At 33.4% G+C, this 233,153-nt stretch overlaps 5 protein-coding genes across 12 annotated transcripts; 2 read left to right on the forward strand and 3 right to left on the reverse strand.

The window, feature by feature from the left end:
• Nucleotides 1–408: 408 nt before the first annotated feature.
• Nucleotides 409–17,831, reverse strand: LOC124542896 (coatomer subunit beta'). 3 transcript variants are annotated; one of them, XM_047120807.1, is made up of 18 exons: nt 17,686–17,831; nt 17,316–17,474; nt 16,548–16,740; nt 15,837–15,985; nt 15,562–15,736; nt 15,286–15,472; nt 13,878–14,011; nt 13,436–13,735; nt 13,134–13,224; nt 10,592–10,757; nt 8,157–8,326; nt 6,776–6,944; nt 6,222–6,495; nt 5,231–5,387; nt 4,649–4,778; nt 3,536–3,705; nt 2,449–2,581; nt 409–1,961 (listed from the first exon to the last, which is right to left on the reverse strand). In XM_047120807.1, exons 1-18 carry the CDS (start codon nt 17,686–17,688, stop codon nt 1,929–1,931), a joined length of 2,793 nt encoding a protein of 930 aa, XP_046976763.1. In that variant the 5' UTR covers nt 17,689–17,831; the 3' UTR covers nt 409–1,928. The 3 variants fall into 3 exon arrangements, with proteins under 3 accessions (XP_046976763.1, XP_046976762.1, XP_046976761.1); XM_047120806.1 differs by lacking the exon at nt 17,686–17,831 and having other exon boundaries at nt 2,449–2,578; nt 17,316–17,501; XM_047120805.1 differs by lacking the exon at nt 17,686–17,831 and having other exon boundaries at nt 17,316–17,501.
• Nucleotides 17,832–22,142: 4,311 nt separating this feature from the next.
• Nucleotides 22,143–37,663, reverse strand: LOC124542975 (transcription initiation factor TFIID subunit 4). The gene is made up of 10 exons (XM_047120939.1): nt 36,800–37,663; nt 33,196–33,360; nt 30,737–30,931; nt 28,003–28,212; nt 27,684–27,827; nt 24,387–24,736; nt 24,048–24,243; nt 22,994–23,170; nt 22,580–22,741; nt 22,143–22,365 (listed from the first exon to the last, which is right to left on the reverse strand). The coding sequence occupies exons 1-10, from the start codon at nt 37,637–37,639 to the stop codon at nt 22,237–22,239; spliced, it is 2,568 nt and encodes an 855-aa protein (XP_046976895.1). The 5' UTR covers nt 37,640–37,663; the 3' UTR covers nt 22,143–22,236.
• A 2,159-nt stretch (nt 37,664–39,822) lies between these two features.
• Nucleotides 39,823–70,819, forward strand: LOC124543042 (H(+)/Cl(-) exchange transporter 3). 5 transcript variants are annotated; one of them, XM_047121053.1, is made up of 19 exons: nt 39,823–40,030; nt 40,699–40,773; nt 52,620–52,788; nt 53,288–53,320; nt 54,430–54,459; nt 56,558–56,697; nt 57,144–57,347; nt 57,843–57,993; nt 58,978–59,136; nt 59,646–59,785; nt 60,868–61,050; nt 61,594–61,808; nt 66,486–66,694; nt 66,994–67,134; nt 67,373–67,583; nt 68,669–68,832; nt 69,636–69,846; nt 70,384–70,510; nt 70,703–70,819. In XM_047121053.1, exons 2-18 carry the CDS (start codon nt 40,705–40,707, stop codon nt 70,472–70,474), a joined length of 2,520 nt encoding a protein of 839 aa, XP_046977009.1. In that variant the 5' UTR covers nt 39,823–40,030; nt 40,699–40,704; the 3' UTR covers nt 70,475–70,510; nt 70,703–70,819. The 5 variants fall into 5 exon arrangements, with proteins under 5 accessions (XP_046977009.1, XP_046977010.1, XP_046977011.1 ...); XM_047121054.1 differs by lacking the exon at nt 53,288–53,320 and having other exon boundaries at nt 39,824–40,030; XM_047121055.1 differs by lacking the exons at nt 39,823–40,030; nt 40,699–40,773 and adding an exon at nt 49,484–49,652.
• Nucleotides 70,820–77,397: 6,578 nt separating this feature from the next.
• Nucleotides 77,398–211,495, reverse strand: LOC124543224 (protein furry). The gene is made up of 58 exons (XM_047121356.1): nt 211,267–211,495; nt 209,313–209,357; nt 208,792–208,922; nt 208,282–208,506; nt 207,666–207,817; nt 207,219–207,418; nt 206,261–206,476; nt 205,547–205,670; nt 204,475–204,696; nt 203,475–203,709; nt 202,415–203,036; nt 202,113–202,296; nt 201,723–201,922; nt 200,809–201,008; nt 200,313–200,386; nt 199,803–199,924; nt 199,356–199,535; nt 197,453–197,575; nt 194,815–194,982; nt 194,175–194,324; nt 192,981–193,144; nt 191,563–191,720; nt 190,380–190,490; nt 189,731–189,885; nt 178,689–178,849; nt 132,477–132,599; nt 126,924–127,057; nt 125,761–125,862; nt 120,700–120,834; nt 118,178–118,369; nt 117,644–117,735; nt 112,239–112,353; nt 108,484–108,656; nt 107,968–108,084; nt 106,656–106,825; nt 104,763–104,858; nt 104,065–104,253; nt 103,752–103,918; nt 102,837–103,095; nt 102,019–102,141; nt 100,898–101,001; nt 100,473–100,685; nt 99,919–100,116; nt 99,374–99,553; nt 98,520–98,648; nt 97,428–97,559; nt 96,795–96,939; nt 95,840–95,997; nt 94,816–94,890; nt 93,038–93,211; nt 92,601–92,747; nt 91,451–91,598; nt 90,483–90,676; nt 84,719–84,973; nt 82,881–83,012; nt 80,856–80,986; nt 80,337–80,467; nt 77,398–80,115 (listed from the first exon to the last, which is right to left on the reverse strand). Exons 3-58 carry the CDS (start codon nt 208,859–208,861, stop codon nt 80,006–80,008), a joined length of 9,159 nt encoding a protein of 3,052 aa, XP_046977312.1. The 5' UTR covers nt 208,862–208,922; nt 209,313–209,357; nt 211,267–211,495; the 3' UTR covers nt 77,398–80,005.
• A 4,425-nt stretch (nt 211,496–215,920) lies between these two features.
• LOC124543239 (amino acid transporter AVT1D-like) lies at nt 215,921–229,387 on the forward strand. 2 transcript variants are annotated; one of them, XM_047121381.1, is made up of 9 exons: nt 215,921–216,055; nt 216,309–216,389; nt 220,511–220,652; nt 225,606–225,774; nt 226,686–226,874; nt 227,102–227,343; nt 227,539–227,745; nt 227,877–228,072; nt 228,662–229,387. In XM_047121381.1, exons 2-9 carry the CDS (start codon nt 216,315–216,317, stop codon nt 228,795–228,797), a joined length of 1,356 nt encoding a protein of 451 aa, XP_046977337.1. In that variant the 5' UTR covers nt 215,921–216,055; nt 216,309–216,314; the 3' UTR covers nt 228,798–229,387. The 2 variants fall into 2 exon arrangements, with proteins under 2 accessions (XP_046977337.1, XP_046977338.1); XM_047121382.1 differs by lacking the exon at nt 215,921–216,055 and adding an exon at nt 216,101–216,242.
• Nucleotides 229,388–233,153: the final 3,766 nt, after the last annotated feature.

Raw genomic sequence — 233,153 nt, forward strand, 5'->3', positions numbered from 1 at the left:
AATATTAAAAGTTTTTAATGAATGGGTTTAGAGCAAGCTTGTCGTAGTATGCGCCATCTACCTAACCGATATTCTACCAGCAAACAGCATTACTGTCTTATTTTTGTTTCAGTTTAAAAGGTAAGAGAGCTATTCAATGGACACAAGGCGAGGAGCTACGGGCACAAGGGACATAACAGGATTATTGACCATGTGTCGGGTCATTTTTCCGTACGCTTCAGTGTCGCGTCCTTTCGTGTATTATAAAAAACATGTTAACTTCGTATATACCTTAATTCGTCAACAAAACGACTATTCCAGCGGATTTAAACGTTTTCTATCGTCTTTCAGGCACCTAGACAATACAATATTTTTACGGCATCTCGATGCTGTTTATATATAAAAAAGGATAAATAAAAAAGTTAAAAGTATAGTTCAAAACTTTATTGATAATTAAAACGTACTGCGAGAACACTTTCTATATAACAATTCATATGGAATAAACAATACACTTTGTAAATAATTGTGGCATACAAACATTTATTCTAGCGTGACATCCGTCATATTACCTATGTAAAGTACATTACGAATAGCTTTTGTACAGTGCTCCTTCGTCCTAATTGTCAGTCGGCGACAATTAATAATACCTTTATTTAGTAACATTCAAAACTTTTACGATATGAAATTCTAGTTTTAATAATATGGATGTTAAAATAAACAACGTGTTTACTAAGTATCTCGTTTAATTACGAAAATAATTGAAATATTTTACATTATCTCATAAATTATTTATTACATAATACAAGATTAATATTAGGAAGTGAAAACAGTCGGTTCGATAATTCATTATATAAATATTGCAACGTTAACGATGAACGGTGCTTTGGATTATTATATTAGTAAGTAACACAAATTCGATGTGTTTCAGCATATCTAGTGCATTATACTATATCATATTCAAAATACAGCGTCGTCAAAACAAGAACATTTCACTAATATTCCTAATGGTAATTGTAAACAATCTTTAACATTATATAATAAATATTTTCTATATCCATTTTATAATATTATATTATCAATAAAATTGTGCGATAAAATGCAGATAAATAGAGTGGACTATTATTTTTTTTTATATTTAAGTACATGGTTGTACGGGTATTATCTTATGTACCATAGTAAGTTTGTCTCTAGACATTGAAGGCACAGACATTCAGTAAGGTTGCACTTTGCCAACGGCTGGCAGTTAACACGTGGCGTTTGGCTGGTTCGGTGTAGCGAGGTCGCTGTGTTGGCACGGACAGGCGACGCCGCATACGTGCCAACAAGCGAAAATCATACAAGTACAGTTGTCAGAATAATTAATTGATTCGGTCGGATCAAATTGTGCCTAAAATCTAAATGATAAATATTTCAGCGTTATATTTTATAATAAATACATGTTATTATTAAATATTTTACCAAACCTACCTCTATTTTGATATTACTTCCGATCTATGAATTGAGATAAGCTTTAATGGAATATTTTCGAAGTGTATCTACCAATCTTTACTTTATTATTTATACCGTCTAATTTAAAATGGACAAAGAGACTGAAACTATTGTAAAAGACGGTTTATCCAGTAAGAAAATACGTATAACTTAACTGGTCTTAAAAGCATATCCGATTTCGCCAATGCTGAGCTTGATTCACTTCCGAGCAATGGACTCCCATTGAAAACGTAAACAAGCTAATTGACTAATATCATCAGTTAACTACGTATTACTAATATCTTGTATATTAATGCAAATATATGACAATTAAGACGAAGATGAGAACGGTGAACGAAATAAAAACGTTTTTTTAAAAGAAATGTGTATAATACTAGAATAATCTTAATCGTATTAGCACTTTAGGAAATACACACTTTATGATCGTAATATTAATATAAAATAAAAAATCTAAATATTCATTAATCAATTAAATCAGCGTCGTCCGACAAATCCTGAAAAGAAATAAAATAAAAATTATATTACAAACCATATAAAAACAACACACCAGAATCATACATTTAAAATAGATTTATAAAATAGTGACACAGAATGTCTTTATACAAATAAATCTTAACAATTAAGCTGTACCACTTTACAAATATTAATTAGATGGAATCTAACTTTAGTTTTAGGAACTATTACACAGTCTGGTAAAATATATTCAAGTACCAAAGTATGTTGAGGACAAACTTCAAAACATATTAGTGTGCGTGTGTGTAAGTACGGACCAGACAGGCACACTAATACGTCTAACTCTAGACAGGTGTGACATTATAGCAGCGCGTGCGCATCGAGATAGGATATTGTAACATATTAGTCCCATCTTGCAACGAATGTCTTGATAACGCTACTAAGAGCTTAACTACAGGTATTCTAAGGTAAGGTAAGGGGTTAGGCGACTTCAGGTATTCTAAGGTAAGGTTAAGGCAGTTCTCTCACCAGGTCGTTGACGCTGTCCTCCAACACGATGTCATTAATCTCTCGTTCAATCTCCTCCATGTCGAGTGAGTCTTTACGCTTCCTCTCGGCGGCGCTCTCTTCCAAACTATCCGATATTCTATTCGCAGTACTGCTGGTAGGAAAAGTACTAACATAAATACACATATAACTTTTAGATATATGTTGACGTCAATGTGACCAACAATCGTTTCAAGTGTATACTTGTGATCACTGTTGGTGGTCACTATCGCTATCAGCCAAGTGCGTGTTATCTTTTAAGTTTCATCATGATTTTCCTAAAGGTTGATAACAATCAAATTAAATCGTAATATATTCGATTATGCTCATATAGCGTCATAATATTACAAAATTCTACTAACGGCCGTTTTCAATAACCAATCTAAGTCTACGGATAGATCAATATCTCCGACTATCAGTAAGAACTTATCTATCTTTAATTTGCTTTTCACAATCAAGGATAAGTGTTATCTATCTTTCACCAATGACAGATTATTTTTTCCCTCTCACCTATCTAAACTTCTTCGAACGTTTCGTTGTACTGTAACTACAAACCTAATCTTATGGTCAAAACAAGTTTTACTTTATTTTTTTAAAATGCTTATTATATACAATACAGCTATAAATTTGAAATACAAATAAAGTATCATTACAGTTTTTTTTTTATTTTTTTTTTGTTCTTTTAAGGAAGTTAATAATGAAACAAATGGTTTTAACAATTCGAACTTTGCTTATTGGCAGTTAGTTTTGCACAAAGTATCTGATGATAAATATCACGACTTCTGAAAAAGTTGAGATATTATTGAATTTCTATACAAGTTAACCTACATAAGGAAGGAAATAAGTATAACAAAACTTTTTAACTTGTTACACTCATATAGAGGACTATTGGCCTTGTAAATAAGACGGTACACTATAACTCTTTTACTTTTTATGTGTTGGTACAAGCGGTGTTTACCTATAATTAGTTGTTACGCTATTCTATGTATATATTTTAAATGTTTTATGTGTTATATTCAGTGTAAACAACTGTTGGTAAACCTAAATAAAATAAAAAAAAAATATTCACCTCTCATCAGATCGGCCCGGCTTCCAGAGCCCTCGGCTTTCCATTTCCGCCTTCTCCTGCACCAGGTCTCTCTCGATGTTGCATATCTTGGAGTTGGCCGGCAGGTTCGACATCTGCGTGTGATAGTCGAAGGCGAACTCACGCTGGAATTTTTCTAACACTAATGTTTCCTGTCGAACAAATTCATGTTATTATACATTACAGGAGTCGAGATGGCCCAGTGGTTAGAACGCCTGCAACTTAACCGTATCTCGTGCTCAGCGGCGAAGGAAAACATCGTGAGGAAACCTGCATGTGACAAATTTCATAGAAATTCTGCCACATGTGTATTCCCCCAACCCGCATTGGAACAGCGTGGTGGAATATGTTCCAAACCTCAAAGGGAAAGGAGGTCTTTAGCCCAGCAGTGGGAATTTACAGGCTGTTGTTATTGTTGTATAAATTACATGCGTATATAAAAATTTACATACGACATCACGAAACATAATTAGTCATTTTTTCTTTCTTTATTAATTTATTTTAAATGAGTTGTCTCATGCATACGATATCACGTGGGCACGAATGTCACCCAAAATGCAAGCCGATAATTTAACGTGACTAAATAGTTTCAAGCTTAAGAATTAATTTGTTTCAACAAGTTTAAGTCAGGATCTTCCGAATCGATTTGATTTGCATTAGGTAGCATTGATTGAGAAAGTTGATACTATTATTATTTAGTTTACTTGGTGTAGGGCTTTGTGCAAGCCCGTCTGGGTAGGTACCACCCACTCATCAATTATTCTACCGCCAAATAACAGTACTGAGTACTGTTGTGTTCCGGTTTGAAGGGTGAGTGAGCCAGTGTAACTACAGGCACAAGGGACATAACATCTTAGTTCCCAAGGTTGGTGGCACATTGACGATGTGAGGATAGTTAATATTTCTTACAGCGTCATTATCTATGGGTGATGGTGACCACTTACCATCAGGTGGCACATATGCTCGTCAGCCAACCTGTACCATAAAAAAATATATATATTAGACGATGCTTCGACTCACAGGGCCAAGCAGTCTTTAAAGTAAGTACGGAGAGCTCGTTACACACAAAATGATTACGATTTTTATAATTCTTACTTCAAACTCTGGGAACAGGTTGTCGTATTGCTCGGGGTCGGCGAGGGACTGACCGGACTTCTTGTTAGTGGCGCCCACAGCCTCTCGCCACATCTTCACCACCTCGCTCATCTTCGATGGAATGTATGATCTGGCGGACGATAAAAGTGGATTAATTTTGAATACATACAAATTTCTAATAAAATATTCTCCTAAAACATGAAATATATAAAAAATATAAAATATAAATAAAAAACATATCACATATTTTAACACACACATAGATATTAAAATAGTTTTAAGCAATTACTATGTTAGCTTTACAAGTAAATAGATCTTGAACATGGCGACTATCCTGGCACTGGAACTTAACATTTGCTAATTCCAGGAACAATTTGAAAAAACCTATAATTGTTTGTTTAGTTTGATAGGGCTTGAGGCTTCGTACCATCAAGCGTAGACCAATCGAAAAGGAGTATCAATGAAAAATGTTTCAAAAACGAGGCAATTGTTCCATTTTAAAGCTTAAGTTCCGCACAAATCATGTATGAAAGAATCTTAAAAGGTGCGACATAGGGGCGCTTAGCTAGTTATTACACATACCTGGCAAAGAATGCGGCTTCTGGCAACTTGTTCCTCTTGATGAGCAGCTGCAGGCAGGAGTCCAGGTCGTTCAGTGTGAAGTACGACGCGAAGGCGATGTTGTCGTCTCCTTCCGCCGCAGACATCCGCGCTACTTCTTCCAACAACGCTTTGTCGCCTACATAGCAATTAAAGTAAAAGTAAAGTAACAGCCTGTAAATTTCCCACTGCTGAGATAAGGCCTCCTCTTCCATTAAGGAGAGGGTTTGGAACATATTCCACCACGCTGTTCCAATGCGGGTTGGTGGAATGCACATGTGGCAGAATTTCGATGAAATTAGACACATGCAGGTTTCCTCACGATGTTTTCCTTCGCCGCCGAGCACGAGATGAATTATAAACACAATTAAGCACATATATATAGTGGTGCTTGCCTGGGTTTGAACCCGCAATCGTAGGTTAAGATGCACGCGTTCTAACCACTGGGCCATCTCAACATAGCAATTAGTTTTATGTAAATCTCTAACCTTATTTTATATTACAGATTACCTTCATTAATCGTACTGTTATTGTATTATGTGTTTATTTATTCTCCATATCAGAACTAAGTATAGTACGACACAAATTAGATGTAGCATCGGAAAATGCAATGGAATGAAAATAAAACCGATTACTGCCGATTTACATGACCAATAGAAATAGCTCCCTATCGCGCCATTCGACGCTATTCGTCGCTATAGATTCACGCGTCAGAGAAAGCAAGTGCATATTAATCCACGCGTTAAATTGACGAATATATTAGGTAATATGATATTACAAGTTATTACGTTTGTGCAAAGATCATATTCGCATGACAAATAAATATTGATAATTTGGTATAGCGTACTCAATTCGGATGTGATCGGTTTTACGAATTTTGCCGATGCGACATCTAAGTTGTGTCGTACTATAGATACAGTGGCTAGGTTTTGGCTAATCAATGTGATGTTTAATGTTATTCGCTAAGGCTCACCGGTGCTGACTGCGAACAACAACAGTGCGCTGTAGTCGTGGGCGTTTTGATAGCATATCTTCGTGAGGTCTGTGTCCGCTGCAGAGGCCGCCGCCGCCCCGAGCCTCGACCACCTCGCCGCAGAGGACCGGGAGGGGCCCTCCCCCTCTCCCCCCTCTATACGAGCGGCCTCCTCGGCCAGCTGCTTGCATTGCTTCAACTCTCCGAGCGCCAAGGCTAGTTCGAACTGGTGTTCCGGTTCTGTTGATACCGCTAGAGCTTGTTGCTTGAAGCCCTGGTGGATTATAGTCATGTTTAATACTTCAAATATTAATGTCTATACTAATATTATAAATGTGAAAGTAATTCTATCAGTCTGTCTGTCTGTGCGATATCGACTCTTTAACAGCCGATCCACTGGGCGTAAATTGGTTAATTATTCGCCGCAACCACTATATACGAACCCACCAGTAAAAAATCTAAGTGTAAGATCTAAGTGTTTTTATGCTGTGTGCTGACACGACGTTCCAAAATAAGAAGGATAATCGCTTCACGATATATGATGACGGTCTGACCTGTTTTTCGAGGAAGTGCGCGACCCGCGTGCGATGTTCGTGAGGCACGGTGGGCAAAACGCGGTCCGCCGTCTCGAAGTCGCCTCGCATCACAGCCGTCTGGTACTCCAGCACGGGCAACAGCAGAGAATACGAGACTATGTTCAACTCCTTGTCGTTCAGATATAACCTAAAAAAAATAACGTTTTATTCAGGATCATTAATGAACAAAGTCATGCTAATGTTGTCTTAAACTTTCGCGATTATTACACATTTAAACAAAACTAATTATAACGGATTTGAATCGCGTATATTAATTTATTTTTAAACATCCCGACGTTTCGAGCACTTTGCAGTGCTCGTGGTCAGTCAGTTCAGTTCAGGTCAGTCTACCCGTGACCTTAATATACGCGATTCATCCGTTATAATTAGTTTTATTTAAAAGTCATGCTACAAATATATGTAAGACGAAATTAAAATTATGTGAATAATTGTTATTACTAACATATCTATGGTAAGAAATGGTTATTGATGGTTGAATGGTCTGAATCTCAGAAATATTATACTTTCCTAAACAAAAACGAAAAATTAATTATCAAAAAAGTATTTAAACTGTAGATGTCAACTGAATTAGACACGTTTTGAAAGATTACATACAAAACGTTTTCGTTTTCGAAAAGCATTAGGTAGCTTCACATAATAAAGTTTATTAAACGATTCAAAAGTACTTATAAAAGTCTACTGAATAAAGTATGATTTGATTTGATTCCGCTTTACTTTTATGGAGAATAATCTACAAAACTGTTTCCACTGCAAATCAAGGACACATGTCTCAAAACTCAGTAAAACATGGAACAAGTTTCATAACGATTTCTATTCATAAATCGTTCGTGCGTTGTAGTTACATATTCTAGATGTGAACCCATGATCCAGCTATCTCCTGGGCGATCTCAGCTCGACGAGACGATCGGGTCGCGCGATTAGCGATTTAAACCCATACACATCAAAATTTAGCTAATTCAATTTCTATCACTCCGGGCCTGTTCAGAAACCCGCCAACGAAATGCGGAATCACAGTGACAATTAAATTGTCATTTAACTAAACGAACATATATAGAGTGCTTTTGACTTTGTCTACTTAATAGCACGAAGCAGCTTCTATTGCTCATAATTAGCGTAGATGTGCTTACACACATTAGCAATTACCCTCCGAGATAAATATAATATACTTAATGAAAATATCATCAAATTTGTGTTTTTTTTTGCCGTCTTACTTTTAGTCGTTTTACGCACAGTAAGACATCTTGTGAGTGAGCATTACATATACATTGTGAACAGTAATATAACATTATTACAGACGCCTAAACGATTGATAAATTACACTTTGCTCGTGCCGTTGTACCTGTTTTCTTTAGGAACGTATCCCAGGATGTACATGGTGCGGTCGAGATGGGACACAGTCACGATCTCTCCTCCGACGTAGTAATTTATCCTGTTCAGCGAATTCGTGTAGATGAAGCAGTCGCCGACCCAGAGACCCGTCTTCACGGTCTCGTTCACCTCGCCAACGACCTGGATTGGTGGAACAAATAATTTTTTTTGAAAATAGATAGCATGTCATGACCCATAAACATTACAGCGTCAACATATATAAAGCTACATTCACATCGTCGACCAACTAATTAAAAAAAAGTTTGTCATAGTTATCGCCTATTATTCGATATATGAGAACATACAATGATATCTTCTTAAATTGGTATATGTATGTAGTCATAATAAACTCTTTGCTTAAACAAGTTATTTATTTTGTTTTCATTTCATGGTATATGTAAAATAATTTGATTAGATGTAATTTATTCAATAATTTTTACTCAATAATTTGTGTATATGCCAATCGTAATTCAAAAATATATTAATAAATAAATTATTCCACCTTCGCATACTTTCTCATATAATTAAGACTCTTATATGATTATTGGTATGCAATGAAGAGTTTTACAACAACAACAAACGGTCAAACAAACGAATGCTATAAATAATTGTAAAATCATGTCAAACATCCTTATCTCCCTTATCAGGAAACCCTTTGAAGTGACCGCGTCTAATTATTTCAAAGTATTTTATCAGTGCAACCTCTATCGTGTTATCTCGTACGATCATTAATCACATTCAAAACGACATCAAAAATATAAGTTAAGTATTTCATGGAACTTTCTTTAAACAGCTCATGTAAATTGTTCGGTTAACTTTGTTTAATGGTGAAATGGTCAGTGACGTCAGCAGTCGTGGCGTATTAATTTTTATTAACATTAATTATTTGTACAAGCGAAACGATCGTTGAAATAACCGCGCTAACGACTTAATAATGCGCTTCTAGCTTGTTCTATTTTACATTTAGATACGTTTGTTTTTAACTACAAACAAATTGAATATTAAATGCCTTTGCTACAAACATTACATTTTGTTATTCACGTTTTTTTTTTATGGTATAGGTTTGCGGACGAGCATATGGGCAACCTGATGGTAAGTGGTCACCATCACCCATGGACAATGACGCTGTAATAAATATTAACTATTCTTTACATTGTCAATGTGCCGCCAACCTTGAAAACTAAGATGTTATGTTCCTTGTGCCTGTAGTTACACTGGCTCACTCACCCTTCAAACCGCAACACAACAATACTAAGTACTGTTATTTGGCGGAAGAATAACTGATGAGTGGGTGGTACCTACCCAGACGGGCTTGCCCAAAACCCTACCACCAAGTAAACGTTTTTTTTTTTTTTTTTAATATCTATATATCAAGGGCAGCGATGTCTCGGCATGTAATATGTTATGTCTTTTTCACTTATAATCACGTTAACACCTAAAAGGAGAAAAGGGAAATAGCCGTATTGCCATTATTTGTACGTGAAAATTGAACTGGTTCATAATTAATTTCATGATTACACACACTCTTACAAGCTTCAGCTTCAATAAAAGTCTATTTATCCATCGTCATATTTACATATTCACTTAGATACCTTCCATCCAACAAAGACATATCCGTCATCTGAACTTCGCAATAACTTAAAGTCTATCCTTCGAATCTCAAATTTAAATACCTAATTCCTAACCTCGTTTCGCAAACCGATAGCAATCGGAATCGATTACATCTCAAATGTACGCTTATATAACTTCGTCTCTGACCTCTCACACAACATTCAAAAGCGTCTTCAAGCTAAGTTTATCATTTTGAATGTTACATGACAATATACACAAGAAACGTTTTGCTTATGAATGTGGAATTGTCTGCGAGGAGACACTAAAATCAATAAAAAAAAAACATTACGTAACACTAAGTCGCATGTGTGTGACAGAAACGATTTCCTCGATAAGGTAGAGAGGTTTTGACGAATGCTAATACAAGTCTTGATATAGATAGATAGATAATATACTTTATTGTACACCGAAACAAAAAAAATACAAAAGGCGGTCTTATCGCTAAAAGAGCGATCTCTTCCAGACAACCTTTGGATAGAGGACATTGAATACTCTAAGAAAGGGGTTCGGAGGTGTACACCTTTTAGGTAAATCATATATACACAAACATAACATATCTACATATCATACATACATACGATTAATACATGTTATATATAACATATGAATACGTGTATAAACAAAATAATATTCTTGATATATGCGTGTACACACAGGCCTTTCTCTGTCATAGAGAAATGGACTCACGGACTGATGAGATTAACTGAACAGCCTAGGTCCTGAATCTTCTAAAACTTCTTCTAAAACCATGACCAAAGAAATGAGCTCATATTTGATGGTCGCTTCTATTCTCACCTCAAAAGCGTTCTCGATACCGTCCTCAGTGATGTTTGTGTTGGTCTCCCGCGCTCTCGTGACCACAGCCGGGTTGTACTTGAGCACGAAGTACGATTCGTCGCTAGCGAGACACACCAGGTTACCACTCTCCGACCAGAACACGTGACGCGGTTGGATCTCGATCCTGAAATAACAAATTGACTTATACAAACCGAAATATTTTCAATTTCATAATTTGTAACAATGCAATCGCCTAGAAAATACGACACAGTTGATATAAAATAATAAGCTATTATATAATAAAAAATATACGCTCGATTTTGGTATCATAAATTCTAAATATATGTATGTATGTTTATAAGCCTTCGCCAGCAGATATATTAAGAAAAAGCTTTTGAAAAACAAAAAAAGTTAATATAACATTTGACAACAACTACAACAAGAAAATACATCTTTGCGCAGTAATATTAAATACTTCTGAGTAAAATTTTAAACTTCAGCTTAATATTTTAATCATTCGCTAAAACGACACGCAGAAAATAAATATTTTAAAAATTCAACTGAGCACACGTGGCAAATATTATTTTGCAATATAATCAAATATACACGTGAAATAAAACTTAAATGCATTAATAAAATGTGTGATTTCTACACGCAACGAAACCAGCGCGTATCGTGTGATCCGTTATTAGGGGGTGTGTAAGCTTTGTGTAACTCATCATCTATTCTACGGCCAAACACCAATTGGCTTTGGTTTGGGTAAGTTACAATGCTTTGTGAGGCAATAGAACTGCAGGCATAAGAGATATAACATTTTAATAGCATACGTTACCCGCACATTGGCTATGCAAGAAATTGTTACCATATTTACAGCGCCGTATCTATGGGCGGTCGTGACCACTTACCATCGGACGATTTACCCGTCTATCTAATAATACTTTACAATATTTATTTATTTAAAATTGCAATACTTCTAGCGTAAAATATAAAAGTATTAATAACATGTTATGGCAGCGACTTTATTCATATTGAATAAAAAAAATATAAATAAACACTATATTCTTCGTACGTTTGTATTAAACCTTGACAATATTATCATAAAACAATATGGCTACAATAATCATGACTACGTTCATTCGCAAATAGTTCGGTAAAATAATAACTTGACGCTTAGCAGTTGCACTTACAATCAGAAAGTATCACGATAAAAATTTTAGATTGCTTTTATAGTTCTACTTCGCGTTGTCATGTGTGAGGCAAAATAAGTATCTAATGTGCTTTCTTGGAGTTAATAATTTAAATAAATAAATAATTTGCTTCTTACAAAGTTTCATTAAATTTGATTCAGTGGTTTGGTCGTAAATTAGCTACATACAGGCTTACTTTCACATTTATAATAGTAATATAAATTTATTCTGTGTTTCGTCTACTTTGTCTATTGTTAATATTATGACAAGCATTGTAACTTAAAATAATAATAATATTTGTAAACATGACTTATACGAAAAATGTAGGGACTAATTTTTTTATATAATTATTAATTTATTAAGACAATTAATATATTGATGTATATTCCATCACTTGCAAAAACATTATTGATAATTTCGCAATGCACATTCATCACAAGCGCTATTATATTAAAAAACGTTTATCACCAGCATTGAAAAAATCAGTTTATTTTTATCTAAAACGGTTGTTCAAATAGCACAGATACTTATTTTGAGTTAAATGAAGCAAAAGGCGGCATTGCTTTACATCTTGTAGTGTAATCTTTAAGAAATCTGCATGTGCAGTACAGACATAATTCAAAAAAATATGTTAGAATGACAAAGTCACAAAAGTTATGAAAATATTTGTATAAAGATATTCTTAATCGAATTTTCGTTTTTTGAAATCGTCTTTTGAAAATCAACGAGCGGTATCTTTAAGACGACATGCACATTAAAACCACACGTCCATTCGCATTCATATTCAAAAAGGTCTTATACATAAAACAAATAATACATATAAATGACTTCAGTAGATTACAAAATATCTTAAATATTAACGTAAGACATTCGAGCACAGCTGCACACGATAAAATATATTTATTTGTCAACTTTACAACTTATAAACTTTAATGACTTAGAAAGGAAGTACAAGGCAATAACTTTTTTTTTAATATGAAGATTATTAAGCTCAAAACTGATTAACGGCACACGACCGATATAAAAGTCGCATGTTTGAAACAGACTTTCGGTTTATTGTACTACGTCAACATAAGTGTTTCATTCTATGTTTCGTATTTATAGAAGAAATAATAGAATTATTTAAAGAAATAAACCGCAAATCACTTTTTAAGTATTGGGAGCCAGCACCGAATGAAAACAAATAAATAAACACTTCATGTTAGTCATATATATAGCCAGATATAGCCAGACATATTTTATAAATATAAATAAGCATACATAACATCCCAACTCTTTTTCATAGAAATTCGTAGTAAAACCAAATATGGGGATAAAATTACATCATATTAGGAGTTAGTTTGGGTATCAATAAAGATTAGAGTATAGCTCACCTTCTGATGAGTTCCAATTGTTCCCAGTCATAGAAAGAGAACGCCATGCCACTTATTGATTTCACACCCAACATGAACCCACCGAAGATACCTTTGGAATATAAATATTACATCAGAAAATTTGTTTAATTAAATAGGACAAAAATAACTGATTATGCATCATGGAATTATTAGAAGATTTTTATTTTATTTCTTAATGTATTGCTTCAAAACACTTCAATTTATTCAATAAACTATTATTCTACTGAGTTCAAAACAAATGCAATTAGTTCTGATAAAATTTTAAAAATAATAATTCTTACCCTCTGCACCATATTCAGGCTTAAAACTCTTCCTCTCCTTGAAGTTCTTAAATACTTTCACTGTACTTGAATTCTCAAGGGTAGCATATTCGGAGCTATCCAAAGCCCATACGAATTCCTGGGCAGTCCCAAATGCCTTATTTCTAAGTGCCATGGCAGTGTATATGATGTACTCCCCGTCACCACATACAACCACAAAGCGACCATTGGGGTTGTGTGCAATAGTTTGAGGGTATATCTCACAGGATCCCATGTCCTTTGCGACCACTGGTACACGTTCACCATCCTTGATCTCTGTGCCTGTAAGGGTAATTTAGTCTCATCATATTTTATAGTAAAATAAAACAGACCTACATACATTCCATTATAAGTTTACAAAGAAATACTCTAAATAGTTTGTATTATGATTTGATGAAGATAAATAATTTTAAGTATCACACACCTTCAGGCAGTGCCTTTAAGTTAACCTGCTGCATTTCAGAATGCTTAGCCCATATGATTTTGCCTCCGTTCACATCCATAGAAATAGCTGGCTCTTCTCTACCTACCTTTATCATAATAGTGCCTTCATCATACCTGGTGGAAGAAGATGATACAAGAATTTTATTAACTTGAAATTTAATATAATAATACAGTGTAAACTCCATGTAACGTCACTCGATTTAACGGCAAACTCTCTAAAGCGTCGAAATCAATTGGTTTTAGTTGGTTTAGCTTGTATTCTATACAATGAGACACTCTACATAGCATCACACCCACTCTCAATAACGACAAAAATTGAGAAATAAAAATTAAGTTTTTTTCCTTTTAAGTTGCTAAAATTAGAAAAAACTGCGCATCTGTGTACGTTCTTTTGTCGCTTTATTATTCTAGCCCTCAATAAACTCGAATGTCGGCATCACGCATTAGGAACTTTCTAAGAAATTCGTTCATTTGTTTACAAATTGGGATTGCTTGCTCGTGTAGACTGTGACCATGCCTAATAAGTATGAGTCATGGATTACAACGTTATCATATGTATTCTACGATTGATGAGGTGGAAACAGAACTTGAGTTTGATAGCGACGACGACCTTCCATTAACTGAGTGGCTTCAGCAGGTCAACATGGCAGGAAACACGGTAAATTTTCAAACCTACATCGAACATACAACTGCCTGCTTACAACGGCTTCACTCACAGACATAGAAATTTTGGATTCAGTGAGAAAAAATGAGGTTCAAGAATAAAGAGATGAAGAAGATGAGACGGATGAGCTTGAGCCTCCACCGAGCGTTAAAGAAGTTCTGAAAGCAGCTAAATTATTGGAAAATTACTTCCTTTACATCAGATATAAATAAAAAAATTAAAATTATACAACAAAATTACTGGTGCAGGAAAAGGCGTCAGACAAAAATAACAGAGTATACGCAATAGCGTTCAAATAAGATATATATATTTTTTGTACATAACTACTAACAATAGACTAAACTAAACTTTTTTTTCGAATTCTGATTTTTCTTCTCTTCATTTAACGACCACTCTTTATAACGTCATAAAATGCACAGTCCGTTCAGTGTCGTTATATAGAGTTTACACTGTATATACATAATTTTTTTGACTAATGTGTGAATCTGTCATATATTTATGTGTATAATAATATAAGATTCAATATCATATTTAATTTAGGTTATGATTATTGTACATAATAATGGAAAATAATTATTTAAAACTTGTAGTACAAAAATTATTTAAAAAAGAATAATACTGGTGTATGGAAACTTTATTTTATTTAAAAGATATCTTAATAAAATAGCTTTCAAATAATGCAAACATTGTATTGATTATGTAAAACTTTCATTAATTAACTTACCCAATAGCAACATTGTTTGAACCATGCAATGCTGATATAGTCCATACACGTTCAAAGCCATAGTTAAGAGATGACTCCAGCCTGTAAGTACCCGCATGCCACAGCCTAACTGTCCCATCTTCGGAACCTGTTAGAAGTATTGGTAGCTCGGGATGGAATGAAACAGCTGAGACATTCTGTACGTGGCCTGTTATGGAGACAAAAACATACACAGTTTAATATTTTAGAAAGATCTTATGAAATCTTATTTGACCATAAATTAACAAATGTATTTACTTTCAAGTGTCTGTACACAGGTCTTGTTCTGATAGTCCCAGATTTTAACGAGCCGGTCATCAGCACCACTAATGAGATAAGGTTTGTCACCACCATGGTAATAATCAACACAGTTCACTCCTTTGTCATGTCCTTCTAATGTGAAATTTGAGATGGAGGACCCAAGCTGCCACACCTTCAAAATAAATTGGAGAGATATATTAATAATAGATGAAAAATAATTTGAATATCATATTGAAGTTATGACAAGACATAATCTGTTTTTATCACCATACCTTAACAGTTGTGTCAAGACTAGCACTGGCAAATGTGTTGTTGTCCTTGGGGTTGATAGCGATTTGCATTACATAATGGGTGTGTCCTTCAAACACTTGCTGACAGGCCCAGTTGCGATCCCAATTCCAAAGCTTGATAAGAAGATCATCTAAAAATGACCATTTATATAATGATAATAACACAAAAAAATTGTCATTTTAATACACTTTATGGGTATAATTAAAAGACAGTACACACATTAAATTTACTTTTAATGACAATTTAAAAAATATGAAGTCATGTGAATATACACTTTTTATTGTATTGAAAAGTGGGTACTGATTATTATATTTTCAGGACTTGAAAAATAATGTGATGTATGTGTAGAATATACTTTAGGATGTCTACTTGAAATATAATCTTCATTTATGTTTAAAAATTTATATATTAGAAAATAATATTCATATTTTCCTATTCACAAGCAAAGCAAGATCCATTTTTTGTTCTTGCATTTACTTTTCAAAGCATTTACTTTTTAATTTACAAATATATCTACTAATATTAAGCCCTAGGCCATGAGATTATGATGTGATAATAATAATTACTCATCACAACAAATAAGTAATCAGATTTTGATTATAAGATTAACTTGATTTATTTACTAGTTTTATTAGAGTTGCATTGAAATTATTTAATGACATTTAACAAAATGCGGATGAAACATAACTTACCACTACTGGTCAATATGTAAGGTTGTGTAGGATGTATTACAATACATCTGACATAATCTGAGTGGGCCTCAAAATTGTGAATTCTTTCCAATGTGTTGTAGTTAAATATTCTTATTTGCATATCATCTGAACCTGTGACCACCCAATTCTTCCTCGGCACAAATTTAGCTGCACGCACGGGCAGGTCACATACCTGTATTCATCATTACATTTTTTATGTAAGCTTTTAGAGAACATTTTATAAAATTTGAAAAGAAGGTCTTAATAAAATTATGATATAACACTCTTAATAAAAGCTTATTATAGTACTAGTACTAGTTATAGTAATGTGAAGCAATTAATGTTGCTTCATAAAACAGCTTTAGGAAAAATCATGAGTAACTAAATCTACTGGTTTATGTTTGTGGAACAGAACTGTGCCAATTTATTATACCCTGAATTTGCTACAAGTTTAGTTCATCAATATTAAGACTATTACTAATAATAGCTGCATATTTATTATTTTATAAACACTACAATTAATAATCTCCTGTATAGTCAGATAAAGTAATCATTGTGAAATATTAAATTTTAAGATTATATATGTAGCATTTTGACCCAAAAACAGGTTGAATATGTACACAACTGGGAAAATAGTGTATAATACTTCTGCATCATTAAAACAGCTGGCTGGACTAAATGTGATGCTCTAGAACAAATCATCTTGATACACAAATTAGAAGCAGAGCAAATGAAATGAGAGCAATAATGGTAAAAATTATTGATTACCTCAAATCTTTTAATCTGTGTATGAGTTTCATAATTCCATATATTGACGTCGCCGTTGTATAGTGAGCAAAGCACCCAGGGTTCTGTAGGATGCTGATCCACGCATTTGACGCGATCCGACCTGGCCGTCAGCTTCCTCTTGATATCCAATCGCAACGGCTTCGGAAACATTACAACAAACCGTGTTATAATTACGATAAAACACACAATATATACTCAAATATTATAATACATTCACGGGAAGCCGACATGCGAATGATGACATACTCCCAACAAATCACTTCCTACGTGGCCGAAACTTTCGTCTACACAAATTTACTGTAATTTACACTTTCTTACACCTTTTACATGGAAAACAGGCGATTCTTACCATTTTTAATAGTTAAAACATGAAAAATTGTCATGCAGAATTCGGGAAACCGTGGAACATTGACAGGGTGGGTGGACGTGTCACTTTAATTTTTTTCTAATGCCAAACAATTCGGATACACGTACAACTTACATCAAACATATGACTATTTGTATTGTTTTAATTATAATGAATACAGATTAAAAATTGCTTCCACGTATAAAATATAATAGGTTTTAAGTGTAATTGTAAATATATTTTTTATAATTATCTGTAATGGTAAAGTAAGGTCCCTCTTCGATTGTATGGCAAATTACTTTATCGATTCTACTGTAGAGAATACATCGTAAAAGACATTTTTTATAAAACTAATAAAACACTAATAAACATTACGTGGTTTAGAAAATAGAATCAATCTTATTGGAATTAGTATATAAAAACGAAAATTATATCTATCACCGCAATATATTTTTATAAATAACAGTAAACATATTTTTTTCATTTACTTTCGAATAAAAATAAAAACCTATTTTAATAACGCACGCAATAAAAGTTTTTATAACGCACAAAAAATATTTAAAATATCAAGTTTACATAAAAGTTCGAAGTAGTTAAATTAAATTTTCTTTTCTGAAAATGTAATGTTTATTTTATGTTTAACCTAAATCCGAAAGTCAGATGTTATCATATTATTAAGGACTGATTTAGAGACTTGTTGATCATAACACTAAAAAGATGAAGACTTAATAAAATAAATTTTGAAAATGAGAAATAAAATAATAATTTGGTTCGTGCAATAGGATTAGTGTTATTTTTTAAGCCAGCGACAGCAAACACTATTCATTACTATTTGTTTACAATTTGTAAAAAATATGAATTTCAGTTGTTTTAATAAATGCCTCTGTAATCTATACAGAATAATTAATTGGCTTGATGCCTTAATTGATTTTTGAGGTAAAAAGGCGCAACCTTCGATGCTCTAGGTATTAAAATAATATTGAAACAAGAGCGTCAAGTTCAAACTACGTCTCTTACTTACTTTACTACTTGTTGCGATTAAGTAAACCGAAACTTAGCATAATGAGAAGCTTCGCAATATTTTTATCAACTCGGTGGATCTACGGATAGATCGAATTCTAATTGCCAATTTCTATTACCTTTATCATTAGTCTAAATTATTTCTTAACCTTAGGGACCTATTCAAGTGAAGAGGATTTAATAGAGAAGAGTATATCATAACCGCGCGATATCTTCAAGTAGGTACTTCAATCCCTCAACTAAATTTTTTATTCTACTACTCGAACGCCGTCGCAAGCGCGCTGCTTTTCGGTTTCTGGATCGTATCTTCTTTTTATAGAGTTCCATGGATTACGAAGATGATTACACAAATGTACGTCGCATGTGCTGGTAACGGTAGTGTATAGGCAAACATCTTCATCCATAAAACATATTTTTTTTTTAATTTAGCATCATTTAAGATTCTGAATGTAAATAATTATCAATTCTTTATTAATCAATATGGCCCAATCAATAGAACATGTGGACTATGAACAAAGATTGCGTATCGAAACCACAGATTTGTCGAAAGAAAAGGATCGATGAAATCGATACAAGTTGATGAGAGTAAAATAAAAGATTTATTTGTTTTAAAAATTTTAATAATGAGAAGACGTATTAACGTTATCATAAAATTATAATCAACTATACGTTTTATTTATGTTAAAATGATTTTGTTCAAATAATTTCTCAATAATATTCTGCGGACATTACATAGTATAAAAATCATACGAATTTATTATTTATTTTTCCTAAGTCGCTTGAACTCGCTTTGCGACTATACATTCCATTCAACTAAAATAACATACAATGTACAATGAGAATACGAGTTTTATTTGATAGACGTGGAGATGAGTCTTGTATGATGGAATTCGGGATAAGTCTTATTTCACATTTTCTTGTTTATATTGGTTGAAATGTGGCAAATCTGGAGGTAACGACATTAAGGCTGGCTGATTGAATAAAATAACAATTTCTATAAATTTAATAAACCATATGTTGTAACTTGCCAATCATCAGTTACATTTAATTAAATAAACAACACACATCAAACATATTAACATGAAATGAATATGAGATAACGAGAATCAGTAAATCCCACGGTATTTGAGCTTCCGCCAATTAAATAACTGACCAATAACAATGTATGTTATTGTTTAAGAAAACGATTTAAATTTACCTTAGTTCATTTGTGGATTTAATGCATGGATGATGGAGATATTATTTTACCATCAAGACAATATTTTAGGACTTCTAGAGCAATCAAAATTACACAATTAAGATGAAGTCAATACTACCAATAATAAATAACTAAAGGACTAAATAACAATTTTAGTGCATCTCTTATACCGTGATCACTTAATTTTTGGGGCGCTAACCAGCGCCCTGCTATTAGTTTATACCGTTAGTACGATGTCCCTGTTACTAATTCGTTTGTATAACTTTCTTCTTGAAGAATCCACTTCAACTTTTCTCACACACATATTTGCAAGATAATTAACAAAATGTGAATTTGGTATGCTATCATGGTTGAGTGCAATAACGCCTTTTAATGTATTGTCAATCTTTTGTATTTGAAAATTTATTTACAATTTAATTTACATATAAATAATTATGTTTATGATGAATATGGTTTTATGATTTATACATATATACAAAAGTGTGCTAAATTATTTGCTACAACACAAATATGTATTTATTTAAAGTGTGGATACTAAGAACCACAGATGCGAACAGATCTGATCTGATTTGGGAAATGTTAAAGCGCAAAGGTATAAATGAGATGGCCAAGCTAAGTCACATAGAAAATAGACCAGTCAAAAAAATCTTATAATAATTGAATCCTATGGATGAATTGTTTTAACGTAATATATTTTTAATTATTTAAAAATAGAAGCATTCAAATACTTAATTAAAACAAAATCTGACGATATATTTTAGTGGTTTTTGTTCAATTAGTCCCTCTCTTTAATCATTCAAAAACAAACATTTCATATGACTTTTATTTATGACTGAATTGGTCATGACTCATGCTATAATATGTATAGATAAGACTTCAATATATATGCTTGACTTAGGTGATGTCACACACATACACTCTAATCTCAACACTATTTCTGGGATGCTGTTTATAAAAACCTACATAACATACTATGTTAAATATCAAAGTATAAGCTTAAAACACTCAAACTATTTAGAACAATAGATTCGATAATCATCATTAGACTACAAATACACAGAAGCTCTTACATAAAACAAATATCGAATTAACTCTTTAATTAATAAGAAGTTTGATAAAGTTAGACACATCAATGTTTTTAAACTGGAATGTATTTTTTATTCAAAAAGCTTTGGTTATTATCAGGACACATTTATTGGTATATGATGCAAAAATAATAACTTTAAATACATTCAGTTTTGATATAAATTAACAAAACAAAAACAAAAACTTAAATTATATTCTAGTATTTACAAATAAACAATCACTTAATAATGAACCTTATTGGTGAACCGACTATTAGGCAAGATAAATTAATATAATTATTCATGTGTTAAAAGTTTGAGCAATTGAATAAGAACTATTGATATTTGTTTTTTTCCCCGGGAAGAACTATTTCACTTGATTTCCAGAACATTTAACTATTTTGTTAATTTTAAGATGGAATATCACATTCAAAAGTCATTGAAATATCAGTAGCAGTTACTGGACACCTTGATTGATATATTGTTTTCAGTTAGAAACCACTTTCGATTAAGCCAATATCAAAAATGTATCTTGACTACTAAAAATTGTAATGTAAAGTACTCATTAAATAATTATTACTATAAATCTTATTTTGAAATTATTACAATTTTTATTTTAAAAAGATTCAAATTGTATCTACAATATTTGATATTTAATAAAATTCAAAAGGTATTTAATGTAACAGACCAACTAAGGATAATTCTGCAAAAACAGGGTATAAAAACATAAATCTTGATAATTTCTTCTTTTACGTCTGACAAAAAGATATTTTATCCAGTATCAGAAGTAACCGTAATGTCTTGTTATATAAAAAATTGTCTATTTTCACGTGCCACATAATCGGTTTCGCCTTCTAGTGTGATTTAAGGTCTACAAATATGTAGTTGGCTACATGTACTTACTTCTTTTCACTTAAGTATAATTTGAAACATATTTACATATTCTAAATCTTTCGCTAGACAGTGAAGAGGATAGATTGTTTTACTATACAGAAATGTGGTTTAATTTTATTCTAACTCTTAGTCCAACATAATGCATAATAGTCATATTCATAACAGTTTAAGGTAAAAACAATAATGCTAATAATTTTTCACAATTTACAAAAACAATACACCAAAACTTACTATGTTATTTTGTAAGTTCGAAGCGGTTTGTTGTCATATAGAAATGTGAAACGTCAATCACAATTATTTATTTAATAAAGTATATAACACTAGATTAGTTCCCGTCTAAGCTTTTCGTCCACGACGACAGTATCGTCGCGACCGATACTATTTTAAATAGCTGCGGAACAGCATCGGTGAATGAGACGTTTCTTTCTCTTGCTCGAGCAGGAAGATCATATCTCTATGATTGATGCGCTTGAGACGTGTTCTCAGGGCCAGCTGACTCCGTCCAGACTGTTGAAAATAATTGTTTATAATTTACAGATATTAAATTATTCAATGTTTGAATAATAAATGTCAGTAACACATTAATTTAAATAATATTCAATGTAATTTTTTTTATAAATCTAACATGCCTCAATTATTGTAATTATTTGAACACACCGTTCTTTAACAAATATAACGATATTTTTGTAATATAAATGCTATTGAATTATGTTATACTTACAATTCCACCAGATCCATGGCTAGAAGAACCGAGAGCGCTGTCTCCGGAACCACCGGGTCCATCGAGACGCGGCTTCTTGCGAGGCCCGATGGCTTGCAAGGCCGTCAAGTTTGCCTCACGCTGTCGTAGCTCTTCTAGCTCAGCTCGCTGCATCTCCTTAGCCTATAAAAAAATATAGTATGTTTATAGCTTAAGTTTATCGTTATGCCTTTTTAAAAAAAAGTTTCATACTTATAACTTATTGTTCGTAATAGGAACAAGTTATATAATCAAAAGTTGTAATATGAAGTGCAATTCCGACCAGACCAGTCATTTGGATTGCATGGCAATTACATGAGTGCCACTTTTGAAATGTTTTAAGGTAAGGACTTTAGTGCATTTAAGGAATGCTTTAAAATCAATCTATAATGTTACCTTGGCTTTCAGTTTTGCCTGTTCAGGATCCTCATTCTTCGAGCGAGACTTGGCCGCCCTGAGTAGCATCTCCCTTTCGGAGTCTTCTCTGCGCTTCTTGTCCACTCTATCTAATTCTTCAAGGAACTTGAGCTGTCCCTTAACGTCTTGAGTTATTTCATACCTCATATCCGACTGCTGTAAGGAAATAAAAGAAGGTTAGTATACAATATATATTTTCAAATGTAAAACATTAAACCTATAAAATAAATCGCATTTAATCAGCTATACATTGCCATTTCGCCAACGTATACACACACTTATTTAAATAATTCGCAAACAATGTTAATTCAATTTATTAAACAATCAAATATCATCGTTTCCATTTATGGAAAAGAAGTCAAGAAATATTCAATAAAACCTATTTCGATATTTGAATTAAAGATAAAAATACATGTTCTGTCAACACACTTTATAATAAATTCACATTGCTATATATAATGTAGGGTAAGGCTGCGTCCCCATATGTTATGTAATTACGGGTATTCTGAATTTCAAACATAGAAATTTTTAGTATTTAAGAACTAATCGGAATAAAAGTCATCCCGAGACACTTCCATTCCCCACGATCGCGAAGCTAGCATTTGATAACATATTAGGAAACACATTGCATACAACAATTGGCGAAGCATTTCAGACACACTTGATTGAAGCAGATCACATTTAACAGTCGCTCGACTTTTGATATATTATCAAAGATTTGCGTATCATAGAATATGTTTCATTAATTACCACAATTAAACATAAAAATATTGCTATCAATACTTAAAGTAAAGTAGTAAAGTAACAGCCTGTAAATATCCCACTGAGAAAAGGCCTCTTCCATTTAGGGGTGGGTTTGGAACGTATTCCACCACGCATCCACCACGCACTTCAAAACGTATAAATCTTTCACCTTTATCAATATTTAGCCAACAAAAATAAATAAACAAAATTTACTATAAAAATTCGCTATGCCTTAAACCTTATAGCTAGGAATAAGTCTGTGAGTAACTCTATGATATGAGTTCCTAACCTTGATCAACAAGTCGATTCTATGCTGAGCGATTACTGCCAACTTTTCCACGAGATTCTTCAGTCGTTCGTGGACTGCGTGGCTGAAGATACCCGCCACTTCCGGCGAAGGCTCCTCGAGACCGTGCTTGGCTGCGACCGCCTTCAATCGAGACTGCATCAGAGACAGCGGAACCAGGTACTCGTCCTTGCATGATCTGCATTAAATACATTTAAATATTATAATATCATCTGTAAGAATGTAACCATACCAATCATACTAAGTAAGGGTGTTTCAATAAAAAGTTCTTATTCAAATAATTTCCTTAACTGGATATTTATGATCTCGCATGAAACATACCTGATTTGTGTACCGATCATTTCGGTGGATCCCAGTATCCGTTGCGTTTCCTCGGCCAAGTTGACACCGCCCATAGCGGCTACGTCGTTGATGTCGTCGTCGCCTGCCATCTTATCGTCGACGAACGGTTGAGTGAACTGCATCGTCGATTTCTTCTCCTTGTCCTTGAGGAGGGACTTCCCAGCCGTCAGCACCGTGGACAGCGCCGATGATGATGACGTCGACCTCGTGAAGCCGGACTTGCTGTTAACCGGCATCGTCTTCCCGACCTTGGTCACATTCAGCTTCGTGTGAACGGGAATATTCTGGAGAACTGCTATCGTGCTGCCCGCTTTAGGAGGCGGCTTTTGCTGGAACATTCGTAAATATTCTGATTATATAGCACGGTATATATGAAGTTACATAGTTATTTTCAAATTTAAACAAAGTTCTTTTCGGTTATTCGTTTATTTTATTTTTTCATCAATTTAATTTTTAATAAAAAAGAGTTCCAAATTTGAAATACATTCTGACACGAATTATTATATTATATGTAATAATAGACATGCAGCGTACTAAGATTTAAAATGTACTTATGAGGGGAGTACATCTGCAAATTAATTGTTATAAAAATAACAAGCTACGACCACATCAATGATAACAATTACCGATTCCATATTGAACGTGTCTACACATTTTGCGTACAAATTATATCGAGTTTGTTTTAAAAAAACTCTTGATACTACTACAGCATGCAGAAGCTTATATTTAGTGAATTTATGAATGTATAAACAAAATTTACAGATCCATTTTTTCCTTTTTGCTGGTAACTCTATTTGTATTAGAAAAATATAAACATATATATTTTTAATTAGTACAAAGCAATTTTTAATATTATATCTGTAATTTTTATCCATATATAATTAAACATAAAATTTCTTAAAATTATAAATAATACAGTTAAAATATAAAATGTACAATGAGATCCTAGAATATTTAAAAAAAGTAATTGGTGCAAAATTTCGTTAAATTTTAGACAAGCGCTGGTAAAAAAAAAACTAAATGATGAGCGATATTGAAAGTAACATTCTTAATGCTACATGACATACAACTAAATATAGACATCAAAATAACACCGAGTAAAGTGTCTACTGCGATGGTGTAGATATAAACCATACCATAAACTAGGAAATAATGAGCATACGAGTACATTTTTATTTATGCGATAATACAATATTATGTAATATGATTATGATTTACTGTTCAATGTGATTTTATATCAAGATCTTTATTCGTGATTGCAATTTATAATGTTTACATATCATTGATAAGTAATGTTAGGGACCTCTCAGTACAATTCCTAACTCCCATCATCATCGTTTTATTCAATTCTTGTAAACGGATTTATCTTAGCACCACCCACGTTTGTATTGATCTTATTAGCACGAATATCAACATCATAAATCTTGCCCTTACTTGGGTAAGCGAAATGCGCTCCAGAGCAATTAAGAAACACAGTCTCCTAGTTGCTGGACTAATTGATAGACTAGACTTGATTATCGAATATCTCATATTTCCTGGTCAATAAAAGGAATGTAAAAAAAAAAACATAGTTTTGCTCATTACAAACTAGAAAGCCACTTTAACAATAAAAAAACGACACATCTACAAAAAAATTAAATTTGCAGAGCTGTCCGGAATCATTCGCAGTGAGCTGTAATTTAACAAACTTCCTAAATGTAAAAACTTATACAAAATGGCCACTCTTGACAATTCGATACAAAAACAAAATATCTTAATGTGCTCATTGTTCTGTCAACTGTACAATTAGATATATGACGTCATATATGACCTGTACACGATAAACATAATAAATATGAACGGTAAGTCCTCTAGTTGCGATGCTTCATGAACTATTTCAACAGAGCGTCGTTTGAATATTCTTAATTGTTTCGCTTACAATTTGCTTAAGTTTTATCGCTGTTTTTCATTTTACTTATTTTACAAAAAATATTAACATCATTATTATTTCTTCGCTATCGTTTTATAAAATATTGACAAATATTTAAAAGTCAGGCGACGACAGATTGATTTTTCTGAATGATTCCGAAAACTCAATTAACCCTCGTATTCAAAAGATAATTGGCGTTTATGTGTTAGAATAGGGCTGCCATCCCCTTTTATACCCTAAATCGAGATATTTCGGTACAAAGAACATCGAGCGTACCCTGAATATGAATGACTAAATATTATACTAAACAAATATTACGAGTACATACATCGAAATTAATACTGAAAATAATTACTTCTCAATGTAGCCCAGACTTGTATAAGCTATTTTGTCCTTTCACCGTTCTGGTATTAATTAAAGGTTTGGACAGCAACCCTATAGTACACACGATAATGCCAGTGACGTATTTTCCTAAGGTTGGAGAGGACGATCGTCCGAAGGGGCATATCGATATCGAAGAGTATCATTTGTCTCATTGCTTTTTATATCGTCGAGTAAAGGGGCGGCCGATAATTTTTGCTCAGAGCAAAAAAACATCAAAAATACGTCCCTGGCCAATGCATACGAGGGCACAGACAAACCTGCGCGACACTCTGCACGGTTATGTTAACCGGTATCGGTGAAGGCGGTTGGGGCGGGATCATTGGCATCACGGGGGGCAGGAGGGGCGTGAGAGTGGGGCTCGAACTCCCCTCGTCATCTAGCTGCCACAACCACGACTTATAACTATGTCACGTTCCACCAGTTAATTAAAACATCTTCGTATACAACCTCTTTGACATGTGTCACTGAGTGCACCGTGTTTTAAATCTTTGCAGTACATGAGCCAGTATTTACGCTTTGTTATTTTAGTCCTGAATACTAACAGCCCTTTATTTTTTTTAATAATTGCATATTTAGTATTATTCATAACACAAACTATTCTGATATGATTTATTAATAAACTATTTATATCGTGCCCAGTTACTTATGTTGAGATCGTACTAACTGTTAGCATTATGTAATTAGCGTAGCGTTTATAGTTTTATGTGACCTGATTGTAATAATGCTATTAAAGCAATGCAAGCGTTTCACTACGCTGCCTACCGGATTTACATGTTGTGTGATATTTTATTACGTCTTGAAAAGAATTGGAAAGCAAGTAAATTTGTTAGAGAAAATTTTTTGTTAGTACTAAATATTATCGAAATATTCTGTTGTTGGTTTCATTCACATTGCCTTTATAATTATTGTTAAACATAAAAAAGTTTTTAGTAATATTTTATTAAGGTGAAAATAGTAATTGTACAATGTGCTAAAGGTCTTACCATTGGAATGTTAGAGGAGGCGAGAACCGGCTGCGGCGCGGGCCCGGTAAGAGTTGAGAAAGCGACATGGGGTGAAGGGGGGTTTATTCCTTCGATCACCAGTTCTTTTATAACCAAGGATTGCCTTAGTAGCGGTAAGCTTTTCTGTGAAACAAATGAATATCTAACATGAAACATACACATGTAAATCAAATATCATGGACCCGACGTTGAACATTTACTTTTCAATATATTTGTTTAAAGAACGCCTTTTTGATCCTGACTACGCATGTAATTACACATTTATTTACGAAAAACGTAGACTACTAATGCGACTTACCTTAAGGAATCCTATTAAACAGGGCTGGGGGCTCGCATTGAGCAAACGTTCGAGCCTATCACAGAACTCCTCAGGCTCCACCTGGGCGTCTATCAGTTCTTGGATTAGGTTCCTCACATTCCGCTCGACAGACTTTGGCTCTTTGCTGGACAGATCTAGCAGATTCGCAAGAAAATTCCTGCATTTCTCCTTCGTGTTGTCTAGAGGTTTCTGAGAAGACATATTCATGGATGACGAAATTTTCACATTTCACACACAAAAAAAAAGTCAAGAATAACTTCGAAACAATGCCATTTTCAAAGTCGATAAAATTTTCTTCTAAGCATGTGTCAATTGTGCACGTAACACATGCTGAGTAATTACACTGTTTACGTGTAATTGGTAAAGTACAAGTCGTTATACTACGTATCTCGATTTCATGCCGTCGTTAACTTCTGGAGTGCAAAAGGCGAAAGGCAATCAGTTGCAAAACTTTGACAATGATAATATCACTTTACGGTTATACAAAAGAAAATCTAGTCCAAATTAGTCATTGCCAGCAGAGATATCAACAGCGATATTCCGATTGTTGAAATTGCATCAGACATGGTTAATAAAGTTATCAAGTTCAGAAATTAGTTATATTAAAACAAGTTTTATTCAAATGCTGAAGTTAAATACCAATTCTAATAAGAGTTCATAGCGTTTACATTTAAATGCTATCTTATTTTAGACACGTTCTGAGAAAATATGGATAGATTTATTGGTTAATTTTTTAAATACTTTTTTAGAGTTATTTAGCTATGAATTTGGTGGGATATTATTTGCTGATATATTTTACAGTTTTGACATTGCTGATATATTGCTAAAATCGTATGCTTTTTGTATATAAAAACACATCGCATTGAAATCAGACTCCTCGCTTTCGATTCACGATAGTCAACTCTGAGGAAATTCGCGTACAAGTCGTGCAATACTCCTGATTTGCACCTGGAATTAAGTTTACGTCGGAAAAATTATTATTGCAAAAACTTTTAACAAATTCTTATCAAAAAAAAAAACCTTACAGTTTACGAATAATCCTGAAATCTTGCTTATTTCCAGTTTAATCAAAATTATTATAGATCACAAATTGATTGATGTCCAATTTGTCATTTTATTAGATAGTAAATTTTTCACTTCGATTTATACTTTCAAGTGAGATTTATTTCAAACATTGGTATGCGATGTTACCTCTTTCACCTGTACACTGACACTAGCTCACATCACATGTCGCATCTGAATGCAATTTAAACTAATTTATGTCACTTAATGATAGCGACTAGTGAAGGGTCAACGCAGTGGCTCATGAGCAATAGAATTGGCTTTACCATCGTTAATAATAAATGGTAAATTATATCATCAGAATCATTATATCCTCATATTCTGTAATTTATACTAACGATGTGGAGATACTTTGTTATTCGATTGAATTATAAAGCTTGTACAAACAATATAATTAAAAAATCAGAAATCGTATAAAAAATATTTAGTTTAGTTGTATTATTTGCATTACCGTGAATGTCTTGTCTCATTAATCTTCAATCTTTCCTCATACTTTAATTTTTAAGGTGACATCCTCTTTTACTCGATCAGAGCAAGTTGAGCTATTACAGAAATATTTTAGAGCCGGAGTTTAATAAAAAAGTCAAACAAAGTTTATCTTTATTAACACAAATAAGATTTATTTAGTTTTATAAAACAAGAGGTATTTGTATAGTGTTATATTGTCAATTTTATTGAAGGTTTTTTTTATTTGCACAAGTGAGGATTCAAGTTACCCACTACACGTTCGGAAACACCTGGTCTGTGTTTCACAATTTATAATTGAATGTATCCTTTTCGCAACAGAATAAAAATCGAAAACGATGTATATCATAGAAATTGTATTAAAATTGTATGATTACTTTAGGACGTAATTTTATTAGATTTATTACACGAATACGAGTAAATAGGCAGTCAATGAGCTGAGAAGTGATAATCACGGTCTCAGCATCGATGAGAGATACTTCTTCACACACTCAACTTGTGTTATGGAACTCAACTAAAGTTCCCTAACACAAGAACAAAATAAACCAAAGTACTGATAAATATTCTGATTCCACGGGCTAAAGTGAAACCACGTCACCAGTAATGTCGATGTTACGACCTTTTTTATTTTTTAATATTGAATTTTAATATTCAATCAAGAACCTGCTGTAGAAATACTAATTTGAAATGCCTTAAATAGTAACCTTGTTCCTAATTAATTAAGTTCATAACTACGAAAACGAATTTTCTACATTGAGCACGCCTAAAATGTAAATTGATAAAGAGTCCTGTCTGAATATTCTGAAAATGTTCAAATATGTCCTAAAGTAAGGTTGCAAGTATGTTGTAAAAAAATCTACATATATAACCAGTAAACCCTGTAGAGTATATATTTTTTACTACTTATTCGGTACTTTGAGAAAATATCAAGGTTTTTAGCATAGTCCTTTGATCTGTGAGCTGAGAGACGAGAAGTCAATCAGTATGATTACTTTATATGGATGTCAATGTATAAAAGTATAAAAGAAAGCGAAACTCGGCAATTGTTACGAAAAAACAAACTATATGACAATATCTATTCCTAATAAGCAATTATTTTGAACTACATAATAATGACGAATATCAGCATATCAGCTTCTACTTTAAGCGATGATTTCATTATCAAACATTATCGTGTACCAGTTACCTGCGTCGTCACAGTGGGTTGTTGGGGCTGGGGTGAGGGAGTCGGGATTGTCGTCACCGTGGGGAGCGGTACCGGCGTGGCGACCGGCCCGGCCGGCATCTGTCCTGGCATCTGGTTTGTCATCTGACCTGACATCTGACTTGCCATCTGGCTGGGTGAAGCGACGCTGGTCGACACCGTCGCTACGCCTGGGTGCTAGACAGAAGAGAAGAGAATATTTAAAACCTCTTATCCTCACATCGTTTTATAACTAATCAAAATATCCGTGCATCAAAACCTATTAAGCCATAAACAACTTTATATTTACAAAAAAAACTCATGTTTCTGTCGATGCGAACGCGCACAGCTCGCGTATTCCATTACTTCTACTTTGAAATTTTATCTCGCTCTTTATTTAGCGATTTGACAGTCTGCATGCACTTTTCTCGACTGATTGAAGTCGGATAAAGAAGCGAGAAAAAACAAGTAAGAAAAACTTTTCTGTTTCATTATTTAAATGTTTTAAGCATGTTGATACCGCTAAATATACCATAGGAAAAATGCGAGATGTTCCATAAATAATTTCTCCAAATTTGTGATCAAGTTTTAGTGACATATTATGATCTATACCAACTCCAACCGCAGATTGGTACGATTACTGTCATCTTAATTATATAATAACATCATAAATGCGAAAGTAACTCTGTAAATCTGTCTCTTGAATCCAACCACTGGACCGATTTCGATAAAATTTGGTATGCAATAAACTTAAGCAAGAAGGAAGGCATCGGCTACTTTTTTTATACACCTGACGACCAGACACTAAAATGCGTGGAAAGCCGCAGACGTTAACTTATTTAATATATGTATATATAGCTGTGCATGGGTCATTTATCTGAACATGCACTATTCCTGATTTTTTTTTACAATGACATCCTTCATATTTTACAATACAGATGTTCAAAGCATTAATATAAATTGCATGGTTATTTTTCTATAACTACGGAAGTCCCTTAAGTTAAAACGTTGTAAAAATTATTGATATTAAAAATGAGTAGCATTTATAAAGCAATGAAGTTCAATCATCGTCCTATTTTCAATAATTTAATGAAACTAAAATTCTCATAACACTTCCTAGGGAATCCTATATAACAATTGATATAATTAAATATCGTAATACATCCATATTAGACACAAAATGAATTACTACAATATATATATAATCTGAACGCTCCCTCATGATTCCGGTATAAATTAATACCTGCGATATTTCAAAATAGAAAAAACAAACAAGAAGATATTTGTATGATCGATACAAACTTGAACAATTATTCATGCAAAACGAGCAAACACGTGCACAAACGCAAGCGACAGCAAACAGTCGAGGTAAAAGAAAACTGATACTGGAAACAATCATATAGGTACACTTTATTTACGTTTAAAAACTTATACAATGAATTACTTATACTGTTGGTTTTAAATATATAATTCTCGTCATTCGTTACAAGTAAAACTCAAGTCTATTTAATAATAAGTTACCTGTCTTAATGTCGAGATAAACAAGATAATAAACATAGCAACATATCAGAGTATATACATTAAGTTAATAATTGTAGTTACCTCTAATTATATGTTGATCAAACAGTTTACAAAGATATAATTGATTATATGAATACAATAAAATGATTCGGTATCAACACGGACGGACACAAGCACATCGTATAAAAGCAGTACATCATTAAGCTTCGTTATAATTTTATCTCAACGTGGTCACTGCGAGCAAAAGAGTGGGTGTCTTTCGAACCACGAGCGCTTACTAAGCGTTTCGGTCGTATTACCTACCTCTCTAGTTTCACGCTATTTTGTTTTTACAATCATTTGTATATCACATGTATTACGTATACAAATGTAATTCGTTATTCGTCTTAATTTAATATTTAGTCATTTAATTTCTACTCAAAACTTTGCTTATTGTGCTTTGCATGCGTGTAAGTTGATTCCCTCTCACCCTAGTAAATGCCAAGCGTTCTATGCGAAGCCGTGATTTCGGGATGATTTTCTGTACTGGTTTTATTTAAAACGTCGTCCAAGGTGGTTGTTAATCTATGATTATTGCGTAAAACGGAATACACGAATATCGGGATCATTTAACGAGTAATCAACAACGAATAAAATGTAGAAGACATGTTATATCTGTAATGATTCGACAGTGACATCGCTCATGAAACTTCGCCTGATATTCGTGCAATAATTAAAAAAACTATTAGTTCATTATAATTAGTATTTTTAATATAACCAATGACTGGAACGAGTTCCGGTTGCGTCTTACCTTGTTAATTACCTTACAACATGCACCGCCACCGTATTTGTACATGCACGATTTGTTTGAAATTGGACAAATAAAGGTAACGACAAAGGGCATCGCGTTGTCCAACCTCATGGCCGATGAGTGGGGTGGCGAGGTTTCGTTGCCTACTTACTGCCGGCACGGTCGACAGCCGGAGCGTCTGCGGCTGAGGCGCCGTGAGGGTACTGGCCGCGGGCGCGGGGCCGACCCTCAGCAGCTGGTATTGACCATTCTCGGTCTTTAACAACAAATGACCCTGTTGCCCCTGTTGTAGACTTTGAAGTGTTTGCAGCGTTATCTAAAAATGAACGCGTCGTTTCAATTTTCACTATATGTTATGAACGAATCTCGTTACCGTTGCTGATCTCAACGTCCGAATGTGAAACTAAGCAAAGTATTTATTATAGAACACAATAAACATAAAGGAAGTGCAGGCGATGATGGTGAATGGGTTACCTGTAATGTGGGTTTGTTAGATGTGTTGAAGCATGTTGAATATATTACAATTAGTTGGTTTATCTTATAACAAAAAGCACCATTATAACACCTACGGTATTATACAAAATCATATAAATTTCATATTACATTTCGCATCATAACGAACACGTTACGTATCAAGCTTTAGTAATCACATTAAATACTTATTTTAATTCAAATTATAACATGTTCAACATCGGTAAGTCTGATCGCATCAAATACATGTATCATGTATTGTATATTTGTCAAAAACAAATGATGAGAAATACAATAATAATGAAATTTATGTTAGTTCCTTAATTGTTACACTCAATATATAATCATTAATTTATTCTTTACATCACTACAATCATTGTATGTGCATTACTATAAGATAAAAATAAGCGTCAGTCTGATATTGAAGGAATTAGAATAATTTCGTTTTTATTCAAAGTCTCATTATTTAATTTATATTAATTGAGTCCACAGCACGTATTTCAATTTCATATATAACTATTCCATTTCATTCACGATACATACAAAAGGTAAACAAAATGAACGAAAACAGTTATATTATATTTTCACAACTGAGAGGTCGTTCACCACTGTTCAAATAGAAAAATAACTCTTTACCACGTTAAATAACTTAATATACCATTTTAAGTTAAGAATGTCAAACGCTTCTTATACATTTTTCTTACTAGTACTATTTAAGATTTCCACCTCGAATCAAAATACACTATTCCAAACGATACCAACTTATCTCCACTTTGAAATGTAAGAACTATATTAAATGCACCTTATACCATCAAAACACTTTAAATTCAATTTTGTTTCTTAATCATTTATACAGGTTGTATTTAAATGAACGTCGTCAGTCTGGTTTCGGAAAGAAGACGCTACCGTTTGCGATATCAAATTGTCCGAACTGCGTAGCATAAATCGATATTTTAATACAAAAATAGACATTAATCAAAAGTATATTGTGGTGCAACGATACGATTATTTCGATCCGATATCGATATTTGTAAGGTATCGTCTGATTCGAATATAAAAAAATCAAAACTAATAAATTGTATAGATTGCAGGCGATGAATCAACAGGCTATCGGACAATACGCAGCTGATCAAAAGTCAAAACAGTGAAATATTGAGAATCATTTGAAACATAATGATTCAATTTATTTATTAAACATATCAATATTAACTCGCTGCTCGATTACGTTTCCTTATAATAAATTTAAATATCGTATTGTCATTCGAACGCACAGAAAGTTACGGCACAATTTCAATAGTTCGATGCACTAAAAAATTCTTTCGATACATTCAAGCAACATTTGAAAATAATATAAAATTTGTTTGAAAATTCGTTTTTCACACATGAAGTCTCGGATTTCGAAACAGATACGTATGCTGTTAACTTCGACATAAATCGTAAGAGCTAAATTTCCTCCATTCACAGCCGTATTGATTGCATCCTTATCACTTAGTCAGAATTGCATTTTAACTCTATGGGTCTGTTTATTCCTTGTCTATAGACATGTTACTACGACGCGTTTTTATTCTTTATTTAAAGCACAAGAAAACGTGCAATTACATATTATCATTTTCAATTATTTGAAAACGAAATATTTTCTTTCTATGAAATTGTCTATGACAAAAAAAAAATATATTGGGTACACACAGCTTCCATTTAAATACTTTGAATATTACAGTAAAAAAAAAGTTTTTTCTATACAGATATTAAACACAGAAAGGATGCAAGCAAGTAATCAAGGCATTTTGTTTATGGTCATCTGCACATTAAGGGCAATTCGTTTAACACTCAAATAATGCGAATATGCAAATAATCCCGTCAATGGGGTGTTGCCATTTTAAAAGGAGACAATTTCTTGTAAACATTCACATTTAACAAAAATTAGGCATATGTATCACAAGAAGCTTTTCATTGTCCTATTAAGAATTTATCTTATTATTAGTACACATATACATAAGTATGTACATTTTCAGTTGTGAAATTCTTCCGGGTCGTCCCGAGACCTATAATGAAATATTAGTGTGTAGTCCATATTAATTCTAGCGTTCCAGATGAATGATATGTTATTTTGACGTTATGATATATTTACATGAAAACAAATGAACCACACATGCATAATTATTAAATTTTAAATGATACAAATTAGATGCTTACACACCTGCTTGTGTTTGTTCGGAATGTAACAATTAAGTCTAACACTGCAGTAGAAAGCATGGGTTGACATGAAGAAGGCATTATACAAAAGCAATACAAGTATAGTAATTGCACAATATATGAATAATGTTAATCCTATATGAAACGAAACTTAAAATAAATGCTGTGGAATTGATTTTTAGGTTTATGTTCCGCAATCAAGCAAAGATGTTTTTGTGCAACCGACTCTAGGAGACTCATAGTTAAATTTTTTGCAATGAAGAGAAAAATTTAATACCCATTTATCTATTTATATGGTTTTTTTTAGTATACATTATTATTACACATTATCTAGTTTAATTTAACAATTATTTCATAAAAATAGACTTAATATTTATAATAAATACTCTGCAGACTGGATACCATGTTTAATTAGCAAATATGGAGTAGTAAACATGAGCTAAACTATGAGCAGAACAAATAAGTTCATTGTTTTCAATGTAACAGTAACAAATATCTCTAATATTTTTTTAATTATTCAGTTTTTCTATTTATCCAGTTATCACAAGAGTTCTCAAGACAGTAAAAGAAATTTAATATTACACATTTTAAAAATGCAAAGTTCTTTGACACTGCCAAAATACTCAGTCGCTGTTGCAGTTTTTGTTTAGATTTTAATATCACCATATTATGATCAAAACCATTTCACATAATCACGTTTACATTTCAAAGATTAGGTTATTTTCATTAATTTAAATCAAATAATTTTACAAAATGTTGTGATGTAAATAACATAAATATATTGTCCTGAGTTGAGCATTTGAGTGAAAAGAACAACATTAGAATGGAACTCTGATTTGATATTTAAGGAATATGATAGTATTAATACTATGTACTGTTGCATGCAACAAGGTATTAAGATATTTGTAAACTTACGCTTGTCTGCTCTATGTCATATTTTAATATTGTTATTTATATATTTTGCATAGTTAAAACACAAATACTACATAACAGAGTTTTAATTATGAGTCTCCAGAAGCATTTACATTGAATAATGATTAACCAAGGCATGGAGTGCTCTTCGTACAACATCAAATTGAATGGGCACTTACTCCAGGAGCAGCTGCTCTCGTTCCCACCACCTGTGGAGTCCCAATAACAACTCGCGGAGATACTGTAGCTACAGACTTCTGTGACGCAACGGCTGGAGCGCCCGGTCGCATATTCAATATTTGCACATTGGGCAATATAGCAGGTTGTGCTGTACCCAAATTCTGTGTTGTTACTACTACGTTTTGCCCTCCTGGCTTATTTATAGTCATAACATTTGGTATAGAACCAGACATGCTAGAATTCACTGTCATAGGCACTGTGACCATATTAGGTTGCATGCCAACTTGACCAGAAGTTGTACCCTGTTTTAAAACCAAAGGAGGTTGCATACTAATCGTTTTGTTCCCAGATTGAGATACTACACTACTTCCCTGTACTGATTGTGATATCTGTGTCTGGGCTGAAGATAAATTAACGCAAGTGTTCGAAAGAGATCGAACTGTATAAGGTGTATTACTATCTGACACAGCCAAACTTTGTACTTGCGTACTAATAACTTTTAGAGGTTCACCGTTATTCGAAACACTTTGAGATACGTTTGATTGTGATACAAATGAAGATGGGGCACTAAATGATGCACAAGAAACGAGTGATGGTTGAAAATTTACACAACCTATTTCACCATCACTTTGGTCCTGGTTATATTTTTGTCCATTAATGGTATTTGCACTTGAAGTAATATTAAGATGATTTGGAATAACATTTACTAAATTGTTCTGTGATGATATTGACGAAACGGACGTCACTAAATGATTTTCAAGCGAACCCACGATCGCGTTTACTGCATTCTCATCAACGTCTATAGACAAAGCTTGCTCTAAAAACTCGGCTGACGCCATTTTATATTAATCGGCGGATGTAGCTAGCGATGCCCTTGTCTTAGGCAAACCGGTAAAATATAATTGAAAGCGGTTTTCATTTTTTTTTTTTCAAAATAAAAACAATAGAATTATATAAAAATTAACTGATTTTTAAGAGTAATTATTTAAATATTTTATGATTTATTTTACAATTAACAAACTTTATTAAAAAATTACAGATTAAACAAAAGATTGGATTTTATGTAGAAAATTGATAAAATTACTAAATGTTTTTCGTTTTTATTTGTAAACAATCTTTAATTGATGCTTATAAATCAAACAAATTACTTAACAAAGCTGTCACTACACGTTGGTCGTTGGGTCAGTTTGCTACGGTGATAAAATATTTAATATTTAGGTGATTTAATATTCATTTAATAGTTACAAAATATTTTATTAACATTTAATTTAATAGTTACAAAGTTCGTGCATCGGTGCACTATCCTACTTAGTTCATTGGTCCGCCTTAAGATTGGCTAACTTGGCCAAAATTGTTTGTAATCATTATTATAACAAAATTCTTAAAAATAAATAGTTATTGGTATTCTTATTTAATTATTAAAAATATTAAAATATAGATCAAGAGTAGATATTAAATATTGAAGTGATAGTGACATTGATTGATCTTTTAATTATTTAAATTTCTTGTAAGCAATCTAATATATTTTACAAATATGAAAGTTTACATGTATGTTTCGCAATTATGTAAAAATAGCTAAACGGTTATGGATTCAAAATCCATTTTGACTAAATAAAAAAGAAATATTATTGATGGATAGTTATTTTTAAAGCAGTTTAGTTGAATCAATAATATATATATATATATTTATGACATAGGTGGTAATCGAGCAGGAGGCTCACCTGATGGAAAGTGACTACCACCGCTCTTGGTAATTTGCAACACCAGGGGGATTGCAGGTGCATTGCCGGCATGTGTCGAGATGTGCGAAGGTGAAATTCAGCAGACGGGATTAATCCGAACAATTCCACGGAAAATTCCCCGTGAAAAATTCGGTAGAAGATGCAGAGTGATCCAACATCTCTACGCAAAGCCAAAGGCTCAAATAGATAGGAAATGGCTTGATCGTCGATAGCTCGAGCCGCTCTACTTTGGATACAGTCAAATTGAAGGAGCTTGTACTGGGGAGCACCTGCCCAGAGGTGAGAGCAGTACTCCATGTGAGGCCGAATTTGCACCTTGTAAAGTTTTAGACGATGGGCCGACGTAAAATACTGTCTCGCCTTGCCGAACCACCGAGCTTTTTTGAAGCCAAATTGGCTTTGTCTTCCAATTGACCGCGGGACTGAACGATTCTCGAAATATCAACAGCGGCTATCGGGATGTTTTCAAATCGTGGAGATACGACAAATTGTGTTTTTTTCGCGGTTAATACGCAAACTTGCGTCTTTTTGGGGTTCAAATGGACTACATTTAGCTGGCCCCAGTTCGTTAAACGAAGACACGATTTCAGAGACAAGTTTGTTTCAGTTTTCTTCGACGTTTTCCCGAGAAATATTAGCGCGGCCGGTGTGTAAGGTGTTAACGGTACTGTCGTCTGCATATCAGTGAATGTTACTGATTTGCAACAAATCATTGATATGCAGAAGAAACAGAGTGGGTGACAGAATATTGCTGATATAATTGTCGAATTGAAGTGTTCTTGAACACTTTTAATGAAACTTAAAATTAACTCAGTAATAATGAATACAATTTGTGTTTTAAACCAATTTGGTTGTATATAAATATGTTTTTCTTGCTTTTCATTTTTTTTCTCTATTTATTTAGTGGTAGCTTTATGCGAGATCATCTAACTTGGAGTACTTACTTTTAACTTTTCATGTATATATTCTTTTACGCATTATTCTTCCTTTACATAATTATATCAAAGTTATCCTTGTGTTATTTATTAAAATAAATTTAGACTTTCATATTGTGATGTTGTATACAACTGAACTTTCATTTGCAAGCTATTTTGTGGTTTTAGTTAAAAATATATTTTAATGTGAGCAACATATGCATATTTCCAATAATGCTGCTTTTATTGTATTATTTATTGTAATAAATTGTCAATTTTGGTATAGTGTTTGTATAAGCTAAGCCTAAATAAAAATCATCTCCAAGTGTCAAAATCGAAAAGTTGAGGTGTCATGACGATGTTATGACATACTACATAGTACAAACTGACAAGTGGATTCATCGTTGATTCGTTCCTTTCTACCACGAATCAAAACTTGTTTGATTTCTGCCGTAAATAGTAATCTGCGTCGCAATATTCCTGTTGTGTCATTTAAAAGTTTCCAAGTTGATTGTTGCACCGGTTAAAAGTCTTACCAATTAAATAATCTTTCAAAATGTTCACGACTAACTAGGTTAGTGTTTTATAAAAGTTAACTTGACGAAGTGGTTTATTTTTAGACATGTATATTTTTATTTTTTGTCTATTGGTATTTCGTGCATAGAATCAAGAAAAAATAAATGTGAATATGTAAATTAATTTACAGTAACAAAATTTTTATCATATTTACATAATTAGTAAATGGGGGCGTTGCGAATTACTAGTCGACTCGAAGTCGCTTCTGAGTTTAACTACAACCTAAATTACAAAATGATTACTTACCTAATATTAAAATAAATTTTCACGCACAAAGTTCTATTCTTCTAAAAAATTCTAGACTATCTTACTAACTACTTATCATTTACATAATTATAAATTTATAACATTATTTTTATGTTGTTAGAAAACTGGTGGGTAGATAAATTATTTTAGAACTAAAATACATTTCATATGTTGTTTAGCTTTATATTGGTTGTCTAAATAAAAAATCTCATATTCCTGTACTGTAATTGTTATCACATTACAGAAATATGAGATGATCTCTAGATTAGAGTATTATACTACTATTATATCTGCAATATTATTATTATATGCAATAAGAGTGACTTTAAATGTTAATTTTATTCCAGGTTAATTAAATATTTATTTTATGTAATTATAGTTCCATAAACATGTTATCATTTTTATGTAATATTCTTTCAGAAAAATATGGAGCGATTCCCTCTCAAGTCCTCCGTATCAAAAATGGGTACTACATATCAATCTGTCTACAAAAAGGTAAAAACAAAAACAGAAATAAGATTCTGTTTCAACATATAAATCAATATAAAAGTATATTATATATAATCACTATATCATTTGTATTAATGCAATTTCTAATTAAGTAGTGAAATACTTATGACTGATTCATTAAATATAATAATAATCATTTGAATAACATTACATAATATTTCATTATTTATGTGTTTATAATATTTTCATCAGATGCTAGAGTCTTAACTTAAAACAATAATTTGACTGAAATTTGTGAACGAACCAAAGAATCAAAAGATGTTTTTAAATTGATTGATGTGTAATAATTTTTTAAAAGTGATATTTAAGAAATGAAAGCTACTTAAGGAAATTTTAAAATTACTGAATGACTATGTACAGCTGTTGGTTTTAATGGGATGAAGTTTAGTACACAAATTCTTTATGGAATGTTCTTTTTGATAATTTCACCCCCTAAGGGGTTTTCTGTTGGTAGAAATATAAAATCAGTATTTTTGACATGTATTGATAATTTACATTTATCTTCTATTCACTCTATAAGGAAATTTGTTATTTTTTGAGTTATGAATATGGAAGTTGGGCTTTAGGCTTCTGTTTATAAGTAAAAGCCCAATGTTGCTGTGTTTTTGCTGATGAGATATACCACTGTTATTTGTTACACAATAATTTCATTGCAAGCACCAATATTGACATAAGCGTAAAACCTAGGTTAGGTTATTTAATTGATTTTAATGAGGCATACTAATAATGAATTCTCAAACATTATATTAAATCATAAATACATGCGGGATATTTGTTGATTTAAACACAAGCTATGTAGAAGAAGAAATCATTAAAATAATATTAAATAAAAAAATATATAATTTTACACCAATAAAAACTGAACCTGTGTTGTTAAACAAAATATTGAATTAAAACTACCATTATAAAACAAACCGTCAACTTTTAAGCTCCCTTAGGGATCATTTAAAACAGAGTTAACTGTCCTTTACAAAACAAGTAAACTACCAAAATAAAGTATCTATCTTTAGGACAAAAAAAGAACATATGAATTGTACCCAAATATATGAAAAACTTAACTACCTATTCTAAACTATTCAAATAGAAGTTTTATATTTGAAAATATATAAACATTTAAACGACATAATATTATGTACGCGAGTTTTCATATCGTTATTTCGTACCTCCTGATTGAATATAAAAATGTCTGAAATATTAAAATAAGCATTATATCTAGCGCATTTTCAATACAATTTTTAACATAAGTCATCATCATCAGCCTGATCTTGTCCACTGCTGGACATAGGCCCCTCCAAGTGCACGCCACTGTGGTCTTTCTCCGACTACTCGCGTCCAGTAAAAAAAATAATTTAACATATGTAAAAGGCCGAAATAAATGTTATTAAAAAATTGTTTTCTCGAGAATTCTGATGGGGTGTCAATTTATTTTATTAATAACAACTGGCGCACAAATGAAACATATTCCAAAAAAAATCTTCGATTAATATTACAACATTCATATACTTATATTCGATCGCCAAAAGGCAGTACTTAGTTCTTCTGGATCGAAGACTGAGAGCAGGGAATAGTGATTGTTTCATACGGCGTCAACTTCTAGGGCAGTGGTGACCACGTATCAAAATGTGGCACGCCTACCTATTTATAAAAAAAGCAAACAATAAACGGTGCAACCATTATGTTATGGTCCTTACAGAATTTTGAAATTTTAATGACATTTTCTATAACTTATGGAAGTTTGGGGGAAAATATTTGTTTATGTTTGTATATATGAACTTAGCGGCTCTGATACTGTAAAACTATATATTCTACAAACAAAATTCTCATAGTAACTTCATAGATTGTAGTAAATTAATTTCAGTTAAATTTAGGTATTGGCAAAACGTTGTTTTTGGGTATCACTTATGGCAGCGAAAACGTGTAAGATACGAGGTCGAAAATCGAAAAGTGCTCATCGTAATCATTTAATTAACAATTTCCAAAACGTCCGATAAAAACCCAGGTAAAACTACCAAATTACTGGATTTATAATCTGTATAGTTATTAGTAAGCGTTATTACAGACGGCCCAACGTGAACACATTACCGCCCAGACGGTAAGAGATTGTAATTCGATCATACATCAATATGATCGAATTACAATATCTTAGACCTGTCTAAAATATAAATTAAGAGACAATGCTATCCCCATTATAAGTACTCTTTAGATAATTACGACGAATCATTGTCTTAATATTGTAGCTCCCCAAAAAGTTTCACATTAATTTTATTTCTAATAATATTTAGTTAAAAAAGTAATATCAATAAAGTATTATTAAAATACATTCAATAAAACGAAGTATCAAAAAGAACGCGAAGGTTTAAAAATGGCAGTGCTTATGAATAAATGACATTTCACACTTTTAAAGAAATAAAGAAAGAAATACCTAAACGCTGTTAAGGAATGATAGCAATAAAAATGAAATACAAGTATAAAAGAAAACTTGCGTGAATAGAAATCGAAACCGAAAGTTTTGTGAGTTTTGCACTATTTGTGTATTATCTTCAAAGGGAAGCCATACGAGTAAAACTTCTATTGAAAGTATCGAGTTTGAGCATCTCGGAGATATTTTTCTGCGTGTTCTTTTATATTGTTGGCTCTCGATATTCTTATAAATATATTTTTACGGTAACATATTAGATTCTTGTTAACTGTACATGATGAAATAGGGTGGGTGTTTTCGGTAAATTATGTAATTTATTTTACATATCATTGAGGTAAAAACTGTCATTTCAATATTATCTGGCACTTTGATAAATATTTTTTCTGGAACTTTAATGCTAGTATTTGTATATTATATACCAAAAATAGCGATTGTAATTAATTTTTTCCAAAAAACACCAAATATTTATAGCTTTTAATACGAATGAAGTCGTACAAATATAAAGGGTGTTTTTATCAATATGACGTCACCAAAATAACTGCGGGCGTTTTTGTGGGTATATAAAAGGTTTAAAATTTAATTTTGTGGCAAGAAAAGTTTATTTTGCCGAAATACCCTATTGTAACACTGTATATTTCGATGTGAGCTCTTTCTTTTTCTTTCAATAGCAAATTTATTGATTGCATTTTCGCCTAAATTATCATTTATAATGTTTTGGAGTCATAAAAATGATGTTCATATTTTGCCTTCGATTTGTCTCTATTGTTCCCTGGTATGAATGTTCATACGAATTTATTTTCATTGATTCGCTAGTAGCCGCTGTACTTCTAAATATAATTGTTTTGAAAAACTCAATTTTTATTCAACTTTTCAGCATAATAGAACTCGAATTGTCGTACAACAAACAATGATTTTATCGTGCGGTTGTATTAATAAAGTTTTCACAAAGTTACATTTTCATAATATCTTTGCGTGACCTTGTTGCATTTGAAAAAAAAAAAGTATAATCATGACATTTTTGTAATACATTTTAATTGTAATGATTACACAATGTACTACAGAATACAAATAAGGTCTTTTATGAGTTCACAGTGAGTAAAAGTTAAAACGGCTTCTAGTCCAAGATCACATCATTAAGTCTAGTGACCAACCTCTGTTGCATAATTAAAACAGAAGAGTTTTTATTACTTAATAGAAATCACTTTAAAATCATCGTGACGTAATTAGTCAGTCAGAGTGTATTTATTTTATAACAGTTATGTGTAACATTGGCAATGCGCTGTATATATCCTATTGTCAAATAATGTCGATTAAAGATTCAAGTGAATAACAGTCAATTGGCTGTATTCAACTCCATCCGTTGTCAAGTCGATTATTGCATCAATCTGCAATTGCACAGCAAGTGCGAAATAATACAATGTAAGGATGTAAACCTTATATAAAATATTTAGGGACTTAAAATCATTCGTCCTTTAAACTGCATATCGTTAGGGCTCGGCATCTTAAATGAAATATTGTTCATTAGCTCTGGATAAAAATATTTATTGTATTATACCGTTAATTATAAACACTATTTGTAATTACAGGGTGACGTCTGTCAGTATTTAATTACTGACCTCAGATGTCCGTTCTTTAGTGAGTAGCCATCTGCGCAGGAGACGATATTATCTGATTTTTACAGTCTGATGAGAAAGCAGTCCGATCTAGACTCTCTATTGATTGTTCCCGAATCAATCAATGTCATAGTGCAAAAGTCTTTCTATCATATACGTTTTTATGTTCTACATAATTCAAAATAGAATTTTTATGCACCCGAGGATGTGTTTGTTTGATATTTTTTCAGGCAGTAATGTAGCAAGTTATCATATTATTTTTTGTAGGGATTGTTTATGGCCCAAAGAGTATAACATAAGTATAATCACCCAAACAACTGCATTGACTCTTTTCTAGTAGACTAAATGAAGCCAGAAGGTAAAAACTACATGCGTTCTTTACATAATAAACGTATTTGATTCTAAGATATATATAAATCGTATCTTACATTCAATTATAACAAGTTTCCAAATAAATCTAAATTATAACTTTTGCCCTAAGTAAGACATTGTTGATATTTAGTCATTTTAAAATGTTTTCTTGAATGCCTACTTGGGTGGAGCTTTAACAAGATTATCTATGTAAATCAAATCTATCTTAATCGAAACTGCATCCATGATTTTTAATATTAAAAGATAGTCAATAATTACTGCATGTGGCTGTAAATCATTTGTTGCACTACAAAATCTATTGTGGTCTTATCTTGTTCTATAAAATTTTATATGAAACTTAATATTTTGTCTAACATAGCAAAATAGACTTTATGCTATATTGTGGAGAATTAATTTTGTTTTGACAGATTAGTGTTGGCTTTGAGCGTTCATGTTACATATTAAAGCGATTAAGTTCACATTTGCGGTGAATAGACGTTGACTCTCGTCGATGTGGCTGCACCTCGTAAAGTTATTAATCGCGTACAATACACTTAATTTTTGTTGTTAACTACGGTCAGTGATAACAATAGAGTCAATTGTAATATTACACTGGGTATTTAAATGTTTACTTACAGACTCATGGACGGATATTTCTCACTGTAAACAGCTTTCATTTATTTCTTTCTGTCACCTTTGATTCGATATACGAAAGAAAAAGACAGAGCATGTTTAAGGCGTGAGTATACGTGAAATGTCTTCAATTTACAAGAAATCGATGTTAACTTTCGTATTTAAATATATAACTTTCAGTCATAATTCTGATTGGGATGTCGATGAAAAGTACTTAAAGAAATTTATTTAAAATAGTGAAAAGTAATACTACGATGCTACCAGACATGAATCAATTGAAACATAATTAACGGTGTTCCTTGTTATTTGTATGTTCTCTGAAACCCTACGGCCGGCTTATGGGATATCAAATTCATTCGCATGCAATCCCTTTGTCAATATGATCACAGTTTCCAAAATCCATTGATTAAATATTGTTTATTTTGATATTTGATTGATACAATTTCAATGCAAAATGTATCAAGGATTATGGTAGGATGTTAATCGGATATTTGTCATCCATTTAATTTATTCGCACCTGTATGATTAAATAATATTCTACAGAAGGATTATAGAGTATTATTGCGTCAATATTACTTTATTTTTATTTAAAAGTTGAATTCACGAGCTGAATTGCTTGATAGTATAACGTGAGGCAATTTATACGAGTAATTGCTTAATCAGTGATCACATGGATACATATCTAAGAATGAAACGATCACTTCCAAGTTATTTCGTTCGTAGAAAATTATAAAAAATTAAAAAAAAAATTGCGAATAAACCCACAGACACGTTCGCCGTTTCAGTTTAGGATAAAAATAGAAAGTGTATGTTCATAACCGGTGGTTCTAATTTGACTAGAAATGAATTAGTGTAATACTTATACATTTAATTAATTAATTTAAGTTTGAGATTTTGTTTATATATACTTCAATATAAACAACTTTTTTTCTGTCCTCAATAACATTTTATAACTGCTATACCTGAGGGAAATACTTAACTCGTTTTTCTTAGTACGACTATTGTTTGAAAATGACACTATTTATTTAATATTTATTTTGAAATTGAATATTAGTTTCTACTTACTTAGGGTACCTCTATACATTTATTTCCTTCCTATACTCAGCAAACACTCCCTTGTCGGCGCGAAAGGCGCGTAAACGTTGCAAAACGTATTATAGTATTGTCCGGCCTTTTGTGTGAAATTTTCCAAGTTCAAAGAGGTAACGCTGCGGGTTATATAATTTATTTTTGAAGTTTGTACGAAGTGTTTATTTCAGTACGAAGTTAGCACTTGAAAAGCCGCATTGTTTCTAGTCTGAATTTAAATACTCGACCTTCGCTATAAATTCACGTGTTTCCTTCATTGCGGCAACTTGCTTGTTATTTGTATGTAATCATTATTACATATTATGAAATAAATTCCCCCGGCATGTTTGTTTATTTGAATCAAATCTGCTCAAAAAGATTTTCATACGGAGTGATAAACTAAAGAGGTTTAGATGTAGGTTTGCTTGTAATTCATGTGGTTTGTTGAAATATTATGTTGATGTTTATTGAAGATATTGGTCGCCAATATGAAAACTATCAAACCTCTATATGATAGAAACGTTTTATCCTTATTTTACTCGTGCGAATTTGGGACGATTTAATTTAATCATTATTAAAAATGTAAGGTGTGAAACACCGAGTACGCTGTGAACAGCACTGTATAGATTTGGACTTAAAATTATGATTGAAAATTCTACAGAAAGCTACTTATGTTTATGCTATACACTGATTCGATTCAAGTGTTGATATGAGACGGATATTGTGGCCTGGTTTCGTTGAGTTGCTAACAATTCTGCAATTATTTAGCTCCCGGTAACTGTTTGCAGAGCACGCATTGGCAAAACCTCTACATTATCTTAATTAATCCCCCTGATCGGCAAACAATTTAGATTTACAAATGTATAACAGCGCTTAGCACATACATTAAGTATCAAACATATCTAAGGCAAAATAAGGCAATTCGCAACGGTATTTCGAAAAACTACATATTCGGAGAGAGTGTCTAATTATACAAGTTTTTAATAAAAATATATTCATATATGTATTTCCATAATCTGTTTTAATAACTGAATAATAAACTTTTTTCAACAAATCTCGTTTATTAATAATCATAATGTGATATAAATTTGATTTAACAAATTACGAACTGAAGATTTTTGTTCTTATCGACAGGAAAAAAGCGATCTAGCCTATAAGCCAATTTAGGATCGAATTTTAAATCATATGTATTATTATTTGCTTTACATCATAGGCATTGTATTTTATAAATATAGTAATCTCTTGTACATTGCGGGATGTTACTTAACTTGGAGAGCCTTATAAAAATGAACATCCTCCGTACTGGTTTTTTATTCTCTTTAAACAAGATGAATACCATTTTTTAATTTGTCTTAATTTGCATAAATTAAATAGGTGTCAAATACAATTAATTATTTATTTATTTTATTTATTACTCTCAGAGTTATGTATATGTAATTACCAACTCATTTAATTTGATACATCGAACTCTAAATATTTGCTCATGTAGCTTGCTCAGTAATTTCCTCTCTGCGTTCAAAATTGCATTTAGTGAAAATCTATTTTGATTTTGCGTTCCCTTATTACTATCTATCTGTTCATTAATACCGTGAGATTCCAGACATTCTATCGCATTGTTTGGCTTTATCTGAAATGTGATTAACGTTGATCTGTTTTCGAAAACTAGTGACGTAGAAATATTTTTTAATTTGAGTACATTTGCACTCTTCCAAAGGTTTGGTTATTTCTATAAATAATAAAATAAGAAATCATATGTTTTTTATCGTTAATTCTATTATTTTGATTTAAAAATAATTCTTACTCTCCTTAGCAATATACTTTTAGACTTGTTTCTCGTATAGAGAAGTGTCAGAATAACATTACAAGAACTAAGTATACTTTTAATACAGGTAGATCGTAGGAAACCATAATTATTGTATTTAATAACTTGACGTGGATTGTTGTCCGATCATAACATGTCGGGTGCGTCATAGCACTATCATAGATTTTGCCGGACGCATAACGCCTAACACTTAGCTGTAACTCGTATGCCATACATCAAACTGACAAGTCATGTTTGATGTATGGCACGATCCTCGACCCGTAAGACTTACTACCTTATGAATCGCACTCAGGCACGCCCCACGCATAGAGACAGGATGACTACCTACGTCATATAGTTACTTTTCAGTGTATATATTGTGTTTTTCTTCTCTTTGAATTCTTTACCTCTAACAATTTGTATTTACTTTTAAATCTAGTAAATTATATTATATAGAATTATTTTGATTTTGTTTCTTATAAAACACTGTTATCCAGCTAAAAAAAACTGTCGAATGTAATGTATATATTTGATTAATTAAATATTTTTAAAAACATTATAAAACGTTGAGGTGGCGTCCTAGGCTTGTATAACAAATTTTCTTAATTTATTCCATTTCAAACTATTTACTATGATTCACATTTAGATTACGTTTAATACTATTATTATACAAACAATGATGTATACTATTGCCCTAATCCATCGATATTTGTACTCGATATCTTATATCGTGCACGCAACATCACTAGTCGGTGTGGCGAAAGATGAAACCTTGTTTTATCGATTTTCCGCTTTCGGTATAACATTCAGTCGGGTGAACATTGTGCCCAGCTAACGAACATACCAGTGCTAAGCGGGTTCAAATAATAAATAACTTCCTGACTCCTAACGAGTCCTACTCGGGTTATTCATGAAAGGATGCAGTTATGTGATTTCGGTGAATAAAAGTCGAGAAAATTCTGGAAATGCGCGTTGAGATGTGAGTATCGTGAGCCTGTGGGGTGCTTCCTTAGATATTGTAGAACTGTGTAAAACATTTACGTAATTTGGCTTTAAAGATTAATGTGTGCTTAATACTTTGTAATAATTTATTTAATAAAAATAAATAAAATGTAAGTATTTAATGAATTAAAAGATAACATTTAGACATTATTAGAAATATATAAAAATAAATGAATATTAAATAATTCGAATTGCAAGTTGACGTAGGTGACGTGCATAATACGTCATATTCTTATAGTGTAAATTATTTAGATGAAACGAAATTACTTGTTCGGAAAAATAATATTGATAATTTATATTATTATAGATATAAATTGGTTAAAAATAGATATAAAAATTATTATATTGAAATTTATTTTAAAGCTTCATTATGCAAATTTCAACATAAGTTGATTAGATCGATTTAACTACTTTCCGCGAAGAAAAGCCCTCGAGGCCATCTCCTTGCAGAGTTAAATACAATTAGTTTATTGATTATATAATACAATAAAAATACGTCAATTCAAATAACTCATTATCCATGAAAATTTAGTATTAAGATTTATTACGTAAAACCTAATATGTAAAGATTAACAAATAAAATACAATTTGTCAGTGATCTTTAGTCTTCCTCTTATATATAATTCAATAAAATTAAAATGTGTTTAAATAAAATGTGCTTGCCACGAATGCTTTTGGGTCGTCATTTTATTAAAACAAAACTATATAGAGTCCAAACAAAAATCTTTCCAAAAATATCGGTAATATATTCAGTTACTCGTCTGAATATTTAAACAAGTAGATAAAACCGCATATCTGTAAATACTAAGTTTATAAATATTCGTATAATTAACGTGAACCCAGGTAATTAATTAATAATACGCCTCTACGCAAACAGCCCACAAATCTTTTTATAGAGGACGAGTGCAAGAAAATAAAATGAATATTTTTACATTCGTTGTCCACACCATCCTGAATGAAAATTGTCCATAATTGATAAAATGAACAAGTCTTTTATCGACCGTAATGGACAAAATCCATCAACAGTTGATTTCTGGCATAATTGGCTTATGTTTTCATCGGTAAATGGAAATATCGGTAGGTCTAACGGGATGAAAATTTCACAGGATCTTTTTTTTGGCCGGACTTCGAAACTAAATAAGGATTTTTCAATATTTATAAACTTCACTCTAAAGTTAGAAATATGAGATATCTCTTAATTTTGAAATTGGCGATTTAGATTTAGTGGAGTTGGTGGGTGTTCGTGTAAAGCCTCCGATAGGAAACCCCATGGGTACCCGGCTAGTGAATAATAATAATGTATCTGGAGGATTGTCTAGGTGACCAATATTTGTATTTCTGACATGATATTATGATTTTTTCGCATAAAATATACTTCCCTTAAAATTTCCTGTACGTCACAAAAGTTAAATTGACTTTAATTTATTCAAGCGTATATTTATTCGTAAAAAGTAAAATATTATTTCTTTATGCTAAAGTCGTGCCTCTTTTGCGTTTTATCTTTTGTTTTTCTTTTTTATTAGCACAATATCTTTGAAAATACATAGAATATTTATTTGCGTAACATGGTAAGCTATTGAAAATTACTTAATGGGATCACGACATAACGGCGGTAATTAACAAGTTCAAAGGCTATTTGGCTTTATTGAAGTTCCATTGAAAGTGGCCCTCAAACAAATAGATTAATGAAATCTTTGTAAATTGCCGAGACAATAACGGGGAATTGTGCAATATTTTAAAATGCAGTTAGTCGAGGCTTAAATCTGTTTGACTTATTTTCCTTTCCACTTATTGAATTCGCATTGAATGGTTCTAAAAGAAAATAAATATCTCGACCCTGTAAACTCATTGTTCCGTTCAATAAGCTGTTAATAGGTATTTTTTCCACAGCACGAACGTATTTCTGGTATTTTTTCTGTTTATTCAAAAACTTTGTTCTTATATTTTAATTTGTTTCAAAGTTAAACGTTTTTTTTTGGAAATTGACAGAGAAAATGAGACATGTAAATTTTATTAATGGTTCTTTAAATGGTTAGATTGTATTAGTAGTAACTAGCAGGGCAAAATTTTACGAGGGCAAGATTTAAGTCGCATTAGTCCATTCCGGGACCCTAGATGTTGTGACCTTTTTTTCGACCAAGACCAAGAGAATCAAGTGTTTCACTTATGACATTCTTTTCGTACTATTCTAAATATGTAGCCCGCTGTATGGGAGGGGCACGAGGCTCATTAAACCACGATGCTGTGGACGATGGTCCATGTAATCCATGCTAGGCAGCCGCCTCTGGTTGTTGTAGGTAAAAAGTCGAAAGTTACTGAAGATTTCAACAATAGCAATTTTAATAATTTACTAGAAATAATATGTGATAGACAAGTTTTCACCGACAAGGCTATTTAAACGTAAGAAACACTTCAAATTACGTAAAATAAGAGCAAAAAATCTTTCAAAGTAGCATTGTAAGAAAGTAGAATAGAGATGTCGTTTTTCAATGAGTGAGTAACAACTATAGAAGGAATAACTTATATTATTTTACATTTCATCGAAAAAAGACTCAATAGAACATAATTTAACACAACCAGATTTTCTTGATATAAATCTGAAAAAAGTTTTTGGGCTAATTGCTTGCGTGAATTGTTATTTACTTTTTAAAATAATTTATGATCAAAAATCTATTTCTATAACATTAATCAGGTACATTTGGTGGTTTGTATTTAAAGCATATTATATTATAATTCGGGCGTTGATTTAATAAAAAACGATGAAGTGATACATTATTGTTAAAACTACTATTTTAGTAGATTATAACGGCTACGAAGTCTTTAATACTATATACTCAGGTGTGTAATTTGCCGCTTAAAAAAAATTTTATGTTAGAATGAAATAAACGAAAGTTAAGATAAAATTGATTACTAATTTTATGGAATAAAAATAAAATCTGTTCAGGGTACAAATACAAGCAACGGGCGTGGAGCTCATACGTCAACAGATGATGACATGGTAGATATAACACCTGGGCCGCATCGAGCGGCGGATACAAGTTCTACACCTACCAACCACGGGACTTTCCAACTATACGAACACAGCGGTAGGAACAGCAACGCCAGCGCTAACTGTAAGTATTAGCAGATGTTACGATTGATTATAACATAGACATATACATTAGTAGGCTAAGACAAGCACTATCAATTATTTATCTTTCCTTCTTTTGATATTAAAATATAAGAAGCTGGTTTTTGAACTGTGTTGTACAAAATCATTAAACTAATTTGACTGTAACAAAGTATTTTTGTAATGTAAACTAACACTTATGTATATTATTTTAAACTAATTTAAAGTGTTAGTTTAGTCACGGTTAAGTTTAAAGATTATGTACAATGGAATTAGCACATGTAGTTTCAATAAAAGTTGATTATTAGGCATATATGTATCTTCATAAATAGCTGCTATATTAAAAATAATAAAATAAAATTACAAGTATTAATACAATTCATTATCAGGGTATTTTAATAATATTTATAAAAAATGTATACGGATTTATAAGTATTCTCTTAGTCAAATATATAGAAGTCTGAAACAGAAGCAAATTAAATGTTTTGTTTCTTATTTTTAAGCATTCATCGCTCAGTACTTCAGTTCGTCAGCCGGTAAGAGACCAGCCGGATAACTGTTAGTTCCACAAACTCACTACGAGTAAATGTAGTCATTCTCATATCTAGCTTATTAGTCCTGTTTGCTTTTGTGAAATACGTGATTTGTAGTACTTAAACTATTTCGAGTTATTCTTTAAAGCAAATTTAAAATATATTTATTGTTTTTATGGTCTGTTAATGCATCATGCCATTGAAAAGGATACAATCCACATTATTATTATTTATACCACGATTAGTAATAATAATTCATTTAAATATACATATATTGTCATATGTTAATTTGAATTGAAAATATGGGTAAAAATAATTGTTATTTCTATATGAATGACAAATTTTGAAATCATATCGATAAACAGTTTAAATGTTCATATCAACCAGATAAGATATTTGATATGTAATTTAATTTAGTCGTGTGTGGCAATTAGTTCTTAGTTCTTGTGTGTTCATTAAATAAATGGATTCCTCAGTAGTAAACACAGAAACTGATGATACTGAACCACTTGTCGCTGATGTAGGTAAAGTGAATACAATTACATAGAAGTAAATTTTTACTTAATTTAATGATTTAATCATTAATTTTATATTTTTATTAAGTGGCTATGAATTGTTGAAAACAAATAACGATTATAATGATAAGTTTTTCTTACAATATTAAATACAGAAATTGAAAACCTTACAATACCGAAAATAATTTCAATGATCGTATAATGTATTAGAAAACACTTTTTATTTGTTCATATTAAACACACTTCACTTATTATATTTGCACGTATATCAAAAATCTGAATAAACAGAATGGTAGATTTTATTTTTTTAAGCATGGTAACCCCGGAATGTTTTTGACAGTTTGACATTTCGCTGATTGCTTGTACTCTCGTCATTCATCGAACACGACAGTACTCTGGTTCATTTAATCTATACTTCCTCTAACAAAGCCTTATCTATTGCCTTATCTTTTTAAATAAACGTTTTATGTTATGTTTGAAACTAAGCGAAACCCGTAAAAATATACAAGCGAAAAGCAATAATATGTCTTCCGCATTAAATAAAAAATATTGTGCCTTACGGTGAAACTTAAATTAAATTGTTAAACACATTTACAGGGGACGCCGTTATATTCTCCGGAATGCAAGGTATGTATTGTATTTTTTATATAAATTTATAGATTAATTTTTGTTAAAATCGAGGACGGAATTTTCAAAAATCCTAAGACTTAATAAACAGTTTAATAAACTTTTTAACAAAGTTACATATTAATCTAGAACGAATTTATACGTATAATATTGATGAAAAATTTACATAAACTGCAAATTAAGTCCACTTTACGTTGTGAAAAATATGTTTTAAGATTTTTTTGAGAAGTTTAATGCCAATCTCAGACTCAAAATTCAAATGTATACTTTCTCTTTTGGAAACGACGATTAAATTGATGAAAAAAACAAATATTATTTTTAGAATGCTTTTGATACAAAATCTCAAATACAAACAATGTCTTAATTATGTGCAAAAAATCTATTCATCTGTTTAAAATGTTTGTAATAAGGTCTTAAAAAATATACAATTTCATTTTTAAACAAACACTATAATTTCAGCGACATCTAACAAAAGATATGTCTTTTTAGATACCTGTATTTCTTATCAAATATTAATCACAAAGGAAATTATCTATCAAAACTCGACAAAAACTAATGCAAACAAGTTTTTTGTTTAAATGTAAAATGATACGATGGAGACATTAAAAAAAAATTATTGAGGGGTTGGGGATACATCTGGTATCCGTATTACTATTTTAAATAAATTATGTAAAAATAATACTAATATGTCAACGAGTGTTTATCAATAGTAATTATATACAATGAGAAAAACTATCGGCAGATATTTTGTGCTGTGTACTGTAAAAACTCCTGAAATGTGTTGTTTTTTCTGCCACTATGGAAATTCATACCTACTCACAACATGCAGTGTCATTCTTAATATTGGCAATTATTATAAAATAAATATAATTAAATAATTAATTGAAAAAGACAAATTAATCTGTGTTACGTATGTTGAAATGTTATATTTGTTTTTGTTCTTTACTATTTTAAATTTTATATAAGGGTTTTGCTATCATCCTTTGATTTTGAATTAATTTTTGATAACACATATTCCTATACATTGCACCCATTATGTTGCAGTCAGTGAGACATAAAAATTAATAAATAACCATTGCCTGTGTTCATACATGTAAACAAATGCATAGAATTATTAAATTGAAAATGACGAATACACAATTAGTTATTGTTCAATTAAAATCAAGGTTTTTATACATTTTATATTAGACAACCATGTTTTCCTTTTTGCTACAGGATACTTTTTGCATAAAATGTATGAAATCTTCCATATAACATTATTGAAAATATTGATTCAGTCTTATGCAATTCACACAAATAAATTTAAATTTTGAAAGTTTATATCTGTGAATACAACCCGTCCAAAACAGATAATATAAGAACAAAATAAATATATCTAACCTTCAAGAAGCTTCAACTTGCAGAACACTTTCGATGGCTTCAAATCTTTTTTTTTTTAATTAATTACTGATTCACTATTTAAATATTATTGATAAATCATTAAAACTCATACACATTGACATGGCTCGGATTTGTATGGTAACATTAATTCGCGTCGTCATCACGTCATTTGCGTTTTTGTTAGTTACTTACTTTCATAATTTTTTTAGATATTTTCAGAGATTATATGCGATACATAAATAAATATTTTTTAATGTTTCCAAATTATAGGTTTTGTTTTACAAAAACGATTCGAATTCCAAAGTAATGTTCACACAGGTACAACACATCAGATAGGACGTTAAAGACTTTGAGTAAAGAAACATTTATTTTCTCACCATTGCTTCTACTTGTGTATGTATTATTTGAGATAAAAGAGATAGCAAATAAAAACTCATCGCGCATGATCGAAAATTGTTATGGCAATATTGAATATAAATCTAACAAAACGGCCGGGCGACCAGTCTCGGTCTTTTATTGTCGTCGAGATCGCTATGACGACATAACAACTGTTTGCTCTGAAAACTCGCAATCGCTAATAAAACCGATTGATATTAATTTACAAAATCTGTAACTTAATATAAAATTAATTCCGTTACGTTTTTAATGTAAATGAAATACAAATTTTCGATACGTTTTCGAATATTTGCATTGCATTGCATTGCATCGGATGTTGCAGGCGACACAGACGATATCCCGGGGATCGGCCAGTACGATGATTTCCACACTATCGATTGGCAGCGGGACATCGCGCGTGACCGGATGCGACACAGATACATTGTGAAGAAACGACAGGACTCTATATGGGATCTCATTAAAGTAATTAATATTGAGTGTTTAGCGGAATTAGCGATGTTCTTGTTGCAAATTATTATAAAATTCGTAAGTTAATTGAAAGAAAACGTGAATATTCAGCGGCATGGTTGTTTGCGTTTAAATATTGATTTTTTTCCTTTCTCCACGTTATGATATTTCGTTTATATCGTTTCATGTTATGAGATTTGTTTCGTTGATTCGCTTTCGTATTATTATTTATTAAATGTAACCTCAGTTATGTATATGGAATGTATGCTATAAAACTTGTACATCACGTCGTGTCTCTTCTCACTGAGTAAGTGGATGTGAATTATAATTTGTATAATAGGTCGAAATATTTATGACATATATTGTTGGATTCTGTGTTAGTGTTTTCTAAATTTAAAGTTAAATGTCTTGAAATCGTAATTACGGCATTTCATTCTATGATTAATTTGTTAAAAATCCAGGGCGCTCACGACGCGTGGTCGGGATGGGTGTGCGTGCTCCTCGTCGGCGTCTGCACGGGCGTCGTGGCCGGTGTTATAGACATTGGGGCGTCATGGATGACGGACCTCAAGTTCGGCATCTGCCCGCAGGCGTTCTGGTTCAACAGGGAGCAGTGCTGCTGGTCCAACGATGAAATCACCTTCGATCATGGGAATTGTTCTGAGGTATGATGATCACATCTCTTCGATGCCTTTTATTGTATTTAAAGCCCATATCATTAACACAAATGGCTATTTTTAATCCATGTACAGGTGTGTCTAGGGCGTGTCTCCGACATGGCGTACATTATTTTGTATGTCGGACATGTATAACGTTATAGTCTGCACATTTTTTTTTACAATAAGCTCAGATTATAAAACAAAAAGCAGATGAGAAATTACATTATGGAGAAGCAACAAATACAAATTCCAGTAGTTCGTAACGACGCGTTTTTTGTTATTACGTAAAAGTGCTATCACTTGAATTGTTAATTATTCGCGTTTTATTACGAGCCAAAAATATTAATACGATTTAATTGAAAGAATATATGTGTTGTTAAAGTGCAGCTGGAATATTAGCTTTTATCTAACGTGCAAAATGTATAAATGTCTCTTATCTCGTTGCTCCCATTGAAGTAATATCATTTTTTTTAATATGGACACACCCTTTTCCCTGGACAGTGGATGACCTGGCCTCAGCTGTTCGGCGAGTCTCGCGACGGGCCCGGAGCTTACATCATCAGCTACTTGTTCTACATCGTCTGGGCGCTGCTCTTCGCTGCTCTCTCAGCCTCCCTCGTCCGGATGTTCGCGCCCTACGCTTGCGGATCTGGTACTTTTTATATTATTTTTCAAACACGTGTACTTGTGGCCGCTAGGTTTCTTTCTTTCTTTGTTTAAGAGTCGAGATGGCCCAGTAGTTAGAACGCGTGCATCTTAACCGATGATTGCGGGTTCAAACCCAGGCAAGCACCGCTGATTCATGTGCTTAATTTGCCTTTATAATTCATCTCGTGCTCAGCGGTGAAGGAAAACATCGTGAGGAAACCTGCATGTGACAAATTTCATAGAAATTCTGCCAATGTGTATTCCACCAACCCGCATTGGAACAGCGTGGTGGAATATGTTCCAAACCTTCTCCTCAAAAAAAAGGGAGAGGAGGCCTTTAGCCCAGCAGTGGGAATTTACAGGCTGTTACTTTACTTTAGGTTTCTTTCGCGGGTTCTTCTCAAGTCAGGGTATTTTCTTTTCCGAACTGGTGGTAGTAATTTGTATGTCAATAAATACGTGTAATGCGACTATATAGAATAAATGAATTTGAGTTGGAGTTTGAATCTCTTTGAGTGATTCATAACATGTTATTTCATAGCATAGATACAAAACATTGTTTATACCATTATGAATGTCGCACTTATCGTTTCGAATTTATATTTAATCTGTAATATATCGTGTTACATCTTTAGTACGAATTGAATCGGACTGAGGAATGAGCAATGCGAACGTTACGTCATTCCAAGATGCTGTAACTTCTCACGTTCTAGGAGATTGCTACATTGTTTCGTTATGATAAAACAAATTTATAATTATAGATACCTTTGCAATGACTCATGCATTGCAATGCAACCTGCCAAATTATGTTTTGCCGCTTCTGAGTCCACACTTGTATTCAGGACTACAATGACTTCATATTCTTGCGTACATTTGCTTAAAAATACAGTCTATTAGAACGCAAACCTTCACTGTCGGAAACTGAGTAAAGAAACGAATTAACTGTTTGTGGACTTGGCGGCACATGTGACGTTTTATATATTTTCAGGTATACCCGAGATAAAGACCATTCTGAGTGGTTTCATCATTAGAGGATACCTCGGCAAGTGGACGCTCATCATCAAGGTGGTCGGTCTTATTCTGTCCGTGTCATCCGGCTTGTCACTTGGGAAGGAGGGGCCCATGGTCCATATAGCGAGTTGCTTAGGTAAGTTTACCAAATGAAAAAAGATTATATTATAGTTAATATATGTACCTTAAAATGAATGGAAACGATACAATAAATGCTGGTTTTCTCCAGCATCGTTCCAACCACCATTTGAGATAATATCAATAAATCTTTCTTAGGGCAAGGTATCCGTTTCTATAATAAAATTCCGCAGATATTTTTAACTTTGCCGTCTCGTAAATTCAAATCGTTTATAAAAAATACATTGTTAAAAAAGGCGTATTATTCGATACGAGATTTTGTAGATGATAAAAAGGCGTGGAATTAATACCTGTTGATTTCCACGCAGGATAAATCAATTTAAATAATTGCATTAACAAACATGACTGTATTTTTTTAAATGTTGAAAAAGAGTAACTACTGAGTTTCTTGCCGGTTCCGAACCGGTGGTAGCTTTACTTAATTGTTAAATGACGATTCAAAAGTGCTTGTAAAAGCCAACTTGAATAAAGTTTATATTTTGATTTTGAATGGTATTCGTTGGCCAGGTAACATCCTGTCCTACTTGTTCCCGAAGTACGGTCGGAATGAAGCGAAGAAACGCGAGATACTGTCCGCCGCCGCGGCTGCGGGCGTCTCCGTCGCCTTCGGAGCTCCCATTGGAGGAGTGCTCTTCAGTCTTGAAGAGGTACGTACTATATAGTATAGAACTCCCAACCCGAACCCAAAATCTATCAGAATCTATCAGCTCTTGGCGATAATCAAAAGTATATGTAACGACATCAAGAAAATACAGTATGACTATGTATTATTGATTACCCTCAGAAATTTTAGAGTTATGATATACTCACGATCATCTCATTGTATACTGTAAAAAAAACGCACTCACAATCTTTATTCTATTTATTCTGCCCAGCACATATCGTCTACATCGCCAAACATTTAATATAGAGGTTTTTTGATTGCATGTAATATAAATTCCTTTACGAATTTAATGCGGAGTAACTTAAGCTACATCAACTTTTTTGTTAAATTCAAACACGGACGAAGACGCGGGCGCAGCTAATATATTTATATTGTATTGTAATCAAACAGTTTAACTTCGATAGATTATCATATTTTACGGTTCACAAAATTTCGACAGTTAAGAATCTGACGAGGTGACATATATTTTTTTTCATAGCATATTATTTTTAGTTAATTTTGTGGGAATATAAAAGAGCGACCTTTAGTACGAATTCGTGCTTGTTTGAATACAATTTTTCAACAAAGTCCTTTCTGATCATTTTATTTCGGTTGCTTTGCAATAAATTCCATTCATTTTTGGAAAGCCTACAAAATGGGCATGTTTTTAAAATAATATGTATGCCAAGTTCGTTGTTTTATTGTTGTTAAGGCAGTTTTGAGGAAAGAAAATCAAGAAAATATTGAAATAATTTAGTTTTCAGTTTTAAATTTTTAAATTAGGACAGATAATTATTAAACATTGACAAATGTCCAGTGTTTAATCGTTTTTATAAAACAGAAGAAAAAAATTGATTTTAATTAATCCTTAATTTAAATACATTTATGAAGTTGCATTTTTGACACAATTTTGAAAAAAGCTAAAAAACGTGATAACTCAATAATGGTTAATTTTTGCACCATGCATATGGGGGTTAAAATTATTGCAAATAGTCATCCCTATCACCTCCTAACGGATAGACGTCGAATTACTAATAGCCCTGTACATTAGAGGCATATTGATGGTAACTGATATATAATGTCCAGGTCTCATACTACTTCCCTCTGAAAACGTTATGGCGTTCGTTCTTCTGCGCGCTGATCGCAGCCTTCATCCTGCGCTCCATCAACCCCTTCGGCAACGAGCACTCCGTGTTGTTCTTCGTGGAGTACAACAAGCCCTGGATATTCTTCGAGCTCATACCGTTTGTTGGCCTCGGTATCATAGGCGTGAGTAGAATTCTTTATTTATTTCAAACGGTTTTATATACTAATTTATACAGCTATTTAAAAAAAAAACATTGATGTTGCCAGCTCTATTAAAAATACTATAGTCTGTTCGCGTTAAGAATGCAGTGAGTTGTCATTGTTTACCGGCCTGACTCCGCCCCCTTTGACCAATCAAATCTTATCGAATTACAAAGTCAAGTTCACATTTAATTAATTATTAACTGAGATTCGCAAACGATTGTATATAGTGTTAAGAATTTTGTTGATCAAACACCCCGATTCGATTTTTTATTTTAATGTATATTTTTTAAATTAATTATACTTAGTCTTTAAAACAAATATAATTTGTTGGAATTTTAACACAAATATGCATACACCTTCACCCTGCTGTTAAAAAAGATTTGATTGGTCAGGGGGCGGAGTAAAGCCTGTAAACAATGACAACTCACTGCATTGTTAACGTGAACAAACTATAGTCGAGATTAAAAAGAATGTAATCAGAGTGTTTCCCCTTCCAAAATGAAGCTGACGCGTTGTTTCCAGGGCTGCATCGCTACCATATTCATAAAGGCGAATATTTATTGGTGTCGCTACCGCAAGTATTCAAAGCTCGGCCAGTACCCGGTCACCGAAGTGCTGGTGGTAACATTGGTCACCGCTATCATCGCCTACCCCAACCCATACACGCGGATGAATACCAGCCAACTGATCTACTTACTGTTCAATCAGTGCGGAATATCAAACTCGGACCCGCTATGGTAATATATCATTGTATTTATTAGCTAATCATAATATTTTTTCCATAACATAAATTTATTATCTGTTAAGGATTCCAGAACAATAATGGCACAAGAGTGTGTGATTACTTCGAACAAAGTTTAAATATGTCCGATTTTTGTCATGACTATATTCACAAAGGAGAATAGTGCTAATTGCACTAATGAGGTTGAATCAAAAAGTTCTTACAAGTCCGTATATTATGTGTAATTTAGCAATATTTCTGGGAAGACATTTATTTTTAATGTTTGTGTAATTCTGTGGAGGTTTTATTGCATAGAGTCTGACGCAAACAATTAATCATTGCTTTGTGCAAAGAGTTGGTAAAAACACAAAATATCGAGAAAAGCGAGTTACTTGTGGTAATACGGTATTTGTTTTGCAAATATAATGAAATATGCGGAAAAACATGTCTTGGAAATAATGGTTCTCCACAGGAGGTAAATTAGATTTGCTGTTCCCGCTGGCAATGTTACGTCCTGCGTGTTTTATGAAATCGAAAGCACCCGCTTTCACATAAAACACGGAGGCTGTGGCATTGATTGCACGTCAGAAGAACAGAAGATTATTATTGAACGCGATTTGGTGTATCTTTCTAAATTCGCCAACATGATGTTTTAGTTTTCAGAATTATAATACTTTTAGAAACGAGTGTTGGAAAGAATGGATCGCCCAATCAGAATCATTTCAGTTGGTGTTCCCGTTGGCAATGCTACGGCCTGCGTGTTTTATGAAATCGAAAGCACCCGCTTTCACATAAAACACGGAGGCTGTGGCATTGATTGCACATCAGAAGACCAGAAGATTATTAATGAACGCGATTATATTAAAACTGAAAAAAAAAACGTTGATTATACTTTTTTTAAAAATAGTATCTGTAAGAATGCCGTTACGAAGTATTTGTATCTGGATAAAATGTACATGTATGTTATTTATATCTAACTACCTCCACAATAGTTTGAGTTTGCGTAGTGTCTTCATGTACCTACTTGTGATTTTAGATGAGCCTGCATGTTTTTACTTTCAGGAGACATTAAACCCATGATTTGAGGATTACCCTTATTTTGGAAATATGTCTTTAAAGGGATGGTCCTCCTCTTGAGGAAATATACTCGATATTTCCTCAAGAGGAGGACCATGTTCCCACTAGCAATGCTACGGCCTGCGTGTTTTATGAAATCGAAAGCACCCGCTTTCACATAAAACACGGAGGCTGTGGCATTGATTGTACGTCAGAAGACCAGAAGATTATTACTGCTTGCTATCATACTGAAACTGGAAAACTGCTATTGGGCAAACTATTTTTCTTTTCTTATACAGTATTGATATAATCTGTACATTTGTGTGGTATTGTATTTCTCGTTAAAATATAAATGTAGGATTTTTCTTAATCAATTCTTAGAGTGTTGTCTGTTTTCGCGTTGTATCTTTCTGTGCTTGTTAATTTAGACGTGTCTACATGTTTTCACTTCCAGGCGAGATCACGTCCAAAATTTGAGGAATACAGGTATTTTAGAAACATAGCTTGGTAAGGATGGTCACCCTCCTGAGAACATTTGGAGTTCCTGCTTCCTCTAGCAATGCTACGGCCTGCGTGTTTTATGAAATCGAAAGCACCTGCTTTCACATAAAACACGGAGGCTGTGACATTGATTGCACGTCAGAAGAACAGAAGATTATTATTGAACTCTGTCATACTAAAAATGGAACACTTAGTGGGCGTCCTTTTTCCATTCTCTTATAGTATTGACATATTATATGCATCCGATTACGGCGTTTGTATCAGAGTGAAATTTACGTGTTGATCATTTTAAATAAAGTTCACATTGTGTCCGTGCTCTTGGTGTATCTTTCTATATTCGCCAACATGATGTTTTAGATTTCAGGATTATAATTATCTTAGAAACGTGCGTTGAAAAGAATGGATCGCCCAATCGGATTCATTTCAGTCGCTGTTCCCGTTGGCAATGTGACGGCCTACGTGTTTTATGAAATCGAAAGCACCCGCTTTCACATAAAACACGGAGGCTGTGGCATTGATTGCACGTCAAGAGAACGAGAGATTATTTCAGTCCATTATACTAAAACTGGTACATTATCAGTGGGATTCTTTTTTAATTTTCATATAATATCGGTATAGAAATATGTATATGTGTTTTTTTTACTAAACATCACATTGTGTTCGAGCCCTGAGTGTATCTTTCTTTGCTGGTGTATTTTGGATATTTCTGCTTTTTTTATGTCATGATATCCAAAATTTCACAGTTACAAGTTATTTAAAAACGTGCGTCATTAATGTCGATTCCGTAACTGTAGGATATAGAATGTCTTCGAAAGGATGGTTTTCTCCGTGAACAAATGTCGAGTTGCTGCTTCCACTGCCAGTGTTACGTCCTGCGTGTTTTATGAAATCGAAAGCACCCGCTTTCACATAAAACACGGAGGCTGTGACATTGATTATTCGCCAGGAAATTATTGAACCATTTCACAAAATATATGTATTTCTGAATCGTGGAAAACTGTCATTTTGTCTGTTCTTTATAACTTGAATGTAATATTCGTGTTTACGTGCGGTTATTTAGTATAAATGTCCGTGTAGAATATATTTTTTAAAAAGCTCTACGTACGTGTTCGTTCTCTTGGTGTATTTTTCTACGCTTGAGTGTTTAAGTGGTGGTTCACGCTTTTATTTATAATCAACAGGAGATCCAAAATTTCAGGTTAAAAATTATTTTGGAAACGTAGGTATTCAATATCAATTCCGAAGCTAACCGACTTTCCATGGCTTGGCAAGAATGGTCTGCTTCGTGAGGAAATTTCAAGTGGCTATTCCCGCTGGCAATGCTACGGCCTGCGTGTTTTATGAAATCGAAAGCACCCGCTTTCACATAAAACACGGAGGCTGTGGCATTGATTGCACGTCAGAAGACCAAAAGATTATCATTGAACTCTACCACACTAAAATTGGAAAAATGTCTGCGTATCCTTTCTTTTCATTTTCATATAATATTGGTATAGAAATATATGCGTGCCGTTATACTATTTGTGTCAGAGTAAAGTATACATGTTGTTTTTATTTTTAATAACGGTCATATTGTATTTGCGCTCTCAGTGTATCTTTCTTTGCTCATGTATTTTACATGTGCCTGCTTGTTTCTATTCCCAGACAAAATGATATCCAAAATATCCGTGTAAAGATTATTTTGAAAACATGTCTTAAAAAGGGATTGTCCTCGTCTTGAAGAAATATCGAGTGGCTGTTCCCGTTGGCAATGTGACGTCCTGCGTGTTTTATGAAATCGAAAGCACCCGCTTTCACATAAAACACGGAGGCTGTGGCATTGATTGCACGTCAGAAGAACAGAAGATTATTAATGAACGCGATTATATTACGCCCGTGCTCTTGGTATATCTTTCTACATTCGCCAACATGATGTTTTAGTTTACAAAATTATAATTCTTTTAGAAACGAGTGTTGAAAAGAATGGATCGCCCAATCAGAATCATTTCAGTGGCTGTTCCCGCTGCCAGTGTTACGGCCTGCGTGTTTTATGAAATCGAAAGCACCCGCTTTCACATAAAACACGGAGGCTGTGGCATTGATTGTACCACAAAAAAAATCATTGGATGTGATTATGCTTAAACTGGATTTTTTTATCGGACATTCTTTTTTCATTTTAATATGATATTGGTATAGTCGTACATATATGCGTGCGATTTTAGTGTTTGTGTCGGGGTAAAAGATAAATATCGGTTTTTCTTTAAAAAGCAGTCGCATTGTGTTCGTGCTCTAAGTGTATCTTTCTATGTTCGTGTATTTTATATGCAGGCCACAAGATGTCTTAAATTTCAGGTTAATAATAATTAATTATTTTAGAAAGGTGTCTTGAAAGGATCGTCTGCCTTGGGAAGAAAATTAGAGTTGCTGTTTCCGCTGGCAATGTTACGGCCTGCGTGTTTTATGAAATCGAAAGCACCCGCTTTCACATAAAACACGGAGGCTGTGGCATTGGTTGCACGTCAGAAGACCAGAAGACTATGATTATGTTCTATTGCACAAAAACAATTATAACCTTAAGTGCAGTGAAGTGTTTCAAAAATCTCGTGAAATATTGGCTTGAGTGCTTTTTTATTTATTGGTATAAACGAACAATCCCATCGGAAGTCAATGTCACCTCGGTGCCTTTTTTTTGAGTATTATGTATTTATCAATATGTTTAGTTACAGCTGGCAACGGTACGGCCAGATAACACTGGTTCATTGCATGTCAAAGGGACTAAAGACTTTTGACTGTTTCTATTTAAATAATTATTTAAGTTCATGAAACTTTTAATAAAATATTATTTCGGGGAAGTGTAGTTGGGCGTGACATTAATTCCAAGAACTTTTTGATTCAACCTCGGATTCTCTCACTCGATGATCGGGCGACAACCCGATATGTACGCCGAGAGTTCAGGGCTAGGATTTTGTGCGCAGCCCGTATTACATCTTTAGGCGATCTTTAATTTCACCTAATAAGTTAATTAATATTTTTTTTTCGATGTGACACCAAGGATCTCGTTGGAGTTTATATAATTTAAAAACTTGTCTTCAGGCAATGAAACAATACTTTCATAGCAAGTCTAAAATATATATTTAAACAAGTAACTTTGTTGCAGCGATTACAACCGAAACTTCACTGATGTAAATTCTGCAATAGAGAAGGCAGCTGCGGGTCCGGGGGTTTACCAAGCCATCTGGCTACTCCTCCTCGCTCTTATCCTCAAGCTGGTGATGACGGTGTTCACTTTCGGCATTAAGGTCCCTTGCGGACTATTCATTCCCAGTCTTGCTTTGGGTGCCATCGCTGGAAGGATTGTGGGTATCGGTGAGTAGTATATGCTTTAATATTGTCTTGTTTCCTGTTTAAATAATCATTTCTTTGATTGTATACAGTAGCGTGGTTGTTGTTTAGTCTTGAATATAAAATCAACGTCATTTTTAAAACTTCCTATAAGCTATTAAAATGACACTTTTTCAATCTTATGAAGCTGTATGGAATTATTACGTTTTACATTTTTTCCAGAATTACTGATAACTTAACGTATCCCTTATATAATATTGACGATTTTATAAACTTATCTTAGTGTTAGAATATATTTTACGGCGTTACGTTACTGTACCCAGGAGTGGAGCAGCTTGCTTACAACTATCCGAAGATATGGCTGTTTTCCGGAGAGTGTTCGACGGGTGACGATTGCATCACACCGGGACTCTACGCTATGGTGGGCGCGGCAGCTGTACTGGGCGGGGTCACGAGGATGACTGGTGAGTTACTGCTTAAGCTTGAAAAAATTGAAATTGAAATATTTTAGGTATTTTAGAAATACTTTGAAGAAATAAACAGACAAACTGACTAAGTTCATGGAATAAGGTCTGATTTGACATAAATTGAATTTTGACGTGTTAACTTATTTTGATTGAGTAGATTTCCACGACAATTTGTTATACGTTAATAGGCTCAAAATGGTTTTTGTAAACGATATCCTGTTATTATTTTTTCCAGTATCGCTCGTGGTAATAATGTTCGAACTGACTGGTGGAGTCCGATACATAGTGCCGCTGATGGCCGCCGCCATGGCCTCCAAGTGGGTCGGCGACGCCCTGGGCCGGCAGGGCATATACGACGCTCACATCGCTCTCAACGGATACCCCTTCCTGGACAGCAAGGACGAATTCCAGCACACATCTCTAGCTGCGGATGTCATGCAACCGAAGTGAGTACAACGTAACTTGTTTTTTGTTTTTTTTTTTTTTTTTTTTTTTTTTTTTTATGGTATAGGTTGGCGGACCTGATTGTAAGTGGTCACCATCACCCATAGACAATAACGCTGTAAGAAATATTAACTATTCCTTACATCGTCAATGTGCCACCAACCTTGGGAACTAAGATGTTATGTCCCTTGTGCCTGTAGTTACACTGGCTCACTCACCCTTCAAACCGGAACACAACAATACTGAGTACTGTTATTTGGCGGTAGAATAACTGATGAGTGGGTGGTACCTACCCAGACGGGCTTGCACAAAGCCCTACCACCAAGTAAACTAACTAACTACAGTTTTTATGAGTATTTCCTTTTCTGTGGCAAAGCGAAATATCTATTATGATGTGAGAATTAAGGGTTTGTTGCTTGTGTACGTATAAAGGATATAAAACAATAATTGCAGTATGAATGACTGCGCGCAGGCGAACGTGCTTTCTGTAATGTTTCCCTGTATAACAGACTCATTGCGCGATTTGCCAATAGCTGCTACACTATGCACTGCAAACATTATTTCTCGAATTGTCGTCAAATGACGAGTTTTTTTTTTCGAACACAAATATAAAGCATACATGCGATTATAAGGCTGACATTTTTATCATTTGCGTTATTTTATATGTGGTGTACATACACCATTTGACATTGCAGCGCTTGGCGAATGATTTTGCAAATTTTATTGTATACGCTACACTACAAGAACTTAAAATTCTTATTCAGTACTACTGGACTGATTTTCATGAAGCTGTGTGTATTTTGTTAAGAATGTAAAAGCTGAGATATAACTATAAAACTACATTTTCCGATTCGATGGGAATGAGGATGCGGTGCATATTTATAACGCCTTGCAACATTTAAATTGTTGGCTTATTAGTATGCGAATTTAATATTAAATAGCGAATTTTAATATGTATACTTACGCTTGATAAGCTTGTGACTATATATTATGTAAATACAAATATAAAGTTATTATTATGAATGTGTCGCGATTATACATACATATATATATTTGAAATAACATGAAATGATGGTAATTTGTCCAGACGCAACGAAACGCTGGCCGTGATCACCCAGGACTCGATGACCGTGGACGACGTGGAGACTTTGCTGAAGGAGACCGAGCACAACGGCTACCCGGTGGTCGTCTCCAAGGAGTCGCAGTACCTCGTCGGGTTCGTCTTGCGCAGGGACCTCAACCTTGCTATTGGTAAACGTTATATTTGACGCAGAAAGTATTTTACTATATCATCATCATTCTCCTGCCCTCTTCCCAATTATATTTGGAGTCGGCGCAGCATGTCTTCTCCTTCCATACTTCTCTGTCAGACGTCATCTCGCAAGTAACATTCTTTCTAACCATGTCTTTCACACAGTCCATCCATCGTTTTCTTGGTCGTCCTCTACCCCCATATCCATCCACATTCATGCTCAAGGCCTTCCTCACAATATGTCCCTCATTCCTCCGCATTACATGCCAAAAATAAGTAAAGTAAAGTATAAATATATAATATAATAATAAATATATAATATAATAATAAATATATAATATAATAATAAATATAAAATATAACAATGATATAAGTAAAGTATTTTACTATATACCTTAAGTATTGCAAATAAGGGTACCTAATTATATGTTAGATTCAATGATAACTCCATTTAGACGTTTCAATTTCCAACCAAGTTTTTTTACCTATACTTCGTTATCGCTTTATTCAAATAGAATAAATATTTGGCTCCAAAAATTAAGCAGATTCCTATGCTGTCTGATATATAATCTGACCTTGATTTTGTATGAGATTGGTCGAATTTATTGAGACAAAATAACGTATTATGATCGTACGAGTCAAACGAATCTAAGTAATAATAACACGAGGAACACGTTTCGTTAGTATGTTATATGGGGATTACTTTTTTATTTGGTAATGTCCAGAATGCCTGAAACATAAACATATGCTATTTATTTTTTGGACTTGTATGAGTTAGTATTTACAATATATAACATTGCAGCTAATGCTCGGCGCACAATGGAAGGAATAATTGGTCAGTCGGTGGTGATATTCGCCGGCCCCGTGCAGCCTCTGCCCGGACCTCCCAGCTTACCTCTCAATCGCATACTGGACATGGCCCCCATAACTGTCACCGACCAGACTCCCATGGAGACTGTCGTGGATATGTTCCGTAAGCTGGGATTGAGGCAGACCTTGGTCACTCATAATGGGTAAGGATATAAAATATTTACAAAAAATACTCAGAATTAAATAGTTTTGTTGTACTTTTAGTTTGTAATTTTAAACACTGATCTGATGGCAGATATACTATAAGAATATTTCAGTAGTTTTTCATTAAGTAACAAGCAATTTGATCACTATTGTTGGTATAATACAAAAACTCTCCTCACAATCAATACTTTATCTCTCCTGAAGTGGTTCACGATCCTTCCAATTCGACGATTCAAGTAAGAATGACCATTTCTAGGCTTACTCCTAGTATTTAATGTTTACACGCCCCTCCTCCGACTGTAGCAACATCCGGTTTCGATCAATTTTAAAAACAATTTAGTTTAGTCAAAACCGGATGTTGACAATCAACGCAAATTGTAACAACTATTTAAATCGAATTATTTATGTTGATAATACTTTAATACATTAAAACAAGAAAATATGATCATATTAAAATAAATATGCTAACACTATATAGTTTATTGATGTGTGTGTATGGATGTGTGTATGTGTGTAAATGTTTCGTTTTCTCTCAGTCGTCTGCTGGGTGTCATAACGAAGAAGGATGTCCTGAGACACGTGAAACAGATGGACAACGAGGACCCCAACTCAGTGTTGTTCAACTAACCGATGCCGGTCTATACGACAAAGTATACAATCACATATAGTTTGTTCGCGTTAAGAATGCAGTGAGTTGTCATTGTTTACTGACTTTACTCCGCCCCCTGACCAATCAAATCTTTTTTAACAGCAGGGTGAAGGTGTATGCATATTGTATAATATTATATTTATTATATAATCAAAAGTCAGGCCGGTAAACAATGACAACTCACTGCATTCGTAACGCGAACAGACTAGATAATATGATCTTTACATTTTTAATTTAATCTAAATATACGCATGGTATTTAGTGGCGATTGAGAAAGACTAGCCGCCATAGAGTAACCAAAATGATTTTATCGGATGTTTTAAGATATGAAAGTGATCGCTATTGATGTTGCCCGATATCGTCGCGTTAGCGTGACCTCTGTATATTCTATAAGCATAGTTGATTATGATAATTATATGCCAAACGTATAGTATGACACAACTTAGATGTAGCATAGGCAAAATTCGTAAAACCGATCACGTCCGAATTGATTACGCTATCCCAAATTATCAATATTTATTTCAAGGTTTGTAATATCGTATGACCTAACATATTCGACAATTTGACACATCGATTAACATGCACTTGCTTTCTCTGTCGCGAGAATCTATAGCGACGAATAGCGTCGAATGGCGTGATAGGGAGCTATTTCTATTGGTTGTGTAAAACGGTAGTAATCGGTTTTATTGAATTTGCCGATGCCACATCTAAGTTGTGTCGTACTATAATTAGCTAATATTACGAGTGGTGCGTTAGTCTTTTTAATTACCGCTATATATATTTTAAAAATTTTATTTTACTTTGTATGTGTATTTATGAGGGTGTTTTAGCCGGATATAAGTGTAGCGATTCATTTATTATTATACCTTGTATAGTCATTACTATCGTGTAATAAGGATGTAATCAAATATAATTTACGTATTTTTTAAGTTTTAGCGTTTTTTATAATCGAATTACTAATGAATAATATAAGTAATTTAATCGCAATTAGAGTACTCCATATTAACAAATAACACAGATGCAATAGTTGTATCAATATCTTTAACATTGCACACTTGTAAACAATAAATTAACGTCAAAGTATGTCTTCGTGAAATAGTCTCGGAATAAACAAAAGTCAATTATGAGCCTCGATAACAATATAGCGCTGTGTAAGATACGCGATGTAACGCATACATTCCTAATGAGATTATCGCTTATAACACTATCAGTTACTGAGTTTATTATATCACTAAGGACAGCCTACAGGTACCTCTGAAACAAACTCGTACCTTAGCTTGTCATATAGTATCGTAACGGAGTATTCGTATATGTATAAAGGCCTATTATTAACGTTAATTTTAAATCAATTAAATTAAGCTGACTTCTGACTTCCATTCTAGTATTTTTTGTTACTTTTGTAACTCCACGCGTCGTCTTCCTTATAACGTATCAGAAGAAGCAATATTTGTCATAATATTATATCATTGATAGGAATGTTTATTTCTTGGAATTTAGTACTAACTGCAAATTTTAATAGAATAATTTAAAGCAATACATAGACATAATCATCAACAGCCTTGCTAACGAATGTTGTATAGCGAGTGAAAAGATACGTGCCCTCTCTTTCTGTCATCGGTGATTCGATATTCGTAAGAGAAAGACAGGGTCGTGTAACTGAGCTGCTTTAAAACATTCATTAGTCGGGTGTAAATATGTAATAAATGTCATTGCAATATGAATTTACTTTTGTTATTTATTAGTAAACAGTATTCGTTAAGGCTACCTCCTGCTTGTCTTCTTATTATTTGTACAACGCTGGCAGTTATTATATTGATATTTATTTATTGTCATACAAAGATCGTATTATGTCTGAAATTCGAGGTGTAGTGTACCGTTAATAGTGGCAGCTTTCTTGTAGATAACATTCAAATAGATTCCCTCGTATATATTAGCAATGAATTGTTATTTTACACGATAAAGTCGGATCTAAAAAGCTGTTTGTAATACGGTATGGTTATATATATCGGATGGGCTCTGCTCTCAACTGCAGAGTAATCAAATGTCATAAGTGTTAACAAATATTTAAGACAATCGATTCTTTTTAATATTGTATGTAAATTTTTATCTAAATGTTTACATTTTTTATATAAGTGTCGTTTATTGTAATCAAATTATACGTTATCTGATGATGAATAATAATATGTATAATTGTTAAATAACAGCGTAAGAGCATTCGACGAGGTGCCTTACATCGCTTCAGGTCTTAGACTGTCGACGTATTCACTATTCAATCGTCGTCTTATTAATAAACGTCAATATTAATAATATTGCGTGCAATTTGTGGCTCTTTTCTTATTCTCAATAATAAAATAAATAAAGATATCGCTGAAGGCCTCTTGTTAATAAGACGAATCGAATAAAGGAATCTGTGTAGTAAATATTAATGTAAATGGCGTAGAGCGGCCAGCTGATTCCACAGTCGGCCTGAGGTCATATCTTTTCGTGCCGTAAAACCGAATATACAGCGGCGCGATATTTGCTTGTAGTTGAAGATAATAGTGACAGTTGTTTAGAAATCGTTGAAGTAAATAGTTTTATTTCGAATCATATATTTATCCATGAACATTTTTAGTGGATTATATTAGATGTTATACATTTCAAGTTTTTTTTTAATAATATGTATTAAACAAAAAAAGTGTACATAATAATATCAGTCGGAGTAATGTTAGCGTAATTTCGTAGATATAGTTTTGTATAGAGCTTTGCAAATGTCTACGATATTTTACGACGTGTTTTTGTTGTTTTTTTTATTTGTATAATTTAGTCGTAATATTTTTTATTTATATCGAAATAAAATATATTTTGTAAATGTACTATTGGCGATAGAGAATAATAAATATGTCAGATATAGTACTAGACATCTCAGTTTCACTGTATTTGTAATTGCATAATAGCTTTTTTATTATTTACTAATACGGCTTTATATACAAACGTTTGTGATTACACAACACAGTGCAATTAATATGTGATTTGTCTTGCAGCTTACTATTTAAATTCACAATATTTAACGTATTTCATATACTTATTTTACTTGTAAATATATAAAATATTATTATACACTAATGTAATGTAAACTTAGTGTAGCAGATACGTGTCTCACGCTATGTGCTATAGATTGTCATGTAATCGATATCTTTCATTCATAAGAGAAACATATTTTTTGTAAGACGGATACCGTTGGTGAGTATCAAGCGAAACAAATAGAATATGCATTCAGCAGTCGCCATGGATGTGCAATCTCTGAACAAAAATTACCCTGCAACTGCTCTTTATAAGAAGAAGTAACGATGGCTGCGGCTACGGCCACCTTGTCCATTGTCAATCGTGATATGAATTTATGTATATAATTCCAGTGTAACGGTAAAACAGTCGTATATCCCTACAGCATCCGATCGCCTGAGCCCGATCTGTACCGGGAGTTGAATGATATTCACCGCTGTATAAAAGGACTGATGAACAATTTAGATGTTTGTAAATATACACTATTATCGTATACACGTAACGCGTTCTACCTTACGCGCACTTTTGTAGAGAATATATATGTATATGATGACTAATGTAACAGCTCTTATGACCAAAATTGTATTGCGATATCTTGGATTTAAGGTCCACTTTCCTCTCGAGTGTGTGTTATATGTTAAGATCTTACTATTCGTACAGAATAAAGGCAAATAAAGTGTTCTGCATTATTTCATTCCAACAGTTATAAATTATTTTGTACCATTTGCTTTAAATTGATTTTGACTACATTTTTTTTATTTTGTTTCCACACGATGTTCTGAATGATTCTAGGCTCTGACTTCAACCATTCCTTTTTCTTGTAATCCGATGAAATAGTAATATAAATGGATCAGAATTTTACTGCCTTAAGTACTTCTTAACTGAACTACCTAATAACTTGATACTTAACTAAATCCTTTCTTGCTTTTTTTTTTACTACAGCAAAAATTGGCCGAGTTTTTTTGTTTTATTGTAGTGAGCTGGGCTTCGCTTTTTCAGTTGGCTTTGCGAATTTAATTTTTGGTTGCAATGCAATGTACTCTTAAGATTTAAGCAACGCGATTGATTTAACATACTCAATTTTTCGTATATTTAACTATCACATAACTTGTTAAAGAAACCTTTGAAGGCCGAAGTATTGTTTGCATATTGAAGTAATTAATATTTCCTTGAAATAATTAATATTCCTTTTATCCCGAATGTGACCATTATTTTTAAAATGTATTTGGTGTGCAAAATGAACATCATCGACCAAACGCTAATGCAATGCGATTAAGAATTGTGTTTTATTAAAATGAGAATATTCAAAAATAATATATTTTCCAGCATATATTGAGACGAATAATTATAACCAATAAATATAACCAATTTATATTACTACGAAATATACATTACATGTTACTTTTTTCTTAATAAATGTCAAAAAGTCTTGTCACATACAGTTTTACAGTTTCGTACTACGAAGATCACAAACATGCAGTAAGACAAAATTAATCACAGTAAAACTGTTGTGTTAATTTCATTATTATATATAAATAATAATTTAAACACATGTATATGAATGAAATGACAAAGTAACAATAAAAAATAAATACAACAAAGAAAAAAAAAGAAAATCATGAAATAGTCTTATGTCAATTTCGCTCACTAAATTTGCTACATGAGATTTGCTTATTAGCCTTTATACTTGGTCGGTGGTTTAACTATTGTTGGTGAAAATTCATTAAAATCACAGTGAGGTGGCAACTCAACATCAATTAAATTTATCACGTGACAAAGCTTGTGTAGTATTTTATTTAAATGTTGGCAAAATTATGGCGAAAGTACTATGTTGCGAGCGAAGTAAAAAGTAGTAAAAGTACTACTTTTTACTTTTACGAAGATTTATGTTTATTAAAAAATATAACTAACCTAAATAAGATAAAATGTCTTGGCGAAAGGAGAAATCCACTAATTTATGAAAATATGGTAATTAGCAAAAATGGCACATTGAAATATAGCATTTCTCAAAGACAAATGAAGTAATAATCACGAAGAAAATTTAAAAATTAAATTTATTTTGAATACATTTTTTTAATCTAAATTATTAACTTCAACTTTAGTTTAAATTTTTTTTTGTTATTTATCACGTAATGTTCTGGGTTATACAATACTGAGCCTATTATTGACTATATTCTATATTGATTTGGTATTTTAAGGCACTGTTTACTTATTCACAGTATGGAATTATAGTCTTGTATTGAATTAGCGAATGAAGTCAAAGTTAACATAATCGTCTTGTACTGAGTTATCTGTGGCATGGATTTAAATATCGTCCAAAAAAATTAAATCGTTCTAGAAATACATCACAAAATCATTTAACAATTTTTCGTGTAAAGCTAATTATTACCAGTTTATTACGTTATCTGGAAGCATGTCAAATATAAAATGTTATCCTCGATAATCCAATTATGACGTCGAGTTTTCTACTGAATAGTTTCTATAATGCACGAGATGCAACTAGCATTCAGTACTTGGACATTGATTTTTTTATATTATTTTAGTTTTTAGTCGTTTTTGGTAAATGTCAATATATATAAGATAATCTAGCAACTAAGGTTTCTATAACGGCAACACTATTGACATCACAGCCGATACATGGCGAAGCGTTAACAAAATGGCGGTTTACAAAATGCTCACTAAAACGCACTGCTTTAGTAAAATAGTTGAATGTAGGGTATTGTATCGACAGAGTTATAATTACACATTAAGACTAACACCTTACTCTTCGTTAAACATTTAAATAAATTATTATTTATCATTTACGATTCCTACTATTTAATAAGAAAATCAAATTATATTATAACGCATCACAATAATTCCGTTAAGTGACATCGAATCTATTTTCACTTTTGATACAAATACGAAAAAATCTTTATCGAAATATATGTCTTTTTATTTTCTTAATTAAATATTTTTAGTAACAAGAGCATTATGGTCGGGTACACTACAACGCCGATTTTATTCTGTTAATTAAATTGGATCCAGTTATATATTCCATAATCCTGTACACAGAATAATTGCATCAAATTTCAAGAGCTTATAATGTTAATCCCCTAATAACGGTAAAATGTAAAATTCTGAAAATATTTGTCTTTGATCTTCTTTTTCCAATTATAGTTGCAGCAGTAAGATACCTTGATTAGTTTTCGAAATGATTTTATGGTCTAATTGTCGATAACTTACAAATTTGTGCTGCGTTTTTTCTGCTCATTGTTCATTATCTGAGTTTTAGGTGTAGTACGAGCAATGATATTCTAATAAACAGATATGTTATATCGATACTAAACAACAGAAAAAAGTGTGACGCGCCGGGGACCATTTATTTTAGTTTATTTTTACATTTCGTTAAAAGTAAAAAGGATAGCTTGATAAAAACAATAAGTAAAAGGGATAACTAGATGTTTTAATTACACAAAACGTATTACTACGTAATTATGATGTATTATAACGTATTACTACGTAAAACAATTAAAGCCAAACGTCCCAATTAGGACGGTTTCTAGTCTTCACTTTTTGCGCGTTAATAACATATATGTTTACTACAACATCATTGGTTACGAGAGTAACCTTAGCCTTCAACACCGATAATAACGATAATATTATTTTGGCCATCCCGAACTACTGAAATTACAGTAGAGAACGATATCATAGATATACCACGGCAGAATGGACTTTTGATAGGAATAGATTTTATATGACGATAAAAGTTGGATAGATCTAATTATTATTAAAAAAAGTCGTTTTGTGACGTTTTATATTTGGCGTTAAACTCCGTTATGATGGGGAAGTACACGAAGTGGATAATAAAAGTCAGATGAGATATTAATTCATTTATTAATTCAAAATACATGTACAACTGGTTATAAACTTTATTATTTCACATCGTTACTAAGACGCGTGTGGCGCGAACGGGAAGAGACGATAAAATTAAGCTAATAATAAATAACCTAATTAGTTACAAAAAAAAAAAACTAAAATGAAAAAAGTTTATCACAAAAAAAGCGTTGAGTAAATATAGCAATTAAAAAGAAATTATGCATCATTTGGTACATTTTGCTCAAAGACAGAAGAACACGCTCGATATGCCGAGGGGCTCGAGGGATGAGTTTTGTTTATGTAAAACGATGTCGCAATCCCAACCGCGTCCTCTCGAGTATCGGTACCTCTAGCGCGGAGTGAGGCCGAGATAGGTTCGATTTTCAAGCGAACAATACCATATGTATCTAACAAGATTGAGATAGAACTTTAAAATGAACCACCGGAAAATCGAACCCGTATCTCAGTTACAGTAACAGTGGCAGTCTAATTAAAATGTTGACAGCTGATTGCTTCGTTAGTAGACACAGGTCATATGAAAAGAACACAAGGTAACTCGTATCACGCGTGAATCGTCGCAGTAATGACGATGGAACATTACATTTGTTGGAGGCGTCTCTTGCTGAGATGGTTATTAGATATGATGATAATTTGTCGTTTTGTGTGTTCGTTCGTACGAGTTTCGAAGAGATAAAAATTGGCTGATATTGATATGTGCGAATGTAGACAACAAAATAAGCACTAGAAAAAAAAATCAAGTATTTGGTTGCGTACACGCGATATCTCGAATTTTTTTAACATAACATTTTAATCTTTTACCTTTAAGATTACTAACAACGAACGTAATGCGATCGAAGGCGTTCGCTATAACGTCGATGGCTCACATGTTCACAGCGAGCGCTACCGCTGCTTTCATTGCTCGTCAGGAAAGTAACATGGGTACTCATAGATTCCGCTAGTTCGTCGAAATGTGTGTATTGTGCGACATCGCGTGTTATTACAATATCCTAGCTGAGATCAGTAATATGAAAACTAAATGAGTGTTAATTACAATAATATGTACCGTTAGTACACTAATTCACCTAACAATAATTATTTATTTACTAAATTCGCTACACCGCGCGCCGCAGCGTTCGCGGCTCTCAAAGAAACGTTAAATTCATATGATATGAAGAACATTTAACATTTTTAGAAAACTAAAAATAATATAATAGATACACATTCGTAAAGGATTAGTAAGAAGACGAAATGGTAACGAGTAAAAAGAAACAATACTGACGATAAAACGATTAAAAAAAAAACATTTAATCCATTCACAGAAGATAAGAATTTCGGTCAAATTGAACTTTAAAAGTCACGTTCAGTAAGTTACGTCAAGGTGAGAACTTACTCGCGAGTGTCAGCACTCGATAACTCTGAATATATCCATTTAACAACAAATGTGTAATTATTTCGACAAGGCGTCGGTCACTGTGTATAAGAGCGCGGCATTCACTTCGTACGAGTGAGGAAACATCGATTAATCGATTCGAAAACTCCTATTTCAATATATATCGCGTCTGAGAGCTGAATTGACTCGTATAATTAAACATTAACTACTTCAAACGTAATATTCGATGGCTTGTCATGTCCGCTGACGGCGCACAGGAAGCGGAAGGCGACCGGCGGCGTATTGATATTTCTCTTTGAATATACAATTAAAACACAGATTTATAACTTGTATATAGACACCGATATCTATCTTAGAATATAATTTCCATACACTTATATAAACGTAAAACGAACTCCACAAAAATATAACTTCATGTACCTTAAAGACGAAATATATTGAAAACACATTTAAGGCAAAATATTTTTTTTTCTTGATATATAGTATAGACTAACGACGTAAGATAAATTACATAATACTTGAGATTGATATTTTTGGTTTATTCAGCGCGTTCGGGAACCAACAATATAATTTACACAGTGATGTAACGTTACGTCCTCTTCAGCGTGTATCAACAGTCACACAGGTTTGTTGAAGTTTCTACGGGTATCTGAAGCGTCAGCTTTTGGTACTGTTGTAAAAGTAGGTTCTGAGCATCATTTATATGCACACATCCGATCCAATAATATGTACACAGAGTAAACGGAACAATATTAAAGGAGAGTAAAATTCGAAATTATGCTAGTTTTCGTATTGATTATAACAAAGCTGAGTTGTGTGTGTGTGTGTGTGTGTGTGTGTGTGTCTGAGCACAAAGCTGTGATACGACGTATCAGATCGTCCGATATCTGTTTTGATGTTTCAGCCGAGAGGCGCGTGTTGCGAACACTCGCTGAAACCGTTAAACGTGTTGTGATGTTTGTTAATAACTTAATGCGTAAAATAGTTTACAATGTAATAACTGAAATGATAGTCAATAATTCATATCAATTCTAGGTCGCTAAGAATAGGGGTCATTTAGTGCGCGTTATTCGATCTGAGTATATTTGGATGAGTATGTATGAAGTACTATTATGGTATATGCAGTCTAGTGTACGCGTCGGCTGCGCACGCGCATCGTTTATATGTCGATGTTGAAGCAGCTGAAGAGAGCTGGGTGGCGCGGGCGGGGGGCGCGGCATCAGCCGAACTCTTGTCGCTGCAAGGACACTGACACCTTGTACAGGCTCTCCATCATGAAGGACAGGTTCTGGGACAGCTCGTTGACCGGGCGGGTGATCGCCACCATATCTATACGAAACAATTACAATCAATTAGTATTTTTTCAGTCATTGGCTCTTAAGTTTTAAATAAAATATGTAGTCTTTTTCAACTAAAAAGTAATTAGCCAGTACATCGTCTTACATCTGCAATACCCAACAATCTGCCCCTTTGCTATATAGACATCAGGTATGAGATCTTTCTATTTACTGCATACTGGTCCTTTAGTGATTTGAGGTTGTCGTACGTACCGGGGTGCGCCTGCGAGAGTCCCTTGCAGTAAACATGCAGCAAGCTCGTCACGTCGTCCTCGGGGAGCTCCCCGCGCTCCAAAATGCGTTCGGCGTTGCGTTCGCGAACCAGTGCCAGCGCGGCGCCCCACCTACACGTGGGACATAACACATATCATTACATTGGATAAAACGAAGTCGCTTACCGCTGACTGACCCTATGTAAGCTTAAATCTTTAAAATTACACAATGGTGTGTTATACGATTTTTTTATAAGACAAATTGTCTCAAGAGGAAGGTTTATACATGCTCTATATAGTAGAGAAACACTGATAATAATTTTAGAGGTTTTAAAGTTATGTCATCAATAATCACTTTTTTAAGCATCACTATAGCATCCGCGTGATGGCAGGGCTGGTCGCTAGTTAGAAAATAAATCATTATTTATTGATCACATTGTTAATCAGATCAAAAGTTTAGCTTTCAATTGAATAATGTGTTTCCTAGCCGTTTTTTAACAGTTATTTTTGGTAAGTATACCTCTGCCGTTGTATTAGGTGCAGTAGGCGCGCGTCGTCGTGCGGCGCCGGCGAGTGCTCCCCCCAGGAGTCGCCCGCGTGTGCGGTCAGCGCCACCCGCACCGACATCACCGCCGCGCTCATTTCTACACCCTGTAATATTTCATCAATGAACGACCAATTCTTGGTAAAAATACTAAGCAAATTTGGTAACACCTTTATAAAGATGTTTATCATCATATCAATTGAACTCGCCACCCTTACGGTTCTACTGACTATGCTCTAGAATAGCATCAGCATACCTTTACAACTAATAAATTAACTTTATCAAACCTTATGAAAGTATTTTACCAAACACTAGAAGTTACACAACCCTTAAAACGGTGTCTACAACTCACTAGAATAGTTACAACCCCCATACGATACTGTTTACCATCCTAGAAGATGGTAGTGACAACCCTTGTGATGCTGTTTACTACTTGTTAACCACCTAAAAGTATTCCAGACCAGCTGATTTATGATTATTTTTTCTTTAATTTTTTAATAAGTCCAGCCGAAATATGATTATGTTTTCTTTAATTTTTAATTTATTATTAAATACCACTCAACAACGGTAATAAATTTAAAAAAAAATATACGTAATATGAGTTCTGTGGAAACCGTAAAAGTGATGTGGAATTATGAAATATAATATTTGCGATACTGCATAAAAACAACAATCAAATCAGAAGTAATTATAATACAATGGTGACTTCGGTCTCTTTAGCGATAACAGATAAAATTTTGGTTTCAATTGGGCTTTTGGGCTCAACATTATTGTGATGTGTATTCTTAACATTTTACACAGTGCATACGAAATTGGGTTATTTTAATTGCATAAATATATTTTCTAGAATTGAAAATTTGAGTTTTATTAAATATATTGTAACTATGAAATTTAATAACATTGAATATAATAATGAATATTTATAAATATAGCATAAAGGATGAATTCCAGGCGCTAACAATACTCGAAATCAAACGCATATTACGTATGTAGAATAATTTAACTCGTAGTTGCAATATCACATTACAGGGCAGAGAGGCGGCCCGGGCCGAGCCGTGGGCGCGGGGCGTTGGGGGGGGGTGTATATATATGCAGCTCTCCCGGCTGCTTGCAATCGATACCTCGCCCGGTGGAGTGCACGAGGCAGTCAGGTGTTGCATCATACAGGGCTCATGAAACGTGTACTTGTGACATTCACAAGGTCGGGCCAACTCGTACGGGATAATTTTCCACGAGTCTCCATTGTCTTCAAAATAGATATTGCGACATACGAGTCCTTTGTTTCAGTGAATTACGTATACTAATAAAGGACTCAATAAATAACACTCCCCTAGACAATGCGGCACTTTATGCAATTAAGATATTTATTGGTATTAATAATTAATTGTCCAAAAAAATGGAGGTTTCGACTACCATATTTTTATAGTTGAAATTATTAAAACACAGCTATTCCTTATTGCTAAGCTGAAATACAGTAACACATATATTTTTCATCTACTCTTTTATTTAATTTTTTCGCGGTCGGATGAATAGGCCACCAGATGTTAAGTGGTCACACTACCCACAGACATTGGGGTAGTAAGAAATATCAACCATTCCACTGGTACTGGTTCATGCACTTTTTAATCTTGACAATAATACTTAGTAAGTACATCTGTTTTGCGATAGAACTCTCATAAGACGGTGATACCTTCACTGGCACGAGCGCTTGCTCAAAGCCATCAAGCATAGTTTAATTTAGACGTTTCATTTCGTAGATTTTAAATTATTAGATTAGTTGTAGTAGTAGTTGACGACCTCCGTGGTCGAGTGGTGTGTACACCGGTTTTCATGGGTACGCTACTCCGAGGTCCCGGGTTCGAATCCCGGCAGAGTCAATGTAGATTATCATTAGTTTTCTATGTTGTCTCGGGTCTGGGTGTTTGTGGTATCGTCGTTTCTTCTGATTATCCATAGCACAAGTGCTTTAGCTACTTACATTGATTAGTCAGTCATTCTTACCCGGTTGTCGAGAGCTGCGTGGTAGACCGCTACCACCATCTTGTTATTAGTTTCCAGCAGCAGCAGCAGTTGGAAGATCAATTTGTACAAGCATCTTCCCGTTTCTTCTGCATTCCGAGACAGCTCAAGAGTCTACAAGTAAAGAATGCTTTTAGACATTTCAAAGTAGTAAAATGAGATATATACCAAATAATAAACTCATAATTACTTTAAAGTTTTTTTGTAATAAAATACGGGCGATTTTAATGATTACTTCAACTGATCAAGTAATCACGAGTAGGAAAAAATAGTTTTCATATGAGCAAACTCACTAATAAAATGTCATTATTCATCACATTTGAATGCGTTAATTAAATAACACTATTATAAAATATATAAATAGAAAAATAGTTCTAGTTTATATTACAGAAATATAAAATATTAATGAAGATTTTCTCGTAATCCTGGACTTTAACAGATTTAATTTTAATAAAAGTTATAAGATTGTTGCTATTCATTAGGTCATTGAATAGGTCTTACACTTATTCAATTACGTCACAGCGATTTCTTGAACTAAATTAGATCTCTCTATATACTATATAAAAAGCATTCAATACTGAATATTATACCAGTTGTGACCCTCGGGTATGGTCGTATTTAAGAGGTTGGTACTCATAAAAAATAACCTAGTAGCTTATTTGGAGTTCAAGCATGCTTCACATTAAATTTAATCACATTCGGTTAAGTGATTTATATGTGAAATAGCAACAGACAGATAGATATAGTATTGGTTTAGATTATTATAGCTCTCTACTCTGTGGTTTACCGCGGGACTTTGATTTGATACAGCCATGATTAATTTTGCGAATCTCTGATGGCGCACACAGGTGCCATTCTAGTTTTACTAAATAATCAGTTATAATACCATGTTCAAAAAGAGATAAAAAACGCTGATCTGTATGTATTTGTTATTTAGTTGATGGCAGAGTAATACGGTTTCGCTTCGATTCTTCCGAGAAGAATGTACTCTCCAAGCCGGTGGTAAATTTAAATATAATTTAATTTAATCTTGTAAAATGAAAATTCAAAAGTTCAAAAGAACAAAACAGCGTTACTTGAGTATATTTAACGTTTGACAGATTTTTTGAAACGTAAAAATACTTTAGAAATTTTCATATGTTACATAGGTTTTATTATAAAATACACTGAGACAAACATCCATGCCTCATATTTCTGAGATGACAATGGATACGTCGTTTTCATTTTCCAAAGTAACGCTCGTCTGTGTTTATGAGGCTAAGGTCCTTGTTAAAGGCCGGCAAAGTATTTGTCATGAGTTTATGAAAGAAGCATGAGACCGTAGGCGGGACTCACGTCGCCCACGTCCCGTCGCTACTGCGTGTCGACGTGTCGGACAAAGTGGAAGCTAATATTGTGTATTTTTTACAAATTAAATAGATACTAACTTATTGTTGATATTTGATAATGGATGTGTTAATTATGGTATGAGATTTATAGTCGCTTACACGAAAATATTAATAAATTAATAATATAATCTATACAAATAATAAAACTTGAGTGTCTGTTTGTAATATTCAAATAATTGCTATTAACCAAAGCATACATGCCATATACACCAAAATAATTATTCCAACCAATCTATGAAACGGCTGGATCGATTAACAGTACTTCCGCAGGCAGATAGCTGATGTAATAAGGTGTAACTTAAGCTACAAAAATAATAGTTTTGTTAAATTTTAAAAGCGCATGAAGTCGCTCGTCCTGCTAGTTAAAAATATAAAAGATCATACATTGCTATGAAAATAGTAAATGATAACAATCGTGTTCCTTACACATACCTCCAAAGCGTGCTCTCGCCTGTCGAAGTACGTTTCAAGGTGTTCATTAATCTCAAGGGCTGCATATCGCACGGCGTCGCGAACCCGGGCGCAGTCTGCAGCCAGCGGCCCCACCCAGAGTAGGGGGGGCTCCTCTGAGCTGAGACGTTCCAGAACGGCGGCGAGATCACCTGAGCCCCCGGAACCGCCGGATCCACCAGAGCCGGACAATAGAGCGCCTTCGCCGCAAACCGAGATGGTCTTCGATGTTACTTCCTACGAAAGGAATACATTTTAGCAAAACAAAATACAAATGCAAGACATAGCTAAATATTTCCTACATAAATTCTTCATTAATTATAATGAAGAATATTTGAATGTTTGCAAACGTTCCTCCTTTAATATTTAATATCTAATTTATATCTCGTATACCGTAATAATTAATGCCATGCCTTTATTCATAGCGGCACTGTTGAGGATCCTTCGATACTAACAGTTTCAAACCACAAATAGCATACGTCTTTTGTTTTTTTTTTTTTTAATTTTAATAATTTTGAATTTTATTTATAAAGGAGTAATTTTAAAATGCTTTAAAATATTCTGATATACCAAGATGACATTAATAAATATTGATTTATAATAATAATCGATGGGATGACAAATTTATAGTATAAGAAGAATTAGTGTGACTTTCCAAACGTCTTACGACGAGCTGTCAGATACCTTTTAAAATTCGCTTTTTGCGGAGAGGCAGCGCGAAATTAACTTTTTGGTGGCAGGGATTTGTGCAAGCCCCGGGTGTTACATGCCCATGTAACACCCACTCATCAATTATTCTACCGCCAAACAACATTACTCAGTATTGTTGTGTTCCGGTTTAAAGGATGAGTGAGCCGGTATAATTACACAAGCGACATAACATCTTAGTTCCCAAGGTTACTGGCGCATTGACGATGGAAGGAATAGAGTTAATATTTTTACAGTGTCATTGTCTATGGGTGATGGTGACCACTTACCATTAGGTGGCCCATATGCTCGTCCACCAACCTATACCATAAAAAAAAAGAAGTACGATCGGGCATATCATAACTAACCTGTTTTTGTAATAATATTAAGAAACCAGAAATATATTAAAGTACTTTGTTCTAATGATTATTATTTTATATTCTTGTGATACTTTTTCTTTTTTTTTTTTAAAGTAATTATTTCTGTTTTGTTAATAATAATATATACTGAAAGTGTTATGCAATATTTCATCACAATTGTAACGATATCTGGTATGCAAACGGAGTGAAGGGTCGAGTGGGAGGCGGGAGGAGGGTGGCGAGTCGCGAGATTAATTCTATTTTCATTTCACATGAAAACTACTACGAGATGTTCAGGATGGAATATTTGAAATTTAAAACATTGAATGTAGTAACATTTTTTATTCCAATATTAAATATTTAATATGTGATTAGAAAGTACTGCAGAACTAGAAACTTTTGTTTAATTTTGAAGTGATAATTTCCTATGAGGGTAAACCGCTTCGTTACGTAACGCGTTACTGCGCCAGTCTGTTTGTCTCTTTCTCGCATATGGCAACGGTAGGCAGGCTCATCCTTTCTCACTCTAACACAGCGCTAGCCGTATTTCGGTCTGTTTAAGTTATTACATCTTTCAACAACCTGAGTCGTATACGTATTGGTTTTTTTAATGTCATGCTGTAATCTAATCAATTTAATACTTAATATTTCTGTTTAACGCAATAATACCATTGACTAAGGAAATGAGATTTTTATTTAAGTGTTTTGAATAATTTATTTGTAACGTCATGCGAATATATTAATTTATACTATTAAGATTAAGCAGAGGTGCCATGCGATGATACAGTTCTTCGACTACGTTAATAAACGATGTCTAAATGTAATAAGAAGCAGTGTTTATTATAAAGTACTAGCCGGCTTTAATAATGTAGCTATTTTTTTACTAACGGAAAGTCATAAACATTTTTAGAATTGTTTTATTAGTTCCCGAGATTACCCCCTAAATACGTACCTACCACTTTACATTCAAGTCGTTATCGTCGGGAAAAAGTAGGTGCTCTTATCTAACTATAAGCCATAAGAAACGAAATAATAAGATAATTATCTGTATTCTACTGTTATGCAGGTCTACGAATCGAAACTACATGCAATTATAGATCTTTAAAAATAATGTTTTATGATTCGAAAGCATACATCCGTATGTTTCGTTTAATCGAAATATTTCGATATTAAATTCATAAAATTCAATGACATGACATGTTCAACGGGCGGCCATGTTTGACGTTCACGGGTGCGTTCAGAATGTGTGTTCAAAATAATAATTTCGTGCAATGGTAGACTCGATGGAAACTTTTATATAAAAAAATAATAGAACAGTTTATGAAAAAGTTATAGGTCATACGCAAAGGACACACCGTGTTCGTTTAGATTTGTTTATTTTCACTCGAGCGAAAGAGTGTTTTCATATAATGAAAAATAGTTTTTACGACTAAATCATAAAACGACATGTCATATCGTCATACAGTACGACACAAATTAGATGTCGTACTATACGAAAAATTTAAATTGAAAGAAAACATCAAGTTAATAAATTGGAATAACGTTTTCAGCGAACGTGCAATTTTTCAAATTCATACAATATCTGGAAATCAAACGTTTTATAAAAACTTTCATGGATTAGTTGCATGATTTTATTAATATATTTGAAATTCATGGAAAAGGGATCTCAGGACTCTTGCGCGCGGCTAGGGATTGGTCGCCGTAAATGCGCTGTACGTATTGATCGATGTGCAGAACAAAAATTCTCTTTGAGGGCTCATACGACACCCACGGGTTGATGTGGGCGGATGGCTCTATTCTATTCTGCGCGAACGATACGGCTTTGATATCGCTAACTTATTAGGAATAAAATTAAATACACTTTTCAATGTAAATAACTCAACAGTTAAAAATTAAATATAAAACTTCAATTCTTTTGCGTCAGATCTTTAAATTTTGCAAAATGTATATGCACAACGTCACGTTTACAGAAAATTCAACCTCGAATTTTGACTCATTGAATCAACACACTAGGAATTATTTTTCCTAAGCTATATGGAAAATATAACTTTCAATATAGCAAAAGGTAAAATGATTCTTAGTCATAACTCATAAAATTGTTTCTCCACGTTAAAGATCAGAATAAGAGAGATTTGGATTTGAGATTATTGGTATCATTACATATTACAAATGTCTCCTCCTTAGCTGTCTCAACGAGCATAGTTTAAAGAGAACAACCTTTTTGGAGAGTAGTAGGTACTTTGTGTAATCACTTTGTGCAAGCCTGTCTGGGTACCACCCATTCATCAGTTATTCTGCCGTCAAATAACAGTACTCAGTATTATTGCGTTCCGGTTTGAAGGGTGAGTGAGCCAGTGTAACTACAGGCACAAGGGACATAACATCTTAGTTGTCAAGGTTGGTGGCATTAAGCAAGCACTTATTCCTTACATTGACAATGCAAGGAACGGTTAATATTTCTTACGGCGTCATTGTCTATGGACGATGGTGACCACTTACCATCAGGTGGCCAATATGCTCGTCCGCCAACCCATAAATAATATCTTAAAGAAATATTTGGAACTTACAAACAAACGTCACGAGTCGTCACGACGCCGTGCAATAAGTTTCACCAAGTTCCCCTCATACCTTTGTGTTGTTAATATCAAATAATCAGTTTAGATGATAACCAGATTCCGGATTTATAGTGACCTCATTACCGGACCAAATACGTATTATATTTTTATTACAATATAAACATCGTGCATCTTATATGTAAATATTGTATAATGTTAATTGCAGCTATTTAAGCAAACTTGGGAGTTTGCCTTTCCGATTGATCCCTTGAGGTCTTAAGATGTACAAATTCTCTTTCCTGTCAGACATTTTTGAACTCAGCTAATTCATCTATCTATACTTTTATAGCTATGTATAGAATAACATATAAAATTGGAGTGTCCGTTTGTAATATTAAAATAGCCGCTTTTTATTAAATGTATGTATATATGTATGAACGGTATATATATACCAAAACAAAATTTTTAAAAATTATTTCGATCTCTCGCTTCTGAAAATCTCATTAAACATAACTATTTGCGATTTTAATTTTCATACGCCGAACAGCGAAATAATTCTGTACAAAATCACTTCGTATTTCACCCGTGAAATATTGACAACTGACGATGTTACATAGAACATTCTGACATTTCAAGCTCAATTTCTGGAGTGACTTTCGAGTTTCTTTTGCAAAATAGTCTGAGTGAAAATGTTTTAGAGAAATTAACTAGAACTACTAGTAGAATTTGATTTCTATTTGATTGGAAAGGGATTAAAATCCATCAAGGGATCTTTGGTTTTTATAAATTAGTCAGTTGTTCGCACTCATAGAACCACTTTTAACAACATGTTATTCGATATAAATATGAAAGGTATCAAGATTTTAACTGTTAAATTTTAATATACATTCTGTAACGTTATGTAAAAAGTAACAGGCTGTACATTTCCCACTGCTGAGATAAGGCCTCCTCTTTCATTAAGGAGAGGGTTTAGAACATATTCAACCACGCTGTTCCAATGCGGGAAAAACAAATTCCAAACATTCCAAACACAAATAAAGCACTTATATATAGTGGTGCTTGCCTGGTTTTGAACCCGCAATCATCGGTTAAGATGCACGCGTTCTAACCACGCGGCCATCTCAGCTCAACGTTATGTAGTATGTCCGGAAAAATATGAATGTTTTTGTGAGAAAAGGTGATACTTATAGTATTAGTACAACAATAAACTAATTATTTCTCTTACTTGACTGTATTTACTTTATTTGTTACTATTACTTTATTGGTTTTGCATATGGATCACAGACAGCGAAATGCTTCGGAATCCAATTTTCGATTGATTTTGTAAGGATTCTATTTTTTTAGGTTGGAAAAGGCATATCAAACTCCTGATAGTAAGCGGTCACCACAACCGTAAACATTGGCGCTGTAAGAAATGTGTCGATGCATTGGCAATATATTGGTAACAGGTGCTACAGGACTGGACCATCTTTTCTTCAATTCCAGAATATAATATTGCTGGTTAGTGATAGAATTGGTGATGAATAGGTCGTTCGCGCTCAGTCGGTCCACAAAGCCCTACCATCGAGTGGCATTTAAAGTTCAATGCATCAATCCCTTTCTGTTTTCTGAGAAGGTTTAGAGCTTACTCCACTAAGTTGCTTCGAGCATAAACACAACAATATGCATGCATGTGGTAAATAAAATATTCTAGATCAGTCTAGAATATTCTATTTACCACATGCATATCGACACACGAGATCAATATTATCGAGAGAAATTGAGCAACTGAAAACTTCAAGAAGACTCTCGTAATCATACCGTGAGTCGTTCCAGCACCAAAACAGTACGATGTAACATTTATTTTATACTAGTCAAAAATCAAAATCAAAATAAACTTTATTCAAGTGGGCTTTTACGAGCACTTTTGAATCGTCAATTAACAATTAAGTGAAGCTACCACCGTTTCGGAAAGTAGATTCTACCGAGAGGAACCGGCAAGACACTTGGTAGTTACTCTTTTTTAACATTTTCAATTTTCACATTTTTCTTCATCAAATTTATAATTTAACTTTTAGATCACCATTCAAGGCTGCATTCTATAACAGACGAAAAATTACAATACAAATTTGTTTAGTTTTTTTAGCAAAATGTATGTTAATGTACCTTAAGGACTGTGTGTAGTCGGTGTACGAGAGCCATGGGTGGTAAGTGTGCGGCGTGCCGAAGCAGCGCCGCCACCGAGCTGCGCCAGGCGTCGCGTACCACCGAACTGCCGCCCGTCGCCACCAGACCACCGGGCGTCGTCCCCACTGAGCCACCCACCGCGCTCGGCACCGGCGTCACATCACCACGCTCACCTGGTGTATGAAGTGACTTAAGATTCTGATAATACATTTAAATTCATACTCAAACTCAAACTCAAATAACTTTATTCAATATAGAAGCATTACACTTTCTTATTGATGGTCAATTGAAACACTACCACCGGTTCGGAAAGAATATACCCTGACTTGAGAAGAACCGGCGAAAGAAACTCAGCGGGTATTTTTTTTTTGTCCGCTTATGTATTATATAAATAAATAATACAAAATTGATCTTACTTTAGACAAAAATGTATACCAAATGAAATACTCTATCTATATAATAATATTACAGACGAGCCACTAGCACAGAATAAAAATTGGTCATCATTACAAAAACTGCTCGAAATATGAGCAATTCCCTCAACGAATATTTTATGTCCAAAACTCACACGTTTATACGTTTATAGGAGCTGAGATGGCCCAGTGGTTAGAACGCGTGCATCTTAACCGATGGTTGCGAGTTCAAACCCAGGCAAGCACCGCTGATTCATGTGCTTAATTTGTCTTGATAATTCATCTCGTGCTCAGCGGTGAAGGAAAACATCGTGAGGAAACCTGCATGTGACAAATTTCATAGAAATTCTGCCACATGTGCATTCCACCAACCCGCATTGGAACAGCGTGGTGGAATATGTTCCAAACCCTATCCTTAATGGGAGAGAAGGCCTTATCTCAGCAGTGGGAAATTTACAGGCTGTTACTTTACTTTACTTTACTTACTTATACGTTTTCATATGTTATAAGCTACGATTGGCATGAATGTCTCACCATCGGGTTCGCCGCTGGAGGCGCTGGAGAGCGAGTGCGCACGCGCACGCAACGCAAGCTCGTGCGCAGACCCGGCGTCACCATCCCCACCCTCCCCTCGCCCTCCCTCTTCCCACCCGCCCTCCTCGTCCGAGGAGTCCTCTTGACCCTGTATTCAAATAATTTATTATCTATGCAATATACCATACACTGCCTCACTGTTTGACTTGAAATTAGCAATAGTTACTACTATATAATAAGATACCGGAAAATATAATCAATTTCCCATTCTCAAAATTGAAAAAGATTATTAAGACTAAATTAATAAATAAATCATATTCTTCATTAAAAGAGTACTTTTTAGAACGAAACTACACACTAATTACTGTAAATTGCACATTTACAACAACATTGTAAATCTGTTTATTTAAAAAGAGCAACTATGCGAGTTTCTTGCCGTTTCTTCTCGCTAGAAGCTGCTTTCCAAAACGGTGGTAGTATTTAATTGTTGACGATTCAAAAACGCTTCATTGTAAAGTTTACTTGAATAAAATTGATTTGATTTGATTATCACGACATGAACTTAAGGTTGAAGTGGGAGGGGTTAACTTTGAATGTATTGTTCTCGTGCAAAAACGGGACAGAGCTACCGTTTTATGCTCATTCTGTTTTAAACTAACTTATCAGTTATTTTTTTAAAAACCATTATAATTTTAAGTCATTAAGGTTTAAAGTGTTTCTGAGGAAATGCGTTAGGGACTTAATTGATATTGTATTTTGAGCAATCGTCCTGAAGCATAATATGTAAGTTAGGTATAGTACGACACAAATTAGATGTAGCATCGGAAAATGCAATGGAATGAAAATAAAACCGATGACTGCCGATTTACACAACCAATAGAAATAGCTCCCTATCGCGCCATTCGACGCTATTCGTCGCTATAGATTCACGCGTCAGAGAAAGCAAGTGCATGTTAATCGACGCGTCAAATTAGGTCATGTGATATTACAAGTTATTACGTTTGTGCAAAGATCATTTTCGCATGAGAAATAAATATTGATAATTTGGGATAGCGTACTCAATTCGGGTGTGATCGGTTTTACGAATTTTGCCGATGCGACATCTATGTTGTGTCGTACTATAAGTGATCTCAGTGAATACATTACTCACAGTTTTCGTGTGATGCTGGTGATCATTGTGTTCGTGAGGCTTGCTGCGGTGGGGCGGAGGACTGCGCTCGGGGGCTCCGCCCTCTTCGCGCTCCTCGCTTAGGAGACGACGACGTACGCCCCAGTTGAAGTTATCTGAGCTCTCACCCTGATTTAATACATAACCAATAGAAAATAAATGTACAGGCACTTATTGTTTAAAAGGGTATTTAGTATATTTTAATTAAATAATAAAGATTTTGATTTACTGTTATACACTTTTATATTGAAAAATATGTGTGCCGTATCGCGTCGGTGTCACCACTGTATTTACGGTATAGTACCTTTTTTGGTAAGCGTGAAATAACTAGACGCAGCAGGAATGAAGTCTGTTTAATTGAGTATCTATTACAACACTGAATAATAAAATTAATTGTTTTGTTAATTATATTGACTGACCTCAATACTCTCGCTTTCGTACTCTAGAAAGTCAAAGTCTTTGAAGACTCCGAAATGGTCGGTCGGTGGGGCACCGCCGGAAGGCTCGTTCCCAGGCGTACCCGAGACCTCCTCCAGGGAAGACGCCATAGAGGACTCTCGCTCCAACAACTCCGAACTCTGACTGAAGATCACCTGGCAAAACATATACAAACTTTTTTAATAAACCGATCGCTTATAATGTTACATTACGCTGTGTGTCAAAGATTTGAATAGCGATGTTACGAAAGTCGAACCCACCTTATTAATAAACTGGATTATTATTCTAAATCATGTTTTTACAAGAAATATTAAACTAAATGTTAAAAAAACAAACACACAATGATTTATTTAAACTAATCCATCGATAAACAAGTTTAAGTTTAAGCCTAAGTAGTGATGGATCCCGTTAAGCAACTCTACTATTTGATTTAATCAACGAAAACTACTTTCTGGTATGCAATAACTAACACAAAAAACTCGGCTAGAATGTTTTGGACCATTAAAATTGACCAAACGAGGTACCATTGTACCATTGTACCGTGTACCAAACGAGTATCTAAAAGAAAAAATATTCAATATAAAATGAAAAAAAAAAACACAATCAGCGCCAATTAATAAGTGGGTATCAACCAATTAATCTTTTGAAATTAAAACATTTATTAATTTTATTACATTTATATTTTTTTTAATCTGTGTTAAAATCGAAGCTTTCTTATTATCTGTGCATCTTGAAGCTTTTAAAAACGTGTATATTTTAGGTGCATAGTGAATTTGTTTGTTTATATTTATTATTACTTAAATATATTTATTATTATGAATTATCCTATCTATGGTATAAATAATTAGCTCGTATATATCGGGAAGAGGATTATACATAATATTTGGACAACACTATACTTACAAAGTTTTTAAATACCTAGAGGTTAGCTACGCCGTGGTTGTATAATACTAAAGCAACTATAGCAAATAATATTTTATGACAAACAATTCACAAACACACATTTGTACATGTACATGTAGCGGCTAGCGTACTGGGTGTGTGACCAAGTCTATCCAAATTATAATCTATATTTCTTACAAAATTGCATCACTAACAATGCCTAATATAGTTCAAAATTGAAAACATACCAAATATTTTTCAGTCAGATGTATAAGTCTAGATAATACTATGGATATATATATTAATATTAAGAAATCTAATCTTAAGAAATGTTATTTAAGCTTAACAATTTAGTTAGCAACATAAAAGTTGACTAAATTTAATTTAAAATCGAAAAATAACTCAAACACAAACTATGATAAAACTAGTAGATATTTATCGCTAGTAGTGGGGAGGTGGTCAGCGGTCACCCAGTACGTAGAATGCTATGACGTGGGACAGCACGTTAGAATGAGAAGCGTAAGCCATGTACACCGTCTCCCAGAGTTTACGTCTCGGGTCGTTCGGGGTGATATAAGAATGAGGTCCCATCTATCTGAACCTCAGACATAGCGTGGTGTCGTGCGTAAGCGTATGTTTAAAACAGTATGTATCAGCGTTACCTTTGAACATAAAGTGGTAATTAAATCGTCCTATACGCAGCCAAGGATAGAAATATCAATTTTTTATTATATTCTGAACATCGTCATCTTGAGTACACAATCGGCGCGCGCGAACTAAGTACACACATCATGCTTTGTACAAGTTTGTTTTCTAACATATGTATCGGATATTAATTTATATTATACATTAGGTACATAGTGCGGTGTTTGCTTACAGATGGACTCTTCGGCAGGCCCACCCTCTGGCCGCACGTCGTCAGGAGATTCACGAGACATTCGCGGACGCGACTCTGCGGGACAAATATTAAACATCATTAGTAACAATAGATAACTGGAAGGATCGGCGCCTGCGCATATACGTATTACGATGTAATGTCCAGCAAGCAGCGCGCAAATTCATATCGCCCAGAAATAAATTGGAAAATAAAATAATTTACTATAATTTTATGTTTATTTGTTTACGTAAATAAATATTATTTTTTATACCAAAAAGTATTAAACTACCATGTGGGCAAATGACAAAGATTTAGTTATTTATTTGATGAACTAATCCTATCAAATAATCATTACAAACTGTAATAACTTGATCACAATGTTCTTATGACTACATGGCGTTTGTTAGAACTTGCTGCCCTGGAATACGCGCTATGTTTGGGCGTGGTAAAGGCGCCAACCCACCATGGAAAACTTTCTCAAGGTAGGGTCGCTTTAGGCAGGCTATCGATGGTAAGTTTGACAAATTCTATTTCGTGCAAGAATAGAATCGACTGCCTCGACTCCAAAGTAAGTGTACCTCACGTCTGCACTAGATGAGACTCGAATATGAAAGATTTATTTATTTATTGAATACCACACTGTATACATATCATTACAGGATTGTGTCCCACTTCGATATTACAGCACTTTAGAAAAAAAAAAAATTAAAATATCTATCCATGTTCGACGACGACCTCCATGGTCGAGTGGTGTGTATGCCGGTTTTCATGGATACGCCACTCTTAGGTTCCGGGTTCGATTCCCGGCCGAGTCGATGTAGATTACCATTAGTTTTCTATGTTGTCTTGGGTCTGGGTGTTTGTGGTACCGTCGTTACTTCTGATTTCCATAACACAAGTGCTTTAGCTACTTACATTGGGATCAGAGTAATGTATGTGATGTTGTCTCATATTTATTTATGTTACTATATAATACTAAATTGTATATGATATATTCTAAGCAGCAATTATTGAGATATGTCACCTGCGACATCCAAGGTCGTTTCCAGCCGGATGCGAGCGCGTCCGCAGGAGAGAGCGAGAGGGAGCGACGCGGCGAGGCGGCGCTGTGCGGTTGCGTAGCATTCGCGCCGCTCGTCTCAGCTCCCACGACGGTGGACGCCGAGCCTGTCATTGACGAACCTAACACAAAATACATCATTAATACAATCGTTAAACAATACGATATATAATGTAATTTTAACTTTGCCGTTTCGTAAATTCAAATCGTTTATCACATACATTGATAAAAAGTCGTATTATTCGCTATAAGATTTTGTAGATGATAAAAAAGCGTGGAATCAATACCTGTTGACTTCCACGCAGGATATATTAATTTAAATAATTGTATTAACTAACATGACTTTGTATTTTTTAAATGTTGAAAAAGAGTAATTACTGAGTTTTTTGGCGGTTCTTCTCGGTAGAATCTACTTTCCGAACCGGTGGTAGCTTCACTTAATTGTTAATTGACGATTCAAAAGTGCTTGTAAAAGCCCACTTGAATAAAGCTTATTTTGATTTTGAATATAGACATTAATATATAATATAACAGTACTAGTAGGCTAATAGTATGTTGACGGAATGTACAAAAGATTATTACGCTGATGGTTTAGTGATCATTGATTAATATGACCTATATCTTTAATCTCTAGAAAATATTTAGGTTTTTACTTATTTCAGTAATATATTCTTAATTCTTACACACAATATTAATTCGAAATGTGTACAGATATATAACTTTTATGATGACTTTGGACACTTTCCTTATTCATATAATAACTTAACTATTTTAATAAATATGTTACTTTCGATCGGTATTGTTTTCGAGTCGGTTTCGAAAATAAACAATGTAATTAAGATTACAATTAATCTTGTTATTTTGAGGTAAAATTTAATTTACAATGACAATATAGAGTGTGTTGGTAAATGTATAATACCTTTATCGGGAGTGACGCTGGAGGCGTTAGAGAGCGAGCTGGGTCCAGTGGCAGGATGGCTGCCACTCTTCGGCAAGTACTTGCGACCAATCACTGGCGTTTGGGAGAGGTCGAAGGTGAAATCCATCGTACGGCCCGGAAGTTCCTGTGAACGAACCATCAACCAACAAATTAAATATAATGTTGCAAGTTAGTAAGAAAAAGATGGGGAAAATGTTTTTTATTCAAAATTGTATATCATACAATGTTGTTTTAATATAAGATAAATTGGTAGAGTGATTGCATCCAATAGAATTTCAGAATAAATAATATATTTTTGTCAATTCATTTTTTGAACAAAACCATATGCATTACTTTATCACAATCAACGCCGGCTATTCACAGCTTCATTGAATACTTGGTAATGTCCGACGTAGTGTACATTCGGCATATCCAGTAGTTTTTTGTTTATTATATGGAATAGAATAAAGTCGCATACAGCGTTAATACAAAACTAGAGGCAATGACGAATTATACCTTAAAACATTTCCTTTTATAAGAAGCTCCTTTTATATTATTTTGTTTTTGTTTTATATTATTTTGTTTCGTATGGTTTTTAATTGTGTATGAAAAATATTTTGTTTTTTGAGTTACCTTTTTGCCGTGTAAGTCGGTATCCAGTACCGAGGAGGCGTGGTCCCAGTGTGGCGGCACCACCAGCGTCGAGCATCGGGTCACCACCAGTTTCAAGATCTTCATAGCTTCCTTATAGTTATTACCGTCTTGCTGCGCGGCAGGATTATGTAATAAGGAGACAAGATTATTCATTACATTTGGGAAACAATATTTTTAGTTACACATACATACCAAAATATTCTATATGTACAGAAAAAAGTGCGTATTAATTTATATATTTAAAAAGTAATAATAATAATACTAGCACAATAATTACACTACCTAAGGATATCATGATTATATTGATAAATAATTTGTAGTTATCCATATATATTATCAGAAAGGTTCGAAATAAGTAAAATATACACTTTGTACGTTTTTTTTTTCGAATAAACAGCCATATAATTTAAGGCTATTTGACAATGCGAAAAATAAATTGTGAATTTTTGTAATCGGTGTATATTATGAATTTAAAAATGGTTATTTTCTACCAAAAGTTGAAAATAATACTTAATTTATTCAAAAATCCATTAATAAAAATGCATTTTTTCAAACGTTTGTCACGTGACACAAAACGCTCCTGATTGGCCGGGCTTATGATGAACTCACTTTCTTGTAAACCTTGCTTTTCTTCTTATGTACCACAGATTAAAATACATGAAAGTGACGTCACCGACCCCATTGCAGCGCCATATTGTCTAATTAGCGTTTTTGCGCACTATTTAAATATAGAATATTTAATATGATATTTTTCGTCAAATATGTACTAGAAATAAAAAAACACAGCTTTTACTGGGTTCCTAAACTTCTACTAAATAATATAAAATGTATGTTAAAAATCAGTCAAATAGCCTATTGAGATAAATTTCAATTTTGCATCGAAATCGATATTCTCAAATATGAAAGAAGCCGTCTATTCATTACATTTTTTTAGTGTGTGTGTGTGTGTGTGTGTGTGTGTGTGTGTGTGTGTGTGTGTGTGTGTGTGTGTGTGGGTGGGTGTGTGTGTGTGTGTGTGGGTGGGTGTGTGTGGGTGTGCGTGTGTGTGTGTCTGTGTCTGTGTGTACTCACGTCGATAAACTTCGCGACGGCTCGCAACAGGTCCGCGTTGACGGGCTGAGCGGCGGGCGCGTTCAGCTCCACGTAGTACAGCATGCAGTGCAGGATCGACAACACGTGCAGTTGCAGCGTCACCGAGCCCTGCCGATATACACGATCTCCATTGGCCAATGACCATGACCACTCGTATAAAGTAACGAGATATTATCTACGACTTTAATTACCACTTATTAGTTGGTAACAACAATAACAACAGCCTGTAAATTCCCACTGCTGGGCTAAAGGCCTCCTCTCCCTTTGAGGAGAAGGTTTGGAACATATTCCACCACGCTGTTCCAATGCGGGTTGGTGGAATACACATGTGGCTGAATTTCTATGAAATTTGTCACATGCAGGTTTCCTCATGATGTTTTCCTTCTTCGCTGAACACGAGATGCATTATAAAGATAAATTAAGCACATGAATCAGCGGTGCTTGCCTGGGTTTGAACCCGCAATCATCGGTTAAGATGCGCGCGTTCTTACCACTGGGCCATCTCGACTTTTATTAGTTGGTAACCAAGATGGAATATGCCATTTCTTATAGTATAATATAAGAAATGGCATATTTCTTATATTATAATATAATAGTTCAAAATATCGATAGAAAAATATTCAATGGCACATTTTAATAACCATTTAATTATAATATACATTATTATGTTTTCATTCGAAACATAAATTATTGCTTTCAAATAGACAGTAAGGATTGCTGGTTAAATACAAATTTCTATTTATACTTTCCAATTTGGACAAGCATCTTTATATATGTGTGTTTTGAGATATTCAAACAAACGCATAGAATCACGTTATCATGTCATCGCTTACTTTCTCCAGGACTTCGACAAGGAAGGCCAGCATCTGCAGCGAGAGGTGCGAGTACGTGTCCCAGAGGTACTTCACCACGCATTTGGTCCACTGGAAGCTCTCCTTGCTGAACGTCCTCCGGGAGTACAGCGTCATCACCGTGCCGAGGTTCTCGAGCTTTTTACTCTTTTCAGCTGTAAACTAATTAAATTGACAATATATTAAACATATAGTATCGGTAAATCAGAAAATTATAACATTCTTTTATATCATTTATTATAGACCGGGAGATGATAATGACAAAATATTTGGTCACTTGTACCAGTATGGCGGTTCTTCAGGGGTCTAATTACGTTAAGGCAAAAAGGAAAATTATGGTCATACCGCTCGCACCGGCGGCCCAATCGCGTGGGCTTTAATCGAGCGCGTCGGAAAAATAACGAGTGTCGAACGATTTGTTCCACAAAAATGCTTGTCATCGGTCTATTATTCGACATTATTAATATGAACCCAACAAAAAAATATGTTTATTGTATTAGAACAAATAATTTCTTCAATTTTCATACCTGTGCAATGTGACAAGCTGCGCGTACGCAGAGTTCATTGGCCTCCTCGTAGTGTAGTAACATGTAGGGCAACAACGCCACTACGGTCATGGGGAAGGCGAGAGACTGCGTGGGGTCGATGACCGGCAGCTCGAGGAGTGGGATCATGTCCACCAGGACACCGACCACCGGCTCATACGTGTTCGGGTGGGTGCAACCCTGGCGATATTACACATATAATCTATTATTAAAAACACTTTAATTAACAAAAACAAAATGTCAATAATTTCACTTTTAAATAAATTAGACAGTACTAATAACCCAACCATTTCTATTAAAAAAAAAAACTTCTTTTAGAATCTGAGCTAAGTTTAACTGAATTTTTAAATGTTAAAAAAAAAGTAACTAGTGATTTTCTTGACGGTTCTTTTCGGTAGACTCTATTTTCTGAACTAGTTGTAGCTTCACTTAATATAGTTGTTAAATGACGATTCAAAAGTATTTGGAAAAACCTACTTGGAAAAAAGTATATTTCGTATTGATTTGATTAATTCCACTACAAACAAAAAACTAACCTTTAGCAGCAGCGAGTGTAGCGATGACGGTCCATGCGTTCCGTGGGCCTGTGTTCGGTCCAGGCGCTCCCTAGCATCCGGCCGGTCCAGGGGTAGCCGAGCCATGACCCTTGACAGGAGTCTCACACCAAGTAGGAACTCATGCTCGTAGTCAGATTCCAGGAGAGAAGCGCCGACCCAGAATAGTGTCGCTAGGATCGTCAGCTTATCGTCCTAACGAAAGTATTATTATTATATTACAAGAATACATACTAAACGACAACAGGTTTAATTAAACATAATGACTGAAGTTTTAAAGGATCAAAGTATAAAAAGGGATCATATTAACTCTTACTAAATGATATTGAGATTCATAGCTTCTCAAACTGTGTAATATGTAGATGCGTTACTTTATATGTAATAATAATAGTGAGCAATCAACAAACCTGTGTCGCGGTGTCGCCGAGAAGTTTGAGAGATTGTGCAGAACGCGAGCGACATAAGTTCGAGCAAACACCCTTCGTCGATTCGCAGGGTCGGGTTCGTGGTTCTGCGATAAAATAAGACATTTTGGAATAACATTGTTTAATCTCGTGACTTTCACGATGTTGTCGTTTATTCATTATTTTATAGTTCATAGTAAATATGTGTATTACGTACGATGCGTTTAAATTATTTACTTGGTGGTAGGGCTTTGTGCAAGCCCGTCTGGGTAGGTACCACCCACTCATCAGTTATTCTACCGCCAAATAACTGTACTCAGTATTGTTGTGTTCCGGTCTGAAGGGTGAGTGAGCCATTGCAACTACATGTCCTTATATCCCTTATAACATCTTAGTTCCCAAGGTTGGTGGCACATTGACGATGTAAGTCATTGTCTATGGGTGATGGTGACCACTTACCATCAGGTGGCCAATATGCTCGTCCGCCAACCTATACCATAAAAAAATGTATGTTGTAATGTATGCTGTAATTGTAATGTAATGTTGAGTGCATGTGCGTAAAAAATCAGGAACATTTTTTTTAACTTCATTTTTAATATTTTCAAACCCGACATCATCATTATCATTATATAACAAACCAAGTCGCTTACCGCCGTTGCCTGTCCCTATATCCGCTTAGATCTTTTAAATTACTTAACGGATTTTGATGGTTTATTTTAATATATAGATTGATTCAAGAGGAAGATTTATATATATAAAACATGCACAATATATTAGAGAAATACAGATAAATTTAGTTTCTAAAGTGATGTCGTAAGATATCAGTTTGTATTGTCTAATGACTGAAAAACTGTTAACATTCTGTAGCAAACTTAGTATCAGCAATTTTTTAATTTTAGTATTACTTATAGGACTAAAATATATTATTAATTGTGCTAACACTAGGACAAGATAATTGTTACTAACAAAATGGACATGTGGTTTGAAATAAATAATTCATTATTATTAGCAGCCGTGCGTAGCCGGGTCGCTAGTGTGATGCACAACTAGACCATACTAGTTAAATCTATGTAAGTTTACTGTTATAACGTGTGTGTGTGTGTGTGTGTGTGTGTGCGCGTTACCGTGCGGCTGCTTCTCAGCGGAGGGCGGCGCGTTGCTCTTGCGCACGCAGTACGACACCGAGTAGCTCGTGCTGCGCGTGTGGTTGCTCACGCAGCCGACGCACACGCCCGGCGACCGCTTGCCTGAAACGCGACGCTCTCGATAATATATACTACTATTCTAAACACGTCGATGGAACACGATGTTTATAAGCTAATAATAAAATGAAAGAGAATAGTCTTTGTGGGCCACATCTTAAAATATAAAATAACGCCAAAATTTATAAAAGTAAAATGTAAAAAATGGAACGGGACTATGAGTCCGTGGATGTTTATTTATTTATTTATTTAATATGGAACTCCAACACAGGTACATATGTAATACAAAAAATACAAGTTTAGACAATAAAATATTAAATGTACCTCCAATTATAGGAGAACACAACATGCACTTATAAAGTATTGAACTCTAAAACAAAACTTGTTTGTTAATTAAATAAAAAATAAATCAAATGTTGTAGGTTGGGTTGACCCTGAAATCACGGTCTGTGATAGAAAGAGAGGGAAATATGTTTCTTACGGTAATCACTTTTAAACTAAAGTAGAAGCGAAAATATGCTTCTTAAATTAAAGATCTGGCTTGTTCTTGTATTCATTTCCAATGTGACTATAACTTGTTATTTAATATTCATACTAACATCAACTATAGGTAACATTTACATGTCAAGTTTACAAGTAAATAAAGTTCATAATAATCATTTAGAGGTTTCATGTGTATTATATCTGAGTATGCATCGCCTTAAATGTGGCAGCTGCTTAAGTAATCCTCATTATCTCACCCGCAGCGTATACGTTTCCGTTGGGCTGAGGTCCGCCATCTTTGTTGTTCAAATTCGGCGTGCTCTTGAATATGTCACGCATGTAGTCTAACGGTCTGAAGTTCGACTCGAGAGAATCGACGGCCGCTTCCAATGTGAGGAGGAGTTCCGTGACGTAGCCCTGCATGTCCTCCCCCTGTTCAGCGACAGTTTCCACCAAGCGGGAGAGAATGTCGGAGACCATACGACCGGTCATGGCGACGCCGATGAAACGAAATACCTGGAAAAAGTTTGACTGTAATTTCGTTTCTGGTTAAGCAATATTCACATGGCACCTGATAATTAACAATTGTAAAAGGTCGGCTCAAACTAAAAACAATTAATCAAATGTTCTGCCGAAAGATTTCAGTAAATATATTATTTGTATTATTTCAGGCGCACGATGGCTTTTATTGCTCTGCAAGACGTCTGCGTGTAAACAAAGTCAAATTACATATCACGCGCTATTACTGACTATTATTTAACAGAAGAATAAAAATAAAGGATAAACCGTGTAACCGTGCTGCTGTATATGGTTTATTTACTGTTTTATGTCATGATATAAAATTACAACGAATAACTAATATAATATACTTAGTGGTAGGGCTTTGTGCAAGCCCGTCTGGGTAGGTACCACCCACTCATCAGTTATTCTACCGCCAAATAACAGTACTCAGTATTGTTGTGTTCCGGTTTGAAGGGTGAGTGAGCCAGTGTAACTACAGGCACAAGGGACGTAAAATCTTAGTTCCCAAGGTTGGTGGCATATTGACGATGTAAGGAAAAGTTAATATTTCTTACAGCGTCATTGTCTATGGGTGACGGTGACCACTTACCATCAGGTGGCCCATATGCTCGTCCGCCAATCTATACCATAAAAAAAAATAATGAAGTTACCTGCAAAGATCTCCCCGCGTAGTGTCTCGAAGGGCACGAAAGGCCAAGCTGCAAAGCGGTCTGAGCCCAGCGCTCCGATATTAGCGCGTGAGGCAGAGACTCGCGAAAAATCCGAAGTGCGTGACGAAGGAGCGTCGACATCTGCTGGCAGCTGCGGAGACTCCACACTGAACGATAAACACATAGATTATACACAGACGTAGCGTTGGTCAAACAGAAGCTCTGAAACGGTAACGACACACACGTTTTAAAACAGTTAATAATAATTCTATGGAAATCAACTTAAATGCTTAACGACCGTTTTCTTATTTACCTTTGGCAGTGATATCTTCATACTGCCACAGCGGCATGTGCGTCGGTCTACTCGCTAAGTAGTGGACCATGGACTTGATGACGTCAGCCACAGGGAGCTCTGCCGTCGGCGCCTCGGGCTCCGCTTCCGGTTCCTGTTCCGTTTCGCCAGTTACTATAACTGGCAGCGAGGGATAATTGTCTGTTTCACCTGTATTAGTTAAAAGTAATACCTTTTACTATTACACACGTAGATCAATATAGAAAAAAACTAAACAACAACTTCATCCTGTAAATTTCCACTGCTGGGCTATAGGAATCCTTTCCCTTTGAGGAGAAGGTTTGGAACATATTCCACCACGCTGTTCCAATGCCGGTTGGTGGAATACACATGTGGCAGAATTTCTATGAAATTTGTCACATACAGGTTTCCTTACGATGTTTTCCTTCACCGCTGAGTACGAGATGAATTATAAAGACAAATTAAGCACATGAATCAGCGGTGCTTGCCAGGGTTTGAACCCGCAATCATTCGTTAAGATGCACGCGTTCTAACCACTGGGCCATCACGACTCGACATATACCTAACAAAGAACATATATGTACAGTGTACATATTTGTGTATAAGTAGTAATCTTCGTTGTAAGGCGACGTTAAAACAGTTACCGATGTAATGATTAATTTCTGGTATCAACAAAGTAGGGGCTTATGGCGGTTTACCTTCGGGCGTGACCTGCGGGTCGGAGGACAGCGAGCGCACGTGCGAGCGCGGCGAGTGGGCGCACTGGGGGAAGTTGTCGAACACCGCGTCCGGTTCTGTCACATATGTGTCCCTCTTACAAAAACGTACGACAAAACACGTATATACGCGAAAATTAAGTAATAACTCGAATCCGACCTAATGCAAGAATCAATGAGATGGCGAAAAAGAGTCATCGAGATTTAGGGGTAACAGACTTAGTCAAAATGATGATCACTACAGCGTTTTAGGACTTTGATTAATGGGAATTTTTAATAATTGATTTTAGAAGCAACGACGAAAATTAATGACGAAAGTTAGCCAAAACTGTATGGCTTCAAAAAATAATACATATTGAAGCTGTCTATAATGGTTCACACACACATTATGTTACCAGCGACAAGTATGTGTTTTCGAATTCAAATAAGAGTTAACGCTAAAAAAATAATCCAAATTTGATGTTTTTTCAAACTACATTTTATGGAAATAGTGTAATAGTTATTATATAGTTATATGGGTTTAACTTTCAATGTCTCGTTGTAATAATGTACCCAATACGACTGAGCCGCCTATTGCGCTATGCCAGAGAACTTTACACGAGTGTCAGCAACAACTAAACAAAGTTACAACTTCATCGGTCAAACAGCGCCAAAGATAGTCTTCGCAACAGATGTATCAACATCAATTTACATCGATTAGCTAACTGCTATTTCTCGATATGCGTTGCGTCTTGCAATCTCATTAATACGTTGAAGTTAATTACTTCCTTTTAGAACCACTTGCTCTTCTTTTAAAAGTCAAAGACATGAACAACAAAGTAAAATATAAATATTTCCATGTAATTTTTATTTATTATTTTAAGTATATTAAAGAGTAACCGCCGCAAGAGTTTTATCATCGAACAAAATGATACTCAGAATAAATACCCACAATTATAAGCTCGAATGATAAACAATTAGATGCCTTTTCTCTAACTCTTACAATTATAAAACGAAATACTTTGAAAAAGTTTAAAGAATTTAGTTTCGTGCTCACCAACAAAGTGGCAACGTGCGAAAATTACTTACTTAGCCCTGATGACCAAATACACAAATCGTAATTGAGCGCATGATCTTGTAGCCAGTCGTAACAAACAGTATCAATCAATTTGTGCCTGTGCCCTCGCGAACGCACTGCTTGTATAGTACGACACAACTTAGATGTAGCATCGGCAACAAAATTACTATAACCGATCACATCCAAATCGAGTACGCTATCCCAAATTATCAATGTTTATTTTTTATGTGAATATGATCTTTACACACACGTGATAACTTGTAATATCGTATGACCTAATATATTAGTCAATTTGACATGTCGATTTACATGCACTTGCTTTCTCGGGTCAAACTGACGCGGGACTCTATAGCGACGAATAGCGTCGAATGGCGCGATAGGGAGCTATTTCTATTGGTTGTATAAATCGGTTATATTGAATTTGCCGATTCTACATCTAAGTTGTTTCGTACTCTACGTCAGCACTAATAACCGATTTAACTTTCACTTAGTGATCTCAAAGTTGCCTCTATCTCGATCTGATAATCTATTACATCATATTGGCAATGATTACGAGTTAAATAATAATCAATGCTACCAAATGTTTTTACAAACAGTTCGATTACCTCTTAAATACGCATACACTTAACTTACAATTAACTTATTGTCTCAAGGAATTCTTGATATAAAATATAATTATTACTGACTCATATTCTTTACTATAATGTTAATATATATTTATGGCTATATAAAGAAAGAAATGCATGTAACATTTTAAACAATAATTGTTTAATATGTCTAATTAACTCTTAATAAAACTTTTCTTTTTAATAGCTTACCGGTGAAATTATGTGGTACCAGTGGCAAGGGTGGGGGTGGTAGGCCAAGACCCAGCTGGGCTGATCGAGCGGCCAGCAGCACCCGCGCGATCGTCAGGTGGTCGTGGTGAGCCGCCACGGCGACCAATAGATTCAGTAGCAGCTGCCGGCAGTGCTGATGGACTATCCACCTGAGATAGAATCACTCGTTAATCTTGGTGCGTGACAAGGACAAACATATTGGAACAAGACACCACCAGTAACATTATACAACACAAAATTGTATAAAAATTGGGTGACCAATTGTGTTAAAAACATGCCATTTTATGTAATTATAATATTATATATCATGTAATAATGATAAAGTATATAACATAATATAATATATGTATATGATTTAGAGACAAATTCAATTATCATTGTATTAAAATTGATATCATTAACATTTTCAGACGTATTTTCAATATGGATGTCATTCAAAGTTTCATTGTACATGTCCGCGTTGTATAGTGTGTATACATGTCAATAAACATAATACAATTTCTGGTTGATTTACATTTACGTGATTCGACATCACCAACGCCTCCTGGCTGTATCTCGGTCAGTCTGTGCGGGATTTATTTCAATGGAATTTATAATACTTAGACAATTCATTTATTTATACCGACAACTTACAAAACATACACCATTTATAGGTTTTAAAATAAAGGTAATTACATTTTTAGCTCAGTGTTGTTTCAATTAAAAGTTATCACGGCATGGAAAAGGACAGTATTTTCTATTAACCTAACACAACTTTTCTTTTACTACTTCTATTACACAAAAGGGGAAACAAAAAATACTACCAATAATAATAATATATAAAATGTAAATTACTAAAGACAATAACAAATTACCAACTTATTACTATACAATTAAAACATGGTCAGTAGTGATTTCATTGTCTTGTGTGTGTTTTATTAAGTTAATACTTCAAAATTCGTGTAATTTAATCATATCAATTAACAAAATTATAATTTAATATTCGTCTAAATTTATTTTATACTAATTATTTGGTGTTAGGTGTGTAAGCCTGTCTGAGTAGGCAACGGCCCACACATCACTCAATATTTATTCCACCGCTAAGCTTCCAGCTCTATTTAGCATTAGAGCGTTCCATTCAAAACTGCGAGTGAACCAGTGTAATTATATTCACAGGGGACATAAATTATTAGTTTCAATGTAATTATCTATTCAGTGCCAATTTTAGTAATCATTAGGTAACTTATCTGTCAATGCCAATGGTAAGATGTATTTAAGTTACGTAAGTTAACCTCGCAAAGTGTGCACTTGCCTGGTGTGGTCCATGCCCAGGAACACGATGTGTAGCATGAGCGGCACATGTATGGACCAGTCGAGCTCCACTCCATCCAAGACCACATCGCAGAGCAGCATCACCGCTACATTGCACCTATGTCATCAAATATACTGTGTTATCAGCTGTTTATTAGCAGCATTAACAAAACGCAACGTCATCTCAGCTCAACCTAGACCCTATTCCAATCGAAGAAGAAGCAACTATAGACAAACCTTATATTTACTTATTCCGTGCGATTTGCTTATGTCTCTGGCCTAGAAACAGACAGTTGCTTGTTAATATATCTTTAGATATAAAACAACACTATAGCACTTCACTATATGTAACAATTTTCATTTCAGTTACAAAGTTCTATCAAAATATAAAATAACATCGCGTCGACTAAGTCATAGTATTTATATTTTAGCTTTACTCCTTTTGTGGTTATGGAATAGATGCAATAGACTATAGATACTAATAATATATTGTCTATGATAATATTGTATTACATACCTGTGGAAGCCGGATACTGGCTGGTTTGTGTCGGGGAGGTATTCAGTGAGCAGAGCAAAGAAGCCTCCGTACTCCGGCATGGGTAGGGGCCGAGGCTGCAGCGAGTCAACGCGGGCTTCTTGCGGGGTACTGGGAGCGCTCACTGCACCCCCAGAATCACCGCACATTCCCGTCTGGGATCAAATTTCAATAAATATTTAGAGTTAACTTTAGAAAATCGATAACTGAATTATTAGCTGAAGTTTAGAGCTTTGTTTTGATACTGTAAAAAAATCTCAGCGAAGGATTTCTGCGTATTTGAGTATTTTTCAACATTAAATCTATATGTTTTTCTATTTATCTATCTACATTGTTTTCCTCACGTGTCAAATCTCCGCTTTGAAATTTGGCACAAAAAGCTCACACACACATACAAAACCTCTCGCGTATCTATGCATATGTTTACACATGGAGGTTTAGTCCCGTATAACAATACCGATCGCGTCTTCCAGCAATGCAACTCGAAAAATATTCAAATGCGCAAAAGAACCTGTGTATTCGTAATCGTTTCATAATTCGAAATCATTAACCACGTAAAACTTGTATTTTACCATTTTGCATGACAGATGATTTACAATCAAAAACTTCAATATGTTAATTGAAACTGACCGTTTCAGTGATCGTTTAATTTTAACGGTGTAATAATTTACAAAGATTAAATTTTTTTAAATATTACTCAACTACTTTTTTTCAAGTTTGGTATTTATTTTGTATATAATAATTGACAAATTCAAATTATTTTAAAAAATTACACACTAGCGGGTCCATTTCTTATAATATTATTATCAGGTATATACACTTTTTTGAATACTCATAAAAAAACTAGCTCATATACAGTTCAGGCATAACAGGTAGGAAATATGAACAAAAATAAAAGGTTGTCTGGAAAGTTCGTCTGTTTTCGGTAGGCTGCATAATAATAGCTCGGAACACGTCAGATGATTTAGAACGACGTAACATGGTTTTTTTCAGGTAGGGTTTAACTCAGCAGTGAGATTATCTCGCGAGCTCTTAGCCCGCAAACTTCAATCAGAAGGTGAACTGGCAGAAATTGTCACGTTTAAAAAAAGCGTTATGCCTTCTCCGGGCGACTATTCCCTTTTTTTCTATGTCTTTTTATATTTTACACGTATATATAACATTATTTATACTTGTATAGTGTAAATGCTCAATTATCAAGGGATTTTATTAACTATTTTATTTCTTATTATTCTATATTTTATTGCGTCTATCATTTAATAGATAATATACAGCGAAACGAACGTCATTCCAACCGAGTAACCCAGATCATACAAATCACTACATAGATATTACAAGTTTTGAACTACGCATTTTGGAATTATATCAAGCTCTTTGATGGGTAAGGTGAGGCTTTGTACCCACGAATTATTTTACTAATATTTTGCCATCATGCCGCTAAAAACGCTAGTGTTTATTTATTTATTCAATCTATATTGCGTTCAAACTAAAATATAAAAATTACAATTTTGCAAGACAAAAGTTGCATGAGGCACAGGCGGCCTTATCGCTAAGCAGCGATAAGTAATTCCAAGACTATCGTCTCATATGCAAAACTTAATTGAAAATTTTAAGACATATTCAAAAATATATATATTTTAAAAGTATCAAAAATTATATTTATTTTGCATTACAAAACTAATAATCAAGAAGTCTTTTCTAATTATAATAATTATTATTTTATTCCTAGTCGTTTCCTCATTTCTAAGGGTCGTGACTAGCATGCGTGTGGCTATCCTGAACACTTCGTACCACCTTCCTCCAGCAATTCCTATTCTGTGTCATTCGTAGGCGAGCCTGGGCACAAGATCCTGTGACTGTCTTTACTGTGTCTATCCACCGGGATAACAATGTAATATATTAAATTACGTATATGTTGTCGCAAACTTTGTGTGTACATTGTAGAATGAATCTCTGATCTGAAAATCTCTGAAAGTATTTTTCCTTCGTTTTAGTTGACAGTTTTCTATTCAAATCTTTCAGAATATTAATCTGAATCTCAAAAATTTGCGACATAGCACGTGCTACATAGCCTACGTCTGATCTGAAACTTTAAACTAAAATAATAAGTTTGATAACAATTGGATAAGTTAGCGAAAAACCGGAACAATAAACTTCCGGCAAGATCGAACATGTCTTTCATTTCAGGTCACGTACTCCTACGCACTACTCATGTGTTCACGATATTTTTTTCTCTCATTATCTATTTCCCAACGTAATATGAATCAGTAATTAGGTCGAACGTAGGTTACAAGATAATAGAACAGGCTTATGGAGAATCGAGATCGCTTTTATGTGTGTACATTTTTACAACGATTAATTTCAAGTGTGTTAAAGTTTGAAAATATGTACAAGGACGTTTTTTCTTCATTTTACGTCAATCGCGTGAACACTACTGAACGTATCGCCGTGAGACTATGATAATATTATAGGCTATTTATTTTTTCGATTCCGCTGAAGCTTTCCACTTTTTCTTTTTAACAGGCGGGTACCAGCTGCTAGTTAAGTTATAAAAACAGTCTCGCTCATCGATAATTTATTTTTACAACCACCAATAACGTTATCTTCAGGACTTTACTTTAGTAATACCGTGTTTTGTCCACAAATTGCCTATTTGTAGCGCTTTAGTGGTTACAAGATTACACGTACGAGTCTATATTCGTCTATTTTTATATTTATCCGACTTTTCCACGATTACAATCGTTCCAATTATTCAGGATCATGTACAATCGACAGGAATTATTTAGTTTTCTGTGTCTGTATCATCGCATCGTATCGTATCGCTCGTCTGTGTATGATTAGGGTTATACACATGAAAATAATCGTATAGTTAAATTCAATGTCATTGCGGACACACAACAACACGTAAAAATACGAAAACAAGCGAGATTTTCTCTTTATTTTACATCGTGACAGAATTTGAAACAGGAGAGTGTAGAATGTCAAACAACGCTTATTAAAATGCACTACGCGTCAAAACTTTTCGCATACAGCGTCGATGCAGCGCCACAACAAAGCGCCGCTCGGAGGGCGTGGAGAATATCTAGGTACACAGAGCCTCACAATTTAACGAATATATTGTAAGCCGGTTTTATTGTTTTGTTTCGTACACAAGATCCATTGTTAACATGTTTAATACCTTATTCAGGAGCGACTGTATCAACTGCAGTAAATATTTTATACATGTCTATGAGTTTGTTGATAAATTGGCATTTGCAAAAACTTCACTTTCTATTTTCTCGTGTTTGTCTATCTCATGGCAATATAATTATTTCTATTAACCAGAAGTAGGATTTGAGATTATATATAACTAACGACACACCGCGTCTTCGCACGGGTACTTGATATGAATCGTTATAGTATTATGACCTAATTCATATTCAATGAATTACATAAAATCATTATAAATTTTAGCCTGTGTTATTTTGATGTTAGACCGTTCGTCGTCGTCGTCGATACGATGTTATATTACTGTAAAATTTCATCCAAATCCGTTCAGTAGTTTCTTCATGAAACAGCAACAAACACACATCCAACTATCTCACAAACTTTCGCGTTTATAATATTAACAGGAGTAGGATTAATGTTAGCATTTTGTCATACATGTTTATGACGTACTTCCGATACGTCATAAGTAATGTCGTGTATAAGCTGAGCCACCGATGTTTCTCTAGTGCTGCAAGAAGCAAGCTACTCACCGGCGTGGCGTCTCCGTCGGAGGGCGGCGACGGGTCGTCGTCGGCGGGCGGCGTGGGGCACGGCGGTGCAGACGTGCGCTTGTCTTGTATGCGGGGTAACTCCGTTTTAGCGCTGCTGCAAGATACATACTCATTATTTAATTAGAAATTATCTATCTATATTATAACTTTCATAATTATCGCCATAAATTTAATATTAAATACAGTTAGACTCTCATGTGATGTTAATTTAGTCCCAAATGAGTATCACATTACATAATAAGTATTTGCTTGTGCTCAAGGTAGGCCGTTTGCGGACGTATAAGATTCGGCAATATTTCCACCAAAACTAACATAATAAAATAAAGTAATTTGGCGTCGCAGTTTCGCGGTTGACTCGAGGGCACTCCTTCACTCACTTAGGGCGCACCTTCGAATGGTTTATCACTGACCGTGTTATCAATATACTCGTGTATATTTTTATATATAGGAAATTTGTTTCAACTTACTGACTTGGAATCATCATCCTATTTATTTATTACTAACAATATATATTTTGATATATAATAAAGACTGTTTTGATGATGTTGAATTGTTATCATCATCCAAAATCAAAATCAGCATATAATATTTTTATTCAGGTATATAAAGCACCTCTACAGAAGAACCGATAAAAACACGAGCGAAGCCGCGAACTACAACTAGTTTTTTATGATAAATAGATAGAAACAATTACTATAATCTTTAACGATTACCAAACAAAGAACAAAATTTCTATAGAATAAAATGAAAATAAATTTATTCTATTCGCTAGTTACGCATTACCAGCTGACATTTATCTAAAAGCTTGTTGCATCGTGAACTTTAAGCTTTGTCTTTGAATACCGCGTGAAAGTTATTTTGCGGACTTTCTCCACAATTTAACTCTAATGTTTTATCTTGCTGTCTTGAGAATCAAGTGTTTGGTTAAGAAAAGTGTTCCTTAGGTTTCTGCGTTATAGCAAAATTTCACCAAATTCATTTGGCCTTTAAAGATTAAACTACAAGTAGACATACAACTGTACAGTTAGTTAGTTATTATATTTATATCGACAATAATTACGTATGTGTTCTTAAGCTATTGATCCGATTGTGATGAATCTTTGGTGTGTTGTTTTGGGTAAGATAACTATTTTTTTTTTATTTTATTGTCCTATTGATACGGTTATGCATACAGTTTACGTAGTAGATTTTTACTATAGAACCACGAAAATGGAATGTTCATTCAAAAAAGTTTATGCTAGATTTTATTTTAAACTACTAACTTTTAACTAATTTGATACATATATTTTTTCAGATATTATGTAAAATAAATTGTAATCAGACAGCAGGAAGAATATAACAGGCTGGGTTTCTGTAGCCGATTCATCTCACATATGCCTATTTTCAATTTCGACCGAATTCATTTAAATAGCATCCTTTTAAATTAAATAAACGATTTTGTATCGGTAGGGTGTAGGGAAATCGTATTGCGTGGCAAACGCCTTACTAAAACGTTATTCAGAAAATCTTCACTAAAATTCGATCTTTCAATGTGATGTTATCACGCCCAAAGACATTACATAACGAAATATCAATCGTTTTCATTTTCCTCAGGTGTAATTTGTCTTCGTCTCATCGGTCAGCGAGTTCGTTACGTTGTTTAGTGCCTTCCGAAACTTTTGACATCTATCATACTTCATACATTAATACCAAAATTATATCTTCGAACTATATCGAAGCCTAAACACTTGGACCTTTGAGCGATATTGAATAAAAAAACAACAACAAGATTTCACCCTTCTTATTGCCTCCACTGGTTACAGGGTTGGTACATTTAATACAACGAAAAAACACTGAGATTTAAAATTTAAATGGCGTTATTGTTACTTCACGTAATCACTAAACGTTACGATTGCAAATAATTACTTCTGTTATGGTTTGGGAATATAATATTTACCTCAAATATTACATTATAGTATGTTAAAACATGATGTATAATACTTTAGAACTTAAGTGTATCGTAATATGTTATATTAATTATACGTTCACTTAAGTATAAACAGCAACTGTATAAAGTTTCAGCTCGGTGTTTGAGGAACGTATACGACACAAACAATAAGTTATGAATGAACTTCTGCCACGTGTGTACCACCAGTTGCAGTTGAGCTACTAGGTCAAATAACTAGCTTTCTCTTCCCAATCTTAAGCGAAAATTTTTGAAGATTTACACACAATTATTTTAAGTTTACAGTGATTGTGTATGAAACAAATCTGTATGAAATTAGCACCCCTAAAGTATCGGCGACCTAAGTGCTCTGTCAATTAAATGAAACGACGAGACGAACGGCCGGGGGAAGGACTTGTCGATTTAGAAATAAGACTTATTGTAATTGCAGACAACAAGACCGATCGCGCTTTGAATATTAGATTTGCCCTCATACTATTTTTATGACAAATTTTATGATCTTACCTAGATATTATAATTAACTTTTACGGTAAAAAAAGTTATATTATTCTTTGTGCAATCAATAAATATGATTAAATATATTTTTTTATTATTGTGTACGAATTCAGAGAACACGAATCAAATCCTAGTTAAAGCACAGCCGGCACCAGGTTACCAGGTTTAACTTTAACTTAAGAGGGAGTAGCGTCTCTTCATAAAATAATTATTGATTTATAATAAAATAAAATAAACTTACTCGTTTAGCTTATATAGTTTGATAAAAAAAATGTTTAATTAGTTTTTCCTTCGAGGAAAAGCCTCGGAACGCACGCAAAGCCGTCAGTCGTATGAGTGAACTCTTTCCTGTCATACTGCATTTGATGCCTCATCGGATAATAAAAGTAAGGGAACATAGTGTGTCTTTTGTCTGTGCAATGTGAAAGACTTTCCGTCGAGAGATCCTGCCGTCTCCGCCAGAAAGTCATAATTTATAGGTTTGTGTTAGTGTTAACTATTGAAGTAAACTTTTAGTAAGTGTGTGTGTAGATTTACTTATCAATGTGTAATTTTAATTTAGTTATTAAAAAACATTTCATTCACACTAATATATTTACAAAAGAGGATTTTTAATTTAACAATTTTATTTTACGTGATCAATAACTTTCTATATTAAATTGACTGAACTTTTTCAATTATCGTGAGCATGAATTGAAATATTAGAAAAAATATGTTTATTTTGTACGCCGATAGTAATTGATTGGTTTTTTTCACAACACGGCCTATGGATTACCTACATAACTAAAATATTAAATTATATTATAAAGTATTCACTTCACTTCATTACCGTATTTCTCGAACTTTTTTAAAACGAGCGACTTACTTTTATTTTTGTAATCTTAATTGTAATATCACGTTACAAAATAAAGGTATAAGGTAGTACGTTCCGATTCAACACGATGGTGTTGAAAACTTACTACCCGGGAGGTTCAGAGATCCTTCCCCTTTTTGAAGTCTGTTAAAATATGCAATCTATAAAACCATTGAATATGAATAATTGAATAGATATGAGACCCGGTTGAGATAACAACAACAGCCTGTAAATTCCCACTGCTGGGCTAAAGGCCTCCTCTCCTTTTGAGAAGGTTTGGAACATATTCCACCACGCTATTCCAATGCGGGTTAGTGGAATACACATGTGGCAGAATTTCTACGAAATTTGTCACATGCCGGTTTCCTCACGATGTTTTCCTTCACCGCTGAGCACGAGATGAATTATAAAGACAAATTAAGCACATGAATCAGCGGTGCTTGCCTGGGTTTGAACCCGTAATCATCGGTTAAGATGCAAGCGTTCTAACACTGGGCCATCTCGACTCATCATTTTTTTTAGGTAGAGATAAATACAAGATAAATAACAAATAGAGAAATTAAACGTCTAGCAAAGTTTGTAAAAAAACTACTAGAAAACTACTTTTCGAAAATAATCCATCCGTATCAGAGGTTCTGGCCAGCCGTCTCTGATAAACAAGTCTATTGGCAATAACGATGCCTGTTGCGGAGCAAGCGTGAGCTCCTTGTCAGCTTCCTGTCGGTGCCGGTTATTATCAATGAGCGCGCGGTGATGAGTGCCGGCGGTGTGAGCTCACGTGCATAAAAATGACCCATTAGTACATGTGCACGTGGAGGGCGAGCCGCTAGCCCATGAAGGATCGCGCCACATTTATACTCGATAATCTTCAGAGCAATATTATTTTCAAATATCATTTCACAATACAAACAAAATCTTGTTATAACATAAGCTAAGTTTCACAAAACCAGTCTCAAGACTATGATCACATTTGATTAATATCGTATTCATCACGTGATTTATTTGACTTTGGGCTGTTTTTTTATCTCTTCGTCTACGCAAGCATTTTGGACATTTTTTAAAAGAAAATTTTCTTTCAGTCGGACTAGCATATGTTATAGCACCTGATGTTAAGTGCCATGACTGTCTATAACGATTCCGCCATAATTTTTTGAAGCATGGCGGTAGACTGAAACGTTGGGAAGTTCCCAGTCGGGTTTGCACAAAGCGCTACACATCAACACACTCTACACATCTCAAAAAACATGCAACACTGACATATTGTATAGGCTACGAAAGAGCTTACCGAAACTATAAACTAAAATAATATGAAAGTTCCATATCGATCGCGTAAGTAGTTTTTGAGTCGCGAAAAACAACGAACAAAACTTACCACTTTATAAGTTATATTAGTACTATGAAGTATAAAGTCATCGTCAAATTTGTTGTTGTAGGAAAACATTTGTGACACATCTATTCCAGTATTACACCAGACCAGGAAAATTCATAAATAATTTACTAGCGACCTGCCCGGCTCAGCACGGGTAGAATACTGATACTGAATATTTTACAGAATTTGTTCATTTACGATATCACATTAGAAACATCTTGAATTATCAGCTTTTATTTACTATATTGTCCATGTATCATATACAAAAACCTTCGGGAAAATGCGGGATTTACATGAAGAATTTCGTTGAAATTCGACAAATGCACAAATTAAGCATATAAAAATCCAGAGGTGCTCGGAAAAATTAAGCACCACTGGGATGCTTTGGGAGAGCAGAGATGGCCCAGTGGTTAGAACGCGTGCATCTTAACCGATGATTGCGGGTTGCTTAATTTGTCTTTGTAATTTATCTCGTGCTCAGCGGTGAAGGAAAACATCGTGAGGAAACCTGCATGTGACAAATTTCATAGAAATTCTGCCACATGTGTATTCCACCAACCCGCATTCGAACAGCGTGGTGGAATATGTTCCAAACCTTCTCCTCAAAGTGAGAGGAGGCCTTTAGCCCAGCAGTGGGAATTTACAGGCTGTTGTTGTTGGGATGCTTTATTTTTATTATTCCATTAAATCTAGTTTCAATGGTTTGGTGATAGAATACTTACGAAGTCTTCGCGGGGTCCTCGCCGCTGTGGCGCTTAGTGTGAATGGTGCCTTTCTCAACCGGAGCCAGCTCTCCCGTGCGACCCGTTGCATCCTATGTATCAATTGCTTAATATGAAAATTGCAGCGTCTCTACGCAGCGTGCAGTTGAAATTTAATAAAAGTTATCTTTGTCATTGTTACGAACATATTATGCAACTACAAATAAAATCTTATATATTAATAGCGTAAGCCGTCCCACTGTCACACTGATTATGGGACGATAGCTGATCGTGAACGTAGAAGATCGGTTATGGTCTTATTTTAAAGATTTCAATTCGTGGATATGAAAAAAAGTTACTGGTCGCGTAAAGAGCTGCGGAATGGCTATACAAAAAAAAAAACAAATGTAAAATGTGCGAAGAGACGTCTTCAGTTTACAATGAAATTTAATCAAATCTAAACCTGTCAATGGCATTACAAATTTGTATATTTTCCTGTCATTCATCTAGTATTCTTATCACTATTTTCACTGAAAACACTATCTGATAAAATACCTGCGACCCAGTCCCCGGTCCGTCGCTGTGACCAGACGTGGCTTTGCGCATCGAGGTCAGCCGGTAGAAAGGTGGCGTCTCGGTTCTCTCGATGAGGCAGTTGAGTGTTTCCACGGTCTGGAGTTCAGTCATCATCTCGTCCAGGAGACGCTCTGGCCTCGAACGCGCCAAGTAGAGCACAACGCGTTTCGCCTGATGTAAAAATTATTAATCAAACTATCTAACTTAATAACTATCTAAGTTAAAGGACTTATAAGACCTTAACACTCAGCGAAGTCGCGCTTATTTAAGATGGATCGAGAAGTATGGTGAGAAGCAATCAAAACAAACCAACTCAATATTAACCAATTTAAATGGTAGGGCTTTGTGCTTACCCGTCTGGAGGGTACAACCCACTTCACAAGTTATTCAACCTATCGTCAATACTTGTACAAGTATTCCGGTCCGAAGGGTGAGAAAGTCATTATAATTTACATGCACTAGCGATGCATTAGAGGCCATGATTGTCGGCGCTGGCGAATAAAGACTGTTCAGTCAATTTCGGTGACGACACATTGACTAAAAATTTTCGTATTCACTAACTCCCATACATCGATGAAACAATAATCCAACGTGATCAAAGATCAGCTGTACGAGTACAGTTACAATGAAAATTTCAACTAAACTGATCTAGATTAAATTCCTTAAAGAATTTTATAAATTGAAAAAACTATCAATAAATCACCGAGACGGCTACAACACTAGTAAGTATTACAAACAGATAACTTGTATGTTTTTGAGTCAAGAAAATGTTTCCACGAACTAAAATTAGAACTCAGAATGTTAAATCCGCAATGAGTATTTTCAGAATGTCAATTAAAACAAGTCGCAACGGGAACCGCGACAAGTTGAAGATGTGGATTCTACTCACTGCTAACTGACTCAAGCCAATCCATCTTTGTTCATCACTAATTTCAGGTTCCTATACTTAACGTTATAGTACATCACTAACCAACTGATGACATGAGTAGAAAAACGTGACAAGTAACAAGTTCATAAAAATATATTTTATGTCATAAAACCTTAATTTATGACAAAAAATTAAAAATAATTACATGTCGTCTTAATCCACTCGCATCTTTAGGTTACTACAATTGACACCAAACATACGAAAAGTATGAGATACAAACAAAACAATGTTCATATAGAAAATATATTTATGGAAGAACAATCACGTCTAGACTAGGCCGGCTAACTCAGTTATCTAGAATACCTGACTAATGATTAGCAACTACTTAATTTACAGGTGCATGAAAAAGTAGAGTCGTACGTCCATATACTTCCTTAAATTTGTCGTCAGTAAACGTTTTTAATAGTTATTAGTTACACAACTACTTAAATATCATAATTGACGGAATAAATTAAGCAGTGCTTTTGCAAAACAGGCCTCGATCCCGATCATCGTGAACATGTTAAACAGTAAAGCTGCACAAAACTGACAACACTCATCACACGGCGAACCGATGCTTTCGAAACCTAGCAAAGTCAGGACCTGACAATGGCATAAAATCATTACATCAATAGCAGTTGGAGTAAAGCTTGTATACGATACGCGTACATGCATTGTTTTTGTTCAAATTTATTTTACCATAGATATTTTATGTAATATGTTTTTCGAAATTAACATTTCGATACTGATTTTATTTTTAAGCCCTCGTCTGAGAAACTGAAACGTCTGGGAAAGCCGATCGATTTCCAACGGTAATTAGATCATAAACACAAAGCAACTCTGATAGCTCTTTGAGGTTTCAATTTTTGTAATCGAAACATCTCCCGTACCTTAGTCGCGAGGTAGCGGTATTTTCAATGAAGGAAACGTAAATCATCATCTATACATATATAGTACATAATAAAATTTGAGTGTTTGTTTGTAATACTAAAATAACCGTCTTATACTAAATGCATGTATATGTACTATGTAGACACGTCACATAAAATACATTGTATACCAAAATAAAATACATTTTACAAAATTTTATCTGTATGTCTGTCTGTTTGTTCCGGTTAATCTATGAAACGGCTGGGCCGATTTTGACGTGACTTTCACTAGTAGATGTGCTGATGTAATAAGTCATATTGGCATCCGACACATTTATATGGTAACCGTTGCACTCTACATTTATTACCCAGCAGTGTAAAGTCATATAGGTAATAATCTTTATTAATAAATGAAAGTCTGTGTAACGAAATAAGTATTATACGTTACTTACTATATACGTTTTTAAATTAGTTTCGATAATATATCATTGTGGACACCGAAGAGGCAGCTGATTTATATAATAATCCATAAGCTATTACGCTTAACTATGTAAATTTGCCGCCAAAGTTCGAACTTCTGTTACCTCTATAATAAAATTAAATCAAAATAAACCTGTACAGAAGCTAGACACACGCTTATTAATAAATTGAAATGGTATTAATAATACCTATTCAAATATTTATCGACGAGTCGCTCCACTATTATTGAAAACTTATGTACTTACGTATGGTAACAGCTCGTTCGGTGCCATGCCCGAGACGATGATGAGGTATCTAATGATGACCTTGAGATTGTTGGACCAGCAAGCGCACAGCGTCGACCACAGCTCTTCGATTTCCTTCGGGTGATTATCCGAGAACTGTCGAAGAAAATAATATATTCAACTACAATATATAATCACAATGACATTTATATTTTAAGCTATTAAATTAAATAAATAAATAATAAATATGAGACAACATCACATACATTACTCTGATCCCAATGTAAGTAGCTGAAGCACTTGTGTTATGGAAATCAGAAGTAACGACGGTACCACTAACACCAAGACCCAAGACAACATAGAAAACTAATGGCAATCTACATCGACTCGGCCGGGAATCGAACCCGGGACCTCAGAGTGGCGTACCCATGAGAACCGGTGTACACACCACTCGACCATGGGGGTCGTCAATAATACAACGCTTTCATACACTAGTTCCTTAAATTTCAAGATACTTATATTCTTTAGCTATATCTTGATTTATTTATATTGTTTTATACTATAAAGGAAAATATAGTATTAGTCTGTTAGATATAGTAGCAGTACGACCCACAACTTTATCTCTATTTAAATTTCATAATAAACAAAAAGTAACCAAGCGATATTTGTTTACTCATTGTATAATATGTGTTTTGTAATAATGAGATTTCCGATTTGAGGAGAGAGTAGAGCTTAATAGTATAAATACGAAAGTAGCTCGGTCGCCCTCAGTCTCTCTCTGTGTCTGTCTGTGTTACGTTTTAAGGATAAATGATTTTGATTTAATTTTTTATGCAGTAAGCTTGAGCACTAAGGAAAGATACGCTACCGGATACTTATATACTTTTAATTTACGTAGATACGGTGCCACTAAAATGTTATTTTTCGATACTCATAAGAAATTATCTGCTACGAAGATTAATTACATTTTCTTAAGCGAAAACGCAGCTCTTTATGCGGTACTTCATTGATCTTTTTAATGTAAAAAGAGAGTGTACTCTATATAGTTATTTGTTGACACTTCCATATGTAGTGACACAGCAACTGTTTGTGTACTAAACTTTTACATGATACTAACTGCCATTAAAAAGAAAAAAACTAGGAATCGAAACATCGGTATTCGCTGTATAATATTGTACCAAAGACACTGTAGACGCACTCATATCGATTAAAAATATGTTGTAGCCGAGCATCGCTTCAATGTCATGTTTATTTAAAGGGTTTGTTCGTCGAAAGGGTTGTAATGAAATTTCCCGTTTTAGCGATCGTACAAAGGCAAACCGTGACGTAGTTGGTACGTAATGATGCTGTCAAATACACAATGTTGACCCAGGTCGGTGGCTGGCAAACATCAGACGACTGCTCGATTGCGGACTGAGTTACGTTCCGCTTGTTGCAAGTGACGAGATTACAATCACTTCGATGTACGAGTATGAAGCATCTATTATAGACCGAGCTTATATAACTTCTACTATATTACATTTAAAGTCATTAAACTTTATCGTTAATTTATTTATAACTAGTTGTCGAAAAAGTAAATTATATGCGATCAAATTATTAATATATCCTAGGTGATCAAATTTGCTTTTTGCCAAATTTTATCAAAATCGGTTCAGTGGTTTAGCAATGGAGGAGCGACAGGCAGACACAGTTACTTTCAATTTATAATATTAGTATATATTCAATTTAAATTAATATATACTCTCTTACTATTTTACTAAATGAAAATATAATAAAAATATATCACAGACAGAATTCACTAGATTAGGTCTTTGAACTTTCGGGTAATTAAAAAATAAAAAAATCTATAAATAGCAGATTAATCAGTGTAAATATTAATTGAGTGAGATTATATAAAATCGAAGAATTGTTCTTAGAATGTAGTTATTAAATTTCGAATGATATAGAGCTTCGATATAAATCGCTGTCGTAGTCGATTATATAAATCCGGACACTATTAAGACGAGTGCGAGCCAGTTTGCGTAAGTCTTGGGTGAGCGATTGCACAAACAGAGGCGCGTTTGATGAAGCCATAACCGTACGAGTACGTCCACCCAACCCCATTATGCCTACAAATATTTCGGTACTGAATTGAGTATTACATGTTTCGACGACTAATGAGTTTAATTGATCTATGGGTTATTACAAAATACGTGATATCAAATATGGCTGTCTGCAGTCACAAACGTATCGCCGATACGGTGAATTAATGACGTATTTATAATTATGACGCGACTATATTGCACTGTATATTCATGTAAACTCGAATCGTTGGTACATTGTAACTAGCGTGTGATCGCTTTTAATGATTGAATACAAATTATTTAAAATTGTTTATATATTATTATATTATTTTATAAGTGTTGATAATTATTAAGCTTCGGAATTCAAGATTTTGAGAGAGAAAAGAGAGAGAGAGAGTAAAAATTTTTAGCATCCATTGTTTGACCTCAATATCGAATTTATTTCCTTTAAATAATAGTTGATAAAGATAAAGTTGTAAAGATCGTAAGATTCTCCTAAAATATTTTTTAATTATTATAACTAATAGCTTCATATATATCACATTAAAATTAAATATCATTAGAATAAATACATATAACCAGAAAGTATAACGTGAAAACATTATGTATACCATAACATATACCTATAAATTAATGCATTTTAAAAAACGTCATTTCGAAAACCATACATGTTCGTAAGGATTGCAATTGTTTTGCTCATACAAAAAGCTTGCATCGTAGTAGATCACTTGTTTGTCATAGAGGCCGACGGCATACTTATGTATACGTGTGTATACATAATTATGACTGTTATATGATTTATCGATTCTATGAAAATAATCATTAAAAGCATGATAAATAAAATTTACGTATATAAATTTACGTGTGTCTCTCTTTCTTGTAATTATCGTAATAGAAAGGCGTGTACAGAAAACAGACGGATATACAATTTCGTGAACGGCATTTCTTGCTCTGTGTACACGATGGTATGGGCGTATAGTAGCGGAGTCGTTCGAAATAAGCTATCATGAATGTGTGTGCACTGTACATTCCCGTGTTGAAGGCACGTCTGAAACCGTATACCGAATAATTGGCGACAGAATAACAGTATACGTCAGTTGATATTTACCGGTTTAAGTAAACTGATCGTATTCCTTTTTCCGTTCGTTTGAAGGAAGCGTCGTTTGAAGGCCAGTTATTAGTATTTTCTTTGAAGGCTGAAAGGATGCTGCTATAATTTTGCTGTAGATATGTATAAATAAAAGTCATAGTGGGTTTAAACGTTGTTAACGGATCTTCGATACAATACTTATCTGATTAATATCATTTGGAAATGATTCACAACCTAAAATGTATTTCCTAAAGGCGTTTAATGGTGATGGCAGATTACAAGCAATTTTTTTTATTTCTGGTATGGTCCAAACAATGTCCGGGAACATTACTCGTAAAATTGAACTAAAAGATGCAGATTGAGTAAGTATAGTAGTAGTAAAGAGTCGAGATGGCCCAGTGGTTAGAACGCGTGCATCTTAACCGATGAGGGTTCAAACCCTGGCAAGCACCGCTGTTTCATGTGCTGAATTTGTCTTTATTATTCATCTCGTGCTCAGCGGTGAAGGAAAACATCGTGAGGAAACCTGCATGTGACAAATTTCATAGAAATTCTGCCACATGTGTATTCCGCCAACCCGCATTGGAACAGCGTGGTGGAATATGTTCCAAAGCTTCTCCTCAAAGGGAGGGCCTTTAGCCCAGCAGTGGGAATTTACAGGCTGTTGTTGTTGTAGTTATTGAGTAAGTATTAGCCAATGGATCGACTCAGTCGAATGACCTGATACTGGGCAGCACCTTACTGGGACCACCTGTTACGCCGATTGAGACGATGTGGGAAATCGAAGTACTTTTCGGACACACTTACCGTTTTTAAGCCAATTTACCTTCCAATTGGGTGCCGTAAAAAACAACGCTTGACATATCGTGAAATTTGCTAGGAAAATGAAAAGCATGCCACTCGTATGGTCCCCATTACAAGTTATATTAAAGCAGTTCATACTTCTTATATATTCATGGATATACATATATACCCCATATATAAGAATATGGCAATTGACACTAGCAAAATTATTTTATGGAATGTACCTTTAGTATAAATTTTATTTTATTTACAAATTTATTACGAACGATAAAATATATGTATTAATAAAAAATCCTTTATAAAATATGTTCTTAATTGATCAAAGAGTACTTCGCTATTACAACTATCGCTGCGCAGTTATTTTCATCGCCATTTCAGAGTATTCGCGTAATTTATTTATATAATATATTACTTTTTCTGCATACATCATTATTTCATACACGAGATAAAGTTTCAATATAATCGTCAACATATTTAATATTTATAATGAAAAAATAATACGTCGAGTAAAATAAATAATTATGTTTCAAAAATGCGTTAAAATATAATGTCGTAAAAATATGTTATCAAATAAATTTAATGTATGAAATATTTGTTCGTTTCTCGCGCTTTAGGATTTAATGTCAACGTAATTTTAGCAGTTCAATAAACTTCGGGTGAGGTCAAGTTTAGGGCACGGGTCAAGGGGAAACGATTGTTTTAAGATCATTCAAGAGACAACACGCATCAACTATTCATATCACAGTTAACAGATTTTGTTAATTAGCTTTATGATTCAGGCCTATCTGTATTTTATGACATTTGATTTTCTTAAATTCTCTAATAAGCAATATTGGCGGAGAGAAGCAACCATAATTGAGTGATATTTGGTTAGAATTATTGAGATTTATTTATTGCTTGATTAATGAATTCGAACGTATTTTTATAGTTATAGAATTTAACAGCGTCACGTTTTTATAAATATTTATAGTGAATTAATTATTTGATTGAATTGAATTATAATGTTGATACATACCATCTAGTTGAGATAAGATTGTCTTAATTTCAACACACATATATAAAATTCAACCCTGTATCACAACTTAAGAACTACGTAATGAGGCGTAGGAGGTCGTATAGTCTTACCTTTACTGTGATGTAGAATAGGTTGTTGAGAACCATCTCCGTAGCCTCTACGGAGCCGAGACCCTCACGGCGTCCTGTGCGTCCCGCCTCCGACACGTAGTACTGAACAAATTATTCATTTAATTAATACGTTTTTGAGCTAAACATAAGGCACATACATAGTTATACCTGAATTTATGAAATTGTTTAGAGTACTTTGTAAGTTCAAAAATTGAAAGCTATCAACGCGAACAACTTTATATAAACACAATTACCAATTTATTATGCTTCTGAAAGTTTTAAATAGTTTATTTACTGGTACATATTAGACATATAAATATTTAAATTATAACGCTAAGTTTGTGGACATGATTAACTCTCCGTATACAAATTACGAACTTGATTTAAAAAAGTTCTGTTTACTTTAGCTTCATTCCGTTTATTGGGAAAAATCGCACATAAATTCGCGGAGTGGGGCAGATTAATGACAATAATATAAATAATATGTAAAACTACTGACACTTTGAAAGTAAATAGTTTAAAGCTTGAACTTGTAGTTTGCAAGGTTTTTATCAGACTAGAAAGAAAGTAATGTTTATTAGGACACGGTACATATTAAAATGAATAAAAAGTATAAAAACATTTAAAAAAAAAACAACAAAAATAAAAAACATATTAACTAACTATAACTACTGACTAACTTAATCAACAAAAAATATTTTTAAATAAATCATTCGCAATATCATTTTGTTGTATGTAATATATCTTTCAAGCAATCATTACATCTGCACTTTTATTGCTTCGAATGTCACCCGATTATATAATAACGAGTTGTTTATAAAACAAAATACGGTATGATATGGAAGAGATCGCCGATCGTAACAAGAGATCAGGCGATACAGATGCATCTCCGTGAAATCGAGTTCAATAAATCTTTTGCAAATCTTTTATCTGTTTAGGTATTGCTGTTTTCATTGGAAATTTACCTTTCAAGGAATATAATATAAAAGTATTATTAATATAGTGTTATATACTAAGTATTTCTGTATTTCACCTGAATTGTTAGACTAAAAATTAAAAAGGATCAACGGTGATACGTATTAGGGTAATTACAGCTCCGGGAAGATCGTTTAACGTCTGAAGTGCAACATGCTTTATATATCAATGGTTTTCAATAGGTTTACCTGTATGTAGGACAGCGGGTTGGCGGGCGGCACGTTGGGGTCAACGAGCTCGATGTTCACGAGCCACGGTAACAAGTACTGAAGCAACAATTGTCGTACTTCTGTACGAGCGGTTTGGAAACGCGCTGTTATCTCTGCGGTTGTAAAGAATAATTTGTTAGCTGGGAATCGTTATATAACAAAACAGAATACACTTATTGTTATTGTTAGTATCAAAAACATTTAAAAAATTGATATAAATAATCGGCAATTATTTTCTTGTATTTAAGAAAATATCACTTAAATCTAAATTTTCAATAAACGTTTCGTAAAGCTGTAGCATCGAAACGAGACGGTTTTGCTCATCACCAAACCTGAAAATAGAATAGCTGACCAACAACCATATATCGATCGAAAGAATATTCTGGAAATTATTGATGAACGGATTAATGATTTGGGAAGGACTAAAAACAATTTTATTAGCCATACGTAAGAGCCGAAGAGTGGTTACAAACAAAGTTAACGAAATCACCCACACAACATTTCATTAAATTTTTTGTAATGTGATCTCTGACAGCATAATATCAATACAGCTTTATCGACTTTAGAAATGTTCTCAAATCATAATTAGAAAAAAAAAGATTGTTTAATATATAAAACGTCATTATTTCATTAATATTAAATTATTAAATGGCTTTTTGTATTTAAATATCTATAATTGAATAATATTGTTGAAATATATTCGATATCTTCGATTCAATATACCCAAATGGCGCCTTAGTTTACGTGGCCTCTGATTCTGCCGAGTACCCAATCCCTCCATTCATCAAAATGCAAGAACGCCGTGGGTAAGTTTAAGCTAATTTACACGAGTGCGCTTCAACATATGAATTAATTTATATTAACTATATTGACAAAGCGATTTTATGAACGTGCCTTATTTGTAGTTGCTCGCTGATTTGTGAAAATTTGTGTGAAAACTTGCACGTGTTAAATGAAAAACTGCCGCATATTCACCTACTAGCCCACATTAGAGAAACGTGGTGGAATTTACTCAACGATCGAAAACCGGAGGTTTTCATGCAGTTTATTTCAGTTTATATACTTTTTATATAATCAATAATCTATAGAAAGTATACACTTAAGTTCAACAATAGTTTTTTTTTTTGAATAATAAGTAGCAATTCGAGTAATAAATACTTCGAGATTAGTTACTAGTATTGTTTGCCTTTATTATTCATCTCAATATCTTATTATAGAGCCCTTAGTCCGTGTCAAATCTCATCCCTAAGAAGTTCATATTATGTAGTATAGGTATATTATACGTTCAAACTTAACACACATTTGGATTACAATAATCATCAAAGAACTTTTCATCCAGCTTTTCAACATAATATTTTTATCGTAAAAAATCAATATTACCCCTGTGGTTTTTATGTCTTTTCATTTGTTTTTGGTTATAAACTGAAAGAATATAAGGTATCCAATGTTTGTATGTTTGTTCATTTTTACGCACAAAAATTCTATGTTCACAAATATTATTTTGCATTCGAATGTCCCAACCTATCACGTTATACTGACTTGTTCAAGGGAATATCTTTGAACTTGGTGATAATTATATAGAACAATATATTGTAATTAAAAATATACGGTCTCAATTTTGACGTACAATATATCGGCACGTGTTCGGAGTATACTGCTACGGAATACGGCCTGATGCTCTCTTTATCTAAACCGCTCTTGGATATATGATACATAGGTGCAGTATATACGCGTTATATATAATAATACATGCTACACGACGACTCCAAACAAAATTTCGATAAGAGCAGAAAGATGATGACGTACAAAATTTATTAACGAAACTCGTTCTAATTTATGTTACTCTACATTTATTTTGTGGTTGTCTTTAATTACAAATTCTTTCAGTAATATTCCGTAACGTTTTCCGGACGCTCTCCCTTAAATTACAAATAATATCAATTTGATTATTATTACAAGACCACTTTCGATTTGCTTAAGTTTATATTATTTATTTGTATTTCTTGTACGAATTCATATGACATAATAGAATAAAACAAAAATATTATCGATAAAAAAATTGTAGTGATAATGCACCAATCGAATAATTTTTATTTGGCATCGATCTTTGGCAGTTCGTAAGTAGGTTTAGTAATTTTTGTATATTATATATTTAATCTAATTAGATAGATACATATATGTATGCATTTTAGATATCAGGTACAGTACATTATTTTATTTTTTTTAAATATATTAATATTGCACTGTATTTATTTATTATGTTTATATCTGCTCTGTACACCCCTCTTTCTATATCTGTTTTCCTCTACCTTAAGGTTGCCTGAAAGAGATCGCTGTGTTAGCGATAAGGCCGCCACTTGTACATCTTTCATCGAACTGTGTATACGTGATTTATTTACTGGTGTACAATAAAGAGGATTTTGATTTGATTTAGGTTGGACCTTGGAACAATAGTGCAGAAACCTGTGCTGACATCTCGACTTATCTCTTCCACTGGTAAAAAGGGATAGTTTATTTTTCGCCCAGAGGAATTGAGATGCGACGGGGATATGCTGCTAGGAATTCCGCAACCATTCCACGTGAACATATTTATGATTTTGAACATTTGTATACAATTAAGGCTTTAACGTAAATAACTCTTATATAGTATTAGTAATAACACTTTATAAGTTACAAGAATTTCGAAAAAGGATGTATTCTTTTCTCTATCTGTATGCATAATTTATTTATCGAAAATATAAAATACATCGAAAATAATATCCATCCTGAGAAAAAGTAATATTTCGAAATAAAGTTGTTGGCACAATTTTGCAAGAGGATCTAGTGAACTTCAAGGAATACTTGCCAGCTGTATGCACTGAAAACAATGCTCGTCCTTCGACGTAATACATATAGATATATATAATACCTTAAGTTCCTACCATGTAGGAAACATTGCCTGTCGCCTTCAATATTTGATAGGAATAATAACTACATAAAGGAGTTTTTATTTCCTATTTATCTTGTACTATTTCTTATGTAGTGTGCTTTTTTTAAATTTTATAAGCCGTCATCGTTGCGACATTAGATATATTATCTTGAATTGATTCATAAGCTTTTAGAGAAAAACAATTACTTTCAATCAGTTAATTTATAACTAAGAATATTTGTTCCTATTTTTAATTCTGTCTTTATAATAGTAACCATATCAGTATTTATAACGTCGTGTTTCTGGAGGCAATTCATACCCGATAGACTTCAACCAATCTTAAAAAATATCCAAAATTAAATTTCGTTTCAGCTCTGATAAACGGACACCTGATTATTAATTTAACGGAGAACGCTGGAGGTATTTAATAGACAGGCGAAATTGGTGTGAATGTATTATTAGCTGCTGTCTATTTCAATAATGATCCAACGTTTTAAATCGGATACAAATGTGGTCGTGAGCTACGCGGACTTTATTAAATCTAGACTTCTTTTATAGCTCATGTAGTGCACGGTGGTAGAGTAAAGGCTACGTTCTAATTCCACTATAATAGCAACCAGTCTAAAGATGGGTGCCATGATTGGATAAGCTTCTTAACGTGTGAGATCTTTGCCTAGTAGTTGCGGGATACGAGCCCTTTCTATACCATGATCTCTGTCAACAAATTAAGTTTTAATAATTACCTATACATGACTCATTATATTGTTCAAAATAGAATACGACTATTTGCTTAAAATTAGTTTATTATTTTTACTGTTATTTAAGTTAAAAAAAAATCTGTATCGATCGTTTTGTTTTCTCGCCATCTATTCAGAGTTTAGCTGAAAATTGTTCGAGGAGACTTTTTCGAATACAATAGACTATTTTAAAAATATAAATTTTACAATAACGACGTAACAGTTCCGTTATCGATCAAGAGCTTCAATAGCAAGTAATTCTACCAGCCTTTTATTCAAGGATTAGTTATTGCCGGTAAAGCTCTTACGCAAAATCCAATATCTTTTATACTATTTCTTTTCTCAGGTATGATATTCTTAAAGCTTATTCAGTTTCATCAATTATATCAACAATTTACAGTGCGTTAACGTGTTTCGGGTGTAAATGCGAATGAGATCGTACGTAATCACAACTTTGATCTTAAATGGAGAAAGGGGCGTTCTCTCATATCTTTCTCTACTTATCATCAGGCGACATATTTACTGATCTATCTTAGCGTTAAAAAAATAAACGTCTCCAATTGAATCTCTAATAGATACCTACGAACAAAATAGCATCGTTTGAATCCGGTATTATGTATGCGATTCTTGTCCGTGGGTAAAAAAGCACTTCCAGTAGAAATATGCAAGAAAACAATTCAATTCTTATGCAATTCTATAAAAATACAATAACACCACTCACTGCAGCTCCGTTTGCAGAAGTTGGTCAGTTTTATTGGTACATCTTTTAAACGGAAACAATGTTACACTAAGAAACTTAATACGATTATTTATAGAATTTGAAAAAATATGTGTCGTTATGGAAATTGATACGTATTAAAAAATGGTAGGCTTTTGTTGGTATTTATATTGCAAAATAAATTAATCGGTTTTGTTTCTAATGTTAATTATTTTATAATGCAAATATAAATAGATGTATTCGACTGAGAGGTAGCACATCGAAGATACAAATAAACTAACAATTTTGGCAGGTTCCATCATAGGAACACATCCAGTGTGTCCTGAACTGAAAATATCATCCTATCATCCATTTCGGTATGCTAATTTCTCTATAAACTTCGTATGATACTCCGCATCGGTTTCAATTATACAGACATTTTTAGATCCCTCGAATCACTCATTGAATATTAAGTGGGTGAGAATGTTCTTGCAATATTACAAAAAATGTAATTTAAATATTCATTACAAATAGACCGATCGATGGGGCGTATTATCTAAGCTCGATAATGACTGAACCGCCGAACCAAAATAGGTTATTGTTAAAAGCTTAGGCTATATCTCAGTAAGTTATTTACGTGGTGTGTCTGGTACCACATCTAAATAGCAATACATAATAGTAACTGACTGGGAAGTGGAATACTTAAGCTTCGTTTGTTGGGGTCGGTGTATGCGGCAAAATATTATAATGAAGACGGTTGCATCACGATTTATTCTTTATTTTCGAGTTCGAGATAAATTAATAATGTCGTCCTCGGCTACGGCGGCTAATCTCGAAGATGAAGAATGGCAAGTATGAAGGACAACTTACAGAGAAGAAGTGTTTGCATAATTCGATGGGACGGTAGGTTCGACACAACCGAAAAGAATAGGAGCACAACACATATAACTACCAGACTCTGAGTTGTTACTGAAAAATTTTCGACTGAAAAATATAATAAATTGAAATCAGGATCTGCAGTTATGCGGCCTCTTATCAAGCCACTAGATCAACCAGGAAGTTAAATAACATACAATATAAACTGAAATAAAATACAAGCACATAAACACAATTATTTTTATAAGCGATTTTGTTCCTTTTTGACTATGTTACACAATGTAATAAAGTTAAGTAAATAACGAACGTATTACCTGAAAACATCGGCATGGTTAACTCCGGGTGTAGCTGAGAGAGCTGTCGTGACAGATACAGCTGCGAGCGACAGTAGGTCGTGCATAACAGTACGTCCAGCGTGCCTCGCCCTTTCTCCGACGCTACGGGATTGAATAGGTAATTAGTAACATTCGACGGTATTTACACAGATTAGCAGAGAACCCGCAAGGACGTTCTTAGACAATATCGAAGACATAAACTACAACAACAAATAGATCTTGAATACATAAAAAATTAAGTTGATAAATTATAATGATGCTCCTGATCATTGCATCAACAAAATATCATTTTATTATAAAAAAAAAAAATAGAATAAAGTAACTACTACTATTCTAATTTAAAGTAATACTTTTATACTTATTTTAAGTTTTATTATATAAACCTACTTTGTTTCAAACGAAAGATTGGTATAAAGTTAATGGAAAGATTTTTGGTACGTTTATTGTAATAGATTTCTTAAGCCCTAAAGTTGCACAGAAAACTCTACGAGCTCTCTAGAACATATTTAACATTTTATGAATTAATTATTTCTATTATCTATTTATATTATTATATTTTGCAAAACTGGTACATTACGGCAAATGCAATAAACCATATTATCTATAAATAAATATTTATTTTTATCGAAACGAACAGAATAAGAACGAAATACGACAGTATTGTTAATAACTTTAAAGGTACACAATTACAATTATCTACTTCTTTAATCCATAGCGGCTTCCTTAGCTTAAAAAATATATAATCTTGGTATTTCAAAGCCCAAAATTAAACGTTCAGTTTAAAATCAGTATCTGCCAGTTCTAGTGCTGTGTACGTTAACAGCGTTTCATTAAATTTCAATCTAATGGTTCGTAGCGATAAGAAAACCCATTTTGATTGTAATTAACACGTGGAGGTCCGATAATTTAATAATCCAAATTCTTAATATGAGACATTATGAATATAATACCTATTAAATTGCAATCAAAAGATGGCATAAAACTCTCGTAATCATTCCAAAAAGATATAATGTAGAATTGAAGAGTGTGTTACACTTTTTTTTTTGAAAATGTTTTATGTAATGAATAAAAAATGCGCCCTGGTTTTGAATAGTTGTTTTAGTTAATTTACGCCCGTGTACATAGCGCAAAATTGTCCGACACTATGTTTTGTATTTAAATATCGTGTATTATTATAATTGTATTATATTTGTATTTTAATTTTGTTAAAGAGTAAAATACGAATGCACTGTGTTTGTAAAAAATGCGCGGTCGGCCGTGTCCAAGTATTAGGATGCATCGAGCCTGCGCTGCAAAGGGTCCTTTGCCGGTGACCGACGCGCACTTAATCTGCTCTCTTTAAAAGCAGCTCCGAGCCCGCGTAGCGGCAGTTGTTAACGGAGAGGCGCGGCGGGCGCACGCCGCGCCATGGATTCTAACATGTCCCTCGGGACTATAACTAACTTTACAACTATTACGGAGAGTCCAAATATTGGCGCCAACCAAACCGAATTCGATCTTTGGGCAGTTCAAATGGTCAGCTCGTTTTATCTGTATTATACCCCATTGCTAGTGTTCCTCGGTGTAATTGGTAATTTAGTATCCATTTACGTTTTCTACATCAGTAAGTTAAGACTGCAATCGACAAGTCAGTACCTCTCGGCTCTGGCATTATCGGACACCGTATTCCTTCTGCAATTGACCCCACCATGGCTTAGCGCAGCACAGATCACTGGTATATTCCACCGAGGAGGCTTCTGTCAGGTTTTCGTGTACATATCGTACGTCTCGTGCTGTCTGAGTGCATGGTTGGTTGTGTCTTTTACACTTGAGCGTTTCGTTGCCGTCATATATCCGCTCAGGCGCAACGCGGTGTGCACGGTGGCGAGGGCTCGATACGTTATCATCTCGATCGTACTGGCATCCTTAATTTTGAACATACCGGTGTTACGATTCGCGGTACCCAGCCATAACGACTGCAACATAGACAGAGAGTATCTGGATCACGCGGCACGATTCAATTTGGTGGACACGATAGTATCGTTCACGATACCTCTCGCTGGCATTGTAATCCTGAACTCGTGGATCATGTTCGGCGTGTGGCGCCTGGAGAGGACGCGCCGGCGGCTGATGAAAGCAGAGCGGCCGCGAGGCAGGCGGCGCGCTCGGTGCACGCGGCTGCTGGCGTGCCAACGCGCGCAGCAGAGGGTCACGCGGATGCTTCTGATAGTCTCCTCCGTATTCGTAATACTCAACCTCCCCGCTTACACCTTTCGCGTGCTGGCGTACGCCTATGATTTGGTGAGTATGCTTTGCGAAAAACTGTATGTTTTGTGTTTTTTATTTATAACGTTATCATTGTGTTGTCTTAACATATTGTTTACAAATATTTTTTGCGCTATTGCTGAGCTATGCTATTGTACGTATTTTATCTTGACAGCCACAGTTGACATTACTTGCTATCGAAATGATCATATTGATTGTTATTGTTCATCATTCAAATCTAAGTACAATATCCCACTATAGATTGCACTCAGATGGACGATATCTCTTCATTTCTATGATACCAAACCCAAACATATATCAATAAAGCGTAACTGATTTTTAAGTTTGACATAACTTGTGTTGTCATTACGGATTACATTTAAACTATGAATGTTTTATTTTACTCAATATCACTTATGTGTATGTAACACATATTATAAAATATGTTAGCTTTCTGCACTCCTCTGTATAAACTTTAAGTTTGCCAAATCTAACAATTCTCGTACGCACAATAAGCTCATATATGCGTACGTACGTATTACCCAATAATATTAAGAGATATCTTTCTGCGAGTTATTATTTATTAGAAAACTTGTTACTTAGTTTTGCTGGCGTAAAAACCGTATCAAATATAAAACGTAATTCGTTTTTTAAATTTAGGGTAATCAAATGATTATAGATTAAATGGCAATATTTAAAAGATGTACTTAATGAACACATCTCACGCACATATTAATATCTCATAATTTTGTAATGCGAATATTTTATTTTGGTGCTGGCGCTTTACTGCGTCATATATTGATAATAAATCGTCTTTAAGCTGTGCTTTGTATTTTGTTAAGTGGGATATTCCATTGTTAAAGACTTGATATGTTTTTTTTACAAAATAGTAGAAATTCACTATACAACAATTACTTTAGTGATTTTAGCGTCTCAGCAGGACTTCTATTAAACGAATTACTTTAAGCACAGAGCCGCACTAAATGAAACAAATGTATATGACAAAGGTTTGCAATGAAACTCTTCTAAGATTGGGTACAATCCGATAGTCATACTCGTATATAGTAGGGTTATATTTAACATATTTTTATATCAGCCATAACGGCTGCATTATTCTAGGGGACTGAGTATTATGTCGGGCCAATACTTAAGTTAAAAATAAACAGAATAAGCAACAAATGAGAATTGGCAGCTCCTTGTAAAAAGCACGTGGAGCGGCTCGTCCAGCGTATGAACTCTTCCCGGTCATATTTGAATAAATATATATACCCTGTATACATAAATATATGTGTTTGCGTACATATTTGTTTACTATAACGTCTACTGATCTGACAATAAGTGTTTAGTGATTTGCACATTTAAAACAAAGGTTAGAGAAATGACCATGACGGTGTATATTTCTCAGTTGCAAATAAAGTATTGTAACATTATAGAATTGGTAAGAAATACAACTCCTGTAAGATGTATTACCACTAAAAATACTTAGTGCGGTACTTGTTGCATTATAGCATTAAATAATTTATATATTCAATTGAACCCTGGACTATAAAAACGATGGTTGAATGGGAAACATTATAAATGTTTCCGGTCTTTCATTAATTTTAAACATAATAATCTAGTAACTATAATTTGGTTGAATATCGTTTACGCGGCTTATGTTTGTACACACGTCGGGACGTGTAGTTTGTTACAAATAAAACAAAGTCGAGACAGATCATTAATGTAGCGCTCAATGTGTTTTAATGCTCAATTGATGGCGTTGTAAAATTATTTTATCATGTACCGTTTAATTAACAACTTTAAGTAATTGAGCTACCGGTATAGCGGTACCAAAGTACCTATACTCATTCATAGTATTGAATCGCTACATAGTATAAAACAAAGTCGCTTTATCTGTCCATATATGTGCTTAAATTTTTAAAACGCAACGGATTTCGATGCGGTTTTTTATAGATACAGTACTTCGAGAGGAAGGTATTTATATATAATACATGAACAATATAGTAAAGAAACACTGATAATTTAAGAAGTTTGTAATGTGATGTCGTAAAATTCTGTAGCATATTTAGTTATTGCACCCGTGCGAAACCGGGGCGGGTGGCAAATTGTTATATACATTAAAAAATATATTTCCGCCTCGTTGCTAAAAGTAATATGTTTATTGTACCTCTGACTGAGTTTGAAATTTTGTACAGTTGTTGTCATCGCTTGCGTCAAAGTTTGTTTCAAAGAAGCATCGTGACGAACGAGGCGTAAGTATCGGATAATTGGTAACAACTTTCTTTGAAGAGATTCCGCACTGCATGTTGAGCTTTTTAGTATAATATATTATATGAGTTAAAAAAATAATTTATTCTTAATTTTTAATGAAATACACAAAATACTTAAAAAAATCTTGATCTCAAATTAATTTTGAGACTTATTTTAGATTGATTACTTTTTAAATGACTTTTAATAAAAAGCTCATGGGTGAACTGCTATATATTTTTACTAAGATAATTTTTCTACCTTAGGTACTATAATGTAAGTCACAATTTAATAAATACATATAAAAAAAAGAACGCTATATCAATTTGTATTTCGTCCATAAAAAAAAATACCTGTTGACAATTATTTCTTTAACATATTACGAACGGTTTAAATGATTTAAATATAACACTTATAGATCAAGAACAATTAACGTTAAGGAGCTGATTGAGTGCTTTATGACAGGCTTCCTCGGAAACCTCACTGTCGAATGTCGTAATAGGATACGTTTGAAGCTAACTAAAAGGCTATTAATATTACACCGGAGCGCGGCTTTGTACGTTGGCTTGTAAGCGCGATATATTATCTTAGATCTGCTAATTTAGGCACATTTTTTCATTGCTGGCTTAAGACAGATCGCTCAGTATATTTCAATTATTTGTGTATATAAAATTTCCGAACTATATAAATATTCCATTTTCCTTTGCCATCGACTAATCTATCCAATCGACTCGCTCGCCGTCCGTCAACACGATTGTAACCGGTCCGTAGAAAAATATTTGTAAAACTACAAAAAGTGCAAATTAGTATTTGTTTATGTGCTAAAAACACTTATTAACTAGTAAATCGTGAGTGATAACGTTATCCAGTCCGAATATTTGAAAATAGATGTAAAAAGGACATTCTTAATATATGTGACTGAAACTTTAAATATACATATTGAAAAAAAAAAAAAGTGTTTAAAAGTGTGGTAATGTTATTATCCAGTGACTTTGTAATTAGTCGTCAAAAAAACAATTAAACATATGTGATTGTGCAAAAACTAAAAAATAATTAAAAATAGAAGTTATAAAAGTGTTCGGTTAAAATTGAAGGTGATTGAAATAAAACTACAAATAAACTACCGACAAGTTTAAAAAGATCCTTTACTCAGCAGATACGGTTAAACATTTTAGTTCCATCGCTTAACATTAACTTGGTCTTGCGGTCATAAAGGCGACGATTACTCGTCCTAACCGGGATCGATTCCGGCGAAGAAGCAAATTTTAAATTTTCATATTTATTTTAAAATTTCTTAAAGTTAGCATATACATTAAAAAAAAAAAAAAAAAAAAAAAAAAAAAAAATGAATTCGAAGTCTTGGACCTGCGTTAAAATTACAACGAAAAAGCCAAATTTATAATTCATTCATCATAACCTAAAAGACGTTAATAGACAATATAGACGCGCTGTTTACATAGTGCCAAACCAACAACATCCAACACTGACATTAGTGACATTGACATTGACAATTAGCCGTCATCGACTTCGGTGTTGCCAGAAAAGGAAAAGTAAATTCCCCACAACAAGTAGTGATACCACATCATAACTAAAAATTACCAAATAAATAAAACAATATGGATAAAAATATGGAATTACTTCTTCGAAAGCTTGACGAGAAACTGGATAAACAAGCTAACCATATAACGCAGTCGGTAACTAAAAACGTCACGGAAGCAATAGACGAGAAAATGAATGCTATAATCGAAGAAAACAAAATACTCAAAAACAAAGTAACAGAACTGGAACTAAAAATTAAATCCTTAGAAAGAGAGAAACGAAAAAACAACCTCGTATTCTTCGGAGTTGAGGAAATAGGAAAAACTGAGCGAGAATTAGTGGATTATATAAAAGAAAACATAGAAGAATCAGGAGTGCAAATGAATAGTCAAGAGATAAGTAACGTATATCGAATTGGAAAAAAGACTGAAAACAAAAACCGACCAGTAGTAGTCTCCTTCACAACCCAATGGAAGAAACACCTCATACTTCAAAACAAGTCGAAGTTCCGATCAAACATGTATGTTAAAGAAGATTACTCCAAAGAAACTCTGGAAAAACGTAAACAACTAATGTCTCAAGTGGAGGAAGAAAAAAAGAAGGGAAATATTGCCTATCTAAAACATGATAAACTCATTGTAAAAAAACCGGGGGACAACAGCAGAGATAAAAGAAGGAGAGAACCATCAGATTCTCCGAACCAAACAACACAGCATAAAGGTGATCCAGCAAAAAAAGCAACCCATCCACGTCCCAAAATACAGAAAAACGATATTATTAGGCCAAACTTACTAAATTATGTAGAAAAAACAAGATCTGACCTCTACTCAAATTCCCAAAAAAACTAGCTACAGCCCCTGAAAACCGGAAACAAACAGAAACAACTACATCAATTAGAACAAAACAAAAACAACAAATACACTGTCTCCCAAGACGGTTGGTCTCCGCGGGAGCACTAGACCAAACCCCTCCAGCAAAAAGAACTGAAACATTTAACATTGCAACACTGAACACAAGAACTCTGCGAACAGAAGAAAGTTTACTCGAATTGGACATGGCGCTACAAAGTATAAAATTTGATATCCTAGGCATATGCGAAATGAGAAGACCACACGAAAAAATAACAGAACGAAACGATTACATATTATACCAGAAAGGTGAAACAGCAGGCATAAATGGAGTTGGCTTCTTAATCAAAAAATCATTGAAAAAATATATACAAGAATTGATAGGCGTTTCAGACAGGATAGCAATACTGAACATCAATATTCCAAGATACAAAAAACCATGGACAATAATACAAGCATACGCACCCACAGAATTAGCTCGGCAAAGTGAAAGTGATAGCTTTTACTGCGCTTTGTCTGATGTTGTAAAAACATACCACAATAACTTCCTCGTAGTCATGGGTGACTTCAATGCACAAGTTGGTTATCGAGAACCAGGTGAAGAACTGATAATGGGCATGTATGGACATGGAAAGAGAAGTGAAAATGGTCGTCGGCTAACTGAGTTTCTACTACAAAACAACTTAACATTACTCAATTCGGTTTTCAAAAAGCACCCCAAAACCAAGTGGACTTGGCTATCACCTGATGGTAAACATAAAAATGAAATCGATTTGATAATAACTAATAAACCAAAATATTTTCAAGACACACACGTTATCCAAAATTTAAATTTTAATACCGACCACCGCATGGTACGCTGTCGTCTAAAAAAGTATCCAACAAAAAAAAGCAGAAATAATATTAAAAATAATATGACCTTAGAACAACTTAGAGAAAATATGGACTCTTCGTTCATCACAACACTGAAAGTAATAGTAGACTCGGAAAGAAGTGTCACAGAAAAATACGACCTCATAAACAAACAATTGTCAAAATTGAGGAAAGTCAATGTAAGTAAAGGTGTAGAGTTTAGTGAAAAGACAATGGAGCTCCTAGAAGAAAGAAAATCATTAATGACAGATAAATCAAAAACTGTAGAGAACCGCAGCATTATATCTAGCCTAAGCAAACAGATTCGAGTAAATTTAAGAAAGGACAGGAAAGTAAAGAGGATGAGAAAACTAGAAGAAGAAATCCAAAAGACAGGAGGAACAAGAAAAGCTATCAAGGAACTGAGGGAATACGGAAAGGAGTGGATAGCAAAACTAAAAAGCAATGGAGCCAAACTAGTGACAAATCGCCGAAGAATCCAGATCCTTGCCACAGACTTCTATCGGAACCTTTACTCGCATAATAACACTGATCAAGAAAATAATGCGAAAAATGAACCCCATACAAGCTACACAACAGCTCCACCATTACTAGTGCAGGAAGTACAAAAGGCCATAGCGTCACAGAAGCTAGATAAAGCTCCAGGTCCCGACAATATAACAAATGAGCTAATCAGAGGCACCGAAGAAGAAATAGCTCCAATCCTAACCAAGCTATTCAATGACATAATAACAACAGGCGTCATCCCACAACAATGGAATGAATCACATATAATTCTCCTTCATAAGAAAGGGAATAAAGATGACATCGGCAACTATAGACCAATCAGCCTAATATCAAATGTGTACAAAGTCTTCGCAAAAATAATTTTAGAAAGGATAACAAATGTCTTAGATGAAAACCAACCGATTGAGCAGGCAGGATTCAGAAAGAACTACAGTACTATAGACCACATCCACACAATCAAACAAGTCTTGGAAAAATACAATGAATACCAGAAGACACTGTATATCTGTTTCATAGACTACTCCAAAGCATTTGATAGCTTAAAACATACATTTATCTGGCAGAGTCTAAAGGAACAAGGCGTGGAAGAGGTCTACATAGAACTAATCAAGTCCATATACAAAGAAAGCAAAAGCAGTGTTAAACTAGAGTCAAAAGGAGAACCCTTTCCAATAAACAGAGGTGTAAGACAAGGAGACCCTTTGTCGCCTAAGCTGTTTAATGCTGTGCTTGAACACATATTTAGAAAATTGGACTGGGAGAGTAATGGTATCAACATCAATGGAAACCGCCTCAATCACCTGAGATTTGCCGATGATATTGTCTTGCTGGAAGAAGATCCCAAAAAGCTGGAGCATATGATAAAAACCCTAGCAGAAAAAAGCAGAGAAGTGGGCTTAGAAATTAACGCGGACAAAACAAAGCTAATGACAAACTCAATAGAAATCGACATAGAGGTCTACGGAACCAAGTTTGAGTATGTGAAAGAATATGTTTACCTAGGACAAATCATATCTCCGGAGGACTCCATGACTAAAGAAATAAACAAAAGAGTAGCTAACGGGTGGAAGAAATACTGGTCATTGAAAGAAATCATGAAGAACAAAGAATTAGGGGTACATATCAAGAGAAAGACTTTCAACACTTGTGTTCTTCCCTGCATGACATACGGCTGCGAAACATGGACTCTAACAGAAAAACATAGAGAACAACTAGCCAAAACTGTAAGAGCAATGGAAAGAAGCATGTTGGGAACGAGGCTTAGTGATAGGATCAGAAATGAGGAAATCAGAAGAAAGACCAAAGTTACGAATATCATATCTCGCATAGAGCATCTAAAATGGAGCTGGACAGGACACATGTTGCGCTGCAAATTAAACAAGTGGAGCCAACAGGTGACTCTTTGGTATCCTAGAGAGAACACCAGAAAACCAGGGCGTCCAAAGAGTAGATGGAGTGACGATATCCGCCTAACCCTGGGACCATTTTGGACTAGAGTCGCGGATGATCGAGCTCAATGGAGAGAGCTGGAGGAGGCCTATGCCAAAAGGCACGCCGAACTTCGTGACATATTATAAATAAATATTTTATTGTTTTGTATTTGTACTGTGGTTCGGAATAAAAGGGCTTTATTATAATCTATCCAATCGCGCTTTCTACGATGTAGGAGTAGAATAATAAAGGGACGTAATAAAATCAGTGCTGCCTGGTGATACACAAGGTGATAATGACAGATTACAATAATAATTTGTATAATAAATATAGATCTATCAGCACGCCCTAGGGGGGCAGGACTCGTGCGTCGCGACGGCAAACGACATGACGCTCTCTTGCCGACACGGCCCCCTCTCCGCCTCCGCAGTCGACTCCCTTGTTACTTCGTTATTAATTATTATAATAATAAGAAAAATATATTGATTTCATAAACGAAACCCTCTTGTTATGTATATATCTAATAGATATGGACTATTCATTGGATTTATTTAGTTAAAAACCATTGACAATTTCGATATTCGATACCTGTGAGAAGCAAGAGTTACTTTTGATATTATATATAAACAGTTTTAATAAATCGAAAAATAAGCACAAACTTTTAAAAATACTCATCGTTTCTTAATCATTTGTCTGACATATCTATAACGATGATTTTGTCTATATATGAAGTATTTTGAGTGTGAGCGTTATTTTATTGAACTTAACTGCGTGTGTAATTCAACGGCAATATTCTGAATCATTTGATTTATATAAGAACATTTTGCCGCAGACGATTTGTCGCCGATATGAAAGTACTCGTAATAATTCAGTACGAAGAACCGCTGCGGTGACATATAAACCCCTTGTTATCAGTAATAGTAAATAGTTTATTAGAAAATATTTTTAAATACCCGTATTTTAAACAGATCTGGTGTCAAAATATAATGTATCGTAATAAATTCGATTACCTCGCTGTTCTGGGTGCCATGATCGTATACAATTAGGGCACTATTGTAAATGCATGCGAGTCATCTTTCAAGTGAGAAGCTGCATACAGATCTGTGTATATATACGTAAAGCGATATATTTGTTTTTAAAACAATCATATTCATTTATATAAAATATAAATAATTTAAGTACTAAGTAAAAGGTACTAATAATATCTTATATATTTTAAAATATTCGAATCTTAAATAAATATGACGTAAATTAAATTGCTTTTACAATTATTATATTTTAAATGAATTTAATATCTTTCTCGATAAAGTATTCGTTTAAAGGTTATTTATAGCGCTTCAAGTCCTTGCCCCTCAAAGTTAATGGTTTATTAGCATCCTTTAATGACTATTAAGGTTAAGTATAGCAGAACCGAAACAATTTTTGTAATGATTAATTTGATAGTTAAATTTGATACGTCTTATAGAAAGAACAGCAACATAGAGTAGTTTGCAATTGCTATAAATTACTTTAATGAAAATATCTGTTTATCTTTGTTTAAATTTGTTCGTATGAAAACTGTTTAATAAATAAATAAAATATAATAAATAAATATTGGACAACATCACATACATTACTCTGTTCCCAATGTAAGCAGCTGACCACAAACACCCAGAACCAAGACGACATAGAAAACTAATAAGCCTTCCACATCTACTCGGCCGGGACCTTAGAGTGGCGTACCCATGAAAACCGGTGTACACACCACTCGACCACAGAGGTCGCCGTTTGAAGAAATGATTAGAAATGTATCAACGGTTACATTTCTTTAAGGAATATTATATATATAAACACCTAGAGTAATGTTACGATACTCTGCCATACAAATATTTTTATTTGACACTGGTTAATCTATACTTAAAAAAGTTGGAGGTAAGAATCGGAGGACAATATTGGCGAACGGTGGCATGTCATAAGCTATAAGCAATAACAGTTCAAAAACCCTCAAAAATATCGCTTGCAAATGCAATGGTATGCTATTTAGTAGTTTTTGACGGACCGGAGTGAATCGAGATACAATATAACATTTTTCTGATGTTTGATAAACCAATTAGTCTTTTTGAAGTATAATACTCCTTTGGCGCTTACGTTGTTGCTACTGAATATCTAATCTAATTTAACTTATTTTAAAGGATACTTTTTAATACAAGAGATGATCCTCCTTTCTCTTCATTTCATATGACCCTATACTAAAATGATATCTCTGAGATAGCTGTTCATTAAAGGATTTAATGCTAATTAGTCAAATACTCATTAGATTTAATTTAATGAACCTTTATGAGCGCGGCAGTAAGTCCGTAATATGTACATAATTAATTCCACTTAAAATTAAATTAAATCCTAAACAAAATACCTACATTACTGTGATAATTGATGCATATATTCGACAAACATTTTAGAGAGTATAGATATATGATGTAACTATTTGAAACATTAATTTGTACAAAAATGAACGACCATTTCATTGCAAAGTGAACTTTTTTTTAAAGTATTTGTATATATCTAATAGTAACTAAAATTAAGTTATTGATTATCATTATTGTATTTATCTTCGGTCGTATCTATATTATTTGTCTAATTCGAATGTAGTTTAAAAAATAAAGTTTTCGCCTAAGCTTGTAGCAAATGGATTGCACGTAGTGTGTTTTTCGCTGACGTACGGCTTTGTGGACATTTTTTATTATTCTACTAAGCTTTGTCAGATAGCCGTGATATCACAAATATATTTGTAAAATATTTGATACCATACATTTTGTCATCGAATTTGAGATTTATTCATCTATTTTACCTGAGTGACCATAAATTCTATTTTATGGCGGTATATGTCCTGAGTAACATCACGCTTGGATAGCGCAGCTATCCAGAAGGTAACAATGAATTAGTTCAAATCTTCTTGACGAAAAAGTGAAGGGTTCTTACGAAATTAGATTAGCTGTATGACAACTTGACGCGGCTGTAGATTTGTTTAATCGTGAAGACATAAAGTTCACTACGCATGGTGGCTTAGGGAAGCAATGAGGCCAGTGGGCTACAACTACCTGTTGGAAGCTCTTACTAAATACCGTGAAACTTGTGTTGTGTACTCGTGTTATTAAATTTTTTGTTTACAGTATTAAATTAAGATATATAATCATTTATTTTAAGTACTATTACGTTACGATTCTGCTACGGTAAGTTTGTAAATTAAATTGTATTGACTGTATCTATAGCTAATCTAGAATATACGTTTATATATCAACAAACTATCCGAATTGTGATATCTCTTCAGATTCCATACGAAATAGTCAAATAAAAGTTTTTAAATTGGAAAATCTGTGTTCAAAATTTTTTAGGTAACTGGTACGACCGTGACAAATCCAATCTCGCAGAAAAGAAAATGGAGCAGGGTGGAAATAGCTGCGTTCGATCGCACTTCGCTCACTTTATTTAACAATACGAGTTTACAATATTTTTCAGTACCTTTGTATTTTTCTGTTTTCTCATACTAACATTGGTAGCAACTTTAGTCAAAACAAAATAATAATAAATTAATTACACACTCCAAAGTGCGATACAGATTGTGCAGGTTTCGGTATGACTCTGTCTCTTTAGAAAGTGAAAATGATAAATAAAGAAAATAATTTTAAGATCGTTCGACAAGAACGCGTGCGGGTCATTTCCGTAACTAATGTTTTTATTTATACAATTGATTGATATCATTTACCATAAACTATTCTTATAATAAACCTCATTAGATGTAAATGATTAGTGAATTACAATAAAGAGTTAGTTGTATAATAAGCACGTATTGCCAGCATTAGCGAATCAGCTAATGTTCTAGGTTGTAAAAGAAATATCAAATCAAATCAAATCAATTTTATTCAAGTAAACTTCACAATGAAGCGTTTTTGAATCATCAATAATTAAGCACTATACTACTACCACCGTTTTGGAAAGCAGCTTCTAGCGAGAAGAAGCGGTAAGAAACTCGCATAGTTGCTCTTTTCAAATAAACAGATTTACAATGCTGTTATTTACAGTTATTAGTGTCCTATGATGAAATTCGAGCTTAACTCCAGGCGTTTCTTTCTAAAAAGTACTCTTTTAATGAAAATTTTGAAAATGGTAAATTGATTATTATTATCATTTGGCATACACGAACATAACACAAAAATATCAATAGATGTAAGTCGTGATATATTTCCATCGATAAAATCAGCGAACCCTAAATATATATATTTATAAACCTCATTTTTATTTTGAAGTACTCAAAAAATATAGACGAGAGGATCCCAAGACAAAGTACTACTTCACGTCGATATGTGATTAAATTGGTTTTATAAAGTATTATTTAAAAAAATGTTTTTATCTTTCTTTTTATTGATTTAGTCCATGGAATGTTATTCATTAGTCTAGGTGAATTGTGTTCAGTGGTTTCTTTCTCGAATTATTCACCCTCTTAATATTTTCTTTGATGTGTCCTATATAATTTTCTACTTTTATAAAAATAATAATAATTATTTCGTTTTCAATTAGCAGACGAAATTTAATTTTCTGTTGAATTAGCGAAACATTTATATTAATTTATTTTTGGTTGGTACAATTAATTTTAGCGTCCTTACCACTTACAAGTGCCTATTTGGCCGATATTTGTTTTAAAACTACGACCGTAGTTACAAGAATATCTTGAATATTTGAATTGATATTAATTTAACTGTTATTCTATTTCGTATAACATTTACATGAAGTTGTCTTTAAGCATGAATCTAGCACGCGCAACAATAACTAGGTATACTAACGCCAAACAGCAATATTATTTCTTACGACTTGTCATTGTAAAAGATTATTATTATCATCAGTTAAGGCCACGTGCGTAAATTCGAGGCATTTGATGATGACTCCGTCCTGACCGATTTTAGTTCCGAAATCCTAACTCAAAAAGCAATATTAAATCTACCAAACTAAGTAGGACATATTATGCGATATGATACCACACAAGCAAGTACGCAAACACTCCTCCATTCTCTTAATATGATTGGTCAGCAAATTCGACACGATTGGTATGAAATCAGAAGAACCAATGGCTGTAAATGCTTTTAAACTTGGGGCTGTTAGTGAAAACAATTAATTGAAGACAGCACCACCGGATCTGCATCTCTATATCTAGCCACTATCCAATGAGGTACTAACGCACCCATTGATTGATGGTGACTGCTGATGAAAGGAGGTTGCTCCATTTTCATTAACTTACCATTGATTCATAGACGAGGAATCATGGATAGATTTCACGTGAACATTGACGAGTATTCGGTAAGACATATCGAATTCCTCGTGACACTATTGAAACCTGCATCAATGAACTAAGTCCGGCCTGTCTGCTTTAGTTAAGGCTTGCTCGGTTACTTATGGAATTTGTATTGAGAAAGTTGTGTATTCCATTTATTTTTCCATTACTTGGAAGGGATTATTATTATTATTTATTCCCTCAAAATTATGAAGTCCTCGGTATTATTTTTATTTCGTAATTGTTTTCATATTAAATTAAATTTACATTTTTTACTTTATACTTATTTCAGTGAAAACTTTATCGGCTCATGTAACTTTTATATTTTATGTTTATTTACGAGTGGTGTCGCTTGTTTTCCAAATAAAAAAAATATGCGAGTGGAACATCAGTTATTATTATTAATAAAACGCAATAACCAGAGTATTACATTACGTTTATTTATATGAGAAGGAGTAACCGAAGAAAATGAAAATTTATCCAGTTTATAAATTAAATAAACATTACATATTTAAAAAATCAAAAGGAAATAAAAACTACCGGACTACCGGTCCGGAAATAAAAATCTCGGACACGGCGAAGGAAACTATGCAGGTTTTTTTAAATGTAAAATTTTAGTTATTATTTTCATAAACCAATAATAAATATATTTTCATTATTCGAAACAGGATGCGATCATCTCATTCCTAAGGTGTAAAATCGACTGAGAAGTAATTCTTTTTCTAATATCCTGTAGCGAACTAATGCTCTCTAACAATTCTTTAGAATTGTATTTACTATTGAATAGTTTTGAACGTTTTCTGGGAATGCTGTGTAAGCGCGTACTTCGAGTAACAGACTTAGGTGTGTTCTTAGTATTTATAGTATATACATAAAAATTCTGGACAGAACATTGGTTCGTTCATATATATTATAAAAACAAAATGGGAATCGCCATTATAGTCATTATTTTAATTTAAATGTACCTTATAACAAATCTTTTGGGTTCAGGCTATGTATGCAATCTTATAGATTCTTCTGCAATACAAAAATGTTAATAATATCCGCTGAAAAAACCCTGAATAGAACCCGAATACTATAAAAAAATATGCTGGGGAAATAACGAAATCACTAGACGAGCCGTGCAACATTAGTCAATAGTCTATTTTTTTACTGCGAAGGCTGCAGAGCTTAATCTATTAGCCAATCTATTTATATAGTTGCTGTATTGGAGCTTTTAGAGTTTATTGTGATACTAAGCAACTCTGTTGTTTCTAAAAATCTAATACTTCCCCTCCATTAAAAAGTACATACACTTTGACACATCTTACATTGGGAGTAGTGAATTTAATAAATTTCTATTTTTATCTATCTAATCTATTTTTTTATTGCGAAGGCTGCAGAGCTTAATCTATTAGCCAATCTATTTATATAGTTGCTGTATTGGAGCTTTTAGAGTTTATTGTGATACTAAGCAACTCTGTTGTTTCTAAAAATCTAATACTTCCCCTTCATTAAAAAGTACATACACTTTGACACATCTTACATTGGGAGTAGTGAATTTAATAAATTTTATCTGTACTATTTAACAGTAAATTGTTAACTTGGTTTAGAATCAGTATAATATTTCGTAGAGTATTTTTGAGATCGTCATATGAGATCTATTTATTATAAAAACTAAAGAAGTGTCATTGACAAACAATACCAAATCGTGTTTATTACCTAAAAGATATGGCAGGTCATATGTATAAACGAGGAAGCGATATGGACCAAGAAGTGATCCTTGAGGGACCTTTACAGTAGTTACTGTACTGTGTGCGCTCCGGGAGATCTCTTTCTAAATATAGCAACCCTCTGAATCCGATTGCTATGTAAGAAATCAGAAGATGTCTGATCATGTTTTGCATTGCACACAATCAAAGTTCTTAGAAAATCGTAAAATAACGAGCTCAAAATCATCGTAAATTGTTTAACATGACCAAACCTAACCTCAGATTTAGTAGTACCGAGTGCTTGGATGGATCTATAATTATTGATGTCTAAAGTACTAGTAAATTTAAATACTCGGATTTAATTAAGTATGTACATATTTAATTAAATTAAATTATTTATTAACAATGATGGACAAATTAAACACTTTTTGCAGCTTGTTTATTGATCTAGTGCTAATCAAATACATAATTAAAAAAAATCTTTAATTAATTCTTTTGTGTAAAAGATATTGTAAAACTAATATCTTCTCAGATTCGTCGTCAGACTGTTTCAATTACGAAAAGTTATATTTATACTTTAATAACAATTATTTAAAAAAAAAAACGATAAAATGGTGGTAGATTTTTTAAATCGATAAGAAAATATAACGCTTGTTTATTTAATGAAGATTTGACTTTGACTATAAAACAATGAGTAACTTTAAAAGTATTCGACAAATAACTCGCGAGTATGTTGCCAAAAATAGCAGATCATTTTGGTATAGTAGATTTCATGATAGGTGTAAGTGTGCTCTTCAAAATAGTTTGTCAGCACTCTAAACTTTGACTATTATACATTCTTAAAGGCGTGAAAATAGTATTTGACAATCTTTTCAAGTATAATCCGTTTATCCTCTCCCAATAGGCTGATCATATATATAACTAATTTAGTATAAGCAGTTATTGTAATAGTTTATATTAAATAAAATGAATGAAATATGTAAGGAAGCAGTCCTCTACCTAAAGATGCCCTGGAAGAGATCGCCACTTTAGCTATAAGGCCGTCTGTATATTCATGCAAATTATGTTAATCCAAGTTTCAAATTTAGTTTTAAAAATTGGTGTGTTATAAATAATAAATAAATATTTTTGCGTAATCGAGTGTTAATTATTTTCTGCTTATCGTTGTGACTGAGACCTTCCTTTTATGTCAAATCTTGTGATTTTATTTAGTGACGTTCAAGCAAACTCTTTGTATATTATACATTATGTGCTTACAGTCTTCTATTAAGCGCTACATGGTATAAGTATTACGTACATTGGTTTAGCAGTATCTTTTTAAGTTACGAAAAACATCACAAGAATCACTCTATTTACTGATATAGATGTGCTTCTTTATTTACTATTTTAACATACTCATAAGTTGGCACACATATATTACGAGATATTTGAAAAATAGAAAGATACTATACCGAGTATGTACAAAAGATACATACACGAAATAGTTTCTAAGCAGTTTTGATTGACGACATGCAATACACGATGTTGTCACCGGCCGGTGCCATCACAACGATGATGGATCGGGCGCTATCTTCAGTCATCAATTGTTTCACTGGCTCTGGTCTATGACATAAATCTAGAGTACTAAATTTATGTACCGCACTATTAACATACTTATATTTATACCCGAAACATATATGAGAGATTATTATGTAAATTAACAAAATTGTTCATTGTCAACAGAACACGGACGAGATCGGAGGGCGTTGGACTGCTCTGCAGCAGCTGTCAGTGATGTTCTTCCATACGAATTTCGCGATCAACTTCATGCTGTACTGTCTCACCGGACAGAATTTCCGACGAGCTCTGGTACAGTCCGTACCCTGGCTAAGAAGACGTCCTTGTTTGGCCAACGCGTTGAGAGATGACGCTGTCTTACCACCGAGAACTGGCAGTCTTTCAAGTAAGTGATTTTAGAATATTCATTTATTTTATTAACCAATTGTATTATATACAACAATATGTTATTAACGAAACGTTATTAAGAAGAAGAAAAATCAAATTAGGAGGGAAATCTTATTCTCCAAAAGAAACTCCAACGCCACCTGAGGCGGTATATTGTAAACAGTTACCAATGCAATTCAAATCACTACATTTTAATGAAAATATATATATATATATATATATATATATATATATATATATATATATATATATATATATATATATATATATATACAACAAAATATTTATTAAATATATTTTCTGTCCTTCTAATGAATAAAGTTCGACAAATCAAACTAAAACATCTAATAATAAAATAAAACGTTTTAGATTGTCACTATTTTATGCAACTCCGAAAGACGGATGCATCATTTACTTCCTTACGCAGAATTTATCAAAAATCACGGAACGGAATTTTCCCACAGTATATATCACTTATTTTATGCCTACCTTATTTAAGTCGACAAAACAGGCTATCGTACAATTATTTCTTATTTCACTTTTTATTCGGACAGTTTAAACGCGGTCATGAAGTATTCTTTCGTTTATTAATATCAGTTTGGTAACTTTCATAGTCAAAGTATAAGCAATCGTTTCAAAAGCATTGTCTGCCTCATAATCTAAACGAAAAATATGTAAGAACTACCAAACATAATTAGCAGAATGTACATTTACGTGAGTAAGCTTTTACGTTTCGTTTAAATTAAAAAATAATAACGCTAAAGTTTGATAGGGCACCGCCCATATTTACCAACCTTTTCGCTACACAAGACACTCAATCACACGAGTACAAATATTAGTTATTATTGATGATATGGCCTACTTCAACCTACTACATCAAGTAGGCCATAAGCGCCTATCAACAGGTATTCAAGTATATGAATATTTGCTCTTCTTTTTGTGTTGCAATAAGCATATTAAAATAGTAGTAATATAAACTACTTACTAATCATATTATATGAGTTCAACGAATGGAACTATGTTTATGTACCGTGAAACGGGACACACATAGGAATAGTTATAAAGTTATACAAGACTTTTCCCTTTTTATAAAGAATATTTGTACTAAAACTTCTTTTACAAGTCTTGTTACTTGATAAAAGTGTATTAAAATACAATTTCAATTAATAACTAATTAAATCAAGAAGATCGACTATTTACATACATATAGTGTTTAAATATGAACAGACCAATATGTTATGATGTGTTAGAGTTCTAATATTAATAATAATCGAATAGGGTTCTACAAGGCGGTGTGCGATTGAGGAATATGTTTACTTGCTTTTACATGATACAACTCTTTTTACAATAACAAAGGCCAATATCCGAAAAGCTTACCAAATAACCGATTGCCAAATAACGTTAGTCAACATTCGATTCCGACTACAGAAACTTTATTTGGAACAGCTTTATCTATTAATTAAGCCGGAATTTGCATATGTGACTGAAAGACTAAGAAATACAGCCGCTGTTTATAGAAGTAGTAATTTTTAATTCTGCCAATATTACAAACAGCGTTTTTGGTTTTGAGCCTAGTAATGGAGTTGCCATCTCTGGCGCAAATTTTCTATGTATTTCTAGTTAAAATTTATATAACACAAAGATTTCCAAGTACTTTTGATACACAAATAATTCTTGAAATCGTGCAGAATTTCGTTTGAATGTAATAGAGCAATAGTACCAACGTCTTTAAAACAGCTTATATAGTTATGTGTGTATATATATTAGTGCTCTGTCTATATGTAAATTGTGCTACAATTGTTCGTTTGTGTTTTGATATATAGTTATAAAAAGTGGTAAGGTGGGTGGTAGGTTAATTTTAGTTATGGATTGATCACAGCTGGGTAATATGCAGCTGAAATGATTGACGTGATGCGGATGAGTGGCGTGACAGGATAAGGAATAAGTACATAATAGGAAGTCTGCAAGTGGCGTCAATTATAGACAAGTTGAGGGGAATACGTTTAACGTGGTTCGGGCATGTAATGATGGATGTACGATTGCATGTAAAGAAAAGAGTGTTGACTATGGATGAAAGAAGATGAAAGAGAAATGTTATGTATAAATTGGGCGTTAGTGTGGAGGTAAAGAATGTTCGAACGAATGCTAAGTTTCCATTAATAGGGAGGTAATGGACGGGGCAACGAAAAAGCTAATATCGCCCACAAGCAAATGAAGCTATAAATAGGAAATATTATTATAAAATATTATGCAACTGAATCACTAGTTACGTATTTTTTTACAAAATAAATAATAATTGGGTTTTCTATTTATTGTTATTTTTTAGTTTTAAGTTGAGTACACAATATTAATTCGGATTTATCGATTTAATTCTAATACAAATAAATATTTAATTCATAATCAATTTCTTTCATAATTCAAGGTGTACATGTATTGTTCCTTTAAGGCTGTTTTACTGGTAATTAAATCACTTGTATATATAACAGCACGGTTTCAATACTATTGACGTTGCAATTTGACTTACACGTTGGCTTCTTGGTAATGCAAGTGTGAAATCAACCAACGATGCTTGAGCTACAGAGGGACTGATTAAAGCGGCAACCCCGACACATAGATTGCGGCAATGGAGTACTGTTGATCAAATTTCATTTGAAATTACGTGACATCGGTGAATTTATTTTTTTTAATTTTGAAAAAGAGTAACTACTGAGTTTTTGCCGGTTCTTCTCGGTATAATCTACTTTCCGAACCGGTGGTAGCTTCACTTGTAAGTGCTTGTAAAAGCCCACTTGAATAAAGTTTATTTTGATTGATTGATTGATTGATTGACCGGAAACTGAATTCATACGCAATTACATATATCATTTTTTTTATTTTCATCATGATTTATTTTTACTTATTTTTAGCCTGGTTTCACGAAAAAGTAAAAAACGGTTTCTATGGCAATTTACTTTACTTACTGTGAGCTACAGTAAACATTCCAAACACGTTCTAAAAAAAGGAAGGCACCTGTCACGAAGTATTGATCCTTGTCAAAATAAATAGCATGTTATTTTTACGCAGATAAAGAATGCTCTTTATACTTTGCAATTCGAACCGGTATTACTTATTTTTATAAAAGTGAGAAAATACTCGGGGCGTGTTATACGGCGCATTAGCACAGAACGGACATTCGCCCGAATAGCTTTGTTGGAGAATAGAAAATATCTCGGAATAAAAATTCTATTTTATCTGTAAAATAACGGAAGGGACGCCTCGTAGGTTTTATAGACTAACATAAAAATTATATTAAATACGAATTATATACACGTTGACATAAAACGAGACAAATATTTATATTGAACCAATCATTTTAATTTACAGAATATTACTACCAATTAATGTAAAGTAAAGTAAAAATATACAGGCCCTAGTAATTTACAAGTGGTAAGTGGTAGTCACTCATAAAGTATAAGTAAAAGAAGCGTAAACGAATTGTTATACAGCGTATACCGCCTACTATGGAATCTAAGATGTTAAATCATTTGTGCTTGTAGTCGTAATTTCACTGGCTCATTCCCTTACAAATTGGAATACATAGTAATGCTATTTTGCGATACAGGGTAACAATTTTCCAGGTAGGTAAGATTATTGTTATCTACCGGGTCTTCTAGGTCTAACAACATATTTAACGAAATAGTTAACTGCACATACACATGTAGTACACTCATAATTAGAAATGGCAAACCTTTGCAAACTTATAAGTTGTGGTCTTACAAACGTCGCAACTCAATTAAGAAACTCTTAAAGAGTAAGGCGCGTAACGCCACTAAGCCTTCGTACGTCTGCAAATGAAGAATTTCCAGTAATTAAGTTCCGTCAGATGATGTTTTCGCAGCGAGATATTCCGGCATTTAGCCTCACGTTATGTTTACCCACAGCGACCTGAAGTCTGGGTTAGTTTTATTTACATGAGACTTCATTTGAATCATTTTATGACATAAATGTTTACGTTCTGTATATTTGTACGCGACAGTTGGACGTCGGGTTGGGCTGGACAGTACGGGATACATAAATATAATCATATATGTGTATTACAAGTACGTTTTTTTATTGAATAAGAGTAGCCGCTGGTATATTAACCATCAAGATCTTATTGATTTCGTTCGTCTCAACATTTTAAATCAGTAGTAGTTTGATACTAAAATTAACGTTGTAAAATTACTATTCAAATGTCCGTATAAGGTCTTAGTTGAATTAAATATATTTGACTAGATTTAGTTTCAGCCAGTATTCTTAAATTTTCTCTTTTTTTTTTGTTTATCAACTTACAATCACTATATATGTTTTGTCTATGAAATCGTGATTAGTTTTAGTTTAGCTTCATATTTGGTGTTATCTATAAGCATGATCCTAAAAGGATCGTGTTTCCTCAAAAGTATTGCATAGTTAATATAAAACAATAGCGTGATCACATTCCCTTTGAAGATTAAAACAGCGGCCGCGAGAAGTACATGAATGACAATTGAACATGATTACTTTCATCGTATGGGATGGGGCGCTTAAGCAAAAAGAGAAAATCGCCACCTCATATACAAACAAACCCGCCGGCTACCTTGTAGCAAACTGCACTGAACTGAATATATGACCCAGACAGAAGTGAGCGTTATTTTACAAGTAATTATTTAAAATAGAATTCATTTATTCGAAAAAGCAGAGGACTGTTTTGTATTCTTATAAAATATTCAAGCAAATTCCCTTATATCAATAAATCGGTAAGGCTGCTCTTCATAGCCGTCTCGCAGAGTTTAATAATCTGAGGCACTCAAAATATTTTATAATACGAAAAGTCTTACTAAAATAATATAACATGGTTGAGGGATGTTTCTCAATGGATCACAGTTGAGTCTGTGTATGTCTGTGTTGAAATTAACATGGGTGTCGTTTATGTTGAGGAGCAATAAATCAGTTCTAAACAATATCAAATTTCTTTATTAGGAATCTAACGCTTACTTATTGATAGGAAAAGTAATACTGCCAACAGTTCGGAAGAGAAAACTTTCAAGTCTCGGAAAAATCGGAAAAAGAAACTCAACAGATTTTCATTTTTAAGTTTCAAGTTTGTGATCGTTTGCATTCTTAATAAACTTTCGATTCGAGATCGTTTCACTTTAATATCTGTTATCCATTGACTCGTTTATCGTTTAGTAACTTAAAGCATATTAAAGAGACGTCATTTTTAATCTTATCTCGTACATAACGTTTTAGTAGAAATTGCTGATATTATTTTACGCCTAACAAAGTCTCATACGGATATCCATCATGAGCATAGTTCCGAATAACGTAATCAGTTGACTTAACGAGGTAAGCTCTCAAATGTGTCTTCCATAGTGCACCAGCTATACTGAACGGGTCTGATTAGACAACGATGATTCTTGATGGACTACTAAAGAAGCCTTTCAATAAATTTTTTTATTTTAATTAAAATAACAAATGCTTCTTCCAAATATTAAAATGTGGAACCTATATTTTCCTCACAAAATTGATTAGCGAATATCTTTGAATGAGTCAAGATTTTTCATTTTACACCCATGTATTATTTAGATATGAGTTCAGTTTTGTTTATAAGGAAATCAAAATTTACATAAATTCTGAAGTTCTTGGTTCCGTCAACTTTTGACCTTCAGACGTGAGACACGAATGGATCCATTTTTAATAAGCAAATGTCAGACTGACGTTCGTTAATATTGCTTGTAAAATGTGTCATTCATGAGAAGAGACTGCTCGACAAGGCTATACGCAGATGTGAAACTCATTAATGTTAACAAATAAAAACACTGTTTACTTTATCAAGCTCTTGAGGAAAGTAAGAGCAAAAAATTTTTGAGAATACCTATTTGGTTGACAATTCGAAATAATTCAAAATGTAATCGACCGCAAGACGGGTGAGTTTCTTCCAACCATTAAATTCTAGTTTTGAATAAGAAAATTAAGTATCGGGTAGTATTTTAATGACAGAAAACGTAGTTAAATAAATGTTTGAAATCGTCAACTAGGGACGAGTTGATGAAACTAAGGTGGAAAATGTGCATTGAAGCCGGAGGTTGCAGATTCGAATGAACATTTTTAATAACTGACAAAACTATCGTTTGTTAACTGTTGTTGTTGTTTATAGTTAGTCTCGAAATCAACAGTGATGAGACACCATATGTTATTTTATTTTTTTTTGATAAAAAGAGTAAGACTAATTATAAGAAATGATGTTCTTCTTCTGTAATTTATTAATTTTCAAATATTAACTTTAGTTTCAATTTTGAATTATGCAATTAATCAATTGCAATTTTGTCGATACGAATCGATATATTTTTTTAATCGTAGTCGACATCGTTTTTTGTCCATATCGTTTTGACGTACCGTAGCGTATTTATATGCGTGCTCATGGTTAAATGCACACACAATGAATTGACGAGCAAGGCGACATGCGATATGGAGTGCCAGATTTCCACTACGACGCACATCACATCACTGTCGACGCAAATTATGACGAAACAATAGACCATCAAGGAATTCGTACGATTTAATATCTGACATCAAACGATGGGTCTCAATCAGTATCAGCGCCAGGTCAGAGCATTTACGTGGATGTGAAAATTTTGATAATGTTGCTTTGTGTACCTTAAAATTATATAAATCGAAAAGTTGTTCCTTAGTGTGCATCTGAATTACACAACACTTTTTTTTAATATAATTCTGTTAATATGGTACGTATAATATATATAGACTACCAGTTGTTATGTGTAATAGGTTGACTATATCTTAGTTTAAACTGTTTCAATAGCTATTAGCTATTCAGAAAATTTCCCTTTTCTATCGTATGCATGGAAATTATTTGCTGGAAAAATGAGAATATCCACAATATTATATTTCAATATTAAATATCGATAAATTCTTAAAAGCCCGCGTTACAAACTCTATACATCAGACATAACGTACATAGGATTTTAGTTCGGTACATACAGGCTGCGTAGCTGTATTTTAAATATATTTTTATATTTTTACTCGATGGACTTAGTTCGGACCAACTCGCGAGATTACCGCCCACTCATCAAAGATTCTATCGCCATAGTGAGTCTGTAGAATATTTCCAAACGTTAAAAGGGAATACAGACACTGCGAATACGGGCTTTTACTATTATGGTGAAATCTATAGAGAGTCCATAAGCAATGTCGATTATTCACGTAGCATTATGAAACACGAATATTAATTATCATCGTTTTGTTGACGCCTTTGTGTACTTAACACAACTTATAATTTATCATTAATTTTCTATCGCTTTACGATCGAAAGTTTTAATTATCACTTCGTTAAAATGAAAATAAAAATGTTAACGTTTACGAAGACGTCTTAAGTTAAATCGTAACCGAGTTGAGGTTCAGGATATCTGATAGCATTGATAATTGATACCATAGGCAACGTGATATAGAGCTTTTCATAACAGTTAGCAGAGTTAGAAGTCTACGCGTAAAGTTCATAATGGAATAAATTTCAGCCTTTATATTACGGCTAAACTATAAAGAGAAATGTATTAATTGTAGTCGAATATTAATTCGTCTGGCGATACAATAATTCCCCGGCTGTCGGTGATATAGCTGCGTCCATTCAGTGAAGTGTATCGGCTTAAATGGTTCAAATGAAACATATCTAAAAAGTACTGCGACGACTCTCAACGAGCTATTATATAAGAGGCGCGGTCAATTTATTAAAATGGCTTGCAACGAGACCTCTGCTTGTGTGACAGCGTCAACACGCGAACGGGATACATGACACTGTTATTCGCCGGATCAAGTGGAAAATTTTCATATTAACGCCGCATATGGATACATTAAATTCATTATTACAATGTATTGCACACTGTTGCCGGCTTGCTACTGTTTGTCATAAGGGCATCATTAAATTCTGAATTTAATTTGGATTTTAAACGTAGTAACATGTTATATTTACAATTTAAAAATAATGTAAGTCTTCATTGATTGACACAGTCAAACAATATACGAATATAATTATTCGTACATTCTGATGAATGTTGGCTAATGAACACTTGATTTTAATACTAATAACATTTTCTTTTATTATTTGTTATTTTCTTCTCTTCTTTTATTTTTTATTTATTATCATATAGATAGATATCACATTTTAAAAAAAATCAAACTGTCGATAGCAATGAAAAAATAGTTAATAACAGTTCATAAATATCCCACAACTGGGCAGGAGTTTAAGGATCAGATTTTCTTTTTATTTATTTCCATTGATCGAAGAGGATCTGAACTATATAACTGTATACGCCTTATATGCCTTTCATGAGATAAATACAAATTAAGCAATCAATTATTAATAACGCAGTAGCGCGTACTCGATTTTGAACCAACTACCTCCGGTTAAGACATGTTTAATCAACTAGGTCATATCGGCTTCGACACGCGGACACTAATGACTTTACAATATAAAAAAGAAATATCCTTATTAAAGATTTGATTTTACGAATTTTTTTCGCATCCATCACACGCATACAATTTATAATTGCTGTCAAATCAAATAAAGGTCGAAAGCTATAATCAAAGGACGGCATTTAACAACGACTGACTATCAGGTTTGTCCGCAGTATCCTACGCGAGTAATAACACCGAGGCGACGAGCAACTTTGTCGTTTCGTCGGTGGCGACTAGCAACAATAACGTCAACAACAACCGGAGCAACTGCAACCGTATCGATCACTTCATCACGCGCTGGACTTTCGACAACACGAGGCAACGCCGCGGACTCAGCCACCAGAACACAACAATCGATATGCCGATGGAGAACGAGGCGATCGAAATGAGAACGATGGGCGGCATATGACCTCGGGGATGCAGGACTACCATCGGTCCTTTATATCGTACAACGGAATTTTGAAACGGGTGTGTGATGGAGGAGTGTTTGTATTGTTGAATTATATACAAACAATTCAGCTTCGTCTAGGTACGAATGTAGTATATTTAGTGAAAAAAAAAAACAATTAGATTTAAAAATGTTGTATAGCTTTGTCATACTATTTTTTTACCTACAAAGATCACGGGGCTATTGACAGTCATTAATAGCATTTACAAATATATAAAGTAACACGTGTAGTAAGTCGTTGTTATTCGAAGCTGGCGCACTCCTCAAATCACATCCGTCCGATGAAAAGAGCTCGTACACATACATGTAACGTATTGACAGTGCAGACACGTGTTATAAACTTAAAACGTTAGAGAAAATATTTAACATTTTGCCGCAAATTCGAATACAACAAAGCATATCGTACGTACAAAATATTTTAAGCTTTATAGACAATAAATGACGTATCAGATTCATCTAGGCTACAAAATTAACTGTATTTTTTAACTATAAGCAAATTACGAAACAAATTTCAACCGTTTTATATTGTAATCATCAGCGCGAGAAATTTGTACTGATCATTCTATATACAGTTAAAATACGGTTACAAGTGTTTTTCACTGCTTAAGATGGATTTTAAAACATCTCTCGTATTGTACATCTGATAGATTTATATGCGATAATCGGAACTGAAACATGTTATTTTAAAACTCGTCTCGAACAAAATGGTAAAGCAGAAAAGAAGTACAACACTGATATAGCGTTTAAACAAAAGAAGCATCTGTTCATATTTACTCGAGACTTCTGACTTAGGAGGTTTCCGCTCGTCGCAGAACCTTACAAGCGAATTAATAAACATGAACATCACACGGTAATCTTTTTTAAATATTATTTTTGAAATTGTTTGATAGACTGATAAGTTTTCTCGCCGCGTCAATCTCCTCGAAGGAATCCTAAGGCTAGACGACGGAGCGGTCGGTGGCATTCCGCAAAACTCGATCTTTATCAATCTCGCTGTAGATAAACATTTGATCGTATACGAATTTAAAGTCTTAACGTCTACTTTGTCTATCAAACGCTAAGTACGCGTGTGTTAAACAGTAAGTGCTATTAGTACTGTTTTTACGAAGATTATAATATATTATACGTTATAAGGAAGTTGTATGTAAGAGTATGCAATGTATGTAGCCTTAAACGATGTGGGTGTATTATGTTAAGGGTACAGAAAAGTCATTTGGTACTTGTGTAAATATAAAAATGGTCCAAAGCATTTGCATAAAATGCACCCAAAATAGTAGTAGTAGTAGTAACGTTACCAACAAAGGAATACAAGAGCTTGGAACTTCATGATATTTGGAGAATATTTATATATATATAAAATAAAAATTGATGTTTATCATATGTATGATATCTATATTAAATATTTTAAATGTATACAATTTTACAACTACATATAATTTGTACCTAATAAGAGGCTTCTGAAAGTCCGATCATTTAGACTATTATATATAGAATTTACCATGTTGAGTAATAATTACGGATATATGTTTATATGAATCTAGTCGAAGTTCAACCAAAAATTATGAATAAGAAATTATAAAACGAATTTTTTATGTATTTATACGCACTATTAGGTTAACAAATTATAAAACTAGTTATATAAAAAAAACTTCTCTGTTCATAATATCACTTTGTTTCAGGATCGTTTTAATTAAACTACATATAACATTATTTAAATAGTTCATCTGGATATAGGTTTAAAACATTATTTTTAAGCGTTTTTCGATTCGTTGATCTTATCGATTTTAGTTAGTTTTAGTTTACAACGCCATATCTTAGGGAACAATTGGTTCAAAATACATTTATTTGCAACTAAATTTCAAAAATATAATCTAAAACATCTGAATGGCATATTCATTGAAAACCTCTAAAACTTCGCGTATATGGCACACTATAGAATGGAAATCATGTGAAAATTAAAGTAAATATAAAAAAGTACATATTCTACGGAAAATATTTTCGCATACTTCGGTGATAGATATAATTTTAGGGTTATTTTCAAACATTTGTAGTTTGTTTTTATGGCATCGGTAGGACGGGTAAATCGGCCACCTTATAGACATATATTTACACTGGCTCACTCATCCTTCAAACCGGAACACAACTAAGTATTGCTGCTTGGCGTCCCACCGTCAAATAAAATAAAAAGTTTATTATAAACTAATCAAAACCTGAATCAATGACCCTTTCATATATTTGATGGATTGTATTATATCATCATGAAAGATTGTTTGAGATAAATAGAAAAATACATTCGGCTCAGATTAACTTAATTTAACATATGTTTACTTACACTTGACCATTACCGAAATTGATAGTGTTTCGTCAACTATATATTTTTCCGCCTTTTTCTGTCCTTAATTTTACGAATATAAATAAATAAATCATTTCAATTAGCTACACAATTTAATTCGGTCCAAGAATAGTGCATTTTAGTAATATACGATTTCAATAAATGATGTGAAGACATTAATTATAAAATTTTAGCCTCTGTGAATATTAAAATGTATGCCTTTATTTTTATTGAGCAGGCGAGGTATAAGTAAATTGAAAAAAAAAAGTCAATTTAAATCAAAAAAACGAAATAAGTAAAACTTTTAAATTAAGGTGACCGTTAAGCTTATATTAATAAACAATATATATTTTGAAATCATAAGACCTTTTGTTTCTAAAACAATTTTGAGATAAATGTAGCTTAAGGTTTTTTCTACTTTATTTTGAATAAGACCTATTAGAGGCTATACTTTATTTGCGTAAACAAAAACAATACTGTTTTCCTTATTTTGACATACGACCGTGATTGGAACAGTTTTAATTTACTGTACAACTATTGGCTAAGGGGATGGGGGTAGGGTAGGACAAATAAGAAAAAAATATAATTGATTCAATACTTATTTTCCACTCGATTGAATACAAGCGTCTGGGTAATATAAAAATAAAGCTCAGATTTATTATATATTTACGGTTGAATGATTCCACTAGACTTGTCGAAATGATATTGAAAATGCAAGTTAACTTTGCACTCTGCAATATAAAATGCTTACATTCAATTATCATTTATGTTTTAAAGTTGTAATACATTCAACTTTAATTAATCAGCCAATTCTACATTGAGTATAATTCCAATGTTATTTACATATATTATTAAATGTTTTCGTGGCTAACACTTCTGTATTGCTTAAAGCGAAGAACTCATGATGTGATTGATAATTTAGTAATAAAATGCAGGATTTGTCTGACAAAGACCGATGATTTGATCTCCGTCACCGACGGGGCTTCACTTTTAATTTTCTTTCCGTAATTGCTAATGTTACGGGTATGCCATTAGGGCTGCCAAGACCAAAATTAGAAAGGACTCACTTGATTTGATATTTCTTGTCAGACGTACTTTAACAGTTACACTGATATAAATAAAATCATATATGTATCTCGACTCGCTATTTTTAATTTACAGATTTGCCTAGCTTTTTTTTGTAAGCGCAACAAGTGCAGTCATGCTTATAGTAACTACAAAATACTTATAGTCAAATACCAAACCCCTATAAGAAGCCAGACAGACCGGATATATGATTATTTTTCTATTCGCTATTTTATCATCTTCATTTATATTCATGGATTAAAAAATTAGCAATATATAATAATTAATTAATATATATAATAATACTTAGATTTATGTGGCGCGGTTTATCAAATTTGAACACTTATTCTGACTGGACGCTTATCCTTCGTGAAGTTGCCCAATGCCTACATTAATCATATTGATAGAACGCCAGGCCTAATGTCTCATTAATTTCCATTATAATATTGTAACGACAACAAACGACCGTGACACGTGGTGAATTTTCAAACAAAAACATCACGAATCTAACTCAAGAAATGTCTTATTTTCTCAACAGTTTCACAGTCGAATCTTGTGACGAACAAGTAAAGGATTTTGTAAAACGTCCAAGAACTCAAACTCTTGTTTTTTATCATGATAATACTTTTTTTTGTCACAAATATTTATTAAGTTAAATGGTATCCGGTTAGCAAAACTCATTATTGTTGACGAAATTTTACGTAAAAAAAACTCGTAGACTACTTGTGGCTGATAGTTTTCGTAGAAGTTGATAAATGAAAAAGGTATGATTTGACTTGACTTTAAATCATTCTGAGTCGCCGTGTGGTTCCGGCAGAGTAGAATAGAACCACCCCATCTCAACCCGTGGGTGTCGTAAGAGACGACTAAGGGTATATTATTAGGCGCTACCAACAACAAACGAGTACGATAGCGCCACGCCCATCAGGATCAGGTAAATAATTGACTACCAAAAGCATTAAGTAAATTGTACATGATGGCGTAACGATATGTATCATATAAGTATAATTATTTATAATAACAGCCAACGATATTGAAAATGATAAAACACTTGTGCTAGCTGCTTACCCTTTTATTTATAACCTTTTATGTAACAGCTACGTCTACCGTAGAGACACTATTAAGTTACTATAAGTTTCACATGCTTAATTAGTGTTTATATTTCGCACAAGGTGAAGGTAAATATAGGCAGTACATAGTCGCACGTATGTACATCAACCAGCCACGTAAGACGAGTAATGGAGCGTGTAGCGGCTACTTAGTTGCTCCTTCAGACGAGTTCTTACTTACTGTACATTCAACGCTGACCGCCTTGTACGACTTACGCTCTTATTATACTTAGTTGTCCTTTAGATTCTTATCGTAACTTAAAATAAAATCGTATCTAAAATAAAATTAAAAAAAGGCTTTTCGACATGATATACGCTACATTAAAAGTTAATCTAGGGAAATACTAAAAACTAAATAATACCTCATTAGTTACTCGTATGCCAAACGTTGCAGTTAAAAGGATGAGTGAGCCAGTTCAATTACAAGTACAACGGATAGAGCATGTTATAATTGATGGACAGAATATTATTTTTTTCATTTAAAATTCGAACGAAAATAATTAAAAAAACAAAACAAAGTCAACATTGTCATAACACTATATTGATTACAATGTATAAGTATTATTATTTAAAACACTGTAAATTACATAATTATTACCAATAACCTTTTTTTGTTATCAGCAGTTTCGTGTTCTTAATTTAAATCCTCTTTCCTTTTAAATTTCATAGATATAACATCGACTTAATATTTAAAAATACTATTGAACGTCGATTATGATGTGATTAAGATGACGTCGTTGTACTTTATACGGCACCGTGATTAAATTCTTCACAAGGCAAAGAAAAATAACATTCATCTAGAGGTAATAAGACCCCGCCTTCGTTATCTACGGTTCCGAAGCATTCAAGTTATTTTTAAAGAAGGAGAGATAGCTTTTATCGGATAAAAAATTAAACTGATTTTAAGAAATTCAAATATGATCTTTACGTGATATCCGTACCTTCGCTGTATCATTCTATTACTATGACTAACTTTAGTTCTGATATGCATGCGAGTTTTAGTAGGATTCCCTACGTGAATTTGTTATATAAACTGTAGCTTTTTCTTTATATATATTTGCGACTAATTAATTTTATTGAAACTGTTACACCGTTCAATGTAAGCCGGTATGTAACATACTTCACGCTTTTCTTGACTTTTAAAAAATAAATGGAACATTTTGCCAACAGTGTTCACCGTGTGTTCTTCATAAGCGAGAGCGAGTCGCCCGGTGAAGAGTCTATTAAAGCTCCGTGAAGATTTATAGTGTTGACGGCACAGAATGCCTCGATGACGTTAAGTCTGCTTTTGTGTCTTACAATTGTTTGGGTACAACAAAGTTAAATAAAAGTAAAATAGTCTACTTACACCAACGTTAAGAACGATCACATTCACATCGCATAAAATATTTATTGAATTGGAAAAAGAGCTGAAGGTCTTGAAGTAGCATGTATTCAGATATTCGTTCGGGAGCTCAGAGGCCATTCGTAGATGTATAGACATATTTTAAAAATGTTATCTTCTCAACAGATATTGAAAATCACTGTCATAAAAAATGGTGCAGTGATGTTGATTGCCTCTTTGAGAAATATAATGCCACAAACGTTTTACTTTACGTAATGTAAGGGAAACAAAGAAAAAAGGGAAGTAGACTGAAGTCGTGTTGCTCCTTCGCGACTACTCTCCGGGACAGACGGCGCGAGTTTCCCCGATGGCCGCCGTGTGGGATTATCCTTTTGAAAAATCAATTAACTAATTTGATTATCGTCTATTCCCTTATTTCAAAAATTACATACCACGGAAAGGTATTTCAATACTTATGAGCTTTATTAAATCGACTTAAACGCTTATGTAACGAATAATAATAACTAACAAAAAAACTATAGTTTTTTAAGTCTCGATATTGAAAACAGGTCGAACGCTCCACTTGTTATAGCTTAATATTCACTTGGCACTTCGTTTCGAGAAACATTTTATAAGTAGTCGTGTAAAGAACTTAATGAAGACGAACGACTTAAGGACTTCAATTTTAGATCGATGGAGAAGTTGCTCCCCCATGTATAAGGATATATGGTTTGCATTTATCTTTAGAGCAATCGAATTAAGTGGCTCGGCAGATGTGAAATATGAAAATTAATGATTTTTATTATAACGGAATTAAAAAAAATAGTAATAATATAAAGTAACTAAATAAGAACATGTTTTCTTTATTAAAATAAATGTATTTTTCTTATTTTTATAGTACATAGCTATTAAGTAAGTTGTGTACGCGCTAAGAGCGCGCAGAGAGCGTCAACCAGTCTAGCGTCACGGCATTCGAGGACGCCATTAAGATATGTTACACATCAAGAATATTAGCTCAATATATAAAAATACGTATAAATCACTAAAACTTAAACTTGGAAATCGTCAATAATTTATTTTATATATTAATTTTTTTCTACCAAATAGAACTTAGTATATAATTTTGTTTAATATTTCGCGTAAAATAAATCAAATGTTTTTCTAACGTGTCTGGTCGATACTACCAAAGACCACTAAAGGGATTATAGCGATAGAATATCTAAAACTAGTAAACCAAAAGAATCTAAATAAAATGTAAAGGACGGGACAATTGTAATGAATGTACTTCCAATTGTGCCTGAATTTTATTCTTTTCAAAAACCTTTGAGGTTATTATCTGTAATTCAGAAATACCTTTTACAATCTGAGATATAATCTTTAGACATTCGCATTTTGAACATTATTAATTTTATTTGTAAACGGAGTCAAAAAATATTCAAGGCGGTTGAGAAATAATTCTATAGATTTGTACATACACAATTAATCTAATGCATTATAGAAACAAAAAATAATAGTTAGGAGACAAGTATTTAGTTACTAACATATAAAATTTGTAGAAAGAGCCGCGTTTCGAATATGATTATAATAAGCAAATTTTACGTATAAATATAGTTTGTGTAATATATATATAATATGTATATCTGGCAATTATTTACTAAACAAATGAAACGAAATAAATAGTTACCGTAAGTTCTATAGAATAGCTAAAGAATTGCAACACGTAAAAAAACTTAAGCTATCGGCTGATAACAACAGCATATATGTACATATATTCTATTATGTCTCGGTCTATCTCATGTACGGAGGCAGCTCCGATATCACTTCAGTGATTAACAGCGCTGCGACTTTTCATTGTCGTTTAAGAGAAAACTCGTCTAGCGTCGTAAAATTGTGATACTATGAACTGTATGAGTCAAAACAATATTTTAATCGTAATTATAGAGTCCAATTACGAAAATTTAAACAAAATACAGAAGAAAAAATGTACCAAACAAAAATGAGCTTATTCTTTCCATGTAACAAGTATTTGAACATGTATTCGACGTTGATCAAACTATCGAAGTGCGTTTTGAGGGCGTTTTGCTTTCTTACACAGACGAAAACTATATCCTGCAATTATATATTTGACGTTAGTTGATTCGGATTAAAATTTAAAATACAAGTAGTAGTGAGTAGTGTTACTACTTCTTGTTGCATTTTTTCTGTATCTTTTTTTAAATTGTTATATTTACAAATAATTTAATCTCATACGTCACTTATAGCCGTTTGGTTTCCGGCAGAGTAGAATAGAGCCAGCCCAACTCTACCCGTGGGTGTCGTAGAAGGCGACTAAGGGAATTTTTACTGTTGAGCGCAACCATCAACACCGCCTGTAGTTAGCGCTTTAACAATAAGGATATATATATCCTTTGAAGCGTCAAATCCGAGGGCATTTGACACAATTATTTGTCTATTGCTCTGTTTTGGACCAATCATTTAAAGCTTCAGATATAATCGTTATTATTTATTATATACCAAATAAAATTAAATCACAGTAAATTAATATCACATTATTACACAGAAGTATTAACTTGATATATTAAATGTGGGATCACAATTATCCCAGAGTTATATGAATATCTAACTGTTGCTATTTGTCAATTTATCTCAATCTCAACTTCTTGGGACAGGAGGCCCCCCACGCCCTAGTTATGATGTGAATATTACACATTAAGGTTGCATTCATGTTATAAATAAAATTAGTTAATATGTAATCAATTTATCTAGACCAAATGTGTCAGCAGACATTAAACAAAATCGATAGGGCTTCCAAACAGTAGATCCCTGACCCAATGCCAAAGCTTTCAGTGTATCTTTTAGGCTTCGCCGGAATTTGTATAGGCTTATGCACGTACGTAGATTGAAGAGCATGACATCTGTGTAAAAAGTATTATTGCGGCTTGAAAATCATTCAATCGTATATTGATTTTATTCGTCTCGTCAGTCAGAACTTATAATCAACGCTTTGATCGTTTTTGTGCCGCCGGTCTTGGTGGCACCCACCAGCAATTCTAATGTATTGGTGTATTCTGGTTTAAGCGGTGAGTGAGCCTGAGTGATTAGGCATTAGTGATTAAGCACAAGGGTAACATCTTAGATCCCGTGGATGGTGTTGCTTTGATCCAGTATATTTTTATTTTCGGTCTAAAACGGAAATGTTTCTATGAATATCACTCATAGTTACTTTTTAGTTGAAACTTAATCTATTTCAAAATTCATTTTAGATATATGAATTTTTTTTATCCAAACAAACTTTTGAAAGGCGATATTCATTAAAAAGATTGTGCAAATAAAAGTTTATACAGCTAAGCAAATATATAAAATGCAACTCGAATTTATCAAATATTCTTTCGGACCAATGTAGATTCGTTTTGAACCAATATAGAATATACGGTTTTTATAAAAACGGACGTTGAAATACTACAAGTATAATGATTGGAGATTCATTATTATAGTTTATAATAATTTCGTTTTTACATGTATATTATCATTAAATTCAAAGGCTCGCGACGCTTGTATCCTAGAAATGTATAATATATTTATAAGGTAGCGTGTACATTTGCGCATCGAGAAGTTTACGAGCCGCTCAAGCTTCTTAATATTCACCGTACAAAAAATTCAGTCATTTGCTAAATTATTACCATTAGTGACCTCTGTTCGCAATGATACCACATATTATTAATTATAGTACGACACAAATTAGACGTAGCATCGGAAAATGCAATGGAATGAAAATAAAACCGATTACTGGCGATTTACACAACCAATAGAAATAGCTCCCTATCGCGCCATTCGACGCTATTCGTCGCTATAGATTCTCGCGTCAGAGAAAGCAAGTGCATGTAAATCGACGTGTCAAATTGACGAATATATTAGATCATACGATATTACAAGTTATTACGTTTGTGCTAATATCATATTTGCATGATAAATAAATATTGATAATTTGGGATAGCGTACTCAATTCGGTTGTGATCGGTTTTACGAATTTTGCCGATGCTACACCTAAGTTGCGTTGTACATCGTGTATGACAAATGATGTGACTAATTTTATCCAGTTTTATTCATTGTGAAGTTTAATTTTAATTACATGATATTTATATGATATATTAAATATTACGATATTAAACTTAAAACGCTCAACATCGCCGCGTAATGAAACACCATGATACAATAATGAAATACGCTTTTTGTTTTTGTAAATAGCAGTCGCCGGCTCGTGAACGCTTCGACAACTGTATAAAGTAATAAAAATTTGTAAAATATATTCTATTATTAGATTTAATATATTTTTATCAATTAATCTGGATTCATTTGAGTATTTTATCAACGAAAGCTAGATATGTTACATCGAGATGCCAAAGCCTCATTGTATCCGGATTAATTAATACCTAATATAAATATGATCAATATATATGGTTATTTTAGAAGTATAGTTTTAAGCTGCCGTTTGTGACGGATGGGATTAGCTAGCTATTCATGGTAGTCAACGATTGTGAAATAATTCATTCAGAGTTCTTAAATAAAGGACTCGTCGATTTACTAGTTTAAGCTAAGGCCCCGTGAAACACAGGAATATATAGAGTAATTTGTAGAATATATTCATTGATAAATCAGACCAATGATCTCTTTGTAGAAAATTAATAGTAGATATTTAGGAATAATTCATTTATAAATGCGGTACGCACTAAGTTGACGCAGCCCGAAAGTGGCTTTTTGAGAAATTCATTCGTGTTGAACGGTAAAAAATAACGATAGCTTTTGGTGTAACTATGACTCGCTACATGGCCGTTCTCGCATCAGTAGCCTATAATACAAATACACTCTTCGCTTCTGTTTTCATAAAGTATATCTACTGACTAAAGCCACTCTTGACCAAAAAGTGCTTGGGAAATTAAGAACGTGGGCGTATTTGATTCGTTATTATAGAACATCTTCAGTTAGTTCATAATTAATTTGAAAGTAAAATTATAAATAAAAAGTATATTAAAATCTATATATATCATATAATAGCTTCAGAGACAGATATAGAAATGAAAATGCGGAAAAAGGTTTAAAAAAATCTATTGTTAGATTTCAGAGAAGTCAATTTTCGAACTAATCGATAAAAGCTAGAATGCATTTACTTTAGTCTACATATTTTTATATTGGGTCGCAACAGGTATTACACCAATTATAGTTCTCAAAAAATATTGTTACGGTAAAATCTTGATGTTAGGAATGGTACACATGTTAAATGTCTTGTTGTTTTTAATCTGTAGCTTTTTTTATTGTTCGTAGTTTAAGCAAAGCATGTATCACTGCGCGTTGATGTATTATAAAATGTAACGTCAGTACGTCGACGATATACGGACCGCCATGAGACTTGTAAGTCGTAGGTATGAAACTAAACCGCTTGGGCTATTGTCGTACCCGCTCTTAAACTAAAGTCTAAGCAGCTCAACTGAAGGAGTGAATAAAAGAAATATTACTAATACCTTGAAAACAGGTAAAACTAACACTCTACGTTTAAGAGCATAGCGACAAGTACTCTTCCATCATTAACGTAAATATAAATATGAATTTACTACGCCATAAAAGAGAATTAAATTTAAAATTTATATTTCATTTTTCATTTAAAATAATTAGCGGAATATTGAGATGTAATTTAAGTTAGCTGTATGAATCCAAGCGATTACGAATTCCGCTTATAAATCAATCGAAACATTCGAGTTCCGATTACAAACAGATAAAGTTAATACCTTGAAAATGGCCTCTTTCATGAAGGCTAAAGAAATACAACTATTGAATGTACTACTATTGCTTATTTTGTATTATAGGATGAGATTTTTGTAGTCACGAAATGTCAAACAGCATTTCGCAACAATCGAACTACATTATCTAGTAGTTATCTAGTGTAGATGTTTTTATAGACATTCTACAATATATTCATGAAATTTAGATATTAAGCTAGAATAATGGGCGTGGGGGGCTAAATAGTCCCCGTTTACTATGTATAAGATAATTAGTAACGTAATTGTAAAAAAAAATGTAACAAACAAAGATACCATACCTTCTATTTTTCTTTTTTTCTATATGAACATGTGGAGTAGAAATGTATATAATTAAAAATATATATATTGTATAAAATATATTTAAGTATCGAAACATTATACGTGGAGTTTACCTTAAATAAAATAAAAGAGTGATGTCCGATATAATAAATACAATTGTAATATTTATATTCACTTAGCAAAATAAGTATCACATGCCTCAATCTCGATGTTTCAGACTAACGCTATTCTATAAATGATATAATATTAACATATTTTTATAAATCATTAACTATAACACGCAGGAACTAAGACCGAGCTTTGTAATATAAAAATAATAGACGACAAATTACAAAACGGACTTCTTTGTACATATTGTGACCAGCGACTGTCCGATAAATATATAAGGTAAAATAATACGTACAGCTGTTTATTGACACTCAAAATTTCATGTTTTAGTTAACTTACTCCATAGCTTAAGAATAGCCGTGTATTCTTTACGTTCATGATGTGATTATTTATAAAATAATTTTGTAATATTAAGAATGTCTTCTATTGTAAATCGTTGTACTAAAAATACAGTAAGGTCAACAGAAAACTTTTGGATTGTCTCAAATGGTTGTATATATTATGAGACTATATTCAAACCAGACAAATTATATTCTCAAATTATAAAACAAAATCGAACGCTACTTCCTGGTAGAGCAAAACTAAACTGTTATATTAACAATACAAGAAACTTACACTATTTTGTTTTATAATATGAGTTCATATTATATTGATAAAGCCGTATTTATACATAAAAATACATCGGAGTACGATGTAGACAATAAATCATACAATTTTTTACTGTTTATTAGTCTCTTTTAGGGACTAAAACACCATTGTAATATTTATTAACTTGTATACTTACTATATACCTACACCTTTGTGTGCGTTGTTTTATTAGGAAAGTATTGTGTAGTCTTAACAGTTTACATATAATTCTAAGGTATGACTGAGAATCAATTTTACAAGAGTTTTTTTATTGTAGCTACGTACGAATCGCGGAATTTATATTGTTCGGTCTGTACTAAAGGTTTCCGGGATATAAGCTAAAGTTTACAATAAGGAAAAAATCATGACTATTTATACCCGTTTACATTTTCCCTTACTGACATTTCTGACCGGCATAAGTAGATCGCGCGTTTTGTATTCTAGCGTTACTATTTAATTGTAATATTAAGATGGACAACAATGATGTACTAAATACGTAATTTGATAGCCAAGTGGCATTTTTATTTTATTTTATAACACGTCATCAATGACACAAGTAATCCAGAGCGCTTTACACAATAGTTAATATTAAGTCTTTTAGATTAAGACGTATTCAACGTTTATTATTAAATAACGTATTATGTATTTAATCATATATTAAGCTTTTCAAAATGTATAATCCTATACTTGATTTTTAGAAATAAAGTATATTACACTGTAAATGCTTTTTATTTAGATCAACGTACACTTAATTATATTTTTTTTCAATTGGTAATATAAACGTATTTTTATGCTAGAATGAGTTTACTTTTCGAAGATAGAGGATCTATTAACATTTTTTCAAACGCATACTACTTATTAAGTATACATTAAATGCCAGAAATGAGACAAACATTTGTATAAGCGTATACAGTTTGCACCCTCTATGGCATCTTGCGTTCATTCAGATCTGTTTATAAGCATGTTTTTGTAAAATTGAAGGATCGTTATTAAAAAACCCGAACACTAACATTAAACGCTATTTAGTAATATTAGAGTTCAAATATAATTTCGAATTGCCACAATGTTTGCATTTAAAAAGTCAAGGTGCATTATATAATAGCTTTGTTGTTTCAAAAAGTTGAAATTCACCGAAGCGGCGTAAAAGGAAAGGTCGTAAATTAACCGGTTTGGCGAAATTAGAGAGAAGGGCTGCGCTTGTTTACCTGTCGCTGGAAACCTTTAACAAATAAGTTTCAAGTCTTTGTTTCGATAATGTTAAAGTCAATGAAGCCATATAAGAGGGGTGACCAGAAAGTTTACGGGATGACGACATTAAAGAGGGTGCTCTTGTTACTCAATTAGTTCCCTATAAAAATAAGTTTTCAGCCTGTTGAGACAAAGCTGGAGTAATTGGTAAGTCAACGTCATACAAAGTGAGATAATTAGTATCGAACTGTGAAATTCGGTTTACAGGCAATCTCGTCCTGAACAAAATATATATTATGAAACGCTTTCAGAAAAAGTGTGGGTGTCACACGACGCCGCGCGTGATAGCAGCGTGAGAGAGCGTCCTGCTGTTTGCCGTCACGGTCTACGAGTTGCTTCTACATCCACCGCCCGTCAAAGAATTTTCGCATAAAAGACACAAAAAATAAGAGATGTGATATATTAAAATAATATTAATTCACAAGCTCCTTTTGCATGCTAAAAGTTCCATTACTATGGCTGACTTATAAATACTGAATTACCCTATATACTACATCAGATTCTTTATTATTTTGTCCCAAAAATTAATCATATTTTCCATAAAGTAACTACTAACAATGAAATAGTGGGGTTTTCTATGTCGATTGAACTGATAAAATGTATTAATAAAGTAAACAATAATTATTAAAAAAAAAAAAATACGATTGTCAAAATCAAGCCAGTTACGATTAACTTATAATTTATTCTGCATGTCCGTAGCCTGCTTGTAGCAATAACGCGTAGCGTAGCAATACGTAGCTACTCACTACGAAAGGTGATTTTGAGCTTGAATATTGTTACGATAATGTTTCACATAGAGTTTTTTTTAGCTTAATATTAAACATCAAGACTTGTAACTATACACCGAGTATCGTATCTACTTTCAACCAATGTATGTGACCTAATTTCTGTCTTTGTTGTGTCTTGTATTATGTGTGTTCAACAATGGCGTCGTTACAAGAGTCTTAATGTTTATACTGAAGTCATTATATGAAAAGAATAGTACGTTCAGGTTATATCGATTTTGTTTATAAGGATATATATTTTGATATACACATCCAGCATCCGGTGGGTCTTGTGCAAGGCCGTCTCGGCAAGTACCATACACCAGTCAGATAGACAACCGACAAATAGCAATGCTTCATTGCTGTGTTCTCGTTTGAAAGGTAAGTGGAACAATATATATCACATATCTTATAGCGCTTATTATATTATTTATCTATGAGCGCTAACCTCTTACTAATTGATGGCCCATATACCAGTTCGCTCACCTATGTGTGTCTTAGAAAATGGCATATTACCCGTCGTGGCGTATACAAAACTTTTTATTATAAATTACACATAGGAAAGTTGTTTTAGAATTATTTATAATTGTGTGATTAATTATTTTATTAAATTTGAATATCAATACATTGGAATTAGTGGTTTTCGAGTAAGAAAAATATGATAAATTTAACCGAAGCAAACACATGCGAGTGCCGGCTATCATGGGAATATCATCCGCAGACTGAGTGCAGATGAAACATTAATTTCGTTACTTAAGAGTTTTCAGTGGCAATTTATTTTAAAAATCAATATCAATATTGTGATACTTCAATGAAAACATCTATTAAATCTCTTACGGCGTTTTTCAGATTGAACCTTGATAAAAAAAGTCAATCTCAAGAGTCATGAGATCTTTTTATATTATCGTCTAATAAACAGTAATTACCAGTGAGCGTTGGCATCCATCATTCATACTTTATAGCTCGTCAACAAAAGAAGACTTGATAGAAGAAATAAAACCACCGTCTCGTGATGATTTTGTTTGACACGTGTAATACAAAATATATAAACAACAAACGTATGATAATATTTATCAAAATATAAAACAATTGAAATGTATAAAAATCAACGTACAAAAGTCAGTTGATTTTCTGAATCAATCCGAATAGTTTAAAGTGTTATAACATACCGTTTATTACATTTTATATATTGTCAATTAGCCTGAGAGTCTAGTCTACTTTAGTCCAATAAGGTTTAAATACAATCCTGAGCAATTGTTTTATTTGCTGTGAGCTGCAACTTTTATCAGGTTTTCTTTAACGTGCTCTTATGTTATAACAACATTACACACAATATTTTAAATATCACCCAGTGTTACATATATAATTCAAAAACAACGAACTTAAATATTAAGTCAGGGTTATTTCAATAACAGTACAACAGTAAGTTTATTAATTTTATTAAAACTTATAAAAGGGCAACACGTGACTGAGTCGTGATGTCGTCTGTATAAATGTTAACACAATAATCAATATACAGTGTACATTAGAAATGAAATACAAAGCATGTTTCGAATATATTTCCACATACATGGACAACCAATGCGAAGATGCAGAAGAGCAGTAGCGCAGCAGAGGTCAATACACCGTGATCAATTTAATTAATTGCTCCACGGAAGGACAAACACGTATTCGTTTCATCCCGCTTATTAGTATCGATTTAACATCTTTCATTATCAGACCTGTTCATTGTTTTATTATATACAGTTAATACAATGTTTTTTTTTTACCATATTTAAAACCAGTTGTAATTTCGTTCAGGACTGTTTGCAATAAATGAAATCATCGACACCATGCTTCTTTTTTTTTAATTAATCAATATCATAGATATTATGACGATCCACAAATATTGATTCTAAGTAACGCAAATAAAACCCAAGTATAAAGTGAAGCGATCACTAATAAATAAATATATAAATAAATGACATCATAGTTTATAATTTTAGAATAAAATAATAACATTGAACAACGATGGTTTGCAATAAATCTGCAGTAACAAAGTAAACAGTAAACGTATAACACGAATAAACGCAGCGACCAGAGGGCACTCATCAAAGACATATTAAGCAGCGGAAAAAATAAAGCAACGAAATATTTGAATACATCGATCAGCCCACAAGCTTACGCTTCTCGCTTTAGGAAAACATCAACTGCTATTTTCACAAAAACGCGGCAACATATACTAAGCTGTACCATTGGTTTGTCTCGCTTTCGGTGCACGGAAATTCGTGACACAAGAATGGAATGGAATGAAAGACAAAGCATGGAATCGTATTAAACACTCGTGTTTATTATGAGACGATGATATTATGTATCAAGCTTTCATTTGAACGCATCGCACATTGTTTACTCATACAAAGCACAGGACGTTGAATACACGCTGTAAAGTGCAAGGTGACAAGACAAACGTCTATAAGCGTCAACGTTGTTTTTCATTATTTTCGCTACCTTATTTTGTAGCGACTTTACAACGTGATGACGCCCACATGCTGTTGACGCGACTCGTTTGTCGCATACGCTCTCAACGTATTATATATATTTACTTATGTATATTAAATAAACAGGCATTGTAGGTAAAGCCGTAACATATATTGTAAATGAAGTCATCGAATAGACACAGTTCGCAGTTCATTTCATGCTTTGCGGGAGGATGAAAGGTAACATTGTAATTTATTATATCACGAGGTATATTCTTTGTCTACCAACATTTAGTGAATCACGGTATTGCGGCTTACTATTACGAGAGGAAGAATTTGCCGGACATGGGATGTTCACGGTATAGGTATACACAGACAATCGGGTATAGAATATATACGGATCTTCACACACAAACTACTGGGTTTAATGCCATCGTTCTGAACAGTCAAGGTCGGTGGTTACATATAGATGCAACATGCAGGATACTTACTGACGTTTTACGTTCGAATAGAAACCGTTCTCGTCACATCCGCGACAAATAAAGATTTATTTTATTAAAAAAAATATTTCTTTTGTTTTTTTTTTTAAATATGTGCATATAATAAAACTGCAACGGTGCCGTTCTTATAAATTATAAGACTGTCTGTCAGCTTTATCGGTACTCGTAACATTCGATTGGTGGATTAAACATAGAATGATGATACGGATTGTAAACAAAAGTTGAGAAACAGATTTAATATATTCAGAGATATCTAATGTTATGTGTGTTCGAAATCTCCGTAAATATAAAATAGCAACACACCTTTGTCGTCTATCAATAGAATTTTCTTCCCATCCTATAAAAAGTCCTATTCTCTTATTGTTTACGTATAAATTACTCGAACATTTCTCTATCACAGTTGTACAGAAACAGACGGCAACCTTACAGTTTAATTATATTATTACATAAACCTTTCTTGGTAATATTATACTAGTCGTATTTATAGTCGAATTCGTAGTTAAGTTTAAATGTAATATGTAATCATTTATTAACGTTGAAAACGGAAGAGATATCTAGAACTACTGGGAGACAACAATGAGGACTGATAATACACTCTCCTCACAAACGTGCATACAATCAGATACGCTACGTATAATTGATGTGGTATTAAGATTTAATCGAATAATGTAAATTAATATATACACACGACAAATACTTAACTTAAATACTGTACGGATATACTTTAACAATGTCCACAAATTATATTATAGGTATTATAATATTGTAGTACGAGAAGCAGCATCTAAGGGGGTATCCAAATAGGATTTTCTTATGTTATGATATGCTGTATGGAATTCGTATTAAATGTTTTATTTGATGAAATCTTAGACCACATATCTCTTAGATGGAAGAAATTACTAAATGACAACCCAAATATGTATTCCTTACATTTGTCGTTGTTAAAACAACAGTTCGCAAAGGTAATGGCGTTTTCACAAATTTCTTCAATCCAGTCGATTTATTATAAACGTAAAATAATCTTACCGTTTTCGTCATCAGCCGGTAGGGGTCCGACGGTGCCAAAGAAACGTTTGTCCAGCAACTGCAAGAGCTGCAGCGCACTCTCGTGAACCGGAGCCCTTGGACAGCCAGTGCACATCAGCGTGACGTTGATGATCGCTGTGTAGTGGTCGCACGGATACTCTCTACACAAGAAATCATTTTAATGTTTAGTTAATTACATTTACAATTTTAAAATATAAGTATCTCGGATTTGAGTATAAAAATTTTAAAACACTTTTTTGAGTACTTTGTAGTTTATAATTTACTTTATGTCAGAAATCTGTTCTGACCTGTGTGATCTGATATATGACAATAATGTTTTAACCGTCCAAAATAATAATGAATTATTTTACAGAAAAATCGTAATATCATACTCAGACTCATAAAAACACCAGATATTTATGTATGAATAAAATTTAAACACATGTGGTATATAACTAGATCATTTTTAAAATGAAATATAATATACAGCAAATAAAATATGAAAGTTATAGGAAACTAAAAAAAATAATAAGCATTTTATAATAAAGTACATTTAAATTCCGCATAGATTTTATAATACAATCGTACCACATGGGCTATTCAAGTATTGAATGCAGAACAAATGGACTTAATTTAAACAAATGAAGCGTAAAATGAAATAATAGTGTTGTCAGTCAGTCACACAACGTGTTAAGCTTTGCGTGATTTTAATTATATAAACAATTTAAAAAGTATACGCCTTACAAATAAAACCTAATTCTAAAATTTGCCTAAACTTAACAATGTCCAACTGATAATGAATTGGACTGCGAAATGCAAGACATGCTATCTAAAAAAGTTTTGGAGGTTGCTTTACAAACCTGTCAAAAAGGCGATAACAATGTATAGAACTATTCACAAATAAAGCCCCGTTAGATTACATTACATTGACGTTAATTAAAAAAATTAATGTAATTTTCAAACCAAATCTTCTGACACGTTTGCTCGGGCGGCATTTGGTAACAACAACAGCCTGTAAATTTCCACTTCCAGGCTAAAGGCCTCCTCTCCCTTTGAGGAGAAGGTTTGGAACATATTCCACCAACACATGTTCCAATGCGGGTTGGTGGAATACATATGTGGCAAATTTTCATAGAAATTTTGTCACATTGTGAGGAAACCTTTCCTTAAGATGCACGCGTTCTAACCATTGGGCCATCTCGACTCTGGGCATTTGGTAGCTTTGACTATTTGTAGCTAACAAGATTAACCGAATGTTTTAAAGATTTCAAATCTTAACAAAAATTTTAAATTAACGTAGTTGAATATTATAACGTGCAAGTTTTACATGAGAAACGTCGAAGAGTCGATTTTAATGATGCATAATTAGAAACACTATCTGATAATTCAAACGTATCGACTTACTCCGACTCGCCCGTCAAAACGGAATAAAACGGCGGATTAACGCTTTCATTTCAATACTGGGCGGCTGTTACTGCCTGTTTAGACCTGCCATTGGCAATGCATCGAAATTTTAACGGGATAAATGAAATATTGCGTTGTTGCCATGCAGTGGTAGTTATACACTTGTTATCTCAAAATGCTTTTTCGGAAAACAATAAATACATGAGGCATTTCATTTAATTTACAATTTTCTATCAATACTGATAACAGATAGGGGTTACATTTGTTTGTTTATATGTAGTATTATTCAAAAAATCCCATTAGAAAGCTACATTATGAGTGTTTTAGGGTATTAATTATATTTGTTATATTACTTTATTTTTTAATAAACTGCACTTATGCAGATCCGGGTTTGATCACTAGTTACGAATAAAAATGTAGCTATGTTATTTATTTATATAATAAAATTATAAAAAATATTTTTAATTATTATTTTTACAACGTGATACAAAATCATATAAATATGCCGTTATGATAACGTATAGGTGTTTGAGCCGCCCACAAATGCAAATTACATAATTTCGTATCAATATATTTTTATTTTATTTTAAAGGCTTTTATGCCAAAAGCGATACGACGTAACGGTGCCTTAATTGGCTGAACAAGTCGATAAGATCTATTGATCTGAGCTATTGTCGACATGAAACAAGATCAGAGCTTTAGAAGAATGCTCGACTGTAACTTATCCGTAAAGAATGAAGTTGTAAAGCATTATCTGAGCACTAACAATGTAATATAATACGTAAGTCGATGCATTCACGATAGTTTCATTATATTATTAATATTAACTAGTGGGACGCAGGCGTATCTTCGCGTTTATTCAAAAAAAATCACAAATTTCGGAAATTACAAATAAATAAATATTGGACATCACATACACTACTCTGATCCCAATGTAAGTAACTAAAGCACTTGTGTTATGGAAAATCAGAAGTAACGACGGTACCACAAACACCCAGACCCAAGACAACATAGAAAACTAATGAATTTTCTACATCGACTCCTCCGGGAATCGAACCGTACCTATGAAAACCGGTGTACACACTACTCGACCACCGAGGTCGTCATGAAACTATGAAAGGTTTTATTTTGATTTAATGTCATTTTAAGCTGACAACGACTGTAAGCACGATTTACATTTGTTTTTATTGTAGAGCCACAACGCCGCTCTCTGCGTGGCCTATTTCCACTGTCTAAAAAATATTTTTTTGTTAAATCATAACTATTTAGTTCATTGCAATCAAGAAAGAGAATAATGAGGACTTTATATATCTGCACAACTTCGGCTCTTCAAAATGAGACCAAAACCGCTTTCTATATGCAGCTAACGTCCCATAATCACTGGGACAAAAGGCTGATTACGCTATTAATAATTAAAATTTCAAGGAAAGTCTATAATCGATAAAATCGTTTTTGATAACTTAAAGGTTATTCAAATCAGTGTTTATTTAAAAATATATAAATAAATATTGTATGGTCTGTCATAATATAATATTATTATGAATTAGGAATATAAATATAATGGATATAATATAATTATAAATGGAACGTTGCAGACAAATGAGCAACGAAAATTACTATCATCTCGTAAATAGTTTTTTAAATGAGGAAAGCACCAGATATTCGATAAAACTAGTTTCGAATACTTTTGTCAGCCAATTAATTATTTACGTTACGTAGCTGAGTTATGTAAGTTAAAACTACAGCCCAGAGGAATAGAGCAGTAACCGTAGAACAAACTGAAACAGGTAAGAAGAAACCAATTAAAAGCGGTAAAAACATCACCTGTTACAATAAAGGATAGACTTACATATGCTTGTCAGATAAAAAGTATTTTTATCAGAGTTGACGGCAAGATTTCTTCTTAATTTTATTTTTATGTTTCTGATTGAAAGCAAATTTAAAATAATGATGAATGAATAAATTACTATATATTAATTATGCAATAACCAATTTGAGCTTGTTTTAACGATCAATTAGTTTATGCAAATAAATAAAACAAGTTAATTATATAAATTATTTGGGATCACTACGCAAAATATGCGTCAACTATATACAAATATTATATTGTTTATGCTATAGTAATTTAGTATATAGTACGTGTATACGTAGTACAATAAATTATAGACAGTTTATTGTTTTAAAAATGATATTTATCGAGCACGCTCCCGGGGAAATAAACACGAGCGTAGAGAATTTTCAAAAGAAAAATGCACTTTCAATTATCTTATTTTAATTTCCTTTGTGTTCCCGGACGGACTCACAGACATTCTATCCTGTATATAGTTAGACTACCTGCGAATTTGTTTGCTTTATACTTAGATATATGTATGAAACGACTACATTGTATAAAGCAATCATTTTTAAATCGATTTCGGCTTATAAATTCGCACCCAATGATACGAATAAAAAAATGCGGCAAATACAGAACGTTAAAAATCAACAATTTTCCAATAAACAGATCAGATTTTCTCGAAGCTTTGTCTCCGTGTCCGTCTAGAGTTAACCACCAGTAACAAAGAAACTTGCACTTTCGCATTATAGATATAGAGGTGATTATTAAACACACCGCTATGTCCACTACGTTGTGATAATGATCACAATATGTAGTAGGATTTAAGCTTTGTTACTGTTTCGAGTATATATCTAGCTTTACGTTGCATAAAGTACCGGTATCTTTCAACTTGAGGATCGATATCCAAGCACATAGGTAATAAAGGTAATTGTTTATTTTTAAATAAACAATATCGATAGACTTTTCAACGGATACGATTTTAAAACGTTTTATCATTTTATTTATAATTTGTCTATTCAATACTGAAACGCGAAATGTTTTTAAAATTATTAATAATATCGTACACTTTCATTTAGCGTAATCCGCTCAGAGCACTGTCGAATAAAAAAAGATACTAATAGCTCCATTCTCATTTTACGCGTCACTTTTATTTCTATCTTTTTATAACTGACAATTGTACAAATTCTACTACAATTCATTGTTTTGATAACATATTAGTTTAACGTTTGTAGGTCTTGACTATTTACAATTACTTTATAATAAAATTAAATCCCATTGAAACGAAACTAACAAATGCTAATTGTGGCAAACGTGATTCAGCTCAACGTAATCAATGTCGAACCATCACTGAATAGATAAACGTGTTTAAACGAAATAATAGACGTATTTGTTTATATGAATTGTCTACATGTGATGACGTCACGAAAATATATTTTTTAGAGAAACAGTTCTGACTCTACAATATGCTATGAAGGATATCAAGCGGCGTGATTTTTATGTCATAAGGACTCACACGAACATTTCGTCCTGTACCTACACATACAAATCGTAAATATTATATTACTTATCAATAACTGACAATGCATGAAGCACGACCTCATTGAAATAAGGTCAGTAAGGAACATATGCAGTAGATATTTCGATAAAGACGTCTTTGATATAACGATTTTAGCTACTTAGAAATGTACGAGGCGTTGTTAAAACGTGAAACGATTAAATTCGTGTAATATTGAATAAACGATTTCAAATTAGTGCGAAACATTATTCAATCAGTGGTGTCAATATTTTTTATACACGCAGACGGACAGGCAAAAGGCCACCCGATTGTTACTGTAAGAAACGTTAAAGATTCTTTGTCAATGTGGCGCAAACTCAGATGTTATGCCCCTTGAGCTTGTAATTCCCTTGGCTCAACTAGAATAGTTCAATATAGAATAAAACAATACTAAATATTTCTGTTTTTCGGTAGCGCCTGTTCACTCACATAAAACCATTATTTAACGATTTTATATCAGCTACTTTTTCCTATAATGAGATTTTGAGGTAAGAAAATAGCGTAAGTTTTTTGTGTAATAAAAGACAATTATGCAATAGTTACGTTTCATCTTCTTAGTTTGCGTGAGTACTTACTCTTCCAAGTGGAATTTATTCAGTATTTTGCACTTTTCACATATCTAACTTTTTGTAAAAAAACACTCGACGGATTATGATGCGGTTCCCACTTATAGAAAGAACGATAAATACGGATGGTTTGTATTTATAATATGTAAATATTTTAGACTATTTTGAGTTTGAGCTAGACGGTTTTTTACCAAACAATTCTTTCTTTTTGTTTTGGTACTCTTACATAAACATAAAAACTATGTATTAGAAAAATACAAGTCCTGAAAGAGTCCATAGAAAATTCCACAATAAAAAGTAAGTATCCTCGAGTTTGTTCAAAGGTTTAATCAAAATATTTGTATTTAATATGAAATATATCAGTTACCTACGACATATAATATAGATTCAAATACTCTATATATTTTAAATAAATGCTGTAGTTGCGTTGTTTACAAATTACACGCAACCAAAAATATCATGTTCAGCTTAACAGGTAATCGGAAAACCGGTTCAAACTTTTGACCTTGTCACTCAAACGAACTCTTTGAATTTACAAGCCGTTGACATAATCAATCAGTGTTTGAAAACGAAATTCAGGCGAAAATTTATAAAAGTAACAGCCTGTGGGCTAAGGCCTCCTCTCCCATTAATGAGAGGGTTTGGAACATATTCCACCACGCTGTTTCAATGCATGTTGTTGGAATGTACATGTGGCAGAATTTCGATGAAATTAGACACATGCAGGCTTCCTTACGATGTTTTTCTTCACCGCCGAGCACGAAATGAATTATTAACACAAATTAAGCACATATATGTATATACATAGTGGTGCTTGCCTGGGTTTGAACCCGAAATCATCGGTTTAGATGTACGCTTTCTAGCCACTGGGCCATCTCAGCGTGAAAATTTATAGTAACTAATATTTTAAATTCATGACATGCCTCTATCTACAAAGTAACTTATCACTAAATAAGTGTTAAATAACTCAATATTTTCTTATAACGCTCACTTCGCACTTTCTTGACTAGTCAATCGAATAAGTGTATAATCGCGAATAGCGTAACAATATGAGTTTTATTTTTGTTTTTATGACACTCGCTACTTCGCTATTTCGTTACGTCGCTACGTCGCTACGTACGTACGTCGCTACGTGTACGTACAATGTACGCTCAATAAGTTCATTCTACGAGCAGGGTTTTGTGCAAGTCAGTCTGAGTACACGTGAGGTACACGTCTACTATTTAACTAACTAACAGCAATACTCTGTAACGTTGCAGTATTTTGACGAAAGTACATGATTCATGAGATCATCATGATTGCGGGTTCGCGAATTTTCATGCGCTTAATTTCTATTTATTATTCATCTCTTCATCTCGTGCTCGGCGGTGAAAGAAAAAATCGTAAGGAAACCTGCATATGTTTAATTTCAACAAAGTTCTGCCACATGGGTATCGCAATGGAGCGACGTGACGGAGTAAACTCCAGATACTCCAATGAGAGTGAAGGTCTTCCAGCAGTGGGAAATTTACAGATGATTACATGTTTCAAAATAAATTATATGTTAATTCGATTAAGGTGCGTCGAGAATGGAAGGAATCATAATATTTCTTTCACCACAAAGTTACCTCTATGCCTATTATTAGTTGGTATGATAACGGCTTGGAGCAGTATTCACTTGTTAATATAATAACGTCTGGTCCATATATACCAAGGTAAATGTACTCTTAGCAACATTATAAAATAATGTAATCTTGAACTTGCAACAGGGTGTAAATTCATATTAAAACGTTAAATGATCCGCCTTAGAAATAAGACACGCTTCGCACGGAGCGGTGTAATAAGGTATGAATAACCGTAATTTACATCGCAAGAAATAACACAACTCTCTACTCAAATATATAACCAGATAATTATTTAATAATAATTTTATACATAGAAAACGTATTCAATATGATATTGTCACGTTATTAGTCTGTACCGCAGATTTTAAAATTAAAATCATTTGCCGCTAGGATTCTGTGCTTGTCTGGGTAGATTCTGTTTACTTTTACCGCTAAACAGCATTAGATATTTATATTTAATGTAATTCAAATATAAATACATCTTTATTGAATATACTTTTCGTAGTTTGAAGTAAGTAAGTATTAAGAATTCGTTTTAAATCTAAGTCTCAATAAAGTAAATAATATTTCTAAATTCCTTATTTTAAATTAAAATGGTTAATTTTTTATTAAAGTTATTAATTTCGGGATATTTACCATGTTTTTTTATTTTTGTTCGGTGGAGCTCGATGTTTCGATATTATCTACGAATGTCTAGTTCTCGTGAACAAAAATAAAAAACACGGTAATTATATCCCGAAAATAATCAACTTCCTAATTATTTAACTACATCTTAGCGATACCTATTTTGTCTGAGTCATAATAAATAAACTGCCGTTACAAAAGAATTTAGATATATTTGATGGACAGCCGCGACGAAGGAGATAAGATTTATTTTTAACAAAAAAAAAAAAAAGTATTAGAAATAGAAAGAAACCGTAGACAAGTAGTGAATACTAAAATATAAAAGTAAACTAACTATCGTCTTTTACTTTGTTCATAACTTTATCTTGCGTTGTACTAGTAATTTGTAGTTTTTGTCCTGAAAATGGCTTTACATGATATATGCCTTTGATGGGCAAATGTTAAGTTAAATACGTTTTGTGCGATGCTACCGCGAAAATCGACGCTAACAGGGATTAGTTAAAAATGATACTAAACTGAAATAAACCGCACGACGTATGTTGCGTTTCTGCTAGGACGAGATTTAGTTAATTGAAGCGTCAAACTCCTTTATCGGCCAACGCGTATCCACAGTACGTAATAAAACAATTAAGCAATTCCCTAAATTACAGATTGTTTGCCAAACGAGCTAACCGGTTACGTTTCCTGTATCCGTTTCAGTTCTATATCGAACTGTTCCACTTTGCTGCAAAAAATCTTCAACACATGTATTCGTCAACAGTAATTAACTTGAGAATATATCTTTGTAAAACTTATCAATTATAACAAAAATGTATATATCTTTTACAAGCGACCTGCCTCTTCGCTCGGGTAAAATACTGATATTAAATATACCACAATATATATCTCGACATCACATTATAAATAATATTATCAGTGTTTCTTTACTATATTGTCCATGAATAAAATACAAAAACCTTCCTCTCGAACCAAATTGAGAGGCATTCGACATCTATCTATTAAAAACCACTTCATCATACCTACCTACCTACATTACATCGAAATCCGTTGCGTATTTTTTAAGATCTAAGCAATGGACAGACAGCGATAAGCGACTTTATTTATTTTTATTTGAAATACTTTATTGCACAACACATTAAACGACAGTTAATGTAATAAAGAAACAAAAAAAAAAAAAAACAACAAATGGTGGGCAAAGGAGGTCTCATCGCTTACAGCGATCTCCCACAGACAACCTTTGGTGATAGAAGCTTAAGACGAGAACAGGTAAGTGCAGATAGAAAGAGGAGATAATAACTACAATTTAAGTATACTAATATTACAGTATAATAATAAACTACACACAATTACATTCAAATAATACAAATATAATAATATTATATATCAAAATATATACATAATTATAAACTGCATATTATTTCATACCTACATACATTATTGGCATATGGACACATAATAGTTTGTTTTATACTATGCAATGATGATGATGTAAGGAGAAGTGTGTGATGTGGCATCCGGTTAAAACGAACGAGTACACTATATATTATGAATTAAGTAACAGACACAATAAAATAAATAAACAATGTTTAAGATCGTTTGAATGACACTGACAAATGAAAAATTAAAAAAAACGTTTAAAAAAAGAAAGAACTGTAAAGAGAGAAAGAGGAGAAAGCACAATTGTCCTTTAGGCTTTCTCATTACGTGATGATTATTAAAAGTTTACCGATCGGCGTAAATGAACTTCATTTTAATAGCTATATATATATATATATTCATTCTAATAATCTTTCTCTAACCAAATTAAAGGACGTCTCCCATTAACATAGTCGATGCGACTCCTGAACCAATTTCGGTATTACGTCTGAAGGGAGATCGGAAATGGCAAATCATTGAAAATCGAACGATTTGCGAACACAAAATAAATATAAAAACGAAGGTAAGGGGAAGTTTGATAATTGTATGTACTTTTAAACCTCTTTCGAGAAATCTCTCGAAAAGAAAAAAATATATATTTCCTGCTATAATTCTTTTTTTTCTGGTGCGTATACTAAATACTTATTTTTCTAATATTATTTATGTTTTTCATGGTTACATATAATAGACTAATCCTGTATTTTTTTAATGGAACGGCAAATGTTCTTATAGCATTTTGCAATAAATTATTTCTCAATGTGAAAAATCAAATAATTATCTCTAAACTCGACTTATTAAAGTATATACTTTGTATACTATATCTAACGATATTAATTTCGAGTCATAGGTTCAATCTTAAATTTCTGCTAAAGTTAGATGGGAGGACAATAAGCTAAACGATAAAGATGTATGGAAAATGTGAAGGCCAATTAAGATATTTATGTATTTGAATTAAGTTTTTAACGTATTTGAGACAGTGATTTCAAACTGTAAACTACAGCGAACTTCATTACCAATTAACCATCACATATACTAATATAAACTTTAATGAACAAATCTTTAGTATACGAGTGGCCCAAATATCAACGACAATTTCAACCTAGGACATTAAATACCTATCTACTTAAAAAAAGAACCAATAAAAATAATCAATAAATTGAAACTACTGCACCTATGTAGTAAAGTAGTGTGATTAAAGATTTGTTCCGGAAACCTATTGGACTACAATCCCATAGAATACTGACATAACTGTTGTATATATTCTGTACTATGCCGTATATATTCTGAACTTTTTGTAAACAATTATTTCAAAAATATATCAAAGTAAAAAAAGACTTTTCACAGAACAGATTCCATCACGCTGTTCCAATGCGGGTTGGTGGAATGTACATGTGGCAGAATTTTGCACATATGGCATAAATATATTACACGTGCCAAAAAAATATACTATAAAATGCTTATATAAAGCTGAAGCGTTACTAAAGACCAAAGCAGTTAATTTTTTAAACATCCTAACAAATTTCGATGTTGGGCCATATATACAACTCAACAGGTCAGGATACAACAACACGTGTAGTACGACACAAGTTAGATGTAGCATCGGCAAATTCAATATAACCGATTACTGTCGATTTACACGACCAATAGAAATAGCTCCCTATCGCGCCATTCGACGCTATTCGTCGCTATAGATTCACGCGTCAGAGAAAGCAAGTGCATGTAAATCGACGTGTCAAATTAATAGATTTATTAGGTCATATGATATTACAAGTTACTATGTTTGTCTAAAGATCATTTTCACGTAAGAAATAAATATTGATAATTTAAGATATTTAAGCGTATTAATATCGGATGTTATCGGTTTTACGAATTTTTCCGATGGTATATACAAGTTGGAATATGTTCCAAACCTTCTCCTCAAAGGGAGAGGAGGCCTTTAGCCCAGCAGTGGGAATTTACAAGCTGTTTTTGTTGTTATATATAAGTTGTATCGTACTATAAGTTGTTAGCTTTTAACATATGAAATATACTAGACTGACCTAGCACTGAAGATGGTAGCGAGGGCCATGAAACATCCGTCGGCCACTCTCGGCGGGCCGGTGAAGCACTTGTCCACGGTCCAGTCCAGCAGCGGCCCGATGTCGGGGTTGCAGTCGAGTAACAGTACTATCGTCTCGCGCGCCAGTTCGTATATCTACAAATAACATAATTATACTTACAAATGCCCAACTCGAATCGATCAAATATTACATAAAGAGCACGTTGTTTTTGTAAAATACTACATAATTCAATATTTTATTAGTAAAGTTAATATTAAGCGATAATTGAACAAAATATCTGTTTAAATGTATGATTAATTATTACAGTTCGAGATGGCTCAATAGTTAGAACGCGTGCATCTTAACCGATGATTGCGGGTTCAAACCCAGACAAGCACCGCTGATTCATGTGCTTAATCTATCTTTATAATTCATCTCGTGCTCAGCGGTGAAAGAAAACATCGTGAGGAAACCTGCATGTGACAAATTTCATTGAAATTCTGCCACATGTGTATTGCACCAACTCGCATTGGAACAGCGTGGTGGAATATGTTCCAAACCTTCTCTTTAAAGGGAGAGGATGCTCTAGCCCAGCAGCGGGAATTTACAGGCTGTTGTTGTTGTTGTTGTAATTATATTAGATAAGTACCTTATCATTGGTGGAAGAAAGCATCTCGCTGAGCCACGGGTAGAGAGAGCCGTCTTCGGCGAGCGCGGCGGGGGCGAAGCAAGGCCCGCAACACACCAAAGCGCTCATCGCCTGTCAAGGGAGATTAGTATACATTTAGAATTTACTTGGTGGTAGGGCTTTGTGCGAGCCCGTCTGGGTAGGTACCACCCACTTGTGTTCCGGTTTGAAGGGTGAGTGAGCCAGTGTAACTACAGGCACAAGGGACATAACATCTTAGTTCCCAAGGTTAGTGGCGCAGTGACGATGTAAGGAATAGTTAATATTTCTCACAGCGTCATTGTCTATGGGTGATGGTGACCACTTACCATCAGGTGACCCATATGCTCGTCCGCCAACCTATACCATAAAAAAAAAATATAGAAACACAATAAGTTATTACATGACAGATTATTTAAACTATTTGACGACCTCCATGGTCGAGTGGTGTGCACACTGGTATTCATGGGTACGCCACTCCGAGTCTGGGTGTTTGTGGTACCGTCGTTACTTCTGATTTCCATAACACAAGTGCTTAAGCTACTTACATTGGGATCAGAGTAATGTATGTGATGTTGTCTCATATTTATTATTTAAACTATGTAAGGAATTTGTGATTGTACGTAATGGTGACCCGTAAACACTGAAATAAATACTATGTCTAAAATGGGCCATACTAATACCTAAACTAAGATGTTTTGCCCTTTGTATGTACATTAGTTCATTTCCACCTTCACCTTTCGAATCGAAACACTACAATCAATTTTAAAAGAACATACGTATAGTATGACACAAATTAGATGTAGCATCGGAAAATGCAATGGAATGAAAATAAAACCGATTACTGCCGATTTACACAACCAACAGAAATAGCTCCCTACCGCGCCATTCGACGCTATTCGTCGCTATAGATTCACGCGTCAGAGAAAGCAAGTGCATGTAAATCGACGCGTCAAATTGACGAATATATTAGGTCATATGATATTACAAGTTATTACGTTTGTGCAAAGAACATATTCGTGTGAGAAATTAAATATTGATAATTTGGGATAGCGTACTCAATTCGGATGTGATCGGTTTTACGAATTTTGCCGATGCGACATCTAAGTTGTGTCGCACTATATGTATGTATGTTTTTAACATGATAAGACGTATTGTATCTTACTTTGAGCGCTGCGAGGTTGAGCCTGTCGTCTATTTCCGGTGCCTGCGGCTGCGGCTCCAGGGTGCCGAGGTGCTTGGCCAGCGGCCCGCACCAGCCAGCGAACAGACTGAACAGGCTCTTGCAGAGCTCGCGTTTCAGCAACGACCCGTACATTTCAACTGTCATCGAAAACGATCCTGGTTAATACTAGCACTACTTGGGTCAAAGAGTGCCACCAAGTTGTAACACAGTAAATTCACAATGTATGTGGTATGAGCCTTAAAATACGAAACAATGCAAAATGATAGAAAAGCGTTCATCCGAATTTATGTATCCGTTTTCCGTCCTTCAATTTAAAATTTCCAAAAATATTTTTTTGAAAAGTATTCTGTGCTAATTTGTCAAACCAATCGGATCTATAGTTTCAAAGATTTCGTGGTAAGTGCTACTTAAGACCGGCCATCTGAGTAACACTATAACATATTTTTTTTTTATGGTATAGGTTGGCGGACGAGCATATGGGCCACCTGATTGTAAGTGGTCAGCATCACCCATAGACAATGACGCTGTAAGAATTATTAACTATCCTTACATCGTCAATGTGCCACCAACCTTGGGAACTAAGATGTTATGTCCCTTGTGCCTGTTACACCGGCTCACTCACCCTTCAGACCGGAACACAACAATACTGAGTACTGTTGTTTGGCGGTAGAATAACTGATAGATCATATAAGAGATAGAGCTGAGATGGCCCAGTGTTTAGAACGCGTGCATCTTAACCGATGATTGCGGGTTCAAACCCAGGCAAGCACCACTATATATATGTGCTTAATTGTGTTTATAATTCATCTCGTGCTCGGCGGTGAAGGAAAACATCGTGAGGAAACCTGCATGTGTCTAATTTCATCGAAATTCTGTCACATGTGCATTCCACCAACCCGCATTGGAACAGCGTGGTGGAATATGTTCCAATCTCTCTCCTTAATGGAAGAGGAGGCCTTATCTCAGCAGTGGGAAATTTACAGGCTGTTACTTTACTTTACTTTACTTTACTTTACATATAAGAGATGTTGGATATTTATTTATTTATTTATTTATTTATTTATTTATTTATTTATTTATTTATTTATTTATTTATTTATTTATTTATTTATTTGTAATCAACAGCGTATACAGATTATATTTGTACAGATTTTTTTAAATTACATGAAGACTATGGCCACAAAGATTACAATATAAAATGTTTAATATAATATATTTAACAAAGTGGATAACAAAAAGAAAGTAGGTCTAAAGAAAGTTGTTGACGTTTGTGACAAGAGAATATTCACAAGTGTATGGGTATTTGGATGTGTGATTGTGCATGCGTGTGTGTTTTTTTGTGTGTATGTGTGCGTGCGGGTGTGTGTGTATATAACTTTGTACAAGTATTCTCTTACGCGGGAAGCTCTTAATAAGCTCGGTGACGAAGTCTGCGAATGTGAGCCTCTGCTCTCTGGCCGCCGGGGCGTCTTTCTCGGCCTCCACTTCGAGGCACTGCCGCACACCCTCGAGGTACTCCGTGATACTGGAATGCAGTCCGCCGCTCTCCAGGGCGTACGAACTAAACAAACAGACAATATTATTAAATCTCGCACACTGTTCAATTAATATATTATTATACGACACAACTTAGATGTCGCATCGGCAAAATTCGTATTAAATCCGAATTGAGTACGCTATACCAAATTATCAATATTTATTTCTCATGCGAATATGATCTTTGCACAAACGTAATAACTTGTAATATCATATGACCTAATATATTCGTCAATTTGACGCGTCGATGTACATGCTCTTGGTTTGACTGACGCGTGAATTTATAGCGACGAATAGCGTCGAATGGCGCGATAGTGAGCTATTTCTATTGGTTGAGTAAATCGGCAGTAATCGGTTTTATTTTCATTCCATTGCATTTTCTGATGCTACATCTAATTTATGTCGTACTGTAGCTACATTATAAAAAAAAAATACTTTTATTTTAATAACCCAAAAATGAAAATTATACATATTTTATGCAGTTACTCAATTCCTACACGAGATCCAGCAATTATTGAATCCATACATGGCTTTCCTACGAAAATTATTTTTAGTAACACTTAGAAATCTAATCCGTCATAGTTGAAGAATAGCCTAATTTTTAATTGCCATTATTGATATTGCTTTGATATGATAAAAAGTTAAATTCTATGACATTGTTTGGAAATTAGTTTTCTATTGCACACATACACACACATACACACATACTTTTATAGCAACCATGGTCTTTTTCAGCACTACGATTATTCTTTGAAATTTATTATAATATCTTATACTTATGTTCAAAATTTTATTTAATAACGAACAAGTTATAAGTAAATGTAAAATTCATATCAGTCTTGCTTCGTCAAAAATGTTCTGTATACCTACTGTATTTTTGCTTTGTATTTTTTTTCTATTCTTCAGGAACTTACTTAGTGTCCTTAGTTTACCATAAGTGATAAGCATAAAAAATGTAAATCCGAAATTGGCTACTGTTTGGACAATGTATTTTTCTTTTATCAATTACTTTTGTATAAGCTGTGGATTTTGTTACAAATAAATTAATATCTTACCTTGTGGCGAATGTTTTCCTTTGTGCAATGATGAGCAACATTTTGTTCAAATGTAACCGAAGGGCGTCACGTCGTCGTCTCCTTCGCATATTCTCTTGCTTGCGATCGACGGCCTCTCGGAGTAATGGTATTAGTTCTTCGAATAAATCCCTGTATTTTTTTATCGTAATTAATAATATTGAATCGTTAATTTCACTAACATAACGACGCGCCACAAATCAGCGTGGTGGAAAACAGGCTCAAAACTATCTGCTCAACATTTTACGAGAACCTTACCGGGTAATCACTTTTTAACAGGCTATTATTTTTTTTATTTGTATAATATCCCGGGGCCACTTGCTCCAGGTTAATTATGAAATAAAGTTACACTTCATTTATTTATTCTTATAAGTCTTACCAACCTATTCCCAAGTAATTGCTGTGTATAAACTACAAATTATATTCATGCATTAATATCTCAACAAGCATGGCGAAACATACTACAAACCTCCTCAAAGGGAGGGGAGGCCTTAGCCCAACAGTCAGAAATTTAAAGGTATGTACACAGAAAGAAAGTATTTAAGGCCATTGTTCCTGCCCTTTCCTGCACTATAACAATTCTAAAAGTGTATATAATTATCAAATATAGAGATGAAAGTACTTGAGCGCGTCCGGATTGATGTGTCCGCAGGCCGCGACCGCAGCGTCCCGCACTTCGGGCGCCTCGCAGCGCGCCAGCGGCACTGCGAGCTTGTGCAGCGAGGCGGGCGCCGCGTGAGCACCCCGGGCTTCGCCCCCACTGCGCTCGCTCAGCGAGTCGGGCGACGAACTACATAAAAACTTACACTCAGGTATTGCATCGTTTGTTACTGCCTCACTAAAGATATCTTTGTTTAATGTTATTGAAATTCGACAGATATATAATTATAAAGAAATATTATTTGTGTATTTGTTTTATAACAAGCACTTATGTAATGCAAACGAAAACACAAAAAAATCATATGTTTTCAAGTGTTTTTGTAAATATATACTTATCTAAGAGTAAACAGAATTTATTCAAAACGTTATCGATACAGATTATATTTATAATTGTATCACGCTGTAATTTACAAATATTATACAGATATTGATTCAAATTCAAATCATATCAGTAGTCTCTGAATGTGAGTATTAATAGTATATTTGGTTGTTATGAAACAAATTACACAAACACAGATAATAATATTACACATACAAACATGTATTGATCAATCGACAGTGTGATCTGAATGACACTACTGGTAGGCGTAAATTAGAGCAGCGATGGCAACATAAACACAAAACTAAATGTATAGATATAAGCGTGATTCGATAAACAAAAAGCGAAACAGAAGTCATAAATGTCAAACAACTTTATCCACTTACAATACATGGAATATGGAACATATATCACACAAGATGGATAAGCGAATTCAGTCGAGTCTTCGATGTATCGTTGCAAATGTCAAATTCGATAAAAAAATAAAAGTATACGGAACCAATAATCGAATATTTAATAGACATATGTATTTGTAAATAAATGAGACAAAAGAAACTTAACTTTCCTATTTAAGTGTGTATTTGTAAGAGGTAAAAATAATCATCATATGACAGAGATACATAGATACATATCATATAAAACACATAAAGAACTCATTTGTTTTTTATAAGAAATGGTTGGAGTAATAAATGGGAGGGCGCTGTCACGTGTAATCAAATAAAAAAAAACTGTACGTCGGTTAATTGTCTACTGTTTGAAAATAGAATGAACTGTTTAATTATGTATCTACGTGTAGTTCCTACATATATCACAGAGGATATGCAATAGTCACATGCCAAACATGCTGGTAACTTTATATTCAACAAAGTGTAATTACTGTTGGATAGACAACGTCATAATTTAAGGACATCTAGCTACTTCATTCCTTTCACACGCACATCTCTTGTCTACTTTGTGAACTAATGATTTCTATTATTGAATCTAATTCGTAAATAAAACTTATACTTGTAGCATTAGATCTTTCTTTAAGTATAACAAGTTTTTTTTGTAGAAATTGCGTGCAAAAGTCTTACAATAGGAGGACTACGTGAAGGGGACATTCAGAACGAACGACGAATTAAACGTCAATTTTCGAAAGCACCCAACGTTATTTCACTTTGAACTAAAATTTTAAATCTCGCGAAAACACACACAGTAAATGATTAAAAGTAACGTTGAATGTTTTCTAATAATATTTTTACCCCCACAGCGTCTCCGGACACGCAGATAGGAAGAGGGCGCTATCCAGGCAGAATAAAACGGTATACGTATAACAATAAAGTTCAAATTGTAATGTTGACAAATCCTAAATTAAAGTAGCTGAATAAATTAAAGGTTAACAGTTTAAGCTTATGTTGCATAAAATTCGATTTTTTGAACTAATTCGACATATTTTTGGTTCGTAAACTTAGTGTCAAGAGTACTTGAGTGTGTTGTTATGTTCCGATATGTATTATTGGTTTATTTTATATATGCTGTAGGTGTATTTTAGTGCATATATGTTATATTATCTACAGGAAGGTATATTTATTGTGTAAAATATAAAAATAAAATCACTTCTTCATGCTTACAGAGGAGATGCTAGGTAGACTTCTGATTCTACTCATGGCAAAGTAGGGTAGTTATGAGATACTACAACGTAACCTAGAAAGGTCTATCTATTTATTACCACTGAGCGACACGATTGAATTTGATACACAAGCAACTTGAATTCGAAACGTCTTTCAAAGTCATATATATTAACAAACATCTACATATATGTAAAATGGGAAAGATTGGAAGAAAGCAAGAGGTACTGTACTCGTATGAGAAGTAGGTATGAATGATCACGACGGAACACAAAATGCTGATAAACCTATTGATTATTATTGCGAGGTCAGAGTGAACGCATCGATTCTATTATTATTAAAGTTCCAATGATATGCAATAGCTGTGCACAGAACCTATGAGTGATGTAATGGACGATTAGACCTCCATCAGATGTATGGACAAGGTCCATGAAGCCATGAAAGTTATCCACGAAACATGATATGCACTGTCGATTCCATCTCCTTTCGACTCTCAGATCGACCATGTTCAAAGTTAATCGATATCCCTGAAGCGGAAGACAAAACGGAACCGATTAATTATGGCAACGATAATCGGAATCGATAAGATTCTCTGAAAGTTCCAGCGAGAGGGAAGCGACAAGTGGTAGAGACGATGTGTCGAATGCGTCGTGCACATAGCGAGATGGAGCCACCTCGTCCGCTTGTGATGCTTGTGAGAGCGCGCATAGCTCAAGGGCAGCGTGAAGAAACCACCAGGCGTGTTGAGGCTCTCGCTGGACGAGCTCAGCGGAGCCGGCGCGACCCAGCCCTCCGCGCTGAGGGACAGAGCGCCAGCGGGCTTAGACAACGAGTACGACGGTCGAAACAACTCCTAACGCCCCATCACTGGTTATCTCGACAACACACACAAATTATATCAAACTGTAGATGATAAAAAAGCGTGGAATTAATACCTGTTTACTTCCAGGCAGGATATATTAATTTAATAATTGTATTAACTTAAAAATTAACTAACATGACTGTATTTTTTTTAAATGTTGAAAAAGAGTAACTACTGAGTTTCTTGCCGGTTCTTCTCGGTAGAATCTACTTTCCGAACCGGTGGTAGCTTCACTTAATTGTTAAATGACGATTCAAAAGTGCTTGTAAAAGCCCACTTGAATAAAGTATACTTTGATTTTGATTTTTGATTTTGTATTATAGGGGGTATTTAGTCTGGTTATCTGTAGAAAACACTTGAGTAACAATGTAAAAACATATCGCTCGCTTAAAAATAAACTTTTATTTACATCGTCTCGTTCATCGACTATCGAGTGACGAATCGAATGCTTATTTATTTTCACACACATTTGGGTGTTACAGAGAAATTCGTCGGTCCGAATACAACTTTGTCTAGGCCCGCAGGTACCGTATCCACCAACTTCTCAACTAAACACTCCAACGTATATCATACCAGTACCCATTGACGATATTAATAAACGGTTTCATAATTCGTTTTAATATCATTTTGCACATTTTTATCGAAAACAAAATATAAAATACTTGATGTTACGATGGATCCGTTGAAATTATCGGTAATACTAAAGAACCATTCCTCTATATAAAATATGTGCACACTAATATTATATTACGTGTAATTTAAATATGTTTAAAATCGTATAACTGACTGTCATGCGTTAAATATTAATAATATCCTAACATCTCTCGATATAACAAATACTAAAAACAATTATCAAATCACTGAATTAGCACGAATGTAAGTTTCACAGCAAAATAAGGATCACTACACGTTACCTAATGTTGTAATGTAATTTAAATATATTTAAAAATACACATATTATTTCGATAAAAAGCCGATATATAAATATATATAAAGTATATTCTGTTCGATAGTCTGTCTATGTGACGTGTAATTTTGTCTGTGATAAATATTGTACGAATGATTTTATAAAAAAATGGTACTCGATCATGTTCAATACCAAATGACATTTCGAAAAGTTCAACGTGATTAGCAATTTCATAGAAAATTTTTGACGATTATGAAATTTTAGTTCGTTTTTAGTTTTTAAAATATATTTATTGTAAGGTTTTAGTATAGTATTAAAAATTTTTGTCAATTTACATGTTTTCTTTATTTGAAACAAGTCAGAATGTCAGCAAGATTATACAAAAATTTTAATAAACCCTACGGGTGTTGTCGCCTTTATTGTCAGCGATGAATGTTGCCCTTTTTTTGTTGTTAAACAAAAGCAGCTCAAAACCACTCCTTTATACAGTTGCTTTATAAAAAAATCTATTGTTTTGTCTTTCTTTTCTTAAAATCTATTTTGTTGTTAATTCTAAGCTAAGAAGAGAATAAGAAGATAGGGAAAATTTTATATTATCACAATTGCTTTAAAAATATCATTCGGTATTTATCATAAAAATAATATAACTGTTGACGTTCCAATCCATTGTTAAGTGGAAAGTGACACAAGCTAATATAAAAAATTAATTAACTTCCAATCCACTTAACAAAACATATAATATATATAAAAATATATATGATTTGTTCAAAATAGTGTATATTGTGTGTGTATGTATGTGTTAATTTACCTCAGGCTTAAGTCGGGACTCGCGCATCTGATGACTGGGCTCGGTACAGCCGGCACCACCAGGTATGCCATTGTCATGTAGTACTTCCATACTTGCATATAGCCGTCTCTTTCCTTCTCAGGCTTACGTGGTAAAGCGGGGCCGCGAGAGAGAAGAGAAGCACGATTGTCGTTTACCGGTCTGAAATTTAATTTTTTAATGACATAGATTTTTGCACATCTCCAATTATAGTATCAGGTTATTTTACTTATTTTCAATTCCCTGCAAATATTTTGCATTAAAGTTTTTTAAGTGACTTAATGTTATTTTAACATAATTGTAGAAAAAAATCATCTATTTTATTTAGTAATCTGTGGTTGTAATAAAATATAGACATCAAAGGCATATTTAGTCATCAAAGTTTACTTCCTGACGTAGTCAACAGATCAATAAATAGTTTTTACGTACGCCGGTTCGATAATTGTATAAAGAGCGTGTATTCGTGCGTGCAGTATCGGCCACGCTTGTAACACCGTCGCGGGACACTGCGCCGGCACGCGACTTTTCTCGAGCAAACCGAATAGAACCACCTAGAAATAAATACATAGTTTAACAAGCTTTAAAATTTAAAATAAAGACTAACAATTTTTTTTTATGGACGAGCATATGTGCCACCTGATGGTAAGTGGTCACCTCACCCATAGACAATGACGCTGTAAGAAATATTAACTATCCTTACATCGTCAATGTGCCACCAACCTTGGGAACTAAGATGTTATGTCCCTTGTGCCTGTAGTTACACTGGCTCACTCACCCTTCAAACCGGAACACAACAATACTGAGTACTGTACCTACCCAGACGGGCTTGCACAAAGCCCTAACACCAACAATCACAATTACAATATACAAATCTTATAAATTGCTAGTAGGGATAGCAGAATCATTTCAACTTAATAACTTGATTTTATGAGAACTTACCTCCCAAGGGTCAGCACCGTTAGTAGAGCTGCCACTCCAGCTATTCTTCGAAGATGTTTCGTCGTGTTGCAGTCCTGATACATAATCATGGTTACAAGATTGTTTTAACTGATACATTTATTGGCATTTATGTGCACACATGTACACTATTTGTAAATAATCTGCTTCAAATGAATGTTTAGAATATCATGTAACATAGTTTGTGCGACGACATGTCATCACTTAAAGGTATTGCACATTTTTATTTGCTCATACATTAAAAAGTAATAGCAGCTCCTGTTATCCAATAAAGCACTTGCTACGATATCTGTACCAAAATTTTATTCCCTCACTACTGGAATAATTCCGGAGACAAATCGAACTCAGGTCTGGAATCCATAACTTTATGGTTCCAATATATTATGCTAGAAATCAGTAATAAATCCAGCCATAGTCTAAAATATCCTATTACCCCTTTGTATATGGAATCTTGATAATGGATGACTACAACACTTACCAGCTGTCCAAACAGCATGACTTCGTTCCGCCACCCACACCAAGTCAGGTTGAGCGGCAGCCAATAGAGCTTGCTTCTCGGTCGGGGGCAGGATAGGTAAGCACTTCTCAGTGAAGTACGGTACGTGTATATCTGCTGCGTCTATTAGCGCAGGCTCGTCCCTGGTCAGTTGTAGCCTCTCAAGCAAGTATTTAGTTTCTCTGAAACAAAAGATACCAGTCAAGTCAATGTTCAATTGAAAAAAGAATTACAGTATATCGTTAATTATAACGGATTTGAATCGCGTATATTAATAATTTTTTAAACATCCCGACGTTTCGAGCACTTTACAGTGTTCGTGGTCACGGGTAGAATAAGATGACATTTGTCTATTTGAAGAACAAAGGAAATATTATTAACAACTACCGCCAACGATTTCTCAATTGATACCTTGAATAACGTCGGGATGTTTAAAAAAATTATTAATATACGCGATTCAAATCCGTTATAATTAGTTTTATTTAAATGTGTAATAATCGCGAAAATTTAAGACAACATTACAGTATTACGGTATCTAGTTTTATTGTTATATGTAGGCGAACGGCTAAATAGGTAAGTGGACACCGACGCGCATAGACATTGGCGCTATAAGCATTATTAACCCTTCTTACATATCAGCAATGCAATATCAAACCTAGGAGCTGAAGATGTTATGTCTTCTGTATCTAAAGTTACATTGGATCACCACCCTTTCCAACCAGTACAGCAATACTAATTATTGCTATTTGGTGGTAGAATATCTAATTAGTTGCTGTTATTGGTACCAATCCAGACGACATTGGCAAAGTCCTACCAAGAAGTCAAGTAAACAACTTTTAATAGGAATTGAATAATTCAAATGTTGGAAATAATTTACAAAAACAACTCCAATTTACCTTAGGATATGGACAGCCAGGCGTCGAGGATACGCCTTACCCTGGCACAGCATAACCAGTCCCAAGGCCTCGGCCCCTCTGATGATAGAGGCCAGAGGTTCCGGCTTGGGCGGCGAAGCACTAGGTTCCCCATTCTTCCAACTCGTCACCAGTTGTAATAGCATTCTGAGTCCGTTTTCCACTAGTTGCGGTGACGTATCCTATAAAATATATATGATTATTGATATGAATCTTAAGTCGAAGCAATAAGAGCTAAATTTAAAACATAATAAAACAAAGCACTGAGTTGCATATTCTCTTGTTTCTATGATCAATTAAATTTGGCACATATGCTTTAAAAAAATACTCTGATCTATTTAATATAAGAGTGTAAGTTAATTCTATGAGTACCTGAACCTCCTTGGCTAGGAACTGCGTAAAGCCAGCGAGAACGTCTTGCCGCCACTCTGGGAAATCCACAATTAGCGTTTGTAGACTCTGGAAAGAAAGTCCTCGCAATTCTTCGTCCATATGCACTGTTAGCCGGCAGAGAAGATCTACCAGCTCGTTTGGACTCATACCTTCCGGTATCAACCTGTTAATAGATTCAAATGTATTACAAGACCTTTACTACTTAACTTGAAATTGTTATATTCAATAATAAAATCAAAAGTCATTTTTCCAATTAATAAAGCTTATAAAATAATACATACCTCGGTATGGCAGCAACACAGGTCCTAAACAAGTCGATTCTCGGCTTCCTTTCGCCTGTATTTATCTCCTGTTCTTTAGTCACGTTTTGGGTATTCGTTAGCATCAACGGCCGTCCGTAATGAGCGTCTAGAGCTCTGAGGATTTCCACCAGAACCCGCCTCACGTATGGAAAATAGGCACTCATACCAATTGACCGAGCTGTCTCATCCGTCAACATTTTGTTAAGGAAAGTCTTTTTAACACGTAAGGTGTTCCCTGAGGGCAGAGTACCAGATGTTCTAGGCATAGGCGGCTCCCCTTCTTTCTGCTGAAGGCTGTCAGCTACGACAAGGAACGCTCGGAGTCCGATCGACATTCTCTCCGGTGTTAAGATGATTTTGATGGGTCGTCCCACCATCAGCAAATCGAAGACTATTTCTCGCATCGCAAAGTCGAGCCTCTCTTGGGCAACGAACTGTATGATTTTGACGAAGATGTTGAGCGGTGTGTCACGCGGCACAACCCCCTTGGAACCTTTCGGGAACAGTGAGTTCACAATACTCTGCAGTCTGGACTGCGTGGCTGAGTTGCTCTCGCATTTGATTCTGATCATGTACACCCAAAGTAGACGATACAGCGACTCTGTACGAAAACGACTTATTTTACTCAAAGTTTCACTATTAAATGATATTATATTAGATTTATAAATTAAGATAATAGAAGTTATAGAAGAAATTGGAATTTTTGCTTTTTATTATTTTCACAATAAAAATATCAATTACTTTACTAGGTTGTTAAAAGAGCTTCATAAAAATCCTATGCATCAGTATTACTGCTCAAAAGTTATTTGTTAGTTTATAATTGTGTTCCTTTTAAAAAAAATAAGTAAGCCCGTACAATTATAGGTCAAAAAACATTGGTTTAGCTTTGAGTTTGCATTGCATTGGCGATATAAATAATGATTCAGTTCTTACAGGACCAATGCAATATGCCACTCATAATTTTTTGTTGGCAATGGAAAGCCAATGGAAAGGTTTTTTGGAATTCTATTAAATTTAAAAAATATTTTTCAATACTAACCAAGTGCCACTCTGCACATTTTAGGGTCCCGATTTTTTAGATGTGAAAGGCACATGGCGAGAAAGCAATGAAGGTTCGCCAGGAAGAACTGCTTCTGGGACACGCAGAGTAGACACGTGACCAGCGGGAACAGCGCCAGGCGGTGCTTGGACTTGGTGCTCGTGTCCAGTGTGTGGCTGTAGAGCATCTCGACGAAATTCTTTAAACACGGTACGTTCACTTCGTTTTTCACCGTCTGGGGATAACACAACAATATAATGAATAGAACATAAGAGACACAAAAACTTCCCTATGTTTTATTTATTTATTTATTTGTAATCAACAGCGTATACATATTATATTTGTACAATTTTTAAGACTATGGCCACAAAGATTACAATATAAAGTGTTTAATATAATATATTTAACAAAGTGGATAAAAAAAAAGAAAGTAGGTCTAAAGAAAATTGTTGACGTTTGTGACAAGAGAATAATCACTATTATTTTTTATTTATTTAAAATACTTTATTGCACAACACATTACACGACAATGGGAAATAGAGAGACAAAAAACAACAAATGGTGCGCAAAGGCGGTCTTATCGCTTATAGCGATCTCTCACAGACAACCTTTGGTGACAGGAACTTAAGACGAGAGAACAGGTAAGTGCAAATAAGAATTAAGAGATAATAACTATAATTTAAGTAGACTTAAAGACGAAATATTACAGTATAATAATAAACTACACCCAACTACATCCAAATAATACACATATAATAATATAATATATATTATATATCAAAATATATACATAATTATAAACTACATATTATTTCATACTTACATACATTCTTGGGATATGGACAGATAATAGTTTTTCAAGAGATGTTTAAAGATGGACAAGGATTTCGATTGCCGAATATCGTTGGGTAGTGCATTCCAAAGTTTGACGGTTTTCACAGTAAAAGAGCTACTGTAAGTTTGTGTCCGTATTTTTTATTAGTTTTAATTATTTACTTACCGCTGCAACTGGTACAAGTATCTCGACGAATAGTCCGGCCAGCGCATGCCGGATATCTTTGTCCTTAACCTCGAGGAAGTACTGAGCACATTCTTGCAAAAATTGAAAGGACGCCTCGAATTCCTCAATGGGCACCATCTTGACTCGAAAGAACTTCATACCCATTAACAGGGATATTATACTCTGTGTTGTGTGGGGAGATGGCTCGCGGCTCTTTAGCTCCTATATGAATGAAAATATAAAATTGAAACACATATAGTAATTAGCTAAAATTATTAATTAAAAAAAAGGTGTAGAATTTTTATTAAATATTTACTTAAACTAAACAAATATAATCAAATTTGTATTTTTTTGCTGAGCTGCTGAGACTACATCTAAATAGACACAAGCATTTGATTCGAGTCCAAACAATATCCAGTATAAGACTTTTTTTAATTAAATTTATGACATAATTATTTATAACATACATACATAACGGTTTAATACACTTTGTTAAAACAAATTCGTCATAATGTCTCCAGAACGCATTAAGACACGACGATTACGACATACGATACATATTATGGAAGGAAAACTGCGAAGGATATTTTTAGGACACAAGTCAATCACAACATAAAAAGTGCAGTTCTATACCCTCACTCTTTTGATACGGAAAATAACTGAAAAGTATTTAGACTACTTGCCTGAATTACTTACATAGTTATAAAATGAAACATTTTCAAATATTATATATCACATACAATATACACACCTTGAATCGAGATGGCCCAGTGGTTAGAACGCGTGCATCATAACCGATGATTGCGGGTTCAAAGCCAGGCAAGCACCGCTGATTCATGTGCTTAATTTGTCTTTATAATTCATCTCGTGCTCAGCGGTGAAGGAAAACATCGTGAGGAAACCTGCATGTGTCTAATTTCATCGAAATTCTGCCACATGTGCATTCCACCAACCCGCATTGGAACAGCATGGTGGAATATGTTCCAAACCTTCTCCTCAAAGGGAGAGGAGGCCTTTAGCCCAGCAGTGGGAATTTACAAGCTGTTGTTGTTGTTTGTTGTTGTATACATACCTTTAATTCAGCAGTAAATCGTTTTCGCACGGAGGCAAAACGTGACTGAGCGAGAACGCCGATAACTTCTGCGTACAGATCGGCTATGATGTGCACATTAGCTGCATTCGGGTTTGACTGCAAGCTGGAACAATAAAGCATAACGTCACAATCTGGTTGAAGAATCAGAATATTTTACCAATAGTGATGATATTAGTATGGATCAGAGCAATTGATTTTGAATTTTATTGAATAATATTTTATTATTAGCTGGGTGTTTATTTATTTGAACATACTAATGTCAATTCCTACTAATGATATTCAGTGGCGGATTTATAAATTTGCCGCTATAAGGCTATTGAATTTTTGCCGCCCTTCTGATTTTTGAAATTGAATAATTTAATCATATTAATTACATTTATTCTGATATTGCAACATTATGATCTGTGTTCTATAGTCCTCATTACATCGGTTACTAGATGATTTTTGCTACCAACTATGTAGTACTGTACGGATTACGGACGTAATGTGTATACATATAATTATAATTATTTCTGTAAGAAAAAAAAATTTTGGACAAAATCAGCCGCTCTATGCTTCAGCCTACTTAGTCTATTTGTAAATCTGCTGATGATATTTGAAGAATACATCACTACATGCTTCTCAACGTGGGAAAGTATTTTTTTACAAAATGAAACCACAGAAGCAGTAACATAGTGTCTAAGTAATCCATACCCTTCTTTATAGTTGAATCGTTTGAAGGCCACATTCTCTATGTACTGCACGAGATCCTCGTGACCGGGGTGGAAGGGCAGCTGGCGCAAAACCTCAATCAAGGCGAGGCAGAAGAGGAACTCCACGGCCAAATCTCGCCGTTCCGCCTGAAGCTCCTCGCAACTTCGTTCAACTTGCTCGGTCCCAGCTCCACTGCCTGACACTATGTAGATTATGCTGAAATTAAAAAAAAAATACTCAACTTTATCTAAATAATAAATATAAAATAAATATGAGACAACATCACATACATTACTCCGATCCCAATGTAAGTAGCTGAAGCACTTGTGTTATGGAAATCAGAGGTAACGACGGTACCACAAACACCCAGACCCAAGACAACATAGAAAACTAATGGTAATCTACATCGACTCGGCCGGGAATCGAACCCGGGAACCTCAGAGTGGCGTACCCATGAAAACCGGCGTACACACCACTCGACCACGGAGGTCGTCAAGTCGTATCTATATATATTGTATTATTTTTATTATGCAAACTCTATATAATTGGGGTCAATGAATCAAAATCAAAGTATACTTTATTCAAGTTGGCTTTTACAAGCACTTTTGAATCGTCATTTAACAATTAAGTGAAGCTACCACCGGTTCGGAAAGTAGATTCTACCGAGAAGAACCGGCAAGAAAATCAGTAGTTACTCTTTTTCAACATTTAAAAAAAATACAGTCATGTTAGTTAATTTTTAGGTTAAGACAATTATTAAATTAATATATCCTGCCTGGAAGTCAACAGAAAAAATACATTTCCTCATTTCTTTCCATTGAGTTATTGATATCTCAAAGATATATTTTAACATTGTTTTATACGTACTTTAAATTCTTACCTTTGAATATAAAAATTATGTTATTTTGATTCTATTTGATGGTTATTCCTAAGAAACTCAATGGAATATTTTACTCACCTTTTATTTCTCAAATCTTGATGAGGTTTCTTGGCTTGTTCATTAAGTTGTGGCGACTCGGCCATCTGCCTCTCCAGCCAGCCGAACAGGGCTCGCAGCAGAGACGGAAGGCAGTGCTCTGCTACTGTACCAAAGGCGGAGAGGATTTGATCCAGCTGAGGGTCTTCACCTCTCTGCAGCGTCTTGTTGAGTGGCTTTTCCTGAGAAATTAAAAAACATTATAATTCTACACACATCAGATTATGTAGTATATTATTACCTTATATTAAACTATTTATAAATATAAGTAGTATATAACATATTTTAGGTGGTTACTATAATATGCATTTTAATTATTGTAAAAACATTTTTTTTTAATAATTAATTTTATTGTGTTGCTATGATTTTATATTCTTTATGGATAGATTTGATAGAATATTGAGAATAAACAAATGATTGTAGATTTACCAAAGGCTCAGCCATAACTGCTTCCATCTTCCTCTCAGCCTGCACAGTGAACTCCGTGAAGAGGAGCCGCATCACATACTCCCCTGGTCTGAGATCGGTATCTGATGTAGGAACGAAGACACCCTTGCTGGGACCCCATGGCAGCATTGAGCCTAGAAAAATTATTTTTTTCCTAATAGTTATCGATTTGTATGTCATTATGTATTTTGAACATTGCCCATATAAAAGAAAAACTTATATATAATTCTGTAATTTGTTCTTTGTGGTATACAATTATATTAATTATACAACATGTTAAATCTATTAAACATTAGACTCTATAGGCATGTTTTTATCAAACACTTGTACACAATATAAGCATTCATCCTTTTTCCTGTTTGTATTTTCAAATATATAAAGATGAATTAATAGTTGGTATTATTAATTTTTAGTTATAACTGAATCGTAACGTGAGCAAGAACACTAGCCATAGATTGGTAATTTTATTTGATTTATTTGATTTTGAAGAATAATTTGGTTAAAAACTGATAAAATCAAGAGTGTAGCGTTTTGTTAAAATAAATTTGCCTCTTTGATTTACCGAATTAATGCATGATAATGCTAAATAAACTCTCACCTCTTGTCGAAACTAAAGATGCTAAAGTACTGCCAACCGCTCGTACATCGGCAGTGGGCCCGAGGGTCTTGTCAAGTGAGTTCTGAGTCTGGTCCATTGAGCCAGTTTCAGTGTGGTTCAACATATTGTCTATTGTATCGTGACGTGGGGGCTCGGACAGCACACTGCCGTCCGATTCCGCCTCGCTTGATACCATAGAAGAAGGTGCTTCTTCAGTGCCTGATGCTGAGAAAGTAAGGAAACTTTACAATAAAACTATAATAAAGAACAGCTAAATTTATAACTTAATACACTTTTACAAGCGAGGAAACTGCATTCAAATACTGGATAGTGATCATTTCTTTTTAAATTTAACCTAGAAATATTAATTTTGTGCAAATCAAAACATTTGTTTTAATGTGATGTTAAGGATACTGTGATAATGCTCATTAATTTTATGGCAAATCATATTCCGGAAATGGGTTAATGTTTAAATAAATAATGATTGTAAAATACCTAACATATACAAACCTGATGCATCTTCGGGGTGGCCGTCTGAAGGTATTGTACTCAAAGAGTCGGATTCCTCCGAGGTCATCATTTTGTATATGCAAATTATTAATCAGCTAAGATGGGAATATGGTTGATTTGTGATTATGTCACTAAAATAGAAAAAAAAAAATACAAAACACAGAAATCATAATACTAAAAATGTGATTTAATGGATATGAGATTGAATGAAGTGTTCGTATGATAAAGAAAAAATAAGGCAGCTAAAAATAGCTTTTAATATGAATTGACTATGATTTATGTTGTGACAATGGTAGTCCTGGTACTAAGGCATTGAAACCAGGTCTTTTCTGTTGCATATAAATGAAACAGGACTTTGACGTAAAAAATCTGATAAGAACTTTGCATATATTGACTTATATGTTCAGGCTGTTATCAACCTTGGCAACAAGCCTTTGTTGAATGAACTAGTATCTAGTATTAAGTGATTCATGATATTCTAGGAAGCATAGCAGTGACATTGGGTCTGCTTCGCATTTTACCTTTGATAACATCATTAAACAAGACTCCCATCTGCAACATTGTTCCTAGAAGAATTTAAAGTAGTTTAACTTACAATATAATAATAGTACAATTAAAAGTAAGAGACAAATTCACTTAGCAACAAAATATATGCAAATTGCTTATGATATTCCAATAAAGAAGATTGTAGTAATTTAAAAAAGCATACACTTTTTATATTTTGTATAGGAAGGCAGAGTAACATATTGTTTGTTTACTGTATAATTTATAAACAAGCTCAGAGTTATAATAAATATATTTTTTTAAATGTGTGATTTCTTTATCAATAACAATTTTAAATCTATTAAACCTCGTGCTGTTTTTCTCAGTATTGCATGGTCTGTGTAAGCGGAAGTTATAACAAAGATTGTGTAAATGGTCTTCGAAGACTTACAACTAGGCAAACTTGCATCACAGTACAACAATAACAATGAAATATTATATACTATTCTATGTCATTAAACATGATATGTATCTAGCTGATAATAAGAAATATGTGAATTAATTTGTCTGTCTGCTTCCTTTACATAAATACTTGATAAAATTCTTAGTTTCATATTATAAGGGAGGCACATTTATAGTTAGCTTGATTTCAGTACACAAAACTTTGTTGACGATGAAAAATAATAATGTAAGGAAGTAAAAAGTTTTTAAATAAATATAAAATTCGCCTTGCTGAATTAAACAAATTGAAATGCAAAACTATACAGCTTTATATAAATTTCATAAGTCTTACAGTTAATAGTTTATCACTTGAACCAAGAATAGTGTACCCAATGTACAGTAATGTACAATTCATAAAGAAGGGAGAAAAGTATAATATAGTTTTACATAATTTAAACAAACAAGTTTATTTTTATTGGATAAACAAATAAATTCATTCAAACTATGACATTATGGGACATTAGCAGAATATTGCCGTGTCTCTAATGCAAATAGAATTAACTTATTGACAAATTATTTATATTATAAAATTCAAATACTAAAGGAGAGTACATCAGCCTATGTGCCTTTCAAAAAAGGAAGTTTTGTAGATAATGACAACCTAACAGTGTATATGACTAATGCATTCAAATTAAATTTCATTAATAAACTGCTGTTATGTATTGTTATTAGTTTTTCTGACACAATTATAACTAATGAACAATAAGTACAACAATGTCTTATAATAATAGATATTTTTGCCATTTGAAAAGGTTATAACTATATTGTATATGCCAATAGAAAGATACAGGCACAAATTCTAAAATTTATACATTCCACTAGCAATTAATTTAAAAGTACACAAAAAAAATATTAAAATCGCTATGCAATTTTCACAAGCATACTCAAATTAAAATAAAATATAATTAAATAAACCAGATTTTGATTTGTTAAAATAAATAAAATAGATGCAAAACTGTTAAGATTAATTCATCACTATGATTCATTGAAATAAATTATTGTCATTTGAAATGATCACACAGTACATAAGTTATGGTCATATTATTAGTTGATATGTGTATGACTTTATAGTAGCTCAATTGTGTCTCAATAAAGCTTGTTGATTTCAATACTATTTTTAGTACTCATACACTAATTGTATATCTTTGTCATTTCAATGAAAATATTATGAAATAAACTCAAATCGAGTTATTTACAATAAGTATATTATCAAACACATTATTTTAGTAATACTTGACACACAATCACGGAAAATGTAAAGTTATTGTTGATAACAGAAGATTGTTTTGATAAATTATGCTATTCTTTTGTTATATTTTGTTTCATATATTTTATAAATTAATTAAACCACCAACAGATGTGACGTTAGTGTCACAAATACAAGAGATAAAAAGTAATGGGAAACAATAATAATAAGCAAACTTAACGATTAACGAAGAATAAAATCAATACACATTATAATAATTGAAAAACAAAATGCGTTTAAAATACCTCGGTTTTAGCTCGGCATTAGTCCTGCTATAACTCGAAATATTAACATCTTGATCAAACAAATAAAACAATCAGGTACAAGAAAACTAAATTTTATCGAATTTTCCACAATCACCCCGTCATTGGCAAATTAACAGTTTTATTAAGTTTTTGATAGAGATTTTAGCATTTATTTGACACATTGGTTTATACGACCAAGTTACGTATACGCATTACTTTAAGAACTTTTTAAGGTCACTATACTATGGAATTAAATCGATTTATATTGTCTATGACGATAACACTATACGCTCCAGTTCAAGCAGTCCCAAAAAAGAGGTGTTTTCATTCGTGTTATATTTTATCTAAAAAGTAATTCATTACTATAGTCAAAACCTAAAATGTAATTTTAGCTTGAAAAATATTAATAACAAATGTATAGTATTAATAGTTAGTCTGTATTAAAGTTTAATTCCTTCCCTAGCTGGGAGGTATAAAATTAGTAGAAAAAATTACAAATTTATCTCGGCACATATTGTGTATCTGTTTCTTCGTAATTTCAGGGTTGTACAATAATAAGTTTCGAATGGCAATAATTTCGAACGTCATTGTAAATCAATAACATTGACCAAATATTATCTACAGTTGTGGTATAACCAAAAATATTTTTTAATAATTTCGAAACATTTTAGGAAATGTCTCTGGCATATATGGTGACCGATACCAAAAATGTAAAACAATCCAGCAACACTAATTTGAATAGTGAAGAATAATCAACGTTACATAACCTTAGACATAATAATTATAACAATTTTTATTGCTCATTATTTTTTCCGTAACGAATAGGAAATTTGCGGAAATTTGCAATCCTAATGACATCGATGACAGGATCGATGGTAATATGTCAAACGTCAAAGTGACGTTTCTGGTTTCATTTGGTCGGGTCGGATCCCTATGTTTTGAATTTTTTGTAATTTTGTCTCTACTAGTGTCTAGCACAACTAAAAGCTATTAAGTAGTAGAAGTATTAAGTCGCCCGTGTGCTAGAATGGGCCGGGCGGCCGGCCGTTTATCGTAGGTTTTTTGTATGAAAACATGCCCTTTTCCTTAATTGAATTCATAATATTTTTTTAAAAGGTCAATAGCTTAGCCTTGAAAGGATAACAGACAGACAGAGTTTCTTTCGAATTTATAATATTAATATGGATGCAAAATAAATCTGATCCAAAATTTTATTTAATTGCTAAGTTGTTATAAACTTTTCTACCGAACAATAACAATTCATTTATCTTGTATGTTGCATCAATGTATATTATTGCTATTATGTTCGTCAAGGAGTTGAATTGCATGATACGATACAAATAAGGTCATAATCCTAATATTTTAACTCTATACGTATTGCTCGCTCTGAAATAGTAAATTGGTTTAGTGCCAACAAATAACAAAATAAAAAATATGCTAATTTTTCCGCTGAGGTTAAATAAGGTTAGTAATGCAAGCATCACGAGGCGCGAGCGACGGGAGCGTGGCCGGGTGTGTTCTTTTCTCGATATGTCAACATTCTGCACTTTCGCAATTTAAAGCTTTGGTCAATGTTTCTAAAATTATAAGAAAGGTCCAAAACGACGTTGCACTGCTTGTAGAATAATGATCGCCGTAATTAAAGTATATATACAATATATGTTTATTTATCTCATGTTTAATACCATATGGGTGCATTCTGTAGCTGTTCTAGCCTTATTTACTTGCAATTTGGTATAATAAACAGAATCATTGTTGAATGTAAATAAAAATGAATGCATGCGAGATTATTATACATAAAAAAAGAGTTTTAAAAATGAATATGAAATTGTAATAATTATATAGTATATCTCTTCGGAAGACTTTGCAGAAAATGACATAAAAATCTTACTGATTCGGACTTTTTTTTTTTGTTTCTTTTTTATGCTTGCTGTTGGCGGACGAAAATATGATGGTAAGTGGTCACCACCGCCCATAGCCAATGGCGCTGTAAGAAATATTAACCATTCCTTTCATCGCCAATGCATCACCAACCAATATCAAGTACTGCTGTTTTTTTTATGGTATAGGTTGGCGGACGAGCATATGGGCCACCTTATGGTAAGTGGTCACCATCACCCATAGACAATGACGCTGTAAGAAATATTAAATATTCCTTACATCGTGAACGTGCCACCAACCTTGGGAACTAAGATGTTATGTCCCTTGTGCCTGTAGTTGCAGTGGTTCACTCACCCTTCAAACCGGAACACAACAATATCAAGTACTGTTTGGTAGTAGAATATCTGATGAGTGAATTGTACTAACCCAGACGGGATTGCACAAAGCCCTACCACCAAGTAACTTTTGAATTGATAGACAGTGCGCAAGAAACTTTGTGAAAATAATTCATCGAAATGTTACCCTTGAAAATACAGTAAAAGATGCAGAGTGATGCAGTGACCTTAGATGCGTAGAAATTCGCAAAGCCAAAGCATGAAGTAGGTCGGAAAAGGCATGATTGTTAGGCAATGAATAAGAACATACGTTCAAATGGAAGAATCAAGTACTGGAGAGTACCCGCCCAGATGTGAGAATAGAGCAGTACTCCATGTGAAGCCAAACAGTCTAGTATAGTTTTAGGCGATGGGCCGAAGTGAAGTATCGTCTTGCCTTGCTGAGTACATCCAGCCTTTTATACGTTACTTTGGCTTTACCTTCCGATCGGTAAACTTAACCCCTATCTTGATCCAATGCCTTTCATTGATGCAATCCCGAGAAATATTAACACGGCCTGTTTATGAGGTACATAATATATACGATATTGTCGTCTGCATAGCAGTGAATGTTACTGACCTAAAACAAGTCATTAATATGAAGACAAAAAAGAAATAATAGGAGCGACGCCGTTTTACATAAGCAACTACAACAGGGGTGGGATTTGCCAACAATAAGCATTGCAGAAAACAGAATGAACATTTGCATACGTATCGACGCCAGAGTTAATAACAACGTTTAGCTCATTCGGCGAAAAATTAATTTCCTCATAGATAATATACAAAAAAGGACCGCAACTCATCCCAATTCCCCTGTGTAGTGCCACACTCACCGGTAGTCCACAAAGAGATACCGTGAAAAGCACGCAACCGGCACTGTACTCGGGACGAGACATTGTTTCGAATTCGACGATCACAGAAGGTAACCTGGTTGCTGTTCGGATGATAAGTCAGTAAAAGTTCTAATGGGGAATATATATGATCATCAACATACGGTATTCGCATTGGAGAGGGGACCAGTCAAGCCATATGCTAAATCGAAGTCAAGAACAAATCCCGCCTGAGCCTCCATCATGAGCGGTAATTCGTGATGCGTACCTTTCGGCGTGGTGGGCGTTAATATCGTCAAGAATTAAGATGTCGGGGAATAGAAAATAAACAGTATGTAACCTGTAGTAAGTTAGATGTCCTCAATATGTCAGTCACGCGTTAACTTGCAGATGATCGCAGTCTACGCGCAGCCAGATAATGGATAGGTTATTACTGGATTACGGTTATAATTGGTGTGTAGCGATATGATAAATAATAAGCTAACCACAATCTACTTATTTAGACATACCATAGCACATACCATAGGTTGCCATCCTAATAGGTTGTCACGGGATCGCTTAGGCATATAACTGTGGCACATCTAAAGCTTGCCTTTGAAACTCTGCATGGCCTGCTGTTAAAACTTCTATGTGTTTTACGAATCATTGTTACAGATGCTGACAGTATACACTTACAGATGACACTTTACAGATTTGTAGAAATCTTTTGAGGACTGATTTGACTTCCTATTAATACTACTAGTGTTTGTAGAATATTATCCATTCTTTCATTTTCAATATAAAGTCAACGAAGGTATATAGATTACTTGATCAATACGTATATCATATTTATAACCTTAATTAGTATAAAATGTGGATATTTTGTGGTAAAAGGTGGTGTCGGATGTCTGTTGGAGTTAGACCAGGTAAAATGAGAACCAGGTAAATGCCACCGCACGGAGAGTCGCGTTAAGCTGTAAGGCGACCACATAAAAGCTAATACGTTAACATACGTTAAACTTTTGTTTATAAATGTTACTCGTGAATTTGTTCGGTATTCAGGTTGCAAATAAAACTCATTTTTTACATTATATGTTTTAAGTGTAGATACTGTTTTGAGAGAGATGTTTTTGTACTCAGTTAAATGTTTTAATAATTTCATGAATTTCCTACGGTTTTCGGTTTCCAAATTTCCAAAAAGAATTTAAATGACTTCCTATATAATAAGAGGCATTCTATTTAATGTTATGTAATTTTTGTTGTATTCATTAATTAATTTGCTGCAATTAGTTGTAGGTAATTAGGGATGGCATTTAAATTCTCAAGACATAAATTTATTGAAAACATCGGGTTTATTTTATTCGTTGGTTAAACGCTATAAGGTACTAAACAAAAAAAAAATAGAAAAGTGTTGCTTTGAAAACATTCAAAAATAACGCTTTTTAAGACGACTTTTTATATTTTAACTATTCATATATTTATATATGTCAACAATAAGCATCAAATTATTATTTAATGATTTACCTACATTACATTAAAATTTTACTAAGTTGGTAGTTAAATATTTTTCATAACGAGTTCTCAACGATATTATCGTTCTACAGTATTCTACATCTCAAAGCTACTTCGAATTATTTCATACGATCACGCGGCGACCCGAGGAATATATCCAGTTTGTAAAGAAGCCTTGTTGAGTGTGGATGTGTGTCAGTCGCCTGATATTCGGTGAGTTAAGTCTTAAATAAATTACCTTATTGATAGTGTAGGAAACGGACCGAGACACGGCAACTTTTTTTTAATTTTGATAACAGAATCGTCCCATGGCCTATCAAACCTGTTTGGGCGGCCGACTGGTGTGGACGAAATTGTTTTCGTCATTTCGAATACGTCGTTAATTCCCATGCAGTTAACTGTAGTTTGATGAAATTTTTATTAAAAGCTTTGACAAATTCGAAAACAATTTTTTGTTTTGTTTTAGTAAAACATGAAGAAGAACAGTTTGGAAGCGTCGAGCAGCGGCAAGTCGGAAGCCACGGAAACGACCCCACTTGTAGCCAAAGTAAGTGTCCTTCGCTATGTTCAAACTTTGTAATAGATGCAATTGTTATGTTGTCGGTACATCCACATGTTAGGTCAGATCGTTAAAACGGATGTCTTGACAAATTGATCGTGTTTAAATTACATGAATCGATTTTGATTAGAAGTACTTACGATAGATCTAATAGTGAAATATTACTGTCAATGTGATCGGTAGTTTATCTCGTCTATACCTACATGAAAATTTTTTACAACCGTCATTTTATAATTCTCGTGTCGCTACATAGAATAATATTATCATAACATTTTCGGTGCTATTTATAACTTTACATTTATTTATAATTCTAATTAATTTGTTATACCAAGGACATGAGATTCTGTCTGAAGCTTGGATTATAATATATATCTGACATATTAAAGCTTAGAAACCGGTTTCGTAATTTATATATGATAGGATGATCGTTCTCAGGCTTAAATATATTATTTTGTTGCGCAACCCACATAATGAAGGCAAAAAACCATACAAGTTCTTCTGGTGTCAGGTTGCTGCGATGTCGAAGGGAAGTGTCTAATGAACTTTTAACAACGAACGTACAATTAAACGGAAATATAGATATTTATATCTATTTTAAATTTATTCTATTTTTCTACACCAATATTTGTAAAATAAAATATATTAATGTGTAGTAAATGATATCAGTATCTACATTCTGCGGTTAGATTAAATGGCTTTTCTAAATTGTAGTACTACTTAAGAATACATTTGCTGGAATAATCCCTTGAAATACCATTTACGTACGTAGGTACTTGCCTTTGCAAGAACTTAAGTACGTAAATAGTATTATCCAGAAATATTATAGTACATTTATTTGAAATGTCCAATCATTTTATTATAGTTACAATATCGACGTATAAAAAATTTTAGTAAAAATAAACACTCAAAATTAATATAGGTTACAAATTTATGTAGATTTTGTTTCTCTTTACGATAATGATCTTTATTTGAAAATTACAGTCGCCAAGGTTTTTAAAAAATCGATACTTTCATTTCGAATGTGTTCTCATTTAATTTCAAGTTTCTTCCATATAAGTAAAGACAATATTTATCTGGTGAAAACTCGAGTCAACTTCATCTTGTCTTTATAAATCACGAAGTACCTACAAGTATGAAATGTGTATTATAATTTCCAGAGCATGCCCGCGTTTTTATATTCGTACTACGAATACAGTTTCTTTTTTATATTGGTATATATTTCTCGTCTAATTTGAATATTTGGTATTAATTGGTGTTAGAATGATTGCCGAAGCTATTTTGGAAAGCTTTTTTTTTCTTAATACCTGTATTCGAGATTTGAATGCGCGCTCATTCTATTAATATATAACCTATAAGATTATATATCTATCCACCTACATTAAGGAATATTGAGCGTAAAGTTGCAGCTTTTACATTTATGGTTTTATATTTAAATACCTAATATTTTGATAAGAAACAAACAGCTTATAATATAATATGACACGTATGCACGTGGTTTTATGATGGAGGCGTTTTAAAAATTAAAGATCTAAGTGCGTACCCATTTTTAATTACCTGCTAACCGCCTTGGATTTGTAAGGTTGAAATTAATTAGTTATAAATATCTTCTATACAATGTTTTAAAAGGAATATATATAGTAAAGCTATATATACCTACATACATATAATAAGTATCGAATCTAGTGGTATCTTATTCCGCAGTGCTAATAATAAATCTTACTTGATCGCCATAGGTTTTTTTCAATGCGTTCATTCAAATCAAGTCTTGTAAATAACGAGTCATTGCAATGTGTCCACGACAAATATTATTCACAAAAACAAATTTTGATAACGATTGATATTATGACAAAGAAATCTATAAATCTATCATGATTTTTTTTTTAATTTTTAGATATTACACGTATAAATTAAACAGCTGGAACTTAAGACCGTATTAATAATATGCTGTGTGTGTTGTACGTAGAAGATATACCGAAGACTTATAATTATTTCTACAACGTTTGTCTTTACTCATAAGTGGCATCAGCATTCGTTTTAAAATAAATAACAAGATAAATACTTGATACTTCAATATTTATAATCAGACTAGGTATATATTTATGTTAGCCCTAAAACTAAAGCAATATGAAACGTATACAAAATCAGACAAAATATTTTCTTATTAGCTATTGCAGGTAGGTGAATAATAAGAGTTCCTTTGCAACGCACTGCTGTAACGGCTTATGTAGTAGGTATATACCCAATAATATGGCCTACGTATTTTTATATTAATTAGATTAATAATAAGGTCTAAATTTGAATGTTGTTATGATGTATTTTAAAAATCTTATACAGGGAAATTACTTAAACATTTCTCACAAGCGTGTTGGAAACGAGTTATTTTAAGTACACAAGTTATAGTAGATTAAAATAATAATAGTTTACATATACACAGACATATATTTCACAAGAATTCTTGATGTTAAATATGGTCTTTTATTAAAAATAAATTAGTAACGAAATCTGTTATTCGAATATTTTTATAGATCAATTTAAGTCATTAAATTGTCATTAAATTCATTTGTTACATTTGTAAAACAATTACTATGTAAGTTATAAAAAATATCTATGTATGTATTACAATAGATTATTATTATATAGACTTTATGACTATGTTTAAAGATTTATAAAAATTAACAATTTAATTCATTAAATGAGACAGTATTTATTCAATTAAAAAAAAAAGAAAAAAGGTGTCAGACTTCAAAATATCATTTAAATAAAAAAATGTATAAATTGTTATAAGTGGTTTTGCTTATTCTTATCATAAAACCTCGCTTAATTAAATATCAGGTTATCTGACGACTAAGTAATTAAGGAAACCTCGAAAATATTTTTCGAAATTTTACATCATGAACCTTCTATAGCAACTGTTATGATTTTACTTATAAAGTACTCTATTCATGCGTGTCCCAAATACATACGATGGTTGTCTTTAAATATAAATAGTCATTTCTTATCATTAAACAAGTATTTCACTGAAAAGTACACTCACAATGGAACATTGTTTGAGCAAATGATAAGTCCAGTGACTCGAGATCTCTACAAAATATTTACGTCAGTAAACTCGTTTTTAATAGAACTAGATTTTCCACGTGGTTTCACCTATGTTAATCACTACCTTTCCGTCCGTGTGGGTCATAGCGAGATGAAATGTAACGTAGCTTACCATTACATAGTATAAAATAAAATCGCTCACCGCTTTCTGTACCTATGTATGCTTAGATCTTTAAGATTACACAACGGATTTTGATGCGCTTTTTCCACAGATAAACTGATTCAAAGGAAGCTTTATATGTATTTATTATTCATTGCACCCGTGCGAAGCCGGTCGATAGTTGTCAATAGTGCATCTAATGTAAAAATGTTTTCGAATCAGACTATATGTGATGTTTGTTCTAAGATTAACGCAATCAAATAAATGATTTATTCACCTGTATGATATAATTTTAGTATGGATATACACAAAAGTATTACACGCGTAGAAGTTTACTATCTCGTAATTAAATCACAAAAGGAAAGGGGGAGAAGACCCATTATGAATATATTTACATTATTTATATTTCAAGGTTGAATTTATTTATTAAGAGACATAAGAATTAACAACATTAAATGCTTAAATATATATATACAAATATGAACTAAAACTAGTTACTGTATAAATCTTGACCGCGTGGAATGGTTGAATTAAAATAGATCATTTATTTGATAGAGTAAGCTGCATTATGAAAATAATTCTTGTTTCCAATGTCAACATGCTTTTAGAAAAGTTTGTCGAATACATATGAAGAAAATTTTCGTATTTTATGAAAAGTAAAAACATAGTATTTTATAACGTCTTTAGCTGATATTTTAAACGGTTCTGATACGCTCACTTATCTTCCAAAATATTTAACTACCTATTAAAGCAACATAGAATTTAATAAGAAAAATAAAAAGTATAATCCTATAGTAGTTAAGGCAAATGTGGTAAGTTAAGGCCTATGTGGTAAAATCATGGCGTAGGTATATATTTCTTACTGATAGTCTTGGTATTGGCTCGACCTGCGTCTAACGGTTCTGTGTTTTAGGTTGAAAATGGCGGCAATGGAGATGACCCGATTAAGGAAACCGGCGGCGGAGGACTCTCTATGAAACAGACGGCTTTCCTGATCGCCGGGGAAATGGCCGGCAGCGGTGTACTAGCTCTTCCAAGAGTTCTCGTTAAAACTGGTAAGACTTAAGTAGACTGTACAAGTCCTTTGTTAAACAACCCATTATTACAATTAAGCGATGCGAGTTATTTCAAAATATGTAGATGTTAAATTATTTTATGCATTTCTGTGTTTGTATTTATATTTATAGAAATAATTATATAAGTAAACAAAGTTATGCTATATGACCATGACATATACCGCTATGTGTACATCATACTGAGTAGATGATGAGAGACGTAATATTTTATATGAATTTAAATATATCGACAACAACGAAGATATAAGCTGAATGAATATGAATGAGCCTTTAATTGTTTTACATTAGTTCAAATATTCATATTATATTAAACTTTTGAACTTACGATCCCAGTATTAGTATTTTTTGTGAACATGATTTTATATGAAATGTATTTATAAGGCTTGCGTTGTCTTGCCATGCTTGCTTATTATGCGAATAATAATGTGTAGTTTTGCGGGCGAATTTTAAATCGGTGTCTTATTTTTCATACATAAGGCGAAGAACTAAAACATTTTGTATTTTCAATGTTAATAATAGGAAACATCTTAACCTCGACTTTTGTTCTACTTGATTGCCTCGTGGGTTTAGTCGCTAGTTTAAAAGACTATGGATACAACTTAATAAAGATGTAAATCAAAAGTTAATGTTTTCTAAAGTTATTTTTAGTATTTAGTAGGTGTGTTAAACTACTCTCGTAAAAAACTTGGTGTTGTTCGCCAACATTTGGGGAATGGAAAACGTCCTGTGTTATATAATTGTGTGGCAGAATATTTCCTCCGCAGTGCAAAGTTTTCTAGTCTTTATTGTTGATTGAAATTGGTCGCGATTGTCGTGAATCGTGATCGAGAAATCCTCTGTATTCAATATTACAGTATCTATGTATTCATGTTAGAAACTTTCGATTGGCCAACCACAACGACGAGATCTTCTACTTATATAGTTTTACGATAACTTAATGGAAATGTATTCGGCGAACACAATATTATACATTCAGCGTTACGTTATCTATGTATGTGTATATAAGGCTGTCCGAGCTAGATACCTGACGGAAAGCCATCGCTCAATATCTTATGTCGCAAATGCGACAATGATTTTAGTTATATTATAGCTTACTCTCTTGTTAAACCCAGAAGAGAATTCAGAATATATTCATGCTGTTTGGCGGTTTACCATATAATGAGTAGGTGGTACCCAGAAGTTTATGTAAGCCGTATTTATACATTTTCGAATACTCGTACAACATACGAACGGAGATAGTAATCTATTTAGGTACTAGATGAAAACCAGGGTTCGCTCGGTAAAAATAAATAAAACTAAACAAATATAGATATAGTAACTACCGTATCGAAATTGTTATTTGGAACACACTTTCGGAATTAACCGTCACCGTAAATATTAAACATGGCTGATCGATGAATTTCTTGTTGTTCTTGGATTTATAATCGAAATATCTCGATTATACGAATTTTGTCGATACATGTAATCGACTAAAAAATATAATTTTTCCGATTCGGTCTATCATAGTCCTGCACGAAATTAATAATATATATAATCGAATAATTACAGTAAATAAAAAAAAAACAAATATAATTAAAACAAACAAGCTGCGTCATATTAATGTTGCATAAGATTTTTAAACGATCAGTTATATATGTATTTTCATAATTTGATTAAACATTAACTGGCTCACTTAAAACTAAATTTCGAAACTTTAAAACATTGACCACGAATCTGTTTTTTTTTCCGAATCGAATTTTGTCTCTTTTCTATCACTGGGTTTCGAATGAGACGATAATATGCCAGAACCAGTTTGACATGTGGTTATGTAAATGAGCCGGACTATCAACTTCACAGTTTTCAGATTTCGTCGTAGTTGATACAATAAAGTTACCTATTTGATTATGATATTTTAATAATTATTTGTGTATTCTAGCACTGTAACTTCCCTTTGTCCTCTTCTATTATACTTCGTCCAAATGCGTACGTACGTAGAAAAATATAAAAAAAATAAGTTGCTAGTTATATAAATCGGTGTTTTTTTTCTATTTATATTAATATACGCTATGCGACTTGATATAATAATTATGCAACCGAGCGTGGTAGTATATTCTAAACATAGCATTCAAAAGGTTTTATAAAAAAAATATATAATGTTATGAGATTATTTTAATTTTCTATAAATATTCTAATATTACTTAATGGAAGTTATATTAATGAAATACAAGATAACGGTTCTTATGAGATATTAAACGTCTAGATTTTTAATGATTTCTGTATTGGTTTTTAATTGCTATGTTCTCTAACATCTAACACATTCTGTAACGATTGATTGCTCAACACTAATCTTTGACGGAAACACAAGGTAAACTGGAACCTATTTTAAAAATAGAACCTTTACCTTTGTTAATGTCCATTATATACCTAAAACTCATTCACCTAAAACTTCTATATAAGATGGAACGCGTTTTGTGATACTTTCAATTATATGATGTCGTAGACCGTAGCTGCTTTAAATTTTAACGATTGACCTGACAAGTGTGATTGTCATGTTAATTTAATTCTTAATTTAATTTACCTCATCAGTTTTCGTACATTATAAAACGTTGCTGTATCGCCTCAATAGATGACAGGAGGCCTGGTACGTTTTTTTTCCCAGAGAATCGGAACTGCGATTCCACGTGGAAATGCTGCAAGCTTTCATGCAAGTATTCCACGTGGTATTGATTCATACAATAACTATTTTTAATTCATATCTCTATATATTAAGGGCTAAATATGTTCTCGTGTATTAATTCCGTATTTAAATTTAAGTCCATGTTCTTTATTTAGATATAATTCTAATCAATGCCACTTTTATTTTGAATGTAACATATAAGTCACAATCACCACCTTTTGTAGGTAGATAGCTATTTGCCTAAACTGTATTATGCATCTACTGTATGCTCTTTCTTGCACGTGCTAAGGTTAGCTGGTAGATAAGGCTATATAGCTTTAAGCCCGCCTTTTGCTCAATTTATTTTTTTTTAAATAGTTGTGCAATAAAGTGAATAAATAAATAAATAAATAAACCTTCCAATTAGACAACAAGTATAAAATGTACTGGATGAAATAGCGTTCATTCGATTTCGTTGAATCAACGTATAGAACGCGAACAAAACAAGTATTCATTTTATAGGTAGATAAATTTAATAATTCATGACAAAAAAAAGAACAAAATTCAAATTTAAATGACCAGGATTATTTGCGATTTTCTTATTTATATATGCGAGATTTGGTTGATATTGAAACTTTATGCATAAATTCGCTATTTTATTGGATAGATTAGGTAAATCCAAATATCATAATTACCATTGCGAGTGAATAACGTATTATATACCAACGCGATAAATATCAGACTTTTTATAGTTTTTTTTCAAGGTTTAAGCATGTCATTAGATCTATCTCGGATCAACTCCTTTTGTTCGTTCGTAGAAATTTGTATTAATCTATATTAATATTATCTCTTTCACGACCAAACCGCTGAACCGAATTTGATGGAATTTGGTATGAAGCTTTCTTGGTGATGGGCTTTGTGCGAGCCCGTCTGGGTAGGTACCATCCACTCATCAATTATTCTACCGTCAAACAACAGTACTCAGTATTTTTGTGTTCCGGTTTGAAAGGTGTGTGAGCCAGTGTAACTACAGGCACAAGGGACATAATATCTTAGTTCCCAAGGTTGGTGGCGCATTGACGATTTAAGGAATAGTTAATATTTCTAACAACGTCATTGTTCATGGGTAATGGTGACCACTTACCATCAAGTGGCCCATATGCTCGTCCGTCAACCTATACCATAAAAAAATGAAGCTCTATATTATCTAATCATAGACTACTTTTTGTGTGACACAACCAACGCCCTAAAACGAGCGAAGACGCGGGCGGCTCCTAGTCTTTAATAAATGTAGTCATTGTCGATAAAATTATTCATTTGATCAATATAATTCGACTTCCCAGATTCGTAGTTAATTCAATTGGGAAAAGTGATACGCGGTAGCTCGTTGCTAGCTAGTAAGCTCATTAAATATCTCCTTGGCTTATATGACTAAGTGAAAAAAGTAAGTTTGTAAAGAGCAACACTGCAACTAGCTGGATTTGGAGTAAGATTATATTTTGTGTTAACTTTAATGTTATTAAAAGTCTTTGCAATAATTAGTTAATTGTTAAGAGCTTTTTATGAAGTTGTTAAATATTTTTTCAGAAAACGAATTTCATTGTAGCGTAGCATTGCATTTTATCCCATTTTTATACTTATCAGAGGCTGTAATACATATTAACTACCTCGATAACTGATGGAGATTGAGATTATTCAAAATGTTTTGTCTACAGTGAAATTCGTTTAGTTATAGGAGGGTAATAGGTGAAAAATATTACAGAATCATATTTACTAAATTTATAGCATACGAGTACGTTTATTATATACACTGCTGAGATTCTTACTTCTTTAGTATTCTTTTAAAACTCTTTGATGTTCTGAAGTTTTTAATAAAGCACATAATTTTATAAATATACCTCGTGACCGAGGATTAGATAATTCCCCCCTGATTGAGCCATAGTAACAACTTTCTAAAGTAACTAGCAAACTGTGTAGGATGAATGTGTGTGCCCAAACATAGATGCACTCTAATATTTCGATGCGACGAACATCCGACCCGATTGGAGATATATGTTGTGATCAACAGAACGTGCTTTTAAAATTCAGAAATTGAAACACTGCATTATTTCTCGATAACAGAAACTTTCTATTTGTTTGTACGCTTTGCGAAAGATCTAACACTATCACTAAAAGTTTATGTTATGGTTTATGTTTAATCTCCATGTAAAAAAAAAACTTATTTTCTAGTCATACTTATTTCGAACAGTAGTAACTCTAAGTAGATGTGTGTTCATGTATCTTTTTCTTCATTCTAGGATGGGTTGGCGTGCCCCTCATAGTGCTGATGTGCCTTATCGCAGCATTCAGCGGGAAACGTCTCGGCGACTGTTGGACCATCATCGAAGGTCGTGACCCTGAAATGAGGACCAGAAAGAGGAACCCCTACGCCATCATCGCTGAACAGTCACTGGGAAAAATGTGGAGGTACATATTTCCTCATGTTTATCTTAAATATAAATATAAAACACGTTTTAATTTATAAATAGTTTCAGAATCCACCTTAAAACATATCTTATTTAATCTCCCACGTCTTTTCGCGCCAGTAAAGACGATTATTAGCATTTAAATGGTATAAAACATAAAATTACGAGGCGGAATATTGAAAAGGTCAAAGTTAGCGCATAGTTTCATTAACAACTAAAATTTAAACCTTTTACACGCTTTTTTGTTTACGTTACGGGTAAAATTCAGATGTTTCGTATTTTAAAATGAGTCAAACAATATTGCATTTAACTTAATACAAAAATGTTATTAATAGCTAATAATTTGAAGTAGTTCGGGAATGCTTGCTTTGCTCTTAATATCTGTGTAAAATATAATCGATCTTAGTGTACCTATTTTATATTCCTTTTGTGAAAAGGTTCAACGTTAGGCATTACTATATGATAAACATTATGCATTTTAATGGAACTGCGGCGTACACGCTTTATCAGCGAGTTCTTAAAACGCCTTATAAAATCTACATTCTAACATTAAATTAATATTAGTGTCATTTCATGAAGAGTAATTTTAGTGTCATTTCAAATAGAGTAAAATTGATCTTAGCTTTAAATGATTGTTTGCTAGCATTTCGTGCTTAGGTAGTGAGTGCTTAGAAACAATTAACACATAAGAAGTTTACAAAGAACATTATCATTACATGAGCGTGTTTTATCGATTTAGCATTTTTTTTTAAATAAGGGAAAGGACAATCCCCCTATGAGCAAATGATTAGTTAGGAAGTTTGACTACAGTGACAGAAAATGTATGAGCAAATCACTTTAAAAGTAATGAAAGATTACATCTCAATGCTGGTTAAACAGTTAATTAACAAAATACTCTGTAATTTTCCTCAGTGTTGCTGTATCCCTGGCGATCATAATTACACAATTTGGTGTGGCGGTGGTGTACTTGCTGCTGGCTGCGCAGATCGTTGAGCAATTATTCCTGACCCTGATGCCGACCGTCACCATTTGCATCTGGTACCTGGTTGTGGTCGGTGCGATGACACCACTTATGCTTTTTGGCAGCCCTAAAGACTTCTCGTAAGTAAACATTTGGAACTTTTCCTTAAAAAACGTAGACACTATACAAAAGTTTTTGTTTTAAATTATAAATATGTTTCCATCCTCACTGGATATTTATCATTGTTAAATATATTGTTCTATATTCTAGATTGTCTTTTGTTTTTCAATAAGGATAATGTACATTGTTTTAGTAATAATTTGGTCCAATAAAAACCTTAGAGAATGTGTTTTTTCTTTTTTTACAGCTTCATGGGAGTCATTGCTTTCTTCTCAACTTTCATAGCTTGCATTCTCTACTTCATTCAGATGATGAATGACATTAGACCATTTGGCACGTTCCGTTGGGGTATTCACGGTTTCATGGATTTCTTCCTTGCGTTCGGCACAATCATGTTCGCTTTCGGAGGCGCTTCTACCTTCCCAACTATTCAAAATGATATGGCTGATAAGTCCAAGTTTAACAAGAGCCTGCAGTACAGCTTCCTTGGTAAGTTTATTAAGTGTGAATACTACTTTGCCTATTTTAATATGTTGAATCAATTCTTTTCATACTTAGAGGAAATATTATCATTGCCCTAAAGTTTATTTTTACAGTATCATTTATGAAAGGAAGTTGACGATTCACCTGAAATATATTTTAGAGATAATATATCAATATTTTAATTGCTCTATTTTGTTGCAGCGATCCTGGCTTTATATATCCCAATAGCAGTAGCGGGATACGCAGTGTACGGCGAATCTGTCGGCCCCAACTTTATCACTTCCCTGTCAGCCACCCCATTGACTCTCGTCGGTAACGTGCTCATGGCGGTTCATCTTGTGTCCGCTTTCATCATCCTCATCAATCCAGTCTGCCAAGAAATGGAGGAGCTTTACAGTATTCCTAGAGGTATTTGACAGTAGTACTACTTGACGACTTTATACTAATCTGCCACGAAGTACAAGCCAAATAAAAGTAATGGCATTATAGTGTACACAACAGAAAAAAGACAAATACCCATTTTTATCTTATTGTTACAGATTCAGTAGGATACCGTACACTGGTTCGTTTGTCTATCATGGCGGGTATACTCTTCATTGGAGAGAGTATTCCCCGCTTCTACACAATCCTGGCCCTTGTCGGTGGTACTACAATCGCCTTACTGACTTTCGTGTTACCCTCATACTGCTACCTGAACCTCGTCAACCAAACTCCAAGAGAGGGACAAGCTCCTACGTAAGTAATTCTTTTAATAATATATGAGTTGCTTACTATAATTATGACGAGTATGTTTTAATATGACAAAATCATATCATGAGCCATTGTGAATGACAGGTTACAGCAACTAATGCTTATCCATATATAGCCATCATACAGATAAAGCCATTGACATTGGTGCTGCAAAAAATTTTGGGAACTGAGGTGTTATGCGTAGGTTTGTGTAATGAAGCTGGTTCTGTCACGCTTTGAAGCGAGATACAACAGAACTGAGTATTGCTGACGATAGGATATATGATGAGAGGAGAGTAGTGAGACGTAAACGCAAAATCGTGAAGAGAGAGAGCTCTTAAGGCCCTGGGACAAAAAGGAGTGGGGCTCTGAAATAATTGTCCAAATTAATAGGACACGATACATAATTGTGTAAATAGATAAGATAGTCTTAATATTTTTATTCTTTTTTATATTTTTTATGTATTAAAAAGGTCCTCTAAATCCGGCACTACAAACGGGTTTTCACAAGGCCTTACAACCGTACTCTTTGACCTAGAACAAACATTTTATTAAGTTATCGGTTTAGATCTAAAAGGAGTTTTTTTTATTACAGTGAGGTTGCTGGCTGGGTTAAGCTGGTTTGCTGGGAGGTGATCGTAATAGGCGTGGTCGGTGGTGTCGCTGCCACTTACAGCGCTACTAGCGCCATCTTCAGTACATCGCAAGCAATACCTTGCTACCTGCGGTAGAGCGCCATCTAGCGGAAATACTTTCGATGGGACCAATGGCGTTATTTTTATTCAACTACAGAGACCACCCTTGTCTAATGCATTATTTTCGTGTTTCTTATAAATATGTGAACGTGGTCAAATAATTACTTACAGATCACTTAAATAATTCAAGATACAATAATAATAATAACAAATGTAGTATTTTTCACTATTAATAATAGTGAACGTATTTTTATTATAATTACGGTAAATGTTACCGTAATGATCATTTACAATTAATTATTATCAAATCATATCTAAGAATTAGATATAATTTTCTTCATTAGCCATAGAGTAATGTTCTATGGTTAAAATCTAATTATAATTTTTTTTTATTTACTTCATTAAGTATATTTTTATTATATTCTAAATCATTGCAGGGAGACAATGTTGATTTACATAATTGATTATTGACAAATTATATAATCAAAAGTTTATACGTGTTATAAGGATATTAATCGATTACAACGATGTTGAAAATGTAGCGATGGTTACATTTTTCAACTAATCGTGCGAAGGAGTTGTTCTATGCTTGTAATAAGACAATTATTTTTAATTAAATAAAATATGGAACATGGTTTTTTATTTATAAAATAACAACTTAACATTTTAAATAAAGTTGTAAGCCACATAAGACCTAAAACATTATCAATGACAGTGTACTTTGTCGAATTACTATGAATTTGATAATACTTTTAAATATCTATAAAGTTACTAGCAGCCCACGCCGTTTTCGCAGTTCGCACGGGTACAATACTTATACTAGGTAAATATACTACAGAATTTGTTTATTTACGACATCACATTACAAACTTCAAAAATTATCAGTATTTCTTTACTATATTGCAAATGTATTATATGCAACACTTACATATACAAATACCTTCCTCTCGAATCACCCTATATATTAAAAAAAACTGCATCAAAATCCGTTGTGTAGTTTTAAAGATTTAAGCGTACAAAGGGACGCAGGGACAGAGAAAGCGACTTTGTTTATACTATGTAGTGACGAAGACAAGGTTCTCGTACCTTTATGTGAGCATTCGCGTGCATAAGTATGGGTAACGCTCGTGTTTGAAATATGCCGTAGTGAGTAAATAAATAATATCTGTCAAAGTAAGTATTTTATTAATAAAAATATTTAATTTGATGTGGCCGCTCTCTTGAGTGAAGAGATCTACACACAACGTTATATGTTTTCATCAGCTTCATATTTTATACACTACAGTAATTCTATTCAAAATATTTAATATCAAATAAATAAAAAACAAAACAAAGTCACCGGTTTTACTTATTAGAGTTATTAAAAACGGGATATTTTTATTTATCATGTTTTTTATTTTTATTTGAAGGAGCTCTATATTTTTTATAGTTTTTACTTTACTTAGTTAATTAGTTATATGGCTGTGGATTCCTTTTCACTCACGGAAAACGTTTGGAAAACATTCCACTTAATTTCTCCAATTTGATTTGTAGGTCTCTCTAGTAGTAGGATCACAAAGAACACGTTTCTTCATGATTGTCATTGAAAAGCAACTGATTAACTTGGCACAATAAATAAATAGTAGTATTTGATTTTAACCTGTAATCTGTAGTTCAGATAAAACCCACCAATGTTTTTGATTTAAAATATATAATTTTAACATTAATTAATTATTATACACTATATACATACAATTTTATATAATTTAATTCATTAATTTGCTATAGTATTTTTGAAATTATATTTCTTAATGAATTTTACATAATATTTCGTCCGATGATTATAATTACGTAGGTACATGTCACATGCCTAATTATATTAATGACGGTCAAGATTGAGCGCCTCGGATGTTGATTCAAGCAATTACTCGCCTCCCCCACGGACTTATTTGTTAAGATAAGAGAGATAATGCTAGAAGCTATCATGGCTAGTACAAATAAGATTTATTAATAAGTATTATTATCGTAATACTGTGGACGAATGTGACTTAATTTTTTTTATCGATATCGATAATTAGTATATCTTATTTGTGAGAATTACTTACTTAGGTTTCTTAGACTATAGCACAATTTATCTGCTAATTAATGAATTATAACTGGACACTATTACAATTTTTTAGTACATATTTAAATATTAGTACTAGCAATAAGTACAAATCGAAGTGTAGATAGCATAGGATTCGCTTGGATTTGTACATAATGGATTTGTTGTACATATTCTCATCCAAAATTAGATACATATCGATCTATCGATATAGCTAAGTAAATTTAAAGGAATACATCACTACGGTTGACGCATTTATTTATTAACAAGCAACGCCCTCAAGTTTGTTCGCTTTGATTTTGGATATTATAATCGTAGACTTAGTTAAGTGGGTTATTAAAAATAATTAATGTTTGAATGCAAATTATATTTAAGAGAATAAATGTATATCGACTGACGTATGGCGACAGATAGGCCAAAACGGTTACCAGTACTTGTTGAAGTAGACACCAACGATTGTTTTTTTTACCCCAAAACACTAAATATATAAATATTTAAATTCAAATATTAATTAATATAAATATTTAAATTTAAAGTCTCGCGCACCGAGGGTTCCGTACAAACCTGCAAGGTTTACAAAGTTCGTTAATTACGACAATCGAGTCATAACTATGGTATTTTTATTGCAAAATGAGATTCATAACATTACAATGGGGAAAGATGGAGGAGCATAAATTTAAGACAAAGATCTCTTTATCGTTTAAGTAATCCTTTATTTTATATTAACACATATCATTTTTTTTTTCACGGGTTAAAGGCAATTAGATCTAAGTATTTGATATGAATTTCAACTTGATAGCTCTACGCGTTCATGAGGAAAAAAGTAATAAGTTTATATTTATTAAAAAATATATATTTTGTAATGTAACTAAAAATTTAAGGTTTTCGGAATTTTTCCTTTATGTGTGCTATAAAACGTTGCTTCATGCCAAATTTCAAGATTCTAGGTCGACTGGAAGTACCCTTTAGGTTTTGATTCCCTTGCGAGTACTTGCGAGTTTCAAAATATGCAGCTTAAATTGCTGTTTCTTTTGATTGCGTTGACATAAAAGTTTGATTTTGTTACAGCTTAAAGGTATTATAGACCTGAGTATTTGGTATGAATTTCAATTTAATACCTCTACGCGTTTATGAGGAAATCGGTAGTAAGATTAAAATTATTAAAAAAAATATATTATGTGATGTAACTAAAAATTTATGGTTTTCGTAATTTTTCCTTTATCTATGCTATAAGACGTTGCTTCGTACCAAATTTCAAGATTCTGAGTTCACGGGAAGCATCCGGTTTTGATTCCCTTGCAAGTGTCGAAAATTTGCGGCATAAACGGCTGTATCTTTTGATTGCGTTGGCTTAGAAGTTTGATTTTTTCACAGCTTCAAGGGACAGTAGACCCGAGTAATTGATATAAATTTCAGCTTCATACCTCCACGCGTTCCTGAGAGAAAGGGTCTTAACAGACGAACGGACGGACGGACAGACGGACAACAAAGTGATCCTATAAGGGTTCCGTTTTTTCCTTTTGTGGTACGGAACCCTAAAAAACAACGTTGGTGTCTACTTGATTCGTTTAAACTTTAACTTAATTGAATGGCAAGAGTAAGTGTTTATTTTGCCGAAGTATTTTGCGGATTTTTATCAGTATAATCAACATTTCGAAATACTTTTTCAAACATAGTAGGATATTTAATTTAACAGTAAACCCTGATGGATCTTTTACGATACACTGATAGTTTCCGAAAAGTAGGTATATGTTACAAATAAACAAATTCGAGTTTAAAATTATATTTTAACAATGTTATTAAGAACTTCAAGAAGCATTGTACGTACAGACACACGGCCCGTTATAGTTTTATAATGATAAGACTGATAGTGCAAGACGCTCTGGGTCTGTCAGGGGCAGTTGTCGCAATACTAGTCAAATATTAATCAATAATAAAGTTCAAGCAATTCTAGCTCTTCGATAAACATTTATTTATTCGTACCGATTATTTAAATCGTAGTTTATATTGCGAACAATCAACGTATATTGTAATGAAAACAGTTCATGCTACTTGACGTTGGTGCTCTTATCTTTGAAATTAGATGATCATAACAAAGACACTGGTTCCCTCGGCTAATTCATGTGAAAAACTTTGGTTTTGCTAATGTCGGGTAATAATGTTAAAGGGCGGTACCGAGACTTTACATAAATGTCTCTACTTATAGCTACGACATTCTATGACTATTTTATTGTACATAAGAAAAAAAACTGCCAATTTTAATTGACTCTTTAAAATCAGACTAAAGTTACTTAAACATTGATTTAGTA

The sequence above is a fragment of the Vanessa cardui genome, chromosome Z (genome assembly GCF_905220365.1).
Source record: "Vanessa cardui chromosome Z, ilVanCard2.1, whole genome shotgun sequence".
In the NCBI taxonomy this organism is placed as follows: domain Eukaryota; kingdom Metazoa; phylum Arthropoda; class Insecta; order Lepidoptera; family Nymphalidae; genus Vanessa; species Vanessa cardui.

What these genes read in the sequence shown, in the direction of transcription:
- LOC124542896 (XM_047120805.1), bottom strand. Translation starts at nt 17,486, where the DNA reads ATGTTTCCGAAGCCGTTGCGATTGGATATCAAGAGGAAGCTGACGGCC. An exon ending in TTACATATTGACCAGTAGTG is followed by an intron (nt 15,986 to 16,547) that starts GTAAGTTATGTT and finishes GGTCATTTTTAG; the next exon opens with ATGATCTTCTTATCAAGCTT. An exon ending in GAAGCCGCATTCTTTGCCAG is followed by an intron (nt 4,779 to 5,230) that starts GTATGTGTAATA and finishes ATCGTCCGCCAG; the next exon opens with ATCATACATTCCATCGAAGA.
- LOC124542975 (XM_047120939.1), bottom strand. Translation starts at nt 37,639, where the DNA reads ATGGCGTCAGCCGAGTTTTTAGAGCAAGCTTTGTCTATAGACGTTGAT. An exon ending in CGAGAGCAGCTGCTCCTGGA is followed by an intron (nt 33,361 to 36,799) that starts GTAAGTGCCCAT and finishes GTTCATTTTTAG; the next exon opens with ATAACGCTGCAAACACTTCA. An exon ending in AGGCAAAACTGAAAGCCAAG is followed by an intron (nt 22,742 to 22,993) that starts GTAACATTATAG and finishes ATTTTTTTATAG; the next exon opens with GCTAAGGAGATGCAGCGAGC.
- LOC124543042 (XM_047121053.1), top strand. Translation starts at nt 40,705, where the DNA reads ATGGAGCGATTCCCTCTCAAGTCCTCCGTATCAAAAATGGGTACTACA. An exon ending in TATATTCTCCGGAATGCAAG is followed by an intron (nt 54,460 to 56,557) that starts GTATGTATTGTA and finishes CGGATGTTGCAG; the next exon opens with GCGACACAGACGATATCCCG. An exon ending in GCGGATGTCATGCAACCGAA is followed by an intron (nt 67,584 to 68,668) that starts GTGAGTACAACG and finishes TAATTTGTCCAG; the next exon opens with ACGCAACGAAACGCTGGCCG.
- LOC124543224 (XM_047121356.1), bottom strand. Translation starts at nt 208,861, where the DNA reads ATGATGACCTCGGAGGAATCCGACTCTTTGAGTACAATACCTTCAGAC. An exon ending in TGTGTTGCTGCCATACCGAG is followed by an intron (nt 202,297 to 202,414) that starts GTATGTATTATT and finishes ATCTATTAACAG; the next exon opens with GTTGATACCGGAAGGTATGA. An exon ending in CTGGCTGTCCATATCCTAAG is followed by an intron (nt 201,009 to 201,722) that starts GTAAATTGGAGT and finishes CTTTTGTTTCAG; the next exon opens with AGAAACTAAATACTTGCTTG.
- LOC124543239 (XM_047121381.1), top strand. Translation starts at nt 216,315, where the DNA reads ATGAAGAAGAACAGTTTGGAAGCGTCGAGCAGCGGCAAGTCGGAAGCC. An exon ending in TCACTGGGAAAAATGTGGAG is followed by an intron (nt 225,775 to 226,685) that starts GTACATATTTCC and finishes AATTTTCCTCAG; the next exon opens with TGTTGCTGTATCCCTGGCGA. An exon ending in AGAGAGGGACAAGCTCCTAC is followed by an intron (nt 228,073 to 228,661) that starts GTAAGTAATTCT and finishes TTTTTATTACAG; the next exon opens with TGAGGTTGCTGGCTGGGTTA.